Consider the following 288,358-nt stretch of genomic DNA (forward strand, 5'->3'; position numbering starts at 1 on the left):
TCACTACTTTTTAAACTCTTTTAAGGTATAGGAAACAATATTAAAGCAACAAGTTAACATCTGTTGATATTATGAAAGCTGGTTTCAAAGTTTCAAATTCTAAAATTCTGGACTGTCGTTGGTTGTCGAATTACGTAATTAAAAAGACTATACACTCTGTTTCTACACTATTACCTTTTATTTTTAATGAATGTGTGGAATTTCGAGTACACACACGCTCAGTCAAGGTATCAAAAGTTATCCCAATTTTTATAAAAGGGGACAAACAGCTTCCTCGAAGCTATAGAGCAGTCTCAATTATGGTAATATTTTTAAAGATATTTGTGGCACTTCTACACACACAAATAAGCAGCTACTTTGGAAAACACATGCTCCTAAGTAACGATCAGTTTGGTTTTCGCAAGGAGAGAAACACACAGCAGCCATTTTGAAAACTGTGGATTAAACTTCAATAGCTCCTGAAGGCAAAAACATGGTGACCTAAGCAAAACATTTGACTGCATTCCTGTTGCCACACTGATAAGGAAGCTGGGGTTTTGTGGGGTGTGTGGGAGCACATTAGCTGTGAAGCATTCTTATTTTTAGTAACAGAAAACAGTTTATTTCACAAACGTAAAATCCTCCTTAATGGAAATCAGCACATGTGTTCGACAAGGATCTATTCCTGGACCCTTCTTCTTAATTGCAGACCTCAATGATTTGCCTAATAACATAGCTCACTCTGCCATATGCTATGCAAATGATACAACACTACTTACCACACAATGGAGAATCTCAGCTCTGAATAAGATAACAAAAGAAACTCTTAATGCAGCCTTGGAATAATTTGCACCTAATAAAATTTTGTGTAATCCCAATAAAAACCAACAACTCCTAACAGAAATATCTATTGAGATAGAAAATAAGTTACTAAAACTTTCAGGTATTTACATGGACTCCAAACGCAGCTGGAAGGAACATATCAATCACATATGTGAAAAAATAGCTCAAGTGTCACACTCATTCTGAAGCTAAGGGGTTTGGTGAGCTTGGATTACATTAGGGTGACATACTTTGGACTAGTCCACTCACATATATCGTATAGTCTGACTGTGTGGAGACATTGCCCCCACATCAAGAACATTTTCAAAATAAAAAAAAACCGGTGTATAATGTGCAAAATAGGACACATAGAGCAGTGTTGTTCTCTTTTTCCCAGGCACAGAGTACTCAAAATTGTAAATTTGTACTTATACGTGTCTGTGCTCTATTTTAAAAATAATATTTCAAAATTTGCTGCTAGGGGAGAAACTCATGAACACGACATCAGAGCTAAATCTACTGTAAATATACCAAAGCACAAATTAACAAGAACTGAAAATTCTCACAAACTGAACCTACTCAAAATTTTTAACAAATTACCAATCTATGTTTGGTACATGGATCTGAAACTTTTCTAAAATTAAATGGCAAAGCTAGCTATCATATCACCCTATCTACCAATTAAAGATTTTTCCTATAGTCTACTGTATCATTATGTGCTGTGTTTGTAAAATTATGCTTCTATGTCTTGTATAATTATTGTTTGTCCACGATACTAAACACCTTTTTCCAAAGCTGTTTCACAGAGGAAGACAGCACTGCAGTTCCTTCTCTAAATCCTCGCACAAACGAAAAAATGGCTGACATCGAAATAAGTGTTCAAGGAATAGAAAAGCAACTGAAATCACTCAACAGAGGAAAGTCCACTGGACCTGACGGGATACCAATTCCATTCTACACAGAGTACGCGAAAGAACTTGCCCCCCTTCTAACAGCCGTGTACCGCAAGTCTCCAGAGGAAGGGAAGGTTCCAAATGATTGGAACAGAGCACAGGTAGTCCCAGTCTTCAAGAAGGGTCGTCGAGCAGATGCCAAAACTATAGACCTATATCTCTGACATCGATCTGTTGTAGAATTTTAGAACATATTTTTTGCTCGCGTATCGTGTCCTTTCTGGAAACCCAGAATCTACTCTGTGGGCATCAACATGGATTCCGGAAACAGCGATCGTGTGAGACCCAACTCGCTTTATTAGTTCATGAGACCCAGAAAATATTAGATACAGGCTCCCAGGTAGATGCCATTTTCCTTTACTTCCGGAAGGCGTTCGATACAGTTCCGCACTGTCGCCTGATAAACAAAGTAAGAGTGTACTGAATATCAGACCAGCTGTGTGGCTGGATTGAAGAATTTTAAGCAAACAGAACACAGCATGTTGTTCTCAATGGAGAGACGTCTAGAGACGTTAAAGTAACCTCTGGCGTGCCACAGGGAGTGTTATGGGACCATTACTTTTCACAATATATATAAATGTCCTAGCAGATAGTGTCAGAAGTTCCATGCGGCTGTAGTATACAAAGAAGTTGCAACATAAGAAAATTGCAGCGAAATGCAGGGAGATCTGCAGCGGATAGGCACTTGGTGCAGCGAGTGGCAACTGACCATTAACATAGACAAATGTAATGTATTGCGAATACATAGAAAGAAGGATCCTTTATTGTTTGATTATATGATAGCGGAACAAACACTGGCAGCAGTTACTTCTGTAAAATATCTGGGAGTATGCGTACGGAACGATTTGAAGTGGAATGATCATATAAAATTAATTGTTGGTAAGGCGGGTGCCAGGTTGAGATTCATTGGGAGAGTCCTTAGAAAATGTAGTTCATCAACAAAGGAGGTGGCTTACAAAACACTCTTTCGACCTATACTTGAGTATTGCTCATCAGTGTGGGATCTGTACCAGGTCCGGTTGACAGAGGAGATAGAGAAAATCCAAAGAAGAGCGGAGCGTTTCGTCACAGGATTATTTGGTAAGAGTGATAGCGTTACGGAGATGTTTAGCAAACTCAAATGGCAGACTCTGCAAGAGAGGCGCTCTACTTCACGGTGTAGCTTGTTGTCCAGGTTTCAAGAGGGTGCATCTCTCGATGAGGTATCGAATATATTACTTCCCCCTACTTATACCTCCCGAGGAGATCACGAATGCAAAATTAGAGAGATTCGAGCGCACACGGAGGCTTTCCGGCAGTCGTTCTTCCCGTGAACCATAGGCGACTGGAACAGGAAAGGGAGGTAATGACAGTGGCACGTAAAGTGCCCTCCGCCACACAGCGTTGGGTGGCTTGCGGAGTATAAATGTAGATGTAGATGTAGATAAGTTGACGAGTGGCGCGGTGGTTGTCGGAAACGGCCGTGCCCCAGAATTACGATTTCGTGAAGCCAGAGGAGCGGAGAAGGCAGCGTCGGTTGCTTGCAACAGTGCTTGCATCACAACCCGTGTTTTGCGCTTAACACCAAATCACAGGTGGAATTCGTGGAAGTATTGCCCGCTTAAGTGACACTTCCGTCGCTTCGGAAATCACCTAATTTGTTGACATTTCATGTTCGAGAGTTTCACCTATAACTGATGTATTATTTATGTATCGAAACAATGAAAATGAATGTAGATGAAAATACGACTTACGACGCTATGAATCGAAAGTAAAAAACTGTTTCTTGGAATTTGTTTACACTTTGCGTTCATTAAGCCGTAGACAACAGTAATGTACAAAAGAATAATTAATTGTGCCTGGAAGAACCGTCAAAAAGATGTTCGCTGAAGATCACTGTCATTTGTGTTTGTTTCAAGATCATCATCATCATCATCGCTTGAGGACATGGTGTTGATGATAACCTCATCGATGGCCATTTCCATTACTCTGTCTCGTCTCCAGTACTCTTGCTCCAGCTGCTGCACTTTCCTGCACTAACCTTGCCAGCTGTGCAGTAACTGAAAGGAAAGCAGAGTTAACAAGATTCTGCTATCTTTCCTTCGACATGTCACTAGCGACATTGTTCTTCCTGAAACTGTGTTTTATTTTGGCCTATGCGAATTCTGTCGGATTTAGATCGCAGTTGTAGGGCGGTAAACGCACTACTTTGTAGCCTCTGCTCTCAGCGATTTTATCCACGACGTACACTTTCACGGCTGGTTTGTTTTATACATCGTAGATAATAGTTCAGCCTCCTCAGTGAGTAGTTGCAGTTTATTTGCCCATCTTGCGACCACTGTAACATCGCAATCCTGAAATCATATATATTTGGCATTTTTTCCAACTTTCTATTGTGGCATGGCGCATTATTAATTCAGTCACAAAATTGGGTGGAATATTACGAACAGCAATATCTGCAAACCCCATCCCCCTCTCATCTACGTTGGCTAGTTTAATCAAAATTCAAGAAGTTCGTAAGTTAGTAGAAACAGTTTCTAGCATGAAACTTCCTGATAAAACTGTGTGCCAGATCGGGTTCCCAGATGTGAGTCCCGGACCACACACAGTTTTAATTCGTAGGGCAGTTTGAAAGTAGCTCACACTCAGCTGTGGGGTGAAAATACTTTGTAGTTTCTTGCATATTACTGTAAGTACTTGCCGAAATTGTCTTTTCTTGGATGTTCTGCTCAAATTTACAGAAGTTGTGTGTGTTAAGTACCGGTGCGAAAGTATGTTTGCCAAAAAGGAGAATGGCACAGAACAGATGGGCCGAAACAAATATATCGTTGGAACTCCTAAAAACACATATTTGGCACCATCAGCCAAGGAACTGCGAAATGAGTTTTCCAGTCAATTTTTTTCACCAGAAGGCAAAGTAGAACGGCAGTACAGATGTCTTTAACTTTTAGCCTTTTTTGTAATGTTATGGTAAACATAAATGGATTACATTTGTGATAAACATAGTAAATACTGCTTGCAAAACTGGAAGAGTAATTAAAAGGCAGTCTCTTGGTGAGATATCGCGCCGCATTTTTGTTTCCTGTTATCGAATGTTCGAAATGTGGATAGCAGGTTCTCACTTGTTAATCTAACTGACGTCCTCTGGTTTTAGTTAATTGAATAACGTTTCTTGGTAACATCAATATGTACTCCTCTAATTTTTTCGTTTTTCTATTCTTGAGTTTCGTCACGACTTTCAGTAATAATAACGCAACAACGGTGACGACTGCGCTGGTTTTTAAGAATAACTGCAATTCTGTAACAAGTACTTGCAGCGAGTTCCTGAAACTTGAATAAGTAAGCTTGAGTAAGTTGTTGTTGTAATGTCAACGCCTCAGCAAGTGCTTTACAGAATTTGTTTGTCAGTGGACGCAAGCCTTTTGTAATACTTTGCATCTAGGGGGCAGTCTGAAATTGGCAGCGGTCAGAGACTAATGAATATCTTTCAAGTAGTGCCGATTTTCTGCCTTTCTGACAGCACTAGCGAAATCGTCACGTTATCATGGCCAAACAGTATGTCCTGTATACTTTGTCTAGTGATTACTGCACAGTGTTTGTACCATTCTACGTCATAGTATAACTTATAGACACTAGCATTTAGAAATCTTCCTGTAGTGTATTTTATTATTGTCGTGCTTCATATGTATACTACAGTTAATGGACTTCATTTTATTATTATGAATTCATATGTATTACTGCATCCTGTATCATACAACAGCAATGAACCTTATTTCATTGTAAAATGATGAATGGTGAATAAAAATTCTTAATACAGGAGAAACCCTATGTTCAAATGGCTCTGAGCACTATGGGATTTAACTTCTGAGGTCATCAGTCCCCTAGTACTTACAAGGGAACCTCCCCATCGCACCCCCCTCAGATTTAGTTATAAGTTGGCACAGTGGATAGGCCTTGATAAACTGAACACAGCTCAATTGAGAAAACAGGAAGAAGTTGCGTGGGACTGTGAAAAAATAAGCAAAATATACAAACTGAGTAGTCCATGGGCCACATAGGCAACATCATGGACAATGTGAGCTCAGGATCGCCGTGGTCTCGTGGTAGCGTGAGCAGCTGCAGAACGAAAGGTCCTTGGTTCAAGTATTCCCTCCAGTGAGAATTATACTTTCTTTATTTTTACATCGTTATTATCTGTCCGTTCGTTCATTGACGTCTCTGTTCACTGTAATAAGTTTAGTGTCTGTGTCTTGCGACCGCATCGCAAAACCGTGCGATTAGTAGACGAAAGGACGTGCCTCTCCAATGGGAACCGAAAACATTTGATCGCAAGGTCATAGGTCAACCGATTCCTCCACAGGAAAACACATCTGATATATTCTATACGACACTGGTAACGGCATGTGCGTCACATGACAGGAATACGTTGTCGACCCACCTAACTTGTACACTTGGCGAATGGGTAAAAAGATTCTTCTAACTTGCCCGATTTAGGTTTTCTTGTGGATGTGATAATCACTCCCAAAAAAGTGATGAAAACACAATAGTTTGTCACATAAACTGAAAATAAAAAAATTAAACTCTTCAGTCAATGGAGGATTTGAACCAAGGACCTCTCGTTCCGCAGCTGCTCATGTTACCACGAGACCACGGCGCTCCTGTGTTCTTAGAGTCCTTGATGTCGCCTATCTTCCCATGAACTACTCAGTTTGTATATTTTGCTTATTTTTTCACAGTTCCACACAACTTCTTCCTGTTTTCTCAATTGATCTGTGTTCAGTTTTTCAAGGCCTATCCATTGTGCCAACTTATAACTAAATCTGAGGGGGGTGCGATGAGGAGGTTCCCTTGTTAGAACTACTTAAACCTAACTAACCTAAGGACATCACACACAGTCATGCCCGAGGCAGGATTCGAACCTGCGACCGTAACGGTCGCGCGGTTCCAGACTGTAGCACCTAGAACCGCTCGGCCACCCCGGCTGGCCCTAATATTTGCTACAATCAGAACTACCCTCTGCCATGCACTTTACAATGGTTTGTAGACTATGGATATTGATGCAGGGGGCACTGTAATAAATGAATATTGCTGCTACTGATGTGCCTTCTCCTTCTTCTGATATATAATTCATTTATCCAACTTCACATGGACTCCGTACGACAGTTCACATTGGCAGTTTTCACGTTAACAATCGTTGCCATCGGTGAGAGAAGCTACAAGTGAAAAAAATTCATTTCACCAATGCAGGATTAAACTTTAACCCTTTAAATCGATAGTCTTATCAACAGAATCACCTTGCCTGACAGAACCTCCAAGCTAAGCACATTCATACAGTAAATTACTGATGGAAAACTTATGATTTTCAATAGAACTCACATAAAGGAGAGAATTAAGTTGGCAGTTTGTTAGTAACTAAGGAAGAAAAAAAACAGCAATAGCTTCGAAAATTGCAATGAAAGTACCCCTTGAAGGCATATAACGAGCAGCTGCCTTACTGCTACTCTTTTTGGCATCAAGGGACGTGGATGATAACAAAGTTAAATCTTATTAAAAGAATACTGTAAAATTCTACGCAAAATCATCAGAGCATCAAAATGTATGTTTCCTGAAGAAAAAATTAAAGTCCTCCAGCAACAAGATTTGAGCTATTTGGAACAAAGCAATAAAAATGAGACAGGAAAAATGAATCAAGAAATTTCTTTGAAGGTAGGTAATGAGCTGATCAAAATAGTCCCAAAATTGCAGAAACTTTTAACAACTTATTTCTGGCAAATAGCAGACAATTTAGGTCTGAACACTTCCTTAGCAGACAGCCCACAGTTCCTAAGTCAAGCGTTTTAAATAAATCTGATAAAATTCAACTTCATACTACAGCTGGAAAAGAAGCCTTCAATGTTAGCAATTCTCTTAAAAATAAATGTTCAAACTGTTAGATGAAATCAGAAGAAAAAACAATGAAATGTTCAGCTGAAGTTAGTAGCATATTTTCGCAGTGTTTCTTCCCAGAGAGACTTAACATACTATTTCCAAACCATTTCACAAATAGGAGCCAAAATAGCAACAAAGAATTTCTGTCCCACATCATTTCTGTCAGTACTTTCAATATTGTTTGAGAATATCATACTGTACACACCTTACTAGGAAAACATGCTCAGTGGCAAAGTTTTTGCGTTTCAAAAAGCGTCTATCAACCGAATACTCTATACTTACCTGTGATCAATCGATCAGAAATCATTGCCATTGTGAGTATGTTGTGTCTTGGCAAGGCTTTCGATTTTGTGAATCGTGATATTCTAATGCAAAACTTAACATATTATGTAATAGTAGTTACAGCAGGTTCATGGTTTTCATCTTGTCTGAATGACAGAAGGCAATGCACATCAGTCCCACACCACACATAAGAATAGCACTCAGAATTAGAAGCAATTAGACAAGGTACACCACATGATTTGATTTTGGGTGCTCTGTTGTTTCTGAGATACATAAATGATCTTCCATGTTGTGACGGGATACCCTCCACTAGTATTACGTTTCCTCAACGGTAGTTTTGGACAGGTCATTATTATCTCAGTTGCTTTTCTGAAAACTATCATATAATTTCATACGCATTGTGTTATATTTGAAGCTAAAACTTATGAAAAGCAATTACTTCATAAAATATTTTAGTTTCGATGTTATAATCGATAAGTACTAGTTCTGAATGGATAGTTAATTTTTTTTGGAAACATTTGAAATTACGAATTATTTGCACACTTAAAATTACTATTATTAATTACACTATTCTGTACTGTTTACTACGTTTATTTCTGGATTCATTTATGAAATAATAATCGAAATTAATAATGTAACGAAAAGTAGTAGGAAGTCATTTGTTACATAAAATTGTAAACCCTTTGGAATATGGTTATTTTCAGTAGAGTCGTAAGTTTGCCTCTGATGCGACTGGACGTATTTTTGTGCGGACAACGTAATTTCGGCTTTGTTAATGTGAAGAATCAAAATACTGTTTGATGTACTAAAATGTGAGAAAATCAGTGGAAAATATATTTACGCAAAAAATTCTGCAACAACAATCTTCCTATTTATTTAGTTCAAACCAACTGTGAGGACCTGATCTTAGATTTCCAGCTTCAAGAACCAGGCCCCTAGACAAGAAGAACTGAAGCCATCTCAACATGACAAGCTTAGTAAACTTGAAAGTTTATTGTAGTCTTCGCTCCTCTCAAATCTTCATAAGACTTTACTTATTAATTACTTGGGCTGGGCATTGTTTAATTTGGATAACAGATGGAAGAAGGAAGGATGGACGTTTCAGAAGATGTGAAAATTTTTTAGTTTCAGCAGAGTATGGGAGTAAAAATAATAATAATAGCAGTCGCCTTACTCACTAATGAAATATTTGAAAACACCAACAGACAGATCAAGGCAAATGGTTTATCACTGAATTATGGTAAGAGTCAGTATACAGGGTGTTACAAAAAGGTACGGCCAAACTTTCAGGAAACATTCCTCACACACAAATAAAGAAAAGATGTTATGTGGACATGTGTCCGGAAACGCTTAATTTCCATGTTAGAACTCATTTTAGTTTCGTCAGTATGTACTGTACTTCCTCGATTCACCGGCAGTTGGCCCAATTGAAGGAAGGTAATGTTGACTTCGGTGCTTGTGTTGACATGCGACTCATTGCTCTACTGTACTAGCATCAAGCACATCAGTACGTAGCATCAACAGGTTAGTGTTAATCACGAACGTGGTTTTGCAGTCAGTGCAATGTTTACAAATGCGGAGTTGGCAGATGCCCATTTGATGTATGGATTAGCACGGGGCAATAGCCGTGGCGCGGTACGTTTGTATCGAGACAGATTTCCAGAACGAAGGTGTCCCGACAGGAAGACGTTCGAAGCAATTGATCGGCGTCTTAGGGGGCACGGAACATTCCAGCCTATGACTCGCGACTGGGGAAGACCTAGAACGACGAGGACACCTGCAATGGACGAGGCAGTTCTTCGTACAGTTGACGATAACCCTAATGTCAGCGTCAGAGAAGTTGCTGCTGTACAAGGTAACGTTGACTACGTCACTGTATGGAGAGTGCTACCGGAGAATTAGTTGTTTCCGTACCATGTACAGCGTGTGCAGGCACTATCAGCAGCTGATTGGCCTCCACGGGTACACTTCTGCGAATGGTTCATCCAACAATGTGTCAATCCTCATTTCAGTGCAAATGTTCTCATTACGGATGAGGCTTCATTCCAACTTGATCAAATTGAAAATTTCACAATCAACATGTGTGGGCTGACGAGAATCCGCACGCAATTGTGCAATCACGTCATCAACACAGATTTTCTGTGAACGTTTGAGCAGGCATTGTTGGTGATGTCTTGACTGGGCCCCATGTTCTTCCACCTACGCTCAATGGAGCACGTTATCACGATTTCATACGGGATACTCTACCTGTACTGCTAGAACATGTGCCTTTACAAGTACGACACAACATGTGGTTCATGCACGATGGAGCTCCTGCACATTTCAGTCGAAGTGTTCGTACGCTTCTCAACAACAGATTCGGTGACCGATGGATTGGTAGAGGCGGACCAAGTCCATGGCCTCCACGCTCTCCTGACCTCAACCCTCTTGACTTTCATTTATGGGGGCATTTGAAAGCTCTTGTCTACGCAGCCCCGGTACCAAATGTAGAGACTCTTCGTGCTCGTATTGCGGACGGCTGTGACACAATACGCCATTCTCCAAGGCTGCATCTGCGCATCAGGGATTCCATGCGACGGCGGGTGGATGCATGTATCCTCGCTAACGGAGGACATTTTGAACATTTCCTGTAACAAAGTGTTTGAAGTCACGCTGGTACGTTCTGTTGCTGTGTGTTTGCATTCCACGATTAATGTGATTTGAAGAGAAGTAATAAAATGAGCTCTAACATGGAAAGTAGGCGTTTCCGGACACATGTCCACATAACATATTTTCTTTCTTTGTGTTTGAGGAATGTTCCCTGAAAGTTTGGCCGTACCTTTTTGTAACACCCTGTATACAGTTCAGTACTTCTCGTAGAGAACTCCACTAAAGCCTTAGTACATAATATTCCATTAGAACACGTCATTGCTTTTGGCTCAGATGGTGCAAATGCTATCGTGAGGAAGCACAATTCAGTATCCAGTCGGCTAAAAGAGTTTCTTCCTGGGATCATATTAACAAATCGCATTTGTCATTCAATTCAATTGTGTGCTAATGATGGTTGCAAGGCACTTCCTTGTCGTTGTGAGGGGGCTGGAAGAGAGCTACACAATTACTTAAAACTAAGTTACAAATGGTAATGTCAGCTAGTTCAGTTTCAAAAATATATAGAGCTCAAAGTACATGAAATACTGAGACAGCAGTTGTCTACGTCTACAATGAATGGTACTCTCCCGTCATCACACTGCGTCAAGTAGTCCGGAAGCTGCTGCTCTACGTTTCAGCCGACCTCCAGTCGCTAGAGGAATGACCACTGCTCGTCTTTAGCCATCGAAGAATGTGGGTGAAGCTGATTACTTTTCAACTATATCAGTCGATTATATTGAAGTCAGTGACACTGAACAGATTCATTCGGACAAGTGCAAACAGTTCTGGCAGTTACATTGCTTATTATTATTTTGCTAAAGAGATTTAATGCTGTTTCGTAACTATGGAACACAGTGCGATTAGTAATACATTGCAGTTGGTCGGCAGAGATTGAAAACTAAAAATGTATGATATTTCCAGTGGTAGTGTGATATTTTGGTAGTGGGTTGCATGATCTATTTGTAGTGACTTCCTAACAGCACTGCGCCGGCCGAAGTGGCCGTGCGGTTAAAGGCGCTGCAGTCTGGAACCGCAAGACCGCTACGGTCGCAGGTTCGAATCCTGCCTCGGGCATGGATGTTTGTGATGTCCTTAGGTTAGTTAGGTTTAACTAGTTCTAAGTTCTAGGGGACTAATGACCTCAGCAGTTGAGTCCCATAGTGCTCAGAGCCATTTGAACCATTTTGAACCTAACAGCACTGGCTGCAAATCAGTACGGCACGAAGTCTCCCGAATGCTGCCGATCAGAACTAGCGTCTGCATACCAAGTTACAGTTCTCACATACAGTAGTAGTTTTACAATGAATTATTATTCATTCATTTCTTTTGAGTGCAGTCACTCTATGCGAGCAACTGAATGAAACTAGTCGACGCGTTCCGGCGCATTCAGTTCTCAGCGGATACATACGATGGTTTGGGCATTACTAAGTTAAATTGTGGACTTCACTCTGTTAGGGCATGTCGACATTGTTACTACCGTTCCGATATTTGCTTTTCAATGAGTGCTAATGAGTAAGTAGCTTTCAGTTAAAGTTTTCGTTCGTATATACACTCCTGGAAATTGAAATAATAACACCGTGAATTCATTGTCCCAGGAGGGGGAAACTTTATTGACACATTCCTGGGGTCAGATACATCACATGATCACACTGACAGAACCACAGGCACATAGACACAGGCAACAGAGCATGCACAATGTCGGCACTAGTACAGTGTATATCCACCTTTCGCAGCAATGCAGGCTGCTATTCTCCCATGGAGACGATCGTAGAGATGCTGGATGTAGTCCTGTGGAACGGCTTGCCATGCCATTTCCACCTGGCGCCTCAGTTGGACCAGCGTTCGTGCTGGACGTGCAGACCGCGTGAGACGACGCTTCATCCAGTCCCAAACATGCTCAATGGGGGACAGATCCGGAGATCTTGCTGGCCAGGGTAGTTGACTTACACCTTCTAGAGCACGTTGGGTGGCACAGGATACATGCGGACGTGCATTGTCCTGTTGGAACAGCAAGTTCCCTTGCCGGTCTAGGAATGGTAGAACGATGGGTTCGATGACGGTTTGGATGTACCGTGCACTATTCAGTGTCCCCTCGACGATCACCAGTGGTGTACGGCCAGTGTAGGAGATCGCTCCCCACACCATGATGCCGGGTGTTGGCCCTGTGTGCCTTGGTCGTATGCAGTCCTGATTGTGGCGCTCACCTGCACGGCGCCAAACACGCATACGACCATCATTGGCACCAAGGTGGAAGCGACTCTCATCGCTGAAGACGACACGTCTCCATTCGTCCCTCCATTCACGCCTGTCGCGACACCACTGGAGGCGGGCTGCACGATGTTGGGGCGTGAGCGGAAGACGGCCTAACGGTGTGCGGGACCGTAGCCCAGCTTCATGGAGACGGTTGCGAATGGTCCTCGCCGATACCCCAGGAGCAACAGTGTCCCTAATTTGCTGGGAAGTGGCGGTGCGGTCCCCTACGGCACTGCGTAGGATGCTACGGTCTTGGCGTGCATCCGTGCGTCGCTGCGGTCCGGTCCCAGGTCGACGGGCACGTGCACCTTCCGCCGACCACTGGCGACAACATCGATATACTGTGGAGACCTCACGCCCCACGTGTTGAGCAATTCGGCGGTACGTCCATCCGGCCTCCCGCATGCCCACTATACGCCCTCGCTCAAAGTCCGTCAACTGCACATACGGTTCACGTCCACGCTGTCGCGGCATGCTACCAGTGTTAAAGACTGCGATGGAGCTCCGTATGCCACGGCAAACTGGCTGACACTGACGGCGGCGGTGCACAAATGCTGCGCAGCTAGCGCCATTCGACGGCCAACACCGCGGTTCCTGGTGTGTCCGCTGTGCCGTGCGTGTGATCATTGCTTGTACAGCCCTCTCGCAGTGTCCGGAGCAAGTATGGTGGGTCTGACACACCGGTGTCAATGTGTTCTTTTTTCCATTTCCAGGAGAGTATGATTAGGCACTTCCTTAATAGTACACTTCCTGTCTGGATCAGAATGGTGAAAAGCTATGTGGAGTGGGAATGGAAGAAATCATGTGATTAAATTCTGTGCGATATACACTTCCTATAAATATATTGTGAAACTATTTTAATTAAAGAAATTCAAAGAAAATTAACGAACGATAACAAATATTTCACACAAAAAACTAACGTTATGTGACATTTTCTCGTAAAATAATAATAATAATATTTCCGACAACCGACGTTGTATGCTTAAAATTTTTTCTGTCCTCGTCACCTCAGCATTTACAGAAAGACACTGAAGAGCCAAAGAAACCTGTACATCTGCCAAATATCGTGTTGGGCCCCCACACGCAGAAATGCTGCTACACGATGTGGCATGGACTCGACTAACGTCTGAAGTAGTGCTGGGGGGAACTGACACGATGAAGCCTGCAGGGCTGTCCACAAATCCGTAATAATAGGAGGGCACGTTGCAGGGCATCCCAGTTATGCTCAATAATGTTCATGTCTGGGGAGTTTGGTGGCCATCGTAAGTGTTTAAACTCAGAAGAGTGTTCCTGAAGCCACTCTATAGAAATTCCGGACGTGTGTGGTGTCGCATTGTCCTGCTGGAATTGCCCAAGTCCGTTGGAATGCACAATGGACATGAATGGTTACAGGTGATCAGGCAGGATACTTACGTACGTGTCACCTGTCAGCGTCGTATCTAGACGTATCAGGGGTCGCATATCAATCCAACTGCACACGCCCTACATCATTACAGAGCCTCCACCATCTTGAACAGTCTCCTGCTGACATGCAGTGTCCATGGATTCATGAGGTTGTCTCCACACCCGTTCACGTCCATCCACTCGATACAATTTGAAACGAGATTCGTCCGACCAGGCAAACATGATTCCACCCATCAACAGTCCAATGTCGGTGACGACGGGACCAGGCGAGGCGTAAAGCTTTATGTCATGCCGGCATCAAGGGTACACGAGGGGGCTCCAGCTCCGAAAGGCCACATCGATGATGTTTCGTTGACTGGTTTGCACGCTGACACTTGTTGATGGCCCAGCATTGAACTCTGCAGCAATTTGCGGAGGGATTGCACTTCTGTCACATTAAACGATTCTCTTCAGTCGCCGTTGGTCCCGTTCTTGCAGGATCTTTTTCCGGTTGCAGTGATGTCGAAGACCTGATGCTTTACGGGATTCCTGATATTCACGGTACACATGTGAAATAGCTGTACGGGAAAATCCCCATGATGTATCCCATCGCTCGTGCGCCGACTATAACACCACGTTCAAACTCACTTAAATCTTGACAACCTACCATTGTAGCAGCAGTAACCGATGTAACGATTGCTCCAGACACTTGTTGTCTTAACATAGGCGTTTCCGACCGCAGCGCCGTATTCTGTCTGTTTACATATCTCTGTATTTTAATATGCATGCCGATGCCAGTTTCTTTGACGTTTCAGTGTAGCTTGAAGATGGTTCGCTGAACCTTCTGTCAGACACTGGTTATGCATTGCAGATTAGTCATGTAGATGTAGATTCCTAACGCGGTTGTCAGATACACAAACCAATACATGGTCACTCGCAAGAATCGTTTCTTTAGAGAGAGGGACATCTTTTACACTGATGCCATTGGATTAAGGGCTTTGATTGGCCTTATTGTACCTAGTAGAAGTATACAGAGGGAATCATCAAAGTCTCCACGAACTCTGGAAGACTGCTAGAGGCGGCGTTGAAAAATTCACCCCCGCGATTCGGTGTTTTGGAAAAGCTCACGAAAAGCTGTCAAAAGAGCTACTGCGCCGGGAATGAGGTTACAATAGACGAAGTGCCACCAGATTTTTGTGGTACACGTGTTTTTCGTCAACACATGCCCTCAAAACCAAACAACATGGAATAAAACATTTTGTTCTTGTTGACGTTAAGAAAATATAAACAATCTACATGGAGATTTACGGTGAACTGCAGCCAGCGGGTCCTTTCTGTGCTAGCAATAAGCCGAGCGAGGTTGTCCAGACAAGGGGTCGTATGAACATAAATGAGAACATTCTCCGGAGAAGATTCTCAGAGCAACAGTACATTCTCCGAGAAAGTTCTCCATTTCGCATGAATACAAAATTCGAAGCATATTCTCTGACGAGGAGATTCCTTCTCATTTTTTTCCCTCCTTCTTGAGAAGGTTCTCGATGTGTGTTATCTGCCGCACAAAACACATGCGTAATCTTGCATTTCATTCAACTCACTCAAACAAACTATTCAATGTGACAATGTGGAACTGGCATCAATGTGTTCTGGAAGATCTCGCGTGACAACGTGATTTATTACTTTTTACACAAATTATGCATTGATAATGATGGAGTATTGTTGTCATTACGTGGTGGGCTTTGCTCAAAATAATTGATAATTTGGTTTTGATTTAGAGTTACATAAAATTGCTTTTGTGGAAATTGTCCGTTTAGTCAAAGTTAATCTTTAGCAAAATTATTTGCCACTTCACTAACTGTACTAAACACAGGTCTTATGACATGGACATATACGTCGAAAAATGAAATAAACTTTTTCAGATTATTGCCTCGGCTAATTAGGTTTTTAAATCAAGCATGAGATCTTTAATTATTATTCGCATTTTGCTCACACACGCGCGAGAGAATAATTTCTTACCACTTTTAGAGTTTGTATTGTAGTCTGGGTCGTAGCTCTCGATCTCGGTTATTGAAGTGAAAATAGAAATCTTAAAACTACGTGCTCTGCTGCAATGTCTGGCGGCTGTGAAAAAAGTTATTGTAATTGTAGCAGGCGAGTTTTGCGCTTCCGCTAATTTTATAAGTTAAGATTGCCACGTAATTGACGTCGTTGGCTGCGACGGCCGCCGCAGTTGTTGCGCTGTAAATTACTTAAAATGCAGGTTATTTCAAAGAAGCGGACATGAGACAAGGCTCTCCTCTTACAAATTAAAAGTGAGTAATAACAAGAAAATAATATACGTATTATCTGATTAAAGATACAGTATTGCTTACATTCAACGGCACTCGCCAAGATGTCGTCTACTCGCAACGAAGACAAGAGAAGTGATAAACGGCTAAAATAAGACTAACGATAGCTCCTTTTTGAGCTATCTGGTCCATTCTTGTTTCGAGTGCATCTTTTTATTCTCTGCACTCGAAAATGTTTCACAGAATTTAGTATAATAATAATAATAATAATAATACGCATTAGAGAAAATTGTATCTTGCCTGAGCAGTTAGTGTTCACATATAATCTAATATTAAATTTTTTTCTCAATGTAATTTCCAAGTTATTTGTAATATTTCACTGGAGACGGTACAAAGAGTTTCACTACGTTTCGATTTTGCTTATATGTGCCGCAACAAATTATTAAGAAGATTACGGATAGTTTATAAAAACGCATTTTGTGACAATGTTACCGAATTTCCGATGTGTGAGAAACCTTTCTGATTATTGAAGTTAGGTGAACACATCAGCGGACGAAATCTTAAAATATTTTTCATCTACTCCAAACAGGAACTCTGTCAAGTGTATACGCGGAGATGAAACAAAATTCCCGGATTTCCTGGTTAAAAATACACTTTTCTCGGGTGAAAATACTGTATAACATAGGTGAAAATACATTTTTTCCGTGGTAAGTGACAATATACTGTCCCTCGAAGCTGTAGGTAAAGTTTATCAATCCTTTGAATGATGAATGATATATCGACATAGAACTTCCCGGCACTTCAGGAAACCAAACGCAGCAAAAAACAACGTGTTTTGGAAAGATCTTCGATGCGCGGCGACATTTACATCGCATATTTTCTCTCGAAAGTATGAACTGGAACTCCATCAAATACAGCACGGTGGCTTCTGAAGGACTGAAAACGATATTGCGATGCGCTTTTCTCAGCCAATCATAGCATGTCACGTAATCTTGCACGCCAACAGCAATATCATTGTTAAGTAGCGAGAACATAAATAGGAAAAGTTAATGGTTTAAATTAATGTTTATACAGCATAGCTACAAAAAGCTATGGTTTCATATATAATATCCGTCATCAGAAGTTTTTGGCTGTTTTTTTTTCTGAGAATGTGGTTAGGCAGGGTCCTAAGAGAACAGCTTGAATAGGGTATTTGACTGTTTTCTGAAAACGTCTTAAATGGTTAATTATGTAATTCCCCCCCCCCCCCACCCCTCCCCAATGAACCAAGGACCTTGCCATTGGTGGGGAGGCTTGCGTGCCTCAGCGATACAGATGGCCGTACCGTAGGTGCAACCACAACGGAGGGGTATCTGTTGAGAGGTCAGACAAACCTGTGGTTCCTGAAGAGGGGCAGCAGTCTTTTCAGTAGTTGCAGGGGCAACAGTCTGGATGATTGACTGATCTGGCCTTGTAACACTAACCAAAAGGAACATGCTGTGCTGGTACTGCGAACAGCTGAAAACAAGGGGAAATTACAGCCGTAATTTTTCCCCGAGGGCATGCAGCTTTACTGTATGGTTAAATGATGATGGCGTCGTCTTGGGTAAAGTATTCCGGTGGTAAAATAGTGCCCCATTCGTATCTCCGGGCGGGGACTACTCAAGAGGACGTCGTTATCAGGAGAAAGAAAACTGGCGTTCTACGGATCGGAGCGTGGAATTTCAGATCCCTTAATCGGGCAGGTAGGTTAGAAAATTTAAAAAGGGAAATGGATAGGTTAAAGTTAGATATAGTGGGAATTAGTGAAGTTCGGTGGCACGAGGAACAAGACTTTTGGTCAGGTGAACACAGGGTTATAAATACAAAATCAAATAGGGGTAATGCAGGAGTAGGTTTAATAATGAATAAAAAAAATTGGAGTGCGGATAAGCTACTACAAACAGCATAGTGAACGCCCTATTGTGGCCAAGATAGACACGAAGCCCACGCCTACTACAGTAGTACAAGTTTATATGCCAACTAGCTCTGCAGATCACGAAGAAATTGATGAAATGTATGATGAGATAAAAGAAATTATTCAGGTAGTGAAGGGAGACAAAAAGTTAATAGTCATGGGTGACTGGAATTCGATAGTAGGAAAAGGGAGAGAAGGAAACGTAGTAGGTGAATATGGATTGGGGGGAAGAAATGAAAGATGAAGCTGCCTGGTAGAATTTTGCGCAGAGCATAAATTAATCATAGCTAACACTTGGTTCAAGAATCATGAAAGAAGGTTGTATACATGGAAGAAGCTTGGAGATACTAGAAGGTATCAAATAGATTAAATAATGGTAAGACGGAGATTTAGGAACCAGGTTTTAAATTGTAAGACATTTCCAGGGGCAGATGTGGACTCTGACCACAATCTAGTGGTTATGAACTGTAGACTAAAACTGAAGAAACTGCAAAAAGGTGGGAATTTAAGGAGATGGGACCTGGATAAACTGAAAGAATCAGAGGTTGTAAAGAGATTCAGGGAGAGCATAAGGGAATAATTGACAGGAATGGGGGAAAGAAATACAGTAGAAGAAGAATGGATAGGTTTGAAGGATGAAGTAGTGAAGTCAGCAGAGGATCAAGTAGGTAAAAAGACGAGGCCTAGTAGAAATCCTTGGGTAACAGAAGAAATATTGAATTTAATTGATGAAATGAGACAATATAAAAATGCAGTAAATAAAGCAGGCAAAAATGAATACCAACGTCCAAAAAATGAGATCGACAGGAAGTGCAAAATGGCTAAGCAGGGATGGCTAGAGGACAAATGTAAAGATGTAGAGGCTTATCTCTATAGGGGCAAGATAGATACTGCCTCCAGTAAAATTAAAGAGACCTTTGGAGAAAAGAGAACGACTTGCATGAATATCAAGAGCTCAGATGGAAAACCAGTAATAAGCAAAGAAGGGAAAGCAGAAAGGTGGAAGGAGTATATATAGGATCTATACAAGGGCGATGCACTTGAGGACAATATTATGGAAATGGAAGAGGAGGTAGATGAAGATGAAATGGGAGATACGATACTGCGTGAAGAGTTTGACAGAGCACTGAAAGACCTGAGTCGAAACAAGGCTCCGGGAGTAGACAACATCCCATTAGAACTACTGACAGCCTTGGGAGAGCCATTCCTGACAAAACTCTACCCTCTGGTCAGCAAGATGTATGAGCAGGCGAAATACCTTCAGCCTTCAAGAAGAATATAATAATTCCAATCCCAAAGAAAGCAGGTGTTGACAGATGTGAAAATTACCGAACTATCAGTTTAATAAGTCACGCCTGCAAAATACTAACGCGAATTACTTACAGGCGAATGGAAAAACTGGTAAAGCCGACCTCGGGGAAGAACAGTTTGGATTCCGTAGAAATATTGGAACACGTGAGGCAATACTTATCTTAGAAGATAGATTAAGGAAAGCCAAATCTACGTTTCTGACATTAATGGACTTAGAGAAAGCTTTTGACAATGTTGACTGGAATACTGTCTTTCAAATCCTGAAGGTGGCAGGGGTAAAATACGGAGAGCGAAAGGTTATTTACAGTTTGTACAGAAACCAGATGGCGGTTATAAGAGTCGAGGGACGTGAAAGGGAAGCAGTGGTTGGGAAGGGAGTGAGACAGGGTTGTAGCCTATCCCCGATTTTATTCAATCTGTATATTGTGCAAGCAGTAAAGGAAACAAAAGAAAACTTCGCAGTAGGTATTAAAATCCATGGAGAAGAAATAAAAATTTTGAGGTTCGCCGATGACATCGTAATTCTGTTAGAGACAGCAAAGGACTTGGAAGAGCAGTTGAACGGAATGGACAGTGTCTTGAAAGGAGGATATAAGATGAACATCAAAAAAAGCAAAACGAGAATAATGGACTGTAGTCGAATTAAGTCGGGTGATGCTGGGGGAAAATGATTACGAAATGAGACACTTAAAGTAGTAAAGGAGTTTTGCTATTTGGGGAGAAAAATAACTGATGATGGTCGAAGTAGAGAGGATATAAAATGTAGACTGGCAATGGCAAGGAAAGCGTTTCTGAAAAAGAGAAATTTTTTAACATCAAGTATAGATTGAAGTGTGAGGAAGCCGTTTCTTAAAGTATTTGTATGGAGTGTAGCCATGTATGGAAGTGAAACATGGACGATAAATAGTTTGGACAAGAAGAGAATATCATCTTTTGAAATGTGGTGTTACAGAAGAATGCTGAAGATTAGATGGGTAGATCACATAACTAATGAGGATGTACTGAATAGAACTGGGGAGAAGAGGAGTTTGTGGCACAACTTGACTAGAAGATGGGATCGGTTTGTAGGACATGTTCTGAGGCATCAAGGGATCACCAATTTAGTATTGGAGGACAGCGTGGAGGGTAAAAATCGTAGAGGGAGACCAAGAGATGAATATACTAAGCAGATTCAGAAGGATGTAGGCTGCAGTAGGTACTGGGAGATGAAGAAGCTTGCACAGGATAGAGTAGCATGGAGAGCTGCATCAAACCAGTCTCAGGACTGAGGAGCACAACAACACCAACAATCTATCTGACACCTTCTAGTATGTCCAGGCCTCTTAAGAACAACGATTATAAATTTCACTGTTGTGCATGAATCATTTCGTGGGCTACCTGGTTGACTATATGTTCCGTCGAGCACTTCGACTTTTTCATAGAAAAGCCAATTACGTGTGAATTTGCTGAAAAACTCACTTCGCAATCTTTAAAAGGTTAATTATACTTTTTGCCATCGTTATTGCATAGTTTATAATCTATGAAAGGACTAAAATAAAAATCTAACCTTGAAACTTGATGATGATGATTATTAGTGTTTTAGGGCGCACAACAGCGGGGTTATCAGCGCCCGTTGAAACTTGAAGTGCGTATTACTCTTCGAGATGTATCAAACACAAATGCCGGCGCCTGTAAAATTTTAAATAACAGCGTAAATGGCTGGTATTTTGGGCCCTATATTTTTCTAAGTGGCTGGTTCTCAGTGTCAAGTTTTGAATAAAGGTCTAACGCTCTGTGATTTACGAAATCCATCGCACGTTTTCATACCTAACGTAATTCATCTTGCGTAAAAGGAAATTTACTCTGAAAGTAACGCCTCTCCTCAAACCACTGTTCGCAGTATTTTCCCGCGACCTGTTAGAAATATAACCAGATGCGACGTCACGCTCATCGAAACAAGGCCCACGAAAAATACGCGTTTTTTCATACGAAGTAATGCATACATAGTCTTTGAAACATTTTGCTGTCGGCAGACGTTAGCGTGAGCACTGTTTTTGTTGCAGTAAGTGGCTCTTTTTCTTTGCAACTGAAGTTTTATTCTGGCGTTATTCTCTCGTTTACGTTTTATTGCTCCTTTATTATTCTGCAGTAGCGGGCTGAAGCAAAATTCTTTGTTAGAGTGTCAATTCTTACCTGTCAAAACTACAGAAATTTAACTGAAAACTAAAACAATGACGAATTTCTGGAATTCTAAAAAAAAAAATGGTATGTTTTCCCCAGATGAAAAAATTCGTGTTTTTTCCCGATTATTCCCCCTGAATTATATACGTTTTCTCCTCAGTTTGGTCCTACTGAAATAGACGTGTAAAATAAATAAATAAAATAAACTGAGACAAACATCCCTCGCTGCACAGTCATGCGATATATATGTCATCTTTCTTTGGAAGCATGTCCGTTAGTGAACATAGTGAACAGTTATCTTCATGAATAAAGCACACAAACAGTAAAAATAGAACCAAAATCTCAGACCAATATATATATGAGGGCGGATCAAATATAAACGTGATTTTATTTTTTATTTAAATTCATTTATTGAAAAACTCTAGGTAATTATAATTTATTTTTCCACGCAGTCTCCTGCGTTGGAAATGCATTTGTCCCAGCGTATGGGCAGCTTTTTGATGCCTTCATCATAAAAAGAACTGGGTGGTGTCACCAGCCAGTTGCACACGAAGTCTTCCACACTCTCGTCATCTTCAAATCGTCGCCCTCATAGAGGCTCTTTAAGCGGTCCGAATAAATGGAAATCGCAAGGCGGTAAGTCTTGGCTGTAAGGAGGATGATAAAGTGTAGTCCTGTGCAGTTCCTGCATCTTGGAGACAGAGCTGCAGTATTGGGTCGTGCATTGTCATGAAAGAGGATGGCCTGTCGAATCGATTGGTTTTGTCTTTTGCGACGATATGCAACTCTCGCCTTGTTCAACAGTTCGCAGTAGTAAGCAGCATTGATTGTGCGTCGCTCATGCAAAAAATCAACCAGAAAAATGCCTTGCTGATCGAAAAAACAGTTGAAAGAACCTTGCCAGTTGACAATCTGGTCTTGGCTTTCACTGATGCTGCCTCCCCTTTCCTCCGCCACTGCATACTGGCTTGTTTGGATTCTGGAGTGTAGTTATGAACTCATGTTTTCGTCGCAGGTGACTATCCGATTCAAATATGCATCACCTTATTCCGCAAACCTTTCTGTAAGCCTCTGACAGACCTCCAAACGTCTCAACTTCAGATTTTCGGTCGTTTGTGATGATTGCTTGACAGCTCCCATAACTGATTCCGACTTTTTGTGCAATTTCTGATACTCTCGCCCTTCAATGGTCGCCAATAATGTCTTTAACCGCACGAATGTTTTTGTCTGTAATGCTTTTCCGAGGAGGGCAATCGCGTTGCTGATTTTCTACGCGTTCTTGTCCTTCCCTGAACTTTTTATGACAGGCAAACACACGCGTTCTTGATAATGTTTTATCACCGAACCTTGCAGTCATCTTTGGCAAATGTCCGCAGCTGTAACTCCTTCACGATCAAGAAATTTGATAATTATGCATTGCGCAATGGAGTGGTGCACATGTATTTGTATTTCTTTATTGGTCCTGTAAATCGTGTTTAGGTACATATTCTGCACAAACGATGTAGGACAAATCAGGTTGGTACAGTATATACAACATCATACACATTGTTATTTTGAAAAGATAAATAATTAAAAATTATTCAATACATGCTGAAGCTTCATGAAAAAATTAATATAATGAAATAAAATGATAGATTGGTTGAGAATATTTGAACAGTTACACTATATGTTTCTCATACTCTAAAAATTCGGAAACAGAATAGAAGGTGTCTGGCATATTTCTTGACCTTAGTAAAGCCTTCGATGTACCTGATCGTAATACTCTGTTGCAGAAGCTAGGTAATTATGGAATATGAGGCCTGCCAAACAAGTGGATACATTCCTACCTTCATGACCGTCAGCAGATCACTTAAATAAAATACAAAGACATAAAAACACAAAAATTGTAATTTTTGTAGTAATGCACAAAACATTACATATGGAGTACCTCAAGGGTCAGTCCTTGGGCCAATTCTTTTCATTCTTTATGTTAATGATTTGTCAGAAAAAATAACTACAGGGACAACAGTACTTTTTGCAGATGACACAAATATCCTAATCAAATCATGTGGTGAGGAAAGCCTACAAAAAACAGCTACAAGTATAATACAAAATTTGACACAATGGTTCAGAACAAACAAGCTAATAATAAATAATGAAAAAACAGTGACAGTCAATTTCCACATCTCACAGAAACTACATCCTGCAAGACCGATTTTTAAAATTGATGGATAAACTGCCTCATCTGTGAGTGACACAAAATTTTTAGGTATACATATTCAGCAAAACCTAAAATGGGAGACATCTTAATCATGTGATATCTTAATCAGATATCGTGAGCAGTGTTCAAGCAAGTACTCTTTCAGTTTCACTTTAAACTTTTGTAAATTTTGCATTTGTTTCAAATAGGATGACATGTGATTGTACAGCATTTTGCCAGTTTGATACACTCCTCTCTTACAAATATCTGTACTTACTGTATTGACATACAAATGGTGCTTATGCCTAGTATCATGATGGTGGAAATCACAGTTATACTTGAAGATATTTCCATCTTTTAAAATACTTCCTTTTGTGAAATTTAGTATTTCATACATATATAAGCAAGGAAGAGGCAGTGTATCGAGATTTTTAAATATTGGTCTACCGGAGTCTCTGTACTTAACATGGTTTATTATTCTAACAATCTTTTTCTGTAGTCTAAATGTTTTGTTTGTACCTACGGAATTCCCCCAAAAGATAATACCGTACATCAGCAGTGACTGAATACTGTCATCCTACATTGTGACCACGGATGCATGACATGTGAGAGGATTCTTAGTGCATATGTCTGTTTCACTTTTTATTTACATGATTAAGATGTCTTCCATTTTAGGTTTTGCTGAATTTGTATACCTAAAAATTTTGTGTCACTCACAGATGAGGCAGTTTTTCCATCAATTTTAAAAATCGGTCTAGCAGGATGTAGTTTCTGTGAGATGTGGAAATTGACTGTCACTGTTTTTTCATTATTTATTATTAGCTTGTTTGTTCTGAACCATTGTGTCAAATTTTGTATTATACTTGTAGCTGTTTTTTGTAGGCTTTCCTCACCACATGATTTGATTAGGATATTTGTGTCATCTGCAAAAAGTACTGTTGTCCCTGCAGTTATTTTTTCTGACAAATCATTAACATAAAGAATGTAAAGAATTGTCCCAAGGACTGACCCTTGAGGTACTCCATATGTAATGTTTTGTGCATTACTGCAAAAATTACAATTTTTGTTTTTATGTCTTTGTATTTTATTTAAGTGATCTGTTGACGGTCATGAAGGTAGGAATGTATCCACTTGTTTGGCAAGCCTCATATTCCATAATTACCTAGCTTCTGCAACAGAGTATTACGATCAGGTACATCGAAGGCTTTACTAAGGTCAAGAAATATGCCAGACACATATTGCTTATTATCTACTGCAGTTAGAATTTAATTTAGGAAGATATACATAGCTGACTGTGTTGATCTGCCACTTCTGAATCCGTGTTGCGCATCACTTATTATGTTTCCGTTGTTTAGAAAGGCTGTCAGCCTTCTAAGAAATAGCTTTTGCTCAGATATTGTGAGCGTTACTAACGAAACCGCGGGAAATATCTAACAGCACGCTCTCCTCACTTCTAACGCCCCCCCCCCCCCCCAAGCACAGCAGAAGCACGGGGCCAGTCCTACCAACTGTTGATGTTCAGGAACAAAAATCCCGTTTATATTTGATCCCCCTAACAAGAGGGAATTACTTTGATATTTCATAAATGAGATTTCATTAACAATTTCATATATAATTAATTACAAATCATAGTATTAATGTAACATTTGACTTTGAATTTGGGAAACTACTCTATCTGTTGCAATTTTCAGGCTGTTGAAACGAGACTTTGGTCCCATTTTTACTGTTAATGTGCTTCATTCATGAAAATAACTGTTCACAAACAGACGGGCTTCCACAGAAGATGACATATCCATCGCAGACTGTGCAGCAGGGGATGTTTGTCTCTGTTTATTTTATTTATTATACATGTCTAGTTCCATAGGACCAAATTGAGGAGCAAATATCCAAGGTAATCGAATGTGTCAGTACATGAAATTACAACAGAAAAGTAATAACAGATAAAACGTTTATGAACCCAAAAAAGACTAGCCATAAGTTTATGTGAACGCAATCAACAATATAAAACAGGAATCAGCTTAATTTTTCAAGGAACTATTCGACAGAATAGGAGTGACCTTTGAGGAAACTCTTCAGCTTCGATCTGAAAGTGGGTGGATTACTGCTAAGATTGTTGAATTCTTGTGGTAACTCATTGAAAATGAGTCCATCAGTGTACTGCACATCTTTCTGCACAGGAGTCAAGGAATTGCAATCCAAATGCAGATTGGATTTCTGCCCAGTATCAACTGAGTGAAAGCTGCTAATTCTTGGGAATAAGCTGATATTTGTAATAAGAAAGAAGAGTAAAGACTATATACATTGCAAGACCAATGTCAGAATAGCCAGACTAGTGAACAGGGGCTACAAGAGGTTCGCGAACTTACAACACTTACTGCCCGTACCCCCAGTTTCTGAGCCAAAAACATCCTTTGAGAGTGGGAGGAGTTACCCCAAAACATAATACCATGTGCCGTAGGCGAATGAAAATAAACAAAGTAGACCACTTTTCGTGTCGAACTATCACTTACTTCAGATACCGTTCGAATAGTAAAAATGGCAGCATTAAGTCTTTGAACAAGATCCTGAACAAGAGATTTTCACGGCACTTTACTATCTATCTGAAAACCAAGAGATTTGAACTGTTCAGTTTCATTAATCATATCCCCATTCTGTGAAACTGAAACGTTGTTTATTGAATTGAGTGTTAGGAAATGTAAAAATTGAGTCTTACTGTGCTTTAGCGTTAATTTGTTTTCTAGAAATCTTGAACTTAAGTTATGAACTGCACTATTTAAAACTGTGCCAATGTCGGACACAACATCCTTTACTAGCAAGCTAGTGTCATCAGAAAACATCAGTATTTTAGAATCATCTGTAATACTAGAGGGCATGTCAGTTATATAAATAAGGAGCAGGAGTGGCCCTAGCACTGATCCCAGGGGTACACCCCCTCCCTCCCCCCATTTGACTGTACCCATTCAGACTCCACATCATAGCCATTCTCACCGCTGTGGATAATGACCTTTTGCCGTCTGTTGTTAAATTAAGAGGTAAACCAATTGTAAGTAGTTCCCGTATTCCATAATGGTCGAACTTCTGGAACAATATTTTGTGATGAACACAAACATCTTGGTTGAATCAAGAAAGATGCCTAGCGTTCGAAACCTTTTGTTTAATACATCCTATACCTCACAGAGAAAACCAAACTGTACATTTGATAGCAAATTACGTGAAATAAAATGATTAATTATCCTTATATATTCAGCCTTTTCAATAATTCATGGGACAATTTAAAAGAGGAAACTCAATATGACCTTCCTTAGCAAAACAATTTTAGAAAAAGGAACTTAGTACTTTTTCCTGTCTTCCTGTTTAGATCTATTACGGACACGTTCTGAACAGGTGGCGTTAATCCATTTACTGATTTCATACACATGTCTGGCTCCAACGGTGGGGGGGTGGGGGGTGGGTGAGAGTGGTTCGTAAGGCATTGAAATTTTTTTGTGAAAAACCGTTTGTATTTTTATGTACGGATCATGTTCAGATAAGTACAGGGGAACTTTTGTTTTCTGGAAATAATTTTATTTATTGGTCTACATCAGTGTGATCCCCGTCAAATAGTCCCCAAGAGACATTATACTTATTCCAGCGCTTTTTCTAATTCACGAAACACTTCTGGAACTCAGTCGTTGCGGCAGCTTTTAGCTCTTTCAGCGGCAATTTTTTTTTATCTTATCTGTAATTGTGTGTAGAGCGACAGCTCTGAGAGGCTTCCTTTATTATTGAAAGCAAAAAAAGTATGGCGAATATGGAGGCTGGAACACCAATGCAGCATTGTTGTTGACCAAAAATTTAGAAACAAATGACGAAGTGTGAACGGGTGAGTTATCGTGGAGAATTATTGTTGTTCCACCACAAATCTGGCCGTGACAAAAAATGAAAACACCTACTGCCGTCCTTATGATTTTATTTTGTCGCTACCAGTTTCAACGCTTCATTGCGTCATCTTCAGACTGTTTTGTTGCGGGTACATGTTGATATGATCCCTGGTAGCTAAAAAATAAAATAAAATCATAAGGACGGCTGTAGGAGTTTTTATTTTTTGTCACGACAGTAAACGGCCGTCGTCCCAGAGACCTCCTGATAAAAGGATGGACATACAAAGACAAATCTGGTCGTTTATTTCGACTGCTTCACGCAAACGACGTTGATTTTGTAGATAGTATTCCTTATTGATCATTCGACATTGTGCATGCTGTTTAAATCGAAAAACGCATTGAGCATAGTCTTCACATTTAATCCACTTGTTAAGTATTTTTCGCCATGTCCGTAAACACATACATCACCAGTTATGGCGCGTTTCACTCGTTTTGCATCGCTGTTGAATTCGTTTAGCGACTCCTGAGCATTGCAGTCGCAACTGACTTCGTTCGACATTCAATTTTGGACAAATTTAGCTGACACGTTTCGCTTTCAAAACATCCAAAAATATTTCATGGCATGATCCACTTTACATATCAACAACATGAGTGACTTTTCTGACTGTGATCTGACAATCGTTCGTGATCATACCACCGGCTGCTGGTACAGCACAGCGCCAATGGCGCTCATCATACATTATGTCTTTACGGTTTTCTTCAAAACGACTTGAACACTCGTTAACCCTTGTTTTATTCACAGCAAGCGTACCAAGACCTATCCGCATTTATAAAGTTTTGCTGCACTTTTGTACGTTCTTATAGTGAAATGTAATACAAATTATCAGATCCATTTGAAACCAAATAAATAATCACTGATATTGAAAGTTAGACGCACTAGCAACGAAAGCACAATTTCGTACCACACCCACAATATAAGCTTACAATTGAAGGCTTTGACGCAAGGAGGCAGCTACACTTTTTCCAGTTTGTGGCAAATTAAAAAAAAAGTTTTAAAAATTCAGTTTTCAGTAAAACGAAAAAGTTGTGAGCCTTGTTTTAGGCTATGGGGTATCTAATACTACTGACGAGAATACACACAAATGCATGCACCCATGTACGTGCACTAGAGTTTTGAATTTTGGAGCTGCCTCAGTTTTGCTCCAAAGTGAATGAAAACCTCTTTGTAGGACCATTTTCTTCATAATTAACCAAATTTAAGTTAAAAAAACATTTATTAATAAAGAAAGTACAACATTATTGGCATAATACATTAATTCTCCAGTTCTTCTTCAGTCTTCTAGCTCCCCTTCAGTCACCTCAGCATTTGACGTCAACAGGTCGTAAAACCACATTCCGTTTTGCCCAACATACTTGCTGGCCAGCTCTTTGACATCTTTAAACTTTTGGCCTTTAAGCAGGAGACAATCATAAACTTGATGAAAGTGGTCCATTGTTATGAGACTCGCAGGTCCTTGGTTGCAAATCTGCACATTATCGAAGGCAGTCATCCCTACAGTCGCACTGCATTGAATAATTCCTTTACCGATGTATGGCTGTTCATAGAGGAATATTTTGTACTTTGTGATTAAATGTTTTCCTCTTTTCTTGTTCGATAATGATACGTAAGCGTTCTTTACAAAAAAATTTCTTCAACGTGTCAACAAAGTGGAAAATAAATCTCTGGTCCACCTCAGTGACAAGAAACGCTCGATGTTTCACCGGTCTGCTGAACAATACGTAACACAACCTCCTTCCTTCTATTGTTTGGGGGGAAGAACGAGGCAGCTCTCGGAGCTGCCCCTGTTTTCATGCAAACTCGGACTACAGGCAGCTTCAACTGTTGGATTGCTCTGAAACTAGTGGGTGAAGCTGCCTCTTTCTTGAGCCAAATGAAGTTTTTTTTTTTTTGTTTTTTTTTTGTGTGATAGAATGTTCAACTGGATAGAGCCAAAAAGTGGAGGTGCCTCCTTCTTGCGCCAAACCCTCAATTGTCGATTTTACTTGTAAGCCACATTCTGCAACTCCGCAAAATGTAAGGTTTATTATCGGGTAAGTAGTGAACGAGTTTTGCTATTTGGGGAGCAAAATAACTGCTGATTGTCGAAGTAGGGAGGATATAAAATGTAGACTGGCAATAGCAAGAAAAGCTTTTCTGAAGATAAATTTGTTAACACCGAGTATAGATTTAAGTGTCAAGAAGTCGTTTCTGAAAGTATTCGTGTGGAGTGGGTAGATCACATAATTAATCAGTATTGAATAGAATTGGAGAGAAGAGAACTTGTGTAGAAGAAGGGATCGGTTGGTTGGGAACAATCTGAGGCATCAAGGAATCACCAATTTAGTATTGGAAGGTAAAAATCGCAGAGGGAGACCAAGAGATGAATACACTAAACAGATTCAGAAGGATGTAGGTTGCAAAAGGTACTGGGAGACGAAGAAGCTTGCACAGGATAGAGTAGCATGGAGAACTGCATCAAACCAGTCTCTGGACTGAAAACCTTAACAACAACAACAATAACCAATGCTAAATAGTCCATAATTATCGTAAATTGGTAAATAAGCAACCTATATCCGCGATATTCACGTACCCATTACTATTATCAATTTCACAAATATACGTTTTTCTACAATTGCTGGGACATTAAAACGCAAGCCCTACAAAAATTATTATATTTTGGGCGGTTTTGGCGAGAGAGAAATTATGTTTTGGGTATCGCCCAAAAACATATAGAGCTATTTTTTTTTTCCTTTATTGATTTTCAATTCCCCCCCGAAGGGGGCGGGCTGGCAGCAGCTTACTACGCTGCTCTACAGCCTACAGACTTTTTTTAAATAAAGGAAGAAGAAAGAAGCAAGGTAAAACAGGCGATAAAATGGTGATTTAAAGTGTAAAATGGCGTAAAAATGCGGAAAGTTAAAACAGAAAGCAAAAGGGGTTGGCAATGTAGATAAAATACACAGGAATCAGACAAGTAACATAGTAGACACACAGTTAAAAAACACGGCGACAGTCTGGTTTCTGTTCGCAAGAGATAAAAGGCACACCCAGCGACAGTATGATGGCCGTTCGCAACAAGTGCCAAAAAACACAACACAGAACACTCACTGTAAAACACGCACTGTAGAACACCCACTGGAGAACACTGCACGAAAGTGGCAGCACAAAGATGACACTCCCGAGCCAAAGGCAGATTGGGGGGGGGGGGGGGGGGGACCTGCAGGAGGGGGAAAAACAAGGAGGGAGGAGAGGAAAAAAACGAAAAGAGGGGGGAACCAAGGAGGGAGAGGACTAATAAAGGGGGAGAAGGGAAGACGTGAGAGGGAATGAGAGGAGGGAAATGTAAAAGGACGCGGGGGGGGGGGGGGGAGAGAAGGGGGCAAAGAGAGGGGAGGTGGGGAAGAAAGAGGATGGAAGGGGGGGAGAGGGAGCCCGGGAAAAGGAAAGGAGGGGGAGTGAGGATCAGAGTTGATAGGAGGGATAAATGGAGGGAGAGAGGGCATCATCCGGGAGGGGGAGTTGATGGAAGCCACCTTGGGAAAGGAGATGTAGGGTGTAGAGATGGAGGGTGGCGGGGGGGGGGGGGCGGGGATCGGAGAGGAGAGGAGCAACCAGGGGGTGAGGGGGTATACAGAGTTATTACTCAGTTGCGGTATTATTGACTGGCTGTTCCACCATACTAATGGGTACAGATTTTATATCTACTTTTTAATACAAAATGATACGTTTATAATAACACTAATTACAACAATAATTATTTTAAAGTACAAATTATCATCTATTTTAGAAATTTGTTTCTGCTGTGCTTCTAAACGTAATTTTCTTTGTAACATTATCAATAGATTACATGTGGCGGCGCACAGCGGCAAAAAGACGAGCTATTGTCGAGCAAACGCGGGTAAACAGGGGGCATCGCATCCCACGGTTCTAAACACATGCTAAAGTAAACTGTTCCTATCAAGTGAATACATTATCGTGTTTTCAGACGTGGTTTAACTCAAATAAGGGAAACTGCGTTCGCCATACTGCTGAAAAATATCGTGACAATCCATCCATGTTTATAGAGAAAAATTAAGAAATAATCCTATGGACTTCAATGCATTCGACAGCTGCAAATTTATAATGCTAGTGCTTAATTAAAATCATTTTGCCACGCCTGTATTCCCACGTCCCACCCGGTCTCCATCTCTCCACCCTCCTTACCCTCTCCCAAGGTGCCTTCCGCCAGCTCCCCCTCCCTGATGATGTCCTCCTCCCCTCCATCTACCCCTCCTATCAACTTTGATCCTCCCCCCCCACTTCCTGTGTCCTTTCCTTTAGGCAGCCTCCTTCCCTTCTCTTTCCTTTTCCCCCGTCCCCTCCCTCCTCCCCTGGACTTCCCCTCCCCCTATCTCCCCTGCCCATGGCATCTCTGCTCTCCCCTCTCCCTCTCCCATTCCCCTTCCTCCTCCTCCTCCTCTCTTGGCAGGTCCCCGGACTCGTACATGCTCAGTGAACATTTGCGCGCCGGAGATCATCGCCATCGGTGTCTCGTGTGTGTGCCTTCGTTTGTGTTTGTTCGCCATCACGCCACCACCGTTCACGTGTGCCGTCGCCATCATCCATGTTATGTGCGCTGTGTCAACTAGTGTTAGTGAGGTTTCTCGTCCAGCGTGAATGGCTCCATGTTTTTTTTGTTTTTTAGTGTCTACATTTTTTGCCCGCCGTTTTGACTGTATTCTCTGTGCCACCTCTATGTAATACTTATCGTCAAACTCAAGGCTGAAGAGCGGCGTACTCTGCTGCTGACAGCCCGCCTTTGTATAAGGTGTTTAAAATCACAATTAAAAAAAAAAAAAAATTAAATCATTTTGTTATTGCCTCAGTAGAAAGCAGTCATGGATTGAAATTAAAACACTGCTATTTTTGCACAGAAACAATGTTTCCATAGAAACACAAGTAGCGATAGCCGCAATTTTTTTGTATGGGCATGGACTTCAACTCTTGTTTTCCAACAGTACCCACTAGAACCAATGCCCATCAGTTCTCCATTCTCATCCAACAACCCCTGTAAGACGATTGCTCATCGTTACTTCATTCCCGTAAGGTAATTAAAATTCTTGGGTGTATTTCTGAAGCTTAGTTCATGGCAGTGGCTTTATAAAACTGCAACGTGCGCTTGCCTGTTGGAGCCTATGCCATTAACGAAAATTAAGAGCAACAGGCGCCCTGCCCTGTTACTGATCCTTTACACAGAACAAAGTTTGAGTCTGCTCCTTGCGCTGATACAGTCTGTGGTATCTTATTTATGTAGGATTCGAGAATTCGTCGAGCAGCTCCCCCAATACTGTATGAATTTAGCTTGTTGGGCACGGCCTTACGTGGGTACAATGAAATGTTTTACTAAGGTCACAGAATACCAGTGTTATATAGTCTCCTTGTCTTCAAAACCCTGACTTATATTTGTTATTTAAGTCAAGTAGGGACTGCTGTTGTAGTTGACTTGCCCTTTTGAAAGCCATACTGTGTATCATAGCAGCTGAGCTTTGATTATTGGACTCCATCATCCATGGTGTTATAGATATAGGCCTCTAGCTTGACATGTCACGTAAATTACCTTGTTTACAAACTGGTACTTTGTGTGCGACTGGAAATTCTTATTACTACTGTCAGTCGTTGAACAATTTCATAGATTATGGTTTTTAATACTGAACAGGACATGCTGCATATATCAGGGCTCCTTGAGTGTTTGTAGTTTATTATGGCTTTTGGATACGCTCTTTTCCACATTACAATGCTGCATTTATTTTCAAATTTCACAGCAACTGCAGAATCTGTTACAAAGCCAAAAATTTCACCTTCTGTGCTTTCCACTAAATTTATGAAATATTCATTCAATTCATCTGGGCAGCATGAGTCATAGCAAGAGAAGGGCTTTTGCCTATCTTCATTAACCAGATTCCACACTGCCTTTCTAGGATTTTGATCTTCTTCAATAAATCTGGCACTGATTTCCTTCTTTGGTTTATTGTTTTTAGGTGTTTACATCCTTTTTACCTATAAATAACAGCAGTATAGATTATCCTTAATGCCAATCCTTCAGTGGCTTTGACTTTTATAATTTAGTAGTTGTACAATGCATTTTATTTTAGCTAATCTACAGGTATTGTATTGTATTGTATTTTTATTGATCCAGGCAATCATAGTATTGTACAGCTGTACATATGATATTGGATAGGTCAAGAGAGCTATTTACAGTAATTTTTACAAATTGATGTTTACATTATTTTGTAGCAAGGAAATTATCTATCTTCAACAAAACTGTTAATACAAATCAAAGAGATGTAAGATTTTACATACGATATTGGATAGGTCAAGGGAACATATTTGCAGCTAATATTTAATAAATTGATTTTACATCATTTTGCAATGAGGAAGTTAGCTATCTTTAACAAAACAGTAAATGCAAATGTTGTATGGTAAAATACAAACAGCCAATACAAATGTAATAGTAAAGTAGTCCAGTGTATTTCATAGACATGCACAGTATATAATTTTCAGACCTAATTGAACATTTATCATATTTTTTACATTTTTAACCCCTTTCAAAAAAATGATCAACTGCATAAAAGCAATGGTCCAAGAGATATTTTTTTAACTTATGTGTGAAGGCTCTTGGGTTCTTTGTTGCTTTGATTTCATTGGGTAAATTATTATACATTTTTATCCCAACATTTAAAACACTTTTTTGGTAGCAGGTAGTTCTGGACTGAATCATATGTAGGTCAGATTGCTGCCTTGTTGCATAGTTATGAATATCTCCATTGAATTTTAGTGTGCAGTCATTGTTTAACAGGTATGTCTTGACAAATGAGACGATATTATAAATGTAAGCAGAAGGCAGTGTCATAATGCCATTTGTTTTGAAATGTTGTCTGCATGATTCATTATGTCTTAGATTACATATTATGCGTATTGCCATTTTTTGCATTTTGAAAATATATCTACCTCCAGGTGAGTTCCCCCAAAATATGATTCCATACTGTAATGTAGAATGGAAGTAAGCATAATATACATGTATGAGAACAGATTTTGTGACTGATTTTTTGAGTACCCTTAAAATGTAACACACAGTTGAGAGCTTTTTTGAGATATAATTTGTGTGTGTCTCCCACTTAAGATTTTCTGCAAGCCATATGCCAAGAAACTTGACGGAGTCCACACACATAAGCTCTTGGTTATTTAGAATCACATCAGGCATTTCTTGTTTTTGGGATGAGAGTCTGAAGTTGATGTAGGTTGTTTTCTGTATGTTTATAATCAGTTTGTTCTCGTTGAACCATTTGCTGAGTGACGACATAAGCGGTTTAATTTTTTGGTTGTGGTCCTCTGTATCAGTACCCGTTATTAGAATACTTGTGTCATCAGCAAATAGTGTGGTATGTCCTGTAGTAAGCTTTGTGCTTATATCATCAATGTATAGCAGAAACAGTATGGGTCCCAGGATTGAGCCTTGTGGCACACCATATCTAATAGGCATTGTGTCAGAGGAGTGGACAGTAGATTGATGGGTGGTTGTATTCTTTTTTTCAAAATTAATTTCAACTTTTTGAAATCTGTTTGACAGGTAAGATTCTAACCATTTGTTTGCAATTCCTCTTATACCTTTATTTACTAACTTCTTAAGGAGTATGGTATGGTCAATTACATCAAACGCTTTGGATAAATCTAAGAAGATACCAGTAGTGATTTCCTTATTATCCAGTGCTTTTAAGGTTTCGTTGAGATACTCATAAATAGCTGTGGTGGTTGTCTTTTGCTTTCTAAAACCATGCTGGTGTTTTGTCAATAAGGATAGTTTATTAGTAAAGTCTTCCAATCTGGTGTAAAATAATTTTTCAAATATTTTTGAGAATGAGCTGAGCTGTGCTATGGGCCGGTAATTGGCTACATCATTTTTAGAGCCCTTTTTGTGAAGTGGGGTAATTTTAGAAGTCTTTAGTAGGTCAGGGAAAACTCCATTTGTAAAGGATGCATTTATTATGTGGGTTAGGGGTTCTACAATGGATTCTCCACATTTCTTTACAATTATATCAGGAATATTGTCACTACCACTGGAGTACTTATTCTTTAGTCCTTTTATAACTGTAAGTACTTCAGGATTGGAGACTTTGTGAAGAAACATTGATGCCTGTACCGGTGCGGTTTCTATTAGTGTTTGGTGTTGAGCATTTGGTCTGTGGCAGTTGTTCTTTATCAGGTTTTCTGCTATCTTGCTAAAATAGTCATTAAAACCATTTACTATTTTTTGGGGATCTGATGTGACTTCATCATTTAGGTTTAGTTTTAATGTTTTGTTTATGACATGCTGCTTACTGTTTGTTTCATTTTTTACAACTGTCCACAAGCCTTTCATTTTATTGTTAGATTCCTTTATAAATTTATCATTGTATAATTTTTTTGCTTGTTGGATAACTTTCCTATAGATTGCAAAATAAGTCTTACAATATGACCTAAACTGATCATCGACGTCATGGTGTTTCATGTGATTTTTTAAGTCACGCTTTTTTTGGCTGGAAATCCTTATCCCTTTTGTTACCCATGAGTTTGTGTGTTTGTTTCCAATTTTCCTGGATTTCAGTGGAAATGCAGTATTGAAGTGGTGGAGAAATGTTTCATGGAAGGAATTAAATACGTAGTTTACATCATTTTCTTTATAGACCTCTGCCCAGTTTTCAGCCCTTAACAGATAGTTAAAAAGCCTTATATTATCGTCATTAAATTGCCTTTGCATTTTAGTTATTGTGGGATATTGTCCTATGTAATTTAAATTCGCTGTTAGTATTTGGGCTTCATGGTCACTGTAACCTGTGCTGATGACTTCGATTGAGTGATGCAGTTTGTCTGTGATTATGAAAATCTGATCTAGAGCTGTTTTTGAATTTTTTGTGATCCTGGTTGGTGTGTTTACAGTTGGGGATAGGTTGAATGAATTTGTAATATTCAACAATTCGTCTTTGTTTTTTCCAGGTGTGAGGAAGTCAATATTAAAGTCTCCACTTATTAATAGATTTTTGTTTAGTGAGTAAATTTTTGTGAGTAGTGCTTCGAGGGAGTGTTTGAAGGTTTCGATGTTCCCATCAGGGGCTCTATATACATTCAGTATCAATAGGTTAGAGTCTGTTAAGATAATTAAGGAGAATTCAAAGTCTGTTTCTATTTGCATATTATTGTACTTTGTGAGGCTTTTGTATCTTAAATATTTTTTGACATAGATTGCTGTACCACCTCCCTTACTTTTGTTCCGACAAGAATAACCAGCTAGAGTAAATTCGCCAAGTGGGGTTTTTTTAATTTTGTCTTCTGTTAACCAGTGTTCAGTAATACAGAGAACATCTAAGTGTGGCTTTGTTTTTAGGAAGAGATCTATTTCTAGTAACTTATTAAACATTGACTGCACATTATGGTGTAATATTTTAAAGGATAATAGTGACTGTTTTCCAATGGAATGATTTTTGACACCACTCACCGGGTTTTCTTGTAGCTTTGGTTCATGAAAATTTTGCTCTGCACCTGTTTTCCTTTGGTTTGCTGCTAGCAGGGAGCTACTGGTGTTCTTGCCCATAAAAAATCCTGGCTGTGGGCTGGAGGTCTGCGTTTTCGTGTTGAAGATCTTGGCACAGTTTCCAGTGATACTGATTTGGAGTGTGGCTGCACATTTTTTATTGTTTCCACTTGGATGTCGTGGGCTGGCTGATTTGTGGCACTTGACGAGATATTTGCATAGGATGTTATTGGTGACTTAGTGTTGACTGTGGATACCTTCTTCTTTTCTAAAACTGTTTCTGGTGTTTTCCTTGATGACCCTGACTGCATATTCACTTTTGTTGTTGTTACTGATGGCTCTTCAGCTCCTGGTGTTGCTGTTGGTTCAGCTGCAGTATTGCTCATTCTTCTGGGATTGTCCACCAGCTCTATACTTCGACAGTTTCCTGTAAGTATTTTAATTGGTCATTGGATATCTCTTGGGTTTTAGAGGAAAATTTTCATCAAATCTGGTTTCAAGAGTGGAACATGGAACTGAATGTATCATTTGATGTCCGTTCTTCAGATATTTGATTCCAATCTGTAGAAGGGACTGCATTTTTGAAATCATCTGAATTTTTCTTTGTAATAACCCTACTTCTCAAGACGTAATCTGAATGCTAGCTGGGAATTTGTTGTGTGCTTACTGAGTTTGTCCATAGTTTCATGATTACTGCACTGTGGTATGCAAGCATAGTGTTAACCACACATACTCCGTAGTCCAACTGTTTAAGTTTGTGACAATTGTATCAAGATAGACATCTCCTCTTGTTGGTAGATAAGTTGCTACAAGCAGGCCATAGCTGCTTACTAAATTCATGAAAGCACTCTCTTTGTCACTACTTTCCCCAATATGGATGTTGAAGTCAGCATCTAAGGCAATTTTTGCTCCCAGACACACTAGATAACACAGACAGCTTCCCAATTTGCTGATGAAGTTTTCAAAAGTGCCATTTGGGGAATGTACACAGAAACACCAATGAAGTTAGCATCTGGCAGTCCCAAAGCAGCCAATTCTATATACAGGTCCACACAGAAGTTACCTTTGTCAATTTTCTTGGCACTGAGTTTACTATTTGCTTAAACAGACACACCACCATTGATAGAAGTTTCTCTACATCATTCTTTCACCATTTCCAGGTATTCAATATACCCTTAGTTTTCTATTTCTGGTTGGGCTAGCCAGAGTGCACATATACATAACACATTAGGTCTCACTTATTCAACAAACAATTATAATGTATCAAGTTTTATCTTAAGGCACTGTACATTTACAGTTTGTAGATGATACAACATTGTTATCAAAAGGAGAGAATTTAATTCAGGTTGTCCAATAAGCAGAAGTCCTATTCAGTAAGCCAAAGGCCTGGCATATTGTGAAAAAGGTGAAAATTAATGAAGAAAAACTCAGAGGATGACATGCAGTCTCAGTGATAATGGAGCACTGGGTGACAGAGCAGCTGTTAAACTTCTGGGTCTTACCACTGATACCAAGAGAACCTGCCATCAAAACACTAAACATGTATGTTCTAGACTCTTACAGATTCTATACCCTTTGAAGAAACTAAAAAGTGTAATATAACAACAGTATCTACTAACAATATACTATGCAATGTTCCACAGCACATCAGCTATGGGCTGTTACATGGGGCCATTCTGCAGGTTGTAACAATGTGCTTTTATTGCAAAAGAAAGCAATGAGGATCATTACCTAAAGCAAAATAGCTGACCACTGTAAACCATTTTTTTCAGATTTGGAGTTCTGACTTTTTTTCAGCCAATATATTTTCAGTTACCTTGTCCACATAAGGACAAATCATGAGATCTACAGAAAGAGAATATATCAACACAACACATGCTGTAAAGACAGTATAGACAGGCCGAGATGTTGAATAACTAAGGCACAGAACAGCTTCCCAATGGTGGGCCTAAAATTATTTAATGGTCTACCAAAGGATATTCAGTCATTATGAATCAAACTAAAATTTTGTGTATACTTAAAGAGCAGTCTTTGTACAGTAATGAAGAATACTTCTCTGACAACAGAACAGTTTCTAGGTGAGCAGCAACTCAGTGCCAATGAAAACAGCAGCAACTCTGCTTAGTACACTGTGTTCTAACATTGATTGCCTTATAATTGTAAAGTATATTGTTGAATAGTTCTTAACTCTGTGTTTTATAGTATCCATTTTAGTAACATAGTTTAAACTGCAATACTGTATACACTTTATTGTAATGATGTTATTTTAAACTTGACACTGTGTGTCTGGCAATGGCTGGTGAATGACTAGAATTGGTAATAAAGTTAATAATAAATAAAGGTAATAAATGTTGTCTTTCTCACATTAGATATTCTGGAAAAAAAGTATTTTACAACACATGGAATGCAGCTAAATAAATGGGGCAAATCACTTCTCAGCCAGAGGATCAAACTGCTTTTGACAAGTGTTTTTTTTTTTCCCTACAAGTAAGAGATGTGACACAACTGCACTGCCAACAGCAAAGGAGGCCCACCACAAATTCCTCTACTGTACCAACCTGCTCATCTCAGAATAGCATCTGCAACCTACATCCTCAATTATTTGCTGGATGGATTCCCATTTCTGTCTTCCTCTACAGTCCCTCTAGTACCATGGAAGTCATTCCCTGATGTTTTAACACCCTGTTCCTTTTCCTTGTCAGTGTTATCCACATATTCCTTTCCAATTCTGTGCAGAACCTCCTCATTCCTTACCTTATCAGTCCAACTAATTTTCAACATTTGTCTGTAGCACCACATCTCAAATGGTTCCATTTCTTCTATTCCAGTTTTTCCACAGTCCATGTTTCACTACTATACAATGCTGTGCTCCAAATGTACATTCTCAGAAATTTCTTCCTCAAATTAAGGCCTATGTTTGATACTAGTACACTTGTCTTGGCCAGAAATACCCTTTTTGCCATTGCTAGTCTGCTTCTGATGTTGTACTTGCTCCATCCATCATTGGTTATTTTGCTGCTTAGGTAGTGGAATTCCTTGACTTCATCTACTTCGTGACCATCAATCCCGATCTTAAGTTTCTTGCTGTTCTCATTTGTGCTACTTCTCATTACTTTTGTCTTACTTCATTTTACTCTCCATACATATTCTGTACTCGTTAGAGTGTACATCCCAGTCAGCAAATCATGTAATTCTTCTTCACTTTCACTCAGGATAGCAATGTCATCAGAAAACTGTATCACTGATATCCTTTCACCTTGAATTTTAATTCCAGTCCCGAATCTTTCTTTTATTTCCATCATTACTTCCTTAATGTACAGACTGAACTGTAGGAGTGAAAGACTACATCCCTGCCTTACATCCTTTTTAATCCAAGCACTTCATTCTTGGTTATCCAGTCTTATTATTCCCTCTTGGCTCTTGTACATTTGTATATTACCCATCTCTTACCATAGCTTACCCCAATTTTTCTCAGAATTTTGAACATCTTGCGCCATTTTACATTGTCGAACACTTTCTTCGTATCAACAAATGAACGACTCTTGATTTTTCTTTAGTCTTGTTTCCATTATCAACCGCAATGTCAGAATTGCCTCTCTGGTGCCTTTACCTTTTCTAAAGACAAACTGATCATCACCTAACATATTCTCAATTTTCTTTTCCATTCTGCTTTATATTAGTCTTCTCAGAAACTGCATGCATGAGCTGTTAAGCTGATTGTGTGATGATTCTCGCACTTGTCAGCTCTTGCAGCCTTTGGAATACTTTGGATGCCTTTTTCCACAAGTCATATGGTATGTCGCCAGACTCTTACATTCTACACACCCACATGAATAGTCATTTTGTTGCCACTTCTCCAACAATTTTAGAACTTGTGATGGAATGTTATCTATACCTTCTGCCTTGTTTGATCTTAAGTCTCCTAAAGCTCTCTTAAATTCAGATCTAATACTGGATCCCCTATCTCTTCTAAATCAACTCCTGTTTCATCTTCTATCAGATCAGACAAATCTTTCCCCTCACATAGGCATCCAATGTATTCTTTCTGCCTATCCGCTCTCTCCTCTGTATTTAACATTGGAATTCCTATTGCATTCTCAATGTTACCACCCTTTCTTTTAATTTCACTGAAGGTTGTTTTGACTTTCTTATGTGCTGTGTCAGTTCTTCTGACAATCATTTGTTTTTCAATTTCTTTGCATTTTTCATGCACTCATTACATCTTACGTTCCCAGCACTTGTATTTCTGTATTCCTGAATTTCCCTCAACATTTTTGTACCTCCTTCTTTCATTGATCAGCTGAAGTATTTCTTCTGTTACCCACAGTTTCTTTGCAGTTACCTTCTTTGTATCTATGTTTTTACTTCCATCTTCTGTGATTGCCCTTTTAAGAGCTGTCCATTCCTCTTCAACTGTACTGTCTACTGAGCGATTCTTTATTGCTGTATTTAAACACTTAGAGAGCTTCAAGCGTATCTCACCATTCTGTAGTATTTCTGTATCCTGTGTTGTTTGTATCAATTCTTCCTGAAAAATCTCTTAAACTTCAGACTACTCTTCATCACTACTACATTGTGATCAGAGTTTATATCTGCCAATCACCTTACAATCCAGTATTTGATTTCACAATCCCTGCCTGACCACGATGTAATCTAACTGAAATCTTCCTGCACCTCCCGACCTTTTCCAAGTATACCTCCTCCTCTTGTGATTGTTGAACAGAGTATTTGCTATTACTAGCTGAAATTTGTTACAGAACTCAATCAGTCTTTATCGTCTCTTATTCTTTGTCCCAAGCCAGTATTATCCAGTAACCGTTTCTTCTACTCCTCCCCCTACAACTACATTTCAGTCCCCCATGACTATTGATATTTATCTCCCTTTACGTGCTGTATTACCCTTTCAATGTCCTCATATACTTTCTCTCTCTCTTTATCTTCAGCTTGCGATGTTGGCTACCAGGACTATTATTGTTACTGTTGGTCTGCTGTCGATTCTGATAACAACCACCCTATCATGGAACTGTTCATAGTAACACACTCTCTGCCCTACCTTTCTGTTCATAATGAACCTTACTCTCCTTATACCATTGTCTGCCACTGTTGATATTACCCTATACTCATTTGACCAGAAATTCTTGTCTTCTTTCCACTTCACTTACTGACCCCTACTATATCTAGATTGAGCCTTTGCATTTCCCTTTTCAGATTTTCTAGCTTCCCTACCACATTCAAGCTTCTGACATTCCATGCCCTGACTTGTAGAACATTATCCTTTTGTTGGTTATTCATTCTTTTTCTCATGGTCACCTCTCCCTTGGCAGTCCCCTCCCGGAGATCCGAACAGGGGACTATTCTAGATTCTTTTACCAATGGAGAGATCATCATGACACTTTTTCAATTACAGTCCACATGTCCTGTGAATACACATTATGTGTCTTTAATGCAGTGGTTTCCATTGCCTTCTGCATCCTCTTGTCATTGATCAGTGCTGATTCTTCTGCCTTTACGGGCAGTTTCCCACCCCAAGGACTCAGAGTGCCATGAACCTCTGTCTGCTGTCCAGATTATTAATCAAAATTTAAGCAGCAGCAGGTTTCAAATCTGGGACAGAGAACATTTTGAGAACTAATCAAAGACGCTACCCCTAAACCATGGGGCACAGTTGCCAACCATAATGGGGTGTCATGGATGGTTGGGTTTATGGACTTCAGGAAGCATGCAGAAGGTATGTGGTAAGCTGTAGGGGTCAGGACAGAGATAGAGCCTCAGGGGAGAGGTTCTAGTATGGAGTTATGGATTTGAGGAGGGACTAGGAATCCTGAAGAACCTCTGCTATGGGGTCACTGTGGCAGAGTTTGTGGGTGGACAAATCTGACAGCTGATGGAGTCCCTCCAGCATGTAGACCCTGTGGTTCAAAACCACAGTAGTGAAGACTTATATTGGCAGATAGGATTATAATCTCAGAATCAGTTTTAAGATGGTGGATTGTGATTCTTTCTGTAGATGTAAAGTTGGTTTCCATATTGAGGGATCTGGGGAATGATGATAATGCCAAGATTCAACATAAGGAAATTCTGGAAAGTTAACAGTGGCAGTAGGGGTGGAAAACTGGAACAGAAGAGAATCAAAGCAATTGAGATGTGGTGCTGTAGATGAATGTTGAAAATTAGGTGGACTGATAAGGTATGGAAAGGAGAGGTACTGCACAGAATTGTAGAGGAAAGCAATATGTGGAAAACACTGACAAGGAGAAGGGACAGGATGTTAAGATATCAGGGAATGACTTACATGGTACTAGAGGGTGCTGTAGAGGGCAAAACCCATAGAGGAAGACAGAGACTGCAATACATCCAGCAGCACATAATTGAGGATGTAGGGTGCCAGTGCTACTCTGAGATGGAGAGCTTGGCAGAGGAGGGGTATTCATCGTGGGCCCTATCAATCTGGATCCTCCATACCAACACCGGCTTTTCTGAATTGTGGCAGGTGGGAACTCTCTCTGCAATATATTCTTCGTTCCTATAATTCCCATGGCCTCAACTCTTTGTCCTGCACCTACCTATCTCCTTCCCTGCTCCCACTCCAGCTCACACATGCCATCTATTTTGCAACCAGCACACCACTAGTCTTTTCCCCATCTCTACTTCCTTCCTTTTCGCCTTCACCCCTCCACACCTCTCCCCAGCCATCCAACTCTGCACCTAACAGTCATACCCTGTTCTCACCAAATCAGTAGTTGCTACCACCAGTAACATAACACCTTCCCTAACCCCTACCCTGCTATCCCTCCCCACATCAGCCTCTTCCTTATCCCTACCAGCCACCACAGATTACTTTCCCAGTCAGATGCAGTTGCAGCCACAGTCTGTCTTCAGCGGCCAGAAACATTGGCCATGTGTGCATAAATTGTGCTTGTGTGAATATGTCTGTGTTCTGGGTTTCCGAGGAAGGCCTTTTGGCCAAAAACCTAGATGTTTACGTCTATTATGTCTGTCTGTGACTCAAAACTTCTTCTATATGGTAAGTAGCAGTCCATTCCTTTGATACTGTTGTTATTCCAACCTGGACTTCCCATTGCTTAGTCCTCTGTAACTCTTAGGTACCTCATTTCCATTAAAAGTTTTCAGACTAGTCTATCCTTTTTGTAATTTTATAGAAACTACAGGAGAAATTACAGGAAGGTACTGCTAGCTGCACAAAAAAACTTACATACTACAAAATCTTACTGGTGGCAGAAAACAAAAGCAAAGCAGTCTGGAATATTATCAAGTGAGGGAGAGAGAAAATGTTGGGAAAAAGCACTTGAATTCACACATTAAAAACAAAGATAGTCAAACAATGCACCTCAAAAGTAGCAGCAAACTTTGTGAATTTTTACTTCAGCAACACTGTAAAGAAATTACAACAGAAATTCCCAGATACATACCTCTTACTCACCCAGGAGCAGCCACCAAACTCAACAGTAATCTATCCAGCAACAGAGAGAGAGAGAGAGAGAGAGAGAGAGAGAGAGAGAGAGAGAGAGAGAGAGAGCTAGATGACGTCCCAGTGTGTGTCCTTGCAGAATGTTAAAAAATTTAATTGACAAAAACAATCTCTGAACTGTCAAATCTTGCTGTTTTCCTGAGTATATAAAGCAAGCAAAAGTAATACCCATACTTAAAATTAGTGATGCACAAAACTTAGAAAACTTACAGGTCAATCTCTTTACTGCCCATCATTTCCAAAATTATTGAAACACTAATAAAAAACAGATTAATGAAAAAATCTAAATAAATATAATCTTTTTTGCTGTGAACAACATGGTTTCAGGCCCAGAAAAGGTACAGAATCTGCTATTCCCCAATTTACAAAAGTCATTTTTGAGGCACTGAACAAAGATCATGTGAATGAAATCTTCTTGTATTTATGAAAGGCATGTGACACAGATGATAACAGAATTTTAATGCATAAGTTAGAGTTACTACGAATAAAAGGTGTGGTTAAGAAGTGGATTAAGTCATACCTAGAAAACTGAGTGCAATGAGTTGAGATCTCAGATTTCTGGTAAAACACTTACCAGACACAAAATATATTAATCTAGGCATAGCACAAGGAAGTTTATTAGGCAAAATCACTTTTCTCATTTATATTAATGATTTCTTACAGTGTATCAGATTGGAGAACAAATACTGTTTGCTGATGACAGCAATAGAATTATCACAGCTATAACTCCAACACAGTTGAAAGAAAAGACTAACGCAGCTCTCTGACATGTTCACAACAGGTCACTGAAACATAAAGGAAACTTATTTTATGTACTTCTGGTTGAATAAAAATCATAATTATGCTAAATTAAAAATTACCAATCATGTTTTAGACTGTTTAATGGATATCAAACTCTTGGGGTTGAAAGTAGACTGCCAGTTCAAAAGGACAAAACTCTTGAAGGTTTACGTTTGTGATGACCATTGACCACTAGAGCACTATTGTTCATCTTTGATGTCCTTATCAACAGTGTAGGAAAAGACAGATTGCTACTTACTGTAAAGAAGACACGCTATGTTGCACACAGGCACAATTAAAAGACACAGCCTTCTTAAGCAAAAGAGAAATAGGGAAACACACACCATTCATACACAACAGCAAGCACATCTCATGCACATGGCTGCAACTCAGGCCAGACCAGAATGCCTGAGCTATCAGAGTTGGCAGGCATGTGTGTGTTAGGTGTGCTGGCTTGTGTGTATTAATGGTGTGTGTGTCCCTGTTTCTCTTTTTCTGATGAAGGCTGTGGCCAAAAAGTGTCTTTTTAATTGTACATTTCTACAACTTAATGTGTCATCCTTATGACAAATTTTGGTGAGGTGGCTTGGTCAGGTATCTCCCTACCTGTTCTGATATTGTTCCTTGCTTAGTGTTGTGGAAGAAAAATTATAATGAGTAGTCATAATTTTGTAAGGACTTTGGGACACACAGAATCACTTGTCAAAGGAACCGTCAAGTCTTTGAATTTATGTGGGTCAGTTCGCAAAATGGTGGTTGTCCCTTCCTTTATGTGGTGCAGAGAATGGCAGTCATCTTGATACTATGTATGTGTGCTTTTGTACATATTTTGTGGGTTTGCAAGATATAATGTATTTAGTACACACTATTACATTGCAATTTGTCTTACTTTAGTACACATCTTCAATCTCAAGCTTGTCTACATCTATTTTTGTACACACTCTTACAATGCCAATTTTGGATTATTCTGCTAAGCAAATGAAATCACTTATACTACAGTAACAGTTTTCTGCCAAAAATGTTCTGAGAGACTTTTTAAAAATATTTTTATTGTTTATCTCTCTCAAGTATGAGGGAAGATTTTCAAGGGCTTTTGGACCTGCATAGGATGGCTTTGTTTTGAATTTCATGGTGTTATGTCTGGGTTCGTCGAAAAATTTTGGCTTCATAGTGTCATGGGTGTGCTGGGGCTAGGTACCTTGAGTATCGGATACGTATTTGAATTTTGCCCAGCACAAGAGTTCATAAAGGTACATGCTTGGTAGCATTAGTATTTTGAGTGCTTTGAATGCTGACTGACAGGATTCTCTCCACTTAAGGTTGGCTACTATTCTTATTGCTCTTTTCTGCATTTTGAATACTCTATTTAGGTTTGTTAGGTGCCTGCCCGCAAAATTATTCCATAGCTTAATGTGGAAATAATTTGTGAGTAGTATGTAATTTTCATAATATTTATGTCTTTTAGTAAGCTGAGTTTGTAGAGAACATATAGGTTTGAGCCGAGCTTTCTGCTTATGTGTCTTTGTGATTGTCCCAGTTTAAATTTTCATTGATTATTATCTTAAGGAATTTTGTGTATTTGGAATTGTCTGCTAGGCACCCATCTATACAAATGTTGATAGAGAAGTGTACAATTCGTGATTCAGATCTTATTTTGTCTCCACTATCATTTTTGTAATTTCTATGAGTTGGTTCCTGTTTTCTAGGTATGACAGAATCTAGTCTCCTGTCATCCCTCTTATCCCATACACCCCTAATATTTCTACTAATGTTTTATGGTCTATACAGTCAAAAGCTTTTGTCAAATCCATAAATATTCCTACACATTTATTACTACTGTCTAAGCTGGTTATGACATTCTCAATTAGATCTATGACTGCATCTATAGTACATTAATCTTTTCGGAAGCCAAACTGGTTTTTACTGATTAACCCATATTTCATCAGAAATACAAAGAGCCTCTGAGCACAGGCTCAGTCAAATATTTTTGATATGACTGGTAAAAGAGCTAAGCGTCTATAATTTTCTGGTTCATATTCGTTCCCCTTTTTATGTATTGGATTTATCAATGTTGTCTTCAAACAGTTTGGAAAAATTCCTTCTATGAATTACTTGTTGATTAGTTGAGTAAGTGGTTTCTTTGAGTTCCTGCATACAATATTTAATTTCTATGGATGATATTCCATCAGTTTCACATGATTTTGTCTGTTTTAGAGTTTTTATTATCTGCAGTGTTTCTTCCTCTGTCACTGGAAATAGAGCCATAGTTTTTTGAATGGGATGAATACACGTATTCCGTGTACTATTGTGTCTACAGTTTGCCTTTTCTCTTAGTTTTTTGACTACTGTGGCAAAATGATCATTGAAGAGATTGACAGTGTTATTTGTTCTTTTATCATCTTTTTTCTTATCATAAACTGTATTTTGCTGTGTTCTTGTGGTTTTGATGGTATTCAATTTACATTTATAGTAGACCAGCAAGCCTTGTTTTTATTGTGAGCATTACTTATGCAGGTTTTTGCTTCTTGTTGGCTGCATGCAGTACATTGGCATATATTTTTTGTATTTTCTGTAATACATTTAAAATTTTTCATCATTGCTTGTTTTATACATCCTGTGCAATATTTTTATTTTGTCTCTAGAGACTAAAATACTTTTTGTTACCAGTTTTTGTTTTTGTTGATGACTTTGCTACTGGCCTTTGTTATTGGGCATGTTATTGAAGGTAATAATAAAAGACGTTTATGAAGTATGTTACTTTCTGATCCAGTGTGAAATCTTTTTCCAGACTTTTCCATCCTTCTTTTCTAAGTTTATGCATAAGGGCTGGTAGGTTTGATTCATTTAGGTTTCTACTCCCCCACTTTTTTGGTACCCTTTCTTTTCTGGTGGAATAATTTAAGCATATTTTTACTGCATTGTGATCTGACAGGGTCGCTTGTATAACTTCACTTTTGTACTGAAAATCACAGAGATTTGTGAATATATGATCTGCTTGTTTACAGGTGTTTGCAGTTGTGCGTGCTGGCTTTGATATTGCCTTGTTTAAACCGTATGTTTTCACTGTGTTAAGGAGTTCCCTACTGTCCTTTGAATATTTTAATGTATTAATGTTGAGACCACCTAGTAGAACAAGTGTACTGTTTTTGTTTAGAATATATGCAAGAGTACTCCAATAATTTCCTTTTGGTGGTATGTAGATGTTTAAGTTGTACAGTGGACAAGTACCTAAATTTATTTTCTACCCTTTTACTTTTAATACATTTACAATATTATATTTTTTGCATAAATCAATCTATTAGTATAGCAGTTCCCCCACCTTTACCATTTTCTTCTGCATGAGCTGTTACACTGTAACTTGCTATAAGATTTAAAATTCTTGACAGAATCTTCAAAATGGCAGCAGAAGTGTTGCCTCTGATGGCAGCAACATGTGGAATTGGAGTCACATTCTCCATTGGTGAGACATGTCACGGAAGCCCTGCTGGCTCCACTGGCCATCTCGCCCATGCATTCTGGTAACCTTTTCCCTGCTTCTCTATCACAAAGGGAATGCTCTTGCTTCTCTTCCACCACTTCAGCCCCCACCAACAAATGTTCTCTTTGGTTTTCTTTCAATCTACACTTACGTGGATAAATATTTTACACCCTCCTTTGGGTCAGAATATTGCAGATCTTAGTATTTTCTCTCTTAGTTTAAAAATGAAACGTTACACTTACTTGGTAATAAACACAACTGTATAAGAGTTTACAGAATAACATAAAAGTGTTCTGTTTTCTTTTGACTCTCAGGTTTTTGACCAATGACAGGCTTTTTTTCTGCTCTTGGTAAAATTCACCTTTTTGTGTCTTTCTCCGTAAAAGACTCGGAAGCATCCGTCTTTGAACCCTTCAACAGTATTTGACAACCTTGAGGGAAAAATATTATAATATATATCAGGATCATTTCATGTGCCCTCCAATTCCTTCAAGTTACTATGGCAAGAATAATGACAAGGAACTGACGAGGTTGGTTTGAAAAGTTCTTGGAACGGAATAGAAAAAAATGTACTTACATCACTGGAACTTTTTTTATTTTTCAATGTAATCTCTTTGTAGATTAATGCACTTGGTTCAACAATGTTCCAGTGCCTTGATCCCATCTCGAAAATGAGTTTTTTCCAGGCCTGAAAAATAGTTGTCAACTCCGGCTATCGATTATTTGTTTGAAGAGAATCTTCATCCACCAAGAAAAATTTTCAGTTTTGGAAAGAGATGGAAGTCTGACAGAGCCATATCAGGTGAATTAGGTGGGTGTGGCAACAACTGATACTTTAGTTCGTGTAATTTTGCCATGGTGATGGCACATGTGTTTTTGATCCAGTGTCAAGAGTTGGGGCACCCATCTTGCAGATAATTTTTTCATTTCTAAGTCTTCAGTTAAAACGTGATGCACCCTTTCAGATGAAATTTGGGAAGCATGAGCAATGACCATTTTGTACACTTTTGCAATGGTTTCTGGAGTAGTGACACATCTTAGCCGACCCCTCCGCAGATCATTATCTAACCTCTCCCGACCAAATTTAAATTCATTTGTCCACTTAGCAACAGTTGAATATGAAGGAGCAGAGCCCTCCAGTGTATTCTGGAAATCAGCATGAATGTCCTTTGCTTTCATAACTTTTTTACGAAGTACTTAATGACTGCTCAAATCTTGATTTTTTTCCACCTTTGCAAATCACTATGTGGGCATAACAACAGAGCTACGTCAACAGCACAGCTCTCTTCCAAGAACACTGATGTGGCACATGTTTACATGCAACAGTCCAATGAATATCATGTGAACAACTTGTTGCACTAGCGCTGACCTCTCCTGGTGATTCCGAGAACTTTTCTAACCACCTTCATATATAGGACTAGCAAGCATTTCATTAAAAAATTTCACAACAACAATGCACCTTTTTCTAGTTTACCCATTTACCCTTCTTAACCTTCTGTGAACTGTTATTAACTTCAAATAGACATATTTAGCACTACAACTTATTGATTTGCAATATAAATAAACAAAATTCCAATATTATAATGCAACAAATGACAGGCATATAGTACAGCAAAAGGTATTGACAAATATCCATACCAACCTCTTTGTGTTTGATCAATAAATTGCAGAAGAGTGTATTGTACTTTACTGATCTCAAAAAAATTACAACAATAACTAACCCCTCTTAATCTGGAATGATTTAGACAATAAAACTTCCTGGCAGATTAAAACTGTGTGCCCGACCGAGACTCGAACTCGGGACCTTTGCCTTTCGCGGGCAAGTGCTCTACCAACTGAGCTACCGAAGCACGACTCACGCCCGGTCTCACAACTTTACTTCTGCCAGTATCTCGTCTCCTACCTTCCAAACTTTACAGAAGCTCTCCTGTAAAGTTTGGAAGGTAGGAGACGAGATACTGGCAGAAGTAAAGCTGTGAGACTGGGCGTGAGTCGTGCTTCGGTAGCTCAGTTGGTAGAGCACTTGCCCGCGAAAGGCAAAGGTCCCGAGTTCGAGTCTCGGTCGGGCACACAGTTTTAATCTGCCAGGAAGTTTCATATCAGCGCACACTCCGCTGCAGAGTGAAAATCTCATTCTGCATTTAGACAATACTTAATAATATTCCTCTTAATTCAGAGAAAAAAGAGAAAAAGAAATTTCAATTTGGGGAAGAATATAAAAAAATTAATCCTCTTAATCTGCAGAAAAATAAAGAAAGATTACTTCTCTTAATCTGGAGGCAACAATCACAAAACATAGAAAACTTTCATCAGTTTTTGTAACATCTCATAATCTTTTATAAATGCAGATCAATATTGTTGAATCCTAGCACAGTAAGTAAGATCCTCAGTTTCCTTATCACTAAAACACTTTATACGATAAAGTATTGTAAAAGAATGAGGGAGAACATATCTAATCACAGTACAAAATACACAAGAAGAATTAGCAATTGAAGTATTGGAAGAAGAAAACTGTGTGGTCAAAGTTTTTATAACTTGCTAGTTATTGAAGAAAAGCCTGTTGTCATCAATTATTGCCACCTAATGCATTATGCTGAACCACTTTCAGCTTGCCCCAAAATAATATAGAGCCAATAGCTTATTAGTTATGTATATGGATTGGCAGCATCATAGTTGAAATAATCTGAACATTATAGCGTTTTTAGTTGAACTGTAACTGACCTGAATGGTGCTCATTGCCCTACTTCACTTGACATCAATAAGGTTTCCGTCTTTTTACTATTACTGACAAGAAAATCATAAGCTCATTATGCGTTGTACTGCTCATGTTATCAAACCATTAGCAACTAAGTAAAAACATGACTACTATATATTTTCGTGTGTTTGCAAATATTTCATGTGCTTCTGACTGCATTTAACATTGGTGTTGCAAAAGTATTTACTGTCAGCAAGTGAAATTATTATGAGCTTTTCTGAAATAATGCCTATTATAAAATAGTGATAAGTCATGAGAATTTGCATCACAAAAACTAACAACAGATAGCATTACAGTGAGTGGTGGTACTCAGCACATCTTGCATTATGTATTACTAGGATGTAACCATTAATGATCTTCATTAATCAGGAAGAATTTAAATGCACTACTAATTATCATAAATTAATTTTATCACACATGGCTTTTATATTAAAGCCTGTGCGTGAAATTCTGTTCTGTATTGCCTACATATACAACCATGATCAGTTATACAATTTAGTTTCAATTCAGTAGTCAGCAATTATAAGCTGGTGACCATTATTTATTATTCAGTAATCAAAATTTTATAAAGTTTCTGTTATACATTCAAAATTATAGCCAAATACCATTCAGTATATAATTTCTTCCAAAATTTCATCATGCATTATAAATATCAGTGCGAGAATAATCAAGTTATAATTTGACATATATTCTTTCAGTTAGCATTATTCTTTGGAGCCAATGCCTTTTTTTCTGCAGACTACAGAACAGTATGTAATATGGTTATTGAATCATGTAACTGCTGAGGAGCACAGGTAGGCTATATGTGTCTTTCCCATGACAGGGCTTGTTTAACTTAGTGGCAGGGTTTATATGTGGTGACTGTCTGTTGATAGGACACCATAAAGTGTATACATTGGTGTCCTGAGCCTAGCAAAATTAAAATTAAACTTAAGTTCAGCCATATTTATTGAATTTCCAGTGTCAAACAATAGTTGCAAGGAACATCAAACTAGACAATAGAGGTAGAGTGGTTATTACAAAGTATATCTTTCTGGAAATTCATTGAACAATCCAGTGAGCAATGAACTGAGCAAGGAAACAGTAGACTCTTTTGCCAAAATGGGCAGCAAACAATTTAACACTAAAACAGAGCCTGTTACCGAGTCAATGAGCAGTGAAGTGAAGAATCAATTAGAGTAGTTTAAGAAACCAGTGGACAGTGAACTTAATATAAGCTATCTGCCATGCTGTATGACACAAAAAGCACACTTCATTCAGTTTCAAACAGAAAATAACAAACAGGAAAATATTGAAATAAAATGTGATGACAAAGACATATTGAGAGTTGAATCTTACAAATTCCTGGGATTACACATAAACAGCAATCTAAACTGGTTAGTTCACATCAACAACCTATGTAAAAGACTGAATTCAGCAGCATTTGTCATTCGCTCAAATTCATCTGTTTGTGACTTGGAAACAATTAAAGCTGTATACCTAGGACATTTCCATTCACTTATGACATATGGCATCATATTTTGGGGTAACCAGTCACGAGCAAACAAAGTCTTTATTGCACAGAAAAGAGTCATCCAAATTATGACTAGAGTGCACCCCAGATGCTCTTGCAGAAACTTATTCAAACATCTCAGTACATTTTTTTCACTAATGTGCTTTGTGAACAATAATCAAACAATTTACAAAACAAACAGTGAATGTCATTATCATGATACAAGAAGTAAACATGATCTTCACAAAGATATAAAAAATCTCAGCATGGTACAGAAAGGAGTACACTATTCAAGTGTAAAAGTATACAATAAACTTCCATTTCATTTTAAATAAATTATTGGAGATATGACTAAATTCAAAAAACAGCTGAAACTTTTGAATAGTTCTTTCTATTCTTTACAGGAGTGTTTTGACAGTGTGTAACAGTACAATGTATTTAGTTTTAAGCATTTCTATAAGAAATAATTATGTAGCACTGGCATATCAATTGATAACAGAATGCTTTTTATATATATTACAATGTAAGACTTATAAATTGTTTGTATAATCATTATTACTATTATAATCTGTGTTGTTGTTTAAACACTTGAACCTCTTGCATCTGTTTGTATGTGATTTAGTTTGTAAGCCTCATGCCCATTTAGACAAGGTTTTTACTGTAATAATCTGACACATTCTATATCCTAGCAATACACTCGCATCAAGGATCTATGGAACATGAAAATAAATAAATAAAATAAATAAGTCTTTTGCCAATCCTTTAATGGTCAAATCATTCAGCAATAACCAGGACAAACAGTCAGATATATTTGCCCAATCATTCAGCAGGGAACTGGACAATCAGTTAGGTTGGTTTGTCAAATAATTTAGCAGTAATATTGATAATAAATGTAGTGCTTTGGAAAGGAGATGGAACAAGTCAACTGGTAATAATTTTAAAACTCTCATTGACAATCTGGAGTCACATATTGAGGCAACAGAACAATATGATAATGAATGTATCGAGGAAATTAGAAGCAAGCAGTTTTACTTAATAATAATGACCATCTAAATCAATGCAAAGATAATGAACTTTGTATGAATTGAATATAATATCAAAAAATGTGTAAGCTTTGTTGAAACAATAAGGAGTCAGGACTGCATTAGTAGTGCAGCTGCTTCAACAATAGCACAGTGTCCAGGCACGACAAAGCAAACTGTCTCAGTCATTGAAGTTGACACAATAGATGATTTAGAATTGGTGAAACTTGGGAAGAGTGGTCAGGATATGAAGTACATTACCAATTATAAAATAAGTGAAATGAAATTGGTGGGCAACCTGAGAGAGATGTTGTGCAGTGTAGATGAAAACTGGCAAGTATAGAGAAGAAGATAATGCGCATGAGGTGTCAGTAATCAAAACGTAATATATGCCATTCCTGAATACAACACATCCTATAGAACTGTGCAGATAACTGGAAATTGTGGTATGGGGCAAGAGTGTGTGACTTTTAATAGTCATATGAAGTTAGTAAAGGAATGAGAAGATTACAACGTACACAAAATCAATATTCAGATTGTGTGATGAGGAAGGTGAAACTGTTGCTGTATTAAATACATCAGAAATAAAACATGTCTTCTACCAAATGGAATAAGGAAGTAGGAAAGAACAGGAGAAACACTCAAATAAAGTATCCGAACAGGATGTAGGTTTATGGAGTGATTTAGATGTAGAATAAAACTTGTTATGGGAGGATAAGAGTAGTGAATGAGAGCAGTGTGTTCAAATCAATGATTGCTGCAGAAATGCACAGAATAGAAGTTCAGGTTCTACCAGACAGAGGTCTAATCAGTGTTCCATCCCAGTCATTTTACATATACATTAAAACAGAATCCAATGCAGTTGAGAAGCCTGTTGTGGGTGTGAGGTTAATAGGTGCTACTGGTGTTTGTAGAAGACCTCATGAAGGCTCAAGTTTTAATGCAGTTTGTCATCAAATGTGTTACATTTGAACATGACTTTTTAGTAGCACCTTAGGATTGGTTGAAGCTACATATGGATACAGATAGAGACAGTAGCACATCAGGAAGGCACATTCTGCTTTATTTGAAAAGTGCAAAAGATATAAAAGATAAGAGATTCATAAAACCCCAGGACAAAGATACATCTGCACATAATGTTGCCACATGCACACAGTTTGGGGCAAGTATGTGCACAAAATTATGAAATTTTGGAACTCAGATTGAGTTACAATGGACTTTTTTTAAAAACGAAGAGCATTTCTTATGCAAATGCTTTCTGTCTGATATGTCCTCAGCCAGAAAAAAGATTAGGTGTACATAACATTATTGACCTGAAGAATTACTAGAGTAAGAAATGATTAAAGTGTACACTGTCTAAAAATTAATGTGAATGAATATGAGATTTGGCCTTATGTTTGTGTAACGATATAGTACTGATTTAATTGTGATATAAATGCGACCTAAACGGTCCATGAACCGACTTTAATAAAAGTCGTCAAACTGTTGCTATGATATTATTTGTAGTAAACATGACTTTAATAAAAGTCATCAAACTATCGCTATGATATTATCTGTAGTAAACATGAAGTCAAAATAATTACTGTTTTCCTTTTTGTACATTGTAACCAAGGAACTTTACTGTATAGTGATAAGTGATACAGGTTATTAATTTTAGAATTACTGTGTGTGTGAAACATACATGCCAAATTACTGAGAATTTTATAAGTTGCAGGTAAAATTAAATTGAAGGACGCCCCAACAAATTGTTTATTACCTAGTGAAGGAAATGGAAAGTGGGTGTAAACGAACAGATAAAAGTTGTACAAAGAGATGTGGACAACATGCAGCCACAAAGATAGAAGCAGGGGAGGGAGTGCACCAAACAGTTTCAAAACAAATCACTTTCTAACACAGAAAAAATAAATTTTAGTGAAATTTGGAAAGTTGTGTACATATTTTCTTTGTAAACCCAAATAACACCTAAAGACTAATCAACAGGTGTCAGAACTGTAAATAATGCATGTACCATTATGTATGTGGACACCAACGATTTCACGATTATGTACATAGGTTCTATGATTTTGCAATGGCGAATAATGAACAATAATAAATTTTGAAGCCTAAATCAACTAACAAAGCCTCAGTATGCTAAGTAAAAGGACAATGGCTTTATCTATATGTTTACATGATTATATACTCATTATGTAACAGAGTGCTACACTTGTATGTAATTTCAAGGACAGTTACACTCAGTATTTTAGACTGACGATTATTATTATTTTCTTTGCTATATGTATGTACTTATGCATGTGGCGAAGTATTACACATTAAGTACTATATAACATGCATACAACTTTCATATTAGTATTTCATGATGTTTTTCTTAAAGACATTGCACAGTGATTAGTGAGAATTGCCTCATATTACAGTTGAAATATGAAGCATGAAAGCCACTGTGTTTCATATTTGGTTGTTTCGTTGAGTCTGTATTTGTCAATACAGAATAAGGAAACACGGGACACATATAACAATACAACACAGTACCTCATAAGTGCGTATTAATTAATTCTGTAATCCGGATGTAATTTCTAGAAAATGTATATACTTTGTTAATTTTGTCAATGTTTGTAACATAAATAACTGTTATGTATTTATGGGGAATGGCTGGAAAATAATATTGTCACCCATGTGGTAGAAATGATGGCAAAGTCAGGGAAATTCATATTGCTTAAGATCCAAAGAATATGTTTCAAGTATTGCGATAATTGAGCATGAGCATGTGCACACACACACACACACACACACACACACACACACACACACACACACACACACACACACACACACAGAGAGAGAGAGAGAGAGAAGAGAGAGAGAGAGAGAGAGAGAGAGAGAGAGAGAGAGAGAGAGACGGTGGGGGGGGAGAGGTAGAAAGGACAGAGGAGGTGCACGTTATTGGTGGTGAAGTATGGATGCTGTGTGGCAGCACTCAGGAGCATTGTCAAAGTATTGTTTTAAGTATGGCAAGGCATCATAAATGGATAAGTGATCACATATCTGGTCACAGTAAAAAGTATGAAAGAAGAATTGATAAATGAAGTATTGGAAGAAGAGTACTGCGTAGCTGGAGTTTTAAAAGTTGCTAGTTCTTGAAGAAGGGCATGTTGTCATTAATTATTGCCACCTAATGCATTATGCTGCACCACTTGCAACTCGCCTCAAAATAAGCGTAAGCTTGCTTATTAGTTATATATACGGCTAGCCAGCATCATAGTTGCAATGATCTAAACATTAAAGTTTTTTTAACTGCACTATGATTGACTTGAATAGTGCTCATTGTCCTACATACCTAACCATCACTAGGTTCCTATCTTTTCCACTACTAATTAATGTAAAAAAATTATCATATGTACCTTTTTGGTTGCACCACTGCTTACGTATACATGCAAAATCAGCTACATAATTTCAGTTTCAATTCAGTAGTCAATAGCTATTAACTTTTGCTCACTTATGAAATGCTGACTGTTATTTATTATTCCATAATCAAAATTTCATATAATTTCTGTTATTTATTCAGAACTATAGCTAAATACATTGCAGTATTTAATTTTTACAAAATTTCATACTGATGATTGTCACACATGATAAGTACCTGTGTGATAGTGGTCATGACATGATCTTGCTTGTATTCTGTCAGGTAACATTATTCTTCAGAGTTGATGCCTTTTTCTTTAAAATATGGAACACTAGGTAACATGGGTCATCAAATCATATAACTGCCAAAGAGTGCTGGTAGGTTATAACTTCCCTAACATTCTATCACAGTGAATAACTGCCTTCATGGCCACTGTTACTTCCTAAATGCTTGTTATAACCACAGTGTGAAAACTGGTTCAACAATCACTGCCTTTTCTAACCGCAATGTAGTCTTTCATTTAATTACAGTCTCTACTGTTACTAGATGGCTGAATAATTTATACTAATCTTTACTCTTAATTATAGGAAATGAGCCTTATCTCTTCCATTAGATGAACATATGAATTACATCTTTGATTTAATCAAAGACTGTAATTTGAAGTGAAACAAGAGAAAACCTTCTTTGTTCAGTGGTTTGACAACCACAACTACTGGGAGACTGATTTTCTAACTGTAGAAGATTTCTAAACTATTTCCTGTCTCTTACTGTGGACTAACTGATCTTGAAATTGGATCTTCTTCTCATTCTATAGACAATATGTATATTCTTTATTAACTACACTCCCAGTGCTTAAGTTAATTGGTGTAGTGGCTATTCATTCTGTCTGATCTGTATCTGACATTGTTACTGATAAAACTTCAGACAGTACTCACTGACCCATGGCAGATAACTGTTCCTTTCCAAAGGGTTTTATACTGCTCAAAATGCTTTTCTAACATCTAGACTTTTCCTTTGCTATTACTTAGGTTTGTTCCTCCCATCTATGTGTTTCACTAATGTTCTACAAGTATCTCCTGTTCATTATCTGTATCTCTTTTAAACCTCAGATTTTTTTATCTATTTATTTCATGCAGGTTAGTTTTCCTCCTTAAAATTCCTGTGTGACATGCTTCTGGCTTATTTCATGACAAGTCACTCTTTTATATTTTATTATTCTTCTTTCTTCCTCTTTCATTCTTTTTTTATTTTCTTCATTTAAAACCTTTTGAGTCACAATGTCTTTTTTTTTCTCAGCACACCTGTTGTCATTTCAGATTTTAATCCATTCTGCAGTATTTTATGCACTCTTACTTTATGATTTTCATCTCCTACGAGAAGTTTCACTTTTGTCTATTTTCATTTCAAATGTCCTTCCCTTATCTTTACCCACTTTTAGTTTATCTTCCTTGGCATATCTTTACCTTTGGTTGGAACAATTAACATTACCATACGTCTTCTAATTGAGAATATTCTTTACATCTTATTTTTCTTTCTCAGTTGAGCTCTACATTCACTCTTTCCTTTTCTCTTTGCTTAACGATTACATCACCTATGCCCATTATTTGACCCCTGTCAGTTAATACTCCTTCTCTTGTCTTTCTTTCACTGAATACTAGGACAGTTACCACAGTTCAAGACAACAAAGACATGTACAAAATAGTTATTAAGGTATAAGAATGCAGTCTGAAAACAAAAATGGAACAAAACTCAAACAGCTTTGGGAGTCCTGTATATCACAATGTGTCCACTTAAGTGGCAAACTCTCTGGCATCTCATATTATATCTTCCTTTCCTTATACAGTTAGATATGTTTTTTATTACTTTTTTATTTGGGGTAAATCAGAAATTGTACATGTGAAGAATGCCTGCTACTTCCAGTGGCCACTTGTTAAGCTTTGAGATTTCTGCACTAATTTCACGTGACCTTTCTTGCATTTTGATCAACTCCTTATCTCCTAAATAGATGGTAATGAACCTTTCCTTTGCATCATGCCTCTTATTCCTAATTTGATTGTTATTTTTCACTTTTTTCTGTTTTTATTGTTGTATTACTGTTTTTAAGGCTTTCCATTCCTTTTTCCTGGCAACCACTTTAAATTTCAAATCTCTGTCTTCCTCACATAATGCTCCTTTTGACCCTATATACCATCATCATGGTTCCTACATTAGCTCCCACAGCACTGAATCTATTATTTAATTGTGAAATCTCTTCTGTTTCATCATCTACAGGTTCAGTGTTTATCTAGGGATGCCTGTATAAGCTGAATTGTAGTCTGGCTAGCATCCACATCTTTTTTTAATTCCCCTTCTCCTGCCACATCAGCTTGCTCAGTTGCTTCCCATTCCAAATCTGCCATCAGAAACTCACCTGCTAACCTTTTCACTTCTGGGGTCTCTCCAGTTTCTTTTCCTATAGAATGGGCTTCTTCATCACTGCCTTCAGCCAAATAAGTTAGCTTTGTGGGTTGTGTGCCTTCATATTGCATAAAATTCACATTATGATCCAATTAATTTTACACCTCTGAATTGTCCTCTGATGAATCATGTTTCCTCTTCACTAGCCCAGTGACTTCTCTATCTTCTTACCTATTTCTAAGTTGGTTAACATCCCTCTCTTCCTCTATTATCTGTACTTAAACACGTCTACCTTCTCCTTCTTGTCCTCTATAATCTTTTTCCCAAGTCGTAAATTTCCTATTCTCTGCTGTTTATGCATGTATTATTCACATTCTGAATCTATATCAAAAGTCTCCTTCACCTACTCATCTTAAAAGTCTTCCTACACTACTACCAAAAATACTCAGTGTTTTCTGAATTTCCCTGAGCAATTTGCAGCTTAGTTCATCCATAATATCCTCCTCTTCCATTCATGTTCTAATTTATGAGTGAGACATTCACAAAAAGCCTTCATCATCTCTCATGAATTACTAGTTTGGGGCATCTTCGAGTTCCCTCTTTGTGTTATGTACAAATGGTGACAATTTCCTTAAAGCTTGTACACCTGCCTAAGGCTTCAATGATCCATCCTTCTGCATTCCCTGAAAGCCACTGCTCTACAGTTCTAAGAATGTCTTTTTTTTTTTTCATTCATCATTGAAGACTACTGGATGTGTTTCACCTACAGGATTGAACTTTTTATTGGCAGAAAACTGCCTAATGTCACTTGAAATTGCATTGAATGTACCAGTCACTTGGTTCATTCTTTATTTGAAATAATTAACCTTTTCTCATATCTCTCCCTGAATCTTGCCAAATTTTTACATTTTTTACCTGAAATTTGTTAAACATGCAGTCTTTGGCTTGTAAATCAACTCTGCCACTACTTTTAATAGTTTCCTTACTTACTCTTGCATTCAAACTGTTTGCATCTATCTGTTATTCCCCCCTTGATCTTACCTAATTTTGCCACATAAACATATCTGAACTGCTTCAAGCTCTTTAAAAACTTCTTGATGAACTGAATGAACCTTGCTGTCAATTTTCTGTTCATATACAGTCTCTATTTTGATAATACAGTATTTCAATTCTTTATTATATTGTTCCATACCATACAACCTTTTATTTATTGTAAAATTCATTGGCAAATTTCTGAATGTGTCATGTCATTTCGTGGTTTGTCTCATTATTGTCTCCATGTCCTACGACATTTTTGTCATAATATTCATTAACTGACTCAATTTATCATCTTGGCCATTTCCCCTTACAGTTTTTACTGGATCTACTTGGCATCCTACTTCTGCACCTCTCCTGATTTGTAAATTGGCACTGTTTTTGCCTCTTTTTTATTTCTACATGTACAACCTGAAAAAAATCTTCCTGTCTGGCCTCTTTTGTGTTTGGTTAATCATTGCTATCAGACTTGTCAGAATTTTCCTTTTTTTGAGTCTGCCATTTTCATATTGTCCAAATTTTCTATAATCATCTTGTCCTCCTCTTTGTCACCTGCATCTTTTCTATCCATCATTGTTCTCAACTTGCATGTCCCTTACTATTGACTGAATGATTATGAGTCTGCTTTCTATTTTCAATGCTGAAAATCTAAAGATGGCATCTAATTACAACCTCTTCTTAATAGGAGAGTTTTTCTTTTTCTGCTTCTTCTTCTTCGTCTCCCTTAAACCTTGTCCTGTCAGACATGGTGGCATTTGTACTATCTGAAGACTGTAACAATCTTGTGGTTATAGGACTTTGTTTTAGTTGCCATATTTAGTGACATGCAATATTCTGTCATCTGCATGTTCACAGCAAAAGTTATTCACAACAGAAAAGGTAGCTCTAAGCAGATATCTGGCTCTCATTGTTCCCGCTGCATTGATGGATGTACCGTATTTACTCGAATCTAAGCTGAACTTTTTTCACGGTTTTTGTAATCCAAAAAACCGTCTGCTGCTTAGAATCGAGTGCAAAGCAAGCGGAAGTTCTGAAAAATGTTGAAAGGCACCGCCACAACTAACTTCTGCCGTCGAATATACGTAGCGCTACACAGGTATGCTTTGTAGGCACAAAGATAAATACTGGAGCCAAAACCTCTGCGTCAGTAAATAAATTAAAAAAAAAGGTGGAAGACAAGCTTTTTTTCTCCGCCCCGAGTTTCGACCACTGCATTTTCATACATTATCCAACGAAGTAAACACAAATTCCGTATTGTTCATCTTCGAATGTAGCAGCATTTCAATGTACTACGAAAATCCGACTGGCAAGACTGTTTGGGATGTTTGTCAATATGGCCAACTCCACGTTCTGAATTTTTTCCTACCTGTGAGAAGAGATGGTTGCTAATAGGAACCTGATGAATTGTGATAATCACATGCAGTATTCTCTTCACCATAAGAATAATACGAATATAAACATTTTGCCATGTATTCTTTCGTGTTTGCTGCTATCTAATTTAAATCCTGTCTGCCTAGTAAACTATGAAACTAGAGTGAGACAACAGTAAACGCGGAAGAGTATACCTATCGTGTCATGTTTATATTCATATTATTCTTATGCCTAATAGTGATACAGTCAGAAATGAAGCATGGCAACTGACTAGATTTTTAAATCTAAGATGACTCTAATTTCTGTGCAGAATGTAATGTACTAAAGAGATGCCTGCAAAGATTTTCAAACGGAGAAAAATTTTCGCTACTCTCTCGTTCAGAACATCATTTATCATATGCAGTTTATTATTTGGTTCTTGCTTATCATTATCAAGGAAAGCAGTGGTGTAAGTAACGAAAAATATCAGTCTTTTGCCATTGTTTCACTAATGAGACAATTCCTCTTTTTTTTGTAAGCGGCGGTTGCGCGCACAAAAGCATGCCATGCCGCGAGTGGCGACAGGCCATAAACACGCACTATCAGAATGCGACAAACAAACATGACACAGCTCAGTAATGCATTTTCAGCTTAGAGTGACGTAAACACCTATAACAAAGAAAACGACTCTTATCAGATCACAGCAAAATAAGCAAACGATTCAAACCAGATGAAGCATGTGCAAAAGGAAGGGTACCTGTATAAATACGGACGGAGCGCCTGGCGCATAGCAATGGCTACCTGGTAAAGCTCAAGGGGAGCCAGAGGTGGTCAAATCAAAAAAATTACGATTTTTTTTTTTTTGCTACCGAAAATTAATTGGAACATTCCTCTTTAATGTAAACTTTGCATTATTGTTCTACTCGCCCTAGAAGTGGAGTTATTACCATTTTCCCCCACGCCTGCAGAGGAAATGGGCAGCCGCTGAATGCATCTAACACCCTCTCGTGACTTCCTGGCGAACTGCTTGGGATTTTCTTGGCCTGTTACGCATACAGCGCCTTATGTTATGCATACAGCGAGTGTGCAAGGGTTGGCTACATTGTTTTCTGTGACAAATGAAGCGCTAAGAGTGCGGAACATCGTCTCTTTGCTGTTTACTGTTTCCAATTAGTTCAGTGTTGCACCTGTTGTTGGTAATATTATACTTCTTGTGTAAAGCATTGATCTGGTTACGATGCCATGTTTTAGTAACCGTGTGTATAAGAAGAGGAAGAACATAGGGAAAAGAAAATTAACACTAATACCAAGTTGCGATACTACAATTACTGAAACAGTGCGTTCTTCTGCTAAGCAACACATGGCCGGCCATAGCCCTGTGACATCTTCTAGCAAGAAGCTGACTGGTGGAAGTGACAGATTTCGTGAATATGTTAGTGACAGTGATGATATTAACGAAGTACTGAATATTGGATTATTATCTTCTGTGCTGAAAGAAAGTGTTCTGTGCAAAATGTGTTCAAGTGTAGGAGAGGGACTAGAGATAACAAAGCACTTTGGTTTAGCTTGTGAGATGAAGATAATCTGTGCATGTTGCAAGTATCAAGTGACTTTCTACAATTCACATGCCAGTCTCTTTGGTGAAAATGGACGATCTAGAGTGTTTGATGTGAATGTTCGACTTGTGTATGGTCTTCGATCCATTGGAAAAGGGTTTGCTGCTGGTAAACTGTTTTGTGGTATTATGAACTTGCCATCGCCTCCAAGCAAATTTGGGTACTACTGTGAACTGGTAGGATCCTCTGTTGAAGATGTGGCTTTGAAAACCATGAAGGAAGCAGTGGAGGAATCTGTAGAAATGAACGGTGGTTCTAGGGATTTGGTAGTGGCATTAGATGGTTCCTGGCAAAAGAGGGGTCATAAATCCCTGAATGTAACTGCTACTCGTGGTGATAGTGCAAAAGTGATAGATGTTGCAATATTATCAAAACACTGTAGGTGCAAAAATAAAGTCAAAGGAGAGCACAGTGGAACCTGTGAGGCAAATTTTAGTGGATCAAGTGGAGCAATGGAAGTGGATGGAGTGAAACAAATTTTTGAATGTTCAGTTCCCAGATACAACGTTAGGTACAAATACTACCTTGGGGATGGTGACTCCAAAGGTTTCAAGACTATAGAGGAACTGAAACCATATGGAAATGAATTTGTAGTTGAAAAGTTGGAATGCATTGTGCATGTGCAAAAGCATATGGGTGCACGGCTTCGAAGGCTCAAACAAACTTTGGGTTCAAGTAAGCTCAGTGATGGAAAGACAATAGGAGGGAGAGGCAGGCTTACTGATGAGGTCATTGAACGTCTACAGAGATACTATGGGTATGCTATAAGGCAAAATACTAGTAATGTTAGTGACATGCGAAAAGCAGTGTGGGCATTGTTCCTTCATACTGCCTCTTCCAATGAATACCCTCAACACAGACTGTGCCCAAAAGATTCCTGGTGCAAGTATAATGCAAAAAAGGACTATGATCACAAACATGGTTTGCCAGCAGCTGTGATAAATGCAATAAAACCAATTTTTCATGACTTAGCACAGCCAGAATTGTTACACAAATGTCTACACGGAAAGACGCAGAATCATAATGAGAGTGTAAACAATTTGATTTGGAAAGTGATTCCTAAAAGGATGTTTGTAAGCATAAAAACACTGCACTTTGGCATTTATGATGCAATAGCAACCTACAACCAAGGGAACAGTGTAAAGTGTGAAGTTCTGAAGGCATTAGGATTTACAGCTGGGGTGAACACTATACGAGCACTAAGAAATATTGACAGAGAAAGGATAAGAGGAGCAGAAAGAAGAGAAAGGCATATGAAGTATGATGGAACAACAGGCCAGAAAATGAGACGGAAGAGGAAGCTTTTGGAGGATGAAGAAGAAGACCCTGATAATCCATCCTATAGTGCAGGAATTTATTGAGAAACTTTGATAGCCATTTCCCGTAAATTAGAATTTTTCGAATATAAGGAAAATTTTCTCAAAATCCGCTCAAGCTAGAGAGATGAAATTTTTATACAGCACTCCTAGTGGTCAAACTTACATTGTAACACAGCCATTTGTCAATATGTTCAGTAGTTTCATTTCAGTTTAATTATAAAGCAATTATTTGTAAAAAAAAAATTGGGTCATTAATAAAAAAATAATTGGAAGGAAACTAGAAAAGATACTCCAAAATCCCTGTCATAACTGCAATACTAAACCACTCTATATGTAAAAAAAAAAAATTCAAATTTTTCTATTTGGTAGTTTATTCATAAATGTTCCTCAAACTTACTGATTTTAACATGGGCAGCATAGGCACCTCCAGCTCCCCTTAACTGCTAAGCTTACGACTCGAACCAAACTACTGTAGCTGTATCGTCATTCATTCGACCTAAATTGTGTCTTATATTACAATGGACCAACTTTGTTTTGATTTGGAGGTGCGGCCTAAAACTTTTCCCTCCCCTTGAATTTCGAGTCTCAAATTTCAGGTGCGGCTTAGATTCGGGAAATTTTTTTTTCCTTAATTTCGAGTCTCATTTTTCAGGTGCAGCTTAGATTTGAGTGCAGCTTAGATTCGAGTAAATACGGTAAACTCCCTAACAAACCCACCATGCACCACTGCCCATTTGCTTGTCAGTGCTCCACTAGTTACTGAAATCAAGGACACTATGGCAACAGCAATACATCACATTTGTGGTAGCAACACAATAGCAGATTTGTTTTGCCATGTGTAAATACAGGCTATCTGGCCAGCCAGATCAGATTGAAATAGCCAGTCATTCAGTGGGCACCTGTCACAATGTTTGCTTCCGTTGTGAGATCACTCCACTCCACTGTCATCTTGACAGGACCATCGTCCAGGGGAGGGAAGGGGGGGGGGGAGTGGCAAGCTGCTAATGGACATCACCAACTGCAGTTGCCACCAGCCAGATATCAAGGCCTGGAGTTGCTCACCATGTGCTTCACTTCCATCACTCGCCATGTCTGGACAGGTTCCAATTGCCTCCCTAGCAGAGTAACAACTCCAGACTGCTACGCCGGTGTCTAACACAGCACTGCTAAGGTATGCTGACCACTCAAGTTCACAGCACAACTGTGTTGTGCTTAGCACAGCAGCCACTGATGTCTTCATGACAATGCTCACCAGTGAGGTCCATGACATTGATGTCTGACCATGCCAATGGGTTGTGGACACTTTGGATCAATGCCTGACTGCACCACCAGATGAGGGCACGCACCAGTAATTGCTCTAAGGTCATTGGAACAACAATAAGTTTTCATGAATGCCATGTATCTTTCTGTAGCCACCTTACAACTCTGACAGCCTCCTGTAGCCTTCACCAACCCAATGAACCCACAATGCCCAGGTTCTAAAACAAACTGCCATCCTTACAACTAGAAGAATGGCTGTTCAATGGTCACAGCACACCAAGCTACTACAGAGTATTGTAGTTTCTAGGATAACAAATAGGGATCTGATTTTAGTGACATTCATCTTCCTATGTCTATGTTTGTTGCATAAAAGACTCAAAAGTGTCAATATTTGTACCTTTCACCAGTATTGTACCATGAAACTTCCTGGCAGATTAAAACTGTGCGCTGGACTGAGACTCAAACTCGGGACCTTTGCCGTTCATGGGCAAGTGCAGAATTGAAGCTGTGAGGACTGGTCATGAGTCATGCTTGGGTAGCTCAGGTGGTAGAGCACTTGCTCATGAAAGGCAAAGGTCCCGAGTTTGAGTCTTGGTCCGGCACACAGTTTTAATCTGCCAGGAAGTTTCATATCGTGCACACTCCGCTGCAGAGTGAAAATCTCATTGTGGAAACATCCCCCAGGCTGCCGCTAAGCCATGTCTCCGCAATTAGTTACACTGCTGCAATCAGTTACACTGCCAGAAGCAGAGTTCGTTTTGTTTGCAGATGACACAAGTATTGCAATAAATAGTATGTCGAGTGTAGTTCTAGAAAGATCTGCTAATGATATTTTCATGGATATTAATAAATGGTTTAAAGCCAACTCACTGACATTAAACTTCGAAAAGACTCACTATATGCAATTCAGAACCTGTAAGAGGTTTCCACCCAGCATATGCATAAAGTATGAAGAAGAGCAGATAGAAGAGGCTGACAGTCTTAAATTCCTGGGATTTCAACTTGATAATAAATTCAGCTGGGCCCGCATCTCGTGGTCGTGCGGTAGCGTTCTCGCTTCCCACGCCCGGGCTCCCGGGTTCGATTCCCGGCGGGGTCAGGGATTTTCTCTGCCTCGTGATGGCTGGGTGTTGTGTGATGTCCTTAGGTTAGTTAGGTTTATGTAGTTCTAAGTTATAGGGGACTGATGACCATAGCTGTTAAGTCCCATAGCGCTCAGAGCCATTTGAACCATTTGAATTCAGCTGGGAGGAGCACACCACAAAACTGCAGAAACACCTTAACAAATCTGTATTTGCAATTCGAGTGTTAGCAAGCATAGGCGACATAAAAATGAAAAAGCTCACATACTTTGCCTACTTTCATTCCATAATGTCATATGGCATAATATTTTGGGGTAACTCTTCAAGTCAAACAAAAGTTTTCAGAGTCCAAAAGCGTGTAATACGTATTATTTGTGGAGTAAATTCACGGACGTCCTGTAGAAACCTCTTCAAAGAACTGGGTATGCTAACTACTGCCTCTCAGTATATTTACTCCTTAGTGAAATTTGTCCTAAATAATATATCTCTTTTTCCAACAAACAGCTCAGTTCATACATACGATACCAGGAACAAAAATGATCTGCACAAGGACTTAAAAGCACTTACTTTAGTTCAAAAAGGGGTCCACAACTCAAAACACTCATCTTCAATAATTTTTCAGCAAACATAAAAAATTTAGTAACAAATAAAGATCAGTTTAAAAAGGAGCCTGAAAGACTTATTAGTGGCCAACTCCTTCTACTCCATTGACGAATTTTGTAATAGAAACAAATGATGTATTGTATATACTCATCCTATTAGTATTGTTGTTTCAGCTTAAAAATGATGTATTGTATATACTCATACTATTAGTATTGTTATTTCAGCATTAAAAAAAAAAAAAAAATTGACATGTTCCACATCCACGAGCACGAGGATCTCCTCAGCATGGATCTATGGAACGAAAAACTAATCTAATCTAAATATTCTTTCTTCCAGGAGTGCCAGTTCTCCAAGGTTCGCAGAAGAGCTTCTGTGAAGCTTGGAAGGTAGGAGACGAGGTACTGGCAGAATTGAAGCTATGAGGACGGATCGTGAGTCGTGCTTGGGTAGCGGTCCGGCACACAGTTTTAATCTTCCAGGAAGTTTCATATCAGTGCACACTCTGCTGCAGACTGAAAATCTCATTCTGGAGTATTGTATCATGTTTGATAGCTTAGAGGAAAAATGGTTGTATAATCTGGCAAAGTTTTATATTTCCGCAGCAGTTTACATATGGCATAAGGAAGTCCCATTATTAGAAAATCATTACAAAATGCAGAATGATTTAGGGAGGATCATCACTTGGTTCAAATGATGCCAGCTGACTATGGATGTATATGAAAAGTATATATTTTGAAATAAACAGAGAAGATGAGATATTGTTTGACTGCACAATCAACAATCAATAACTGGAATCAATCACAGTCGTTAAGTATCCAGATGCCTTTGTCCAGAGAGATGGAGAGGATATAAAGAAGAGCTGCAGTCTATGTCAAAGATATAACTATTTAGTTACTGCGGGAGAGTCAGAAATGCAGAACAAACTTCATTAGGAGATACTACAAGGAAGTCCTGTGCATCACTGAAGACTTACCCTCAAAATTCTGAGAAACCATGATCCAAGGGCAAGTTAAGAAACATATTATTTCTATGAACTTATACTTTGCTTTATGATCACGAGGGAAAAGTTAAGAAATTTATCAACAGGGTACGGATAATCTTTCTTCTTTTATTTACAAGCAAAATAGGACATCTTGTATCCTCTGCCACACAATGTAGAGTGATTTGCAGAAAATAGATGTAGAATGAACTAATCACAAAATCAATTCATTAAACTCATCAGTTACTTCTGTGGAATTTTTCTACAGTTGATCCTGTAGTATACCATGTATTTTACAACTCTTTTAAGTTTAAACTATTCAATATTTAAAGTAGCTCAGCACTAATCTTGTAATCTGTTTTAGCTATATGCCACCATAATAAGATTGGGCTACAATGAGATGCCATCTTTATTAGTGAATCTAATTCTATTAACCTAAAATGCTGACAGCTATGAACTGCATACAATATAAATTAGCTGACAACGCTTAACAGAATTTAATGAAACCCTTCAAACAAAAAATAGTATCACACACACACACAAAAGCACTTACTTTCCAATTTTATCATAGATCAGTTTCTGATACCTTTTAAATACAAAATCTATGTACTGTACATTGATCTACTGAAAGTTAATTTATGTGAGTGGTCCAGGCTTATAAACATGAAGGTGGTCATACCACCAGTATTAACAATGCTAACATTTCAGTATGAGTGATAAGGTGGAGAAGTTGTAGTCAGAAGCTCTTGGGCTCTTAGAAGCAGCAGGCATATGCTCACTCGTCAGATGTTGATGTGACTAATATTTGTTACACAATAGTTTAGGTTGACTGAAGCTTTTAGTCCAGCCTCATCACATGGGTCTGTTCTGATTCATTGGTGGAAGACAACTATACAGTGTCTTGCACTCATCTATACTTTGTGGTCTTAAGCAGATATTATTCAGTTGCAAAAAGTCTTACAAAACATGCATGTTTTACTTTTACAATTTAATTTTTAACAGCAAAATTTATCTTTGAATATACATAATCTGTCTTTTCAATTCTTCATACATAATACTAGGCACATTAATTTAGTTTACTAAGTGTCATCATAGCTATCATAATTACATCAGTCAGTGTGACATAGCAGAAAATTTGGAACTATGCACATATGTAAGTTACCGGGCCACAGAAAAAGAAGAAACAGTATGTGTGTATAGAATTGTTTCGTTACAAATTCCATTGCCAGTAAGGGTGAGAAAAAGATAGAAAATAACCAGTAGATTTTCAGCTGCTACAGCTAGTTTATAACTTTCAGTTTAGGTTATTTAGTTAGGGGAGGTGTTTAACAAGGGGACCTTATGGTCTCGGAACTTCAGTTCGGGATGAGATTTTGGAAGCTAGTAGTACACCTCACGGGTATCCACCCACAAAAGTTGTAAACCACACTAGCCAGAAGATTCCAAGGAAAGGGGCCCTAAATTTTTACACTACAGAAGCACATTGAAATGGCTGTGCCTGTAGCTGACTCACTTGCCATGTGGGCTATCCAAGTTAGACCCTACCTTTAGGTAACTTCTTATTGTATTTTTTAAAAATTGTTTTAAAAGGTATGACAACTTTTTTAAAAAGTTCATGATTTAACATATTATCAATTAATAAAGAATTTTATTTTATGAGGCCCATTCGAAAAGTAAGCTACCCTATTTTTTTAAAAACAGTGACAACACAGTTACAAGAAAAACTTTATTTGTAATAGCTACAACAAAGTTTGAGCTATTTTTCGACATAGTCACCAAAAAAATTGAGACACTTATCATACTCTGGGATCAACTTTTTTATTTCTGTGTCATTGAAGCCTGCCACCTGTGAATGGAACCAGTGTACGATTATCGTCTTCAGGTCTTTATCATTGACAAAACACTGGCTGGAGAACAGGAATATTTTGATGTGCAAGAAAAGATGGAAATTTCTGGGAACAAGATCAGGCCTGTGTGCTGGATTATCAAACAGCTTCCAGCCAAACTTCTGCAAAACAGATGCTGTGCGCCAAAACGCATGGGGACAAACATTGTCATGGAACAGCACAACACCTGCAGTAAGCATTCCATGCCTCTTGTTCCGAATGTTTCACAGTAACAGTCAGCAGTTACTGTTGCACCTATGGGCAGGATATCAATAAGCAGAATACCTTTCCTGTCACAGAACACCATGAACATAACTTTCGGCACTGACACAATCTGTTTGAATTTCAACTTGACCAGAGGTTCACTGTGACACCACTGCATTGACTGCTGCTGGGTTTCTGGGGTCATGTGAGAAATCCACGTCTCATTGCCCACGATGATCCTGTCAAGGAAATCATCGCCATCATCATGATGCTGCTGCAGAAATGTCAGTTCTGTTCCAAAGTGTTCTGTCTTGTGCATGCATGTCAGGTTTTTTGGCACCCACCTGGCACACAATTTCTTAAACAGAAGGTGCTTAGCGACAATTTCATGCAACAATAATCATGGTGTCTACAGAAAATGGCTGCTGAGCTCTGTAATCATGAAGCAACGGTTATCCAGTATGTGCTGCCACACCAGCTCAACCAGGTGATCATTGATGAGGGATGGTCAGCCCTGCTTTCTTTGTCATGGACACTTTGACGATCTTCGGAAAAAAGCCTACACCAACGATGCACTACCTGTCAACTCACAATGTTCTGCCCATAGACCTGACAGAGCTGATAATGAATTTTGAGGGACACTATGTTTTGTGCATTAAGGAATCTTATCACTGACCAAACTTCGCAGGTGATGGGAGAATGAAAAAGATACGTCATTTCGAAGCACTGCGTCACAGTACTGTCACTGGGCGGGACCTCTCTGGCTCCCATTTGATTGTCATGTCATAGATTTGCTGTGCATGCACACTTTTCCCAGCTAAAAATGTTTGCTTTAAAGGAAAACAACATGGGGAAATGTACTTTCTGGATGCACCTCGTATTTATGGTAAATAATAAATGATTGCGTCTTTTAACCTTGCCTTCAACATTTCACTGTATAGTGAATCTTGACTCATTTCATCTGCAGCTTCTCATACTTTCACAATGTCTTCATTAACACACATTTTTAATTCACAACATTTTAAAACTTCTGATAATATTTCACAGTACAGAAGGCTCCAATCCTTGCAAAAGTGAAGAATGAACTGGCACGTTAGTTGGAGTTTCTAGAGGAAAGAGGGTAGGTACAAGTGTATATATTGTACTGTAGTGGTGATTAATTCTGTGAGGGTCTTGGCACTTTCTGACCTTCTGCCTGTTTGTATGTACAATAGGACAGCAGTTATGCTCTACTCGTCTACACAGAAACCAGTTTCTGAATATTTTTAAACTCTCCACAGCTTATAATATCATAAAATCTGTAATAACATTTTAATGGCAATAGAAATTAAATTTTTAGTTTACCTCATTAAAAGTGCATTTGAAATTCACCAGCTTTTTAAAAAGAAAATAATAATCGTAATTCATATATTATGTCAAATTGCTGTAATAATAATTTCATAAGTAAAAAAAATCTTTATGATTTGGCTGATAACATATAAGGTCATCAACTTTATTAAAAAGTTGTTATAATCATTAAAACAACTAAAAAACCAAATAAAAAGTTACATAGAGATAGTATCGAACCTGGATCGCGTGCGTGGCATGAGTCCAGTACAGTTGCAGCTATTTTGCTGTGCAGCCATAGTGTATAAACCGACCAGTACATAAGCTGCATGTAGAACTTTTAGAGTCCTTTTCTTTGGAGTCTTCTGGCTAGTACACTTCACAATTTTTATGGGACGGACAATCACGAGATACACTACCAACCTATGATGTCTCATCCTGAACTGGATTTCTGAGATTGTAAGGCCTGCTGGTAAGAGGCACATGTTGATCTAACTATACCAAACAAGAGCTAACTGTGGGAGTTAAGACATTGTAATTTTGAAAGCGGGTGGCCTTGCAACAGAAAAACACCACTAGTACAAGATTCACCCGAACACCTAAAGAGTCCTTGTAGCTGTTGGACAATATTTTTATTGGACTACGAATATTTTTGAAATCCACATCATAAAACTATACTCCTGGCCATTTAAACTGCAACAGCAGGAAGTATAGCAAATAACAAAATTTTACTTGTTGCATGTATACAACATGACAGGAAGAATAGGTGATTACATTTCTAGGTGATTTGTGGGTATACATGGTGTGAAAGTTAGTACACACAGCTACAATCACTGACCGTAACAAAGGCTCTACCCTGGTTGGACATAATGTTGAACAGAGCTTGAACGGCAGATACAGGTTATGCCATTACATGCTGCCTCAGTGTTATACCAGATTTCATCACAGTGTCTGACAAGTTGTCGGATGTCAGTCTCTTAAGCATCCTAAGAAAGGACATGAAAATGCACACAGACAAGAAGCTGATGACAACACAGCATGGAATTCCACATTCCAATATACTGTGGAGCAAGAAATAAAGAAACCTCCAGGCAGATTAAAACTGTGTGCCGGAACAAGACTCAAACTCAGGACCTTTGCCTTTCGTGGGCAAGTGCTGTACCATCTGAACTACCCAAGCATGACTCACGCCCCGGCCTCACAGCTTTACTTCAGCCAGTACCTCGTCTCCTACCTTCCAAACTTTACAGAAGCTCTCCCTCGAACCTTGCAGAAGTAGCACTCCAGAAAGAAAGGATACTGTGGAGACATGGCTTAGCCACAGCCTAGGGGATGTTTCCAGAATGAGATTTTCAGTCTGCAGCGGAGTGTGCACTGATATGAAACTTCCTGGCAGATTAAAACTGTGTGTTGGACCGAAACTCGAACTCAGGACCTTTGCCTTTCGCGGGCAAGTGCTCCACCATCTGAGCTACCCAAGCACGACTCACGCCCCTTCCTCACAGCTTTACTTCTGCCAGTACCTCGTCTCCTACCTTCCAAACTTTACAGAAGCTCTCCTGCGAACCTTGCAGAACTAGCACTCAAATCAAACTAAAAAACAAAACTCGATCTTGAAATCTTCTACTAGTATGTATCTCACATTGCTGTACAGCATCATGTAGTGTTCCTCTACCTGCAATTTGCTGTTCAAGCCATCAGTGAGTCGAGAATCTTTGTCATTATTTTCTCCGCTCTTCTTCAAAAATTGCTGACAGAGCTAATGTAGTTATTATATGCTTGCCCAGTTTTGACAGAAACTGTGGCTTGTGAGACAAATAAAGCCGACAACAACTGCTGAAGTTTGTGAATCACATTAAACAGTTTGTACTGTGTACTGTTAGATGCCTCATCCCATGTGAGGACCGTTTTAGCAACCCATAACCATAAGTTAACAGTGGGTAAGAGATCTGGAGAATGGCTGGCAAGGGCAACAATCAGACAACCTGTGTATCACAGTAGGTTAGGATGGCACACACAACATGAGGTCCCACATTACCTAGGTGAATGGTAACAATACACAGACCTCAAAGACATGACACCTAAAAGACTGAGCTCAATATGTCAGAAATGTTTAACACCTACTGTCCAAAGTACCAACCATGATAACCCGAGGTGATGGTGCTGTATATCTAATGGTGCCCCATCATATCAAGCCAGGTGCTGAGCCCATATGTTGAAGACAAATGCAATCTGGTAATGCTCATTCTTCACAGACCCTCCACACATGGATCTATTCATTGTGATGCTGCACACTGAGCTGGGACATGGTGTTGTCGCTTCAAGGAAAATCATAACAATGGTCATCATGTTGACAGTCTGTGGGGCTCCAGATGTTTGTTGTTGTGCTGTCCTTGTGGACTGTAATTTTGCTGCAAACAACACCATTTCCTCACTCAAAGTATGTGACATGGCAGTACAATCCTGCATGCAGGAGATTCCATCTTCCAAATCTGTGGTATGATATAGATATGTGGCCAATAGTTTTGTTAGCAAGCTTCATGGGCAATGACTTGATGACTTGATAAAATATGTGACAACTTCCATGCTAACACTCAGTTCACAATGGAGTTTTCACTGCTATCGCTGAAACAAATTTAATTAAGAAAATTAAAAGTGAATGGGATATGTGTGTACTGATTAGTGGCAAGCAGTCATTTTTAGTTTCTGACTGCTAATATGTTCAAGTAAATAAAAGTTTCAGACTGTTGTTCTCTGCCCCAAAATTAGCTTTTAAAATGGTCTAGTTCAATTTTTTTACACTCATTATGACATTCACTCTTACTCTATTTAGTACTTCTTAATATGTCCTGGACTTTCATTTTGAAGGGGTAGGGATAATATTTCATTCAGTCATCTTAATTTACATTTTATAAGGATTTATTGAATATGAGGCAATTCTACAAACATGGTTGGGGCTAATTCTTTCCTATGGTTATGCCATACTATGCTATTATGACACCTCTATGACGATGAGACAGTAAATCATACCTCTATTAGAGGCAGTGGTTTTAAGGAAATTATGAACACAGGAAAAACCACAAATTCTCCTAAAACTTACCATTACAATGAGGGAAGCAGATCATATATGTATGCAACTCAAGCTTTTAGAGCAAACCTTCTCTAAGAAGGGAAGAGGAAGGAGAATTTTAAGTAATGAAGAGAGATAAAATATGTTAATAGGAATTGCTGAAGTATAGCACTACTGGAATGATGACCAAATTAAATTGACTGAAGTATGAGTGTGGCTAAACGGCTGAGTAGCAAAGTGCTGACTACAGACCAAAAGGTCTTGGGTTTGATTGCTGGTCAATCCTAGGACTTTTATCTGTAATTTATCACTTCTTTTACATCTGGAAATGTTTTTGGATGTGAAAAATGCCAAGTTGCGCCATGGTTCGGAATCCGCATTAAACTGTACATACCCCTGTAACTGGATGGGTAAACCAGTTCAAAGGTTGGAGGAAGGCAACCGTACACTACCTCCAACAGGACCATGGCTAATAAAGCATTGTGGTATTCAAAATAATCTTTGGACTGACAATAGCTTTACTTACTGAAGTATGAGAAATATGGAAGTGACTCTCAACAAGTCAGAAAAATAGGACATACTGAAAATAGAGGGGAAGAGGTAGGGAGGAGAATTAAGATTTAATCTAATTGGTAATGTGGTCATTAAGAGATGGAGAACACATTCAAAGTGAATGATGATCAGGCAGGAAATCAGCCACATTATTTCAAAGGAACCATCCTGGCAGTCATCTTAAATGATGTACAGTGACCGAAAAAAGGCTAAATCTGCATGGTGTAACAGTCCAGCAGGATTATGATATCTAGGCATGTGCTACATTAAAATGTATCCTCTGATTCTCTGCTCGGCTTTATTTTTTTTCTTTTATCTCTTGCATACTACTTATTCATCATTTGATTATTCTTTCCTTTCTTTACATCATTGTCCATTATTGTCTTGTGTATTGTTTTATTTTAATCTGTCATTCTCTAATACTTGACTTGACTCACAGTCCTCTCTACAGTTTTAATTCCTCAAGTTTCAAAATATCGTCTGCTGCTAGGATTTCATCACTGATTTCCACTTTGAACTGGTGTGTTTCCTTTAAGCTGAGTGAGTTTCTTTACCCTCTGGATTGACTTGTTCCTCCAACTGTTTTCTCTTCCTTACTGGATGAGGAAATGTTTGATATCGAAAGCTAGGCAGTATATCAGAATTTGCTTCATTAGTACCTGTTCCCCCCATGAACCATGGACCTTGCCGTTGGTGGGGAGGCTTGCGTGCCTCAGCGATACAGATAGCCGTACCGTAGGTACAACCACAACGGAGGGGTATCTGTTGAGAGGCCAGACAAACGTGTGGTTCCTGAAGAGGGGCACCAGACTTTTCAGTAGTTGCAAGGGCAACAGTCTGGATGATTGACTGATCTGGCCTTGTAACAATAACCAAAACGGCCTTGCTGTGCTGGTACTGCGAACGGCTGAAAACAAGGGGAAACTACGGCCGTAATTTTTCCCGAGGGCATGCAGCTTTACTGTATGATTAAATGATGATGGCGTCCTCTTGGGTAAAATATTCCGGAGGTAAAATAGTCCCCCATTCGGATCTCCGGGCGGGGACTACTCAAGAGGATGTCGTTATCAGGAGAAAGAAAACTGGCGTTCTACGGATCGGAGCGTGGAATGTCAGGTCCCTTAATCGGGCAGGTAGGTTAGAAAATTTGAAAAGGGAAATGGATAGGTTAAAGTTAGATATAGTGGGAATTAGTGAAGTTCGGTGGCAGGAGGAACAAGACTTCTGGTCAGGTGACTACAGGGTTATAAACACAAAGTCAAATAGGGGTAATGCAGGAGTAGGTTTAATAATGAATAGGAAAATAGGAATGCGGGTAAGCTACTACAAACAGCTTAGTGAACGCATTATTGTGGCCAAGATAGATACGAAGCCCACACCTACTGCAGTAGTACAAGTTTATATGCCAACTAGCTCTGCAGATGACGAAGAAATTGAAGAAATGTATGATGAAATAAAAGAAATTATTCAGATAGTGAAGGGAGACGAAAATTTAATAGTCATGGGTGACTGGAATTCGAGTGTAGGAAAAGGGAGAGAAGGAAACGCAGTAGGTGAATATGGATTGGGGCTAAGAAATGAAAGAGGAAGCCGCCTGGTAGAATTTTGCACAGAGCACAACATAATCATTGCTAACACTTGGTTTAAGAATCATGATAGAAGGTTGTATACATGGAAGAACCCTGGAGATACTAAAAGGTATCAGATAGATTATGTAATGGTAAGACAGAGATTTAGGAACCAGGTTTTAAATTGTAAGACATTTCCAGGGGCAGATGTGGACTCTGACCACAATCTATTGGTTATGACCTGTAGATTAAAACTGAAGAAACTGCAAAAAGATGGGAATTTAAGGAGATGGGACCTGGATAAACTGAAAGAATCAGAGGTTGTAGAGAGTTTCAGGGAGAGCATAAGGGAACAATTGACAGGAATGGGGGAAAGAAATACAGTAGAAGAAGAATGGGTAGCTTTGAGGGATGAAGTAGTGAAGGCAGCAGAGGATCAAGTAGGTAAAAAGACGAGGGCTAGTAGAAATCCTTGGGTAACAGAAGAAATATTGAATTTAATTGATGAAAGGAGAAAATATAAAAATGCAGTAAATGAAGCAGGCAAAAAGGAATACAAACGTCTCAAAAATGAGATCGACAGGAAGTGCAAAATGGCTAAGCAGGGATGGCTAGAGGACAAATGTAAGGATGTAGAGGCTTATCTCACTAGGGGCAAGATAGATACTGCCTACAGGAAAATTAGAGAGACCTTTGGAGATAAGAGAACCACTTGTATGAACATCAAGAGCTCAGATGGAAACCCAGTTCTAAGCAAAGAAGGGAAAGCAGAAAGGTGGAAGGAGTATATAGAGGGTCTATACAAGGGCGATGTACTTGAGGACAATATTATGGAAATGGAAGAGGATGTAGATGAAGATGAAATGGGAGATACGATACTGTGTGAAGAGTTTGACAGAGCACTGAAAGACCTGAGTCGAAACAAGGCCCCCGGAGTAGACAACATTCCATTGGAACTACTGACGGCCTTGGGAGAGCCAGTCCTGACAAAACTCTACCATCTGGTGAGCAAGATGTATGAAACAGGCGAAATACCCTGAGACTTCAAGAAGAATATAATAATTCCAATCCCAAAGAAAGCAGGTGTTGACAGATGTGAGAATTACCGAACAATCAGTTTAATGAGCCACAGCTGCAAAATACTAACACGAATTCTTTATAGACGAATGGAAAAACTAGTAGAAGCCGACCTCGGGGAAGATCAGTTTGGATTCCGTAGAAATACTGGAACACGTGAGGCAATACTGACCTTACGACTTACCTTAGAAGAAAGATTAAGGAAAGGCAAATCTATGTTTCTAACATTTGTAGACTTAGAGAAAGCTTTTGACAATGTTGACTGGAATACTCTCTTTCAAATTCTAAAGGTGGCAGGGGTAAAATACAGGGAGCAAAAGGCTATTTAGAATTTGTACAGAAACCAGATGGCAGTTATAAGAGTCGAGGGACATGAAAGGGAAGCAGTGGTTGGGAAGGGAGTAAGACAGGGTTGTAGCCTCTCTCCGATGTTATTCAATCGGTATATTGAGCAAGCAGTAAAGGAAGCAAAAGAAAAATTCGGAGTAGGTATTAAAATCCATGGAGAAGAAATAAAAAGTTTGAGGTTCGCCGATGACATAGTAATTCTGTCAGAGACAGCAAAGGACTTGGAAGAGCAGTTGAACGGAATGGATGGTGTCTTGAAGGGAGGATATAAGATGAACATCAACAAAAGCAAAACGAGGATAATGGAATGTAGTCGAATTATGTTGGGTGATGTTGAGGGTATTAGATTAGGAAATGAGACACTTAAAGTAGTAAAGGAGTTTTGCTATTTGGGGAGCAAAATAACTGATGATGGTCGAAGTAGAGAGAATATAAAATGTAGACTGGCAATGGCAAGGAAAGCGTTTCTGAAGAAGAGAAATTTGTTAACATCGAGTATAGATTTAAGTTTCAGGAAGTCATTTCTGAAAGTATTTGTATGGAGTGTAGCCATGTATGGAAGTGAAACATGGACGGTAAATAGTTTGGACAAGAAGAGAATAGAAGCTTTCGAAATGTGGTGCTACAGAAGAATGCTGAAGATTAGATGGGTAGATCACATAACTAATGAGGAGGTACTGAATAGGATTGGGGAGAAGAGGAGTTTGTGGCACAACTTGACCAGAAGAAGGGATCGGTGTGTAGGACATGTTCTGAGGCATCAAGGGATCACCAATTTAGTATTGGAGGGCAGCGTGGAGGGTAAAAATCATAGGGGGAGACCAAGAGATGAATACACTAAGGAGATTCAGAAGGATGTAGGTTGCAGTAGGTACTGGGGGATGAAGAAGCTTGCACAGGATAGAGTAGCATGGAGAGCTGCATCAAACCAGTCTCAGGACTGAAGACCACAACAACAACAGTACCTGTTGCCACCTGCTAAATTTAGAATTTCCCTGTCACAAAAATTAACTTCAGTTATCCTTTATGTTGCTTTGTGCCCTCATTTTTAATATGGTATTGTACTATTGCAAGTTAATACTTATCAGGTTTAATTCAGGATTAAGTCTCCATAAAGTAACCAACCTTAACAACATAGCATATCCATCTCTAATGTGATCAATGTTGTGGACATTATGATTAATCATCATCTGAAGATGTCTCTTGTGTCTGAGATTCAATTGCTTTCTTGACAAGTTTCATATCATTCCACAGTTTTTCATTTTCTGGTTGCAGTTGTAACGCAGCCTCTAGGTCAGCCAATCCCTGTGGGAGCAGCCCAAGGCGACATAAAGCTGCTGCTCTTCGAGCATGGCAGCAAGCTCGTGCTTCTGCATTCATGGACACATGCGGTGTGAGGAGTTCAAGGGCCTAAAATGATGAAGAGTTAAAAATATAGCAGAATTACTTACGTTTTGTAAATGAGAGTAAAGTTAAGCTTTTTTCACCTTGTATTCACAACTGCACTTTCCACTTCAGAAAATATGTACAAGTAACTTAAGTTACAAACAAGAAAATATAATAAAATTACATTAATGCATCTCATACCAATAATAAAAATTCCTGGCCTCACAGAATGTCCATAGCTTACAAAAAATTTCTGTCATTAGCTGAACTATCAGTGTATGTTTGCAAACCACTAGTACAAACACATTCACTGGACTACTTATCATTATTCTTCTAATACAGCACTATATACAGTCTTCAATTTTGCAATAAAAAGTAATTTCAGAGTACAATACTGTGCCCTGCAGCATATAACTACCTACGCTGATAATTCTGACTGTTTGTGTGTGGCTGCTTTTGCAGATAGGTGTTGAAGGAGAGCAAAACATGCCAGCTCAGAGGCAGCGTAGCCATGTGAAACAAGGTTGCGTTGGGAATTACTGGGAGGTAGGAGAGTAAAGATAGTTAGCTTTCAGAAGCAATGCAAAACGTGGATAAATTTTGTTAATAGTCACAAGAAATAAGTGAGTGGAAATGTTGTGTCACAGGGTAGGCAGTAGTGCAGAGTGTGGTAAGGGGATTGGAGAAATTGATGATGCACTAGAGGGACTGTTTCTACCAGTGCAGTTCAGAGAAAATTGGATTGAGGGAAGATTCTGATGGTACGGCGGGTGCTACTGTGTGCAATGTATTCACTGACCAGGTGCTATGTTTTGCTGTTATTGGCTATTCATGCTAGTAGACAGGTAGTTAAGTGCCATAATCACATAGATGGCAGCACAGTATTTGCAGCACAGTTTGTAAAAAAATTGATCTTGTATGTGGATCAACTACAGTGAAATGATGAAAGGGTGCAGGAAACAGAAGTGGTTTAGGAATGGCTAGGACACTGCAAAAGTTGAGCCAGCAGAATTTTCAACAGAATATCCTTCATTCCAGGAAGTGAAGAAAGGCACAGTCACATGCTTTATGAATATCAATATCTGTTATATGAAGCCAATATGTAACAAATGTAAGTGCCATTAATATATGACATTTGCTGTGTTTTTGTGTTTCTAGTTTCACTTGAGGAACAAGGTGCAAACAAGTGTATATAGCGAGAGAGAGAGAGAGAGAGAGAGAGAGAGAGAGAGAGAGAGAGAGAGAGGGAGAGAGAGAGGGAGGGAGAGAGAGAGAGAGAGAGAGAGAGAGAGAGAGAGAGAGAGAGAGAGAGAGAGAGAGAGGGGGGGGGGGGGAGGGGGGAGGGAGGGAGAGAGAGAGAGAGCTGATACCCAAATCTCCAATTAAGTTGTCTTTGAGCTCATTAATATTATTGTGTATAGATGAACGAAATCTAAAACCAAACACAGATCATAATTCTAGATGTGTGCAGGTATTGTGTACTGAATCTGTTTAAACTGAATGTATATATTAATGTTTTACATTTTATTTATAGTAAACTGGTGAACAGTTTTTTTGGATTATAAATCTATTTTGTGCATTTTGTAACATGATGATCCCCACAAATATTAGATTTTTTGTATCTGGTACATGTAAAATAAATTCCTTCATAAAGATATATTAGAACATATGAGTACAATAAAATTCATTAACAAAAATTATATACTAACTCACTCTCAGCGTGGCTTCAGAAGTCACAAACCAACAGTGACTCAGAGGCAGTTTATCCACATAACACAAGCTGTAGGGCTCACATTATCAAGGGCAGTGCAACACATTGGCCTTGAAACTTTTTTCTTCAGTGGCTAAATTACGAGTTGTAATTCTGAACTGAGAATACTGCTTTGGATTAGATGCACATGATTTTTCAATATTTTAAAACACTGCCCAGCTGACATAAAATTGTACATATTTTCAAACATTTGAAGAATACTGTCGACATAGTGCTATTTTATTAAACCACATTTTAAGTATTACAATTGGCACATGGATTTTATACACATGCCTTGCTACATTACAGTCTGCAGTGCATTATTACTAACTTTAACTACAATATTGTTGACAGAGGCTATTTGCTATACATTTTGAAAAATCTTGTGTTGCTATTTCCTCACGACAAATGATACAGGCCAATCAGTGGAACAGCTGGACAACCATAATACTCTCAAATCCTAATAACTATTTGTTTGAATTAAGATTAGTGATACTCTAGCTGACTTTGTATTGTTTTTGCCATTGTGACTTACATTCCTTTCAGGCATTCTTTAATGACTGATACAGTTAGTTGTGCCGGTGTTCTCATTCTCTCCTAAGGAATGTTGCAGAGTTAGGTTTACAGCTTCTGGCACTAATCACAACATACACTTAGTTTTCCCAACTAGTGTTATAATTTTTTCTCCCCAGAGTTTTTAACTTTCTAAGTTTACAATATGATGGATTTTACTTTATAATGTACTGAGGGTCTCACCGAAGCCTTCACTGACCATAATTATGCTCCAAACCTTGTACAAAAACAAATTACCAGTGCCTTATCTTCCCAGTCTCTCACCAGCTCCTGGAGTCCCACCGTCTGGCCACAGAGGAGCATTCCCCTCATAACTCAGTACCACACAGGACTGGAGCAACTGAATTACATTCTCTGGCAGGGTTTTGATTACCTCTCATCGTGCCCTGAAATGAAAAATATCCTGCCCACTATCCTTCCCACCCCTCCCACAGTGGTATTCCGCCGTCCACCAAATCTACACAATATACTTGTCCATCCTTACACAACACCTGCTCCCAATCTCTTACCTCATGGCTCATACTCCTGCAACAGACCTAGATGCTAGACCTGTCCCTTACATCCTCCTACCACCACCTACTCCAGTTTGCTGCTCACAGTGCGGTTTCAGTTGCCTGAGACTGCAGTCGTGTGTGTGAGTTGTGTGTGTGTGTGTGTGTGTGTGTGTGTGAACTTTCCTTCTCATAACACTGTTACTTTATAATGTGTGCTATAGTAATTTATAATCATTTTCAAGACAATGTGCACAAGTTGGTGCCTGCAATGGCAGTTTGAGCGATGGTGAACATCTGGAATAGATGTTATCTCACTCGTTCTAAGTAGTGGAAACAGGCATAAGTGCATTCTGGTCACTTTATCAATTTCAGTATATACATGGCCTCAGCAGATAGTGGTCCAAAAAGTGTATTTCTAATTTATGACAGACAGGCCTATTATTGCTATGGTAATATAGCTGTTAATAGTTGACTGTAATGAGTAGTTTTATTGTCTTGAGAAATACTGATTGTGTTGTTCAGGTAATGATTCAAAAATCAAAGTGCATAGCGTCTTATTGAGACCAAATAACATGAGATGTTGTCTTCACATACTATGTGGAAATAGAATAATAAATAAAAAAAGAGTACATATAGCTGATTAGGTCGCTGCACTTCTTCAGTGCTCTGGGCTTCATATAACCTTCAACCAGCCATGTGGAGACTGTGGTATATGACTGCATGTATAGTTTTCTAAAATAAAATTTATGGATAGTAAAGACCTCCCCCCATGAACCATAGACCTTGCCGTTGCTGGGGAGGCTTGCGTGCCTCAACGATACAGATAGCCGTACCGTAGGTGCAACCACAACGGAGGGGCATCTGTTGAGAGGCCACACAAGCGTGTGGTTCGTGAAGAGGGGCAGCAGCCTTTTCAGTAGTTGCAGGGGCAACAGTCTGGATGATTGACTGATATGGCCTTGTAACATTAACCAAAACGGCCTTGCGGTGCTGGTACTGCAAACGGCTGAAAGCAAGGGGAAACTACAGCCATAATTTTTCCCGAGAGCATGCAGCTTTATTGTATGGTTAAACGATGATGGCGTCTTCTTGGGTAAAATATTCCGGAGGTAAAATAGTCCCCCATTCGGATCTCCGGGCGGGGACTACTCAAGAGGACATCGTTATCAGGAGAAAGAAAACCGGCATTCTTCGGATCAGAGCGTGGAATGTCAGATCCCTTAATCGGGCAGGTAGGTTAGAAAATTTAAAAAGGGAAATGGATGACTGCATATATAGTTTTCTAAAATAAAACTTATGGATAGTAAAGTGCAAATAGCAGAAATATTCCTTGACTTAACTAAAGCATTTGACATGGCTGACCATGTCATTTACACACAACACAGCTAGATTAGTCTCCAAATGCTTATGAAATGGAGTCTTTGTCACCTGTAGGCCTGTCGTGGGAGGGAGGGAGTGGGGGGGGGGGGAAGTTAGAGAGAGAGAGAGAGATAGAGAGAGAGAGAGTTATGATGACGTTCAAGAAAAAATAAACACTGTCACTGTCCAGTGAGCAAAAATAGAAATGTCCAATATCCAAGCATCTCTATTGATAGTTAACCTGTAGTCTGTAGTAAAGAGAAAAATTATTGGGCCTGAAGATCCAAAGGAACATCAAATGGGGCATATATGTGGCACATCTTAGTTCACAGCAAGTAAAGACTGTTATGCCCTAAACATCCTAGAAAGCTACGTAAATGAGCAACCAATTATTATTACAAATTATGTACATTTTCACTTACATCTAAAATAAGGGATCACTTTCTGGAAGAAAGTCTCCTGCAGCACAGAGTACTTTCAGAATACAAAAGAGTCCTAGTAGAACGAGTGTAGCAGCAGTGGCAGCTGCTGAGCCAAGAGGACATGCAGCAGAAGCACTTGTCTGATAAACTATAAATTAATTTAGTCTCTGTTTTTTGTTCAGGTGCTTCTGCAAAGAAGTGAACTGTACATGCGTATTTTATTGTGTAGACTAGTGGTTGGAAAATGAACTGTAGTTTTTGTCTTTGCATAAGTCCTTTGAATATCCTTGTGTAGGGTGGCTTCCCACTGTAAATTTTCCCATCACCTGAAACTCTGTCACACCACTAAGTTTAAATTTTCTGCTAGTAGACAGCACACAGTTTAGATCAGTGCATTCTAGTTTGAATATTTATCTTGTACAGTAACTTTCCAGCACACAGGATTTCTAATAACAGGTATCTGTAAATACATCAACTTCAGTAGAGAAATTTATCTCTGTTTAATAGCTTGTGGTCTCAGAGTACAGTGATAAATCTGCACAGCAGCTTTTAGTGTTACTTTATTTTTCTTTGGTATATTTTCAAATTCAGTAGTGCCATTTGAGACCTTATATCTATTTTATACACGGTATGATATGGCTACGGATTGTGCTTGTTTTGAGTGGATACAAGGAGAGTTGGCTGCTGTCCATTAACACTGGAAGCTGCACTGGCTGCCATCAATAAGCTTCTAGCTAATGCTCAAAATTGCGGTGATGGCAGGGCACTAGTGACGAGTCCCGCGACACCTTTGGTGCCACTGGAGTCCCATGGTGATCTGGACGTTGCTGCGGCTTCTGATACGCAACATCTGACCACTCTGTCCTCACTCCAGAGGGGGTCGCAGACAGTGGTGGGTTTGCGTGTCACTGGACAGAAGGCAAAAGAGGGAGTAGGCCATGCAGCTGGCTCCCTATGTCTTAGCAACAGGTACGAGGTGCTACCCAGTGTTGATGATAGCTCTGAGCCAGCAGGGGATTCTTCTCTTGTTGGGCCAACGGCCGATTTTCCTGCCCAAACTGGACAAGTACAGAGGGTGGGTATGCCAGTCATTGGGAGCTCCAATGTTAGGTGGGTAATGGAGCCCCTCAGGGAGATAGCAGGCAAGGCAGGAAAGAATTCCACTGTCCATTCAATATGTTTGCCGGGAGGTCTCGTCCATGATGTGGAGGATGCCCTGCTGGTGGCTACCGAATGCACTGGGTGCAACCGGCTGCATGTAGTGGTACATGTCAGCACTAATGATGCCTGCCGCTTGGGTTCTGAGGCCATCTTTGACTCCTTTCGGCGACCGGCTGATTTGGTGAAGGCAACTAGCAATGCATGCAAGGTCCAGGCTAAGCTGTCTATTTGTAGCATCGTACGCAGGGTTGATCGTGGTCCTCTGGTTTGGAGCAGAGTGGAAGGTCTAAACCAGAGGCTCAGACGACTCTGTGATGCTATCGGATGTGAATTTCATGACCTCCACTATCAGGTGCAGAATTGTAGGGTTCCCCTTAATAGGTCAGGTGTGCACTATACGCAGGAAGTGGCTACTAGGGTGGCGGATTACGTGTGGTGGGCACATGGGGCTTTTTTAGGTTAGAGAACCCCTCACTTGGGAACAAAAACGATTTGCCAGTTAAATCAACCACAGCGACCTCAGAGAATCATGGTCCTTGCAGATCAGAGATAGAAAAGATTAATATGATTTTAGTAAACTGCAGGAGCATCCTAGGATAAGTCCCAAATTAGTATCGCTTACTGAAGTTTATAATACACAGATAGTATTGGGAACAGAAAGCTGGTTGAAACCATATGTCAATGACAACGAAATCCTAAGTTCAAATTGGAATGTTTATTGTAAGGATAGGTTAGTCACTAATGGTGGCGGTGTGTTTATTGCAGTAAAAAATTCGATAAAATCTGGTGAGGTTATCACGGATTCCGAATGTGAATTGATCTAGGTAAAATTAAGTATCAAAGAATGGTCAGAAGTGGTGAGCGGATGCTTTTATAGACTACCTGGCTCAGGACCTGTAGTTGTAGAGCGCTTCAGACAGAACTTGTAAAATATCATTAGTAACTTTCCTGAGCATGCCGTCGTAATAGGGAGCGACTTAAACTTGCCAGGTATAGATTGGGAGTGTTATGCCATCAAAACTGGTACCGGAGGCAGAGAATCATGTGGCATTGTTCTGGATGTCTTGTCTGAAAATTGCCTTGAGTGGATAGTTAGAGAACCAACTCATGAGGGTAATGTCTTAGACCTCCTGGCAACACACGCCTTCCGTAGAGGAAGGTATAAGTGATCATAAGGCTGTGAAGCATCTATGACAACGGGTCCTACAAGGAATGTTAAGAAAGGTAGGGAGATATATTTGCTCAGCAGGGGAGACAGGATACAAATGTTAGAATATCTCAGCAGCCATCATTAAATATTCGGTGATGAGGATGAAAATGTGGAGAACAAATGGAAAAAAATCTAAGGCATCGTTCAACATGCCCTAGACAAGTATATTCCGAGTAAGGTTTCAAGGGTTGGGAAAGATCCACCATGGTTTAATAGCCATGTTAGAAAAGTGATATGTAAACAAAGAGCACTTCATCTCAGATTCAAGAGAAGTAAAACCCTAGCTGACAAACAAAAGCTGAACGAAGTGAAAATGAGCGTAAGGAGAGCAATGAGAGAAGCTTTCAATGATTTTGAAAGTAAGACGTTGTCAACAGACCTGAGCAAAAATTCTAAGAGATTTTGGTTGTATGTAAAATCAGTAAGTGGGTCAAAATCATCTTTTCATTCTCTCAGTGACCACACTGGCACCAAAACAGAAGATAACACAGAGAGGGCCGAAATACTGAATTCGGTCTTCTGAAGTTGTTTCACCGTGGAAGATCATAACACTGTACCTCCTTTCAGTCATTGTACAAACATCAAAATGGTGGATATTGAGATAACCGATTGTGGAATTGAAAGGCAGCTACAATCGCTTAGTAGCAGAAAGGCTTCAGGACCAGATGAGATACCTATAAGTTTCTATAAAGATTATGCAAAAGAACTTGCTCCCCTTCTAGCAGTAATTTATTGTAGATCGCTTGAGCAATGTAAGGTACCTAATGACTGGAAAAAAGTGCAGATCATTCCCATTTTTAAGAAAGGCCGTAAGACAGATCCACACAATTACAGACCTATATCGTTGACATCAGTCTGCTATAGAATTATGGACCATGTTTTACGCTTCAGAATTATGATGTTTTTGGAAAATTAACATCTACTCTATAAAAATCAACATGGATTCCGCAAACAGAGAACCTGCAAAACTCAGCTTGCTCAGTTCCTCCATGAGATCCACAGCGCAGTGGACAACTGTGTTCAGGTTGATGCCATGTTCCTTGATTTCAGTAAGGCATTTGACACCATTCCACATTGTCATTTAGTGAAAAAAATACGAGCTTATGGAGTATCGGAGCAGACCTGAGATAGGATTCAAGGCTTTCTTGCAGACAGAACTCAACATGTCACTCTTAACGGAACTAAATAGATAAATGTAAAGATAATATCTAGAGTAACACAGGGAAGTGGGATACAACCAGTGCTGTTTACAATGTATATAAATGATCTAGTAGAATGCTCTTTAAGGCTATTCGCAGTTGTCTATGCCAAACTAGCTATGCCAGAAGATAGAAAGAATTTGTAGAACAACCTGCAGAGAACTGATGAATGGTGCAGGCTCTGACAGCTGACCCTGAAAGTAAATAAATGTCACATATTGTGCATAAATAAGAAAAGGAATCCACTACTGTACAGCTACACTATTGATGACAAACAGCTGGAGACAGCGTCTGCTGTAAAATATCTAGGCATAACTATCCAGAGATACCTTAAGTGGAACGACTATATAAAAACAGATAGTGGGAAAAGCAGACATCAGGTTCAGACTCATCAGAAGAATCTTAAGGAAATGTGACTCATCCATGAAAGAAGTGGCTTATAAGGCATTTCTATGACAGATTCTTGAGTATTGTTCATCTATGTGGGATCCCTATCAGATAGGACTGATAAAGGAGATAGAAAAGATTCAATGAAGAGCCATGCATTTCACCACGGGATCGTTTAGCTGGCAAGAGAGTGTTATAGAGATGCTAAACAAACTCCTCTGGCAGATGTTACAAGAGAGGCGTTGTGCGTCACGGAGAGATTTATTATTGAAATTTCAAGACAGCACCTTTCAGGAGGACTCAGACAACATATTACTTCCCCCACATACATTTCGCGTATTGACCATGAGGAGAAAATTCGACCAATTAGAGCCAGTACAGAGGCTTACCAACAATCGTTCTTCCCACGCACTATTCGCTAGTGGAACAGGGTTGGAGGGATCAGATAGTGGTACTGAATGCACCCTCCACCACACACCATTAGGTGTCTTGTGGAATATGATGTAGACATAGATGTACTTGGAAGAGAATTAGAGAGTAAAGCAGGATTTTAAAGAATTAAATTTTGCACCATTACCATGTATGTATGTTCTGAAAACATCAATGTTCATCAAGACACAAGAAATTAGCAAGGAACTTCATATTTCAATATATCTCCAAAAGGAACCTAGCACATGGGGATCAAACTGAGCAATAAACCTCCTAATACTATAAAAACTATTATGTATTAAAAGTGTAAGAGAGACAAGTATGGACATATATATTGTACCAACCCACGTACTCAGTAAGACAATATTTTGATAAAAACAGTAAAATATGTTTCAATTCACAATTTAAAAACTAAATGCGAAACTCTACTATGTTACCTAGTTGTGTAAGTGAACTTCTTTGAACTTATGAAACAGAATGTGCAAATGTAAATAAATATCATATAGCCTTAGGTTTAAGATGTCTGATGTCATATTGAGGCGAATTATATCCAATAAGTGATGTCAGAGGACACTAACAACATTGTAATACTTCACCTGTGATGGCAGAAAACAGCCCAACCATTATGGAGTGATCACCAGCTTCCACAGTGCCTTGCTGACAACTTGGCCCATGGCTTTGCGGGATCTGCAGCACACTCAAATCGTACCATAAGCTATTAGCAACTGATTTTGGGACTCATCCGACCTGGTCATGATTTTACAGTTGTCTAGGGTCTAACTGATATGGTCACAACCTCATAACAAGTGCTGCAGGTAATGTCATGCTGTTAGCAAAGACACTTGGGTCAGCTGTCTGTTGCCACAGCACATTAGTGCCAAATTTCACCTCACTGTCATAACGGATATGTTTGTTGTACATCCCCATTGATTTCTCTGGTTATTTCATGCAGTGTTGCTTGTCTGTTAGCAATGACAACTCTATGCAGACGCCACAGTTCTGGGTCAATAAGTGAAAGCCACTAAGCACTGTGTTGTCCGTGGTTAAAGGTAATGCCTGAAATTTGGTATTCTCGGTACACTCTTGCCACTGTGGATCTTGGAATATTGAATTCTCTAATAATTGTCAAAATGGAATGTCCTGTGCATCTAGCTCCAACTACCATTCTGCTTTTAAAGTCTGTTAATTCCCACTGTGTGGCCATAATCACATTGGAAAGCTTTTCACATGTATCACCTGAGTACGAATTACAGCTCTGCCAATGCACAGCCCTTTTGTACCTTGTGTATGCGATACTACCACTATTTGTGTATGTACATATCACTATCCCATGACCTTTTATCACCACAGTTTAAACTAACACTGAGAAATAACATTCTGGCACAATATGTGTAACTAGTGGGAAGTTAGTTCAGAAACAGTAGTATTTTAGTAAACCTGCTGCATGAAAAAGCCTGCTATGAGTAACGTTCAGAAGAGCATGTGTGACAGACTGCAAGACATCATTTATTTCTGTAACCATAGATACAGGTTACAAACAAGGCAGTCACAAATTGATGTTGATAAGACAGCAAGACTGATTTGGACATGATTCTTGATCTTTTGTATTGCTGAACATAATGTTTTGTGGTGTGAAACACAGCAGATAAGTATCTGCAACTGAGAGCTCTCCTCAGAAATATTACTGGTATCTGCAATTGAGAGCTCTCCTCAGAAATATTATTGACTTGTGCCTCTGGAGAGTATGTATGAAAAATAAATACATGTACAGTTATTGATTATTTGAACTTTCCACTGACTAACAGTGACTATGGACACAAAGTAGCAAAAGTCAAAGAAGTTATTCATAATGTTTATTGCTACAATCATAGATACACAATGCGATTAGCAAATAATTGTGACCATGACTGCAGAAGATGCCAATAGCATCTTGAAATGAAGGTTAAATATCAGTAAAAGGAACAGTATGCTCAGACATTTGACAGTTATGGAGACTTCTGTTTCAAATGCAAGATCGTGAAACTAGTTATGATTATGTAAGTGATAGAAGTGTAGAAGAAAGATTAAGAAAAGGCAAACCTACATTTCTAGCATTTGTAGACTTAGACAAAGCTTTTGACAATGTTAACTGGAATACTCTCTTTCAAATTCTGAAGGTGGCAGGGGTAAAATACAGGGAGCAAAAGGCTATTTACAATTTGTACAGAAACCAGATGGCAGTTATAAGAGTCCAGGGGCATGAAAGGGAAGCAGTGGTTGGGAAAGGAATGAGACAGGGTTGTAGCCTCTCCCCGATGTTATTCAATCTGTATATTGAGCAAGCAGTAAAGGAAACAAAAGAAAAATTCGGAGTAGGTATTAAAATTCATGGAGAAGAAGTAAAAACTTTGAGGTTCGCCGATGACATTGTAATTCTGTCAGAGACAGCAAAGGGCTTGGAAGAGCAGTTGAACGGAATGGACAGTGTCTTGAAAGGAGGATATAAGATGAACATCAACAAAAGCAAAACGAGGATAATGGAACGTAGTCAAATTAAGTCGGGTGATGCTGAGGGAATTAGATTAGGAAATGAGACACTTAAAGTAGTTTTGCTATTTAGGGAGTAAAATAACCGATGATGGTCGAAGTAGAGAGGATATAAAATGTAGACTGGCAATGGCAAGGAAAGCGTTTCTGAAGAAGAGAAATTTGTTAACATCGAGTATAGATTTAAGTGTCAGGAAGTCGTTTCTGAAAGTATTTGTATGGAGAGTAGCCATGTATGGAAGTGAAACATGGATGATAACTAGTATGGACAAGAAGAGAATAGAAGCTTTCGAAATGTGGTGCTATAGAAGAATGCTGAAGATAAGGTGGGTAGATCACGTAACTAATGAGGAGGTATTGAATAGGATTGGGGAGAAGAGAAGTTTGTGGCACAACTTGACTAGAAGAAGGGATCGGTTGGTAGGACATGTTTTGAGGCATCGAGGGATCACAAATTTAGCATTGGAGGGCACTGTGGAGGGTAAAAATCGTAGAGGGAAACCAAGAGATAAATACACTAAGCATATTCAGAAGGATGTAGGTTGCATTAGATACTGGGAGATGAAGAAGCTTGCACAGGATAGAGTAGCATGGAGAGCTGCATCAAACCAGTCTCAGGACTGAAGACCACAACAACAAACAACAAGTGATAATTTCTGTGCTATTCCAGTTTTAATGGATGTTGTGATGAACTTACGCTCCACTGGTGTTCCATATTGTTTATGGTGAGTTTACTGATCTACTTTTGTTTGGGTGTTAGGCCAGGTTTATTTCAGGATCAGTGTCTGAGTGCATACTGTTTTTTCAAGAGATATGGTGTACAGATGTTAGTAACAGACATTTTTAGCAGTAAAAAATGAATCTGATTTGTAATATCTTTAATGAGTGAGGTTTTCTTTAACATAAAAAATCTGTTATGGTACAGTAACAGTTGGCATTTCCAAAGATTATTGAGGAGAGATGCATTCTTGTTCTGGTTTGTTGGTTTATGCTCATATTACTGAAAAATGCGAAAAAATTAGTGGTCCTCTGAATCATGGCATGCTAACAGTCAATACTGTTGTTAATAGTTTTATTTGTTATAGGAAAAAGATAGGAAGACCAAAAAACATCTGAGCATTGGCCTTAATCCATTTACTCTTTCCCCTCTCCCTCTCTGTCATGAATTACCACAATGTGCCATGGAAATAATAATAATAATAATTATTATTATTATTATTATAAATTAATAAGGATCACAACAGTATGAAAAACAGAACTCATTATCAGCTCCACTACCATTACCATGAACTTCTAGCAACAACAGCGACATCAACATAAATGAAAAGATCACTTACTTCTGAGCAATCCTCAATAGCTTTGTGCACGTTGCCAACAGCCAGGTGTGCAGCAGCACGGTTTGAATACAATGCAGCCATTTTGAATCCAAGATTAATGGCATGACTGTAAGCACTGATTGCTCCCAGGTAATTACCCATTTGGAAAAATGAGCTATAAAATATAAAACAACACAAATCTTTAGATTACTAGTGCAGAGTAATACCTAACCAATAGAAAACACACAGAATATTTTGAAATATTACAGGCATGAATAACATCTCTCCACGTCTATGCAAACATAATTTATTACAAGATGATGTTTCTGAAGCTCTATATTGCAGACTTGGGATCAATCAAAGATATTATTAAATGACACTACTTGAAGTAGGAATTCTTTATGTTCCATTTTCTGTATACTTACACCTTGGCTCATTCCACACTCTAGCATAACAAATGCTCAAATAGATCAACACATCATGAAAGTAAAAATGTCAGTTAAATGAAATGCATTAGGAACATCAGTTATTTCAATAAATACCTAAAAGTATTAGTATCTAAATTATGAGCCTCTTTTCATGTATTGTCCGCAGCTCGTGGTGTTGCGGTAGCATTCTCGCTTCCCACGCAAGGGGCCCCGGGTTCGATTCCTGGTGAGGTCAGGGCTTTTCCCTGCCTCGAGATGACTGGGTGTTGTTGTGTCGTCACCATCATCATTAATTCCCATTATGGTCAGAGGAAGACAATGGCGAACCACCTCCACTAGAAACTTGCCTAGTTGGCGGTGCGGGTCTCCCACATCGTTCCCTATGCTCCTCAGAGTGTGGGACCTCTTCATCATTATCATATTATTCTGGGCATACCAACTGTTTCTGTAACAGTTCCTGGCTGGAATTTATAATGTAGTCTGCTGTCACCAGTTTCAGTAAACTGCCATTGACCCTATGTTATAAATGTGATATAACTGCACAAGAATAGTGGAAGTGTTTATAGAATATGTAGATGCAGCTATATTAGGAGTGCGTAGAACAACAACTGATTTAACATAACATGAATACAACCTGGCCTGCAGCATTTCATGAGGTTTCCGTTGTACTAATAACTGTATCAATGTTACCAGAATGAATTTTAACTCTGCAGTAGTATGTGCACTGACCTGAGACTTCCTGGCAGATTCAAACTGTGTGCAAGTTCAGGACTGGAATCTGGAACCATTGTCTTTTGCAGGCAAGTTGACACACTAAATCCCAGAAATTGTGACAAGAAATTTGAGAAACAGATTATTGTGACATTAGGAGCAGGTGCAGCTGAACCTGCGAGTGCTTGACAGCTGAGGAGGTGGGTCAATAGAGCCAGGCAGGGCTCAGTAGCCACACAAGCTTCGTGGTGTCATTAATAGATTGTGGCACCCTTTGCAGATGGTCTGAGTATGAGAATTTTAGACTGCAGGTCAGGTGTGCACCAGCTTCTACTGCATGGTTGCTATAACCCTGTTGCTGGCATGAGCATAGAAGAAGGGCTGCCATAGCCGAATTGCCTGGTCAGAACAAATATAAAAATCAGACTAAATCTAATAAAAATGAAACATAACTAGTGACAGAAAATCTGTAACATACTTATGAAGACAAAATTAGGACGAGTGCATGGGTGAAAATGCACCCTTGATATGAAGTGTAGTTTTTAAGCTATTTCATATTAAATATTTTATGTATATAAGGAACCTCAAATACAGAGTGAGTCCAAAAGAACTTAACAACTTTGGAATGATATAAAAATTTACTGGGGAAACTTACAGAACCGGTAGATGTGACATTTTTTAGCAAACAGCCTCAAGTTGGATTCGTGTAGTGCATTCTACCACCTGAAGTGCCAGTGTAGTGCACAGTTAAATTGGCTACTTTCACTGGTGAGGAGCATGCTCACTGTGTGTTTTGGTTTCATGAAACGAATTTCTTTCTCTGGGGTTTCATTATTTAAGAGTGTGTGTATGTTTCTCCTCTTCCAAGTTAGACCCAATTTACTGCAACGAGTGTGGGAACAAATTGATTAGTGATGGGATGTTTGCCATATCACAAACGGTAGTCATACTGAACCAAAATGACACTTGATACTTTTATGTGGAACTTGAGGTTGTTTCCAAAAAAATGACACTCATACAGATTCTGTAACTTATCTCAATAAATTTCTATATCATTCAAAAGCTGTAAAGCCTTTTTCGACTCACCCTCGTCTTGATAATGGCTTAACCCTACAATACCAAGGCATTTTCCATAATGTGTAATACCAAGGGAGTGGGGAGATGCATGTTACTTTGTGCCTACTACAAAAAAATTAAATAAAATGATTGTTATTTGTTATTATGGGACCCTGTGATGTAGACAGAGAGGAACGTGGGACTGTAGCTGGGAATAATAAAACACTTGAAGATCAGGGCCGAGTGTTAATACAGTGCATCCTGACAGTTTCCATCTGCGCCCAACATTCCTCCACCCCACACCAACATCTATATTTGGCAGTGACGGCTACATTTGGTGTCAGAATAGCAGGTGTCGTCTGTACAGTAAAACGTTCATGCCCACCACCTGCTTTATAGTCAAAAAATGTGGTGAGTGTTGACCAATTTTTCTTTTTGAGTGTTGGATATTTTCTTTCTTTGCGTTGTCAGAGTAAGTGTTAGTGTGTTTGGGGCAGTAAGATTTTTTTTCTTTTGTGGCACTTAATTACTTTTGTATGGGGTTGAGTATGATGTTTTGTTTATCTCCTCCTAAAACATAAGATGAGATACTGAGCTGCAGGAAGTCAGTTTATTTTTGTAGTTAAATGTTTTGTTTCTGTATGATTTTATAGGTTGAAATTGGGACTAACTGGGAACGAAAGCAACACAATGGCAGAGTCAGGGACGCAAGGTGTGTCGGAACCCGAAGCGGTACAGATTTTGTTGGGAAGGGTAGCACAATTGACAGTGGACAACACACAGTTGAGAAGTGAATTAAAATCTAGGAGTGAGTGGGAAACCACATCTGATCAGTTGTTGTCACCCAGGATACTGCAGCAGGAGACTGATCCAGCTGCTGCGAGTTTGATTATTCTGTTTTCTGGTAAGGCATCTGAGGATGTGCGTTCGTTTATGGAGGACTTGGAAACTTTGGCTGTGATGAATGGTTGGTCTGATGAACAGTTGTTACATGTAGCCAAGATTAGATTAACAGGTGTTCTCAGGCCTTAAGGAAGCCAGGACAGTTGAAGCAGTTGAAGGAAGGGCTTTTACAGAGGTACAGAAACAGCATAGCACTTGGTACTTTAGAGAGAGGTTGAGTAAAATGACAAAGAGACAGGGGGAAAAGGTACAGAAATTTGTGGACAGAATAAGAGAAATTAACGAGTATACTTATGAGTTGGGTCAGAGTGATGAAGTGAATGGTGTCCTGTTGCAGGAGGCCAAGCAAAGGGCACTTCATGTATTTTTGAGGGGGTTACCAGTGCATATGGTGCGGAAAGTGCGTGAAGAGGCTCCAAAAGATTTATATTCGGCCATTCAGCTGGAAATCCAACATGAGGAATTAGACGTGCCAATGGGGGTACATGATAGACAAACAGTGTTTACAGCAGGTATAAAATGTTATGAGTGTGGTTAGTAGAGTGGAGTTAATAGAGGTGGACAATTGCTAAATGGCAGAGGGGGCTCAAGACCCACCTAAGGAAGCCCCCGTTTAATTTCAATGCTACAAATAAGTATGCAGAGGTGGAATGTTCAGTGGTAGGATCCATAGGAACTAAAAAGTTTAACATTTTGTTGGACACAGGGCGCAAATGGCAGTGGCTACTAAGAGTTTAATGGAATGAAGGAAGTTAGAACCACCACATTATAGGTTGCATGGGGGATAAGGAGGTTACGCCTTTGGGGTCAGTGACAGTTGACTTACGCATAGGGAATATCCGATTTGATGCACGCATGGAGGTAGTACCATGAGTAAGTGAGGACTACAACATGATCCTAGGAGTAGATTTCTTGCATCAACATCATGCCAAAATTGACCTTGGACAATGAACTGTGAACTTGGTGGAATGTTATTTCAGCTAGGGGAAACTGTTGTTGATGCAGAGCTGTTGTGTTGATGCAGAGCTGTTGCGAGGGGCATTCAATGTAATGAACAAACCAATTGGGCAGTGTAAATTAGCATTAAGGCTTAATTTGTGTGTGTGTGTGTGTCTAGTGGCACTGGGAAGTCACTTTGGGTAAGTGTAGAGTCAGATCTACCTGTGGGTATGGTATGTGTTATTGTACCATTGGAGGATAAAAGTTTTGGATCCATTAGGTTGTTTTGTGAAATGTATTATTGTACACGTACAAGAGGGAAACAATGGGTGAGTAGTCCCTGTGAACGTGGATAATTTTAGTGCTATAGATGAGAATTTGGGAAAAGGAGTTTTAGTAGTGAATTTGGATGAACCAGATGACAAAGACTGGTGTTTGAGAGGTAGGCGTAACGATCAACAAATAACTGCCGACAGAACTGCATTGTGTAACGAAGTTAAGCATTTGAAAGGAGGAGAAAAAGAGCATATGGAAGAACTGTTATGGGAATTTAAGGATTTGTTTTTTCTGTAAGGGCTGTTACCAGCAATTCCATTAGTTCAACATAGGATACCAACAGGGAACGAAGCACCTGTTTACCATAAACCATAGAGAATACTGAGGTATTTGCAGCCGATTGTGGAGGATTTCAATGATCAGCAGCTTGCAGATGGTATTATAGAGCATAGTAATAGTTGCGGGGGATCGGGCATTGTCATTGTGCCTAAAAAATCTATGGATGGAACTAAGAAATACAGGTTCTGTTGTGACTACCGATACCTCAATAATAAGACAGTAATGGACGCATACCACATTCCAAACATACTGGAGACTTTGGATCACTTAGGATAGTGCCAGTACTTTTCTATGATGGATTTGACAAGTGGTTATCATCAGTTAGAGGTGGCTCCAAAGGATCATCCAAAAACTGCTTTCTCTAATCCTGGAGACCATTACCAGTACATCAGAATGCCATTTCGTTTGAAAAACACTCCAGCAATGTTTCAGAGGTTGCTAGACAGTAAGTTGAAGGGTTTGAAACCACGGCAGTGGCTAGTCTATTTGGATGACATTATAATGTTCTCAAGTCGTATGGAACAGCATAGACAATGGTTAAGGGAAGTCTTTATGAGGTTAAGAGCGGCTCGTTTGATGTTGAGCCTGGAGAAGTGTCATTTTGCATTGGAAGAAGTGAAATATTTAGGTCATATCATCAGTAAGGACGGAGTGCGAACAGATCCGAGGTTGGTACAGGCTGTAAGGGATCTTCAGGAGCTGAAAACAGTTAAGGAAGTGCAATCACTTGTCGGAATTTGCAATTTTTATCGAAAGTTCATGAAGGGTTTTGCAGACTTAGCACAGCCATTGATGCGATTGTTACGGAAGGGTGTGAAATTTTGAGTGGACAGAAGAGTGTCGGAAAGCATTTGACAAACTGAAAGAAGTGTTCATATCAAGTCCGTTTCTTGTGTTTCCAGATTTTGAAAAGGAATTTATTCTAGCGCGTGATGCATCAAATCAAGAATTAGGGTGTGTTCCTAGTCAGGAAACTGATGGGAAAGAACATCCTGTAGCCTATGTGTCTAGGCAGTTGAATGCAGCAGAGAGGAATTACTCAACAACAGAGTGAGAGATGCTTAGTGTAATCTATGGAATCACATATTTTAAATGTTATTTAAATGGGAGAAGAGTTCGGGTAGTGACAGATAATGCTGCATTGAAGTCGTTGTTAGGGTTGAAGGATCTGTCCACTAGACTCCTTAAGCGGGCTGTGAGGCTTAGTGAATTCAACTACGAGGTGGTGCACAAGCCTGGAAAGAAGCATGGTAATGCGGATGCACTGAGTAGAAAGGAGGCTAAAGTAGAAGTCATAGGTTATGACCTAGCAGTATGCAAGAATTACACAATGCTGGCAAAGATTGTAAATTGTATCGGACACAGCCACAATTTAATATGTACGACGGTCTTCTGTGCAGGGAAACAAAGTTAGGGCCAAGTGTAGTAGTGCCAGCGAAGCTGAGAGATGGGGTTTTAAAAGAAGCACATGATCATGTGTTATCTGGTCATGGTGGGAGTAGAGCGACAACTAGGAGAGTGGTGGAGAGGTATTGGCGGAAGGGTGGGAAAGTTGATGTGGATCAGTATGTCAAGAATTGTGTACCGTGTGCGCAGAGAGCAGATTTGAGTTGGAAACGGATACAGCTACAATGATTGCTGGAAGCAACATGTCTATTTTCCATGTTGGGAATTGATGTCTTAGGACCTTTCAGTCAAACACCATTGGGGAACAGATTCGTTCTGACAATAATAGATCATTTTTCGAGGTATGTGGAGATGGTGGCTATGCCAAATCAACAGGCAGCAATGGTCACGCAAAGTGTTAATAAACAACTGGATTTTGAAGTTTGTTGTACTGGAGACAATAATTACTGACCAAGGGACCAACTTCATGTCGGATTTAATGAAGGAACTGTGTAAATTGTTGAACACAAAGAAGTTGAGGAAGAGCGTGTTGCATCAACAGGCAAGCAGAAGGAGAGAACAATCAGGAAGATGCTGAGTTTTTATGTGGATTCCCATCACCATCAGTGGGATGAGTATTTGAAGGATATTGTATATGCATACAATGCAAAAGTCCAACCAATACTGGTTTGTCTCCATTTGAGGTAGTGTACGGGTGTGAACTGTAAAATTGCATGAGTCACACACAGTTAATAACATTAACATTTCCAAAATATATAAAAAACAAATTTTACAAATTTCTGTCAGTTAACTTATGGCAAACACATAGGCTCGCAAGGTAGGACTTGTGAACTTTTAAAAGGTATTGGAGGGGGTGGGGGCGGGGGGCGGTGGGGGAAGGGGGGGGGGGGCGGAAGCCACCACCGCACACACCCAACAGTTTTTGCTGACTAGAAACAATATAAAAAGTCCACTACGGTGTACATTAGCAACCTTGCTTGATTATAGCCAAATATACATAAACACAAATTTATGTAAGTTACATCTTGCAGATGAGCAGGAATTCATTATGCAATTGACTAGCTCTTACCACGAGGCAAAAGGAATTTTTCTTCTTTCTTAGAGTACCTTTTACACATGAGTCTACTAATACTAGTTATGGCAGGCGAGAGAATGGATCAATTCTTAGTGCTTTGCATTTTAAACAGTACAGCCATTGGTGCCTTAGACTTTCACAGACTTGGCAGAGGCTAGCAGTCGAATAACTCGTAGGTAAGCTGGGAGGGGAAAGAAGCAATCCGAACCGAACCACAGATTTAATCTGATAACCCCCCCCCCCCCTTTCGTCCTCAACAGGGGACAAACGGACCACCCTTTCTAATATTACCACCTTCCCGCAGGTGGGCAGACGAGAATGAATGGCGGGAAACCCCCAAAATATACGGCTGGTATAATTAACAAGAATAAGCAAATTGAATTCAATTAAACTTCATAAAATCTATTAACAATCAATACTCAACTTCTGGCACGTTACGACTCCCAGGACTGAATCAACACAGCACCTCCAAATGCTCTGCCGAGTCACCCGCTGCCAGCCGTTTCAATGGATGCTGGAAGGCATGCCGATTTTCAGAACCTCCTCGCCGGTCGACAGCATGCAGCTGAACTGCAAATTCAGCCCGTTGCAGACCCACGCTCAGGAAGATTCCTTTCGTGACGAGCAGTTAATGCCTCATACCATGGAACCGCTGCTCGTATCGCTTAGGCTGATGCTGTGGTCTGCGTGCTGTCCCTCTAGCACTGGCAAAAAAGTCCCTTCTTGATGCCCCGACTGCCAACTCCCCCGAGAGCCCATACAGTCACCTCTTAAACCCACGCGAACAGCCCACTTTTCCCCTTTCCCAGAAAATGAAGGGTGACTGCTTCACGCTATGCACTGCGGCCCACTTTTCAAAGCTAACTTTACTACTGCTCAGGGTGAAAAATGCCATCACCATTTGATTTAGTGAAGCTACAGAAAGGAAAGACCGGTGAATCTGTACATCAATTCTCGAGGACAATTCGGGATGTTTGGAAACGTGTACAAAAGACGAATATGAAGGCTTTGGAAAGGGAGGAACACGCAGTGAAGCGGAAAGGAATTTTACCACAGTATAGAGTAGCGCAACGGGTAATGTTATTCAGCCCCTATACGCCAAAAGGGAAAATGAAGAAGTTCGTCACGAGGTTTCAAGGACCATACCAAGTAGTTGAAACCACATCCCCCATTAATGTTAAGCTTCAGCTGCCAACTAGAACAACGATAGTACACATTGAGCGGTTGCGGCCATTTAAGGGTTGTCCAGATGCGATTCCAGGCATGTCACAGGAAGGGAAGAGGAAGAAAGAGAGAGTGGAGAGAGGTGTTAAGCGCAGGGAAAACCAGGAAGATAGAGTATGGCATGATGTACCGCGTGCTTTGCGATCCAGAAAGTAGTAGAGTATTTGTAGTTTTTTGTTTTCTTGTTACGAATCATTGGGTTTGCGTAGATTAATTAGGCATTGTATTTTCATATGTTGTATGTGTTTTCGAGTATTGTGAGCCTGCTGGGGACAGCAGCCTTTTTGAAGAGGGAGGAAGGGTGATGGTGATCACTGTCCTCACGTCACTGAAAAGGGGAGTGTTGAGCAAGTTGGTAGAAGTAAAAAACTGAGGAGGTACTGCTGATCTCAGCAGTTAACAGCCGGTACGCCGAGATGACAAGGGAGGAATTACAAAGTTGCCATAGAGGGAAGGTAACGGTAGGTCCAGCCAGGGTGATAAGCACCAATTTGGACATGTGCTTGGTGCAGTTATTTTTAGCCAGGAGGAAAGAAATAGACTGTCCAAGGGACATCTTGGAACCAAAATTGAGCTTGCAACAGATCAGGATGGATTGGATATTCTCCACCTATAAAAATTTGATAGTAGTAGCAACTAGTTTTGAGCAGGGAGTATTTGCAGAAGTGAAACGTATAGATCTCGAGGGGAGCAGAATTTTAATCAATGGAACTGAGTGTAACATAATAGGACCAACCTTCTATCTGCCAGCATCAATTTCAGTAGTCACGCAATTGAATGTTACACAGCCACAGCTGTTCTGGCCAGAAAAAGCTTTAGAGTTTTTGCCAAGGCTGAATATGACCTTGTTAAATCAAACTCTGGAGTCAGGTCTGCTGAGATCCATAAACCAGTTCATTTCAGAGCAAGAGGGGCACATATCAGCTGAGCAGCTTGTGCAGCATGTCGCTCATATAGGGAAAGGCAACGACGAGTAACGATTGTTTTGAGCACCTCTGTGCCAAGTGCCATCGCACCCTTAACTTTGTTGTGTGTTGATTTTATTCTGAGCAGGTGGGGAGCCAATTCCAAGGGTTTTGTCTCATGTCATGGGTTTTAAAAGGACTAGATCACATCTAAGTTTTCTAATAGTAGTAGTAAATATGCCATAAGTATGTGCTGGACTTTCTGAAGGATGCAACCATCAATGCTGCATGGTACTGTGCCACTCTGTTGAAATGGAAAAAGGTGATTCGGAAAAAGCGGCCTGGCCTTCTCAGATCTGGTGTTCTGCTGTTGGATGACAATTCTAGACCACACACAGTGGATGGTGGTGGTTAGTGGTTAACGTCCCGTCGACAACGAGGTCATTAGAGACGGAGCGCAAGCTCGGGTTAGGGAAGGATTGGGAAGGAAATCGGCCGTGCCCTTTCAAAGGAACCATCCCGGCATTTGCCTGAAATGATTTAGGGAAATCACGGAAAACCTAAATCAAGATGGCCGGAGACGGGATTGAACCGTCGTCCTCCCGAATGCGAGTCCAGTGTGCTAACCACTGCGCCACCTCGCTCGGTTACACACAGTGGAGGCAATGCAAAACCATATTGCAACTCTTGGTTGGGAGTGCCTACACCATCCACCTTACAGTCCGGATCTCACACCAATTGACTTCCATCTGTTTCCTGCTTTGAAGAAGACTCTAAGCGGAAGGCGAGTTGGCAGCAATGCTGACGTCAAACAAGCCGTTCAATGCTTCTTCCGTATGCAACACCCGGAATTTTTCCTGGAAGGCTTTTTGAAGCTTATAAAGTATGACAAATATCTCAATGTACTTGCAAATTATGTAGACAAATAAAGATATGTCTTATTTTTAATGTCTCATTCTCCCCCCCCCCCTCTCTCTCTCTGCCCCCCCCCCCCCCCACACACACACACGCACACACAACTCTGACCACAGTCGACAGGGGAAACTTATTTTCCAACCCCCCCCCCCCCCCACATAGTTGTTTCTTGTGGCAGTATGAGTGGACCTGGTGTTAATATAAACTGGCAGCTTCCATTTTCAGTGCCTATTCATTATAAACACTGAGTGTCACCAGAAATCTACCAGCATATACCATATTACGAGAAGGAAAGTTGATACTCACCATATAGCAAAAATGCCGAGTTGCAGGTAGGCACAACAAAAAGACTAGCAATTACAGCTTTCGACTATGGCCCGTTGTCAACAATAGACACACACACACACACACACACACACACACACACACACACACACACACATACACACTCTCGCAAACGCAACTCACACACACGACTGCAGTCTCAGGCATCTGAAACCAGTTGCCTGAGACTGCAGTCATGTGTGTGTGTGTGTGTGTGTGTGTGTGTGTGTGTGTGCGCGTGTGCGCGTGTGTGTGCACATGCGTATGTATGTCTGCTGATGAAGGTCCATGGCCAAAAGCTTTAATTGTGAGAGCCTTTTTGTTGTGTCTATCTGCGACTCAGCATCTCCACTATATGGTGAGTAGCATCTACCATAAGCTGTACAAAATTTAATATGTATGTAATGTTAACCATCTTAGTTTTCAGCGTGCAAATTTTTACTCCAATTTACACACCTTACAAACTGACAGCTCAAGGTTTCTGCTAGAGCTAGACAAACAACACTGTCACCATGCTAGGATGGACAGTGACAGGGTGCGTCAGTTGTATATACGTGGGAGGAGTAGAAAGTAGCACACAATAATATTTTTCTCCCCTGGTATTGCAGCTGGCATGTTGAAGTTTCACAACGATACTGTCTGAAGTTTGTGCTACAGAGTGTATTTTGTTTTCATGTGGAGCTCTAGTAAGAGAAGTCTGAACTACATATCAAATATGGCATGCATGTTACTGTTGTCAACTTGTGAAGAGCAGCGAAGTGTACGAGGTGTGGCTAGAAAAAAACTGGACTAGTACTGGTGAAACAATAAAACGAATGCAATAAGGCTGAAAGTCGCGTGGCCTGTCACGTGACTCTCGCTTTGCCTACTGCTCAAGTTTCATCTGCCTCCTGCACTCAGTCTGCCCGTGGCGTCTGTTTTAAGTAGTTGACGTTTTGTCTGTGCGTCGGAAAATGTTGAGTGTACAGAAAGAACAGCGTGTTAACATCAAATTTTGTTTCAAACTAGGAAAATCTGCAAGTGAAACGTTTGTAATGTTACAACAAGTGTACGGCGATGATTGTTTATCGCGAACACAAGTGTTTGAGTGGTTTAAACGATTTAAAGATGGCCGCGAAGACACCAGTGATGACACTCGCACTGGCAGACCATTGTCAGCAAAAACTGATGCAAACATTGAAAAAATTGGTAAACTTGTTCGACAAGATCGCCGTTTAACAATCAGAGCAGTGTCTGAGTTAACAGGAGTTGACAAGGAAAGTGTCAAACAAGTTTACCGATTTTTTCAATGTTTGCATCAGTTTTTGCTGACAATGGTCTGCCAGTGCGAGTGTCATCACTGGTGTCTTTGCGGCCATCTTTAAATCATTTAAACCACTCAAACACTTGTGTTCGCGATAAACAATCATCGCCGTACACTTGTTGTAACATTACAAACGTTTCACTTGCAGATTTTCCTAGTTTGAAACAAAATTTGATGTTAACATGCTGTTCTTTCTGTACACTCAACATTTTCCGACGCACAGACAAAACGTCAACTACTTAAAACAGATGCCACGGGCAGACTGAGTGCAGGAGGCAGATGAAACTCGAGCAGTAGGTGGAGCGAGAGTCACGTGACAGGCCACGCGACTTTCAGCCTTATTGCATTCGTTTTATTGTTTCACCAGTACTAGTCCGGTTTTTTTCTAGCCACACCTCGTAGTTCAATATTTGTGCACCAAAGGGCACGAACTGAGTGAAATTCACACGGACATGCATGGCACATATGTGGACGACTGTATGGGCTGTAGCAATATCCCAGGTGATGTGCGTTCTTCCAAGAAGGTCATGTGAACCTTACTGACTCACCACATTCCAGGCAGCTAGTAACAGCTGCAACCCCACAGAATGTCAGAGCCATTGATGTAGCAATGGCATGTGCAACTGTGAAACTTATCACAACAGTTCAACATTTCCTATGGTGGAGAGTATGATGTTGTTCATGACATGATGAAATTTTGTAAAATAGTGCTCTCTGGATGCCTAAGAACCTGACAGACAGCCACATGGGCCAGCAAATGATGCCAAACTTGGATCACTTAATGCATTATGCCACAAAAGGGTATGGTTTTCTGAAAGGAATCATTAATGGTGATGAGTCGTGGGTGTACCAATACACACCTGAAATCAAGCTGGCATCTATGGATTGGAAACATCCTAGTTCCCCAAACAGAAAAAAATTCAAAGTACTCAATCTGCTAGAAATCTGCTTGTGACATGTGTACTGGGATATGTGTGATATGCTATTGGTGGACCTTGTTGAACATAGAACCACTGTGAATGCTGCAGCCTGCATTAAAACTTTGATTAAGTTGTGTCATGCCCTTCATGACAAACATCACAATATTAATGCTGACAGTGTCACACTTCTTCATGACAATGCTCGGACCCATGCTTCTGCTCCTGTTCGTGAGAAAATCACCAAATGTAGGTGGGAGTTTCTCCAGCATTCACCATACAGTCCATTTATTGCACCATTGGACTCCCATCTGTTTGGCCCCACAAAGAAAATCCATGGCCGGCCAATGCTTTGTGACAGATGTGGAAGTGAAAATCAGCAATCCGAAGATGGCTATACTCCAACCAAATGGTCTTCTATGAACAGGGCATATTGAAACTAGTAACATGATGGGAGAAATGTGTTTAGAACATTGGTGACTATGTAGCATAGTAAGTAAAAGATGTAAGTTCATTTGTCAACAATGTAGGAAAATACAGATTGCTACTTACTGTAAAGAAGACACATCAAGTAACAAACAGGCACAATTACAAGACACGTGCATAGAGCGTTTGGCCACAGCCTTCATCGGTAAAAGAGAGACACACACACCATTCACACACACACAAGCAAGCAAAGCACATCTCATGCACACACAACAGCCAGCTCCAACTTCTCAGGCCAGAATGCAACTATCATGTGGGATGTAAACAGCAATCTGGAGGGAGCAGGGAAGGGGAAGGGAGATGAACGGTCTCTCTCCATAGGGATATGATCCTTGTGGCAATGGTTTGGGATCAGGAGTGGCATAAGGATGGACTACGATGTTGTGGGGTTGGGTGGCTGATGGAACACCACATTAGGAAGGGTGGGAAGTATCTCAGGCAGGATGTCCCTTATTTCAGAGCATGATGAAAGATAATCAAAGCCCTGGCAAAGAATGTGATTCAGTTGTTCCAGTCTGGGATGATACTGGGTGATCAAAGAAACACTCCTTTGTGGCTGGGTCTTGGGGGTGGTGGGAGGATTGGAGGTGTGAGGGAAAATGGCATGAGAGATCTGTTTGTGGACTAAGTCGGGGGACGCCTGTCTGTGAAAGCCTTAGTGGGACCCCCAGCATACTTAGCAAGGGACTTTTTGTCACTGCACATATGCCATTCCTGAGTGCCAAGCTGTATGGAAGGAATTTTTTGGTGTGAAAGGAATGACAGCTGTCAAAATGCAGGTACTGTTGGTGGTTGGTGGGTTTAACATGGACAGTGGTGTGGATGGAGCCACCAGAGAGGAGAAGGTCAACATTTAGGAAGTTGGTACGCAGGGTTGAGGAGGACCACATGAAGTGAATGGGAGAGGAGGCATTGAGGTTGTGAAGGAATGAAGATAGGATGCCTTAGCCCTAAGCCCAGATCACGAAGATATCATCAATGAACCTGAACCAGACTATTGTTTTGGGAGCTAGGAATGTCTCCTCTAGGTGGTCCATACAAAGGCTGGCATAGGAAGTTGCCTTGTGAATGCCCATGTACTGTGGATTTGTTTATATACCTTCCCTTCAAATGAGAAGTAGTGTGGGTTAGAATAAATTTAGTAAGGTGTATGAAGAATGAGGTAGTAGGTTTGGAGTCTGAAGGACACCGGAAAAGATAATGTTCAATAGCGGTACAACCACGGGCATGAGGGATGTTGGTGTACAGGGAGGTGGCATCAACAGTGACAAGTAGGGATCCAGGAGGTAAAGTGATGGGGATGTTGGAGAGTCAGTGAAGGAAGTGGTTGGTGTATTTGATGTGGGAGGCATGATTACTGGCAATTGGTTGGAGGTATTGGTCAATGAGGGCTGAAATTCTTTCAGTGGGGGCACAATAACCAGCCATATTGGGGTGTCCAGAATTGTTGGGTTTGTGGATTTTGGGGAGTATGTAGAAGGTGGGTGTGTGGGGTGTCATAGGGGTGAGGAGGGAAATGGATTCACAGAAGATGTTCTAGGAAGGGCCTAAGGCTTTGAGCAGGGATTGGAGTTTGTGTTGAACCTCTGGGATGCGATCCATGTGGCCGAGTTTATAGGTGGAGAAGAAAGATAATTGGTGGAAGCCTTCTGTCAGGTGGTCACTGTGATTCATAGTAACAGTGGTGCAACCTTTGTCTGGAGGTAGGATGATAGGTCAGGATTTGTTTTAAGGTTGTGTATGACCGTCGTTCCTTCTACTGAAAGGTTGAAGGACCTGGAGAAGGATGGTGAAGCTAAGTTGTAGGTAAGGAATTCCTGGAAGGTGACCAGCAGGTGGTTAGGTGGTAGGATCATGGTTGGATGGTGGTAAAAACTGGAAGAGGCAGGATTCAATGTTGAAATTAGAGTATTTGGAGGGATTGGTAGCAAAGAAGTGCTTCCATTGCAAGGATTGGGAGAAGGAGAGTAGGTCTTTGACAAGTCCAGCATGGTTAAATTTGGACATAGGACTAAAGGCGAGGTCTTTGGAAAGGACTGAAACTTCTGTGGAACTAAGATGTTTGAGGGAAAGGTTAACAACAGTGTTACGGGAATGTCTTGGCTCTAGATTTGGTGGAGAGTTGGTAGGTTGTTTTGGGGGATGTGGCAAACAGATCTCCTGCGCCATTTCCCCTCACACCCCTAAGAACCAGCCACAAAGGAGTGGCCCCTTCATCACCCAGTACCACCCCGTTAGGAGGAAGCTATATACTGACTGACTTTTCTATGAACATACACTCTTGGAACTTTAACAGTAAACCATAACGTGATGCAGAATGCCTCTCTTGCAGCGTCTGCCACTGGTGTTGGCTGAGCATCTCTTTGAAGCTTTCGCACTTACTAAATCAACATATGTTGAAATGTGCTGCTCTTCTTTTGGATCTTCTCTATTTCCATTATACACTGAGGTGACAAAGGTCTTGGGACAGTGATATCAAAATATAGAAATGGTGGTAGTATTGTGTACACATGGTGTAAAAGGGCAGTGGAATGCCAGAGCTGTCATTCGTACTCAGATGATTCACGTTAAAAGATTTCTGACATGCTTTTGGCCACACAATGGGAATTAACAGACTTTGAATTCACAGTAGTAGTTGGTGCTAGATACAAGGAACATTCCATTTTGGATATCGTGAGGGAATTCAGTGTTCCAAGAGCCACAGTGAATACCAAATTTCAGGCATTACCTCTCACCATGGATAATGAAGTGACCATCACACTTTACTAACTACCAACACACTTCACTAACTACCAAGAGAAGTGGCATTTGCATTGACTTGCCAATGCTAAAGACAAGCAACAGATATATGATGAACATATCAGTTAGGACTGTGTTGCGAAATTTAGTGTTAATGGGCTATGGAAGCAGATGACAGACAAGTGTGCCTTTGCTAACAGCATGACATCATCTGCGACATCTCGCCTGGGTTTGTGACCATATCAGTTGGTCCCTACATGACTGGACACCATGGCCTGGTCAGATGAGACCCATTTTCAGTTGGTAAGAGCAGATGGTAGGGTTCAAGTGTGGTGTAGACCCCACAAAACCATGGACCCAAGTTTTCAACAGGGCACTGTGAAGCTGGAGGTGGCCTCATAATGGTGTCGGCTGTGTTTACATGGAATGGACTGGGTTCTCTGGTCCAACTGAACTGATCATTGCCTGGAAATGGTTATGTTCTGCTACTTTGAGACCATTTGCAACTGTGCGGGGTAGCTGCAGGGTCTAAGGTACCTTGCCATGGTTCATGCGGCTCCCCCCCCACCCCCCCACGGAGGTTCGAGTCCTCCCTTGGGCATGGGTGTGTGTGTTGTTCTTAGTGTAAGTTACTTTAAGTTAGATTAAGTAGTGTGTAAGCCTAGGGACTGATGACCTCAGCAGTTTAATCCCATAGGAACTTACCATCACCACCACCACCACCATTTGCAGCCATTCATGGACTTCAAGTTTCCAAACAACAATGGAATTTTTATGAATGACAATGCACCATGTAGCCAGGCCAAAATTGTTTGTGACAGGTCTGAAGAACATTTCTGGACAATTCAAGTGAATGATCTGACTACCCATATCGTCCAACATGAATCCCACTGAACATTTATGGAACGTAATCAAGAGGTCAGTTTGTGCACAAAATCCTGCACTGGCAATGCTATCCCAATTATGGATGGCTATAGAGGCAGTAAGGCTCAATATTTCTGCAGGGGACTTCCAACAACTTGTTGAGTCCATGCCATTTCGAGCTGCTGCACTACACTGGGTGAAATAAGGTTCAATGCAATATTAGAAGGTATCCCACGACTTATGTCACATTAGTGTAAATCGTATCTGATATGGATCCCAGAAAGGCAAGCAATATTCAATTATTGGTCAAACAAGCGTTTTGTAAGCTGCTTACTTTGTTGAAGAACAGTATTTTCTGAGGATTCTTCAAATGAATCTCTGTCTGGCATCTGCCTTAATTTTATGTGAACATTCCACTCCAAATTTCTCCATACACATACTCCTAGATATTCTATGGGAGCAACTGCTTCCAGTGATTTTTCTACAATTGTGTAATCATTAAGTAGAGTGTCTTTCACTCTGTGTGTTCGCAATATGTTACATTTGTTTATGGTGACAGCCATCTGGCATTCTCTGCAGCAAGTGCCGATCCCCTGCAAATCTTCCTGCACTTTTATACAATTATATAGCACTGCAACTATTTTGTATACAACAACATCGTCCACAAAAAGCTTTGTGGAACTTCTGTTATCTATTAGGTCATCTACATATAGTATGAAAAGTAATGTTCCTAGAACACTCCCTTGTAGCCCACCCAGAGTTACTTCTCTGTCTGAAAGCTTCTCTCCATTGAGAACAAAAACCTGTGTTCTGTTTGCTAGAAAATCTTCAATTTAATCAAACAGACATTCTATAAGCTCATATTTTGTTCACTAGGTGGAAATGTGGAACAGTCCAATTGCCTTCCCAAAATCAAGGAAAATGGCATCTACAAGAGGAACTGTATCTGCTGCTTTCTGGGTCTTGTGGACAAACAGAGTGCTTCTTGTGGACAAACAGAGTGCTGAGTTTCATATAATTGTTGTTTTTTAAACCCCTGTTGATGTCTACAGAGCAGATTTTTGGTCTCCAGAAATGTCATGGTATGTGAGCATAAGACATGTTTCTAAATTCCACAACAGACAGATATCATTGGTAAAGGTCTATAGTTTTATGTTTCTGTTTGATGATCCTCTTTGAAAATGGGAATGACCTGTCTTTTTTTTCCAACCATTATGAATGCTTTGCCCTCCAGAGACCTGCTGCTAGAAGATGGGCAAGTTCTTTCACATACTCTATGTAGAAGTTACCGAAAAAAGTCTTCTTCAGAAGCAGAAAACACACGAACTCACACAAACATGACTCACACATGCATGGCTACTGCCTATGGTCACTTAGGCTTGACTGTGAGCTGCATCTGACATGAGTAGCAATTCAAGGTGGATGGTGGGGTAAGGAGAAGTTGTCGAATGTAGAAGGGAAGGGATAGCAGGGTAGGTGTGGGGGAAGATGATGTGCTGTTGCGGGAATGAACAGGTGCACAGTGGGGATGGGATAGGGCTGTGCTGAGGAAGGGGGAAAGGGAGAATGAAAAGGAGAGATGCAGAGAAGGGGGGAATACTGGTAAGTGGGTTGGTGGAATATAAGGTGTGTGTAGTACTGAGTGGGAGCAGGGAGGAGGGCAGGTGACAGGGATTAGTGAAGGATGAGACCGAGGGTTTACATTAACAAAGGATATGGTGTAGGGAGAGTTCCCACCTGCACAATTCAGAAAAGATGTTGTTGGTAGAAAGGATCCAGATGGCACAGTCTGTGAAGCAGTTGTTGAAGTGAAGCACACTATGTTGGGTGGCATGATCAGCAACTGGGTAAACCAGCTATCTTTCAGCCACAATTTGGTGGTGGCTCCTAATGTGGGAAGACACCTTGTTAGCTGTCATGACCACATCTACATCTACATCTACATCTATACTCCGCGAGCCACCTTACGGTGTGTGGCGGAGGGTACTTATTGTACCACTATCTGATCCCCCCTTCCCTGTTCCATTCACGAATTGTGCGTGGGAAGAACGACTGCTTGTAAGTCTCCGTATTTGCTCTAATTTCTCGGATCTTTTCGTTGTGGTCATTACGCGAGATATATGTGGGCGGTAGTAATATGTTGCGCATCTCTTCCCGGAATGTGCTCTCTCGTAATTTCGATAATAAACCTCTCCGTATTGCGTAACGCCTTTCTTGAAGTGTCCGCCACTGGAGCTTGTTCAGCATCTCCGTAACGCTCTCGCGCTGACTAAATGTCCCCATGACGAATCGCGCTGCTTTTCGCTGGATCATGTCTATCTCTTCTATTAATCCAACCTGGTAAGGGTCCCATACTGATGAGCAATACTCAAGAATTGGACGAACAAGCGTTTTGTAAGCTACTTCTTTCGTCGATGAGTCACATTTTCTTAGAATTCTTCCTATGAATCTCAACCTGGCGCCTGCTTTTCCCACTATTTGTTTTATGTGATCATTCCACTTCAGATCGCTCCGGATAGTAACTCCTAAGTATTTTACGGTCGTTACCGCTTCCAATGATTTACCACCTATGGCATAATTGTACTGGAATGGATTTCTGCCCCTATGTATGCGCATTATATTACATTTATCTACGTTTAGGGAAAGCTGCCAGCTGTCGCACCATTCATTAATCCTCTGCAGGTCTTCCTGGAGTACGTACGAGTCTTCTGATGTTGCTACTTTCTTGTAGACAACCGTGTCATCTGCAAATAGCCTCACGGAGCTACCGATGTTGTCAACTAAGTCATTTATGTATATTGTAAACAATAAAGGTCCTATCACGCTTCCTTGCGGTACTCCCGAAATTACCTCTACATCTGCAGATTTTGAACCGTTAAGAATGACATGTTGTGTTCTTTCTTCTAGGAAATCCTGAATCCGTGATAGGACCTTTATTGTTTACAATATACATAAATGACTTAGTTGACAACATCGGTAGCTCCGTGAGGCTATTTGCAGATGACACGGTTGTCTACAAGAAAGTAGCAACATCAGAAGACTCGTACGTACTCCAGGAAGACCTGCAGAGGATTAATGAATGGTGCGACAGCTGGCAGCTTTCCCTAAACGGGAAAGCAGCACAGTGCTTTCAACCTAGGAAGTAGATCATGTGGCTGCTTTCATATGTAACCCTGCCTTTGATGGGGCAGGGTATGACTGTGGCAGAGGGAGAACTTGTGGGACAGGTCTTGCATCAAGGTCTGCTGCAAGGATATGAGCATTGAGGCAAGGGGTTGGGATCAGGGGTGGATTAGGGATGGACAAGGACACTGTGAGGTTCAGCAGGTGGTGGAATACCAGTATGGTAATCGTGGGGAGGATAGTGAGTAGGACTTTTCTCATTTCAAGACCTGACACAAGGCTTTCAAAACACTGAAGGAGAATGTGGTTCAGTTGCTTCAGTCATGGATGTACTAACACAAGACAGAAGTTTCCTTGTGGCCAGACGGTGGGCATGTGGGATGTGGTAGGTGACTGGAATGACAAGGCTTGAGAGACCTGTTTCTGTACAAGATTGGGAGAGTAATTTCAGTCTTTCAAAGCCTCAGTGAGACCTTTGTTATCTTTGGAGGGGGATGCTTGTCACTTCAGATGTGATGACCACAGGTGGTTAGGCTATGTGGGAGGAATTTCTTGTTCTGGAATGGGTCACTGCTGCTGAAGTGGAGATATTGTTGATAGCTGGTAGATTTGATGTGGATGGAGGTACTGAGTAACCATCCTTGAGGTGGAGGTCAACATTGATCAAGTTTGCTTGTTGGGTTGATGAGGACCTCGTGAAGCAAATGGGGTGGGTGTGATGCGGTTCTGGAGGAAAGTGAATAGGGTGCCTCACATCATGAAGATGTCATCAGTGAATCAGAACCAGGTGAGGGGTTTGGGATTCTGGTTGGTTAAGAAGGATTCCTCCAGATGGCCCATGAATAGGTTACCATAGGATGGGCCAGGTGGATGCCCATTGCTTCATTTGGCCTTCAAAGGTGACGTAACTGTGGATGAGGACACTGGTTATGGAGACAAGAAGTTGTTTATAGGTTTGGAGACAGTTGTGTTTCGGCAACGGTAATGTGCAATAGCAGCAAGGCCATTGATGTTGGGGATGTTAATGTTGAAGGAAGTGGCACTGACAATGATGAGCAGGGTACTGGATGGAAAAGGGACAGGAACTGTGAAGAGTCACTGGAGGAAATGATTGGTGTCTTTTAAACGGGAGGGGAGGCTACGGGTAATAAGCTGAAGATGTTGGTCCACCAGAGCAGAGATTCTCTCAGTGGGGGCACACTGACAGGCCACACAGGGCATCCTGGATAGTTGTCTTTATGGAATTTAGGGGGCAAGTACAAGACAGTGCGGAGAATTTGTTAGCAGGTAGGATTATAAGGTTAGAATCAGTTTTCAGGTGGTGGAGCAAGGTTCTTTCTGCAGATATAAGGTTTGTTTCCATGTTGGGGGATTTTGGGAATAATGGTGAGGCAGGGTTCAAGATTAGGAAATCTGTGGTGCTTTGGGGGCAGTGGGGATGGATCACAGCTGGATGGAGGATGAACAGATTCAGGCAGGGTTCAATATTAGTTTTGGATTGAGTCTGATTGGTATAGTCAGTGGTGCAAAAGTGTTTACACTGTAGGGATCAGGAGAAGGAGAAATCTTTAAACAAATCTAGCATGACTAAATTTGGGAGTGGGGCTATAAAGGAAAGATACTTCGGTGGGACTGAGGCATTTGGAGGATATGTTCATGAGGGTATTTTGCATCTTTTTAGGTTCTACACTCCTGGAAATGGAAAAAAGAACACATTGACACCGGTGTGTCAGACCCACCATACTTGCTCCGGACACTGCGAGAGGGCTGTACAAGCAATGATCACACGCACGGCACAGCGGACACACCAGGAACCACGGTGTTGGCCGTCGAATGGCGCTAGCTGCGCAGCATTTGTGCACCGCCGCCGTCAGTGTCAGCCAGTTTGCCGTGGCATACGGAGCTCCATCGCAGTCTTTACCACTGGTAGCATGCCGCGACAGCATGGACGTGAACCGTATGTGCAGTTGACGGACTTTGAGCAAGGGCGTATAGTGGGCATGCGGGAGGCCGGGTGGACGTACCGCCGAATTGCTCAACACGTGGGGCGTGAGGTCTCCACAGTACATCGATGTTGTCGCCAGTGGTCGGCGGAAGGTGCACGTGCCCGTCGACCTGGGACCGGACCGCAGCGACGCACGGATGCACGCCAAGACCGTAGGATCCTACGCAGTGCCGTAGGGGACCGCACCGCCACTTCCCAGCAAATTAGGGACACTGTTGCTCCTGGGGTATCGGCGAGGACCATTCGCAACCGTGTCCATGAAGCTGGGCTACGGTCCCGCACACCGTTAGGCCGTCTTCCGCTCACGCCCCAACATCGTGCAGCCCGCCTCCAGTGGTGTCGCGACAGGCGTGAATGGAGGGACGAATGGAGACGTGTCGTCTTCAGCGATGAGAGTCGCTTCTGCCTTGGTGCCAATGATGGTCGTATGCGTGTTTGGCGCCGTGCAGGTGAGCGCCACAATCAGGACTGCATACGACCGAGGCACACAGGGCCAACACCCGGCATCATGGTGTGGGGAGCGATCTCCTACACTGGCCGTACAGCACTGGTGATCGTCGAGGGGACACTGAATAGTGCACGGTACATCTAAACCGTCATCGAACCCATCGTTCTACCATTCCTAGACCGGCAAGGGAACTTGCTGTTCCAACAGGACAATGCACGTCCGCATGTATCCCGTGCCACCCAACGTGCTCTAGAAGGTGTAAGTCAACTACCCTGGCCAGCAAGATCTCCGGATCTGTCCCCCATTGAGCATGTTTGGGACTGGATGAAGCGTCGTCTCACGCGGTCTGCACGTCCAGCACGAACGCTGGTCCAACTGAGGCGCCAGGTGGAAATGGCATGGCAAGCCGTTCCACAGGACTACATCCAGCATCTCTACGATCGTCTCCATGGGAGAATAGCAGCCTGCATTGCTGCGAAAGGTGGATATACACTGTACTAGTGCCGACATTGTGCATGCTCTGTTGCCTGTGTCTATGTGCCTGTGGTTCTGTCAGTGTGATCATGTGATGTATCTGACCCCAGGAATGTGTCAATAAAGTTTCCCCTTCCTGTGACAATGAATTCACGGTGTTCTTATTTCAATTTCCAGGAGTGTAGATTCTTTATGTTGGTGGGAGGGAGTTTTGAGGGTATGGTAAATGTAGAAGGTCTGCAAGGCAGGATTTGCCAGCAGTGAGGGATGCAGAGGAAGTTTGATGAAGAGTAGATGAACAGTTTGGTGAGTTCTTTGAGGTGGCATTGAGCATGCTGCTCTAGTTCCAGAAGTGCAAGAGTTTCAGTTCAGAAGAATTTTACAGATGGAGAGGAGGTACTGCACGGAGGTTTGGCTTGAATTTATAAGGTTTTGCAGGATTAGGAAGGTGAGGGCTATGGACTGACAGAATTATGGCCACTGTGAAAGGAGGGATTGCATAGAGAGATTGGTAATTTGATTGTCAGGCCTTTTGGGGAAAATCCTTGAGCTTAGCAACAACTCAGGAGCAGTAAGTGGGACACTGTTCTAGCTAGGGATAGGGAAACTTTTCTATACTGGAGCAGATGGAAGGAGCAAAAAATCCATAGTGAGGGATATTTAAAAAAAAAGGTGTAAAAATACATGAGGAATGGCGTGTCTGATTATTTGCACACTGAAGTAGCTAGTAATAATACAGTTAATTAGAACCTTCTGAATAAGTAATACTTTATTAATTACAACAAAACTCATCTTTGCTTGCCAGGCTGGGCTGTAGCTACGAGGTTGCACCCATGAACCTGTGATTCGGAACATGGCAAATGAGCCATGATTACTTAGTGATGAATACATAGTAATTCACGATGGCCTTACTGTGGCTTTGCTGAAGTCACTAGAAAACATTAGTTCATAGACACTTGTTAACACTGTTCACGAGGCAGAAGTCTCTTCACTCCCTTACAGCTGATACGGGCTGTGTCACAATGAGTAGGCAGCACATCGACAATTAATTAATTAATTTATTCTCCATGGACAAATACAAGGATTTGTTTTAGATAGTTCACATGAACCATGGACCTTGCCATTGGTGGGGAGGCTTGCGTGCCTCAGCGATACAGATAGCCGTACCGTAGGTACAACCACAATGGAGGGGTATCTGTTGAGAGGCCAGACAAACGTGTGGTTCCTGAAGAGGGGCAGCAGCCTTTTCAGTAGTTGCAAGGGCAACAGTCTGGATGATTGACTGATCTGTCCTTGTAACAATAACCAAAACGGCCTTGCTGTGCTCGTACTGCGAACGGTTGAAAGCAAGGGGAAACTACGGCCGTAATTTTTCCCAAGGGCATGCAGCTTTACTGTATGATTAAATGATGATGACGTCCTCTTGGGTAAAATATTCTGGAGGTAAAATAGTCCCCCATTCGGATCTCTGGGCGGGGACTACTCAAGAGGATGTCGTTATCAGGAGAAAGAAAACTGGCGTTCTACGGATCGAAGCGTGGAATGTCAGATCCCTTAATCGGGCAGGTAGGTTAGAAAATTTGAAAAGGGAAAATGGATAGGTTAAAGTTAGATATAGTGGGAATTAGTGAAGTTCGGTGGCAGGAGGAACCAGACTTCTGGTCAGGTAACTACAGGGTTATAAATACAAATTCAAATAGGGGTAATGCAGGAGTAGGTTTAATAATGAATAGGAAAATAGGAACGCGGGTAAGCTACTACAAACAGCATAGTGAACGCATTATTGTGGCCAAGATAAATACGAAGCCCACACCTACTACAGTAGTACAAGTTTATATGCCAACTAGCTCTGCAGATGACAAAGAAATTGAAGAAATGTATGATGAAATAAAAGAAATTATTCAGATAGTGAAGGGAGACGAAAATTTAATAGTCATGGGTGACTGGAATTCGAGTGTAGGAAAAGGGAGAGAAGGAAACGTAGTAGGTGAATATGGATTGGGGCTACGAAATGAAAGAGGAAGCAGCCTGGTAGAATTTTGCACAGAGCACAACTTAATCATAGCTAACACTTGGTTTAAGGATCATGATAGAAGGTTGTATACATGGAAGAACCCTGGAGATACTAAAAGGTATCAGATAGATTTTATAATGGTAAGACAGAGATTTAGGAACCAGGTTTTAAATTGTAAGACATTTCCAGGGGCAGATGTGGACTCTGACCACAATCTATTGGTTATGACCTGTAGATTAAAACTGAAGAAACTGCAAAAAGGTGGGAATTTAAGGAGATGGGACCTGGATAAACTGAAAGAATCAGAGGTTGTACAGAGTTTCAGGGAGAGCATAAGGGAACAATTGACAGGAATGGGGGAAAGAAATACAGTAGAAGAAGAATGGGTAGCTTTGAGGGATGAAGTAGTGAAGGCAGCAGAGGATCAAGTAAGTAAAAAGACGAGGGCTAGTAGAAATCCTTGGGTAGCAGAAGAAATATTGAATTTAATTGATGAAAGGAGAAAATATAAAAATGCAGTAAATGAAGCAGGCAAAAAGGAATACAAACGTCTCAAAAATGAGATCGACAGGAAGTGCAAAATGGCTAAGCAGGGATGGCTAGAGGACAAATGTAAGGATGTAGAGGCTTATCTCACTAGGGGTAAGATAGATACTGCCTACAGGAAAATTAAAGAGACCTTTCGAGATAAGAGAACCACTTGTATGAACATCAAGAGCTCAGATGGAAACCCAGTTCTAAGCAAAGAAGGGAAAGCAGGAAGGTGGAAGGAGTATATAGAGGGTCTATACAAGGGCGATGTACTTGAGGACAATATTATGGAAATGGAAGAGGATGTAGATGAAGATGAAATGGGAGATACGATACTGCGTGAAGAGTTTGACAGAGCACTGAAAGACCTGAGTCGAAACAAGGCCCCCGGAGTAGACAACATTCCATTGGAACTACTGACGGCCTTGGAAGAGCCAGTCCTGACAAAACTCTACCATCTGGTGAGCAAGACGTATGAAACAGGCGAAATACCCTCAGACTTCAAGAAGAATATAATAATTCCCATCCCAAAGAAAGCAGGTGTTGACAGATGTGAGAATTACCGAACAATCAGTTTAATGAGCCACAGCTGCAAAATACTAGCACAAATTCTTTACAGACGAATGGAAAAACTAGTAGAAGCCGACCTCGGGGAAGATCAGTTTGGATTCCGTAGAAATACTGGAACACGTGAGGCAATACTGACATTATGACTTACCTTAGAAGAAAGATTAAGGAAAGGCAAACCTACGTTTCTAGCATTTGTAGACTTAGAGAAAGCTTTTGACAATGTTGACTGGAATACTCTCTTTCAAATTCTAAAGGTGGCAGGGGTAAAATACAGGCAGCGAAAGGCTATTTACAATTTGTACAGAAACCAGATGGCAGTTAAAAGAGTCGAGGGACATGAAAGGGAAGAAGTGGTTGGGAAGGGAGTAAGACAGGGTTGTAGCCTCTCCCCGATGTTATTCAATCGGTATATTGAGCAAGCAGTAAAGGAAGCAAAAGAAAAATTCGGAGTAGGTATTAAAATCCATGGAGAAGAAATAAAAAGTTTGAGGTTCGCCGATGACATTGTAATTCTGTCAGAGACAGCAAAGGACTTGGAAGAGCAGTTGAACGGAATGGATGGTGTCTTGAAGGGAGGATATACGATGAACATCAACAAAAGCAAAACGAGGATAATGGAATGTAGTCGAATTAAGTCGGGTGATGTTGAGGGTATTAGATTAGGAAATGAGACACTTAAAGTAGTAAAGGAGTTTTGCTATTTGGGGAGCAAAATAACTGATGATGGTCGAAGTAGAGAGAATATAAAATGTAGACTGGCAATGGCAAGGAAAGCGTTTCTGAAGAAGAGAAATTTGTTAACATCGAGTATAGATTTAAGTGTCAGGAAGTCATTTCTGAAAGTATTTGTATGGAGTGTAGCCATGTATGGAAGTGAAACATGGACGGTAAATAGTTTGGACAAGAAGAGAATAGAAGCTTTCGAAATGTGGTGCTACAGAAGAATGCTGAAGATTAGATGGGTAGATCACATAACTAATGAGGAGGTACTGAATAGGATTGGGGAGAAGAGGAGTTTGTGGCACAACTTGACCAGAAGAAGGGATCAGTGTGTAGGACATGTTCTGAGGCATCAAGGGATCACCAATTTAGTATTGGAGGGCAGCATGGAGGGTAAAAATCGTAGGGGGAGACCAAGAGATGAATACACTAAGCAGATTCAGAAGGATGTAGGTTGCAGTAGGTACTGGGAGATGAAGAAACTTGCACAGGATAGAGTAGCATGGAGAGCTGCATCAAACCAGTCTCAGGACTGAAGACCACAACAACAACAACAACAACAGTTCACATAGTGATCATTTCCCCTAATAAAATTGTGGGAAACACTTATATACAATAGGCCTACAGATAAGAAATATGTTGCTTTTTTTGGTACATGTAAATACTATTTATACAAATGAAAGTATTCTATTCCTCTGAGAGAAATTCCTTAATACTATAAAAACACTTATTGCTGAGGAACTCCTTCAAGGCAATTTCAAAGCAGTTACCACTTAAGCTTTTTAATTTTTTTGGAAGTTAGTTATAAAATTTGATCCCCATGTAATCGGGGCTCTTGTCTGAACTTTATGTATTATTTCTTTCCAGGTGATATTTATCGTCCCTTCTAGTATTGAACATGTGCAGTTCTCTATTTAGATGATTGTACTGCTTGTATTTTAGCATCAGCTGAACAGTTTTATAAATATATAGTGATGGGAGTGTTAATTTTTGAAACTGCTTTGCAGGACTCATTATATCTAAGCTTACGCATGATTCTATCTGCATTTTTTTGAAGGATGAATACCCTATTTACATGCATGGCAGCAGCACATCCCCATACTTCAATTCCATATGTGAGGTATGGATACACTAAAGCCTAGTAGATTATACTCATTTGCTCATATTTAAGATATTGTGACATTGTCAACATTGCATAAATTGATTTGCTTAGTTTTTGGCATAAGAAATTGATATGATGCTCCCAAGAGATGCTGATCTAACATTACACCAAGGAAGAAAGTTTTATCTTTCAATTTTATTTCTGAACCATCATCAGACACAACACTCCATTGCATTTCATCTTGTTTGCGGTGTATTTGAAATTTCATTAGATTTGTTTTATTGATGTTTACGCTTAAGTGATTGATTTGGAAGTAATTCTTCAATCCAAATAAGACACCAGAACAATTTTGCGCCAAATCATTCTCGTTGGTTCCTCAGTTAACAACTGTTTTGTCATCCGCATAGTTAAGTATCTTGCTGTTGTGATCTGGGGCAGATCATTAACATACAGTATGAACAATGAAGGGCCCAGAACTGACCCTTGGGGCACACCATACTTTACTATAGCTGGACTGGAATTGTACTTCTTAATAATGTTGCCCACTTTGTGTGTGCCTTGTGTGACTGATATCTGTCTAGTAGGTATGACTGTATGAGACTATTGGCTATTCCTCTGATACCATAAGTTTCCAGTTTCTCAAGTAGTAGCTCATGAGATACTGTGTCAGATGCATGTGATAAATCTAGGAACAAACATGCCACCCTTTCTTTTTCATCTAATTTCATAAGTATTGTGTGTACTATATCACATATGGCAGATGATGTCGAATAGCCTTTCCTAAAACCCTGTTGGGTTTCTTGTAGCACTTTTTCTTTGACAAGAAAGTTTTCTAACCATAGTGAAATAATCCTTTCTAATACTTTGTTTAAGATTGGAATTAAGCTAACGGGTTGGTAGTTTTCAACTTTGTCAATACTACCGTTTTTGTGCAATGGCTTGACTATTTTATATTTTAATTCAGATGGAAACACACCTTTATTCAAACTTTCATTGATGAGGTGGACTAGAATAGGTATGAGTGAATGTTTGCATTGTGTTAATATAATGGAGGAGATTTCATCCCATCCCATCGAGAATTTGTTTTGCATTTTATTTATGATTCCCTCTACTTCCTGGAAGTGGGCGTGATCTGACCTTGAAGAGTGACCTGCTGGCCTCTGTTGAAACTATTTCAGGCCAGAGGTGTGGTTGTGGTGCCTTGGAACTACAGGAGGCATGGCTTCTTCCTAGCACCACATTGGTGCCTTGTGATACTGCTTGCTGTGCAGTATCTCTGCAGTGGTCAATACTTCTTGCACCACTCCTGATACTCGACAACACTGCAGGGAAAAGATCACTGAAAGATGAAGTGGATGAGGCATAGGGGGAAAAAGGTGAGACCTGAGGGTGTAGGGCTGATGCTGAAAGACAAGAATGAACTCAAATTGACATGAAAATACAATGAGATCAAAAAGAAAAATAAATAAAGAAAAACAATAATAGTTAGATAAAGCTTGTTGAGTGGATACGTGTGGACAAAGGGGACAGCAGGTGTAACTGGATTAGATGGGTCAGTACATGCATGTTGGATAGGAAAGATAGGAGGGTGGGGATGATTAGGTATGGGGCTCAAGAGAGTATGTGTGGCACAGGAACATACAGAAAATAATGTGAAAATACGCAAGTATGTGGGAGGAATTGTGAACTATTTTAATGCCTAGGAATACTTATATTTGACATTAGAGATGCTGCACCAACATTCTGTGCAGTCATGTGGCCATGAGATGTATCTGGACAAGACGGATGTAGTGTGGCTCGGAAGTCCCCCAGTGCAGCCTTCTCACTCTGCACCTAGCTGCTCTATCCTGTCTCAAGCACGAGTCTGCTCATTCCCACAGCAACATATCAACTTCTCTCCACACCTGCCCTGATATCATTCCCCATGCCAAGCCCATACCTCCTCCTTACCCCCATCACCCACTTCAGAGTGCTGCCCATGTCAGACACAAGCACAGCCAACAGTCAGTCCCGAGTGGCTTGTAGACTGTAGCCACATGTGTGAGAGTTATGCTAGTGTGTGCATATGTGTGTGTGTGTGAGTGTGTGTGTTTTATGCTGCTTCTGAAGAAGGATATTTTTGCCCTAGTCCTACAGTTTGGCACTCTTTTCATTGTGCCTGTCTGCTACTCAAAGCCACCTCTATGTGGTGAGGAGCACTCTATCCTTTTCACATTGTTGAATATAAATAATATTTTTTAACAAAAGAGATTAACAGTGAAGCTTTGTATACTATAAGTATTGCACATTTTGATCTGTCCAAATGATCAATAGTGGAAAATTCCGCAACTTTTAATAACACGATGTTCAGAATTTATAGGATACATGCCATTTGAAGGAAAAGTGTAAAAAATTTTTCAGGCAAGCTGTACTTACTCTCCTTTTTGTTTGAGCCAGTCTGGGTCCTTCTCTTCTGGGAGAAGATCTTCTTCCACAAATCCCACATTTTTCCTTGCCTCATATTGTTTCTTCAGCCACTAAAAATTTATCATGCAAATTAGTATTGAACTGTATTGCTATTATTGTTTCTCTTCACCATTTTTGTACAAAAGATATAAACTGATATCAGACAAGTCAGCTGTTGTGAGATGATGAGATGAGTCAATGTGAATTGATGTCATGATTTTAAACAATATATCTATTACACATACACACATCTTTAACAGCATAAATCATAAGAAATATTGCTTTTATTAATGTACATAAGAAATATAAGCGAATATGTATACAGCAGTACTTGAGTTGCAGACAGGCACAATGAAAAAGACTGTTAAAATATAAAAGCTTTATGACAGAATTCTTCTTCTGCACTAGAAAACACACACACATTCACACAAGCACAACACACACACACACATACACACACACACACACACACACACACACACACACAGCAACTGCCACAGAGCACTAGAGCCCAACCACTATTGCATCTGACAGAGCAGCAATCTGCTGGGATGGGTATTGGGGGTAAGGAGGGCACATGAGGTGGCAAGGGGAGGGATAACATAGTATGGGTGGGGAAAGATGCCAATGCTTCCTGTCAGAGTGCACAGGGTGTTGTTTGGGCCAGGATAGGGCTGTTAGGCACAGCGTCGGAAGGCTACACACACCCTCTATCCAACCTACACACTTACCAATACTTTCCCCTTCTTTATTTCTCTCCTCTTTCCTTCCCACCTGGGTAGGAAAGAGGCTACACACACTTTCTATCCCGCCTACACACTTATAAATACTTTCCCCTTCTTTACTTTTCTCCTCTTTCCTGCCCTGGTGACAAGGAAAGACAAAGAGGTAGAGAAGGGGAAAATATTTGTAGGTGCATTGGCAGGACAGAAGACATGTGTAGTACTGTAGTGGTAGCAGGGAAGGGGATAGGTAGATGGCAGACAGGGACTAGTGAAGGTTTAGGTCAGGTTAAGAGAATGAATGATATGCTGTAGGGGTAGTTCCCACCTGCACAGTCAGAAAAGCTGGTTTTGATAGGAAGGATGCAGATGGCATGGACTCTGAAGCCGTCATTAAAGAGAAGTACATAATGTTGGGCAGCATGTTTAGAAAGTGAGTGTTCCAACTAGTTCTTGGCACAGTTTCGGGGTAGCCACTCATGCTGCTAAACATGCCACCCAACATGACATGCTTCACTTCAATGGCTGTTTCACGGTGCGTGCCATCTGGATTCTTCCCACCCTCGTTCATTTTTCTGCATAGAGGAGGTGGGAACTCTCCCTATGAAATATCCTTCATCCCCATAACCTTTTGGCCTAAGCCTTCACTTGTCTTGTCTCCTACCTATCTATTCCCACTAACATCCCGGTACTACATGTGTTCTATCCTGCCAATTCACCTACAAATATTTTCCCCTACTCTACTTATCTCCTCTTCCACCCACCCACCCCCCCCCCCCAAACCCTCCTACCCATCACAGTCTTCCTACATAACAACCTTACCCTATCCCCACCAAGCCCCTGCACGTTCTGCTGGGCAGCAATAGCACATTTTCCCAGCTATATTCTGCTATCCTTCCATGTCATGCCTCCTCCTCTTCCCCACAAGCCATCCTAGCAGATTACTACTCCATCAGATGTAATGGCATTTGGTCTCCAGTGCCCTGAGACAGTGGCTGTGTATGTGTGAGTTGTGCTTGTGTGAATAAGTGTTTGTGTGTGTGTGTGTGTGTGTGTGTGTTATCTACTGCAGAAGGACTCTGTCTGAAAGCTTTAAAATTTTAGCAGTCTTCTTCATTGTGCCTGTCTGTGACTAAATGCCACCTCAATGTGGCGAGTAACAATCTATGCTTTCCACACTGTTGCCATTCCTTCCTGGACTTTCCACTGATTGACTTTTTTTAGTAGTACTTTCAGTTCAAACTGTGACTAGAACTCTAAAAAATGTATATGCATAGATAATAATACCTAGACTCTTCTTAAGCATACTTACTGTGGCTATATGTGCAGAAGAATGTTTACCATTATTACAGCACCCTGTTGATCATAGTTAACACCATGTTTTTACCCCCTCACTAGATGGTGATGAATTACAGACACTGGCTACTTCCTTTGCTATTTCAAAAGCAAATTTCTTTAAAATTTTGTAAGGAATATCTTAAGAGCCAGAAAAAAACCTGAGCTTGGGTCAACAATAATTTTTATTATTTCCTTTGTTTGGACATTGTTTTTCGTTTGGTCTTTGTAACTTTTGTTATGAGTGTTTTAGATAAATGATATTGTTATCTTTTACCAGCTGTCTGTCTGTTTCTCTTTCAACAACATCCATACCAATGTTATTTTGTTCTTTGTGAAATTATCATCTGTTATTGTTCCTGATACCTTAATAATTTTATATAGGCTCTGCTTTTATATCTTAAAATATTTATCAGATTCTGGCATTGTTGTAGTCTCTCTATAGTATGTATTTCAAAGAGTATTCTTTCTTCTTTAGGAATACTGGTATACCTGGGGTAACTCAATCACTCTTTTCATTTCTGTTTTGTTACTTTCTTTTGTTTGAGAGGATAGCAGATTTCAAAATAGTTGTGAAAAACATAAATGAATTTATTAAAACCTTTTGTTCATCGCTTCACTGTGATATTACACTTTCCATGTTACCCTATTCAGAAAAAGAAAAAGGATTTCAGATTTTGTTTCACTGACGTTTCTAATGGTGGTTATTACAGACCGATTTTTACAATTAGAGCATTCAAATTTCATATTAATTATCTTTGTATTGTGGTGCACAAAACCTGCATTGAAATTTTCCCAGTGGAAGTGTGCAGTTGGTAAACCCTTGGATATGATTTTATCATAAATCAGTCTACTTTAATTATAACTTTTCTTATTCAAACATACACTGCTGACACACACAGAAAAAAAATATCATCATCAGAGCTTTTCAAGCATCTTTCTCCATTGAAAAAGTTGAACAAGGAATTACAAAGTTGTATAGGAAATATAAAGACAGAAAACTTGCTTTGGTTACAAGATAAACAAGATGCAGGTGAGAAAGCTGATGCAACAGTGATCTGTAGCAGATAAAACTGCATCTAGTTGCTACAGCTTACTGTTACTTTCAGCTTTTGTCTGCATCTTGGATCTCTCATGATCCTGGGAATGGAGTGGCTGTTCATCACTCATATAATTCCTAATAACCTTTGCTTTTGATAGCAGGAATCTGACATTTAGGAATTTTATGTTTTTCAGAGTAGTTCTGATACTTGAGTTATGTAATGTGAACTGATACTCACTATCCCAGTTTACCTGTAATTTTCAGACAGGATTATAAATTTTTAAAATATGGCATCAAGAGGCTGCAAATATTCAGCAGATAAATTTTGCTTTGTATGGCTATGTTGTCATTTTAACAAGGCAAGGCATCTCGTATGATGTGTGGTGATTATGAAAAGATTTGGAAATGCTTGATTTCATTTGTGAGCACGAGGCACAATATTTTATTGTATTTTGAAAAATATTTTTTACAATTATTTGCTTAGTTATTGGACTTTTTGTTGCTGTTCAGCAGTCAGTTACACTTATGTCATAAAAGTTCTTTGTTTTAAACTTTGTCAGGATGGTACAGAAGTAAAAAAGAGATCCACGGCATTTGCTATCACAAAAATTTGGAGTGGGTGAGCTGATCACTCAAAAAATTACTATTTCTGCATGTTGGGCCCTTCCACATGTCAGAGGGGGAAGAATGCCTCTGCTGTTATTTGGGAATTTCTCATCCATTGCTGCAGTGCCTCACTGCACAGAGCTCACCATGCCTATACCTCTGCAGTAGGGTGTCCATCTGTCCTGTTTTTCCCAAGACAGTCCTGTTTTCTTCCAAAATGTTCTACTGGCTTGAAAGTTATGTTAGGGATGCTCAAATGTCCTGATTTTTGTGTGATTCCGCTTGCCTAAAGTATTTTATGCTACAGGATGTTTGATTTGCAATGTAATGCGCATTGCGCAGGTATGTATGTATGCTATGAAGCACCACTGGCACAACTTGTTCTACAAGTTTTGTTTATTTACTGTTCATGTTTTGCTCTGTTGGTAGTAATGATTCATGTTCATTATTTCATCATGCCAAAACGAAAGTGTAATTTTGACAGCAATACAATAGTGAGTTTATTTTTGCACTGATAGTGGAGAAAGTGTAGAATATACATTTTGCAAATCATGCTTTGCTATTGGACATGGTGGAAAGTCTGACATTGAGAATCATGTTAAGATTGATAAGACTGAGAAACATTGCATGAGAGTTCAAACAAAAGTGCATATCTTAACAAAATACATAAAAGCGACAGAGCAGCAGAATAATTGTTAAAAGTCATTTTCAATCATCTGAGTATGTAATGCAAAGCTAAACTTCTAGACAATAATACAGTGCCTGTGTTGTTCAGAAGTATGGTGCAATGTTCCTTTGGACATGCATGCATGTCCGAATGAAGAGGTACTGTGGTGACTACAGCCGTTATAAAATATACAAAATGTATTTGCAGCTGTGAATATGGACATCCATCAGCTGTATAATGGAATGATGAAAATGAAAATTCATGCCACACTGGGACTCGAATCTGGATTTCTTGCTTACCCTTGCTTACCCTTAGGCTATCTGAGCATGACTCATGGCTAGATCCAACTCCCATATGCTGCCAACCATGTGTTTGCAACCTGCACTCCTACATTAAAAATGCCTCCCTGTACAGAAATACACATAAAGGATGCATGACTGCAGGCTGTAGACACATACTTGATGACGTGGAAGTTTGGGTGAGGCTGTGCGCTGTGCTTGGATAGATTAATGGTAAGGTGATTGCTTGCGATAAATGGCAAATCAGTGTCTGAGTCGTGGTCTGGCACAAATTTTCATGGTCTTCATTCCATTATATGAGGGGATACCAAAGAGAAACAGGAATAACATTGCCATGGGCAGAGCTTTTGTAGCACGCATTTCTGCTGCTAGGTGTGCACAGTGCATCTCATTGTCAGTTCAGTGCCACCTGTGTTGTCGACCTGACTTGTTTCATTCATCTGCAGTGATTGATTCTGCTAGCACTGTTTTGTTCTCTTTTTTTATGATGGCGAGTTTAAGTGAACAATGTGCAGCTGTGAAGTTTTGTTTTCTACTCAGTAAAAATGCTGCTGAAACTATTTTAATGTCGAAAACAGCTTAAAACTTAAGTGTACGAGTAGGTTGCTCAATTTAAAAATGAAGACACATTGATTGTTGACAAACCTCATTCTGGATGTCCATCAACTGCCCGAATTGATGGAAATATTGAAAAAAATTGAGAGCTTGTGCTCACAGATCATTGACAGACAATTGATCAACTGTCAGAGTTTTGAAGCTTGGTTCAGCAAATTTTAACAGAAGATCTGGGAACAAAAAGGGTTGCTACCAAGTTTGTTCCTCAGGTTCTGATCGACAATCAAAAGGAATGCCGAGTTGAAACATGCTGTGCTTTGTAACAACAGCTTGAAACTGATCCAGAATTTCTGTCAAAAGTCATTACTGGTGATGAGTTATGATACTATGGTTATGACTGAGAAACAAAGCAACAATCAAGCCAATTGAGACATCATCGTCACCCTGTCCAAAAAATGTCGTCAAATCAAATCAGACATCAAAACAATGCTGATTTGCTTTTTTGAACCAAGGGAATAATTCATTCAGAGTTTGTTCCACCAGATTGGACTGTCAATCAATCTCTAATTTGGAAGTTTTAAGAAGATTGCGCAACAGTGTTCAACAAAAAAGACCTGATTTGTGGCAGACAGGAGACTGGTTCTCAGACCACAACACACCTGCACATACAGCCATCTCTGTTAGACAGTTTTCTGCTAAAAATGGCATGGTTTCATTGCTCCATGTTCTATGCTTGCTTGACCTGACTCCTTGCAACTTTTTCTTTTTCATTGCTCCATGTTCTATGCTCGCTTGACCTGACTCCTTGCAACTTTTTCTTATTTTCACACATGAAAAGGGTCTTCAAAGGACACTGATTTGACAACATTGAATAAGTCAAGAAAAAAATGAGGAAGGAGCTGTCAGCCATTTCTAAGGGGCTTGAAAGGACACTGATCTGACAACATTGAAAAGTCAAGAAAAAAATGAGGGAGAAGCTGTCAGCCATTTTTAAAGATGACTACAAAAAATGCTTTGAACAGTGGAAGCACTAGTGGGACAAATGTATTAGTTGTAATTTTGAAGTATTTTGAGTTTCCCTGCTTCTTGGGCTTTGGAATAGTAGAGATTCCGAGACGAGCTGTAAGAGGTGGGTTTGGTCAACTTCTACATGCATTAATTTTGTCAGTACAGTTTGCATCCTGTTTTCTCACTTGATTATACTAGGTTTCTACTAAACTTTTTAAATGTCCTCTTTTTTAATAAAAATGGAATGGACACTCTACTCTGCAGATATGTCAGTTATATTAAAAGAGTGAATGGGAAGTTGCAGATTCATATTTTTCAGCTGAGGAAAGAAAAACATATTGTACTAAACAGGAAGATCTTAATGACTTAATTAGACAGGTTGGTTCACCAAGTCAAAGGGTGAACTTCTGACATCAATATTGAAGCAGTGGAACTTTTTAGATAAAAGTATGCAAGTGTCATAACAGAAAAAGTGTCACAAAGTTTTTTTCTAGTTTCCTTTCTTATCAAAATGACCTATGTTTCTGCCACAATGTGACTGGTCTGTTTGATGCTACCAGAATAGATTTCAATCCAAATGAGTGATGTCTGTTCATAGACAGCACATCAAAAAGGCTCAAAGCTGTTTTATTTCTTAACGGGAACAAATAACCATCTCTTTTTCTGGTTCATTCAGTTCATTTAAAGGAAAATCCAGCAAATATGATGAATATCAATGGAAGGAAACAGAAAACTTTAAAATGCTGAGATTTCTGAATGGTCTCCAAGTGGTTTTACTGATTTTCCCTGCTTTTTTTTGGCTTTGGGATAGCAGAGATACTGAGGCAAGCTGTAGGAGGTGTGACTGGTCAAAGAGAAATGAATTCTGTGTGGAAAAAAATAATGTCAAGTTGGAACCACTGCAGACCCAACAAAGGTGCTGATGGGACTGTTACAGACAAAGCTGGGCCTAATGAAGTAGTTTGTTAGAGGCCTGAATAAAGATTTGGTAAACTACAAATAACTGCTAGGCTTGTTTTGCAAACTATCTGAGGCAAAGATCAAGGTGGTGTGTTTGTGTCACCACAGGTAAAGAAGGTCATGCTATGCAAGGAATTTCCAAAGCAATGCTGGCTGAGAAGGAGAAAGTTGCTTGGAATTGCTTTATAGCAGTAGTTCAAGGATTTTTGGGCAATTTGGGCAATTGTAAGCCCAGAAACTATCCACAAATGGTCAAGGCTATGGCGACAAAGTTCAGGGTAATGGGATGTAGGATGTTCTTCGAAGGCCATATTCTTGACATTCATCTAAATAAGCTCAAAGAGAGGGTTTTTTGCGCAAATGCACTGTGAGGCACAATGTTAAAACAGCAGCTAAAAAGACAACACTATAAAAGGCACATTAACAGGCAAGGGATTAAAAGGAAACAGCATAATCAAATGTCCTTACACAGGTTTGTCAAGCGGATAAAACGAAGAACGCGAGCAGCTGCTCCTAGGTCATCTGCTAAAATTTCATCCAGAGTACATGGCAGGCCAAGATCAATGCGCAGTGTATTAAAATTCAGAGAGGACACTAAAATGTGGCGTACCGTCAGCACTTGCCCACATGGGCAGAATGGCACCGGCGCAGCTGTCAGCAGATGGCAGTGGCTGAACTGGCAGTGTCCAATCCATAACTGGGCCAAAACGACCTCCTCCCACCGAGAAGGGCGTGAAGAGGTTGTCCAAGCCATGGGGAGAGGTTTCAAGGCCTGAAGCTTTTTGTCAGTAAGTGTAGACCAATCGGCATGCCACAGCGATAAAATGCGCTGACAAATGACCCTGCTAAAGATCAGATGAAGGCACACAACAAGAAGCTGTCTGAGGTTGGAGGACCGCAGCCTTGGCCGCACCATCTGCAGCTTTGTTCCCAGGGATACCGACATGGCAAGGAAGCCACATAAAGGTAACCGGAGAACTGTCGTCTGCCAGCTGCTGAAGAGAGCGTTGGATCCGGTGCACGAAAGGGTGAACTGGATACGGATCACTGAGGCTCTGGATGGCGCTCAGGGAATCAGAGCAGATGACATAAGCAGAATGTCGGTGGCAGTGGATGTAAAGAACAGCCTGATAGATAGCTCAGCTGTGAAAACCGAACAATGGCCATGGAGCCAGTATTTGAAACTGTGTGCCCCAACAATAAAAGAACACCCGACACCGTCATTGGTCTTAGAGCCATCTGTATAAATGAAAATCGTATTAATGAACTTCGAATGAAGTTTGACAGACCACGAGCAGTATACCAAGGCTGGGGTAACCTCCTTTGGGAGCGAGCTGAGGTCACGGTTAACGTGAACCTGAGCCTGGAGCCAAGGTGGCGTTTGGCTCTCGCCCACTCTAAAGGTTGCAGGGAGTGAAAAATCAAGGTGCTGAAGGAGGCGATGAAAGTGAACTCCAGGGGGTAGCAGGGCAGATACATACAACCCGTATTGACGGTCGAGAGAGTCATCAAAAAAGGAACGATAAGACGGCTGGTCGGGCATTGATAATAGCCAACAAGCATACCGACAAAGCAGTATATCATGCCGGTAGGTTAGTAGCAATTCACCGGCTTCAGCATGAAGACTCTCGATGGGACTAGTATAGAACGCTCCGATCGCAAGACGTAACCCCCGATGTTGTATAGAGTTGAGGCGGCGTAAGATGGACGGCCGTGCAGAGGAGTATACAAAGCTCCCATAATCCAGCTTTGAGCGGACGATTGACCGATATAGGCAAAGTAGGATGGTTCAATCCGCTCCCCACGACGTACCACTGAGAACACGGAGGACATTTAGGGAAAGGGTACAACGGGCAGCTAAATATCACGCATGTGGAGACCAGCTAAGTTTCCTGTCAAATGTAAGACATAAAAATTTTGTTGTCTCCACGAATGGGAGAGCAACGGGACCAAGATGTAAGGACGGTGGGAGAAACTCTTTGTAGTGCCAGAAGTTAATACATACTGTCTTCTTGGCACAAAAATGGAAGCCATTGGCGCACTCCAGGAGTAAAGACGGTCAAGACAACACGGAAGACAGCGCTCCATGAAACATGTACACTGCGCGCTGAAGTAGATGGTAAAATCGTCCATGATACATCAGCTGGGAGGCAATCCATTATTGGATTGATCACTATGGCGAAGAGAGCGACACTCAAAACTGAGCCCTGTGGCACCCCATTCTCCTGGTGAAAGGCGCCGGACAGGACAGAACCCACACATACCCTGAACTGTCGATCCATTAAAAATGCATGAATAAAAAGAGGGTGGTGACCGCGAAGGCCCCATGTATGCATGGTGTGGAGAATGCCCGCCCTCCAACAGGTGTCGTAAGCCTTCTCTAAATCAAAGAACACAGCCACTGTCTGGTGCTTCTGCAAAAAGTTATTCATAATGAAGGTTGACAAGGTAACCAGATGGTCAGCAGCAGAGCGGCGCCTACGAAATCCACATTGTACATTGGTAAGTAGGCATCGAGTTTTTTGAGCAGCCAAACCAAACGAGAGTTAACCATTCGTTCCATCACCTTACAGACACAGCTGGTAAGGGAAATAGGTTGATAACTGGAAGGCAAGTGCTTGTCCTTCCCCGACTTAGGAATCGGTACAACAATAGATTCACGCCAGCATGTGGGAACATGACCCTCAATCCAGATGCGATTATAGGTACGAAGAAGAAAACCTTTACCTGCAGGAGAAAGGTTCTTCAGCATCTGAATATGAATAGAATCAGGCCCTGGAGCGGAGGACCGTGACCGGCAAGTGCACTTTTGAGTTCCAGCATCGTGAATGGGGCATTATAACTTTCATGATTCGAGGAGCGGAAGTTAGGTGGCCTTGCCTCCTCTGCCTGTTTTCGGGGGAGGAAGGCAGGGTGTTAATGAACGGAGCTCAAAACCTCTGCAAAAAATCGGCCGAAGGTATTGGAGACATCCTCAGGGGCCACACGGACATCATTCGTGACCGTCAAGCCAGAAACTGGTGAGCGGACCTTAGTGCCAGATAACCGGCGCAGGCTACCCCAGACAACAGGAGTAAAACTGTTGAAGGAGTTTGTGAAAGCAGCCCAGTTGGCTTTCTTGCTTTCTTTAATAACACGATGACACTGTGTACGTAATCGTTTATAATTATCACAATTCGCCATCGTAGGGTGGCATTTAAAGGTATGTAAAGCACGTCGACGAGCACGTAAAGCATCTCTACATGCTGTGGTCCACCAGGGAACCGGTACATGACGTGGAGAAGAAGCAGTATGAGGGATGGAATATTCAGCAGCAGTGAGAATGACTGCCGTGAGGTGTGCGACCTGATTATCGCAGCTTGTGAAGTTTTGATTCTGAAATGTTACCCTGGAAGAGAAGAGCCCCCAGTCTGCTTTGGAGATGTTCCAACTAGTTGAACATGGAGATGGGGTATGATGAAGGAGACGGATAACACAAGGGAAGTGGTCGCTCGAATATATATCAGAAAGAGCGTACCACTCAAACTGGTGTGCAAGTTGGGTAGTACATATAGAGAGGTCTAAATGGGAATAGGTGTGAGTTCTGTCCGAAAGAAAAGTAGGGGCGCCAGTATTGAGGCAGACAAGATTGAGGTGGTTGAAAAGGTCTGCTAACAGGGAGCCTCTCTGGCAGGATGCTGGAGAGCCCCAAAGGGGATGGTGGGCATTGCAGTCAACAAAAATGCCTGCCTGCAGGTCGGTGTGCAATGTGATGGGATAGTAGTAGATATCATCCCGGGTCAGCAACATAACTCCTCCATGAGCCGGAATACCTTCCACAGGGGGTAGGTCAAAACGCACAGAGGCATAGTGTGCCAAGTCAATTCGATCGCATGGGCGTAGCTTCGTTTCCTGGAGAGCTACTACGAGTGGACAGTGCAAGCATAGCAGCAACTTTAAGTCCTCTTGGTTGGAGTGAATGCCACGAATATTCCAATGTAGAAGTGCCATTCTGAGAAGAAAAAGAAAAAGGAGAAGCAAGAAGGGGTCACTTTGAAGGCCGCTGAGGGCCTGGCTTCGAGCGAGCACTGCTGACGCTATCAATAGGCGGAGAGTCATCGTCCATTTTTTCAATAGGTTTGTCAGCCACCGTGTTTAGATGGCCGGGAGGAGGAGCTTCCTCTGCTGGTGAACGGCCAGATGTTCGGCTACCAGCGGTGCGGCCAGGCAAAACAGATGACGGCCTGGGGCGGCTACGGTTGGGTGGCGCAGGAGAAGAAACACGCCGTGGCGGAGAAGGAGAACTTTGCTTCCTATGAGCCTTCTTGGAAGGTCGTTTAGTCAAAGTACTGGTCGATGGCTGGGAGTTCGGGGTACATAGGAAGTCTTCATGGGACAGTCCCTTCTTGAAGGCCCGTGCATCTGACTTCTGGCTCTTAGTCTTGGCAGAAGCTGACGAAGGTGCTTGTGTCTTAGGGGTGACGGGAGGAAGAGGAGACGGTGACTGGGCAATCTTAGCACTGGCCGAACGGACGACCGTAGCGCTAAAGGTCAGATCGCATGTCTGCATCGACACCTCACTGGTAGGCCGAGGAGAGGCAAGGACAGTACTGTATTTCCCTGCTGGGAGCAGTGTGGGCTTCCTACTAGCAAATAGCTTGTGAGCAGCCAAGGTGGACACTTTCTCTTTGACCCGAATTTCCTGTATACGGCGTTCATCCTTGTAGATGGGACAGTCGTGGAAGGATGCTGCATGGTCACCCTGACAGTTCACGCAACGAGAAGACGCCCTCATGGGCGTCCCTGCGACAAATGACGCATTTAGCCGCATTAGAACAAGACTGGCGGGTGTGATAAAAACATTGACACTGGTAGCAGTGCGTAGGTGTCAGGACATAGGGGCGAACAGAAATAACCTCATAGCCTGCTTTGACGCGCGATGGCAAATGAACACTATCAAAGGTCAAGAAAAGTGTCCAGGTCGGTACAAGGTCACTGTTGACCTTTTTCTTGACCCTATGGACAGCCGTCATGTCCTGCTCAGCGAGGATTGACTGAATATCCTCGTCAGTCAATCCGTCGAGTGAGCTAGTAGATACCATACCATGCGACGAATTCAAAGTGCGGTGAGCCTCCACATGGACAGGGAACGTGTACAAGAGTGTGGCCCGAAGGAGTTTTTGTGCCTGAAAGGCGCTCTCAGTTTCCAACAACAAGGTACCGTTATGCATCCTGGTGCAAGATCTGACAGGTCCGGCTATGGCATCTGCGCCCTTCTGAATAACGAAAGGGTTGACAGATGAAAAATCCTTTCCGTCCTTAGATCTAGAAACTACGAGGAACTTTGGAGCAGGCAGTAGTACTTTTGTCACTGGTGGCTGGTCAAGTTTCCGTTTTTGGCGAGAAGTCGAGAGAGAAGAAGAAGAAAAATCCATTGCGGATGAATCCCCCATGATTGCCAGCATCTCCGATGACCCGCTCCTTCCTTGTGGGGACCTTCTCAGAGGGCCCTCCCGCCTTAGGTGAATGTTTACACCTCAGGTCACACCTCCCGAGAAACAGACGGAGGGACCAATCGGCATGGTCAGAAGGTGTCAGCTCAGGCAATCACCCCTCCCTGGGCCTGGCCTTTATCAGGGGGTACATGCGTGCCTTACTAGTCTACCCAGGGTGGGAAATTACGCGTTACCCCATCACCGGCTATGCATGCAAACATGTGGGTCGGCCTTCAGGCATGCACAGGGTGGAAAGAAGAATAGGAAAAAAAAGGGAGAGAGGGAGAGAAAGGACAGACTGTCTCAAATGCCGAGGTGGAGACCACAGAGTGGACAAGAAGGCAAGGAGAAGAAGGCAAGGAGAAAAAGGCAAGGTAAAAAGTAAGGAAGACAGTGAGAGAGGGAGAAGGACAAAGAAAGGAAACAAACAAAGGAAGGAAGAAACCAGAATAAGCGAAAAATGACCACAAATGTAAGTAGTTGAACCGTCCGTCTCTGGAAGCATGCGCAAACTACCCCCTAGAGGGGGAGGGACTCCTTTTAATCGCCTCTTACAACAGGCAGGAATACCTCGGGCCTATTCTTACCCTAGACCTGCAGGGGGGAAGCTCAAAGAGCACATACATATTGGCATACTCCTGAGAGCAAGGGGAATTCTTCCACCAAGATATACTGGATTTTGAACATTGTTGTCAAGAATAGTGTAATGAAAATATAAGGAAGGCTATACCTAGGGGTTGGTCAATGAAACCCAAGGACAAAAACAATGTCATGTAGTCCCCAATAGGCAATTACAGCAGCTTCTCTCTTGCACCTAACAAATCAAAATACTATTCTTAAATGAACTGTCTTTTCCATTAACACCAGTAAGTATATCTGTCTTGTTTGTCTTATTGTTAACTAACTACGAACCAACCACTAGTTGCAAAAATTAAATATGGATGACTGATTTTCTTTTTAAGGGTTCATGCCTGCCCTGCAGCTAATGTCACTTTTTCTGCCGCATTCAATGTAAAATTCTGTACAGAATGTGAGTGCACTGCATTGCACAGATCTGATTGAATGAATTAGACAAGCTAACTTTTACATCCATTATTTTTGTTTGAGCATCTTACCTCCTGCTCTTCTTTTTCCTGAGACTCTCTTTTGGGAGTTGGAAACACCCTAGGAGTAAAACTAACATGAATTTTCCCGGGTTGTCTTGGTGCTGGCTTTGGTATATCACTGCGGAAAATTTTCTTTGAGTTAGCTTCTTTATATTCTTTTTCATCAGAAACATTTTTATTGTTAATGCATTTTTTATCTTTGCTTTCACCTTTTACAAAAAATTTTTGTTTAGTAGTCCGTTCTTTTATACTGTTCAACTGTTTTTTCTTACTTGCTGAAAAATATAGAGCAGTATTTAAAATTACTACACAAGACAAATAACCTTGTGTTCTTACTATACTGGAATGATGTCAACCTACATTAGGAGTCTTAAGTCAACATTTGTTATTCATTATTAAGTAGTACACAGTATCACATTTAGTTTCAGATCCAGGAGCTAACAAATTAATACAAACAATAAGGCTATAGCCTAACAAAAATGTGTATTTTCTTTATAAGGAAACAATTATAAATAATGAAGTGTGTATTTTTTATTTAAAACTAGCTTTTACCTGTGACTTCATACATGTGCATCCTGAACCCGCATGGATTTTAAAAAATCCTGAAGCTTATTATCAGTGAGAAAAACATATGTAAAAGACTGAAGGTGAAGCTGTCAAAATGGTGCAATGGTAAAGAATTGATGTATTTGCAAGAACAGATACAAATAATTGAAGTATGGAATATCAAAAAACCTGAATAGGGGGACAGCCTTGTGTTGTATTTAAAGGAATTACAAAAATTAAAAATAAATCTTTATATACAACATTTGATGTTTTGCCCATAGGAGCCATTATAAACATGCCATCTGAGCTAGTGAATCACACACAAGCTACATAGAGTTGTCTATGTGAGAAACAGTTCATCCTGAGGTTGATGCTGAGAGCTCAGTGCATCTGTCCTTGCAATTTGTTGATGGTCATTGTGAAGCATATGCTCATGGTAAACTGCATGCATTTGAACTGGAGAGGGAAACTGTTGGGAATGAGGGGTATGTGAGGTATGAAACTATTTCATCAGCTTTACAGCCCATGACAATGTCAGCTTCTATAATGTTGTTACAAAATGACAGCACTTAAATGTGAGTTCCATTACACAGCTTTGGAGGGGTTATGTTCTGAAGCAGCATAATCGGAAGACCCACTTTCAGAACAGTGTTATGTGTGGGGAGTCTGGATGCAGCAAGGGAGTTGAGAAACACTACTGGATAATAGATAGGATTGGTATGATCCAGAACTGTATTTATGGACCAATATACCACCTCATTCCCATCAATTTTTTCCAAAATGCCGTGGTTTATAGCAGCTACTTAATCATTTGGATGTCAGTGTTGCTTGTTCACAAAACCAATAATTCTTGTGACTTGTTGTTTGGGATACATCTCCACAAATGAAATGAATAAGCTCCTCCACTGAAGGAACAATTAAACAAACACTCTCTGACAAAGGCACTAATCCATTAAGTTTGGGCAATATAAGCTTGTCAATGTTTAATAAAATGTCCAAGAATTCTTGCACACGGGGATTGCCACCTTCCTGAGTCCTCACCAAAAAGTGTTACAATAGTGGATGTTCTTCACTTAATAACTCTGTCAATGGCTCTGGTGAGTCTTGTATTCTTTCCAGGCGAACTTTGTCAGATGAACAGCAGATTCCCTTGGGTTCTCCATGCTACTTCAAAACATGGCAATGAATGTATATTTCATTCATATAGTCAAGCTGAGAAAAACTTATATACGTTATTACTGAATCATAGTCAAATTCACTTTTCTCTACTTCTAGCCATGGCAGCTGCTCAGGATTGTACATCATCAACTTGTCATCATCATTGACTGACAGCCTAAGAATGGCATCACTTAGTCAGTCTTCCTCTAACTGCAAATGTCTCACTGGATTGTGTTAGTTGCACTTTCTATAAATGACTCCTTTCTTGTTTCAAGTGATGGTAGTGGCTCTGAGTAGCAGACAGACAAAGCTCATGATACTCATCTGTCTTCAAAAGCTGAATTTTCATGGAGACTATGCTCAGCAGACAAACGAAACTCCTGTTGCTCATCTGTCTCCAAAAGCCCTCAATTTTTATGGTGATTATGCTCAGTGAACAAACGAAGCTCATGTTGTTCTTCTGTCTCCAAAAGACATGAACGTTCATGGTGGCAATGCTCAGCAGGCAAATGAAGCTTGTGCTGCTCTTTTGTCTGCAAAATTACAAAATATCATGACAGCTCTGGTCAGCTGATAAAAAAAGCTTGTGCTGCTCATCTGTCTCCAATAGCTGCAAAATTTCATGATGGCTATGGTCAGCAGATAAATGTGCTTCTCTTTCCTGGTGCATTTCAAGAGAAAGTGAGATTTCATGACAGGTGCAATCACTGGCCAAATGCAGTTTCCATTCGGAAATGGTCTCTACAGATTGGGAAGTCTCATGGTGCCTAAGAGATCAGAGTATTATCAAATCTCACATTCTTCCTGAGTCTCCACACTACAAGCTGCAGTGTGGTGAGATTGGCCTGCACTCAAATGACATTCACATTCTACATTATTCTCTACAGACTACAATGCAGCATTACAGGATATATTAGCATTCAAAGATGATTAGAATTCACAAGAAGTCTCTTGAGATTGGGGTGATGCAATTCTAGAATACTGTGGTGCTACACACTCTTCACATTATTATTCACTTACTGTTCATCTTCTCAGACGTGTTCATTTGGCTAAGAAAAGTTAAGATTATTTTCGGGAAGACATTATTACTACTCGACAAACTTATCGAAGATAATAGCTATATCAATTGCAGAATGAATTCTAGAATGACAGAAGTTAGGTGAATGAAGCCACTAATACGAAATCACAACAATTGCATCACTTCACTTATATCAATAAGACACGATGAAAACCTCTGAAGCAATGCAAGAAAGTGATTTTTATTGTCAACATGACAAACTTATCAATGATAATAGTAGCATCAATTTGACAAACTTAAAAGTAACAGTTACACTGATTCAAGAATGAATTCAAGAATGTCTATGGATAAAAGGATTAAACTATTAAGATTATTATTCTGATGATAAAATGTTCCCAAATACTACTTTTTACAGATTCCATCATTTCTATCCTGGTTTATTTAGTTTCGATGTATAAAAGTTCTGCTGTCCCAGATTATATATATATATATATATATATATATATATATATATATATATATATATATATATATGTGTGTGTGTGTGTGTGTGTGTGTGTCTGCTCGTGTCTGTGTATGTGCGGATGGATATGTGTGTGTGTGAGAGTGTATACCTATCCTTTTTTCCCCCAAGGTAAGTCTTTCCGCTCCCGGGATTGGAATGACTCCTTACCCTCTCCCTTAAAACCCACATCCTTTCATCTTTCCCTCTCGTTTCCTCTTTCCTGATGAGGCAACAGTTTGTTGCGAAAGCTTGAATTTTGTGTGTATGTTTGTGTTTGTTTGTGTGTCTGTCGACCTGCCAGCACTTTCATTTGGTAAGTCACATCACCTTTGTTTTATATATATATCTATATAGATATATATAAGCACAGGTATACACTCGCACACACATACATATATGTGTGTGTTTGTTATTGTTTCTATCAACGTACCAACGCTTTCGTTTGGTAAGTTACATCATCTTTGTTTTTAGATATATTTTTCCCACGTGGAATGTTTCCCTCTATTCCCATTCCTGATGTCCAGGCAGAGCTTCAAGGAATCCTCAGAACCTTAGGCCCCCTACAAAACCTTTCACCTGACTCCATCAACCTCCTGACCCCACCGACACCCCGCACCCCTACCTTCTACCTTCTTCCTAAAATTCACAAACCCAATCATTCCGGCCGCCCCATTGTAGCTGGTTACCAAGCCCCCACAGAACGTACCTCTGCCTATGTAGATCAACACCTTCAACCCATTACATACAGTCTCCCATCCTTCATCAAAGACACCAACCACTTTCTTGAACACCTGGAATCCTTATCCAATCTGTTACCCCCGGAAACCATCCTTGTAACCATTGATGCCACTTCCTTATACACAAATATCCCACACATCCAGGGCCTCGCTGCGATGGAGCACTTCCTTTCACGCCGATCACATGCCACTCTACCTAAAACCTCTTTCCTCATTACCTTAGCCAGCTTCATCCTGACCCACAACTTCTTCACTTTTGAAGGCCAGACATACCAACAATTGAAGGGAACAGCCATGGGTACCAGGATGGCCCCCTCATACGCCAACCTATTTGTGGGTCGCTTAGAGGAAGCCTTCTTGGTTACCCAGGTCTGCCAACCCAAAGTTTGGTACAGATTTATTGATGACATCTTCATGATCTGGACTCACAGTGAAGAAGAACTCCAGAATTTCCTCTCCAACCTCAACTCCTTTGCTTCCATCAGATTCACCTGGTCCTTCTCCAAATCCCATGCCACTTTCCTTGATGTTGACCTCCATCTGTCCAATGGCCAGCTTCACACGTCCGTCCACCTCAAACCCACCAACAAGCAACAGTACCTCCATTATGACAGCTGCCACCCATTCCACATCAAACGGTCCCTTCCTTACAGCCCAGGTCTTCGTGGCAAACGAATCTGCTCCAGTCCAGAATCCCTGAACCATTACACCAACAACCTGAAAACAGCTTTCGCATCCCGTAACTACCCTCCCAACCTGGTACAGAAGCAAATAACCAGAGCCACTTCCTCATCCCCTCAAACACAGAACCTCCCACAGAAGAACCCCAAAAGTGCCCCACTTGTGACAGAATACTTTCCGGGACTGGATCAGACTCTGAATGTGGCTCTCCAGCAGGGATACGACTTCCTCAAATCCTGCCCTGAAATGAGATCCATCCTTCATGAAATCCTCCCCACTCCACCAAGAGTGTATTTCCGCTGTCCACCTAACCTTCGTAACCTCTTAGTTCATCCCTATGAAATCCCCAAACCACCTTCCCTACCCTCTGGCTCCTACCCTTGTAACCGCCCCCGGTGTAAAACCTGTCCCATGCACCCTCCCACCACCACCTACTCCAGTCCTGTAACCCGGAAGGTGTACACGATCAAAGGCAGAGCCACGTGTGAAAGCACCCACGTGATTTACCAACTGACCTGCCTACACTGTGAAGCTTTCTATGTGGGAATGACCAGCAACAAACTGTCCATTCGCATGAATGGACACAGGCAGACAGTGTTTGTTGGTAATGATGATCACCCTGTGGCTAAACATGCCTTGGTGCATGGCCAGCACATCTTGGCACAGTGTTACACCGTCTGGGTTATCTGGATACTTTCCACTAAAACCAACCCGTCAGAACTCCGGAGATGGGAACGTGCCCTTCAGTATATCCTCTCTTCTCGTTATCCACCAGGCCTCAACCTCCGCTAATTTCAAGTTGCCGCCACTCATACCTCACCTATCTTTCAACAACATCTTTGCCTCTGTACTTTCGCCTCGACTGACATCTCTGCCCAAACTCTTTGCCTTTACAAATGTCTGCTTGTGTCTGTGTATGTGCAGATGGATATGTGTGTGTGGTGAGTGTATACCTGTCCTTTTTTCCCCCTAAGGTAAGTCTTTTCGCTCCCAGGATTGGAATGACTCCTTACCCTCTCCCTTAAAACCCACATCCTTTCGTCTTTCCCTCTCCTTCCCTCTTTCCTCATGAAGCAACCGTTGGTTGCGAAAGCTTGAATTTTGTGTGTATGTTTATGTGTCTATCAACCTGCCAGCGCATTCGTTTCATAAGTCACATCATCTTTGTTTTTAGATATATTTTTCCCACGCGGAATGTTTCCCTCTAAATATATAAAAACAAAGATGATGTGACTTACCAAACGAAAGTGCTGGCAGAGCCATGTGTGAAAGCACCCACGTGATTTACCAACTGACCTGCCTACACTGTGAAGCTTTCTATGTGGGAATGACCAGCAACAAACTGTCCATTCACATGAATGGACACAGGCAGACAGTGTTTGTTGGTGATGATGATCACCCTGTGGCTAAACATGCCTTGGTGCATGGCCAGCACATCTTGGCACAGTGTTACACTGTCCGGGTTATCTGGATACTTTCCACTAAAACCAACCAACTTTCGTTTGGTAAGTCACATCATCTTTGTTTTTAGATATATTTTTCCCACGTGGAATGTTTCCCTATATATATATATATATATATATATATATATATATATATATATAAACAAAGATGATGTGACTTACCAAACGAAAGCGCTGGCATGTCGATAGACACACAAACAAACACAAACATACACACAAAATTCAAGCTTTCGCAACAAACTGTTGCCTCATCAGGAAAGAGGGAAGGAGAGGGAAAGACGAAAGGATGTGGGTTTTAAGGGAGAGGGTAAGGAGTCATTCCAATCCCGGGAGCGGAAAGACTTACATTAGGGGAAAAGAGGACGGGTATACACTCGCACACACACACATATCCATCCACACATATACAGACACAAGCAGACATATTTAAAGACAAAGAGTTTGAAACTCTTTGTCTTTAAATATGTCTGCTTGTGTCTGTATATGTGTGGATGGATATGTGTGTGTGTGCGAGTGTATACCCGTCCTCTTTTCCCCTAATGTAAGTCTTTCCGCTCCCGGGATTGGAATGACTCCTTACCCTCTCCCTTAAAACCCACATCCTTTCGTCTTTCCCTCTCCTTCCCTCTTTCCTGATGAGGCAACAGTTTGTTGCGAAAGCTTGAATTTTGTGTGTATGTTTGTGTTTGTTTGTGTGTCTATCGACGTGCCAGCGCTTTCGTTTGGTAAGTCACATCATCTTTGTTTTTAGATATATTTTTCCCACGTGGAATGTGTCTCTCTCTCTCTCTCTCTCTCTCTCTCTCTCTCTCTCTCTCTCTCTCTCTATATATATATATATATATATATATATATATATATATATATATATACACTCCTGGAAATTGAAATAAGAACACCGTGAATTCATTGTCCCAGGAAGGGGAAACTTTATTGACACATTCCTGGGGTCAGATACATCACATGATCACACTGACAGAACCACAGGCACATAGACACAGGCAACAGAGCATGCACAATGTCGGCACTAGTACAGTGTATATCCACCTTTCGCAGCAATGCAGGCTGCTATTCTCCCATGGAGACGATCGTAGAGATGCTGGATGTAGTCCTGTGGAACGGCTTGCCATGCCATTTCCACCTGGCGCCTCAGTTGGACCAGCGTTCGTGCTGGACGTGCAGACCGCGTGAGACGACGCTTCATCCAGTCCCAAACATGCTCAATGGGGGACAGATCCGGAGATCTTGCTGGCCAGGGTAGTTGACTTACACCTTCTAGAGCACGTTGGGTGGCACGGGATACATGCGGACGTGCATTGTCCTGTTGGAACAGCAAGTTCCCTTGCCGGTCTAGGAATGGTAGAACGATGGGTTCGATGACGGTTTGGATGTACCGTGCACTATTCAGTGTCCCCTCGACGATCACCAGTGGTGTACGGCCAGTGTAGGAGATCGCTCCCCACACCATGATGCCGGGTGTTGGCCCTGTGTGCCTCGGTCGTATGCAGTCCTGATTGTGGCGCTCACCTGCACGGCGCCAAACATGCATACGACCATCATTGGCACCAAGGCAGAAGCGACTCTCATCGCTGAAGACGACTCGTCTCCATTCGTCCCTCCATTCGCGCCTGTCGCGACACCACTGGAGGCGGGCTGCACGATGTTGGGGCGTGAGCGGAAGACGGCCTAACGGTGTGCGGGACCGTAGCCCAGCTTCATGGAGACGGTTGCGAATGGTCCTCGCCGATACCCCAGGAGCAACAGTGTCCCTAATTTGCTGGGAAGTGGCGGTGCGGTCCCCTACAGCACTGCATAGGATCCTACGGTATTGGCGTGCATCCGTGCGTCGCTGCGGTCCGGTCCCAGGTCGATGGGCACGTGCACCTTCCGCCGACCACTGGCGACAACATCGATGTACTGTGGAGACCTCACGCCCCACGTGTTGAGCAATTCGGCAGTACGTCCACCCGGCCTCCCGCATGCCCACTATACGCCCTCGCTCAAAGTCCGTCAACTGCACATACGGTTCACGTCCACGCTGTCGCGGCATGCTACCAGTGTTAAAGACTGCGATGGAGCTCCGTATGCCACGGCAAACTGGCTGACACTGCCGGCGGCGGTGCACAAATGCTGCGCAGCTAGCGCCATTCGACGTCAACACCGCGGTTCCTGGTGTGTCCGCTGTGCCGTGCGTGTGATCATTGCTTGTACAGCCCTCTCGCAGTGTCCGGAGCAAGTATGGTGGGTCTGACACACCGGTGTCAATGTGTTCTTTTTTCCATTTCCAGGAGTGTATATATATATATATATTTATGGGGAAATACTCTTATCAAAAATCTCTAAAAGTTCTGGACTAATTTACTTCAGATTTTTGCATCATACTCTGCTGATCTTTGGGACAGACATGGGCTATACACTTTTTAACATATAACTGGATGTGTGATATGTAAAGAGGAAATGGTACCAAAACATAAAAATTTTCTTGGCCAATTTATTTCAAATTTTTACACAATACTCTAACAATCATATGGGTATTGGCTACATATTTTTTAATATACGTAATATATAATTATATATGTAGTATACAATGGGGAAACGTTGTTACGAAAATCTTGAAAATTTTTATAGGCTACTCTAACGAATGCTTGGATAGACATAGCTTAGACATTTTTGATGTATACAGTATATAAGTATATATGTAATATATATAAAAAATACAGGGTGTTTATAAATTACTATCGGGGTTTTAACACTTTATAATATTTATTATATTAAACTTACAGTTATAAATGATATATCAAATGAAAGAGCAACTCAGTTTTACCAAGAACCTTATAAATGTTCAATGTGAGCACCATTTGTCACATGGCACACATCAAGTCTATAGCCGAGTTCTTCTCAAACGTTGATAAGTGTGTCTTCAGTGATTGTAGCAACAGCTGCTTCAATCCGGTTTCTTAATTCAGGGTGGTCTGCTGATAATGGAGGCATGTACACACGATCCTTGATGAAGCCCCAAAGGAAAAAATCGCATGGCGTTAGGTTGGGTGAACGTGGAGGCCATGCAAAACAAGCCCTGTCATTGGGCCCCTTGTGGTCTATCCAGCACTTGGGTATAGTAAAGTTCAACCAATCGCGTACTTCGCTATGCCAGTGAGGTAGCACACTATCTTGCTGGAAAATGAAATTCTCTGGGTCACCTTCTTCTGACTGAAGGAAGAGAAGTTGCTCTAGTGTATCAAGGTAAGAAGTGCCAGTTACAGTAGGTTCACCAAAAAAGAAAGACCCATAAACTTTCCACTGGGATACGGCACAAAAAACAATCACTTTAGGGGAATCTCGTTGCATTTGGACCACCTCGTGAGGATCTTCTTAGCCCCAGATGCACACATTGTGAGTGTTAACATGTCCACTAAGGTGAAACGCCAATTCATCACTGAAGGCAACATGTTCCAGAAAATCTTCATCGTCATGAAACAACATTCTGTTTGCGAAGTTGGTACATAAGCCATTGTCTGCTGGCTTTAGAGCCTGTAATAACTGTAAACGGTAAGGACATAGTTGTACGCATTTTCTTACAACTTTCCAAACAGTCGACACAGGAATGTGTAATTCATGACTAGCCTTCCGGATTGATTTCTTAGGGCTATGAGTGAATGACTCTCTCACTCACTCAACAGTCTCTTCACTAACTCTTCGTCACCTTGTGCTCTTCCCTTTACAAAGGCAGCTGGTATCTTCAAACTGATGATACCATCTATGAATGTTATTATCACTTGGAGGAACACAACCGAACTTCAGCCAGAATGCACATTGCGCAGTAACTACATATTCGGTCTTTGCAAACTGCAAAACACAAAACGCTTTCTGTTCACTAGTCGCCATCTTCGCTACTACCGCTGTCTAGCGCATTGTGGCGGAACCATTGTGCACTGTGCATGCACACTGGTGCCAAACACAACTGTTTGAGTTGCTCTTTCATTTGACATATCATTTATAACTACAAGTTTAATGTAATAAATATCATAAAGCATTAAAATCCCAATATTCATTTATAAACACCCTGTATTGAAAGGTTCTTGAAAGCGATACTTCAAATTTTTACACAATACTCCAATTAACATTCAGACAGACATACACTGTGCATATTTTTCATATGTAAATGTAATATATAAAGGGAAAACATTATTAACAAAAATCTTGAAAAAGTTCTTGAGCAATTTACTTCAAATTTTTACACACTACTCTAATGAACATTTGGATTGAAATAGTTTATATTTTAGATATTTGGACTGATATGGCTTCGATACTTTTTAAAGAACAATGTACAGGTTTTCTGTTAAAACTGATTCTGATGTAGAAAACCCTGTGCTGTACTCAACTGTGAAAATGTGTGATTTTCTTTTCTTTCCAATAGTCAGACACACTGTTTCTCCCATTTATGTTCTTTCTAATTACACATATTTTTAAAAAATTTGTATCAACAACAATACGTAATTTTCTTTTCTTCCTTGCATTTGGTTTCCATAGAAAACAGAAATGTTCTGTATATGGCTTGCCAGATTTTTTAATAAAATGTGAGTCTGCAATAACAATAAACAAGGTTTAAGATCAGAGAGAGGAGGGAAGAGGAGGTGGATAGAGAGAGGTGGGAACAGGAAATGGACATAGAGAGGGGGAAGATGGAGATGGACGAAGAGAAGTGAGAGGAGATGATGGAGAGAAAGGAGGGCAGGAAGAGATAGATAGGTGGATAGATAGATAGATAGATAGATAGATAGATAGATAGATAAGATAGATAGGTAGATAGAGAGTGAGAGTGAGAGAGAGAGAGAGAGAGAGAGAGAGAGAGAGAGAGAGAGAGAGAGGGTGGAGAGGTGATGGACAGAAAGGGGGGAAGGATGAGGAGATAGAGCAAGAGAGGATGAGGAGGAGATGGACAGAGAAAGGGAGGAGAAGGTGATTTGGATGTTTATCCAATTTCAGTACTTATTTAGTTCTGAACAAGACCGTTAAACAACTGAATTAAATAGCTCCAAATTTTCTTAAAGAGATGTTGGAATGCAGTTCTCCTTGCATTTTCTTTCTTTCTTGCTTGAGTTTTAATGTAACCAAATGGGGCAAAACAAAAAAGAAAATGATTTTTTGTTCAACCAGCCTAAGGGCACACTATTTTGTTTCACTTGCCATCTTGATAACTGATCACCATTATTCCATTCTGAAATGTATTCAGTAATTGGAACAAGATGCTACATCAAATACAGTATTTCAAAGTGAACAGCGTGTTCTTTTAATGGATGACTAATATTTTGTCCAGTAAGCTTATTTAAACCAAAATATAATAACCTTGTGCTGATGTATCAGTGCTCTCATGAATTTTTTTTAAAACAATCAGTGAGTCAAGAAGTATTTCCTGAAAGAGGTAACAACACCCATTACAAATGCGGAGATATGTGAATGAGGTCAAATTTTATTTATTTGTCCATTTATCCCTTGATCAATGTTTAGAGTGATATTTGATTTTACAATTTACAGTTACAGAGTAAATTACAATTTCAGCAATTACATTAATTCCCAATAGACCTACACAAACATGTTGTTGTTGTTGTTGTTGTGGTCTTCAGTCCTGAGACTGGTTTGATGCAGCTCTCCATGCTACTCTATCCTGTGCAAGCCTCTTCATCTCCCAGTACCTACTGCAACCTACATCCTTCTGAATCGGCTTAGTGTATTCATCTCTTAGTCCAGCTCTATGATTTTTACCCTCCACGCTGCACTCCAATACTAAATTGGTGATCCCTTGATGCCTCAGAACATTTCCTACCAACCGATACCTTCTTCTAGTCAAGTTGTGCCACAAACTCCTCTTCTACCCAATTCTATTCAATGCCTCCTCATTAGTTATGTGATCTACCCATCTAATCTTCAGCATTCTTCTGTAGCACCACATTTCGAAAACTTCTGTTCTCTTCTTGTCCAAACTATTTATTGCCCATGTTTCACTTCCATACATGGCTACACTCCACACAAATACTTTCCGAAACAACTTCCTGACACAAACATGTATTTATAAATAATGAATGAAAATAATGGCAAAACAAAGACTTTATTACTAATGTAATTCATGCAGTGCTTGAAAGTTGCTCAAACATAAGAAAATGTCTTGTGCACTTTTATGAAAAAGATATATTGCTACTCACTATAAAGATGATAGTTGAGTTGCAGACAGGCACAATGAAAAGACAGTCAGACGTTGAACTTTCAGCCAAAGCTATCTTCAGGAAGGAAACACATACAGATTCATACAACCAAGCACATACGCATGACCGCTAACTCTGGCCCAAATTCAACTGTGTCATCTACATCTACATCTACATCTATACTCCGCAAGCCACCTGACGGTGTGTGGCGGAGGGTACCTTGAGTACCTCTATCGGTTCTCCCTTCTATTCCAGTCTTGTATTGTTAATGGAAAGAAAGATTGTTGGTATGCCTCTATGTGGGCTCTAATCTCTCTGATTTTATCCTCATGGTCTCTTCGCGAGATATACGTAGGAGGGAGTGATATACTGCTTGACTCCTTGGTGAAGGTATGTTCTCGAAACTTCAACAAAATCCCGTACCCAGCCACTGAGCGTCTCTCCTGCAGAGTCTTCCACTGGAGTTTATCTATCATCTCCGTAACTCTTTCGCGATTACTAAATGATCCTGTAACCAAGTGCGCTGCTCTCCGTTGGATTTTCTCTATCTCTTCTATCAACCCTATCTGGTACGGATGCCACACTGGTGAGCAATATTCAAGCAGTGGGCGAACAAGCGTACTGTAACCTACTTCCTTTGTTTTTGGATTGCATTTCCTTACGATTCTTCCCATGAATCTCAGTCTGGCATCTGCTTTACCGACGATCAACTTTATATGATCATTCCATTTTAAATCACTCCTAATGCGTACTCCCAGATAATTTATGGAATTAACTGCTTCCAGTTGCTGACCTGCTATATTGTAGCTAAATGATAAGGGATCTTTCTTTCTATGTATTTGCAGCACATTACACTTGTCTACATTGAGATTTAATTGCCATTCCCTGCACCAGGCGTCAATTCGCTGCAGATCCTCCTGCATTTCAGTACAATTTTCCATTGTTACAACCTCTCGATATACCACAGCATCATCCGCAAAAGCCTCAGTGAACTTCTGATGTCATCCACAAGGTCATTTATGTATATTGTGAATAGCAACAGTCCTACGACACTCTCCTGCGGCACATCTTAAATCACTCTTACTACGGAAGACTTCTCTCCATTGAGAATGACATGCTGCATTCTGTTATCTAGGAACTCTTCAATCCAATCACACAATTGGTCTGATAGTCCATATGCTCTTACTTTGTTCAGTAAACGACTGTGAGGAACTGTACCGAACGCCTTGCGGAAGTCAAGAAACACGGCATCTACCTGGGAACCCGTGTCTATGGCCCTCTGAGTCTCGTGGACGAATAGCACGAGCTGGGTTTCACACGATCATCTTTTTCAAAACCCATGCTGATTCCTACAGAGTAGATTTCTAGTCTCCAGAAAAGTCATTATCCTCGAACATAATACGTGTTCCAAAATTCTACAACTGATAGACGTTAGAGATATAGGTCTATAGTTCTGCACATCTGTTTGACGTCCCTTCTTGAAAACGGGGATGACCTGTGCCCTTTTCCAATCCTTTGGAATGCTATGCTCTTCTAGAGGCCTACGGTACACAGCCTTTGCTTCCGCAGCAGTTTTCTAACTCGGTTGCTGTACCACGGTGACTCTTTTCCATCTCTTACGATCTTTTGTGTTGAGCCATCAGGTACTCTGAAATCTGTTTTTTGTCACTTTTGCTAAACAGAAAAATCTTCCTACCTTTTTTAATATTTCTATTTATGGCTGAAATCATTGATGCAGTAACCACTTTATGATAGCTGATTCCCTGTTCTGTGTTAACTGTTTCAAATAGTTCGGGTCTTTTTGTCACCAGAAGGCTAATATGTTATTGCCACGAGTCGGTTCTCTGTTTAACTGCTTGAGGTAGTTTTCAGATCAAGCACTTAAAAAATTTCACTGGATTCTTTGTCCCTGCCACCTGTTATGAACATTTTAGTCTCCTAGTCTATATCCGGCAAATTAAAATCTCCATCCAGAACTATAACATGGTGGGGAAATCTACTCGAAATATTTTCCAAATTATACTTCAGATGCTCAGCCACAACAGCTGCTGAGCCAGGGGGCCTATAGAGACATCCAATTACCACGTCTGAGCCTGCTTTAACCGTGACCTTCACCCAAATTATTTCACATTTTGGATCTCCGTCAATTTCCTTCGATACTCAGATGGAAGTAGCACTCTAGATTATAGACGGAGATAACGGTCATGTGTGCACGAGGTGTTCTGGCTTTCATGAATGTGTGTGTGTGATTCCTTTCTGAAGAAACCCTTGGTCAGAAGCCCAATATATAATGGTCTTATCATTGTGCCTATCTGCAAACTCAAAGTGTCATTTTCATGATTAGTAGCAATCTATCCTTTTCATAATACTGTTGATAATCCAACCTGAACTTTCCATTGTTTAATGTTCTGCATTTTTGACACATTACATGTAGCACATTTCCCAGAATAATGCCTTAATACTAAAATTTCAAGTTCTTTTGGACTAGTCTCAAAATATTCCTTAACACTGTACAAATATCCTGTTTATAGTATTCTCTTAGTTTTGTTTTGAAGACTGGTAGTTCCTTCGCATTTTTAAATTATCTGCAGTCTGTTGTATAATAAGCACCCAGCTTTAGCAGCATCTTTATCAGCCAGTCACAGTCTTGTACTGTTGATGTGATAATCGTATTTGAATTACTGGTGATTTTTGTTTTATGGGCATTAGCTCATGTTTCAAGGTATGATTTTCTGCTTAACATTTTGTATTCCAATGGTGAAGGCATTATCAGAGGCTATAATGACTCAGAAGACAGCTAAAAATCAAACAGGCTCAGAAAGCCAAACTGTTTATATGTATCCATGCAACCCGTCAGTCTGTGATGTCATTATACTACTGCCTAAGTTTGTGGAGTCACTCCATTGTGTGTTATGGAACTTTTAGTGGGGACAAGTTGATGATGTTTCTTTTATTTACCACTTAGGCCCAGAACTTGTCTAATTTCAACCTTTGTTCTTTACTATTAGAATTTGTTTAGGCTTCTGAATGCATCCTAGCATAGTAATGTTTAGATCCTGATAAAACCATGGTATTTGGGAAACAAATTTGGTGGTTCCCTGGTCCTAGAGCATGATCTGCTACGGCAGATTTATCCAGGTTGCCAGTCTTTAAGAAAAATCACCAATGATACAAATACTGACAATGAAAGCCTGCATTATATAATCATCTTTGACTCCTTTCATGCTGTTCTACCGTTTCCTGTTTAGTGTTGGTGGACAGTTTAATTTGAGATAGAGTTTCAGTGATCTTTTTATATGCACATTTGCTGCTCTACCTGACTGATGTGTGGTGCACAAAACACTCAACAGGATACAGTATTTAAACTAACTTTCGAGCTCTTGCTCTTTCTTTTGCTATAGTGTGCAAATCCCTTGTACATCCACACAGATACCCAGACATTCACACTTGTAGATGTGGTGGGACAATCTGTTCATTATTGGTTATTGAGGGCAGTTGCCTGAATAGACTCACTCTCTTTTCTCTCCTCCCCCTTTTCCACCCCTCTCCTTTCTCTCTCCCTCCCTTTCTCCCCCTTCAGCTTCACTCTCATCTCCTTTCTTCCCCTTCCTTTTCCCTTCCTCCCTCTCTCTACCTCTTATGTGGTTTATCCTCTGAACCCCTTTCATTTTCTTGTGCAGCCTCTGCTTCACAAAACCTGTCTCACACTATGCCACTACCCATTCCTCAACTCATGTACCTTTGCCTGCTCCCTCCCCACCGCCATCCACTCACTCAGACAACTGCTCTAAATAATTGCTAATCAATAGTCAGGCTTGTTGCAGACAGTGTTTGTTGGTAATGAGGATCACCCTCAGGCCAAACATGCCTTGGTGCACGGCCAGCACATCTTGGCACAATGTTACACCGTCCGGGTAATCTGGATACTTCCCACTAACACCAACCTATCAGAACTCTGGAGATGGGAACTTGCCCTTCAATATATCCTCTCTTCCTGTTACCCACCAGGCCTCAACCTCCGCTAATTTCAAGTTGCCGCCACTCATACCTCACCTGTCATTCAACAAAATCTTTGCCTCTATACTTCCGCCTCAACTGACATCTCTGCCCAAACTCTTTGCCTTTACATATGTCTGCTTGTGTCTGCATATGTGCAGATGGATATGTGTGTGTGTGCGAGTGTACACCTGCCCTTTTTCCCCCCCTAAGGTAAGTCTTTCCACTCCCAGGATTGGAATGACTCCTTACCCTTTCCCTTAAAACCCACATCTTTTCGTCTTTCGCTCTCCTTCCCTCTTTCCTGATGAAGCAACTGTGGGTTGCGAAAGCTTGAATTTTGTTTGTGTGTTTGTGTCTCTATCAACATACCAATGCTTTCGTTTGGTATATACCAAACGAAAGTGTTGGTACATTGATAGAAACAATAACAAACACAAACACACACACAAATTTCAAGCTTTCGCAACCCACAGTTGCTTCATCAGGAAAGAGGGAAAGAGAGGGAAAGACAAAAGGATGTGGGTTTTAAGGGAGAGGGTAAGGAGTCATTCCAATCCCGGGAGCGGAAAGACACCTTGGGGGAAAATGGGACAGGTATACACTCGCACACACACACATATCCATCCCCACATAACAGACACAAGCAGACATAAGCACAACTCACATACGCACATGACCACTATCTCTGACCATTGAGGTTTCACTCCAAGTAACTGAGCAGGATGAAAGAAGTAGTCTAGGTGGTGGGGATGAGAAGGAGGCTGGGGAAGGGAGGGGAAGAGATAGCAGGGTAGTGGTGGGGGCCAGTAAAGTGATGCTTGTGGGAGCATGCAGGGACCTAAAGACTACAGGTGAGTTGGTGGAATAGAAGGCTGTGTAGTACTGGAGCAGGATCAGCGAAGGGGATAGGTAGGTGAAAGACAGGAACTAATGAAGGCTGAGGCCAGGGAGTTATGAAAACATAGGATATATTGTAGGGAGAGTTCCCACCTGCACAATTCAGAAAAAAACTGGTGTTGGTAGGAATTATCCAGACTGTGCAGGCTGTGAAGCAGTCACTGAAGTGAAAAATGGGCAGAGATCCTGGGTACAGTATAGAGTGTGACCTGGCAAAGATTGCATCAGCATCGAAGCATACTAGTGCTGAGTTTGTATCTGTTCTTGGGCGCCATGACCAACCGAATTTGAACTCTTCTGTCAAGAGAGATAATTTGGAGTTGGAACGGCTGCTTATGTCGGGTGCAGGGTCACACATTGGTGTGGTTCCTATTGATTCTATCAGTAGGTGGGATTATACTAGGCATGGCCTTCACCTCAACAGGAAAAGTTAAGGGTAAACTGGTTAGGAAAACAGCAGGGTAGTTAAAGGAGGGAGGCACTGTCATGAGTGATAAAATACCAGTGGTTATAGGGTTCAGAAAAGATTAGGACTGAGACAAACCTTCAGTTTGATAAGGAAACCAAAAAACATAATTCTAATTATTACATCAGCATAAACAGCTATTGGTTAAGAATTTTCAACAATCAGCAGATATTTCAACTCTACCCAATTTTAACACAGTCAATGTGAAATGTCAGCTAACTTTGGTGCATCAAAATATTCGAGGACTGAGAAATAAAATTAACAAATTAATTATCTACATAAATGAATTAGAGCCCTCAAACCAAGCTGACATAATCTGCCTTTTTGAACGTCATGTGACCACTGGTATAGAAGTTTTAAGTGTAACAGGGTTTAGGTTAGCATCTCACTTTTGTAGAGTAGAAATGGAGAAAGGAGGAGTTGCCACATTCATCTGGAACTGTCATAAATTTAAGAACACAGACATTCATAAATTTTGCCAAGAACAGCATATGGAAGCATGTGCAAGAGAAGTAGAATTTCACAAAAAATCCTTCATAATATTAAGTGTGTATTGAGCACCTGCAGGTAACTCTAATCTGTTCATAAACCACCTTGAAGCTGTACTGGCCCATTTAACAACCATAAACAAAGAAATAGTGGTTGCTGGTGATTTCAATGTAGATTTCCTTAAATACTCTCCCAATAAGAACTTATTTGAGTTAGTAACACTATCATTCAACTTAGCTGCCAATGTTAAGTTCCCCATTAGGGTAGCAAATTGCTCACAAGCAGCCATTGATATGTTAATAGTGAACAGGATATAAAATCTGTTAAATCTGAGCTCAAGTGGGTAATAAATAAGCCAAAAATTGATTATTTTAGGACACTCCTCAGAGACATTCACTGGACTGATGTTTACAGTGCTCATGGCATGAATGAAAAATATAACATTTTTGCTAATAAAGTGTTTACCGTATTTGAACACTGTTTTCCCCCAAATCTAGCCAAGGTCAGAGCAAAGGTTACAAAGAGGCCATGGATTACTCAAGGAATAGGGGTATCTCGTATATATATATATATATATATATATATATATATATATATATATATATATATATATATATATATATATAAAGAAAGATGATGAGACTTACCAAACAAAAGCGCTGGCAGGTCGATAGACACACAAACAAACACAAATATACACACAAAATTCAAGCTTTCGCAACAAACTGTTGCCTCATCAGGAAAGAGGGAAGGAGAGGGAAAGACGAAAGGATGTGGGTTTTAAGGGAGAGGGTAAGGAGTCATTCCAATCCTGGGAGCGGAAAGACTTACCTTAGGGGGAAAAAAGGACAGGTATACACTCGCACACACACACACATATCCATCCACACATACAGACACAAGCAGACAGTGCTGTGTCTGCTTGTGTCTGTATGTGTGGATGGATATGTGTGTGTGTGTGCGAGTGTATACCTGTCCTTTTTTCCCCCTAAGGTAAGTCTTTCCGCTCCCGGGATTGGAATGACTCCTTACCCTCTCCCTTAAAACCCACATCCTTTCGTCTTTCCCTCTCCTTCCCTCTTTCCTGATGAGGCAACAGTTTGTTGCGAAAGCTTGAATTTTGTGTGTATATTTGTGTTTGTTTGTGTGTCTATCGACCTGCCAGCGCTTTTGTTTGGTAAGTCTCATCATCTTTCTTTTTAGATATATTTTTTCCACGTGGAATGTTTCCCTCTGTTATATATATATATATATATATATATATATATATATATATATATATATATATATATATATAAAAGAAAAAAAAAAAAAAAGAAAACTGTATCTGTCAATCTGAAATAGTTCTGATAACAAGAAATTCTGCAAAATGTTAAAGACTGTAATACGAACATCAAAGCAAATATATTACAAGGAAAAGATGGTCATATCAGATAAAAAAAATAAAGACAATATGGGATACAGTGAAAGAAGAGATCACTAGAGCCAGACATGAAGAGGGGCAAATAGCTTTAAGAGTAAATGATACATTGGTGACAGATGTGTATAGTGTTGCAGAACTTTATTTTATAACTGTTACTGAAAAGATGGGGCTGTCAGATTCTGTAGATGCTGTTATGGAATACCTCAGAGCAGACATTTCAAGTAAGTTTCATAATATGAATTTGACCCTCACTACCCCATCAGAAATAATGTCCATCATAAAATCTTTAAAATCAAAAACATCTAGTGAGTATGATGAAATATCAACAAAGTTAATTAAAGAATGTGATTCTGAGTTAAGTAACATATTAAGCTATCTTTGTAACCACTCATTTACCAGTGGAATATTTCCTGAATGGTTGAAATATGAGGAAGTTAAGCTACTGTTTAAGAAGGGAGAGAAATAATAGCATCAAATTTCTGTCCAATTCCATTTTTGCCAGAATTCTCAAAAATTTTAGAAAAAGTAATGCACAGTTGGCTTTATAACCATCTTATCTCAAATAACATACTGCTAAAGTCGCAGTTCGGATTTCTGAAGGGTTCTGATATTGAGAAGGCTATCTACACTTACAGTGAAAATATACTTAATTCATTAGACAAAAAATTGCAGGCAACTGGTATATTTTGTGATCAGTCAAAGGCATTTGACTGTGTAAACCACAATATCCTTCAAAGTAAATTGGAATATTATGGTGTAACAGGAAATACTGCAAAACGGTTCAAATCTTATATCTCTGGCAGGAAACAAAGGGTGTTATTAGGAAAGAAACACGTATTAAGCTATCAGGCATCATCCAGCTGGGAACTAATTACATGTGGGGTCCCACAAGGTTCCATTTTAGGACCCTTACTTTTTCTTGTATACACTCCTGGAAATGGAAAAAAGAACACATTGACACCGGTGTGTCAGACCCACCATACTTGCTCCGGACACTGCGAGAGGGCTGTACAAGCAATGATCACACGCACGGCACAGCGGACACACCAGGAACCGCGGTGTTGGCCGTCAAATGGCACTAGCTGCGCAGCATTTGTGCACCGCAGCCGTCAGTGTCAGCCAGTTTGCCGTGGCATACGGAGCTCCATTGCAGTCTTTAACACTGGTAGCATGCCGCGACAGTGTGGACGTGAACCGTATGTGCAGTTGACAGACTTTGAGCGAGGGCGTATAGTGGGCATGCGGGAGGCTGGGTGGACGTACCACCGAATTGCTCAACACGTGGGGTGTGAGGTCTCCACAGTACATCGATGTTGTCGCCAGTGGTCGGCGGAAGGTGCACGTGCCCGTCGACCTGGGACCGGACCGCAGCGACGCACGGATGCACGCCAAGACCGTAGAATCCTACGCAGTGCCGTAGGGGACCGCACCGCCACTTCCCAGCAAATTAGCGACACTGTTGCTCCTGGGGTATCGGCGAGGACCATTCGCAACCGTGTCCATGAAGCTGGGCTACGGTCCCGCACACCGTTAGGCCGTCTTCCGCTCACGCCCCAACATCGTGCAGCCCGCCTCCAGTGGTGTCGCGACAGGCGTGAATGGAGGGACGAATGGAGACGTGTCGTCTTCAGCGATGAGAGTCGCTTCTGCCTTGGTGCCAATGATGGTCGTATGCGTGTTTGGCGCCGTGCAGGTGAGCGCCACAATCAGGACTGCATACGACCGAGGCACACAGGGCCAACACCCGGCATCATGGTGTGGGGAGCGATCTCCTACACTGGCCGTACACCACTGGTGATCGTCGAGGGGACACTGAATAGTGCACGGTACATCCAAACCGTCATCGAACCCATCGTTCTACCATTCCTAGACCGGCAAGGGAACTTGCTGTTCCAACAGGACAATGCACGTCCGCATGTATCCCGTGCCACCCAACGTGCTCTAGAAGGTGTAAGTCAACTACCCTGGCCAGCAAGATCTCCGGATCTGTCCCCCATTGAGCATGTTTGGGACTGGATGAAGCGTCGTCTCACGCGGTCTGCACGTCCAGCACGAACGCTGGTCCAACTGAGGCGCCAGGTGGAAATGGCATGGCAAGCCGTTCCACAGGACTACATCCAGCATCTCTACGATCGTCTCCATGGGAGAATAGCAGCCTGCATTGCTGCGAAAGGTGGATATACACTGTACTAGTGCCGACATTGTGCATGCTCTGTTGCCTGTGTCTATGTGCCTGTGGTTCTGTCAGTGTGATCATGTGATGTATCTGACCCCAGGAATGTGTCAATAAAGTTTCCCCTTCCTGGGACAATGAATTCACGGTGTTCTTATTTCAATTTCCAGGAGTGTATATCAATGATCTTTCATCAGTAACATTACCAGATGCCAAGTTTGTATTGTTTGCCGATGATACAAACATTATAATAAATAGCAAATTAAGTGTAGTCTTAGAAAGATCGGCTCATAAAATATTTGTGGACATTAATCACTGGTTCCTAGCCAATTTTTGCCACTAAACTTTGAAAAAACGCACTACATGCAGTTCAGAACTTGTAAGGGGTGTCCCACAAGTATATGCCTAACATACGATGACAAGCAGATAGCACATAGAAGAAGTGGACAGTGTTAAATTCTTGGGATTATGGCTTGTTAATAAATTCAGCTGGGAGGAGCACACCACAGAACTGCTGAGAATCTTAACAAATCTCTATTTGCAATGCGAATTGTGCCAGACATAGGGGATATAAAAATGAAAAATCTGGCATACGATGCTCACTTTCATTCCACAATGTCATATGGGATTATTTTTTGGGGTAATTCATCAGGCCAAGCTAAAGTTTTCTGGGCACAAAAATGTGCAGGAAGAGTTATATGTGGTGTGAACTCAAGAACATCCTGCAGAAGCCTGTTTGGGTTTCAAACCAACAGCCCAATTCATGGAATCAATACTAGAAATAAGAATAATCTTCACAAGGATTTAAAGTCACTTACACTTGTACAAAAAGGTGTGCATTATTCAGGAACACACATTTTCAATAACTTGTCAGCAGCCATAAAAAATGAAATTCAATTTAATGGAAGCCTAAAGGATTTATTGGTGGCCAACTACTCCTACTCCATTGGTGAATTTCTCAGTAGAATCGACTGATTTGTGTGTGTGTATGTATAAGTACAATATAAATTCTGCACAATTTCAGTGCAGTAATGTGTTCATTATAAACAAGTGTGTGTGTGTGTGTGTGTGTGAAATAAGTATTGTAGTAGTTCTATTACATGTTTATTACCTTATAAATAAAAAAAAATCTTTTTTATTTTAAATTCAGTGCATTAGTGTTTGTAAAATGATTCTTTCATATAGTGCTCATTAGAAAAAGTGACGATCATTCCACTTGGGACCTGTGGAAGGTACATCAGCTTATTTGTTTCAGTTGTAAATATTTGTCATGTATTATTGTTTTTCTGACTTGTTCTACATCCTGGAGGACCTCCTCACTATGGATCAATTGGAATGAAAGTAAATCTAATCTAATCTAATGATGCTCAGTAACTGAGTGATCTGGCAGTCTCTTGGCTACAGTTTGTCTCTGGCCATTTATGTGAACAGAAAGCTTGCTGCATGTCATTCCCATGTAGAATGCAGGACAGTGATTGTAGTTTAGTTTGTAGATTGCATGACTGCTTTCACAGAAGGCTGGGGTAGGGGGGTGGGGAAACAAACTATGGGTAGATTAGTGGAATAATACTATGTAATAATGGAGAGGGAGCAGGGTGGGATAGGTGATGCTTGTCACCAGACAGGAGTAGGTGGTGATGGGAGGATATATGGAACAGGTCTTTTATCTATGTTTAAAGAGCCATGAGACATGGGGTTGAGGGCAGTGGTGAAGTAGGTGGGGTCAAGGATATTGTGTAGGTTTAGTGGGTGGTGGAATACCTCTGTGGGACAGGTGGGAAGGGTGCAACAAGAGGTAGTCGAAATCCTGGCTGAGAATGTGATTTCTCCAGTCCTGAGTGCCACTGTGTCATGAGGGGGTGCTCCCTTGTGGCCGGAAGGTGGGATTCTTGGAGGTGGTCAGTGCCATCTGCATCCTTTCTACCAACACCAGCTTTTCTGAATTGTGCAGGTGAGAACTCTCCCTGAAATATATCTTATATTCTCTTAACCCCACTGGTCTCAGCATTTTTTAGTCCCTGTTGTTTACCCACCTATCCCCTTCTCTGCTTCCACTCCAGCACTACACAGCTCACCAATACACCCACAGTCTTATTTCTCCTCCGCACTTCTCACAGTCTTATTTCTCCTCTGCATTTCTCACAGTCTTATTTCCCCTCGTCATTTCTCTCCTTTCCCACTCCCCTTCCTCCACACACCTCCCACCGCCCTCCCCCATCTAACCTTCTGACTGCACATAGCTGCCCTACCCTGTATCAGATCCCTGCGTGCTCCCACAAGCAGAACTTTACTGTCCCCCTCCCTTACTCTGCTATCCCTCTCACTCCCTGCCTCAGCCTCCTTCTTACTACCACCACCCAGGTTGCTTGTTCTAACATGTGCAGTTGCTCACAGTGTGACGTGTGACCTCAGTGGCCACGACAGTAGTCATGTGTGTGTGTGTGTGTGTGTGTGTGTGTGTGTGTGTGTGTACATGTATGTGTGTGTGTTGTGTACTTCATAAGAAGGCCTTTAGGCTGAAAGCTCACATTTTCAGCAGTCTTTTTGTTGTGCCTGTCATCTGTCACTCAACATTGTGAGTAGCAATATAACTTTTTCATAATATTGCCATTATTACATTCTGAATTTTCCTTGTTGATATGTGAATGTGTGTACTTTTGCTGGAGAAACAGCAAGAGCCTGACAGCTAGTATTCTGCTCAGTGTTTTTAAGTGCTGCACATCAGCCAGCTATAACTGACTGGTTCCCTTTCCTTTATTTTTTGGTATTATTCCATCAAGGAATTTCCATTGTTGTTATTAAATGAAATGATAATTGTGGATGAAATAGTCCTTAGTATATCTTTAATAGTGCATCTATACCAATTGCACTGGGCATTTTCTTACTTAAAAATACACTGTAAATCATTTATTGAGCTGCTACTTACAATGAGGGATGTGGAATCTACGTACATGATTACATTTTATTTTAATGATGCTGCCATATCATTCACATGCCCAGTGTAAACAGCGGTGGATCAAGTACTGAGCTTTGTGCTACCCCACATTTTATCACTTGAAAATCAGAGTAAAAAGCTTCTACCACATTGTTTACCTTGTATCATAATTCTATGCTTCATTTTCTGTTTTGTACAATTGATATTACTTTACAGACATGATGGGAATGTACCATTCTCCATTACAAAGTTCCACAGGAATGTCAGAGACTTTGCTAGATACTGTGATCAAATTTTGAGACTTATGCAGATACTCCATCTATACTTGGTATCTTTGCTTTTCAGTGATATGATTATACCCTAACAGAAAAAAACAGTACTTTTAGAGGTATCCAATTCATTCTAGATCTATTGTTGTAACAGATCAATAGTACAAGCAGTCATCAGGTACCAGGTATTGACCCATGCTTAAACATCCATATTAATAAAGGCGGCAATACAAGTATTGTTTCTGTGTTGGGTTGTTCTGGGGGAAGAGACCAAACTGTGAGGTCATCAGTCTCATCGGATTAGGGAAGAACGGGGAAGGAAGTCGGCTGTGCCCTTTCAAAGGAACCATCCCGGCATTTGCCTGGAGCGATATTGTTTCTAGCATCTAGTCAATTTCACAAATGTGGATACTGTCCTAGGATATGTTATGCAATGTCTGTTCAATCTGTTCATGTAGTTCTATAAGAGTTGTTGATTGACGAGTCAAATGAGTCACTTCTCATCATATCATATGGAAAAAAAAAATGGAAATGAAGTCCCATGCTTCTTTACAGAGCGTAGGGGAACGATGCGGGAGACCCGCACCGCCTTACTAGGCAAGGTCCTAATGGAGGTGGTTTGCCGTTGCCTTCCTCTGACCGTAATGGGGATGAATGATGATGATGAAGACAACACAACAACACCCAGTCATCTCGAGGCAGGAAAAATCCCTGACCCCGCCGGGAATCGAACCCGGGACCCCGTGCTCGGGAAGCGAGAACGCTACCCCGAGACCACGAGGGGCGGACATCATATCATATAATATCCCCCAAGTGCTTGATTGGAGACAAGTCCCGAGATCATACTGGCCTGGGAAGTTGCTGCATGTCTTGCAGAGCATGTTGAGTTTCACAGACGTATGTGAGCAACAATTTTACCAGGGCCCAGGGATACACACTCAGTGGGGTGTGGAGGCAGGCTTTGGATACCAAAAGGAAGTAAAGTTGGATGTGTGATGCTTTTAGGGAGGTGGGAGTTGCAATTTCAAATGTGGTGCTGGCCCCTTTTGTACATGCATCATTTCAACCCTCCCTGACTGGTGCCAGAGTCTGTAGTTGTGCCTATATAAGCTGAAACCCATGCTAGCCTCCGCAGCCAGTGGTTTTTAGTCCTGAAGGCAACGGTGGAAATAGCCACCGAAAGCTCAAGAATGTTATTCAAATTGACACGGCTTGAAAACTGAGAAGATTTTTTTCTTTCCCATGGGTAGATGTCTACAGACCATAATTTATTGGTTATCAATTGTGTATTAAAACTGAAGAATTTGAGAAAAGATAGGGAATTAAGGAGATGGGACCTGGATAAGTTGGAGGACCAAAGGTTGATGAGAGTTTCAAAGAGAGCATTAGGCAGCAACTAGCTCAAACAGAGGAAAGGAATACAGTAGAAGGAAAATGGATAATTCTGAGAGTTGCAATAGTGAAGGCAGCAGAGGATCAAATAGGTAAAAAGACAAGGCCTAATAGAAATTCTTGGATTCACTGAATTGAACTCATGAAAGAAGAAAATACAAAAATGCAGCAAATGAAACAGGCAAAAGGGAGTACAAACATCTGAAAATGAGATTGATGGAAAGTGCAAAATAGCTAAGTGGGAATGGCTAGAAGACAAATGTATGTCTATAGAAGCATATACAGCTACGGGAAAACCGAGCGAGGTGGCGCAGTGGTTAGCACACTGGACTCGCATTCGGGAGGACGACGGTTCAATCCCGTCTCCGGCCATCCTGATTTAGGTTTTCCGTGATTTCCCTAAATCGCTTCAAGCAAATGCCGGGATGATTCCTTTGAAAGGGCACGGCCGATTTCCTTCCCCATCCTTCCCTCACTCGAGCTTGCGCTCCGTCTCTAATGACCTCGTTGTCGACGGGACGTTAAAACACTAACCACCACCACCACCAGCTACGGGAAAGATAGATACCCCTAACAGGAAAGTTGAAGAGCCTTTTGGAGAAAAGAGAAGCAGCTGTGTGAATAGCAAGAGACCAATACTAAGCCAAGAACAGAAGCTGAAAGGTGGCAGGAATATATAGACCTTCTATGTAAGGGAAATGGACTTGGAGGCAATATTATAGAAAGAAAAGAGGAAGTAGGTGAAGATGAGATAGACTGGAACACTGCAAAAAGAATTTGCCAGAGCACTGAGAGACACACACTGAAACAAGGTCCCCAGAGTAGATGATATTCTCTCAGAACTGCTGATATGTTTGGGGAGCCAGCCACAACAAAGCTATACCACCTGGTGCACAAGATGTATGAGACAAGGAAAATACCCTCGGATTTTTGGAAGAATGTAATAATTACAGTTGCAAAGAAAGCAGATGCTGGCAGTGAAACTTAGCAAGTTGGAACGTTTTCCATGGAAATTTTTCCAACTGCTATTATTCTACCCCTTTTAAATAATTTTTCTTTATTTTTCAATTGTGTCTGGCTAAACATACTGTGGATACATAAACTCAAAATTTCCAAAAAGCAGTACACACAATATTCTTATTAATTTATTATTCAGCTAGTAATTTTCAATTCAATGATTAAAAAAGGATACTTAGTTACAGTTAGTTTTGCTGGAAACCATATTAATGAAGAGTAACTAATAACTGAAATTATTACTACTGTGTATAATGGACAAATTAGTGTGAGCTAGTGAGAATATTGACACCACTTATAAAAAAGACAGCATTTCATTCTTTCCATTAACCTGTTTCAGTCTCCTGAAAACTAATTAACTTAAAAGTGACCTGTAATTAAAGTTCACACCTACTCAAAATTACTTTCACCATATGAGCCTATTAGACTGCAGGATTTCAAATGTAAGTACACTGCAGTAGTTTTTCAGAGATGAAGAGGCTTGCACACTATAAAGTAGCATGGAGGACTGCATCAAGCCAGTCTTTGCTTGAAGACATAACATTTCTGATGTGTAAAGCTTGGTGACTATTCCCTGTCTTAGTGGTCACTGTGATATTATCTTCCGACAATATAACACAAGGGCACATGTCACTCATGCTGTCCTTACCTACTTCAATACACAACATGTCTGACTGTTCCTGTGACCAACATGTTCCACACAAGGGCACCCACCTCTGGGGCAAGGGGGATTTGCAGTGCCCCCCCCCCCCCCAGCTCTCAGGGAAAGAAAAAAACTATAATGTTATTCACTCAAGAATTTGATTTAAAAATTGATATTGTGCAGGTTTTTAATAGGATCAGAAATGAGAACTGAAACTTCTCTATGGCTACTTACAAGTTGCCATTCATCTTACAAAACATTAAAAAAAGTACTCCATACTGCCACGTCTAGCACCCCCCCCCCCCCTCTCTCTTGCAGACAACTATCGTATGATCGTATGGGTGCCCTTGGTTCCCAAGATCTACTACCTGGCACATATCACTCACAAGTACTCTGAACTCTGTCATAGTGTTAAAGTAGCATGAAACTACACAACTGTTTGTAAAAAGTGATATACTCAGAAACAATATTCTGCAACATGCCATGATAAGAGGAAGCGTAGAACAATGGGACCATAATAAGGGATTTAAATAGCAAAATGGCAGAGAGGTGGTTGGCACGTTGTAGTGCTTCGAGAATTATTTACACGTAAATTTTGGAGCAGGGTGTATACGCGGACAAGGAAAAAAAATTCCCGGGTCTCCCGGTTAAAAATACATTTTCTCCCGGGTGAAAATACACTTTTTCCATGTTAAGTTGACAGTATACTTTCCCTCAGAACTGTAAAACTTATCCTTTGAATGGATATGGTTTTATATAGCAGCATAGAATTTCCTGGCACTTACGAAACTCAGGGCTAAAAACACGTTTTGGAAAGATCTTTGATGTGCAGCAACATGTACGCTGCATATTTTTGTGTTACAAATGTATAAATTTGAATTCCACCAACAGGAAAAGTTAATGGTTTAAATTAATATACATAGTGTTGCTACAAGAAAAGCAAAGCTTTCGCATATAACATTAGCCTCGAAGATTAATAAGCTACAAGAGAATGTGAGCTTTCACATATAATGTTGATCTGTTTAGCGCATGTTACACTTTAAGATACATCACACAAATACACCAGTAAAATTTTTAATACCGGCATAAATCTTTGATCTTCTGGGCTCAAAATTCTTCTAAATGGCTCGTCATCAAAGAGTTGATTTTTAAAAGAGAGCAAACGCTCTATGACTTAAAAAATTCATCGTACATTCTTGCACACAGTTCATCTGGCGTAAAAGGAAATTTACTTTGAAAATAATGCTTTTTGAACAACAATTCGCAATATTTTCCCGCAACCTGTTAGAAATAGGTTCATTTCAGCAGTTGCCAGAGAGCGCCAGATAATAGGCAGCACCCCACATGCACAGCTACGATGACGTAGGAAGCCCGTATGTACGTACGTGTAAAACATTAAAAGATCTTACATTATGTCGCAAAAGAAGCAAGACATTGCAGGATACTCCGAAAGCATCAGAATTTCGTGAGTCGTACTAAAATGTGCAGATTTAAACTGCAACTTAAAGTGTACATTCGTATGTCCAGAATCCCAATGAAGTAGGCCTCAACCTGATATGAAGCTTTTCAGTGTGGTTCTCAGGGCGTAAATTTTCTTGGAGTATCAGCACTGTATTATCTCATGTTTGATTCTTTATTATGTCATAATGCCATAAATGCTAGAAGATGAAAATGTGCACTTTAAATGCAGTGAACAGTTGAAACTAGCCAATAGTTCAAAAATAAGTTTATTTTGTAGTGCACATCTTTCTGAAGAGTCTGATACATAAAACATATAACTTCGACGAATTTTATAGCACATTATTTGGTCTTAAGTGTGCAGTCCAGTGCCACGCCTCTTCAAACAATATTCTTCTACTGCATATAACTGCAGTTTACTCTGTGGAACTCAAAGATGGATATTTTGTAATGGATGCCATCAAACTATTTCAGGACAGTGGAAATTAAACACACAGGGACTTCAACTGGCCCTGCCAAGTGTAGCCATCTGGCCAAAAATTTTCTGTCAAAATTTCACTTTCTTGGAAACACCGAGAAGATAATACATAATCTTTCTTAACTTTTATTCCTGTTAGTCATTTATTTCCACTCTGGTAGTCTGAATCTATGGATTTCGCTAGTAATTATAACAATGCTGAACATTCGGAAAACCAAATCAACCATATAAACAAGCAGCAGCTCCTATAGCCCCGTCCCGTTTTGTCTACTGGAAAGTTTATTTCTAGATGTGATGAGGATTCCTCTGGCAGAGACATCATATACACTATGCATGCATTCAAAAATCAACATATAATTCATTCAGAAAGCAACTTAGAATGTGTTCAAAACCAGCAGGGGTGCATTTCAAAATCATATGAATAATCGATAGACCGACGTGCGATGGATGCTGGGTGCTTTGTGAAACAAGGTTTTTTGCCACAAGAATATGAATTTGCCCCCTCCCCCGAAATTGCCGCCCGGTCCAGATACCCCGGTTTGCCCCCACCCCCCACTAGATCTGGGCCTGCTGCGCACACGTGAATCTGGCACCTTGGGCGCGCCAGTAAAATATTTCCGGGTACCATGTGGCTGGTTGCTGCTATTGCTGCTTACACAGCCAACAGCCACGTATCTGTAGACAGAAGCAAGGGAAGGTACTACTCATACGCGACACAATTGCGCGTGTGCATGAGCCCGCTCATAACCGATTAAATGATCTAATGTAAACAGTTGTGACGTCACGCTCATTGGAAGCAATTTGTTGTTATGAAGCATTGCATAGTATTCTGAAAGCCTTTGACACATTTTGCTGTTGGCAGATGCTTCTACGAGCACTGTGTTATTTTATATATGGCGCATTTCCTTTGCAATTTAAGTTTTATTTTCTTTTTTTCTCTTGTTCATGTTTTAAGGCTGTAGTATTATTCTGCAGTAGTGGGATACAGTAATATCCTTTGTTAGAGTATCGGTTCTTACCAGTTAAAATTTCAAAAATTTAACTGAAAGCTAAAACAACGAAAAATTCCCGGAATTCTAAAAAATTCCCAGGTTTTCCCGGTTTTCTCTTAGATGAAAAAATTCCCAGGTTTTTCCCGGATCTCTTGGGTCATATACACCCTGTGGAACCACCCAACCTTCTGCCGAGATATTTTAAAGATAACTGCGAAAGAGAGCCTATTTACTGCGCAACACATGTCTGTGTGTGCAGGATGGGCATCGGTCATGGGAGGACAGGAGCTGCATCAGACGAGTGACGCCAACAAGCGTTTGCTGCTCGCACCATAGAACCTGTATGGAAAGTACAAGGAGTAATTACATGTTATTTCTTGGTGGTCGAATAATTGTAATTGTTATAGACAACTGAAACATGTTTTGTCTAGAGACTCTTACTTAATCTTGGTGTTAGACTTGCTAGAAGTAAGACCTGTCTTTGAATTTCTGGTGGTTATTAAACCCACCACATTGTAATTATATTTAATAGTATCTAATGGTTAATGATGCAGTTGACTTGCAAAAGTTTGTATGCTTATGTGAAACTTGGGGATACGAAGATATACCTGAACTGAATTGAAACTGAACTGAAATGAGAGACTGAGTTATTTCAAGAGAGAGAGAGAGAGAGAGAGAGAGAGAGAGAGAGAGACGTTAACCAGCATTATTTTTTCAGAGAAGTTGTGGAGATCGACGTAGCCAAGTATCCACAGGAGAGGATCGGCTAAATGTTTCAAGTAAGACAACTGTAGAAAGAGAAGTGTGAAGTTTGAAATCCAGGTTTGCACCACTTCTCTTGTCACTGTTAGAACGTGGTGACCAACATGATCAGGACTCGAAGAAAGAGAAATTTTGAAACGAAATTAAGATAAGAAGATATTGTGAGTTGCCATAGCAACCAATAGTAACAAGACAGGGGAATTGTTTTGCAGAGTTTGATTCTGCATAAACGATAAAAAGGGGTGAAAATTAATAACTACAATACAAGAGAAGACATAAGGAAAATCTCAACAGTTTAGATTAAGAGGAATTACGACGAGATCTATTCAATGATGAAGATCCAGTGTGGAGAGTAAGCAGCACTCACACACATTGCGGTGGTGTGGACCCCGTAACCAGCAAATGATGCCAACGGCGCCAGCTGCTGCTCACCAGTGCGGACTACAAATCCATTCACCGGCACTGACACTGAAACAAACCTTCGATGCTGCTGGTGCCCATACTGTTCACCGGCACTGATTCCACACTGGCTCACCATCACAGCCTAAAACTCTTAAGCTGGGTGAGTTAAAGGCAATAATTATTTGAGTGTGAAGTTAAGGACACTGTCAATAATAGACCATTAGTAAAGTTATTATACTCAGAGTTGAATTTTTTTAATGTTCACTAGATCTAAAAGTAAGAGGAATATGGATAATACTCAAAAAACTGGGGAAACATCAGAACCAGCCATGCCCATGACAGTGAGAAAAGATATGCCAGACTGGACTGATGTAGCAAATTTAATTGAAGCACTAAGTCTTAAATTAGACTCAGTAAATACTCAACTAAATGCTAGATTAGATGACCAAAGTACAGCTGAAAATGCTCAAATTGCAACTTAAAGTGAAAAATTAGATGCACAAAGTGCAAATTCAGTAAGACGAGAACTAAGTCTTAAGTTAGATTCAGTAAATACTCAGTTAAATGATAGATTAGATGAACAGAAGGCGGATTCAGCTGATATAAGAAAGGAACTACGTGCTACTTTAAGTGTAAAACTAGAAGCACAGAGTGAGGTTTTAAGTTCCAAATTCAACGCCTTAAATGATAGAGTGGAGAGTTTGCAATTAGATTGAAAAAATGAATTCCTTGACTATCCAGATGTATCAAATGTTTACCGACCTTAGCCAAAAGCAGTATGACCAATTTCAGAAGTTGATCCAGAAGATACAATTTGATACTGAAGACAAATGTAATAAAGTAGAAACTGAACTTGGCGAAAAGTTAGGATCATTTCAAAGCATATGCAATGTTACATTCGATGCTGTAAAGCAGAGGTTGCACACCTTAAAAGAGAGTTTAGAAAAACAGGATAAATTAATTCCTATAGTCCACTCACAAATTTCAGGCGTTAACACACAAGTTGGTAATGTGGAAAGAAATTTTAAAGAGAAACTAGTCACTTTAGACTTAATAAATATAAGTAATCTGGAGGAACAGGTAGAGGAAATAATCGATCAAAAAGTTGTCGCGAGGATATCTCCAGAAACGTTTCGACTGTTGCTTTTTCCAAACTTAATGATGATAGCAATGTTACAGATGACTTGTGCAAAGACTTCAAACTTGTCCATGACACAGTAGAAAATAGAATAACTTTACTTAATGTGGTGTTTCCTAGTAAAGTGGTAATTTTTTGTTGTGGGGAGGCTTTCACACAAAATTTAATGAGAAGTATTGGTCCTTAAGTAAGCAAGTGAGGTTAATCTCAGATCCATGGGATCCGGGCAGAGTCATATCTGCCCCCAGGGATTTTAACATTCTGTGTTAACGGGCGGAGTGATAAACATCGAATCCCTAGTTGTTCTCGGTGTTTCTTCTGTACTATTTTTCCTCCACCGAATTCCCTTCAAATCTTAAACTATTCTGAAGTCTGTTACTGAATTCTTAAACTATCCTATAAGTTTAGTGTACAGAAAACTGGATATGACAGAAAATAATACACTTAAGAGAATCACCGATCAACAGTGATCTCTAGACATGAAATGAAATGAGTATACGATGGTACTATTCAAACATAATGATATCTAGGCGACATGAACTGAACATAATCTTTTATGTCTGTATAAAAATATAGAATAAGCTTAATGACTGTTGTTGTTGTGGTCTTCAGTCCTGAAACTACTCTATCCTGTGCAAGCTTCTTCATCTCCCAGTACCTACTGCAACCTACATCCTTCTGAATCGGCTTAGTGTATTCATCTCTTAGTCTCGCTCTATGATTTTTACCCTCCACGCTGCCCTCAAATACTAAACTGGTGATCCCTTGATGCCTCAGAACATGTCCTACCAACCGATCCCTTCTTCTAGTCAAGTTGTGCCACAAACTCCTCTTCTCCCCAATTCTATTCAATAACTCCTCATTAGTTATGTGATCTACACGTGTAATCTTCAGCATTCTTCTGTAGCACCACACTTCAAAAGCTTCTATTCTCTTCTTGTCCAAACTATTTATTGTTCATGTTTCACTTCCATACATGGCTACACTCCATACAAATACTTTCAGAAATGACTTCCTGACACCTAAATCTATACTCGATGTTAACAAATTTCTCTTCTTCAGAAACGCTTTCCTTGCCATTGCCAGTCTACATTTTATATCCTCTCTACTTTGACCATCATAAGTTATTTTGCTCCCCAAATAACAAAACTCCTTTACTACTTGAAGTTTTTCATTTCCTAATCTAATTTCCTCCTATTTTCTAAAATAAGTCGTAGGGTCAGTATTGACTCACATGTTCCAACATTTCTAAGGAATCCAAACTGATCTTCTGCAAGGTCAGCTTCTACCAGTTTTTCCATTCATCTGTAAAGAATTTGTGTTAGTATTTTGCAGCTGTGACTTTTTAAACTGATAGTTCAGTAATTTTCACATCTGTCAACACCTGCTTTCTTTGGGATTGGAATTATTATATTCTTCTTGAAGTCTGAGGGTATTTTGCATGTCTCATACATTTTGCTCACCAGACGGTAGAGTTTTGCCAGGACTGGCTCTCCCAAGGGTGTCAGTAGTTCTAATGGAATGTTGTCTACTCCCGGGGCCTTGTTTCGACTCAGGTCTTTCAGTACTCTGTCAAACTCTTCACGCAGTATCATATCTCCCATTTCATCATCATCTACATCCTCTTCCATTTCCATAATATTATTCTCAAGTATATAGCCCTTGTACAGACCCTCTATATACTCCTTCGACCTTTCTGCTATTTTATCATAGTGTATAATTTTCTATTTAGTATAAAATATTTTAAACCTTTTATGAAATGTGATGTAGATGGGTGGGTTTGTATTGGTTTTGGAAGGGGTGGGTATTATAGAGTAAAGCATGATTTACACTAACAAATAATTCATGGCTAACACAGAACACACAGCACACCTTTCAAACGACCCTGGCATACACGTGTGACTGATTCTTCACCAGTGATGAATTTTTCTTGGGTTATCAGCCGAGTTGTGGCGTTGTCTTGTCACAATGTTTTGATAAGTTTCGTACCCATCATCTTCTTCATCATTTGCCATTTCATAGGGGTTGCTAAGATTTTCTTTGGGGACTTCAAAGGCGAAGGTGAGAATGTCCGTTCTGTAGGACATGTTTAACACCATACCTCCTCTGGCTTCTCACTCAAGTACCGGCAAAGTAGGGATGCTGGGGAAGGGGTGTGGGAAGGGTTTCCTGTCTTTGGGGTTATCTTCTTTCTCTTCTTCGCTCTTGGCAACCATTTCTACTTTTTCATTTCTTAGGTCTTATGTCTATCTTCCCTTCTTTACATATTCATATACTTCCATCACTGAAGTCCTTCTAATTTTCCGTGGTTTCCAATAACCTTCAACTTATTTCAAATAAATAGGCTGAAGACTCAGGATACACACACACACTTAAGCATACACACAACGGAACATGAAAACGCAAACAATGAAACGAGAGATTGAAATGATGTAAGAACCATCAAGTATTGTAGGGGAAGAGGTATGTGTACATCATGATATATGCACACATTGTTGTTTATTGTGATGGTTCAAGAACAACGATCATTCCATACCACCTATGTACATAAGTATAGAAGAACTATGCTAATTTTACATTGAGTATACCTAAATAGGAAGTGTGAGTAATTAAGGAGAGCATAAGCCAGAGAGGAAGGGTTTGTGATAATTATTCAGAAATGTCAGTTGAACATTTGGTATGATGATTTACAGGATAGTGGGACGAGTGCAGCATGAGTACATAAAGATGTATACTTGGGAAATGAACTATGAGTCCTACTCAGGAAGGATAAGGGGGGTGTGGGTGGGGGGTGGGGGTGGGGGGGGGGGGTGCACCCAGCATCTAGTGGATACAAAAGGGAGATAGGCATACCTGAGAAAGGCTGACCTGTACTGTGCGAACAGGGGCACCAATAAGGGGATTGACCTGTACCATAGGAAAATAGGAATTAAGAGGGGCGTACTTACTGAAAAAGGAGGAAGTGCACTCATAGGGTCAACCCATATGTAAGGTATAGGTACTGTTCCTAAAGAGAAAAGGACAGTATCATAACTGTAGTCACACATTTTGTAGGAATTATTATGGTATATTTGAATTCTATATTCCGCTAGCATTATTATGTTTTATGTTTATGAGTGTTGGAAAGAACAATTTCATTTGCCCAGAGTTCCTCCAGACTAAAAGCTACTGTAGGTAATGAAACTATTATGTACTGAAGAAAAAATAGTACAGAGAATTAGAATGAAGAATGAATTAATTAAGTGTCTATGACACCTAGAGTTTGTGATTGGAAATCAAGAATGTTGTCCACATGATTCCTAGATATAAAAGTGCTAACTCCAACATTAGGTGAAATTCTCAGATAGTTATAACCAAAACAAAAAAAGAAGAGCTAGATATTAAGTACAGGATTACTAAAAGAGATATAATGTATACTGATTAAAATGTAAATTAGCATTATGTGTGATATTAAAGTACATAATGAATATGTATAAAATAGAGGAGATATTGTGGAGACATGTCTTAGCCACAGCCTAGGGGATGTTTCCAGAATGAAATTTTCACACTGCAGCAGAGTGTGCACTGATATGAAATTTCCTGGCAGATTAAAACTGTGTGCCAGACCAAATCAAACTCGGGACCTTTGATTTTCGCGGGCAAGTGCTCTACCATTTCATTTCCCAAATAACATTTATAACGCTTCTTTAATGTTCGATTAGAATACACATTTTTGAACAATATTAATAAGGAAGAACTCTTCATACGTCCACCCGCTACCACTTATAGGGACAAACAGATTTTTTAACAATATTAACTCGGTGGAATTCGTAATATTTCTGCGCACTATCAGTTATAGAGACGAACAGATGAATATAAAGAAATTAAAAAAATTGAAGAGCGTATCTCTGCTTGTTTTGTTTCTATGCCAATGTTATCTATGGTACCCAATATATTTCTAAAAACAAAGATGATGTGACTTACCGAACGAAAGCGCTGGCAGGTCGATAGACACACAAACAAACACAAACACAAAATTCAAGCTTTCGCAATAAACTGTTGCCTCATCAGGAAAGAGGGAAGGAGAGGGAAAGACGAAAGGATGTGGGTTTTAAGGGAGAGGGTAAGGAGTCATTCCAATCCCGGGAGCGGAAAGACTTACCTTAGGGGGAAAAAAGGACGGGTATACACTCGCACACACACACATATCCATCCACACATATAGAGACCCAATATATTCATACTTTTTTTGTTAAACATTGGTGTGACACATGAGTCAAATGATTTTTGGAAGTTAAGAAATAATGCTTCTATCTGATTTCAAGATATCACATGAGAAAAGTGCAAGATGATTTTTCATATGATCAATATTTTTGGACTCCGTGTTGGCTGGCATGGAGTTGGTCATTCTGTTTGAGACACCGCACTATGGTTGAGCTCAGAATATGCTCTAGGATTCTACAACAGATAGACATCAGTGACACTCGATGGTAGTTTTGTGGATCACTTCTTTGTCCTTCCTGCAGACAGTTGTGATGTGTGCTTTTTTCCAATCATAGGCATAGTTTTTGGTTCAAGGTATCTATGGTATATTATGGCTGAAACGGGAGCAAACTCAGCTGCAGATTCTGTACCAAATCATTTAATGTTAGTTTTTTCTCAACACCACTGGCACTACTATCTGTATTATCTATCCTTGCAGTGGTGCAAGACATAAACCCAGGCAGCACATCTGTATCTCCCTCAATATTGGAACACTTGAAAATAGCGTTCAGTATATGTGGTTTTGCTTTGCTTTCCTCAATTTCAGTCCTGTGTTATCAATGAGTGTCTGTACACTAATTTGGTGTCACTGAAAGCCTTTACATATGGCCAGGACTTCTTAGAGACCTTTCGACAAGATTCTGCTAAGGTAGTCACTGAAGGCTTCATGCATTGCCCTCTTGGATGCCAAACAAATTACATTCAGCATTTCTCTCTCTATGGGCCTATGCTTTGTTTTAAACTGATTAAGAGTAAGTTACTGTTTCTTTAGAAATTTCTTTACAGTGAACATATGTCATGAAGCGTCCCTCCAATTATGAACTGTTTTACAAGATACATATCTATCCTGTGTATGCTCAACTATTTTTTAAACATGAGTCATTTTTCTTCTGCGTGGTTCTGCCTAGAATAAAAGTTTTGAGTTCCTCTTTCAGATGAGACGCAAATGCCTCCTTATCTTACTTACTAAATATGTAAAAGACTTTAAGGGGAAGGGAGAGGGTTGAAGGAAAAGGACTGGAGAGATTTAGGGAAAGCAGTACTGTTCAGAAAAGTCACCCAGAACCCCAGGTCAGGGGAGACTTACCAGACGGGATGAGAAGGAAAGACTTCACCTTTGAGGGGTGACATACAAACACATCAGGGGTATAGCCATGGGAACCAGGATGGTTCCTTCCTATGGCAACCTTTTCATGGGTTGCTTGGATGGGGCTTTCCTGGGATCCATAAGTCTCCAGCTCTTGGTTTGGTTTAGATAAATTAATGACATCTTTACCATATGGACTCACGGTGAGGCTGACCTGTTAAAATTGCTGGAATCTCTATTTATCTTCTCCCAATTAAATTTCACAGGGTCCTATTCCAAATTCCACGCCACTTTCCTTGATCTTGATCTAACCCTCACCAAAGATCAGTTATGCACCTCCATCCACATCAAATCTGCTAACAAACAACAGTACTTACATTTTAACAGTTGCAATCCTTTACATTCCTCCCATACTGACTTGTCATTCGAAGCAAATGTATTTTTTCAGATGCAGACTCTTCACAGCAATACACGACCACTCTCACTTCAGCCTTCACTGCACATAACAATCCCAACAGCCTAGTTCAAAAGGAGATTTCCCAGGCCATCACACCCGATCCTTGTACTGCTGATCCCTCCAAAAAACAACTTTGGAGCACACTACTTGTCATCCAGTATTATCCTGGTCTTGAATGTATAAATCAACTACTTGGATAAGGCCATGACTTCCTAAAATCATGCCCTGAAATGAGATCAATTCTGTCCACCACACCTAGAATAGCTTTCCATCACCCTCCAAATCTCGGCAATATCCTTGTCAGATCCTATGTTCCTCCTGCACCCATCTTCCTACCCTGTGGCTCCTACCTCTGTGACTGTCCCCACTGCAAGATTTGCTAGGGCCTGTAACTGGCAAAACATATACTATCAAAGTGAGAGCCACCTGTGAAGTGACATATGTCATATACCAGCTGTTTTGTAAACACTATTTGGCCTTTGGCCTATTTGCCATGACTACCACACAGTTATCAGTCAGGATGAATAGGAATAGGCAGAGGGTGTATACAGCCAACACACAATATCGTGTTGCAGAGCATGCTATACAACATGAAAGTCATGACCTCAGTGCCTATTTCACCATATGCGCCATCTGGATTCTTCCCCCAGACACCAGTTTCTCAGAACTCCACAGGTGGGATCTTGGGACCTAGCACTACAACATGTCCTTGTTTTTTTCCACCCAACTGGCCTTAATTTACGTTAATTTCTTCCATCTTAGCATTTATTCACAGTAACTACTCCTTTCTTCACTCCATTTTTGTTTTCTATAGCTTTCATTTTCTGACTTGCCTACTTTTTGTCATCCACCCCTCCCACCTCTGTTACAGACAATGCACTTAGCTTTCCACTCTTGTTAACTCATGCACGTTGTTTTAGTAGTAATCTCTGACTTGCATATTACGTGAGTATATTTTTTATCTATCCATTGACATTATATTATCAATAATTGATTACTTCCATTGTTATTTTACTAAATATGTAGATATTCCTATTTGTTTTAGCTGCCCTTTGTACTTTTATGACAACTGTTACTACCACTGCATCATGATCACTAGTAGCAGTTGCAGTATGGATGCCTTCTAAGAGGTCTGGTCTGTTTGCTTTTCATCTAATACGTTTGCTTCATGAGTGGGCTTCCATAGACATTTAGTAATGTTTTGCAGGATGTTTCATCATAGTGACCACTTACCAAAAACATATCTTTTCTGTTTGATTGTTAGATGATAAAAGACTCCTCCAATGAAGACAGTATGATGGGGGAACATTTGTGACAGCAGTTAATAGAAAGATCCAGTTATACGTTTATACTCACCCTTGATACTGTGTCTTGCCCAAAAAATCTCACACACAGCTTAAGCTTCTATCTCAGAGGATTTGAGTTTCCTGCCTATTGCATCCTCGGACAAGATGGCGTCAGTAACAGCATTGTGTGATAGTTTCTCTCAAGAAAACAGTAATTCTAAAGTAATCATGTGTGTAATCTGTAATTCAAATGTGCAAAATGGTTTCAGACTTTGCTTAGAATCCCAAGTATGGATACATTCCGCGTGTGTGAGATTCATTAATGCAAAAACTGTGTTTTCATGTGAATGTGATCAGGGAAGTTGTAACGGATTTAACGCCATGTTAGTCGCTTACGCTACCGGACGTGAAATTAATGTGTTACAAAGTGTGTTGTATGAATTGCAAAGTGCTAAAAAAACAATAAAAGTCCTAAAAGCAAAGCTTCGTGAATGTGAATTGAATGGAGTATCATCACTTAACACAAACTCCGAAATCTACAGCACATCTATTCTTCCAAAAACGAGTGTAAATTGTAAAAAATACGAACTAAAAGCAACTAAAAAGATCGCTGTACAAAACAGATACAGTGCTCTGGAAATATGTGACGAAATAAAATCTTGCGGAGAGAGAGTGGAAGCAGTAAGTGTCGTGAGAACTGAAAGTAAACAAGCCTCCGAAAAGTTCGTTACACCTAACATACAAGCAACTGTTAACAGAAACCTCGAGCGAAAACTTAACAACTCAGCCCATAATGTGCTCAAAACGTTAAAATCTGTTAATAATATAATACATAGAGACTGTGAAAAGAAAGAAGATCGTATAATAGACTGCAAAACTTCGGAAGACTTGAGCACAACAAATAATGCTTTTACTGTACATATACTTGCCGACAGTCTCGGAAAAAGACTGGCAGAAACCCTATATAACTCAGGATGCAGTGTTACTAGCGTAATAAAACCTGATGCTCCACTGAAAGAGATCGTCAACAATTGCGAAAATCTGAGTATCAAGATAAAGAAAAATGATTGTGTTCTAATCCTAGGGGGCGGAGTAGACGTCCGCTGCAATGATGTATTGTCAGCAAGACGAGCGCTAAGAGAGACGCTCGAAAAGCTCAAAAATGTACATGTGATGGTAACCAGCATTCCATACGATTTTTTTAAGAAATCTCGTGTTAACGAAGAAATAAAAAAAACTAACAGACTGCTTCACAAAATAACAAAGTGCTACCCAAATTCAACATTTGTCCAGCTAGATTTCAGAAAAAAACATTTCATAAACAGTGGAGATCTCCTAAATAGAGCAGGACAACTGTATGTCTGTGCTCAAATTATGAAAACAATAAATAATTTCAATGATCAACACAAACTGCCAGGTATCCTCACCATAGCAGTAACTGAGCAAATGGAAATTTGCAAGGAAACGTCTAAGATGAGAGAGATACCTAACATACCGGTACCAGTATCTGAAGGAGTGGTAGAATATGGGGTACCAGCAGAAATGTCAGGAACATCCAGCAGAGGTGAAGAGGAAACAATTTCTTCAGATGAGAAAGCCTACAAACCTAGTGTAAACTCATGTGCACCTGAAACCTCCAAGGATGAAGCTGTCAGCACATTCGAAACACTTAATGCTTCATGCTCACTTGTAACTAGGACTGCAACCACACCAACAGCCAAGAAACATTCAATTAGATCCAGAAACTCATCAGCTGCTCTGCAGACATCTCAAAGGAAGAGCCTCAGGATAAGAAGAGCTGCTGTGCGTAGTGACTATTTTTTATGGGACCTTCGCAATTTGAAGAAGAAGAAAAGGCAGAATCTTTACAGTGTCAGCAACAAGAAAGTACAAAGGTAAATAGTGCAGCAAATCCACTACATGAAACTTTAACAGTTGTATACCAAAATGTGCAAGGACTAGAAAGTAAATTAGCTGAAATAGAAGTTCTATTAACTGACTATCTAAAAGACATTAATATACTATGCATAAGTGAGCACTGGGTAAAAGAAATGCAAGCGTCTAGCATAATTATTCCAAATTTTGAAATGATTAGCAAATTTTGTAGAATCAACCATAAAGGGGGTGGGACATGTATTTATGTTAGGACAGGGGTAGAATCAAAAGAAATTAAATGTAAACTAAAATGCATAGAAAAAGATTTTGAATACAGTATATGTGAGCTAACCAAATTAAAAATTACTATTGTGTGTTTGTACCGATCACCACTGGGCAACTTTGCCATTTTTATGGAAAACCTTGAGGGACTGCTGAATGAACTTAAACATAATGTAATTGTTCTTGGTGATTTTAATGTTAACTTTAAGAATGATTGTAGTAAACAACAGCAACTGTGCAATCTCTTTTTATGTCATAATATGATGGCAACTGTAAATGAAGTTACCAGATGTGGAAATATGTCTGAAACTATAATAGATCAAGTATTCATAAACAAGGACAAGTGTGAATATAACATTGAAGTAATTGACACTGGTTTCTCGGATCACAAGGGTATCAAATTGAGTTTAAATGTCACATCTTACAAGGATCCCGTTACCAATAACAATTACAGAGAAAGGAGATTTATAAATGATGACAGCATAAGAATTTTTAATTACATTCTGGAAAATAACAACTGGGGTAGTGAATCAAGTGGTGATGTCAACAGAAAGTTTGACTCATTCCTTGAAAGCTACAAACACTGCTTCGATGTTGCCTTTCCTATAAAAAGAGTCAAAACTAAACATAAAACCAAAACATGGGTTACACAGGGGATTAGAAAGTCATCAGACACTCTCAGAAAGTTAAATAAATCAGCCAGGAAGAATGTAGTACTGAAAGCACATGTGAAATGTTATAGAAGCCTGTACAAGAAAGTAATAATTGCAGCTAAGAAGCTTGATAATGATACCTATATTGAGAAAGGTAACAACAAAATGAAGTCAACTTGGGAGGTAATAAATAAAAATATAGGTAGACACAAAAGAAAAGATAACAGCTTTGTCATTAAAAGTGGGGGTAAAACTGTTAAGGACCCACTTCAGATTGCCAACATATTTAATGAACATTTCACAAATATAGCCATAAATTTAATTAAAACTAAATGCAATTCCAGTAGCAAGGTAAAAATCCCCATGAATGACATGACAATGTTCCTTTATCCAGTAACTGATTCAGAGGTACTAAATGCTATAAATAAGTTAAAAAATAAAATGTCATGTGGGTGTGATGGGATTCCTGACAAAGTCATTAAGCAAAGTGCAAGAAACATAGCCTCGCATCTCACTGAAATTATAAATGAATCTTTTAAGACAGGGGTGTTTCCATCAAAACTTAAAATGTCTACTATAAAGCCACTTTACAAGAATGGTGATAAATATGATGTTAGTAACTTTAGGCCTTTATCAATGTTGTCAGGTTTCTCAAAAATAATAGAAAGGATAATGTATCAGAGACTATACAAATTTCTTATTAAGAACAGAATATTGGTTAATGCGCAAAATGGTTTCCGTAAAAATAAATCAACTGAAACAGCTATCTTCAATTTTTTGCAACTTGTTCTAAATTCCATAAACAGAAAGGAATTAAATTGTGGATTGTTTTTAGACTTATCAAAGGCCTTTGATGTCATTGACCATAAGTTACTGCTTAGGAAGTTATATGCCTATGGGATACGTGGAGTTGCCCACAAATGGTTTGAATCATATCTGTCAGACAGGTATCAGAAGGTGGAGATAAGCCAGGCAGATAGGACATATTCATCAAGATTCGAGAAAGTTTTGTATGGAGTACCCCAGGGATCGGTATTAGGGCCATTACTGTTTTTAATATTTATCAATGACCTACCAAGTCAACTATCTGAAGCAGAGGCAGTACTGTTTGCTGATGATACAAGTTTGTTTGTTAAAGCAAGTAGTGAAGCTGACTTACAGGAAAAAGTCACATTAGCAACAGACGAAGCAGACGCATGGTTTAATGAAAACAGACTCATTGTGAATGCCAAAAAAACAACATGGATCAACTTCAGACATATTACAAATAAAATAAAAACTAACCTTACAGTAGAACTGGGTAAGTGTAAGATTGAACAAGCATCATACACTAAATTCTTGGGAGTATGGTTTGATGAACACTTAAGATGGGAAAAGCATGTAATATCATTGAACAAAAAATTAAGTCAAACATGTTATATACTTAGAATGCTTAAAAGCTCATGTAATGTTAAAACAGTGTTATGTGTTTATTTCTCATTCATGCACAGTTTATTAAGATACGGCGTACAGTTTTGGGGAAACATCAGTCTAACAAAACACTCATTTAGACTACAAAAGAAGGCAGTCAGAATAATAAAAGGTATAGGATATAGAGATTCTTGTAGGCAAGCTTTCAAAGAATTAAAAATCATGACACTACCATCTTTATACATATATGAAAGCATATGTTTCTTAAAAGAACATGAGGAATTTTCTACATTAAACAGAGAATTTCACAACTACGAAACAAGGAATAGGAATGATTTCCACAGAGAAATTCATAAAACAGCTATGTATCACAAAAGTGTACTATACCAACCCAAAATCCTCTACAGTGCTCTCCCCAAAGAACTAAAAATAATACCAAAACTGTACATATTTAAAAGAAAATTAAAAAACATGTTATTGAGCAATAGTTTTTACAGTATTGAAGAGTTTATGAATTGTTGACAGTAAAAGCGCAGTTAATATTTCCCTGACATAATAAATATGTGTAATTGCTCACATTTAAATACTTGCTGTTTCTATGAAAGTGTGAAACAGTGTTAATGTAAGAATGTAAATAATCTTTGATGTAAGAATCACTAACTTTTTTTTTTGTACATTGTTATCCTACTTGTATATTTTTATGTTAATGTTCTAAAAGTTCTATTAAAATTGTAATGTCTAAGTGACAAATTTTCATGTATATGTATTTTAAATTGTAATGTTTATTGACAAGTCCTATGTCATTTCGATGATGTATTACAAGGACGCTAATAAATTGAATTGAATTGAATTAACCCACCTCCATTTCCTATTACCCTATCCTTTCCATGTGCACTTTCATTTTCCTCAAAACTCTCACTGCTATCAATTTTGGGTTTTAGCCAACTTTCTGTACCTCTGATTATTAGGAATGCTTCAAACTAAAGGACTTTTTTGGAAATAGAAGGACAGAAGAAAGCACTCTGAATGTCATAAATTAGTGCTGAACAAATTTTGGTAAAGAATACATTACTGTTGCCTGAACTTCATCACTTGTGTGTCCACAGTAAAAGATCACCATGGCAAACTGAGAATAACATTTAGATTACTGGTATATTGAGTTTCACATTATTGGCATATTTTTCTCTGATAAGTATTTCATTTCAAAAAATAAAGGTATTGCATGTAAACTTCTATAACTATTATAAATAATAAAGGGCATGTAATATAAATTTGTATGTCCATTACTTACAATTGTCTCTTGAAAAGGTTCCTGTTCATATTTGTGATATATCCAGAGACAATATCTACATGTCACATTTAATTTTCATAGCTCACAAATGACAAGTTGAAAGATGATAAAATTAACTAATTCATGTATAAAATGATGATATTTTAAAGATATCATGGGGCAGCTGCACTTAAATGAAGGAATTTGGTCACAAAATGTATAAAATGTTTCAGTCATGAACCAAGAGAAACAGTGCAGTAACACTGAAAACACTGTGCTACCTGTCACGCATCAAAAAGTAAGGGAACAGGAGAGTAACATTTTCGAAGTCCTTACAGAATGGCACTGCTCAAGCACACAGAAGTATCAACACGAGTCAGATGCTAGGCATAAACATTGCGACATAGTTAGATGATCACAAGACTGCGACATCAACACTTCAGTGTGTGAGTGTGAATGAGCTCAGTGGAAAAGGGTTAGAGTAATGCACAACATCCTGCCTCCATTACCTCATGTTACTCCATAACATTATGTAACAAGGGCTAAGAAGGACACAACAACACCCATCAGCAGTTTGACAAAGCCGTAAGGACACTCAAACAAATTTGTTTAGCAAATGTAACAGAATAGGAGATTGTTGACAACTCATAAAAACAGGACAGATCATGAATGATGACAAAAAGCAGAGCCTCACCTTCCCTCAACATCGTAAATACTGCTAGACGCAGTCACTCAGCAGGAGCGATGGTTTTCATGTTGCTGGTACTCAATTATCTGATTATTATATAGTAACATCTTGTGTATGAGTTTGTTCCAGTACTGGTCATACTCCTGCCACCTTATGAAATAAACACTGAGAGTGACATGTGAGGGACAGTGTTCCCAGACTGGCATATGAGACACAATGACACATGCTGTGGTCACCACCATCTCCAAACAGAGCTTCTGACGGGGTGTGCCTTCAGCACCATGGGTAACAACCTGCTTACTATAACAACTCTGGCCTGAGCACATGGCTGCAGAGCAAAATACAGCAGCCTGAGCCACCCACTGGATTCAGTAGATTCCTTACCAGTTAACTAAATCACCAGCTGCTGAAGATACAATGATGAGATGTATTCAGGGAAACAAATGAAGCAAAATTTAATCCTGTTTTATTGGGTCTGGTGACACCACACAGGCTTGTCTGCCTTCATCCTGACAAACAGTATGGGTTTACAGCCCAAGAGTGGATGACCCTTATAAACTGGGTGTTGGAAGTGGTCCAGCCCAGCAGAAATAGGAATGGGAAGACGACAAATTCAGAATCACTTCCAGTCTGGCACTTCAACATCCGCTACAGTATCACATAGGGTGTGTATGAAAAACATTGTTACTTGTTCTCAGAGAAATTGTATTTGTTGCCATGCACAGGACAGGACTCAAAAACAGCAAATTAATTTCTACAGGCCTAATTAGCCAGCTGATTTCTCTCTGCTTAAAAGTAATAGTTGGCAAGAGTACCTTGTCCAAGCACACTGTAAAATTTGTAATTTAATGGGCCACAGTGCACCATCTGATAAATTTATACCTTTGACCTGTATTGCAAGTAGAAGATATGAGCACACAGTGGATGACTGCTCGAAGTGTCATTTGAGAATGATGAGGCATAAGGATTAGGTGTAAATGTTGTGATTCACAACTGTAATTATTGGTGTTTGCAAGTGATACTAGTATGTTTGTTTATAGAAAAGGGAAAAGTAAATTGAACAAACATGGTGCAGATAGTCAGCTAGTACTAGTGATATGATAACTGCTCTTACGGATGAAGTTTCCAAAATGTTAGAGGATAATAAACAACAAAAAGAACTGAATGAGCAGCTAAGTCAGTATTTACAAGCTTTATTTGCAGAACAGCAACCACAATCAGATTTGCATGAAGTTAAAACTGTAGTAAAAATCCCCTCTTCAAGTGTTGATCCTTCAGCTAATCTCATAACTCCCTTCTTGGGGAAAACAATAGAGAATGTTACTGTGTTTGAAACTTCCTGGCAGATTAAAACTGTGTGCCAGACTGAGACTCGAACTCGGGACCTTTGCTGTTACTGTGTTTGTAAACAATGTGTTAGATAAGGGCTGAGTTAAGAAGCTGGTCAGATGAAACATGTTTGTAGATAGCCAAGTTACTTATTACATGCAAGGCTAAGACCTATGTATTGCATCATGAAGTTCTCAATAACATACCCACATTTGGAGAGTTAGCAGAGGGTTTATGGTAAAGGTACAGAAAACAAAATAGTGCACAATTTTCTAGGGAGAAACTCAAGAGTTTGACACAGAAAGTGAATGAAACAGTTCAGTCATTTTCTGACAGGATATGCAACGTAAATGCACTGACGTATGATTTGACACAGAAGCTACATGAAGATAGGGTCTTAGAACTTTTTCTGAGACGGATACCCCTGGATTTTTCACAGCAGGTGCAACTGCTAAACCCAGTACTTAGCATTGCCACAAATTTACAAGTAATAGATAGTGCAACAAAAGAGCATAGTGAATTAAAGATATTCACACTTGGTAAGGAATGTTTCTGTTGTGGCCAGCAAGGCATTTGAAGGCACAATGTTTCCAACCGCAATGCTATAGCTGCCAGTGCTTTTGGCATAAGGTTTGGGATTGTGAACAGCTGGGCAAATTAAATGGTAAAAGGAAACTGGAATGTTACTTCCATCAGAAAGCATTCCCAGTACACTGCAATACTGTAGAAACACACGCTGAGATGGATTGTTGCTTGATAGCTTCGGAGAGTAAGAAGAACAAATTTCTAGTGGATACTAGGGCACACATATTGGTTGTGAGTCTGGACCTCGTGGACAAGAGCGGAAGGAATAATAGGATAGATTCAGTTGGGACAACACAAATCAAGCCTTAGGTAGAAAACGCGTTTTTGTGAACAAATGGAAATGTTGTCAGCTGGCAACTGGAATGGATTTTCTGCAATACTTGGATTAGACTTTATGGTTAGGGATCATGCTAAAATCAACCTTTGGCAACAAGCAGCTGAACTCAAGGGAAATTTGTTTTTGATGGCTACGGCAATTTGCAATTGTTTCTGTGTGACAAGATATATCAATTGCTGAGGTAGTGCCTAATAAGCTGTGTACAAGGGAATTAAAATTTGTTTTGCATGACAGAGTATTAGCTGGTACAGGAAAGCTAATTTGGGTTACAGATCTCAAAACACCAGAGCAAGCTTTACGTTTGACAAACTGCTGTCTATTAATGATATTTTTATAAACAGCATTGTTTTAAATGAAGAAGTATACCATATGCTAGGGACATAAATAGCTAGGCTATGGAGTCAATAAACCTGGATAATTTTGGAATGGACAGTGTTAGTCTTCTGAAGGGCTTGGTAATAGCAACACTAGAAATACTTAATGAAGAAGATATCAAAAGGCCAGTGATAGAGAACAGTGTCAAGCAAACCATTAGCACATCTGTGTTGCATAGTAAAGCCAGTCATTTAGAGGGTAATGACTGATTGGTCATGGAATCATAGTTAGTTCAGTACAAAGATTTATTTAATTCAGAAGGTCCACTGCCAGGCACACTCATCAAACAGCATAGGATTCCAAAGGGCAATCATAGACCAGTGTACTGAAAGCCATACAGGTTACCAAAGTGCCAGCAGCCTTTGACAGAACAGTACATAGATCGGCAACTTTAGGAAGACCTAATGGAACACAGCAATGTCCCCAGTCAACAAGTACAGTAATTGTACCAAAAAAGTCACCTGATGGAAAGAAGAAATACTGATTATGTTGTGATTAAATATTTTTAAATAAATGTACAGTAACCCATACATATCGGTTTCTTAATATAACAGAAACTTCGGATAACCGGGGGCAGCATAAACTCTTTTCCACAACAGATTAAGGAGTAGTATCACCAAACTGAAGTATGTCCAGAAGATAAGCCTAAGACAGTGTTTACAGCACCATCTAGTTGCTACTTTCGGATTACAGAACACACTTGCAATATTCCAGTGCTTGTTAGATGGAGTCCTTTAAGGTTTAACACTCAAAAAGTGTATAGTCTATTTGGATGACATCACAGTTTTGCTAAAGATATAGATGAACACTTGAAACAGCCACAAGAAGTAATCTGACAAATTAAGAATAGCTCACGTCATGATAGCACAGACAAATGGCATTCTGCACATTCATATGTTAATTACCTTGGGTGTATTATTAGCCAAACAGATCCTCAAGTCACTTCAGCTGTGTGTGACTTTAGGGTTCCACAGACAGTAAATTAGCTACAAACGTTCCTTGGATTAGAAAATTATTACCAAAAGTTTGTCAAAGAGTTTGCACAAATTGCACAACCATTGACTAGAGATTACTGAAGACAAAGGGGTTATGTTTCCTTGGTCATCACAATGTCAGACAGCATTTCAAAATCTAAAAGAAGTATTAATATCAGATCCTGTATTAGTTTTCCCTGACATTTGCTATTTTAAGTCAAAATGTAGAGGTAGGGATGTAAATGTGGAAGTGTGTGGGTAATGTGGAAACGTCTAGTATCTGGCCTGCAGAGTGCTGCACACTAGCGGGGCAGCCAGAAATTGTTGCAATAGTTCCTATTTGTCATGGGAGAGGGTTAGCAGTCAGCTGAGCAACAGACGCCATGACAGTGATGCATTTTCTAAACCTTTTTCGAGGTAAGTTGTGGTAATATATTTATCTACATACTTTGTAATTATCTTTCTTTGCGTCTGATAGCTTATAAAGAGAGGTGTGTAGAAGGTTTTAGTAGTCCTTTGTCAACCTTAAATGGATAGTTGCTTAATGTAATCTATCGAAATTTAAAATGGCCATTGTGTAGGTAATGTGGAAGCATACCTACAATGGCATTGTGGAAATGTTTCCACAATACCAACATCAAATACATAACTTCTAATACATTTTGCATCTGTTTCTAGATGCCACAAAAGCTAACTGATCGGAAACCAAGAGCTATTGTGAAGAAGTGGGCTGCTGAAAACATGATTAAGGCTATAATAGCCTTAAGGGAAAAGCAGATGGGGTTAAGAAGAGCAGTAAAAGCTTTCATTGTACCTCAGATGACACTTCAAAGGTTTGTGCATAGTGATATGTCACCTGAAGAATGTGTTTCTTCAAGACTTGGACGTAAGCCTGTACTAACTGATGCTATTGAGAAACAGTTGGTACAGTATCTCATTGAAATGGATAATCACTTCTATGGCCTTACCAGATTAGATTTCAAGAATATGGCCTATCAGCTAGTGGAAAGAAATAATATTAATCATTCTTTTACTTCAAATGCCGCAGGTAGAGCTTGGTTTGATCTTTTTCTTAGACGACACAGAAATAAACTCACAATCTACAAACCTAAGGGGACCTCATTCTCGAGAGCAAAAGGGTTCAACAAAGAAGCTGTAGACAAGTTTTTTGACATTTTGGAAGCCGAGTACAGTAAACACTCCTATAGTGCTGATCGTGTATACAATATGGACGAGACTGGGCTCTCTGTCGTCCTGAGCAGAATACCACACGTAATTGGACTGAAAGGTAAATGTCAAGTAGGTGCCCTCACATCAGCAGAGCGAGGATCCCTGGTGACAGTCATTTGCTGTATGAGTGCTGACAGTACTTTCATACCACCAATGATGATCTTCCCCAGGAAGAACTGGACTGATACTCTACTGAAAGGAGCACCACCTGGAACAATTGGTAAATGTCATCCTTCAGGCTAGATTCAAACTGTGCTCTCCTCCGAGTGGTCTGACCACTTCAGTTCTAAGGCACACCCCTCAAAAGAATCTCCTGTGTTGTTAATTCTTGATGGGCATAACAGTCATGTCAGAAACCTTCAAGTTATAGAACGTGCAAGGGAGAACCATGTTACAATCGTGAGCATGCCGCCTCACACGTCTCATAAAACTCAGCCACTTGATAAGACCTTTATGGGCACTCTAAAAACCTATTATGTGAGTATGTTCGCCAATGGTTGCGGCACAGCAGCTGGCCCTTAGGACCATATGACATATCTGAGTTGTTTGGGAAAGCCTACCTAAGGTGCCAGACTGGCTCTATTGCTGTAAAAGGATTTTTGGAGACTGGAATTTTCCCAAGTGACAGGACTGTTTTTGCAAAAATCGACTTTATAGCTGCCACATCAGCTTTAGATGAGGCCAGAAGTCTGAGAGGAACTTATGAGATTCCAGCATCTCCAGGTGGAAGTATTGACCTCAGACACGAAGACACTCAGAATGCATTCAGACTTGTGACAACTGACAGCCCAAGTAAAGATGGCCAAAGAGAAAGCAGAAGGTCAACATCGTTGTCAAATACCTCATCAAACACGTGTGTTTCTCCACAAGATATCATGCCAATTCCTCCTCTAAAGAGGAAAGCTTCCAACAGAGGTCATAAGCCAGGTTCATCTTCGCCTTATAAAACACATCTTGAAAACTCCTTAGTGAAGGGTAAACAGAAGCTTCCTAAGGCACCTGCTGAAAGCAAGAAAAAACGTGAAGCTCCTCCTAGAAAACCATGCAAAAATTGGCTTAAGTTATCTGAGGATTCAAATGAAGAGCCCAATGCACCAACTGTCTCTTCAGGCAAGTCAGATTTGGATCACTCAGTTGGGGAAGAAAAACCTACTGAAGAAGATGCCATTTGAATTTTTTGTGGGGACGCATTTTCCAAAGACGTTCGGGGAGAATTGTGGATTAAGTGTGTAGTGTGTGAGGAGTGGAATCACTCTTTGTGTGCCGGAAATGAAGGAGATATTTACATATGCAAGTTTTGCAAGTGAACTTCGCTTATGAAGCATTTTTCTATTACACTTGCGTTTAAAAATTTTTTGTGTAATTTAAATTTAATATTAAATAAAATAGTTTCTAACATTTTTAATAGTTTTCGTTTGAAGTAGTCAGTTTCCCACAATTTTATGGCGTTTCCACATTACCCGCACTTCTTGAAAAATTAACAAGTTGTTGTGCAAGCAGAAAATGTTTTTTTTAATTTTTTACATATTTAGTTTTTTTTGTTTCATAACATTACATTCATTGCTAAAACATTGTGAATTAGCTTTGGCTAATTTTTGAAGCACAACAAACTGGGCTTCCACATTTACACCCCTACCTCTATACTGTCAGGAACATCCAGTATCATATGCATCTTGCCAGCTGAACGAGGCTGAGTGCAACTATTCAATTATCAGAAAACGATATGTTATCTTTAATATCTGGCATATTGTATTTCTGTTGTTATTAATATGGTCATAAATTTAAAGTAGTTACAGATCATGGATCCTTGAAGTGGGTATGAGACTAAAAGACCCTTCAAGTTGACTAACAAGATATTAAGTGAGTTTCAGTATGAAGTAGTTCACAAGTCTGGTGTTAAGTACACAAATGTGGACTTGCTTAGTAGGAAAATTGCAGTGCTGAAAGTATCTGGGTTAAGTTTGACATATCTGAAGAAGGCACAAGCATGTGACAAGGAATGGTATGTAATCATAGACTGGTGGTTTTTCTAGTAGCCTTGGTCAATTAAGATCATACCCACATTACCTGTACTTTAGGTGCATCGCATACTTGTTGTACATTACCTCATACAGGTCGCTTTGTTTACTTATGCAGTTAGTGTTTTACTAGATTCCCCTAGAAACAAGCAGTAGTGAACCACTTAACAAACTGAGTGAGGATACATAATAAACATTACTGATGGCAAAGTTGAAATTGTCGATGTTTAATTCAGGTTTTATTCGAAAAGTGGTGAACTGAAAAGTGAAACAGTGGGATGTTCGTTTTCTTATGCAGATTTATCATGTAGTGCTAGAAACCTCAATTTCATTAAAAAAAAAATAAAAAAAAAAAAAAATAAATAAATAAATAAAAAAAATAAACATCGCTTCAAATCTTTGTCAAGCTTGTACAAAATATCTTTCTGCTTTTCATAAACAACTTTTGCAATTATCAATAATAATAGGAAACACTTGTCTTTTATCGTACTGAACACTCCATTGAGTACAAAATAACAATGCTTATATAGATTTTTTATGTTTGTGCTTGTACTCTGTACTTCCACCAAAAGTAATTGCTTTGCATTGGCAGCGAGAATGTAATTGTTGCATACAAATTTGTTGCAGTGCAGCTTTTAAAGCTGAATAAGAAAAAATATTCATTCGAATCGTAACAGACTGATAGGCAGCTTTGAATGTCCAGACAGGTAATTTGTGTATGATGCATGGGAACAATGATTATACTAAAATCGTTAGCACTGGTGAGGTATATTAAATATCTGGGTAATAACAATGTATTACTTAGAAATTAATAAAATTTATTCCCCAATTGTATTTTTTTTAAAGTACAGCCATACAGCTGTTTCTAAACATGTTGTTTGCTTGTCCAAACAACAGTATTTGTTCAGTTAATTACACTGTTCATGATCATCTTTGCACTATGGCTATTTTTAAATGTATCTCTCCTTGTTTACGGTAATAGTTTTATGTTTTTATTTTTAAGTACAGACCACACTGTACTTCATAGTGTCTGATAATTTTCTTTCCACAATGTTATGCCCTGTAATGTTGGAATAAGTTTACTTTGTTCAAAATTTTTATATAATAATAAACAGAGTTTTTGATTTGTTCTACAGCCTTGTTTCACAAATTCTTCTGTGGAGTATGTACGCATCCATCTCCTTATGTTATCATGAAATATTTCTGTGCTTCATTTGCATTTATTAACAATGTCACAGTTGCAGCACACGTTGGCACCTAATTTCAAAACAGTGGCTTCATAAAATCAGCTGCTTTATAAAATGTTTGCAGATGGTTGTTACTATCCACATGTGCCTCTAAGCAAGTCAGGATCAACCAGGCCTTGCTTTGGAGGTTTTTAAAGGTTAATAAGAATCTCCCTATATATCACTGAAGTCTAACATATACATACATTGCTTACCAAAATCTTCGGCATCCATACTTGCAGAATCTTTCCACTGTTGTAGGTCCTTCATTGCTATGGTTCTTTCATTATTTTTTATTTCTTCAATTTTTGTTCGTTCTTGTGTATCAAGAGCTATTTGTTGTCTTACCGCTAACTGTTGCAAGTCATGTCTTTTCTCTGAAAAATAATGTCAAAATATATAAAGAAGTACAGTTCTTGTAAAATATGTGAAGAAAGAAACAACTAAGTGTAATTGCTGAAACTAAGTCTGAAACAACCAGTTTCTCATATCAGACAAACTGTGTTACAAATGATTAATCACATTATCAATGTTACATTCATTACCAATGTTTCATTGAGCTTACATGTTGGTTGTTATGAAAGGAGAACATTACAGACAAAAAGTAAAATGGTAAGATGGTTGAGAAGGTATAGAGTGAAAGAGTATACTGTGCATCACCCAATATTTGCATTCTTCTCTCTGCAAACTAACATCCACATCTTGCACATATTGAAAATGACATAGACACATGAACTACCTATGAAGTAACCTCCCTTTAGTACTGAGAGGTGTACTGCATTTATTTGGTGACCTGCAGAATGCAGCCTTGCTTGTCAGGAGTACAAAGAAATCTTGGACTATTATTATCTACTCAGCACAGTTCTGATAATTTTTATGTTTCTGTCCTCCATAATGAACACTAGAACAACAAAATGGCAGTCAACACATTTGCACTGCCAAGAAAATCAAAATAAAATTTTCAACATGTACCATCAAAACATTCATGACAGACATAATCCAGCAGGATAATGAAATTACATTTTACAAAATTCTTATCAACTATTCATAATGTCATCCACTTGCTTCTACATATTTGTGACCTAGTAGGGTTATGGAATGTGCCATTTCAATCACACCTCCTAAGGGTATCCAACCGTTTTGTAGGATTCCATGACATGTTTACAAAATCTCGCCACAGTACGAAAGTCTGCTGTACAAACCAGTTCTTTTAGGTGGCTTAAAAGACAATAATTTACAGTATTTGAGGTCAGAGGAAAACGCAGGCCACAAAACTATTCTCCTTCACGTATCCCTGTGTTATGATAGATATCATTTCGTCAATGAGTCTGGAAATTGCTGGCTGCACCACCAAGCATAAGTCACATGTTTCCTTTAATTTTTTGGGGCACATCTGTAGCATGCCTCGAAGGGTTCTGTATCTGATGTCCTTGTAGGGAGCACCTGTTATTTATTGTAGGAAACAGATAAACGTACTAGATGTCCACTTATAATTTCAAACCATGCATTTCATCAATGGTATTGATGTCTATCCTTAACTGCACCACAAGTAGTTTCATTCACCCCAAACATTGGTTCTGAAAATTATTAAAACACATCCAACAATATCAGAGAAGGCAGTTGCTACTCACTGTATAGCAGAGATACTGAGTCGCGATAGGCACAATAAAAAGTTTCACACAATCATAGCTTTCGGCCATTAAAGCCTTTGTCAGCAGTAGACACACATACACACACGCACACACACACTACCATCATGCACTGGTGCTGCTGCTCACAGTGTCGTTTCAGCTCTCTGAGACTGTAGACACATGTGCAAGTTGCATTTGCGTGAGTGTGTGTGTGCGTGTGTGTATGTGTGTCTACTGCTGACAAAGGTCTTAATGGCCGAAAGCTATGATTGTGTGAATCTTTTTATTGTGCCTATCATGACTCAGCATCTCTGCTATATGGTGAGTAGCAACTTTCCTTCTCTTGTATTGTTACATTCCATCCTGGATTTTCCATTGTTTAATTAAAACACATCTAACGAATGCTGCCTCATCAAGAGTGAAGGTGCAAACAATCAACTAGCAGTTACTGAAAAAAATTTAAGCAAATTCTCATGTGGTTAGTGATCAGCTTGTAAAACATCTTGCACATATTGAAAATGACATAGACACATGAACTACCTATGAAGTAACCTCCCTTTAGTACTGAGAGGTGTTCTGCATTTATTTGGTGACCTGCAGAATGCAGCCTTGCTTGTCAGGAGTACAAAGAAATCTTGGACTATTATTATCTACTGTTTCTGACAATATGGATCCTATTGGAGAGTTGGTTTCTGGAAGTCCACTTCCTTTGAGTATTTCACACCTTTTAGGTTACAGATTCATCTCCTGAAGAAATTTGTAAATATCCAGAAATCATTTTATATTCAGATAAAGTTTATCAGAAAGGTGCAGAATGCCTATAGGAACCGCTGATTATGGGATGTTTACAAAACTTTGTGTATGTCGACAACTTCCCAGTATATTTATTATATTATGAGTGTTGTACCTGACACTTAGTTATTGTGAAACTAATGAAATGTACAACAGTTTTAACTTGCTTTTGTGCTGTAAGATGTAAAACATGGTTGTACTAAAATTGTTAGCACTAGTGAGGGATATTAAATATCTGGGTAATAACAATGTATTACTTAGAAATTAATAAAATGTATTCCTCCATTGTATTTTTTTAAAAATACAGCCACACAGCTGTTTCTAAACATGTTGTTTGCTTGTCCAAACAGCAGTATTTGTTCAGTTAATTACACTGTTCGTGATCATCTTTGCATTATTTCTATTCTTAAACATATCTCTCCCTGTTTATGGTACTAGTCTTATGTTTTTATTTTTAAGTACAGATCACACTGTACTTCATAGTGTCTGATAATTTTCTTTGCACAATGTGATGCCCTGTTATGTTGGAATAAGGTTACTTTGTTCAAAATTTTTATATAATAATAAACAGAGTTTTTGATTTGTTCTACAGCCTTGTTTCACAAATTCTTCTGTGGAGTATGTACGCATCCATCCCCTTATGTTATCAAGAAATATTTCTGTGCTTCATTTACTTCACCCCCAATATGTGGTATAGCAATTTAAACTGTGATATATGCCTCCAACATCAAGATTTGTCAGTTAATATCACAGCCAGAGATATTTACATTTTGATGTGGATTATCGTTACACATATTTATCAGTATTTATTGAGGGTATCAACATTAAATCATGATTTTATGAACCTGTCAGATTTTTGCTCTATTCCTTTTCATTTAATCTTAGATTTCACAACTGTCTTGACAGTAACAAAAGCAGTGTTTGCAACAGCACTTGGTAGTTGCTCTTACTTTAACAAATCATTTATATATTTTGAGCAATAATGTCTCTGCCAAGCTTAGCTGATGTTAAAACATGGGTAAGGTGTTGTCAGTCTATGGATTGCTACTTCTGAAAACAGTCTGTGTAAGATTATAATTTACAATGTATTCCACTAATTTTAAATTCTTTATGCAATCACTTACCTGACAAATACGTTGGTTACTGCTTAGATGATTATAAGAAATATTCTTTTTGAAAATGCAAATTTAACAAAATATTCAAGACACCTTTTTTTCAAAAACTGCTTAAAATATATGCTTGAACAATAAATGTTCTAGGGTAATAATAAATCTGAATGGATTTGGTACCCACAAATTTTATTATCCTAGATAATCAACATCAGAATCATTTAAGATGATGATTATCTAAGATAATAAAATTTGTGGGTACCAAATCCATTCAGATTTATTATTACCCTAGAACATTTATTGTTCAAGCATATATTTTAAGCAGTTTTTGAAAAAAAGGTGTCTGGAATATTTTGTTAAATTTGCAAATTTTATTATCCTAGATAAAGTGAATAATAACACTTACTAGAATTTCTTTCTTTTTCTTTTTCTGCAATTTCAAGAGCTTCAGTAACATACTGTTGCCGAAGTTTCTGTTTCTCTTCTTTAGTAACTGATGCTTCCAAACTTTCCCAGATTTTATGTTCCAATTTCTGTAGCTCAAAAATGATCTCTGTATCGGTAAAGGTGCAATTGCTTTCAGAGTTTTTCACAGGTGCCCACAAGAAAACCTCAAAGAGAAATGGAGGATAATGTGCCTGGAAAAAAAAAAAATACTTTGCAGTGATGCCTTACATAAATGAAGGACAAAGCAGTGTTGAAGAAATTTGAGACAAAACAGTGTTGAAGAAATTGGACACAATACTTAGGAAACAGATGGTCATTAGCCTAGCACAACCATATGTTTTTCAGTTTGTTTTGCTGAATAAGATGATGCAATGGTTAAGACATTGGATTGATATTTGAATAAAGAACTTTCCAGTTCCCATGAGGACATTCACATTTATGTTTTCAGTAGTTTTCCTATGTCACTTGAGGTGAATGCCAAGATGGTGCCATAGTACTTTCATTCACTCACCCATTGTATCCCGTCAATCCCTTCAGGGATGTGGAAAGAGTCAAAATATACATTAAGAGGCAAAGCAACTTGACTAGCACTAGTCTATTTAAACTGATAATTGTTGTATTTACTTCTAGATTACCAGTAATTTATGTTTGTATGTTAGGAGAAAAATAGTTACTTTGGGGGGGGGGGGGGGGGAGGGGAGCCAGTATACAGGGTGTTCTGGGAGGAATTATCAATATTCTCAGATAGGACAGGAATGATTGTTCGAAGCAAAAAGGTTTACTAAAATACTAAAAATAGGCTCTAAAATGCATACCTTAAGAACTATGAGCACTTCCTCACCTTCAATACTGTCAAATAAATCTCTTCTACTGCAAGATCTTTGGTTTTCATACTTTGACAGATGGTAGTATGGACCAAAACAAGAAAAAAATGACAAGTAAACATGGACTCTAAAGTGCATACCTTAAGAGCTAGATCAATCCTTCATCTACACTACTATGAAACATATCTCTTCTACTGAAGAGCTATGAGCACTTGTTCATCTTCACTACTGTGAAAAACTTCTTTTCTTCTGAGCAAATGCTCAAAGCTGTTAAGGTGTTGATTTTAGAGCTTATGTTTACCAGACATAAGCAGTGTATGCAACAGTGCTTGGTAGTTGCTCTTACTTTAACAAATTATTTACACATATTTTGAGCGATAATGTCTCTGCCAAGCTTAGCTGATGTTAAAACATGAATAAGGTGTTGTCAGTCTATGGATTTATCCTTACTAACTCTTAGCAAGATATTGAAAGCAAAGAGCTTGCAGCAGAAGGGATTTGTTCTACATATCAAAGATGAATAAGTGTTCATGGCTCATATGGTATGCATTTTAAAGTCTATGGTTGCTACACTTTTTTGCTTTGAATGATCACTTACTGTCGTGTACCTAACATTGACCAATCCTCCTGTGACGCCCTGTATAGAAAGCTGACAGTATTCTGTGTAATGTTACATAATTCCTTTCTTTGAATAATTAGATGAAATCAGCAGCTAAATAATGTGAGAAGAGAATTAGTGGCTTTTTCAAAGTAGCTTTTTCCTGTATAGAAAGTTACCTGGAAGTAATTCCTATTATTATCAGTGCAAATAAAATAGCTTTAATCATAGTTTATTGTCAGTATAATTAACAGAAACAGACTGCAGCGACTACAAACTCATTTCTTTACAACCATTGCAATTACAAGAAAGAAAATAACAACTGAAAAACTAAAATTAGGTCTCATCACATTGAAAGTCTGACTGTTGATTGTCTATGTTTCTTATATGAAGCCAGGGAGAGAACATCTTAGCCTTCCAGCAAAAGTACGTCCTCCCTTTCTCCATATACAAATAAATAAAATTGCAGTTATTTTTTGACATAGTAATCTTTTAGATCTATGTCCTTTGTGCAACCTTTTCAATTAGGTAGATTTCATCAATGATGTGTGAGTCTGAAAAACCTCTACATCATTTGTCTATGGTTCTCATAAACTCTTAATTGGGCTCAAAACATTTTCCAGATGCAACTTTCTTTAGGCCTTGGAATAAGTGAACACTTTAGCTCTTGGAATAAGTGGACATGATACAGTGGAAATCCTGGTGAATAGAGCATATGTTCCAATTATCAGTTCTTCCCATGAAGAGTAAAGCAAAATTGCTAGTCTGGGGTAGTGGTGGCAGAGGTATAACTGGTTAGTGTTCAATGGTTTGTCAGTGAGAAGAGGAGAGGTATGGTGTGCTTCGCTCGTAGAGTGCTGACTGTGCTGTAACCCCCTCCCCCCACCCACTCCGACCAATGGCTGCATGACCATCCAATACTCTTTTCCTTCACAGCTTAACAGCTGTATTCCCTGTGATATTGTCACATGACAGTGGATGGCAGATGGGGATGGTCACTTCGAGGAAAGCTGCAACACTGGTTGTCGTAAAGACAGTGCAGGGTGATCCAGATGTTACTGCACTACTTGTGTAGATACTGGTCTTGATTCAAACAAGACCTTTTTGTTGCTCAAGGTACCTGCTGCACGACCCTGGGCAACTGAGTGAACAACATGTTTGTTCTCCGGAGCACTGGTAGCATGGGGCCACTGAAATTCTGCACGGAGTTCAGTATCACCCTCCTGAACCCATTAATTCCATCTCTGAATGGCAGTTACAGAATCCAAACTGACAATAAGCTGCAGTGTCAATAGGCCACAATCCTGCTCCTATCAAAATCCTGTATGTGCCCACAGACATTTCTCCTCCTTACACAAGACATAACAAGATCCTCTTAGAAACAAACATTTATGAAATGCGATTTTTAATAAGAAACTCACACAGTAAGCTTTCCTTATACACAGAATATAGATGGCATAACTATGCTCACTTTGTGTGGTTGCACTGAAATTCTTATCATTTGCCTATTCAATCACAAAGTACACTTCATGCCAGTGTGATGCTTGTATAATGCCACCTCCATGATGTTGCAGAATGGTCAGCTGTGTAATTGGCAAAGAGCAGAGGAAACTAAATTAACTGTTGAAGGAGCACCTAAATTAACTGAAAGGCATGCTCAGGCATGCTCCTCACTAATAGTTTCTATGACTCTGAATCAAGCAATAACTGCAGTTATGCATCAGATAAGTGTGTATGAAAAAAACCGTTCACCATCTTTTAGTTTGCCAGATAAATCCTCTGGCTTAGGTTGTCCCGATGCTACCCCATGGGGCACAGGCTTTGGGAGGGCACCTGTCATCTCACTTGTGAGCAGGTGCAACTAGCGTAGACTATCCACCAGGTAATTATATTGCACGTATTGGACACATGCGCGAACTATTTGGCAACACCTGTCACAGGTGTGTGGCTATAGCAGTAGTTGCGTACACTACAGCCTGGCTGCCCGACAGTGTGTCACCTGTTTGCACTCCTCTGCGCAGCTGCTGTCAATAGCTGGGTACACGAGTTGGAGAGGCCTACTCTGGCTACTGCAATGGACAGTAATCCACAACTGACTATGAGATTACTGTGGCTTTTAAATCACCACAGACGTGGTGTTTTTCATTACTTTTGTGAGTGAGCGCTATTAATGTAGCCCTTGAACTACGAGCTACTGGTATGATAACGTCTAACTCCTATAGTGTGTTTAGCTCGAAGTCTACTTCCTCCTTAAGCATATGCAGGACTGGGTGGGCTCAAAAAATGTGACAAAATGGAGGGGAGCAATTGTATGTGCAGGGTGGGCTCAATAAATGTGACAAAATGGAGGGGAGCAGTTGTATGTGCAGTTCAGGTGAATGAGTCTTACCAGATAACCACACAAATAACCTCATGAATTCTCTTGTCCATAGCTAGAAAGATAACAGCTAACATTACCTCGCACTGAGAACCCACACATGGTAAAAGTGGTAACATCAAAAATATTCTGCATGCTAACGAATGCTACTAACAGAAATGTTATTTGATGTATAGCCTTTCTGTATTCTGCACGTGTTGACAAACCATCTTTCATGAGAATATACTGATCACGGTAATCAAGAATCACTGTGAGGGTGCAAGGCTAGGAAACCCTTATTTTACAAAGATCTCCTGATTCCTCAAAATACTGAAAAACCAGTATCTACTTTTAAAATTTACAGTTAAAGTTTCAAATCTACCATGAGTTCAGTCTCTGTCTTCTGTGGCAATCCTGATCTGGGGTCCAAGTGAAAAATGGAGTGAACTAGAGCTATAGATCTGTTACTCTCTGCATATGGAAACACAATATGCAAATGCCCTCTCCTATGACAGTAAAGGCACTCTAAAGTTTTAAAGGAACATTTCTGCCAAGAGTGCATTTGAAAATAATCAGTGCAGAAAGATAATACCCAGCCAGGGTAACACTGGTTTTGGTTCTGAAGAAGCTGATGATGGGGCTGAGAAGTGCACTAATTGTGATACAGCTTGGTGCTTGGCAGTTTATTTATGAGAGCAGGGGAAATGTTGCACTGAGGTGTCCAGGTGCTGCACAGCCACACGTTTCTTTAACTGACACGGGTAATGGACAGAGTCAACGTAAGCTGTGCAGAGTACAACTCCTCTAATTGTGAGTGGTCTTCAAAGTTCTGTTTGGCTGCAATAGAAACCTCATGTGCTTCAGGCAAAGTTAAAAATTTACCTAATCTCAGGTCAAAAAATTTTAGAGCTGTTGACATGACTTCACTACTTGGGGCCAAGCAAATTACTACATCTTGTGTTAGTGAAATTACATAGATTTGTCTGCATTGAGGATTGGTGCACTTAAATTGACAATGATGATTAAATCCTTTAAAGTCTGCATTGAAAGAATTATAACCCAGCAATGACTTCACATCTCTTGCTAGTGAAACTGGCCAACAACTCACGAAGTTTAGTGAAAGACAAGGCACTGGGATTGCCTAATACCTCCAGCTTATGCAACAAGCTTAAAATATCAGGAGCCCTGGACCAGAGGAACAAGAATTGCTGCTCATGTGAAGTTACCAGAAACACCAAGAAAGAATCTTGAAGAAGATGCAGGAAATTTTCCCACTCTTCTGAAGCTTAGTAAACACACAATTACTTGGCCAGTACTGCTATGGGACGTAACATTATAGTGATCAGTCACAAATGCACAAGAACATGTAAGGTTGTCAATGACTGTTAAAAACAGAGCCGAAAATGAAGGCAAATCAATAGTTCATACGCAGAGTGTAACTGTATGATATGCAATGGTGATGGCAAGTGGACATGACCAAACTGCAGGTCTGAAGCTTTGATGACATGGATATAGGTGGCTGGTATCTTGACATCAGAGAGCTTATTTGAATCCCAGAAAATACTATCATAATTTTGCTGGCAGGTGAAATATCCTTTCCCTTGTGTGTTCTAGGGCCACTGGCTTCTACCTACTGCTTGATTTTTGCTTCGTTTCTTGTGTTAAGTGGTGTACACTTGTCTCATCCATACTAAAAAACCAGCATACAAAATCAGTTAGAATTTATTTGAAATAACCCAAAAATTACTGATAAATATGCATTCACATCTGATTTCAGTCAACATTTACAAATGAAACAACCAATTAGCATTAAGTTATCTCAACAAAGGAAGTTTGAGCTGACTTTCCTGTATGAAACGCAACCACTCGCCTACAGCTGACTCGTGTTTGGCACATAGAAACAGGTAACAGAAAATTATTTATTATTGGTTTTGAAGCTCTTGCTCGTTCTCCAGTAGAAGCACACATGTTCGTGCTCACGACAACAAAGACACCCAAATGCACATGCCTATGGTCGAGGTGAGACTGGCTTAGTGTACATTTGGGTGTCTGTGTATGAATGTGTGTGCTTCTACTAGGGAAAGGGAAAAAGTTCAAATGCTAGAACAAATAAGTTCCTGTTGCACGTTTGTAAGTGCCACAAATCAGTCAGCTATAGATCTGACATAATTTTGAAAAAGGGTGAGCTTTGCTTATGGCATCTACTGTGGCATCCATTTGTGCTGACTGAGGTTAACATAGGAAACCCAATTTGTGGATGACTGGGCTGAGTTCTGAATCTATCTCCTCCCAGTTATACGGTCTCTCTTGCACCAGAACTTTTAGTAGATTTTTCCTTCGTGTGTTACTACAAGGATGATTTGAAGTATTTGGTTTCATAGTAAAAATGAGAATTTATGTTTTCAAAAACCTTTTATTTTTCAAGATTATCTTGTATGAAGCTAATAAACTTTATCCAGTGGCAGTTCAGTGACTTTTTCAATCTTTGTAGTGTCGCCATGGAAGTGCTCTACAGCTGCAATCAATTTTTAATAAGACAAAAAATGCTGACCAGCAAGGAAGGATTTGAGCTTTGGGAAGAGAGCAAAATCTGGAAAATAGGGCAGACATTCCAACACTTCATACTGCTGATTCTTCAATTTTCTCTTTGGTATCGGGCCGTATGGAAGTTGAATGCCTGCCGAACCAAATGGACCTTTATGGACAATAGAAGGCAGTGTTGCCGCAGTGCTGCACTCGCCTTGTGAGTGTGCCACTTTCTCGCCACATGAATACACCACCCAATAGCATCCCTCAAGGCTGGCTTAAATAACACCACACCTCGACTTCTCATTCATACAGTGTGTCATGTAATTTGTGTGATACTGTTCAGTACTGGCTTCACCATATTAATGGCTGCTCATCAACACTTTGCTTTGGTATTGGTTTTGTTCAATTTGGGATGTGGCTCACACTTCACCAGTTGACAGTGTTACGTTGAAAGTTTATTGCATTTCGTTGTCGCATAGGTTGCTTGCTCTTGTTGTGTCTGGTCCACCATTCAGTCAGCCTTGTTGCTTGACTCCAGTGTGGGTCTTCTTGCACTGTCATTGTTTCTCTCCAATTTTTCTGATGTATGCACCAGTATCTGCCTACTCACAGATATAGCCTCCCCCATTACCGAGAAACTTTTATGGTCGCATCTATTGTATTAATGAAAGATGACTTTGTTTTTCTACTGTGAATTAGATCTTTTTTCTTGGATTCTTGCATACAGATCCACTGGAAGGTTACAATGTTATTCCCCAGTTATTCTTTCACTTTTTGAAGACAGTCAATTAACAGAATTCCTTTCATGTACAAAAACGCCATTGCCACATTTTCTTGCTGATAAATACATCTTCACTTTCTTTGGAGCTGTAACAGCAGCTTCTATCTAATGTTCTGGTTGTCATTTCAATTCTGGAGTGGAGTTTGAAACTGTGTTTTTCCGCTGTCTCTTACCAATAAAGAAAATAACTTTTGTTACCCCAAAAATCTTCCAAACGTGATTGGGAATAGTCGTGTGAATTTGTTTCTGATCCTGTCTTTCACAGAGCTTGCTCAAACGCAGTTCTTCACGCATCATGTTCTTTTGGAATCACTAAAATATTGGCAATTTCTTGCATCTTCCAAGGTCACACTGTGCACTTTTTCCAAAATTTCTTATGTTGTTGCACTTCTTAGACATGCTTCACACAGATAATTTTGGATACTTTGTTTAAATTAGGCAGCCCACCAAACACATTTAAAATTTAGAAGGACTTTTGGTTGGTGTTGAACCTTCTTTATCTAAAATTTTTTATAATTATTTATTGAAGTTAAAAGAAGTAAACAAGCAGAATATAAGTTAGGCTAGATGTAGTAACTTACCAGATGTATCTGTTAGCTGTTTGATCATAAAAGTGTCTGTGTTGGCAAATACTGTGAGTTCAAAAAATTCACTGCAACTGTATACCCAGGTTCAAAGAAAAACAGCAAGGTTTTTTCATAACATTTGAGGAACAATAAGACGTTGTTGCATGTTTATATAAAAGGTACGCCTTTGTTTTATAAAAAATCAACTCGTGATTACAGGCTGAAAAACATTTCATCACTGTATAACAAAGGAACACATGGTTATTTATCAGTGAGAAAAAATATAAATAAAAGTAAAAATCTTAAGAAAACGGAAGCCATAGAAATAAAATTATCAATTGAGATTTTGCAGATGAGTTAAGTTATGTAGAAACAGAGAAGCCCACTGAACTAACTGTTCATCAATAGCTATTTTTGTATCATCATTTGGATGTTCTAGTTCACATATCTTGATGAGGCCCTTGTGATACACAAATTGATTGCTTAAACAAGAAATTGACTATATTTTCTCTTGGATGAGGACACTAGTTAAATGAAAATATTTACAAACTAAGGTCTATGTTAGTAACAAGGTGAAAATTCAAGACTGAAAATATATTTTAGGTAAGGTTTTTGTGACATGCTCCATCAGCTTCACTTTACAGAAATATTATCTAGCTGAGTGGTCAGCATGACGTAACGTCTTGCCAAGGGGCCCGGGTTCGATTTCCAGCTGGGTTGGAGATTTTCTCCACTCAGGGACTGTGTTGTGTTGTCCTAATCATTGTCTCATCCTCATCAACATGCACGTCATTGAAGTGGCGTCAACTCAAAAAATTTGCACCAGGTGAGCGGGAGGCTCTAGCCACACGATATTTCATTTCATTTCATCTGAGTGCACAAAAAGGCAGTACCTGCAGCAATGGAGATATGACTCATGAGGACAGCAAATGGATGCATTAAGAATCCTTATAAGATTAGGACCTAAGGGGAAATGTGAATGATACTGGATCATGGGCTTTTGTGTAGATGTTTTACAGATGTGGAAATTGGGCACTTCGTGACCACTGGATGACAATTTTCTGAAACCATCACTGTATACTCTGTACCACCCACAGGTCTGAAACTACTGGTCCTTCTTCTATACATGCATCATAAAGATCATAGCTAAAATTTTTCAGTTTCATTAGCCTTATGAATTACATGAAAAAGTGGCAGTCACATTAAGCAATAGAAAACTTTTTAATTTCTCCTTCAATTGTTGAATGATTTCTTGTTAGTATTAGGTGGTGTCTTTCCGAAACCAGCAGCCTGAGAGATGAATAGTAACGACCATTAATAATACATAAGGAACATTTCAGAATTATTCAAGTCAATATTTAAGTGTTTCAGATCTTGAAGTAAATTTTGTACAATACACATGCAAGAAAGCAAAAATTCCAATTTAATATGAGCGGCGGCATCCTCTGTAGACACTGTTCTAGCAACCAATACTGATCATTACCACTGTAGACTTATGTTCTTGTCATCATTTCCCTATCCCAGATTGGTACTCCGCAATACTCCACCTTACTGACTGATTAGAGTGATGTCTCATATGGGTAAATGTCAATTTTTCAATCCTCTGCTATCAATATATGTTTGTTACAATATTCATCTTCAGGTCAAGCCAACTGGCCTCGATGGTACGACTGTGCAAGAGGTCAGTTGCTTCTGTTATTCATAAAATGCACTGATATTGGTAACCAATGTTTGGTTGCTTGAAGATCAATAGTTTTCAACATATGGGTAAATGTCAATTTTTCAATCCTCTGCTATCAATATATGTTTGTTACAATATTCATCTTCAGGTCAAGCCAACTGGCCTCGATGGTACGACTGTGCAAGAGGTCAGTTGCTTCTGTTATTCATAAAATGCACTGATATTGGTAACCAATGTTTGGTTGCTTGAAGATCAATAGTTTTCAACTCCAGCATTTGGCATTTCTGGAATAGCTTTCCTTTGATTGTGACTGTGAGTGTGTTAGCTAGCATGAATAGAAACACATTGCTTGAACAGTTTCAGCAGAACTATAATTGTTTAGTAAATAAGCACTGGATCAGCATTATTGTTTATTATCCAATGCATAGATAAGAAAAATGTCTCACATATTAGAAGATAAAGCCTCCAGAAACTCCTACAAAAAAAGTAACAGAATCAATCAGCAAAATTAGTATCCCACATCCTACAATTTAATTGCTGCAGAATTCTAAAATACATTTATGTTGGAAAAGTTAGGACAAAAATTGTAATACTGCAATGATCTAATGATGCTTCAAAAGTCAAAGAGATCACAGAAGTGTATATATATATATATATATATATATATATATATATATATATATATATATATATATAAACAAAGATGATGTGACTTACCAAATGAAAGTGCTGGCAGGTCGACAGACACACAAACGAACACAAACATACACACAAAATTCAAGCTTTCGCAACAAACTGTTGCCTCATCAGGAAAGAGGGAAGGAGAGGGAAAGACGAAAGGATATGGGTTTTAAGGGAGAAGGTAAGGAGTCATTCCAATCCCGGGAGCGGAAAGACTTACCTTAGGGGGAAAAAAGGACGGGTATACACTCGCACACACACACATATCCATCCACACATATACAGACACAGCCGGCCGAAGTGGCCGTGCGGTTAAAGGCGCTGCAGTCTGGAACCGCAAGGCCGCTACGGTCGCAGGTTCGAATCCTGCCTCGGGCATGGATGTTTGTGATGTCCTTAGGTTAGGTAGGTTTAACTAGTTCTAAGTTCTAGGGGACTAATGACCTCAGCAGTTGAGTCCCATAGTGCTCAGAGCCATTTGAACCATATACAGACACAAGCAGACATCTCTCAGAGATAGAGATGTCTGCTTGTGTCTGTATATGTGTGGATGGATATGTGTGTGTGTGCGAGTGTATACCCGTCCTTTTTTCCCCCTAAGGTAAGTCTTTCCGCTCCCGGGATTGGAATGACTCCTTACCTTCTCCCTTAAAACCCATATCCTTTCGTCTTTCCCTCTCCTTGCCTCTTTCCTGATGAGGCAACAGTTTGTTGCGAAAGCTTGAATTTTGTGTGTATGTTTGTGTTCGTTTGTGTGTCTGTCGACCTGCCAGCACTTTCATTTGGTAAGTCACATCATCTTTGTTTTTAGATATATTTTTCCTACGTGGAATGTTTCCCTATAAGCGCTGGCAGGTCGATAGACACACAAACAAACACAAATATACACACAAAATTCAAGCTTTCGCAACAAACTGTTGCCTCATCAGGAAAGAGGGGAAGGAGAGGGAAAGACGAAAGGATGTGGGTTTTAAGGGAGAGGATAAGGAGTCATTCCAATCCCGGGAGCGGAAAGACTTACCTTAGGGGAAAAAAAGGACAGGTATACACTCGCACACACACCCATATCCATCCACACATACAGACACAAGCAGGCATATTTAAAGACAAAGAGTTTGGGCAGAGATGTCAGTCGAGGTGGAAGAGTAGAGGCAAAGAAGTTGTTGAAAGACAGGTGAGGTATGAGTGGCGGCAACTTGAAATTAGCGGAGATTGAGGCCTGGTGGATAACGAGAAGAGAGGATATACTGAAGGGCAAGTTCCCATCTCCGGAGTTCGGATAGGTTGGTGTTGGTGGGAAGTATCCAGATAACCCGGACGGTGTAACACTGTGCCAAGATGTGCTGGCTGTGCACCAAGGCATGTTTAGCCACAGGGTGATCCTCATTACCAACAAACACTGTCTGCCTGTGTCCATTCATGCGAATGGACAGTTTGTTGCTGGTCATTCCCACATAGAATGCATCACAGTGTAGGCAGGTCAGTTGGTAAATCACGTGGGTGCTTTCACACGTGGCTCTGCCTTTGATCGTGTACACCTTCCGGGTTACAGGACTGGAGTAGGTGGTGGTGGGAGGGTGCATGGGACAGGTTTTGCACCGGGGGCGGTTACAAGGATAGGAGCCAGAGGGTAGGGAAGGTGGTTTGGGGATTTCATAGGGATGAACTAACAGGTTACGAAGGTTAGGTGGACGGCGGAAAGACACTCTTGGCGGAGTGGGGAGGATTTCATGAAGGATGGATCTCATTTCAGGGCAGGATTTGAGGAAGTCGTATCCCTGCTGGAGAGCCACATTCAGAGTCTGGTCCAGTCCCGGAAAGTATCCTGTCACAAGTGGGGCACTTTTGTGGTTCTTCTGTGGGGGATTCTGGGTTTGAGGGGATGAGGAAGTGGCTCTGGTTATTTGCTTCTGTACCAGGCTGGGAGGGTAGTATTTTTCCACGTGGAATGTATATATATATATATATATATATATATATATATATATATATATATATATATATATATATATGCTTTGACTATTTGACCAAAAAAGTGAGACAGAAAGAGTTTAAAATTTTTAACAGCCATATGGGCAGAAATGTCTTCGCATAAATTTGGAAGATGTCTAGAGCATTTGGAGATACATAACCTACATTAAAAGTTAAGTGGCCTTTGCAAAGGGAAGTATAGGCTGGCTGTTTTTTTTATGGGACTAGCTTATGCATATCCCCTCATTTGTAACAGAAATTCAACATCACTTTTCCTCTCATCACAATGAGGTTCAGAGTACAGGTACACATAAGCAGGTTATTTCAGAACCTCGTTATGTTCAGGCGTGTTCTTACCACGTTGCTCCCATAAGCAATTATAAGATAATTCAATTTCTTCATTCTTTTTCATTCTTAGGAGAGTTCATTTTAAGTCTTTGTTTCTGTAAGACTACTGCAAGGTCCCACAGGTTGAGATAACACAATACATTATGAGTATTATTGTTCGTGATATACATTAACATCTTCACTGCCTCTTGCAGTCAGGTTGGTATCTGCAACTTTGTTTCGCATTTTCATCAATTGTAATTACTGGTAATTGGTGCATGCCAGTCCAAGGGACCAAATGTTATCAATGGGTGGGAGATTTTTAATTTAAAGATGAATTAATTAAAGTGTAAGAGTCCTCAGCGATTCTAATACATTGTCAAAAAGATGATTTCTGAATGTGAAAATTTGAATGTAAATGACAGTGATCATGGAACAGACAAAAACTATCTGGAAGTAAGGAAATAAACTGAATAATTAACACGTAATAATGATTCAGGTTCACTTTTCATGTAAGAAGAACACAAGTACACATCATGGTAATGATAGTCTGTGAGCTTGTTTTACTCACGTTTGAAAGTGAATACCTTCTTATCAAGCAGAACATCAGCTTTTCATCAGACATGTTAACTTTAGCATTTCAGATACATTTATTGACATTATATAAGCATTCATTAAAATCTGCTTCAAAATATCAAATAGTATTGCCTCATAAATATTACCAAGAGAACCAGTAACACTATGAAGCATTGGTAAATAAATATTGTCACAAACCATTGGATTTACATTACTGACTAAATGACACCACTTTGTATCCTTTATATGCACATGATCTGCAAAACACTATGATGGAATGGCTGCTTAAATGCCTATGTACACACTGTACTTAATCTAATTTGTCTTTGGAGTTCTTTTGGGAGCTGATATATATTTCTAGATTCTGTGCTTAATACTGGTTCTTGAAACTTCATACATAAGCTTTAGTAGCATAATTTGTATCCCTCTTCAAATGTCTGTCAATTCAGGTTTCCAGCATTTCTGTGACACTCTCCATAGAATCATAAAAACCAGTGACCATTCATGCTGCTCTTCTCTGAATATGTTAAATATTCACTGTCAGTCCTACTTGGTATAGGTCCCATACACTTGAGCCATACTTTTAAGAAAGGGTGCACAACAGCTCTGCATGCAGTCTCCTTTGTAGACTGGCTGTATTTTCACAGCTCCCTGCAAATGAACCTAAATCTGTCACGTGCTTTACCAACAACTGAGCCAGGTGCTTGTATGGGATCACTGATTCCAATTATGACTTATGTTGTTAATATACGACATGAACAGAAAAAAATCCCAATACTCTTCCTGGAGAATTATTTATACTTCTGTTATTATTATATTTTTAATTATTTATACTTCTGTTATTTATACCTCTGTTGATGGCCCCTCAATCAAAATAGTATACTGCATTGTCACTACCTACAAATGCTCAATCAAGTGATAAATTCTGATTGATACCCCAACTGATTGTGTCATTGTCAATAAAGGTTGGTGTCGTACAAGTCAAATGCTTTTGGAAGTCAAGAAATTCGGTATTCATCTGACTGCCTCATTATGTGATCTTCAGGATGTTGCATAAAGCACAAGCTGGATTTCACTTGTGTGATGTTTCTGGGATCCATGCTTACTGGCATGAGAATATCATTCTGTTCAAGACTCCTCATTATGTTATCTAGTTTACCCCAATTGCATTATTCATAGTTTCTGGACAATACATGTTCATAATACACATCAAAATACTTGTTAGAGACTTGTCCATTACGCAATGTATGTTTTCTGAATTTACTGCGCAGTTTTAAGTTTGACGGTGATGTGCACTAAATACGGCAAAGGGTCTTTACATATGGCACGAACAAAAACATAGTGCTTTGCTACAGGTCAAAGTGTTACCACAACCTTTATCTGGTAGTCAAATTCTTTTGCTTGGCCTACTTTCAACCAAATTATCACGTGTCAACCTAATCTAGACCTAGGGCTATGGTACAAATCAAACTGTCACAACTTCTAAGATTTGTAGAGTCCGGAGGGCCAAATATGACACTATAACTGAGGTTTCTTCTGCCAATGGCCTTGCCGTAGTGGTAACACCAGCTCCTGTCAGATCACCGAAGTTAAACGCTCTTGGGCTGAGCTAGCACCTGGATGGGTGACCATTACTGTTGGGCCTTTCAAGGCTTGTTCAGATGGGGTTTAGAAGTGAGGTTTCTTCTAATGTTTTCTGTTACATCTGAGGATGAGTCAAGTGATCAACAGAAAGAGCCAATTATTAGTTTACACCCACCTCTGATATTCAGTTCTACCCATATAAACTCACATGTAGCTTCAGTTTCTATCTTTGCGAGCTAAAGTTTCTTGTCTGTTGAGAAAAATACATCACTTTCATTTCCTATCTGGCTATCCTTCCAATACACACTTACAGCCCAAAAATCTCAGTAATGTCAATCTCTGGCTTTAGCCAGCTTTCTGCACATAATATCCTAGATATTAGTTGAAGAAATAGAAGGTCCTTTAATTATTTATCTTACGGGTAGGCCTATTTATTTCCAATCTGTTGGTTAACAGTTCACGTGGAAAGATGATTTGCAGTGTTAGTATCAGTTTTGTTCGCTGAATATGTGAAAAGCCTTACAACAGGGATAGCAAATACGTGTGAGAAATTGTTATACAAAGGGAGACAGTGCTAAGGTTGGCAAAAATTGCCACAACTGATTTGGGTCTTTTAATTCCAGTTGCTGATAAAAAGAACTGGTTGGTCTAAAGACAACAGACCAATGAGTCTTAAATATCGACCATTTTCTGGAATGAAGATCGAAACTGATGCGTTGCCGAAGGCAACATTAACACATAAAGCACGAGTTAACTACTTTATTTCAACTTCGTTATTGTAGATGGGTTAGTCGCTAAATTTACCTTTATATATTTGTCCAGTGTAAAAATGTCTACGTTTTTGGAGTTTACGTTTCTAAGACGAACTTTGATAATGACAACAGCTTCTGTTTGTCGCCAGTCGTAATCTGTTACGAGAATAGGCATGGCACACGGTAAGCACTAGACACTATAATAAAAGAGATAGCGCAGGGTTATTAAATTGCGAGTAAACTGTTCGCCACGTTGGATGCGCTACCATGGAGACAGAAATAACGTTCCCATGCCGTAACCAGCAACAACATTATTCAAGTTCTTACCATCCTCAGCACTTCTCATCTTGGCAAAAACCAGCTCACGATACTATATACTCCCGTCTGATTATTACAACAACAACAATAATTACGATTAGAAAATGTCCTTCGAGCACATCACAGTAAAAAAAAATTAAATTATCACACACGTGTATGGTTGGTGGTCAAAGTAAAAAATTACACCTATTCGATAAATAATCATGGCTACAACACATGTGCACTTATTGTACAGGAGCAAATATTTTATTTCACTACATTTTTTTAAATATAAATTAGTTGGTTAGTAGAAGTTTAACTGTATTCACCGATAATGCTTTAGAATAATTCAGAATGTTTTTCACGACTTAAAAATGATGATAGAACAGAAAGTCATTTAAATGCATTTTAAAAACTGTTAGCTCAGATGGCAACCCAGTTCTAAGCAAAGAAGGGAAGGCAGAAAGGTGGAAGGAGTATATAGAGGGTTTATACAAGGGCGATGTACTTGAGGAGAATATTATGGAAATGGAAGAGGATGTAGATGAAGACGAAATGGGAGATAAGATACTGCGTGAAGAGTTTGACAGAGCACTGAAAGACCTGAGTCGAAACAAGGCCCTGGGAGTATACAACATTCCATTAGAACTACTGATGGCCTTGGGAGACCCAGTCATGACAAAACTCTACCATCTGGTGAGCAAGATGTATGAGACAGGCGAAATACCCACAGACTTCAAGAAGAATATAATAATTCCAATCCAAAGAAAGCAGGTGTTGACAGATGTAAAAATTACCGAACTATCAGTTTAATAAGTCACAGCTGCAAAATACTAACACGAATTCTTTACAGACGAATGGAAAAACTGGTAGAAGCGGACCTCGGGGAAGATCAGTTTGGATTCCGTAGAAATGTTGGAACACGTGAGGCAATTCTAACCTTACGACTTATCTTAGAAGAAAGATAAAGGAAAGGCAAACCTACGTTTCTAGCATTTGTAGACTTAGAGAATGCTTTTGACAATGTTAACTGGAATACTCTCTTTCAAATTCTGAAGGTGGCAGGGGTAAAATACAGGGAGCGAAAGGCTATTTACAATTTGTACAGAAACCAGATGGCAGTTATAAGAGTCGAGGGGCATGAAAGGGAAGCAGTGGTTGGGAAAGGAGTGAGACAGGGTTGTAGCCTCTCCCCGATGTTATTCAATCTGTATATTGAGCAAGCAGTAAAGGAAACAAAAGAAAAATTCGGAGTAGGTATTAAAATTCATGGAGAAGAAATAAAAACTTTGAGGTTCGCCGATGACATTGTAATTCTATCAGCGACAGCAAAGGACTTGGAAGAGCAGTTGAACGGAATGGACAGTGTCTTGAAAGGAGGATATAAGATGAACATCAACAAAAGCAAAACTAGGATAATAGAATGTAGTCAAATTAAATCGGGTGATGCTGAGGGAATTAGATTAGGAAAGGAGTTTTGCTATTTAGGGAGTAAAATAACTGATGATGGTCGAAGTAGAGAGGATATAAAATGCAGACTGGCAATGGCAAGGAAATCGTTTCTGAAGAAGAGAAATTTGTTAACATCGAGTATAGATTTAAGTGTCAGGAAGTCGTTTCTGAAAGTATTTGTATGGAGTGTAGCCATGTATGGAAGTGAAACATGGACGATAACTAGTTTGGGCAAGAAGAGAATAGAAGCTTTCGAAATGTGGTGCTACAGAAGAATGCTGAAGATAAGGTGGGTAGATCACGTAACTAATGAGGAGGTATTGAATAGGTTTGGAGAGAAGTTTGTGGCACAACTTGACTAGAAGAAGGGATCAGTTGGTAGGACATGTTTTGAGGCATCAAGGGATCACAAATTTAGCATTGGAGGGCAGCGTGGAGGGTAAAAATCGTAGAGGGAGACCAAGAGATGAATACACTAAGCAGATTCCGAAGGATGTAGGTTGCAGTAGGTACTGGGAGATGAAGGAGCTTGCACAGGATAGACTAGCATGGAGAGCTGCATCAAATCAGTCTCAGGACTGAAGACCACATCAACAACAACAGTATATTCAAGCTGATTATCCATTAAGGAAATAATCGAGACAAAAAAAAACGCAGAAAATTAGGACATTTTCTGACACTTGCCCATTACCGTGATGTGTGTTCTTGAATTTGAGAAGAAAGCAGATCAAGCCTTTTGTCTTGATTAATGCCACTGTGGGAATGTTTTCCATACAAGTAAGTGGATGCAGAAGGTAGTAACACGTGCACTGCTCTCCTTGCTAAATTGCGTGATTCTTTCCGAGTCTGGGCTGGGAATTTTTTGAGAGACTTCGAGTTAAATTCATTTCGAATTGTTGTATCAGTTGAGTTTTATTAGCGCCACCTGTTCTACTGTTGACAACTGGTCTCCTGTGATCATATCGAAGGGACTATGAATCCAATCATACTCAGATGAAGGTTCTGGAAATTTATTCTCGAACTGTTGACGAAGGTTTTCGTGATGTACTACACCAACTCTACTAATTTTACCTACATCCAACTAATTTTCTTTCACGAAATCATGCAGACAAGAAAATATCTCAAATCCATACAATGCATATTGTTAACAGATGAATAAAGAGATGGATTGATTGATTAACCTTCAAGTTTTTTCTTGAACCCAAGCACTTTCTCCATTAGAAAGATGATGTCATTACGGCCTTGAAGTAATACGTTAAGATCGTTCATTTTCTCAAAAACGTCTACCAAGTAGCTCAATATTAAAACCATCTTTCGTTCAGAAACAGAACCGCGAGTATAGGACTTCTATTCAGAAGGAGAAGACGAAGTTCATACTTAAGCTCCAAATCGCGACGAAGAACTTTACCATGAGACAACCAACTTACCTTCATAAGCGATAGAAGCAAATCATAAGTGGAGCCCATCTCCTCGCAAAGAATGGAAAATAACCTACTGTGTTTAGCTCATGCGTTCACAAAATTTACATCACCGACTTCATCGTTCAGCGCGTTATTGATTTCCGGTTGTACTACTTTAGAAGCCAATGCCTCCATTTGTGTCAGACTATGGCTGAATTTTTTAGGAGAAACAGCACACTCTCTTGTCCTGAACTCCTTTTTAGTTCCCGTACGTGCTGCCGCCGCATTGGTACATATACAAACACAATTTGTCCATGACAAAATGTTGTAAAAAGACAAAAATAAAAAAACGAGGAATTAGTAAGAAAGAAAATATGTTCGCCTGTAATCCTCTCTTCCACAACTTTACAAAATGGAATGTCCTCTTGCATTTCCTTTTCATAAAAGTAGCGTACAAAAACAAGAGGCTGGGAAAAATTTCCGATATCAGTACTGTCATCAAGCTCCTGCAATGTGAATTTTGGGTTATCATGAACACGTGTAGCAATCGATTTTTCATGTCAGTGGATATTGCATCAATAAGACGAGCCACGGTATCGACTTCAGACTCTTGCCAAACCTTTCTCCATGGATAAATTCGCACATTTTGACAGCGTCGGGAAGAATTAATTTTTCATCAATATTATGTGATTGCACACATCGCTTAAAAAATTCGATAGGTTTACTTACATGGTCTGGATGTTTTGTCTGCAGGCGTCTATTGAGTTTTATGGGATTCAAGCTATCGTTGGCTAAAATCTCCAAACAAAGAACACGTTATTGTCGCCTCATTATTCAAGAGAAATCTGGTGAGGCCTAATGTCAGATAATCAACTCGATATTTATGCATTTTGGTTTTGCGTTTAGAGCTACTATTGCTGATAGGAACAGAGGAAGGTGCGAAAGAAGAATGTACTTTCAAATTCGAGTCTTTTTTCTTTATTAAATAGAACTGCATAATTTAGGAGGAGAAGAGACACTTGGAGAATCACTTCCATGGAATCTCCTGTTACCACTTCGAATCAGCCACTTATTCCCCGGGAACAGCGGAACTTTGCGACTTTACTTTAGATACGGTTAGCTATATTTACTGATGACGCATCAGAACTCAACTCTAGCTAACTCACTGTCTTTGAACTACTCCAGAAATCTGGCTGAAATCGAATGGACAGTGTGACAACGGCTGCGATTAAAGATCTATTTTTCTAGTCAGTGTTGCAAGGAAGTTGTGGTCATGTTGTCGAACAATAGTTTGAGTCGCGAACGATGGCAGCCGAGTTTAGGCTTGTTCTGCACACCTAAGTCATGCGTTCTCCGATAGCCAATGAGCCTTTTCTAGTGTTCTGACCGCTCTGCCGTGAATAATATGTGTGGAATGCGAGCATTATTAGCGATCGTAGTGTTATTTAGTGAATTTGTATTCGATTTGTTGTGAGTTGTCATAGCTGATGGTGGTGGTGGCCGACAAATTCTACACGAGCAAAAGCGAGGTATAATTTGCATGATACAGGCTTTCATCAGGTTCAAAGTACTTGTATGCGCGTACCGCAACTATCATTTGCAACCGCCAACAATGCAATCCCTGTCCTTGTCTCGACCTGCGTGAACCGCCATCATTCGTGGATCGGACAAAAGTGGTTGTTAAATATGTTGTTTGGTAAGTAGCTAATTCTACGGGTGATCGGTGTCAGGGGTTGGGTGATTGAGTATTACTCACTACTTTTCTTGGTATTCCAGCTGACCTCATCTTCTCGTCAGTTCGCATGAAATAAGACAGCAAATTAACGGTAGTGGAGCTACCCGACATGATTCATGGAAATGAGACTGTGACACAAGCAATATTTTTTCACCGGAAGTTTTTTCCCTTCACAATATGTAATATAAGCATTTCAATGAAAGTACTTCCACTATTACTATTGCCCCCCCCCCCCCCCCCCACCACCACCACCACCCTTCCAGAGGGCGCGCTCCTAACTTTGAGGATGGCTGCTCTATATCGCCTACTGTTGTACAACGGAATGTTTCGGCCCTTTCCCAGAAACGAAAAAGGAGGCAAATAACCATATAAAGGTATACAATAAGAATTTTTCACCAGAACATTTTTAAACAGTCTCATACAAAAGGTGATGATGATGATGATTGGTTTGTCGGGTACTCAATTGTACTGTTCTCAGCGCCTGTACAAAGTCCCAATTTTTACACAGTCCAATTCTTTTACACAGTTCAGTCTAGCCACTGTCACGAATGATGATGATGAAATGACGAGGACAACACAAAACACCCAGTCCCTAGGCAGAGAAAATCCCCAACCTGGCTGGGAATCAAACCCGGGATCTGGGCAAAAGACATATGATGTGCAGTAAATTTTCCATTTTTCTCCTCAGTGCGCACCACACAGCAATAAACCATCATCTCTACTGGAGAGTGAAATGACACTTTTTATTTCCAATTTCATCGCTCTGATTATAGAGAAAATTATTATGCATAACTCCCAATCCATAATGTTTTAACAGTATAGTTTCTTTCTGTCTGTAACTAGTTGCTTCCCAAACTTCCTTACTTGTGTTTCTTTGAAAGTATCAGAGCCACTGGTGATACATGGGTTGTTTCAAAAGGAATATGCGTATTACAATGTACTGTGTTGTCAGAACTATAGATCGCTGCTCCACGGCTCGGTTAATGGAGGAACAAATCCGTTATCTAGTGTATATTCAATGCTGATTGTCTTCTGTTTGCTTGGTTACTGTAAAATGTTGCAAAGCAACTACTCCGCAGCAGAAATCATTTTGTGTTCTCGAGTTCGTGAAGTGTGATTACTGTAAAAAGACGTTTCAGAGGAGGTACCAAACTAAGGCAACTTCATTTTTCAACACGATGGCGCACCCAGTCTCTGAAGTCACTGATTACGTGAATATCTGAATGAAACTCTACCGAGCTGTTGGATTGGTTAACAAACAGCCAATAAGTTAGCACTTTTTGGATGGTCTCCACACACACCGGATTTGACGTCCTGTGACTTCTTCCTTAGGGGTTTCATTAGGGACGACGTTTATACACCAACATTACCACAGAATCTAGAAAAGCTGAAGATCAGGACCCATACTGCCTTAACATCAGTGACAATGGACATGGACATCCGAACATGGGAGAAATTCGACTATTCATGTGATATTGTTCTGTAACCTAAATTTGAGAGATTTGTAACTATCTGACCCATGATTCATGGTTCTATTTCTTACAGTTTAATAAATATATTTGTTAGAAATACATATATTCTTTTTGAAACACCCTGTTTAAGCACATATCAATATGTCCTACCCCATAGATATTCCTATTGCATCAACAAGTCACAGCTTCCCCTTCGATCACCCTCAATCTTATAAATACATTTTATATCTTTCAATGTAGGTTCCCTAAATCGTGGCGATAACTGTACTACACACATCGAGAGAAGAGTTCTGACAGCTGGCAGTGCAGTTGCCAGTATTCGACACAGACGGGCAGCGAGCGAGCAGCGGTCACTCAGCTCAATGGCAACACTGAGGCGTTGCTATGGTAATGTAAACAAAAGCAGACGATCTGATTGGCCGTTGTGGATGCGCGAATCACGTGCGCCAAGGCCGCGTCAGCTGTCAGAGCTCTTCTCTCGCCGTATGCACTGTAAACTGAAACCCAAGAACAAGCATAATACGGTTTCAACTCATACCTGAAAGCTACAACTCAAAGTTTTCTTATTTTACATGTCATTTACTTTTATGGTTCAGTCTTACCTTATCTTCTCTTTTGCTCTTACTGTTTGTTACCACATTTGATATCCACAATGTTCCTAATCTGCCTATCTTTGACTGTAGGTCCATGACTATGTCACTCCTTCCTGGGTCATGTCAAATACATTCTTTTATCATCCCTTATCTCTGTTATTTTGTCATGGCATTTCTTCAAACCCTCTGCTACCTGTCATTTCAATAGTCAAAATTTATATTAAAGTACTGGAAAGACTCTGTGAAGTAAAAGAAGATAAAAACAGTATATATATGGGGATATCATCTGGCTTTGAACCCTGCAGGAAGGATAGCGAGGGAAATTGCTAAAATGTATCGTTTGTACCGTCACGGGCATCATCAATAATGGAAAAGAAAAATTTTCACATCATACTCTCATCAAAATAGCAAATACTTTTGTAAATCAGCGTATTGTTTTACTCATCAACTATATCCTCATAGTGCATAATTACTTCATATCTGCTATACCACACAGCGCAGAATTCCTTGATACCTGGTATCCCTAAACTCTTGTTGTCTCATTACTACCTAATGTCGCTCACATAAATTCGAATTATCAAGCTCCATGGCTTCTTGCTCAGTGCTCCTATGCATTTGGCGAACATATATAAAAAAGTAAACTTCAACAAATACACACATCTCACATCAATGGGCAGCTACCGACAATGATCTGCTTGATACTTCTTTTTTTAGTACCTTACCCATCTTCTTGACTTCTCCTGATGCCAACTGGACTTGTTACATACGAAAACTCTCTTATACGACCTTACGACTCCTTTCTGTTTCCAGGGATTACTCCGTGTTATTGATACATCTTCTTACAAAAGACCTGAGACTGGATGTCACGTCCCTGCCCAGTCGTACACAATTTCTCATTGCTTGAATGCTTTGACATGAGACATGTGGGGTTTTTTGCCAATTGATTTGCAGCTTCTTAGAGTTTATAATTCTATGACGCAATGAAAAATTTTCTGCGCATGGTAAGGGCCACGAAATACATAAAAGAACTTACTGCTTAGATATCAGCTCTTCTTGGATCGTTTCTGTGATTGCAGTAAACCTTTGTCGCCTACAGTAACCTTCATCAGTCTTATCGGCCCTCTCTGGTTTTCCTTCTTCTTTCATCTTTTGTGCTTATCCTCTCCAGCACTAATTTTACATTTTCTTGGTGGCATTTATGTCTAACAGATGGCTAATCCTCTATCTTTTTATTAGATCTTCAGGTGGTTGGTTTCTCAGAATTAATCTTGGTGCCATTCCAGTAGCCTCATGAGGTAAGTCATTGATCACACCTCAAAAATATGCCAGACACATGTCCCATGACCGATCTTAATTGTGACAGCACAAACGATGCATTTTAGCAATCTCCCTCACTATCTTGGCTGCAGGGTTCAAAGCCTGGTGGTATCATGATATATAGCCTGTTTTTATCTTCTTTTGTTTCACCAAGTCCTTTCAATACTTTGATATAAATTGTCGCCCACTGTCTGACAGAATCGTACTTACTTTTCTAATCATGCAAAGAAAGTAATTGTTGGTAGCTCTACCGGTGGCGTTTTTCAATGGTGCAAAAATTACAGATTTGGAGATAAGTTCAATGGTCACAAGTATGTATGGATACTCTTGTACATGAGATGGACATTGGGCCAAGAATGTCTGTTCCCATGACATCTCAGAGTCCTTTTGGTAGAACTGGGAACGTGGGAGCCTGACAGTTGTAGATTTTGCCTTTTGACATGGTGCACATTTACTCTGTACCTTTCTTAGTGGTAATATCCTTATTATTAAAGAGGACTGACTCTCTCAACTTTGAGTAACACCAGTGGGGCCAAAATGAGCATGATCAAGGTGTGTATACCAAACTGTCTTACTGACAAATTTCTCTGGGATACTCTGTAACCAACTGTTCTCAGCCAGGTTGGTACATCTAAACAGGATGCCATTCCTAATCAAGCATTATTGCCTAATGTTTGTTGCTGTCCTGTCTCAATGGCTCTCCTTAACATCCCTTAATATTTGGTACCTGTCCTGCTCTCTGCCAATGTTAGCAAGCATTGTATCAAGAAAAATTTCAAATGTTACTTTCTTCAAGTATAACACATGAAAATTTTCCTCCTTGATCTCATTGTCACTCTCCTGAATCAACACTGTAGGTGCTCATGATCGTGCATCCACAACGATCTTTTCTTTTCTTGGGAAGTTGTGTTAGTTCTGATGGTCGATTTTGGAATAACCATGTGGGGAGGCAGCCCAACAGCTAACACAAAGAATATGAATAGGCATGAAATTTATGTAATGAGAGATAATTGCAGTACTTGAAATAAAGTATGAATTCTTGTTGAAACTAAGTTTGGTACCATGAACCGTCTTCCTCGCAACATAAGAAAAATACAATGCAACATACCAATACTGCAGTCACACAAACCATATTCTGCAGCTAACTTCGTACCTAACAAAAAGTCAGTTGTTCGATTGTTACACATTTATGTGTTTAAGGATACAGGGTACTTATACATTTTGTATGACTTTATTAAATTCTATAGACTTTCCTGATTACCTTGATATATACATTATAGAGTTTCAAACGAAAAATGTCCTATATATGCCAAATTTTAAAGTTACAGTCGTGTATGCCGGCACGCCCCCTTTATTTCTGTCACAGAAACCGGTATTATTTCGAAAAGAACTGTGAACTTTCTGTTTACATCGTTTATGTGTATGATACATTGTATATGTTGGTAACAGTGCCAGTTTCTAGTGTCTGTAAATGATTATCTTTGCTAGTATCTACTTTTGTTTCATTGAAGCAGTTTGTTCATGTGTTACTGAATGTTTGTTGCCCAAGTGCTATATATATTTGTGGAAGTACATATCCTTTAGTGTGCAAGAAATATTAACTATGCCACACATCAAGAAATTCAGTAAAAGGAAAATCTGTGGTAACCAGTTCACAAACAAAGCAAGCCACCTGCTGAAAGTAACATATGTGTCTGTTCTTCAGGGAAGAAACTCCCACTTGGCAAGTCTCCTGGTGATTCAAATTTTTGTGTTAACAATGATGCTGTTTGTAATGGATTTGTTGTTGTTCATGTGGGCATCTTATCTTCTTTGATGAAGGAAGTGGCGAAATGTAAACAATGTGATGGTGTAGGCTGTTTGGAAATAACTGTACAGCAAAGTAGCAGGAAGGGTTTAATGTCAAAATTAGTTGTTCTGTGCTGATGCTGCAATAAATCTACCTCGACAATGACTTTGAACACTGTGCATAATTCGTATGATGTGAATTTGAAGTTAGTGTATGCAATGCGTGCAATAGAAAAAGGAAAAAAAGGCTGCTCAAACGTTTTGTTGTTTAATGGACCTTCGTCCTCCTCCCAGTAGGTTCACCAAGTAAAGAAAAATACTTTTACATGCCCTGACAGTTGTGTTTAAAGCATCTATGAAACATATAGCAGAAGAAACTGTAAATATTAGTGGAACCAGGGACATTGCTGTTACACTTGATGGATCATGACAACATCAAGGACATCGTTCCTTGAATGGTGTAGTAAGTTATACATCTCTGGAGTATGGAAAAATTGTTGATGTTGAGTGCTTATCTAAGTACTGCCACACCTGCCATCGTAACACTGAAGGACATATTGAACATCAGTGTTCTAAGAATTATGATGGTTACAGTGGACTTATGGAGTATGATGGAGCTCTAAAAATATTTCAGAGATTGGTGCCCATTTATAATGTTAGGTATACAAAGTACTTAGGGGATGGGGACTCTAAAACTTTCAATAAAATAATAAAACTGGAGTGTTGTGGAAATGTGCTAAAGAGGATGGGTGCTAGATTGAGGAAGCTACAAAAAGAAATGAAAGGGAACTTGCTGTCTGATGGAAAATCCCTGTCTGGATGAGGCAGATTGACAGTAACTGAAATAGATCTTCTTTATAGTTATTATGGACTGGACATTAGACGAATTGCACCTCTCAATGATCTTATAGTAATGAGAAAAGCTGTATGGGCCACCTACTTTCATAAGTTGTCCACAGATGACCACCCTGTTCATGGACTTTGCCCTAAAGAAGCAGATTCTTGGTGTGAAAACCAAAAAGCAAAACAAAGTGATCAAATATACCATCATAAGCATTCTCTTCCTTAACCTGTTATGAATGAAATAAAACAAATTTTTAGAGACCTGAGAGACCCTGATTTGCCTAGTAAGCGTCTTCATGGGGTCACTCAGAATACAAATGAAAGTTTCAACTATTGCATATGGGAAATATTACCCAAGAATGTTTTTGTTTGGCTAAATACATTAAAAGTTGCTGTAATAGATGCAGTGATATATTTCAAAGATGAAGTGATAGGAAGGTTGGAAGTCCTCAGAAATTTAGGCACAAAATGTGGCTCTAATATGGAAGAGCAATTGCTTGTGTGTGACAGAAAACGGGTGCATGAAGCTGAAAGATTCACTCTTCAAATTACCAAAGAAGCAAGAAGTGCTAAAAGGAATGCCAAGAGGAAGCTTGAATATGAAGAAATGCTGCAGGGTGAAGACTATGCTTCAGGAATGTTCTGAGGCACGGTTTTTTTTTATTCTTAATTTCCTGCACGTCGTATTCTTCAGACTTCAGGTACAAATATTTCCTAAAGTTTGTGAAGCATTGCTCTAATTTTTTTTCTGTAACTTGCAATAGTCCATACTTATGTTGTAGATCTAAGACTTATTACAGAATCAACTAAATAATAGAAAAAATAACATTTTAGTAAGAAAAAAATTATAAAAATTAAAAAGTAAGATGTGATTTTTTTTGTCCTTGTAATATACAAAAAAGGTGGAATTAAATAGTTCTAGTACCTGAGCCATCATGTCATGCATATCTCATAAAAATTTGGTCTCCTTCAAATTTACAACATTTGATTAAATGGTATTTCAATTTGATAAAGCATTTTGGAAAAAACTGCATCAGTTTCTTTGTAATATTCAAAATACATCTAATTTGTTTAGAAAGTGTGCTGCATTGCCTGATATCAACAAAAAATCTGCAAAACATATACGTTATAAACTTTGCCTGAAAGAAATAGATTTTGATTTTTGCATATTATTGTGCTGGAAAAGTACTCTGTATTCTTAATAGAAGTCACAGTTAAGTTACGTTGATATTGTTTTACCTCCAGTTTTTCTGTGGTTGCCGATCATACAGTCCGTTTATTAAATCTTGATGATTAGCACACACACACACACAGATATATATATATATATATATATATATATATATATATATATATATATATTGAAACACGTATGTTGTGCGGCAGCGATGCTGAGACATTGTAGAATCTCTGACCAGAGCAGTTGCGCTCGACTCGCAGTAGCGAGCAGTCAGTCAGTCTGCAGTAGTCAGTCCTCAGTAGTGCTAGGAGTATGAGAGTAGTGGTAGCCCAGAGCAGTCGGCGGGCGTCGGCACAGCAATGGTCGAGATTCAGGATGAGGTATAATTTATTTAAATAAATAATCATGCAGCTTTGCGCTCATCAGATAATGTAACGAACACTCATTGTAATTTAACTTTCAAAAATCGCCCCCAATAATAATTTTGATTTAAAAGCAATTTTAGAGACAATCATTCAAATTTCCTTCCATTTCCTTTTAACAAAGATTTTTAAAAGGTACTTGCAATGCTTTTCATGCAAGCGCCAGAGAACAATAAGAGCAGAATTTTGACATGCAGTTTCACTAAGGTAAGAAATTTATTCTCGTTTCGCACAGGGCAAACACCGACTTTTCGGTTGAATTGAGTTTAGGTTATCATTACAGTTTCATTATCATGGGATTAGCGTTCATTATTTAATGGGAACTTGTACTTGAGTCAGATAGCGAGCTTTCATTTAATTGTCTTTGCCATTAATATTCTTGTGGGGAGTTTATACTTAGCTGTGGCACCATTTCTAATAAATATTGTTTTTAAAATTTCTGTGGGGAGGTTACAGTTAGCTCTGGCTCCATTTTCTAATAAATATTGTTTTTAAAATTTCTGTGGGGAGGTTACAGTTAGCTCTGGCTCCATTTTCATTAAGTATTAGCTTTCATTTTTCTTGTGGGGAGGCTACACTTGGCGACACCCAGTCCAGGATCGTATTTCGTGTGAATCTTTTGAAAAACAGTCAGATATCTGCTCTTATTTCTTAGATATAATTAGGATTTGGCGCAACGCTTTTACTAATCTTGTGACTTTCTTTCTACAGGTCAACGGCAATTCGTTGCTCTGTTGTATTTGTGTGTTGCTTTTGCATTGTGCTTATTTGTTTTGTGATTAATTGTGACTACTGTAAAAATGCCGCGAAAGACTGTGAATAGTGTATCGCGAGGTATTGTGAATGAAGTTGCCGACTCAAACAATTTTACCGATAGGATTGGTGACACGCAGTGTAATGATGACAATGCTGTGTTCACTAACAGTCAGTGCGTTCCAATCGCGAATGACGACTTTTACCTTAATGATGAACAAGAGAACTCAATTGTCTCCTCTGTTAATTTGACGACAATTGGTGACGCGGGGCGTTCTGTTGGAATGAGCGCTGCCCAGCTTAACACACCCGGTTTGGAAAATTCAAATAACGTACAGACAAATTTCTCTAATGAAAATGAGCAGGATACACAAAGTACGCCGGATTTATTTAATTCCGAAATAATGACCGACAGTGTACGTTCGACTGACAAACCTTTTTGTAAATCTCAAAATAACCAAATGGTTACGGAAAGCGAAACAATTCCAAATCCACCATTAAACAGCACACAGAATGGAAATGCTAATTTTGTATCGGATCCAATTAGGGCATTATTGGTGCAAATTCTCGAATCAAACAAACAACAAAGTGAAGAGTCCAAACAACAGAACGAAAATCTCAAACAACACTTAAATGAGAAATTAGACAACAATTCCAGACAGTTAAATGAGAAATTAGACAACAATTCCAGACAGCTTAGTGAACAAATTAGAGCCGTTGCCGCGCAGTGTCACGACACTAAGGAACAGTTACGCGAGGAAATCGAGGCTTGTTCACGAAAAAGTAGCGAAGAAATTAGATCTGTTGCGCAAGAATTAAGGGAAATGCAAACAGTTACAACCGAAACACTTAGAGCGGAAATTAGCGGAGTCGCTAAACAATGTTCTGAAAAAGCTACACAATTACGCGATGAATTTAAAGCAATGACAGCAGAACTTTCGCGCACAATGGATGAAAAGATTGACGCGAAATTCGACCAACAAAACACTCAGATTAACGAACGTCTTAGTGTTCACATACAAAACAGTGATACGCGTTTCCGCAAATTTATTGATGATCAGAATAAAGTAAAACGCCAGGTAATGGAAACAATCACTGTTCAGAGACAAGAAGACAAACGTAAAATGTTTGCGAAGGCGAAAACATATGTAGACAACAATATTGCCACAGTGTCCGACAAAATTAATACTCTCGAACAGTCGAACACAGAATTAAGTGATGAAATTTCTGACCTTAAATCAAAAACAGTTACACACACAGCAGATATTCAAACAGTGACCGACAGACTCGAGCAATTAGAATTAACACAGGATTCCGATGTTACAAAACTGAACGAAGCTACACGTAAATTGCAAAAACAGATTAAGGCCACTGACACTAAAACCGAAGATCAGGTTAAAACACTGACTGAAAAATGTGAAGAATTGGCCAGTCGTATTGACGCTATCGAAAGTGCTAACGACAATAAATCAGACGATACTACACCGGTTTCATTTAATCAAACACCTGAATTTCAAAATTTACAGCAGACGATTAATGAGATCGATTCATCTAACAACACTTTACGTAGAAAATTGTCTTGTTTACAACAGGAAGTAACAGAGATGAAAAATATTTCGGTTAATAACGCATCACAGCAGACGCCATTTTTCGAACATTTGCCAGACTCACGCAGCGCGTGTAATTTGAGTAATCTACAGAGAGTACGGGACTTAGATTCCGAACAACCACAGTTCAACAGATTTTCTTGCAATCCTGATCCCGTTCCATCACACAGAGACGATAATTTCGATTACAAACATTTTCTGTCAGTAAGAAAATTTAAAGTGTTTAAAAACGACAGAACACAGATTCACCCGCTAGATTGGATCCAACAATTTAGCTTTGCTTTTCCACCGACTTGGCCTGTAACGCACAAACTGGAATTTATTTGCAGCTTTCTGGAAGGCGAACCGGCAACTCGTATGAGACCGATCGCGAGACAATGTTATTCAGTAGAAGAATTTCAGAATGCTTTTCTATCAGCGTATTGGTCGAAGACGACACAGCGCGGAATTAAAGATCAGTTAATTAGTCTACCGAACTATGAGAACTCAAATTTTCCGAGTGTGACGCAATTCTTTGAGCACATGGTGCAACAAAACCAGTATTTAAGTGAACCCTATAGTGAATCCGCACTCATTCAATTATGTATCTCTAAATTACCACGGTCATTAAGAGTGTCACTCTTAACAGGTCAGCAAAAAGAAAACATTTCAGCATTCAGGGATCTGTTACAGCTCTTGGAAGTACAACAATCTGATTATTCTTTTGTAAATAAAAACTTTTCGTATAATAACCAAGGTCAACAAACTTACAGCAATTATGATCAGTCACGTAATTTTAATAGGAGAGGTAACAGACGTTTTAGGAATGACAACCACCAAAACTTTAATAACAGACAAAATTCTGATTATCAATATCATCAAAATTTTCAGCAACAGGATCCACATTTTGGTAACAATAGACGTTTTCCACCACAACAACATGAAAATCAGCCGGTTAGCATACCTAACCAACAATGGAATACACAAGGTCAACCAGGCTTTAATGTTTCACCGCGTGCACGTGTAGTCCCTGATACAACAAATAGTAACGCACGGCAGCAAGGAAATAACTACGTTCAGAGAAGACAGTATTTCAATTCCTATCGCAATGCTCCGTATAGGAATGAGTATCACGACAGACGTAAAAATGACGAGCACAATTATCAACGTACATATAATAGTCGATCTTGCCAACAGCAAAACCATCCACAAGAACCTATTCTCATGAATGAACCTGACAGTAGGTATCATCCGGAGCGTAACACGTCTGGAAGAAGTAATAGAACTGTTCAAATAGTAGAAATGCCACTGAATTCTCCTGATAATAGTAACACGTCAGATAGAATCTGACTAGATACCGTACAGGACGCATCTTCCAATAACACAAGCACTAGTTTTGACACGCAAAATGCTGTTTACGAGAATGTAATTACGTTTGACGACATCAGAGACACTCTTTTGCAGGAAAAACCAGTTGTTCAGAAAACCATTTCACATCCTGTCATCGAAATTAAAATTGGTTCATCGAAATTTTCAGCAGTAATTGATTCCGGATCACCTATGTCAGTTATAAATGAGGAAACTTTTAACGAGTGCAACAAAGAGAATACCTGTCCCACATTACCTTTAGGCAAAACCAAAGTGAAAGGAGCAGTATCAAGTAAAGGTGTAGACGTTAAATTACAGACGCATTTATCATTTTGTATTGGAGGTCATACTTTTCATTCAAATTTTTGGATTGTTCCCTTGTTGACAACAGATGTTATTTTAGGCATGAACTTTCTGGTACAACACGACGCAGTAGTCGATTTTCAAAATTCTTATTTAATGTTGAAGGACGAAAATGTACAATTAGCGTTAGAGTTTCAGCATTCTTTATCTGCGGAAGAACAAACAATTAACCGCACAGAGGTCATTTCCGCAACACGTAACATAGGCTGTAATTCCGCATTGTTCACAGACACGTACGTACACAACTATAATACTCCAGACGAAGCTGACTACGACGTTATGCAGATGATTTCTGATAAAGTTAAACAAAGCAGTGCAAATACAGACGACGAACGAACGCAATTACATAAAATTCTTTTACAACAAGCTCCAGTTTTCGACAACATTCCTGGTACTATGTCCGGCTTTATGTACGAATTTCAAGTCAAACAGCACGACACATTTAAAGCAAAGCATTATCCCATTCCATATATCCACAGAGAACAAGTTAAAAAAGAATTGCAGGATATGCTCGATCAAGGAATTATTGAACCAGCAGTTAGCCCGTACATAAACCCGCTGCATATTGTTAAGAAAAAAGATGGCTCACTTCGCCTCGTACTTGATTCACGTCACATTAATGACATTATTATTAATGAAACAGATCGACCACAGACATTAGAAGAACTACTACAGAAATTTCACGGTACAGCTATTTATTCCACATTAGATTTGAAATCGGGATTTTGGCAAATACAACTTCATCCGAATTGCAGAAAGTATACAGCTTTTCTCTGTTTTGGTGACTGTTATCAATTTTGTAAATTACCGTTCGGCCTAACTATTTCTTCTGCTGCTTTTATTCGCGGTTTGAACACAATACTTCCGACAGAACTTAAAGACAGAATTACGACGTACGTAGACGACATTCTTATTGCAGAAGCTAACTGGTCTGAACATAATCTGATTTTAGAACGACTATTGCAAACTTTCCATGCACAAGGGCTTACAGTTAACCTCAGTAAATCGCATTTTGGTAAAACTTCTATAAAATTTCTTGGACACGTAATTTCAGCAGAAGGCATTGCGCCTGATCCAGAAAAACTTCAAGCTCTACGTGACATTACTGTTCCTACAACAAAGAAACAATTACGCAGTTTTTTGGGCTTAATTAACTTTTTTCGTAAATTTATTCATCACTCTGCTTTAGACACGCCTAGATTATGCCAATTAACAGGTAAAAACACTATTTGGTCATGGGATAAGCAAGCACACTCTGAATTCGTGAACCTGAAACATGCTTTGTTGAATGCTCCACTTTTATCGCACCCAGACCTTACTAGAAATTTTTCCATTGCCACCGACAGTTCCAACACAGCTTTAGGCGTACACATTTTTCAGGAAATTGAAGAACATGGCTCAATAGTAATTAAAAACATCGCATTTGCAAGCCGCATTTTGTCACCTGCTGAACGAAATTATTCCGTTACTGAACTAGAAACATTATGTGTTGTATGGGCTTTTACGAGATTTCGGCACTTTCTTTATGGCAGACATACCACCGTTTACACAGATCACAGAGCTATACAATTTTTACTTTCAGCTAAATTTACTCACGACAGATTAAGCAGATGGAAACTTTATTTACAGGAATTTAATTTTACAATAGTTCACATTCCCGGCACACAAAATGTTGTAGCAGACGCACTTTCTCGTTCTCTCAGCAACAATCAGCAAGACGTAGCAACCAACTTCTGCAAAGCAAATTTCAGCGTCATGTACATTCAACAAGTTGCATTTGAAAATTTTATTTCATCGTCATTACAGGACATAGCACGAGAGCAAAGCAAAGACAATGTGTGGAAAGAAATTAAACACCTTTGGCAAGATAAGAATAATGTTACGATTAGAAACCACTACACTGTACGCAATGACATTCTGTTTCGCCGCTCTCATCCAGACAGTAACAATTGGTTATTATGCATTCCTGACGAACTGGTTAACAAATTAATCTGGTACACTCATTTAAGCTACGCACATTATGGAGCAAGAAAATGTTTTCTGATACTGAGACAGAACTGTTATTTTGCCAACATGGAAAAACGTATACGACGAGTTTTAGCGTCATGTAAAATTTGCCAGAAAGCTAAGTCTGACACCACTTCACACATTCCTCCATTATATCCCATTGTACCTGTTAAATTAAGACATATGGCCGCAGTAGACATTTTTGGTCCAATTCCGAGAACTAATAGAGGTTTTTGCTACATCTTTGTCGCTGTTGAACTCACTTCAAAATTTATTACCTTCACTCCGTTACGCAAAGCTACTGCTAAAACTGTTTCGAAAGCATTTGTAAAGCATTTCTTATTTCATGTAGGGCATGTGATGAAAGTAATTTCTGACAATGGATCACAATTTCGTTCTGCTATATGGACACGCATGTTACGAGCTAGAAACATTTCTCCGATTTATATATCCAAGTACCACGCCTCTTCGAACCCTTGTGAACGACTAATGAAAGAAATTGGTAAACTGTGTAGAATATACTGCCACAAAAGACATGTTAATTGGGACACACACATACACTCATTTCAAGATGTAATTAATTCCATTCCAAATGAATCCACTATGCTACCTCCGTCTGTTATACTGAAAAACGTTGAACCACCAAACAAAATCAAAGAATTAGTAACATTTCCTACATCTCGTCGATTACGACACCACGAAATAATTGACATTGCGCTGAACAACATCAAACGTGCCGCAGAGCGCCGGAGAAGACAGCAAAAACAGGTTTGTAGACACCGAGACTTTCACGTTGGACAGAAGATATTAGTACGTACACACTATTTATCCAGCAAATTAAAAGGTAAGTGCAGTAAATTTGAACTTCTATACGCAGGTCCATATCGGATTCGCAGCATTCCTCACCCCAATGTTGTACACGTCGAAACTCTGAGAACCAGAAAATCGAAAGGCAACCATCATGTGTCAAACATTAAACCCTTTATCGAATGAAACCACTTTACGATGTAACATGCTATGAGGCCGTTTACACATTTTATGACCACTTATGCAATTATATTCACATGACTAATTACTGATGATTATCGTATTTTTTCTTGGCAAGTGCCCGGCAAGGTAAGGTTAGCAGGTCGCTCTTCTTGTCGTTACACACTAGACCGTGCATTTTTTTCAGATGAACTTACGCATTTTATGAATAATTATGCAATTCTCTATAATGACGCATTAATTTTATCAAATTCTCTCTCCATTGAAGTCTTTAATTATCGCATCTATTAACTACACTACATATAAGCTGAACACAACGAATGTCACATTTTGTCTTTCTTATGTATGTACGATTGTTTTCATGTTTTGTTTGTATGCACTGTGAACTAGTTAAGGTATAACACACACCATTTGACTTTGACATTTTGCCTTGTAATATCTCAACATCGTGACTGTTTTACATTTTCCTTTTTTTGCTGCTGCATTACGATATTCTCTGTACACTTTTTGCCTTTAAACACTGTCTGTGTTTTGAGATATTACGTTTTCTGTCATGTTATGTTGTATGCTTAATTGAGTCACCATTAACCAGTCCCTATTTAATGGGTATATGATTTAAATGCAAGACATTAATCTTTGTTCATCAATTTCAGAAATAAATGATGCGTACAGGAAATGAATTAAACAGAAGTGGGAATTTCACCTATGGAATAAACGAAAGAAGATGCAATAAGCTAATGAGGACGAGTAAATGGATCAGAATTAACAAGCATTAACCAGAATATATTATACACATCGCAGAATAGCAGTCTTAACTAATTTTTTCTTTCAGAATACAAAGCGATTGATGCAAGCTGTCAGACAGAACTACACATTTTAGTTTTAAGTGATGAAATATGCTAGGGATTAGGAATAGTTGTGTGATGAATAATGAAATGATTTTTGCAGATGATAATGAATGCTGATAATGAACAATGATGAAGAATATGGTACTATGAATAATGAAGTTTTTGTTTACAGGTGATGATAATGATGGAGTTATGATGATATGAATAATGAAGTTTTTCTTTACAGATGAGGATAATGTTGAAGTTATGTATTTATGCTATGTAGTTATTTAAGTATTTGTTGCAGTTTACTTTGACAGCAGGTGTTATATTGCGTAGTAGGATGACTGAAGGTTTTGGAAAGGACAGCTATGGAACACATTTTTTATACACATTTCACTACCTGTTAATTCGAAGTTCACTACTTTTCAGCATAGTCTGCGTTTCTTCTTTCAGCTCAATAATCCATTTTGTATTTTTCTTTCAGGAGAAGCTTTTTATGATACTTACTAAACTTGTTACCTATTATACCTGTTCTAGTACTTGCATTTTTTTTTACCCACTTGTGTCTATCATTTATAAATGTGATACCCTTGCTACAGCTGACTCATGACGAATGACGTTACACAATCTTTTCATTTATAGGAACAACCTAGAAGCAATTTTTTCTCTTATTTCTTCTTGCTTTCCCTTATAATTACCCAAAGCAATGCATTGCTAGCAGAAAAAACAAAATGTATTAACAGTCCCAGATAATGTCACTAGTTTATGATAATTCTGAATAACACTGATCAGCTCTGAATAGTATGTCACTTGAATAATGACTTCTTAATGATACCAAAACATAATTGCCACTATCTATTGTAATGAGAGTACTTATTATGCCCATGCTTATTAATGCTACTAATGTTTTGTACTATTCAATACTTGCTGGCCACTGAGTGCCCATAATTAATGTAATTACTTATTATGCCCATGATTATTAAGGCTATGACTGTAATTAACTGATTTTTAATAATGATTTCTTAATGATATGAAGAATACTGAATGATGAATAATGTTTTATACTATTCAATACTTGCTGGCCACTGAGTGCCCATAATTAATGTAACTTATAATGCCCATGCTTATTAAGGCTATGACTGTAATTAACTGATTTTTCTAATAATGATTTCTTAATGATATGAAGAATACTGAATGATGAATAATGTTTTATACTATTCAATACTTGCTGGCCACTGAGTGCCCATAATTAATGTAATTACTTATTATGCCCATGCTTATTAATGCTATGACTGTAATTAACTGATTTTTCTAATAATGATTTCTTAATGATATGAAGAATACTGAATGATGAATACTGTTTTATACTATTCAATACTTGCTGGCCACTGAGTGCCCATAATTAATGTAACTTATAATGCCCATGCTTATTAATGCTATGACTGTAATTAACTGATTTTGCTAATAATGATTTCTTAATGATATGAAGAATACTGAATGATGATAAATATTTTGTACTAATCGAAAGTTGCTAGGCCACTGAGTCTTAATAGTTACTTGTAAATATGTCATTTGAATGAGGAAAAATGTTTTGTAATACTCAATACTTGATGACGATTGATTACCACTCTTGTCTTTAAATTAATTAATGAACATTTTTCTGTAATACTACATTCATGGTACAGAAATGTTCAATGACTAGAGTATGGATACCGCAAACTACTTATGTAATCACTAATCAAGACTTGTGTGTTAGTTAATGTCCTTCACCTTCTGACCTAACTACCTGAAATTATTGTAACATCCATTTGTCTTGTCCATCCTCATTATCATGGAGCACTATATTTGGTTTTTGCACTAATTCTACGTTGGTGTGCCGCCTCTTAAAAGCGTGGTGTTGACACGACATGCTGTCCACCACTGTAGGCGAAGAAACTACTTATGTAATCACTAATCAAGACTTTGTTATGGAGCACTGTGTGCCGTCTCTTAAGAGCGTGGTGTTGACACGACATGCTGTCCACCACCGTAAGCGATGAAGACGTTATTCTGGTCCCACTGTTTGGTGTACCTGGTATACTGGCAAATGATAGTATGGAATACTACTACGACGTTTCACTGTCTTGATACGCTGATAAATACTTCTGGGAACGGAACTGCAGATTGTATCACTTAGTTGTGATTCTGTGGAAAGATATGGACTTTCAGTGCAGCTATGTGCAAACTAAAGTGCTACAACCATGATGCAATCCTTCCTTTCCTATCCTAATAGTGAAAATCATTTTTTTTTACTAACACCATTTGTGTTCATGGCCTATACATTTTTTTTTTTCTTTCTCGAATTGTTGAACTCTAGTGCGAGTACACTTGTGTCACTTGTCGACATGATTTTTGCCATTTGTTGTCAAAATACTAAAGACATTTTCGATTTGTTTTGAAGTGCAGTATGTGTGCACTCTTGTCATCTATATTGTATATACTTTTTGTGATTTGATGATTTTTTCTACTCTTGCGTTTATTTGTTATAAAAATGTTCAAAAGCTTTTCAGTGCATGTGCACTTATGTGAATATGTTTTCAACTGAACTACAGTGCCTGTGCACTCTTCTCAATTTTCGATATGATTTGTGTTCATTCTGTATACCTTTTATGATTTATGTCATTTGTTACTCTTGTATATACATTTCGTCTTTTACTGATATGTTCTCCACTGCAGTGCATGTGCACTCATGACACTTGTCAACATGATTTTTTTTTTTTTTTCTTTTTTGCCTGTTATGAAACTGCTAAAGAATTTTTCAGTGTGTGTACACTTTGTTATCTGTCAAATAATTTGTATATACATTTTTCCTGATTTGTTTTGTACTTATATTTTGTCTTGTCTGTAATGTTTTGTAATCGGTGCATGCGCACAACATTTAATTCATGTGATACATCTAAATATTTTGTAAATGTTAATTAATTAAAAGAAAAATTTGTTACGATGGCAAGTCCAAATGACTCACCATCGCTGCCAAATTTTTGCCCCCCCAGTGGAGGGTTATGAAACACGTATGTTGTGCGGCAGCGATGCTGAGACATTGTAGAATCTCTGACCAGAGCAGTTGCGCTCGACTCGCAGTAGCGAGCAGTCAGTCAGTCTGCAGTAGTCAGTCCTCAGTAGTGCTAGGAGTATGAGAGTAGTGGTAGCCCAGAGCAGTCGGCGGGCGTCGGCACAGCAATGGTCGAGATTCAGGATGAGGTATAATTTATTTAAATAAATAATCATGCAGCTTTGCGCTCATCAGATAATGTAACGAACACTCATTGTAATTTAACTTTCAAAAATCGCCCCCAATAATAATTTTGATTTAAAAGCAATTTTAGAGACAATCATTCAAATTTCCTTCCATTTCCTTTTAACAAAGATTTTTAAAAGGTACTTGCAATGCTTTTCATGCAAGCGCCAGAGAACAATAAGAGCAGAATTTTGACATGCAGTTTCACTAAGGTAAGAAATTTATTCTCGTTTCGCACAGGGCAAACACCGACTTTTCGGTTGAATTGAGTTTAGGTTATCATTACAGTTTCATTATCATGGGATTAGCGTTCATTATTTAATGGGAACTTGTACTTGAGTCAGATAGCGAGCTTTCATTTAATTGTCTTTGCCATTAATATTCTTGTGGGGAGTTTATACTTAGCTGTGGCACCATTTCTAATAAATATTGTTTTTAAAATTTCTGTGGGGAGGTTACAGTTAGCTCTGGCTCCATTTTCTAATAAATATTGTTTTTAAAATTTCTGTGGGGAGGTTACAGTTAGCTCTGGCTCCATTTTCATTAAGTATTAGCTTTCATTTTTCTTGTGGGGAGGCTACAATATATATATATATATATATAAAGATGTCTTGCAGGATGGAAGAAATTACAGCTTCTTCTTATAATTGAAGGTAAAAGTGATGCTTAGAAATAAAAAATATTCTTGCATCCATGATAAATCTTAATATATATATTTTTTGCGTTCTTTCTTATCACAGATAGCATTTACTACACTCACAGTTGATGCAGGAATAAAAATTACATGTCCTTCTTGTGTGAGATCTAAAACATAAGCGAAATTGAAAGGAAAGTTGTTAAAAAAATGGAGTATTCTCCTGATGTTGCTCTTTTGTTACCAAGATAACTTTAAAAGCCTCTCTTTGCCATCATCTGCGTCAGCGTACCAGTTTCTTATTACTAATGAGGAAAAGAAAACATTCATATAAATTTATACTGCGAGAAAAAATGGAAAGGTATTACAGTACTGCTGTGGATTCCTCCACAAAAATTTGTTCATTTCTTGGAAACGATGTACATGCTTGTGGTAATTTCGATGCTGTGACACAAGACCTCCAGCTTTACTGTCCAGGACCCATTGTTTACCCCTTGTAACGTGCTTATTCAGCAGAGAGGATTTCCATCGATCAGCACCCAACGACAAGGTAAGTTCCTTATAAAATAATTCTCCATTTATTCAGAGTTGAGTGTAGTTTAGTAAAACGTTTTGTAGGTTTGTACATGCCTACTAAGCGTCAACCACTTCACTTTTGAAAAAAAATCACTTTTACACAGGTTCATTGCAGAATTGCTGTCCAACTCTATTAATCATTTATTTTGCTTAGAGTGTCTGCTTTTTTATGCTGTTACTCTTTAAATAAACTTATTTACATATTTACAATTTTGATATATCCCTATATTACATATTATTGCTGACATTCCACTCACACTTACTCCATAAACAGTCATATAACTTTAGTTTCTAAATAAATGGCTCATTGACATTCATATTATAGAGTAAACATGCATAACCTGTTACATCGATCATCCTTATACACATATATACATCTGTATGTTTGGGTATCTCAAATCCTTACATAAGAAACATTATACATTACTCCGTTCACAATATTCATGGGAGCTTGTTATTTACTTATGGAACAGGTGGGAAAGTATCGTTATCTACTTCAAGTAGACTACGCACTGCTTGTCTAAGTACACTTAGCATCGCCTCTAGGAAAGAAGGAAGGAATCTGTTCGACTACAGGCCCATTGGGTTACTAAGGACAGGACGTATAACTCATATATCGTGTTACAAGAAGACTCTCAGCCAGCTTTGTTCATATTAGTTTCTTGTTATGTTCCTACTACATGAAATGGACATAGTTTACTTCAGACAACATGGAACTTAAGTACTCATGACACGTGTAGGTCGGCCCCTTACTTGTTCGGTAGCATCAACTCTATATCATTATGATGTCACTTATTGGACTGCTATGTGTATACTATGAACTGTTCATTCATATCAAATGGCTCTGAGCACTATGGGACTTAACAGGTGTGGTCATCAGTCTTCATTCACATCACTTACATATATCTTGTAAGAAATAATATATATATATATATATATATATATATATATATATATATATATATATATATATATATATATATATATGTGTGTGTGTGTGTGTGTGTGTGTGTAGTCCACTTAAGTTTATAGCTATAGTTATTCCTTCTTTCTTCCTATATGTGTATAATTCATATAAATAAGTGTGTGAGCGAGTTGCCATTAATTGTGTTAGCTGGTGGCTGTTTATCATGTCAGCTGTCTAATAATTAAACCTGTGGCCATGTTTACATGCGCATGAACGCGAGTTGTTGCTTTCACCTCGGCTGCTGACGTAGCTCACCTTTACAATTACACCACAGTGGGTCAGAAGTTCTGATCTGCTTCGCCACTCATCACGTCAAGCGAAGCGCTGTATTGTTTAATATCCCTCTCAGTTTCACTTACCTGCTACTTTATATATCAAAATACAAGTAAAATCTCTTATATCTAAACATGTGTCCTTAACGCTAGTATTCAAAAGAAAACAAATTAAATTACTATTATGTAAACTATGTACACTCATCTTCAGTAAAAGTACTTGTGTCAAAAATATTTATTCCACAAATGCCTTAAGTCCTTGTGGGAGTAAAGACCTTTGTCTCGACCAGTCCTCTCGTCAGTCAGTCCATCAGCTCCAGGATATGGGATTTTGAAAATTATATACAGTCCTGTATAAAGTAATTGCCACTTCTTTTTTAACTTTGATATTATTGTTGACTTAGGATGTGTTCGTAACAGAACTCACTGGCCTTCAGTAAACTGTGTAAAACGCTTCGGTTTCCGATCATAGATTTTATTCCTGTATTCAGCCCTGGGAAGAATTTGTAAGATTGTTAATAATCTACATGAAATGTTTGGCATATTCTACCCAATGTGTGTGAGTGTGCAGTGTGTATGTTCTTATGAACCGATTAAATTCCTTAAATATTCTTTCTATGGGCGATGCCTCGTCGTGGAATCTTGATACTAAGATGTGTTTTATAATCTGTGATGTGATAAATTGCTTCAATTTCTGTCTTATAAAATATGAGGCATTATCAGTAAGTATCACTCACTGGTGGGTTTCCTATCCTCCTCAAGCAATCTTCTGCGATCCTTTTCCTGATAGAGGTTGCTGCTGCACTACGTACAATGTACATCTTAATATTTTTTGTAAAAACATCATACAGTGCTACTGCGTATCTTACTCCACCCTTGCCTCTCGCACAGGGACCAGCTACATCCAGGGACATTAAATCTACAGGTTTCTTTGTTAAAATTGGGTGAAGCTCGATATATTTGGAAGAGTTGGAATGTTTTGCCTTCTGACAGGCTATACATTTTCGTAGTACCTGAAGTACTTGTCATCTCAAGTTTGGAAAGTAGCAATGTTTACCTATCTTCTCGGGACATTTACTTACCCCGTAGTGTCCCCACACATCATGGGTGTCCACTATGAATTCCTCAATGTACTTCTCAGGAAGACAAACGCACCATTGTTCAAAATGATTGAAATGGCTCTGAGCACTATGGGACTCAACATCTGAGGTCATCAGTCCCCTAGAATTTAGAACTACTTAAACCTAACTAACGTAAGGATGTCACACACATCCATGCCCGAGGCAGGATTCGAACCTGCAACCATAGCAGTCACACAGTTCCGGACTGAGGCGCCTAGAACCGCTCAGGCACCGCAGCTGGCACCACGATTGTTCTGAGTCAGGATGTTTGCAATCGAATAAAACACCTTTATTTCCATCTACCACATTTTTACCTGCTCATCGCATTCCTGTGTTAGTTTTTGTTTGATCTTGCTCCATCTTACGTCCTGTTGGATTGGATTGGATTGTTTGGGGGAAGAGACCAAACAGCAAGGTCATCAGTCTCATCGGATTAAGGAAGGACGGGGAAGGAAGTTGGCTGTGCCCTTTCTAAGGAACCATCCCGGAATTTGCCTGGGGTGATTTAGGGAAATCACGGAAAACCTAAATCAGGATGGCCGGACGCGGGATTGAACCGTCGTCTTCCCGAATGCGAGTCCGGTGTGCTAACCACTGCGCCACCTCGCTCGGTTTATGTCCTGTTGTTGCATGGTTTTCATTTGTTTACAGAACTTACTGTAGACAGATTGTGGTATTTTACTTTGCATAAGCAGATTTCTTATTTCAGAATCCTGTTCCAAAAATTCACTTAATTCATCTAGACCTTGAGGTAACCTTGATTGAGCATTGGCAATGATGTTCTGATTGCCCTTGAGATAAATAATTTCGAAGTTGAATTCTTGCAGATGTAGACACCACGTTTAAGTCTCCTGTGCAGTAATCTGCAGGTCAACAAGAGTGAAAGGGATTGGTGATCACAATATACAGGGTGATTCAAAAAGAATACCACAACTTTAAAAATGTGTATTTAATGAAAGAAACATAATATAACCTTCTGTTATACATCATTACAAAGAGTATTTAAAAAGTTTTTTTTTCACTCAAAAACAAGTTCAGAGATGTTCAATATGGCCCCCTCCAGACACTCGAGCAATATCAACCCGATACTCCAACTCGTTCCACACTCTCTGTAGCATATCAGGCGTAACAGTTTGGATAGCTGCTGTTATTTCTCGTTTCAAATCATCAATGGTGGCTGGGAGAGGTGGCCGAAACACCATATCCTTAACATACCCCCATAAGAAAACATCGCAGGGGGTAAGATCAGGGCTTCTTGGAGCCCAGTGATGAAGTGCTCTGTCACGGGCTGCCTAGCGGCCGATCCATCGCCTCGGTTAGTTGACGTTCAGGTAGTTACGGACAGATAAGTGCCAATGTGGTGGCGCTCCATCCTGCCGAAATATGAATTGTTGTGCTTCTTGTTCGAGCTGAGGGAACAGCCAATTCTCTAACATCTCCAGATACTGTAGTCCAGTTACAGTAGCACCTTCGAAGAAAAAGGGACCCAACACTTTATTGGCTGAAATGGCACAGAAAACGTTCACCTTAGGCGAGTCACGTTCATACTGAGTTGTTTCCCGCGGATTCTCAGTGCCTCATATACAGACATTGTGACGGTTGACTTTCCCGTCAGTGTGGACAGTTGCTTCATCACTAAACACAATCTTTGAAACGAAAGATACATCTGTTTCCATTTCAGCAAGGATAAAATCACAGAAATCGATTCTTTTAATCTTATCAGCTGCAGACAGTGCTTGAACCAATTTCAGACGATAAGGTTTCATAACTAACCTTTTTCGTAGGACTCTCCATACAGTTGATTGTGGAATTTGCAGATCTCTGCTAGCTCTGCGAGTAGATTTTCCTGGGCTGCGAACTTTTCCCTTTGCACAAACACCCATCCTCTGTAAACTGTTTATACCAACGTTTAATACACCACCTATCAGGAGGTTTAACACCATACTTCGTTCGAAATGCACGCTGAACAACTGTCGTCGATTCACTTCTGCCGTACTCAATAACACAAAAAGCTTTCTGTTGAGCGGTCGCCATCTTAGCATCAACTGACGCTGACGCCTAGTCAACAGCGCCTCAAGCGAACAAATGTACAACTAAATGAAACTTTATAGCTCCCTTAATTCGCCGACAGATAGTGCTTAGCTCTGCCTTTTGTCATTGCAGAGTTTTAAATTCCTAAAGTTGTGGTATTCTTTTTGAATCACCCTGTACATTTATACTCTTACCCCATAAAAAGTAATCAAATTTTTTGAATGCCCAGTCTATACCAAACTTTCTAATTCTGATAAAGAGTATGATCTTTGTGCCTCAGTCAAGGAGTGTCTGGAAAAACTATTACCTTTGGAAATATTTTGCTGTCTTTCTCTCTTATATGGAACAGGCATGCCCCAGACCCTACAAGGAGGCGTCTGTGCACAGACAGAGGTCCTTCTCAATATCAGTGTGACTAAGCATATTTGCATTAACTAATGCCTCTTTTTTCGTTCAAGGAATGGGATATGATGATACACAAGAAATTTCATGTGGGTGAACATCCATTTTGTACTGCTAACTCTTGATAACTCAGGATTGTTTTCCAAATACATGTGCATACTTAAATAACATATCTGTAAGTTCCTGTTGCTCCTGGACATTTGAGGTGCTGGACTCATTTAGCTTTTGCTCTACCATTTCATAGTTTACATCTGATTCTGGCACTTGTTCATTATAGAGAGTTTTTACAAATAATACATTGGGAAACACAAACTGAACTGTCATATCAGTCTCCTCCTCCTGCTTGACCTTCTTGTCTGTCATTTTTATTAAATCGACAGAAAATACCTGTTCGCTTACACTGAAGTAGCATTTACCACTCCCTATGCCAATTTGCGTCTTATAAGGTCTAAACGTATCCATCCCAATCAAACAATTTACTATTAATTTACCAATGATGGGAAATTATATTTGACTGTAAGGTGTTCTATTTTCAATGGAATAAGTGCTTGTAACTTCACTACTTTTGATTTGTTTCCAGCGGCTGTCTGTATTCTGTAATTCTGCATTGGTAACTTGGGAATTTTACCTTTTTTGTTTAACTCTTGGAAAAATTCAGTTGACATTAAACTAGTCGTTGCATCTGTGTCTAGAACCAAGTGTACTTCCATGTCAAATATCTCTGTCTTTATAACTGCCTGTACTTGCTCTTCATACCAGTTTTCTTTAACCTCCTCCTCATATCAGTATACATCATCCTCCATATCACCTTGTTCCTCGTATCTCATAAAACATGAAAACATGTGTTTATAAGTGTATTGCCCCCCTCCCCCCTCACTCCATACCTGTTCAGCAGTGTGGGGCCTCACTGCGACTGGTAAACTAATCATCAATCATTTTTTCTAATAATTTAATCTGTTCCTCGCATTTCTTTACATGGTTATTGAGTTTTTTATTTACAGCCGCAACTTGTTCATCCATCTTTTTATTTAGATTTTAAAACTGCTTCCTATTTTTCCTCACTCTTCTTGAACTGTTCTTCCAATTTTCCAAACTGTGCATCCCCATTTCCTTCACTTTTCTCGAATCGTTCAATCACAAAACAGTGCAGGTCGAATGCTGCTGGTTACTGAGATTTGTCTCATGATGGGCATCACTCTGTGCTGAAGTCTCCATTACACATAAAAAATTTTATAGTCATCTCTCGTAAATTTAACTGCTGACAAACTGCTCAATAACATTTGCCTGACTTTGTTTGTTTCCTGCATCTGTGTCGCCTTATGAGTATTCACCTCAATGCCCAGTGGAATCTACATTTTGAATATTCCCTTGCTGTACTTTCATGTCTGACCACTGTGTTCTGTTTCTGAATTAAGTAAAAATTCTCTCTCTACCTCGTTCACTCTCACTAAGCTCCTGGCTCTCTCTCGTGTGGATTTATGCATGCCCTAGCAGAATCTCTAAACTTGATAACCTGCAGTAACATGCTAAGATACCATGTACATAAGTACTACTCACTTCTCTCCTAAGATAAAACACACAAGAGTACATAAGAAACAGAAAAACAAATAAAATCCCTTCCATAATTTTAATGGCGATCTTTAGCTGAACTATGATGGACATATACTAACCTCCCCTGTTTCTGTAATAAAATACATGAAATGGCTGCATGCTAGTAACTAAAATGAATTTTAGTTAAGTTGATGATTATTGAGATTAAAAGTAATTTTAGTTAATTTGATGATTATTGAGTTTAAAAAATGCAAATCCTTCTTCAAAAGTAAGTTTTAAATGGAAAAAATTTCGTGGATCTAACTGCAGCGTCAGCAGTTTGCAAGTAAATGGATCATGAGCAGAGTCACCATTTTGTTGGGTTACACCTCATCATGTGATGTATGGGTGGAGTTCCTTATTTGGAATCTTTAATCAAATATCTTTAATCGACCCTGTATGTCTGATGTAACAAAATCATCACCCATCAAAACAATGATGTAGAAATTCATCTGATTATGATATTAGGCAATGAACTCAATGAAATCAGTTTATTACAAATGGAACAAACATTGTGGTGTGTAGACAAATGCCTTGGCAATTTAGATAGGTGACCGGGGACATGATTCAAATAAATGTGTATCTTGACAAAATATTTACATTTATAGAAATCGTACCACGATTGATGAAGGTTAGTGTGTAAAAACAGGAAAATACTACAGAAGGATATGCGTGTGCATCTATTGCCAGAGATGAAAGAATGCTGAATCTCTTACTGCAACCATACTGAACATTGTTAGAAATGATGCGGATTTCCCTACAGTTCACTTCGCTGATGTAGCAAGGTATCACCATTCCCTTAATCTGCTAGTGGTGACTAATGTGGCTTCAGTCAATGGCTCTGTATCACAACTCTTTCCTGCCTGTGACAAAGTTCGCCTTAGCCAGATGAGCGCACGAATGGCAAAACATCATTTTTTCGGATGAATCCAGGTTCTGTTTACAGCATCGTGATGGTCGCATCCGTGTTTGGCGACATCACGGTGAACACACATTGGAAGCGTGTGCTCGTCATCGCCATACTGGCGTATCACCCGGCGTGATGGTATGGGATGCCATTGGTTACACGTCTCGGTCACCTCTTGTTCACATTGACGGCACTTTGAACAGTGGACGTTACATTTCGGATGTGTTACGACCCGTGGCTCCACCCTTCATTCGATCCCTGCGAAACCCTACATTTCAGTAGGATAATGCACGACCGCATGTTGCAGGTCCTGTACGGGCCTTTCTGGATACAAAAAATGTTCGACTGCTGCCCTGGCCAGCACATTCTCCAGATCTCTCACCAATTGAAAACGTCTGGTCAACGGTGGCCGAGCAACTGGCTCGTCACAATACGCTAGTCACTAATCTTGATGAACTGTGGTATCGTGTTGAAGCTGCATGGGCAACTGTGCCTGTACACGCCATCCAAGCTCTGTTTGACTCAATGCCCAAGCATATCAAGGCCGTAATTACAGCCAGAGGTGGTTGTTCTGGGTACTGATTTCTCAGGATCTATGCACCCAAATTGCGTGAAAATGTAATCACAAGTCAGTACTTGTATAATATGTTTTCCAATGATTACCCGTTTATCATCTGCATTTCTTCTTGGTGTAGCAATTTTAATGGCCAGTAGTGTAGGAAGTAACTACCGCCAGAGCACTTCTGACTAGGAAATATCTGTGCTCTATGTTTTTCGGCATAAAATAATTTTGATTTTCTGAATAATAGTTTTTGTAAGTGCCGAGCAGTAAAAAAAGTTGTCTTACAAGACTCTGGTCTCCCTCCCTTACTCGTACTTCATATGGTTAACCAGTTTAAAAATTTGTTTGTCCTGGCACTCCAAAATTTCTCCACATTCTCTTACTCTCTGTCTGTTATAATGTGCTGGCAAATCCGAACTTCTGTAAGCACAGTTTCGTTTCCACCTCCCCCTTCTTAATTAGTTATGTGAAACAATGGTAACTGTTTTCACAGTTCCTTAACTAGTCAGTTACGTGGAACCTGAGCAAGGTGTCGGTATCCCCTGATTTTCAAACGAGCCCTAAACTTTCTATTGTCGTTCCACTTTCTGAGATGTTATCTTAACATACAGTGTTCTTTGGCGAATTTTGATTGCCTACAGTTCCTCTCCACAACGGCAGTTCTGCTGGGTCTTTGCCATTATGCGTAATGCACCAGTGGCCATACAGGTCACGAAAAACAGACTAGGTCGTCCAGCACATCCTGGAAATATGACCCGCTTTGTTTGACTTCAGACAATCTCCGCCAGTGTGACCTCAGCTCAAAACACAGCGTGGCCTGACATTATATCTGCCTGGTATTTCCCTTCACATAGGGTCGAGCAACAGTTATACGAATGGGGGTGGGAGCTGACTTTCTGCAATTTGTAAAGATACTGTTCATCCCTTGTTCTTCACGGAGTCCAACTTGCTTTCACAGTCGCTTCTCAATTAGCTGTGCATGCAGTTCAACATAGGAAACTGTAATCTAATTATTTAAGTATTGGCAGTCGCTGTAATGATTCACATTTCATTAGCTGGTGGAGATCAATTTATCCTTATTTGATTCGACTCTTTTTTATGGGTTTTGCGTACGTTACAAGACAGTTTGACAAAAATAGTCTTGTAGCACCTGGACAGCTATGCATTTCTCAGCCAACTTGGCTGGGCAGGTCCCAGCTACCTCACTGGCAGTATAACAGTGTGGATAGCCACAACAATTCTGGACACACTGCTGCTTCGAATGTTTACCACACAAGATGGCTCTCACTTGCGCTGCACTGAATGTAGCAGATGCCGACGTCTTTACGACAATGCTTACTGCTGAGGTCTACGAGATTTACACCTGACTATGCCTCAGTAACATGTATGCTGTGGACAGAGGCACATGGATGCAGTTGACTGACGCCAGGTTGTATAACATGACGAAAACATACACCTGTAGCTTCTCCAAGCTTGTTGAAAGAATAACGAGTATTCAACACCACTGTCTGTCTTGCTGCAGCCATCTTACTTTTGTAGACCTCACCAGCTCATCGAACCCACAACACCGCTACAGAACTATCAGTTTACAAATTAAAAACTGAAATATGCGCTACTGATATTCCACAATAATAATTATCTTGTAGTTCTTTGTGAAATGGCTTTCGGCTTTTTAGGCCACCCTCAGACAATACATGCTTCTACATCCTTACATTTGTCCTCTAGCCATCCATGCTTAACAATATCGCACTTCCTGTCAATCTGATTTTTGAGACGTTTGTATTCCTTTTTGCCTGTTTCATTTACTGCATTTTTATATTTTGTCCTCTCATCAATTAAATTCGTTATCTCTTCTGTCACCCATGGATTCCTACTAGCCCCCGTCTTTTTACCTACTTGGTCCTCTGCTGCATTAAGTATTTCATCTCTCAAAGCTACCTATTCTTCTTCTACTGTATCCCTTTCACCTGTTCTTGTCAATCGTTCCCTAATGCTTTTCCGAAACACTCTACATCCTCTGGTTATTTCAGTTTATCCAGGTCCCATCTTCTTAAATTCCCATCTTTTTGCACTTTCTTCAGTTTTAATCTACAGTTCATAACCAATAGATTGTGGTGAGAGTCCACATCTGCCCCTGGAAATGTCTTACAATTTAAAACCTGGTTCCTAAATGTCTGTCTCACCATTATGTAATCTATCTGAAACCTTCCAGTGTCTCCAGGTCTCTTCCACGAATAAAACCTTTTTTCATGTCTCTTAAACTAAGTGTTAGCTATGATTAAGTTATGCTCTGTGCAAAATTCTACCAGGTATCTTCAACTTTCATTCCTTAACCCCAATCCATATTCACCTACTACTTTTCCTTCTCTTCCTTTTCCTACTATTGAATTCCAGATCCCCATGACTATTAAATTTTCGTCTCCCTTAACTATCTGAATAATTTTGTTTTACTTCATCATTCATTTCTTCAATCTCCTCATCATATGCGGAGCTAGTTGGCATATAAACTTGTGCTCTTGAGGTAGGCATAGGATTCATGTCTATCTTGGCTACAATAATGCTGTTCGTAGTAGCTTCACCGTGTTCCTGTGTTTTTATTCATTATTAAACCTACTTCTTCATTACCCTTACTTGGTTATCTTATTTATTGCTCTGTATTCATCTGACCAGAAGTCTCGTTCCTCCTGCTATCGAACTTCGCTGATTTCCACTATATCTAACTTTAACCTATACATTTCCCTTTTTAAATTTTCTAACCAATCTGCCTGATTAAGGGGTCTGACATTCCACGCCAGTTTTGTTTTGCTGCCGATGATGTCCTCCTGAGTAGTCTCCGCCTGGAGATCCAAGGAGGGGACTATTTTACCTCCAAAATATTTTCCCAAGAGGATTCCATCATCATTTAACCATACAGTAAAGCTACATGCCCTCGGGAGAAATTGTGGCTGTAGTTTCCCCTTGCTTTCAGTCATTTTCAGTAGCATTACAGTAAGGCCATTTTGGTTGATGTTAGAAAGCCAGATCAATCATCCAGATTGTTTCCCCTGAAACTGCTGAACCACACGTTTGTCTGGCCTCTCAACAGATACCCCTCCATTGTGGCTGCATCTATGGTGTGGCTATCTGTATCGTTGAGACTCGCAAGCCTCCCCACCGATGGCAAGATCCATGGTTCACGGGGGTTACCAGCATAACCTTTGCAAATGGTATCTGTCGATGTTGTCTGTCCAGCACCTCTTCACAAGGTGGAGTTAAGTATTTGCTTGCCCTTTATGATCGTTTTCGAAATATGTCAAGCCTTATGCCACAAAGTCAGCAGTAGCATCTGCCATCATCAGAATTATTCTTAGGCGCTACATAACAACATATTTGTCACCCTGTAACATCATACACATTGGGTGGAACTGACTGAGCCTTTTGAACATACAGTAAATGATTTTCCAAATCACACAACCCCTTATACACCTTCAGACCTATTAACTAACAGTAAAGAAGTCGATAATTGGATAAACCCATTGCCAAACCTACCTAATAAGAATGTATGCAGGAGGAAAAGGTGTGAATTACGCTAACTGCACTTATTAAATATGCCAGCATTAGAAAGAAAACTTATGACATTAGGTCATGTGCAGGAATATTTTGTTGGAGAAACTGTATTGCTTTAATCACATCCAAAACCTTCTGTCCTAAAGAAAAGAAATAGTAAATGGAAGCTACTGGACACAGGGCCATATACGATTATCAGGGTTTTCCAGAAACAAACAAAATTAAAGGACTTCACAGTCACCAAGATTTTAAAAAAGTATCTGAGTGTGTAATAGCTATTGTTACATTTCTTTAACTGTGTAAATGTGAAAGGTGTAAATCCTTGACCATTGATTCACATGAAAACAATTTCGTATGTGAATGTAAACAGAAAGGCATCCAAGGTTTTTTGTGATGATTATGCTAAACTATTAAGTGTCTGTAAGGAAACACTAGAAAGTGAACCATTATCTGAATAGTTTTACTGCAGTGTACCAATATACTAAGGGTAGTGAGTGCTACATAACATTCTGAACTGTTAAGCAAGAAATAAGTACACAAATATGCTCCCATGTAATAATTTGAATCTGAAAGAGAAAACGTATATTTTAGTCTTTAAGTTATATTGTGCATAATGAATGGTTATTTGAGAATGCCATTCCATTGAAATAACTGAAGTTGATATGTGCCCACAGGAAGAGCACTGTTAACAAAAAGTAAACGTTTCTGATGAAATCAATGGTTAGAATATGGCTGTGCTATTCTTTAATGGTTTGTATTTATGAGGTGAAGATTCATGATCCTGAATGAGACAGACTTCCACTCCACTGACTTTAAATTTATAAGTAGAAGTGGTTAAGTGATGGGCAAATATTTTGTTGTGAAAGCTGTGTGTACAATGAGACATGATGTTCCTCTGATTGAGCTTATCTTTAGAATTTTAAGTTTGATCTTTCATATATTTGGCACTAGGCATGATCATTTTTCTGTTATGAGCAGTTGAAATTATGTTCGCAGAATAGACAGAAATCTGTTGTCCTGGCCTTGAATAGTGCTGAGTCCTTACTGTAACAAATTCTTAAAATCATTCTTCTTCAGCGACCACAGGCCCTGTAGACCACGTCCTGCATCAACTATCTGCTTCCACCGCCTTCTATCTCTCGCAGTCTCTCTCCACCATGCAGAAATTCCTTATGCTGCGATGTCCTTCTCTATGTCATCTTTCCACCTTGTACAAGGTTGGCCCAATTGTCTTGTCTGGAGAGTTCCTTCAAATGCTTTTTGGTGATTCTATTGTTTTCTATTCCAGGAATGTAAAGACAAATGTATATCTACCATCATGTAAGTATATGTCATGAAAAGATTTTGTGTTTCATAAAAAAACATTAAAAAGTCCACGAAGGGATGAACTAGAAATGTGTTTACATAATATAGAACTCTAAAGTGAAATCCTGTGTTAAAACTGTTTTGAAATCTGTGCATGCACCCAAGTGCAATTAAGCATTTGTGAGTGGAATAAGAGTACTTGCAGACAAGATAATATGTGAGTGAAAAGTTGTATTTGATGCGTGTTGTATAGTGCAAACGGACAATTTCAAACAGATCGACAACGCATTTCACACACGCAGCCACGTAAACACAGTAGCCACTAGGCAGTATCACCAACTGACAGTTAACACTGCCCACATGTGTATCTGACGACAATCCCTGTGAAGCAACACAAATTTGATTGTCAGTGCTGAGTGTCGTGCCCATGGTCTGTTAAAAAATATTCAGATAACATGACCAAGCTACACACAAAAATATGTTTGACAAGGAGGCTTGATGTGCCCATTACGAACAGTAGTGATGTGTGGGACTGATTAAATGTACGTTGTGGTGCGAAATAATTGAAGAACTAATAAGATCCCCTATAACATCAAACAAAAACATTATAAAAATAAAATTAAAACGATATCCCATGATAATAACACATAAATAGCCCAGCACTGTGTGTATTTCTCATAAGATCTGTTTCTAACCTGTATAAAAAAAATCATTATTAGTAGTAAGGAATTTTATTTCAGCACTATCACTAAGAATTGAGCGAAGACGTTTCTGATCCTACTGGACGATTGTTCCATGAAACCTGGGCTATACTCAGCACCTGATGCCTGCATAGGTGAGAACCCATGTAATTCGAGATCTTCTGTTCCAGTCCGGCTATGTAACTCATCGCCTGGGTCCTAACCTTTTAATTGGTATCATATAATAACCACTGACATCACCTGTGATATGTCTGTGGGTCCACTCAGTATTCGTCGTTAGCAAAACCGTTTCAAATTCTTTTGTAAAAAAACAGGGAGAGTAATTTCTGATTGATTACTGAAGGAAACGTTGACAAATATTTATCTGTATCTCTCATATGAACGCTGAACTAAAACTGAAAAAGTGAAATTTTATTATCTTTAAATCAACTTCCTTTTATGTACATATGTCAACTAGGCAAGTCTATTCCATATATCTGTATATACAAAGTAATATGTATTGAATGATTTAAACCCAGAAATGGAAAAATGACGCTATTTATGAATGTAAATGAAGTGTAACTATAACATAGTGAAACACCGTGAACTCAACAATGTGTGTCTGCATATGCAGTTATGGTTAGCTGAATGGTGTCGTAAAGTTGCAAAAAAGAATCAGAGCTAACGCCATTCAAGGGGGCTATATAATGGAACAATATGTAAAGAAAACGCGTAAACTTAATAAATCCTCTGATAACGTTAAAGATACTTGTAGAATGAATAGCATCTATGATCCAAATTACATTCTGTCTTTGTTTGAAAGACAAATGCTAAGCCTCATCAGCTTCCAATTCACCTTTCTACAACTGGCCTTCCCCATTTAAACTACTAGCATAAGGCTGTCTCGTGTGTTCTTTGTATTGCTTAGACTAACAATAATTATTTGAAAGATAAAATATTTGTCATTAGTGTTATCATTATTCCTTGCCCTAAAATTGCTTTTTCAATATTTTTGCAGGCTCTTTTAATGGTGAGCATCGAGCTAAGTTGGACGTTACTAATATAGTGACGTTATTGATCGGCCGTCATTGCTGCAGCCGTGAATGTGAATTGCATGGTTAGAAGAATCTGCATTTACTCTGAATTCCTGTAATTAAGTCTGATATCTTTTACAAAAGTTTAGCAATATTTATTCTCATGGTCATGCATCAACTTGTTAGCAAAGGGCCAACAAGTACTGATTACACTCATTTCCACCTCAGTTCCTATCAGTAAGATATCCTGCTTTCTCCTCTTACTAGTAATCAAGTACAACCAACCTTTAATATTTACTCAAGAGAAAGAGGAATTAGACTCCTGACACAATAGTTATGTTCTCTTATGGTGGACCTTCCTGCACAGAATAGTGGATTCTTAGAGAAATGAGACTATTTTAATTAATATAGACTGTACTCATACTTGCATTCTTGCTTCAGTATTAAGCTTGTAATTTGCACTACAGTTTCAAGCAATGACAATGCAGCATACATATAAAAATGTCTAAATGGTCGTGGTAGAATTACACATAGTTCCTTGCAGAGTTGGCAGAAGACTTGGAAGACACAGACCTCCAGTTGCTATATGTGTTACAACAACTTTGTGGCCAAGGCATACTCTCATACTTTTATTATGTGAAATGTCTTTTTTGTGATTTGACTGGCTCTTTGCTTCCCACGCACATAAAAAAAAAGACTTCACCCTCCGTCATTTTTAAGTTTCACATTTTTCTGATGTAATTGTGTTTCACTTACGACATTTTCTGTAAAAACACAGAACTTTAAATAAGGTTAAGCATAAGTAGTAACATCTCTGATAAAGTTTGTATTTCTTTTTGTATGAGTTCTTTATATCTGTGACTACACAATAGTGCTGTGAAATGCGTTGTTATGCACTCCACCTAATTTTAAAACGTTCGCCACACCATGTGTAGTTTTACTTGAAATGTGAAAATAGCTTATTGTATCACATTGTACGCTGGCACAGAGACAAAATCAGAACAAGGGTCGCTTTCTCCCTTTTTTGTATATCGAATTAACTTCTGAGATAGTAAGTTGTAACGTCAGTAGACTGTAATATATTATGAAATTCATATATTCAGGATTTTAGTATGAATTGTGCTAAATACGAGTTGTGATGTACATATAGACAGTGCCCATAGCTACAATGACCATAAGAAACCGTTGTTTAGGACACCATCAGATGTTGCTTCCCCAGCCCATAGATTTGTGGAATATGGCGCAATATACTAAACGATCACATTTTTTTACTGTGACAAAATGAACAGAGGTGTGTAAACTAGGATATATGTATATTTTTGCTTTCATGTCTTGTTGTTCTTGCAGCTGCTGCAACTTTTTCTATTGTTTGACTACCAAGTAGCCTGAAAATGCTCAAGGGGGCGAAATTAGCTGATAGCTAAATTGTGAAATAAGGTGATTATTTCAAAACTAAAAACAGCCCACATAAGAAAACGAATTCCCTGAAATTTATGAAATGAATCTGATTTCTGAGTGCACTTTGTAATGCACGTTTTAAATTAAATTAGTACTTGCATAGTTCGTTTGTAATTTGTATCATCAGTAGTGGAATGTCTGAGCAAACTTTCTCAGCTTTGTTCAAGAGGCTTCATTATTAATTATAGCAACTTAAATGTTTGGCTAATATAATAATTAGTTTACTGTTTTCTGCTTCATTTCATGCCAATATTTTCCACAACAATGGACTGTGGAAGTATAGTTTAAGTGAAATAAAGCAGAATTAATTTTTTAATCAGCCTGTCAATGGTTGGACCACACTTTTGTCTTGAAATGATACATTGTTGTATTTTCACTAGTTCTGAAACAATTTTATTCTTTTCCAGATATCTGGAACAGCTTATGTAATGGTTTAGTAAAGGTGCAAAATTTTAAGTATTTTGTTTCGTATTCTAGAGGCACTTCATGACTGCACATAGTAGTTACGCAAGAAAAGATATTTGAGTATCTTTGGCACGCTCACATGGCTATAGTTTGACAACCAGTCTAGGTAGAAATCACTGATTAGTTCTGTGCCACCATCAGTCCAGAGATGATATGAGGACAGATTGAGAAGTAAAGCTGGATCAAGAGTTAGTAAAATGAAAAGTGAAATGAACAGTGGAGAAAACAGAAAAGGAGTTGGGATAAAAGCGAAACAAGAGTAAGAGAGAGAAATGAAGAATCCTAAACTAAAAAGTAATACTGAAAATTATGTGTGTAAGTAAAGAAAAACTACAAAAAATGTGAGGGGGGGGGGGTCTGTATGTCAATGTGGCGGCATTGAGGATATACTGGAGAGTACTTTTCTATCTCCAAAGTTCAGATAAACTAGTACTTGGCAGGACGATCGAAATCTAGTGGTAGAGGCAGGAGTAAGTAGGAGTTGGTGGGTACAGCGGTCAGATTTAACAATGAAAACAATAAATTTCAGTATCAGGAACTTTGGCATTGGCGCAATAGTCTGGAAATTTCTCACAGTTTCACAAGAAATAAAACGAAAATGATACAACCAGTGATGGACATGTCATGTGAAATGTAAGAAGTTTATTGCTGGACCTATGGACAGTTTACGAAACGTGTGAAAACTCGGTAGGACTGCTTAAATCCGGAGATGTGCATGTATTAATCATATCAATAAGACATATGATAAGGCACATTCATCCAAAAGGTTGTACCATAAGTTTTCTTGTCATGGAAGAAGTTGATCATATTCAGCTCACTGCCAACAACTTGCTTACAAATACAAAGGAACTGCAAAGTCTACTTGACGTCGTCTTTAAGAGGAGGCAGAAGGCACTTCATATTGAGCATCAGTACAGGTAATTAGTGGTGACACATGCCGGAATTGTATATGATTACAAGATACATTGGCCCCATACCTATGTGTTCACTACGCTCTCGTAGCATTCACTTACAATAAAATTGCACACCAACGGCAATGGAACAGAGACAAATGAATAAAATCGACCAGATAAATATGATTCGCGGTGTCACTGTGATGCGAGAACTCAGGAAAATGTTAGAGGAATTGGACCTACACATACTATGGAGACAGGAGCCATATTCCAGGCTGACACATGCCAGTTACAGCACAAATGATAACATCAGGTCATCGTCCACTGGCCGCGTTTGTGTGTCAGATAAAGACATAAAAGCGATGCATCAACTCTGTGACGAACACGTGATAACGACAGAAGTAATGACCGCCTTAGGAAAATTTTACATGCCTAATCAGCATGTAAAATCCAATTGAGTCAGGAGATACAATCACATATAGAACACTCAAAAACAGCAACAATACTGGATCGACACGACAGACACATTTTCGTAATGGACGCAAACGCGAAATCAATATTGTGGCATAGCAGAGTAACGGATGAAAGAAGACTCTGCCTTCAGGACGCTAGACAAGAACTTGATCTTCATGTCATGAATAGGCCACTCAGCAGACTAGTTTCTAAAATCGCGAAGGTGCGGCAACAAATACGAAAATCACCCTTACAAACTAAAGTCAAGTGACCATATTTTCAACTGGGAGGTCTGTGATGAACTTACAACATGTGACCCTAATCTCATTTGCTTCACAATTACAGACGCAGATAATGGCTCAGAAGCTAACATCCAGCCTGAGCGACTATACAATCTACGTAAATCGAATTGGGAACTTTTAAAGGCAGAATTCAAGGAACTGGATTTGGTGTTGACGCCGAAGCGGACGAATTGGCGCAAGCATTACAGACAGCGCAAAACAAGGCGATCCCAGCGTTTGTTAGGAAGCCAAAAGGGTTTAAAATTCCCTGGTGTCCCACCCTACGGCCCTTATGATGCAGAGCTAGGCAGGCGAGGAGATACCACCAAATGTCCTTTGGGGAAACAGAAAGACAAGGATGGTTGGGTTTCTATCGAACAGTCAAACAACAATATACAGAACAACTACACCAAAAAAGAGTAGAAAAATGGAAAGCATACAATAAGGACCAAATGGTAACAGATGTTTAAGATTTTCCATACAAACTTGTAACAAACAAGGTTCGATCACGCACTGTATTATCAACTCTGAGGCGACCCGACAGCACTATAACGACACACTGGGAGACATCAGTGCAGTACCCACTCAGAGCTTCATTTCTAGATGATAAAATGATGGAAGATACAGAGTACCATCAACATCTTCGCTCTGTGTTTCAAAAGCAACATGTGATTAACAGTGCTGTGATTCCATTTGCCCAGGAGGAAGTGAGACTGGCAATAAAGTAGTTAAAATAGAAGAAAGCACCAGAATCTGACAGAATACTGACAGAAGTGTTGCATCAGCTAATGGACCAAATTGTGTCATATGTAACAATGTTGTGATTCTTCAATTTCTCCAGGCGTATTTCATGACGAAATAAATCTCGGGTGAACAGCCTGGTGGGAGTGTACAAAGGACACAATATTTCGGCACTCGACCTTGTTGCCATCATCAGGTGTGCTGATGTACTGCCAAGGGCTCTTTCGCACCTTTTAACTTTCCCCTTCTTGGGGAAGTGTATTGAGGAGTTTGTAGCCTGTTGGCTTTTACTCCACAGTGTGTGTTGTGAGTGAGTGATTGTCTTTGACTGCTTTGGCTGTCTGTGTGTTATGTTGGTGTTCTGGCGGTGTCTAGTACTTGCCTGAGGTTGGTGAGATGTTGGGTGTTTTAAGGATTAAGGATTGGTGTTAGGATTTGAGGATTTTTGGGATTTTTCTCTTCGACTTAGTCGTCGAAGATCGTCATGGGGTGTTAGTGCTTGTTGCGGGACATGTCATACCGACCTAGGGATTGGATAAGGTTATTTCCAGATCTGGAAGAGCTCTCATATAAAGCCCTTGCCAGATCCTGGAATCTTTCTTTGAGGAGTGGGATTTTGGCAGCGGCGTGCAGATCGTCAGTGGGGAATCCCATGGGTAGGTACAGAGCCCTCCTGAGGGCGCGGTTCTGCAGCCTCTGGAATTTGTCCAGGTGCTACTTTGCTATGTATCCCCAGACAGGGCATGCATACTCCATTACGGGCTGTGTGAGGGCCTGATAGACGTTTAGTCCTACAGAGCAGGGAAGGGACTGGGTATAGTAAGGACATTCTGGCGCAGACCTTCCTGTGGATCTCGTCTATATGGGGTTTCCACGTTAGTCTCGAGTCCAAGGTTACGCCGAGATAATTGGTGGATCTGCGCCAGGAGAGTCGGGATCCATGTAGGTGCAGGTGAATGGGGGAGGGGGGGGAGGGGAACGTTGAGGGGGGTCCGCGTCTCCCGAGTCTCCACGTGATCTACATAGCCTGCGTCTTTTTAGGATGGATGGTGATGCGCCAGCGATGGGCCCAGGTTTCTGTGTTATCTAAAACCCTTTGTAACCTACGAATGACCAGGTCATTATTCGCATTACGAGTGTAAAAGGCGGTATCGTCAGCGTGCTGTGCAGTGTGCACCAGGGGGGCCGTTGGGGGTGTCCGCAGTGTACAGACTGTACACAATGGGCCCCAGGATCGATCCCTATGGCACCCCAGCACGAATACGTCTTTTGGTGGAGGAGGCTAATTCTACCTTGAGAGAGAAGGTTCTATTCGTGAGATAGTTTTGGATTAACCTGACTATGCTCCTGGGGAACCTTGTGTGTATAACTTGTATAGTAGCCCTTAATGTCATACTGATTCGAAGGCTTTGGCTACATCAAGTAGCACTATCCAGCATTAGCCTCCGTGGTTGAAGTCTTCTGTGGCTGCTTCCACTAGTCTCATGATCTGTTGTGGGGCGGAGTGCTTCTGTCGGAATCCGAGTTGGAAATCCGGCAAAAGTCATTCGTTGGTGATGTGGTCTCGTATGGGAATAAGCAGGAGGCGCTCAAAGATCTTGCTGAGAGTTGGCAAGAGGCTAATCGGCCTGTAGTGCTGCGCGAATAAAAGGTTTGTGTATCGCGACCACTTTCGCGTGTTTCCAGTATGCTGGGAACTCGCTGGTACGAGTAATCTCGTTGATGACGTTCGCGAGGTGTTCGATGGCCGAGGGCGGGAGGTTTTTAACTAACTGGTTGGTGACACTGTCGTGTCCTGGAACCCTTTTTTGTAGGGAGGGACCTAATTACTTTTGACACGTCTTTGGGGGCGAGAAGTGGGGGTTCGTCCTCTGGGTCTTCATCAGCGTTGAGGAAGACTGCCAGTTGGCGACGGACTACCTCTTCATGTTCTTCATCCTGGGGTTCTGCCGCTTGAATCTGCTTCTTGAAGGTGTCGGCGAGGGCGTTGGCCTTTTCAGCATGGCTGTAGGACAGACCCCTCTCGCCGTGCAGAGGCGGCAGCCTAGCGCGTCTTTTGGTAAATTGTTTGGTTGCTTGCCATAGTGTGTGATCGTCTACTTTGAGGGCTGTGAGGCAGGTTTGCCATTGCTGGTTTCTGTGCTCATTGAACGCTACCTTCAGCTCTCTCTGTAGACAGTTGAGCAGCCTCCTGGTGGCCTGATTTCTGGTGATCTTCCACACTTTTGCCACTCTGTTCTTGTGACGGATTTGGGCTAGTAGATGTTCCGGGAGTTGTACTTGCAGGGGCGGGCCATCCCTTTGTTTGGGAGTGGCATCTTCCGCTGCCTGCAAGATGGTTCCTGTTAGGTCTTGTAGCGCTTGTCCTGCTGTTTCGGCAGTAGGTGGCGGAGGGTGAGCGATATCAGAGGCGACAGTTTCTCGGTATCGCTCCCAGTCAGTAAGTTTGTAGGACGTCTGGTACTGTGGGAGTGCTACCCATTATCCCACATCGACCTTTAGAATCACTGGGTTGTGATCGGAGGGCATTCTGTTGATTGTCCTTGCGGCCACAAACCCGGCGATCCTCTTAGTGAGGGCTATGTCTAACAAGTCGGGCCTACCTCCATTTTTTGGAAAATGTGTGGGCTCGACCGGACCCCATGTTTCCAAGTGGTGGTCGCTCGCTAGTCGTTGCGGTTTGGCGCCTGCTCTGGAGGTTACTCTAGAGTTCCAATCGGGTGTTTGGCATTGAAGTCGCCCCCTATTATGAGTTTGCTTTCAGTTTGCCCTAGAGCAGCTATGTCTTCCTCGTCTATCTCATCTTGTGGGGGGTCGGTAGATTGCAACGATTGTTAGGGGTTCGGTGGCAGTGGTTACATCCACGGCCACTGCTTCGATTTTATTGGCAGCTGGTATGAATACCTGGTGGTGGGGGATCCCTCTTTTTATGTATATGGTCATTCCTCCGCCTTGTGTTGGCCTGTCTTTATGGTAGCTAACATAGTTGGGAACTGTCGCTTTTATTCCCGGTTTTAGGTGGGTTTCTCACATCATGCATATGTCGATGGAGGACTCCTTCATGAGTTCTCTGAACTCGACCTCTTGATTAACACTGCCGTCTGTGTTAAAGACGCACATTGCCAGCCAGGCCTTGTATATTTGGTTGTCTATCCATGATGGGGTTTTGTGACTACTGAGAAAGTAACAGAGGGGAACGACTGCTGAACTGTTGCCTGAAGGGCAATGAGGACTGGAGTGTTCTGCTTCTGGGCATCCCTGAATTCCTTCATCATTTCCATGACGAGGTTTATGGTCTGGAACATAATGCCTAACAATTGATCCGAGAGGGTGGAGTGTGTGTGGGGTTCCCTAGAGCTTCCTCTGTCTTGGTGGACCTCGTTGTTGTTGTGTTTTTCCCGGTGTTGTTCTAGCGTGTGTGTCTGGTGTTGTGGTGACAGGGCTTGCGCCGATTTCTCGACGTTTTCGTGGCTCTGTGGTGGAGAGACCACTTCTGCATATGTTGCCCTTGGAGTGTCAGGCCTTGGTTTTACCCAAGTTTTGTCTGTCTGTGTTGTCCTGTTTTGTCTCTCTGTGTGGTTTGATGGGGCGGCTGTGTCTTGTTTTCGTGTGTAGGGGGCGGCCTTCGCACCCTTTGTTCTGTGTGTGTTTTTTGTGGCCCTCACAGTCTTGGTACCCTGCCGTGTGGTTTTTCCCACACAGCGCACACCATACCTGCGGGTCCATGTGTTTTACTGTGCAAGTCCTAGTGTCTTGGGGTTCGGCGCATTTTCTACAGCGCACGGGCATCTGGCAGTGGGCGGCAATGTGATCCAGTCCCTGACACCTGAAGCATTGCACCACTTTGCAGCGGAGCAGCTCCGTGGTGACAGGGACTCCCAGAACAGTTTTTATCTCGCGCCTGTTCTGCGGTATGTCCGGCAGAGTGACTCGGAATAATGGCAACTTATTTTTGCCCATCTGCTCTACGGTTTTGACAACAAAACCCTGGGCTGTCAGGTCTGTCTTGACTGCCTGGGCTGAGAGCCGTCTGGGGAGGTCCCTAATGACATTGTTTTTGTTCCTTGTCTTGGTGGTGGGGAACGTGTAATGCAGTATATTTTTGTCTGTGAGGGCCTTTTTAATGGTGTTGTAGTCTTCGATGTTGTGTAGAGCGTCAAGGGACGGCAGGGGTGAGGTATATATCAGATTCCCCCTCTCCCTTCCTCGGGCGCTCCCTTCTCCGTCCGTGCCGCGGGCGCTCTCTCGTCCGTCCGCGCCGCGGTTCGACACCCGGCTTGTGGCCCAGCGTCTACATCTACATCTACATTTATACTCCGCAAGCCACCCAACGGTGTGTGGCGGAGGGCACTTTACGTGCCACTGTCATTACCTCCATTTCCTGTTCCAGTCACGTATGGTTCGCGGGAAGAACGACTGCCGGAAAGCCTCCGTGCGCGCTTTAATATCTCTAATATTACATTCGTGATCTCCTCGGGAGGTATAAGTAGGTGGAAGCAATATATTCGATACCTCATCCAGAAACGCACCCTCTCGAAACCTGGACAGCAAGCTACACCGCGATGCAGAGCGCCTTTCTTGCAGAGTCTGCCATTTCAGTTAGCTAAACATCTCCGTAACGCTATCACGCTTACCAAATAACCCTGTGACGAAACGCACCGCTCTTCTTTGGATCTTCTCTATCTCCTCCGTCAATCTGACCTGGTACGGATCCCACACTGATGAGCATTACTCAAGTATAGGTCGAACGAGTGTTTTGTAAGCCACCTCCTTTGTTGATGGACTACAATTTCTAAGGACTCTCCCAATGAAACTCAACCTGGTACCCGCCTTACCAACAATTAATTTTATATAATCATTCCACTTCAAATCGTTCCGCACGCATACTCCCAGATATTTTACAGAAGTAACTGCTACCAGTGTTTGTTCCGCTATCATATAATCATACAATAAAGGATCCTTCTTTCTATGTATTTGCAATACATTACATTTGTCTACGTTAAGGGTCAGTTGCCACTCCCTGTACCAAGTGAGTATCCGTTGCAGATCTTCCTGCATTTCGCTGCAATTTTCTAATGCTGCAACGTCTCTGTATACTACAGCATCATCCGCGAAAAACCACATGGAACTTCCGACACTATCTACTAGGTCATTTATATATATTGTGAAAAGCAATGGTCCCATAACACTCCCCTGTGGCACGCCACAGGTTACTTTAACGTCTGTAGACGTCTCTCCATTGAGAACAACATGCTGTGTCCTGTTTCCCAAAAACCCTTCAATCCAGCCACACAGCTGGTCTGATATTCCGTAGGCTCTTACTTTGTTTATCAGGCGATAGTGCGGAACTGTATCGAACACCTTCCGGAAGTCAAGGAAAATGGCATCTACCTGGGAGCCTGTATCTAATATTTTCTGGGTCTCATGAACAAATAAAGCGAGTTGGGTCTCACACGATCGCTGTTACCGGAATCCATGTTGATTCCTACAGAGTAGATTCTGGGTTTCCAGAAACGACATGATACGCGAGCAAGAGACATGTTCTAAAATTCTACAACAGATCGACGTCAGAGATATAGGTCTATAGTTTGCGCATCTGCTCGATGACCCTTCTTGAAGACTGTGACTACCTGTGCTCTTTTCCAATCATTTGGAACCATCCGCTCCTCTAGAGACTTGCGGTACACGGCTGTTAGAAGGGGGGGGGGGGGGGCAAGCTCTTTCGCGTACTCTGGGTCAGGAGAGAGAGCTGCTCCCACCGTCCAGTGAGGAGCTCAGAGACGGCGCACTGTGCTGAAAGCGACGCTGAAGCAAAGGGTGAGGCGGATCGCCGATCGGGAGAGCTTGCTCTCTCGACGGCCCCATCCGACCCCCCAACCGAGATGGACCAGCTGTGTGAACCCGAAGTCGAGGCGGCTGATTTCCTGGGACTAGAAGACGAGCGCAGAGTGGCTGACCGCCGCCCTGTGGAGCTTGCTCCGCCGGCGGCCCCATCCGACGCTCTATTTACGACGGACTGGCCAGTGAAGATCCAGGGGGAGGAAGGAAGGGAGATGCGATGGCGTTATGCGGCCAATGCTTCGGCGGAGGCCGCAAGTAGCGGGGGAAGTCGCCGCCCGGGGGATAACACATTACCGGCGGCCACACACTGTCCGCAAACTACGGCAACCTGTTCCCAGAAAGGGAACAAGAAGCAGAAGCACACCATTACCATCGCAGGGGGCATGTCCTCTTACACAGTAACGCGCGCACTCGACATGGGGGGACCAAAGAACGCCACTGTCAAGATCGAGACACCAGAAAGGTGAACATCGCCCACTGAAGACCCACTCAGATAAAAGACGTCTTCGCGGACACAGTTCAACTGACGGCCCAGTTCACGCTGGGGAATGACAGAGTGGAAGCTGAAGACACGGAGGACATGGGGGGTGAAGGAAAGTCGCACTAAGAAGCGCCCGGCGGAAACGAGTCCGGAAAGCTACCGGAAACGTGCGACTACCGCCGCTCCTACCACCACACCGACGCAGCAAACACGAAGAAAGGCGTCGTCGAAAAGGTGCAACGCCCCTAAAACGACCACTGACACGGATGGGTTTCAAATACCCAAACGCAAGAAAATTGGAAGAGATGTACAGGTGGCCACTGCTGCAGGCATGGTCGTTAAAAACCAGTTTGCTGAGCTCGAAGGAAAGGAGGAGGAGACAGCAGACCAGCAGCAGAGAAGCAAGGGGCCCCTGCCGCCACCCATCATGGTGAAATGGCCGGGCTCCTTTAAAGAAGTTAAACAGGCGATCCTCGCGGTCGTTAAGAACAACTTTACTACGAAGACAACAAGTCACGTCAGAATCGTGACGCGAACCGCGGAAGACTACAAAAGCATTATTGACCTCATTGACGGTCACGGTCTAAACTGGTTCACGTACTGGTCGGAACCTACAAAGACGCTCAAAGTAATCTTCCGACCCCTGCCCTTCAGTATGGACCCCCCCCCCCCCCCCCCAGTACATCAAGAAGCTTCTTGAGGCCAAGGGGTACACCATAAGTACAGTATCCCGGATAAAGTCGCCGAAAGACAACGCAGATATACCGCTCTTCCAGGTCATACTGGGCGACACACCGGAGGATAGTAGGATCTTCCAAGAAATGACAGTGTGAAGTGTCAGCGGGGTCACAGCTGAAAAACTGAGGCCCGCTTCAATGCTTCATCTGCCAGGGAATCGACCACCTGGCAAAATACTGCAAAATGTCCCCACGCTGCGTAAAGTGTGCTGGGGAGCACCTGAGCCGGGAATGTCCGTTCCCGATCGAGAAGACACCCACGTGCTGCAACTGCAGTGAAGACCAAGTCGCCAGCTTCCGTGGCTGCAAAGCCTTCAAAAAAGCAGCTGCAAAAGGGCGGCAGGCACCAGCGAGGAGAGTTCAGCCGGGAAGAAACTACGTTACTGTAGCAGCAGCGGCGACTGCGGCAGTGGCCGCAAGGCAAACGCCTGCAAGACCGACACAGCAACACGCCGAGCAGGCCCGGCAGGCGGAGCGGCCTACCCGCGCAGCGGAAGGCGCTCCCCGACCGCCACGAGAGGAGCACGAGCCGCCGAGTAGGGCCGGCCGGACGCGTGGGCGTGGAGGAGGGAGGCCGCCACCTACGCCCGCCCCACCACCTCCGACCGCTGTAACCACCGAGGCCGCAGAACTACGACAGCTGCTGCGGGAGTTCAAACAGCCGCTACTCCAACTACCGCAGATGATCGTGTCTGCACTGATTACGGCCAACAAGACCTACACCACAAGAGAAGCTGTAAGTAGGCTGTTTAGGTTTTTTTATTGGTAACGCCACCTCAGTATGAAAATCACCGGCTGTGCCGTGTGCAGTCTGTGGCTGCTTTGCATTGTTGTAATACTCAACCATTGTAGTGTTAGGCAGCTGGCTGTGAACAGCGCGTAGCGTTGCGCAGTTGGAGGTGAGCCGCCAGCAGTGGTGGATGTGGGGAGAGAGATGGCGGAGTTTTGTAATTTGTCATGATATCAAGGTAAAATACATTGTTTGTTCTCTATTAATATCTTTCATTTGCTAACTATCCCTATCAGTAGTTAGTGCCTTCCATAGTTTGAATCTTTTATTTAGCTGGCAGTAGTGGCGCTCGCTGTATTGCAGTAGCTTGAGCAGCGAAGATTTTTGTGAGGTAAGTGATTTGCGAAAGGTATAGTTTAATGTTAGTCAGGGCCATTCTCTTGTAGAGATTATTGAAAGTCAGATTGCGTTGCGCTAACAAAATATTGTGTGTTGAAAGTCATATCGCGTTGCGCTAAAAAAATATTGTGTGTCAGGTTAAGCACAGTCGTGTAAAATTGTTCAAAGGGGAAGTTTCAAAGCCAACAACACCCATGATGCATAATCAAATCATAGGTCTCACCGTCTGCGCATGGAACGTCAACAGCATAAGGCAACAGGAGGGCGAATGTAGCCAGTTTTTACGCGAGGAGGCCGTGGATGTGTGCCTCGTTGTGAGACATGGCTGAAGCACGGCGTAAACGCGAGGGCACCTAACTATAGGTGCTATCGCGACGATAGACCACCAGCAGGCGGCGGAACTGCAGTCTACGTAGGAAGAACGCTGCGACACCACCAAATCCAGCTACCAGAGCTGACGCAACTAGAAGCAACAGGCGTCGCAGTCAGCACCTCAGTGGGTCAAGCGACCTTCATCGTCGCGTACCGGAAGCCTAGAGGACTCCTATGACAACAGGACTTCGAGACGCTGCTGTCAGTGCGTGGCAACATCTTTATCGGCGGCGACTTCAACGCCAAGCACCCGGTGTGGAACTCCAGGGTCACCACAACGAGCGGCTGGAGGCTTCTTAAGGCGGCCACAGATAATGACGCTGTAGAGCTGGGGCCTTACGACCCTACACAGTATCCCAAGAGAGACCGCCCAGATGTCCCGGACATCGAGATCATCAAAGGGGTGACCCACGACGAAGTTGCAACGACACGTGTGGCTCTGTAATCAGATCACCTGCCAGTGATCTTCGATCTGAGCACGGACGCAAGACCTACTTCAACAACGACTGGGAACACTTCCGGGTGCACCTGGCAGAGACGCTCGCCGCGGTACCGGATCCTCATGTTGATGGCGTGAACGCCACACTCGCGGCGCTCTCGCATCTCTTGATCAGAGCGGCTGATGCAGCAACGCAGCACAGACGTCAGAAGCCGCGGGATTTCTCCCGCCAGCTACCGCCGGACATCCTGCAGATGATGCGGGAGAAGAACCAGCTGGTACGAGAGTGGCACGTTACCCGCTAGGCGGCGACGAAAAATCGGATCAACCGGATGCACCGCGCCATACAGTACGCGGTCGCGGAACACAGGAACAGGGACTGGGCTGGGAGGATAGCGACCCTGAACAGAGCAGACGGCACTGCTTGGCAAGCAACCAAGCAGTTCCTTCGCAGGAGGCAACGAGTCCCGCCGCTATACGTTGGACAGCATGCAGTGGCCGAGCCTGACGCCAAAGCTGTGGTACTGGCCGATACCTTAGCGGCCACCTTCACGCTAGTTGAAGAAGACGTAGACAACGACCACATCCGATTGGTGGAAGATAGGCTCCGTGTATACCTTGCGGCAGAAGACCCTGAGTACTCCATCGAACCCACAATGGAAGAAGAAATTCAACGGCAGCTACGGCAACTCGACCACCGCAAAGCGGGTGGGTGGGATAACGCCAGCTTCGCAATCCTGAAGGAGGTCCCCTCAGAGACTGTGAAACTGCTCACGAAGATATTCAACGCCATCCTTAGAACCGGCCGCTACCCCCTCCCCCCCTCCCTTCCCGCCTGGAAACATGCGGAGGTGGTGGTAATCCCTAAGGCTGGCAAAGACAACAGGCTGGCGCAAAATTACTGGCCTATCAGCCTGCTACCTATAGTCTCAAATGTGTTTGAGCGAATATATGTCAGGAGACTGCACCGTCACGTCGGAGACGAAGGCCTGATTCCCGACGAGCAGTCCCGCTTCCGAAGGGGGCACGGGACAATACACCAAGTGCTGCGACTAGTGGAGCAGGCGATGGGGGCGCTGGAGAGGACGGCGTACCTTGGGGCCGTACTCCTAGACCTCTCCCGCGCCTTCGACAGCGTGTGGCACTACGGACTAGTCTACAAGTTACTAGTACAGGGAGTGCTGGTGTCACACGCCCGCCTAATCCACTCCTACCTGGCGGGACGTACCTTCCACGTGAAGATAGAAGGCGGGACCTCAACAGCATGGGAAATAGCCGCTGGAGTCCCACAGGGCTCAGTATTGGGGCCCATCTCGTATACTCTATTCATGACAGACATGCCGCGAACGCAACGGGTGCAGATGGGGCTGTATGCCTATGATACAGCCCTGTACGCCAAGAGCATCAACCCACATCTGATGCGAGGAAGATTACAAATAGCCTGCAACGAGCTGGGAGCTTGGGCCACAAAGTAGCGGCTCAAGTTCAATGTAGCGAAGAGCCGGGCTGTGATCTTCAGGAAGAAACGTATACCTGAAGCTCTGCCACCAATCCGCATCATGGGAGGCCCCATCCCATGGTCGAACACCGGCCGCTACCTGGGCGTCACACTGGATCGGCGCCTTACGTGGGAGACGCACATCGCCGAAATACGGGGTGACGCGCGCGGCAGAATGCGCCTCCTATACCCGTTCCTCAATACCACAACCACACGGAAAGACGCTGTATCTGGTACTTGTCAGGCCCGTGCTGGAATACGCTACCGTGGTATGGGTGAATGCCGCCGAGACGCACATAGACAGTCTTCACGATATCCAGACCAGGTGCCTGGGACTGGCATTTCATCTTCTGCATGATTTCAGCATGGCCGAACTACATTGGCTAACGGGCGTGCCGATGCTGAAGGGCCACTTCAAACAGTTGGCGAGACACTTCTATGCCGACACGAGAAGATCCACGAATCCTCTCATCAGGAATCTGAGAAACCAGATTTACTGGCGAGAGACAACAAGATGGCCGGACGTGCTACGAGAGTACCAACGCTGCTTAGGCAGCAAGAGGAAGGAGAAAGAAGTGTGTCAAACCAGAAGAAACAAACCAAGACGCGATGAACCGAAAATCAAACCAGAGGAAGAAGAAGGAAAAGCAGCTAGACCTGCTAACCACCCTTCAACCCAACGAAGCTGCAGCTTCGAGATGACACAAAGCAAGCGAAGCAAGCAAGCAAGAGTCTGGGTGTTCCCTCGTAGATCTGCGCCCAGGGAGGTTTGCTGGCGGCGTTTCAGAGGTTCCTCCCCCTGCCCTGGAAGTCAGTACATTCTGGAATATTTCTATTTTCTCCTTAATCCGGGTAATGGCTGGTTCTCAAGCTGAACTGAACCGTGACAGTGGCTATTCCCTGAACTAAGCTTGTGAACCAGCCATTACCCGGATTAAGGAGAAGATGGAAATATTTCAGAATGTACTGACTTCGGGGGCAGGGGGAGGAACCTCCGAAACGCCACCTGGGCGCGGACCTACGAGGGAACACCCGGAAGTTGGGCCACAAGCCAGGCGTCGTACCGCGGAGCGGACGGATGAGAGAGCGCCCGCGGCACGGACGGCGTGGGAGCGCCCGAGGAAGGGGGAGGGGGAATCTGATATATACCTCACGCCCGGCGTTGTGTCCTTTGTACACTCACACCAGGCTGTTCACCCGAGAGTTATTTCGTTACAACAATGTGAAAGGTGGCTACACTGAGCCACAGCGCCAGAGATCGCGCTAGAGAGTATTGTTCCGCCGCCTCCACTGGCAGTGATTCTTGAGATGTCGTGGTAGGCAGTGCTTGTTTAGAACTCGTAGTAGGCAGTGATTATTGAGAAGTAGCGGAGAGCAGTGATTATTGAGATGTCGTAGTGGGCAGTGCTTGTCGAGGACTCGTAGTAGTCGGTGTGTGTTGAGATGTGCTAGTGGGCAGTGTTTGTCGAGATGTTGTTCCATGTTTTATGTAGTTGTTGATGGGCTAGACAGCAGATGGTTCGAATGGAAATACTGTAATGATCAGAGTGCTTTTCGTTAATATATATGAAGGTAAAATATTCCGTGTCTTTTTTTCATTATTTCAGTGTCTTAAATAATGCGTCATTACAGGTTCAGTCAACAAAGCATCTGGCTTGTGTTCTTGGATTAGAGTATAATTCTGGTTCTCTTGAGTAATTATGGTATTTTTATTTTCTTTAATTAATTCAGTATAAATTATATTTAAAATTTCTTGTGTTATTGAAGAGGAACCGTGCCAGATGCGTACGTTGAGTTACACTTCCACACACAGAACAGTGACACTTGTGCTTTGGTCTCGTAGGTTTTATAGTTGCTGGGGACTTAATTAATTAATTGTGTTAACGAAAATTTTCATTTCATTCTTTGTTGTTGTTCTATGCAGTCAGATTGCGTAATAATACTAGTCAGGGCCAACCGTTTACGAGACTTCGTAATCGGACAGACAGCTACTAAAGCAAAAAATTAAAATTATTTGCATTATATATTTTAATTAAGCCCCCATGCACGTGGCGACCGCTGCTTCGGATCGTCCCTTGGAATCTTCTGATTGTAAAAATAGTAGACAGTGGTATTGTTGTAGTAATTTGTAGTTTAGTAATTGTAGTCTATATTGCATGTGTAGATTTGGTAATTGTCATTCTTCTAATGGTATTTTTTTTGCAAAATTTCATTTCTGTTGTCTTGTCTACGGGTTTGACAATTAGTGCAATCATTTCAATTGTTCGATTAATCGTGTTTGAGGGAAACATTTCGTGTGAATGGTATTGTTGGAGATAAAGTGTCATTGTGTGTAATTTTCATATAGTGACGAGTTTTGTATGTTTTGTAAATGATTACGCGTTCGATGAAAAAGGCGAAAATGATGGATAGTGAGAATGACGAAATTGTTAACATGGCGAACTCGCCAACAGAGGAAAACAGTATCATGAATAATGAAGTGGAAAACAATGTAATAAGTCGGGAAAGTAGTCCGGAACCATTTCAAAATTTTTCGCAATCAAAAAATTTTCAGAATACGAGATTAACGACAGAAGATATGGAGCAGTTGATGAGTGCAATATTAAATTTGGGATCTGAATTAAAAACAAATAGGGAAACAATGGAAACACTGTTAGACTCACTGGGATCACAGATACGATCTGAATTTAAAACAGAGATAGGAACTTTAGGATCTGAATTAAAAAATGATATGGGAACAATGGAAACACGGTTTGGATCTGAATTAAAAACAGAGATGGGAACTTTGGAAACACGGTTAGATTTACGAATAGGGACATGTTTCAAAAATATGAAAGATGAATTAAAGAAAGAAATTAGGGAAGAAGTACAACCGATTTTGAATTCTCACAATAATAAATTAATTGCAGTGGAGATTAGACAAAGGGAACAAGATAGAGAACAGGAAGAAAGAGATCGCGTGATAGTACAAAAATTTTCAGAGTTAAATTTACAACGTGCACACGATAAGGAAGAAATATTTGAGAGAATCGAGGAATCCGTACCAAATGACAGAATAAATAATCTAACACAACAATATGAACAGTTAACTACCAAATGTGTGAACACTGAAACCCGAGTCGCGACACTTACGGAAGACGTAAATAAACAGAAAGAAAAAATAGGTGACTTATCGGAAAGAGTTGAGGAAATTTCAGATAAATTGACAAATCTTAGTTTACATGGGGACAGAGATTCGGATGATACGGCTCCATTGCCATTTTCGGAAACTGAAGAGTACCAGAACATAAATAAGCATGTTGAAAATCAGGGAAAGTTTAATGAACGCGTTAAAAGGGAAGTTGAGGCATTACGGAAACAAGTCAAACAAATTGAAGGCGAAATCGTAGGAAAAGACAGCAAAAGAAATTTAGAATCACAGATACCGGAGGGGTTTGAAGAAAATAATTTGTTTCATTTACGGGATGCAAGAAGAGAGCGCCAGGCGCTCGAACTTGACAATAATCAACATTGGGACTGGGACAGACGCGGTAGGTCTTTGTCGCCACGAGGCGAAAACTTTGACTATAAACACTTTTTGACTGTTCGGAAATTTAAGATCTTTCGTAATTCTAAGAATGACATACATCCATGTGCATGGTTAGATCAATATATGTACGCACTTCCGCCAAATTTGCCACCAAGTCACAAACTGAAATTTAAGTGCAGCTATTAAGGTCCTCAGGGGATTCACTACACTAAGTGAATATGTGCCGTAGCGTTCACAGGGCCCCGAGCTGTAGTGGTGCTATTTCCCTTTTAGTTTTCTGCACCGCTGCCTACTCTTTCACTATTCTTTGCATCTATCAAAAAACAATTCTTCTACTATCCATCTATCTAGACAGTAGGTAAACAATAACCGGATATGACGATTTTACCCAAAAGTGACTTTGGAAATTACCGTTTGGACTTACTATATTTTCTGCAGCATTCATTCGTAGTTTAAACGAAATTTTACCTGTTTATCTTCGTGACAATATTACTTCATATGTTGACGACATTCTTATTGCTAAACGTTCTTGGAGTGAGCACAACAAAATTTTGGATTCATTATTACGTATCTTTGCAAGAGTTGGCATTACAGTGAACTTAGAAAAATCTGAATTTGGTCGTTCTCAAGTGAAATTCCTCGGTCACATTATTTCTACAGACGGTATTCTTCCTGATCCAGAGAAACTAGATGCTATTCGTAATTATGCTGTTCCTACCACAAAACGTGATGTTCGTAGTTTACTTGGTGTCTGTAATTTTCTTAGAGGCTTTGTTAGATTGAATGATTTGGCCACACCTCGTTTACACATTTTAGTTATGGACATTTTGGTCCCAGAAAATGCTTTCATAAACTACGAGAAAATTGCTACTTCAGTAATATGGAAAAACGTATTCGATCTGTTCTTGCCAAATGCAAATTATGTCAAAAGGCTAAGCCGCCAACTGTTTCTCACAGAGCACCGTTGTTTCCTATCATTCCAGCGAAATTAAAGGACATGGCTGCAGTCGATTTGTTCGGTCCAGTGGTTCGTTCTACTAGTGGTTTTGCATACATTTTCGTAGCAGTGGAATTAACATCAATATATGTGTGTTTTACACCTTTACGCAAAGCAACAGCTCGTTCAGTCTCTAATGCTTTCATCAAACATTTTCTTAAAGAAGTTGGTCATGTTGATAAGGTTATATCAGATAATGGATCACAGTTTCGCTCTAAAATTTGGGTTCGTACTCTACGGCGTCGTAAGATTAAACCAATTTTCATTTCGCTTTTTCACCCTCAGTCTAACGCTTCAGAAAGATGGATGAAAGAAATTAATAAATTGTGTCGTCTTTATTGTCATCAGAATCACAGAACTTGGGATCAGTATCTTCATATTTTTCAAAACATTCTGAATGAACTCCCTAATGATTCAACTTCTTTACCGCCTATACTGATATTAAAAAATAAAGCACCGTCAAATCGCATTTCTGAAATAGTTCCTTTTCCGCCTTCACGGAAACTGCGGCATTCTGAAGTTGTCAACCTGGCTCTACGAAATATTGCATCGGCGGCTGTTAGAAGAGAGAAATCAGCTAAGCGTCCTGGTCGTTTAAAAACTTTTTCAGTTGGTCAGAAGGTGTTAATTAAGTCTCACCGTTTGTCTCATAAAGGAAAAGGCTTATGTCGCAAATTTTTTCTGCTTTATAACGGTCCATACAGAATTCGCAAAATTATCCATGATAACACTGTTGAAGTAGAAACTCTTAAATCTCGACGCTCTAAGGGAATACATCACATATCGAACGTAAAAATTTTTGTGGAATGACATACTTTTGAGAAACCAACAGTTATACGTAAACATGTGGAGAATGCAAGGATACCGCGCCGTGTTCCGGCGGCGGCAGATACTCAAAGCAACAGTGAAGTCTGCGCGCCGCACAAGGCAGTCGTTGACCGCAAACAATCACCTTCTACGTCACGCGTCTACAGCTGATCGAGCGCTCAGTGCGAATGCACTGACAGACGTAAACAAATACACAGTCTAATTTCTCCGACTAAATTCAGTATAAAGCTATGGCGACTTTATAAATTATGTTATTAACGTTCAGTATTTTTCAGGATACGGTTGTATAAAATATTTAAGACCTTCAGGTAAATTCTGTGCGTGTCCGACGTTAAGACGACTTGCTATGGAGAAAATTTCAGGAAGAATGTAATTTCAAAGAAAAAAGTAATAAACTAAAAAGGGTAACTATTAATTGAGTTATTTTTCAGGTAACATAATTCCACTTAGGTACGTATTTTAGATGTAATTTGCTGCTCGCGATTACGTGACTCATACTTTGTGCTAAATTTCATGTTCTATGAATTTACTTGTGAAGCGACGTGCTTGTGTACATTTACTGATTTTGACAATGTTTTATTAACGAACAGTGTTGTTACCTGCGTATATTATGCATCACTTGGCTGCTATGCTTTTTCACTGATGTTATATTTTTTTTATTATGTGCCTGCTGTGCTTATTTATTTAAATTGTAATTGTCAACTGATTAATTGTGCTGACTGTGGTTATGTATGTAGGTTACACTTTGTGATTTATCTGCTTGCGCCTTCATGTTTACTTATTAAGATTACGTATGAACATTTATTTGCTTATGCTGATATGATGATAATGACCTGTTTATTATGTAAGATACATATTTGCTGCTTTGCGTATGGATTGCATATTTACACATTTCTGTTTGTTGTCATAACTATTCTTTAATTTGCTATATATAGAAATGCTGATATGAGGTGTACGTACATGGAGTTTAGGCCACACTATGGTATTAATTATAGATTGTTCGCTTGATGGAGACTCGTTATAGGGATTGTGCTGCATCCACTTGTTGACATTCTGTTCTCTACTGGTATATTTACTCGCTATTGCATGTTTTGCTTATGCTCAGTGCCTTATATTTTAAGATAAGAAAATGAACTGCAGTAATTCGACGAACGACATTAGTACAAGAAACTTCATAGAAGTCACATGAGTTGGAGGTTTTATGAAAGCTGTATAAATTTATGCTAATAGGAAGGAAGCTAACGACATGACATACCAACACTAGGTTAGACCATTGACAGTTATTACACTGCATTTTTCGTGAGTAATTGAAATAGGAAGTGACACTTGACACAAGAAATACTCCACAGGTTAGATTAGATTAGATTAGATTAGATTAGATTAGATTAATACTAGTTCCATGGATCATGAATACGATATTTTGTAATGATGTGGAACGAGTCGAATTTTCCAATACATGACATAATTAGGTTAATTTAACAACATACTTAAGTTAATATAACAACTTTATTTTATTGTGTTTTTTTGTTTTTCTTTATTTTTTATTTTTATTTTTTAATTTTTTTATATTTTTTTGTTTTTTTTTTCTTAATTTATATCTAAAAATTCCTCTATGGAGTAGAAGGAGTTGTCATTCATAAATTCTTTTAATTTCTTCTTAAATACTTGTTGGTTATCTGTCAGACTTTTGATACTATTTGGTAAGTGACCAAAGACTTTAGTGCCAGTATAATTCACCCCTTTCTGTGCCAAAGTTAGATTTAATCTTGAATAGTGAAGATCATCCTTTCTCCTAGTATTGTAGTTATGCACACTGCTATTACTTTTGAATTGGGTTTGGTTGTTAATAACAAATTTCATAAGCGAGTATATATACTGAGAAGCTACTGTGAATATCCCTAGATCCTTAAATAAATGTCTGCAGGATGATCTTGGGTGGACTCCAGCTATTATTCTGATTACACGCTTTTGTGCAATAAATACTTTATTCCTCAGTGATGAATTACCCCAAAATATGATGCCATATGAAAGCAATGAGTGAAAATAGGCGTAGTAAGCTAATTTACTAAGATGTTTATCACCAAAATTTGCAATGACCCTTATTGCATAAGTAGCTGAACTCAAACGTTTCAGCAGATCATCAATGTGTTTCTTCCAATTTAATCTCTCATCAATGGACACACCCAAAAATTTGCAATATTGTACCTTAGCTATATGCTTCTGATTAAGGTCTATATTTATTAATGGCGTCATACCATTCACTGTATGGAACTGTATGTACTGTGTCTTATCAAAATTCAGTGAGAGTCCGTTTACAAGGAACCACTTAGTAATTTTCTGAAAGACAGTATTGACAATTTCATCAGTTAATTCTTGTTTGTCAGGTGTGATTACTATACTTGTATCATCAGCAAAGAGAACTAACTTTGCCTCTTCATGAATATAGAATGGCAAGTCATTAATATATAATAAGAACAACAAAGGACCCAAGACTGACCCTTGTGGAACCCCATTCTTGATAGTTCCCCAGTTTGAGGAATGTGCTGATCTTTGCATGTTACGAGAACTACTTATTTCTACTTTCTGCACTCTTCCAGTTAGGTACGAATTAAACCATTTGTGCACTGCCCCACTCGTGCCGCAATACTTGAGCTTGTCTAGCAGAATTTCATGATTTACACAATCAAAAGCCTTTGAGAGATCACAAAAAATCCCAATGGGTGGTGTTCGGTTATTCAGATCATTCAAAATTTGACTGGTGAAAGCATATATGGCATTTTCTGTTGAAAAACCTTTCTGGAAACCAAACTGACATTCTGTTAGTACTTCATTTTTACAGATATGTGAAGCTACTCTTGAATACATTACTTTCTCAAAAATTTTGGATAAAGCTGTTAGAAGGGGGATTGGACGGTAATTGTTGACATCAGATCTATCCCCCTTTTTATGCAAAGGTATAACAATAGCATATGTCAGCCTATCAGGGAAAATGCCCTGTTCCAGAGAGCTATTACACAGGTGGCTGAGAATCTTACTTATCTGTTGAGAACAAGCTTTTAGTATTTTGCTGGAAATGCCATCAATTCCATGTGAGTTTTTGCTTTTAAGCAAGTTTATTATTTTCCTAATTTCAGAGGGAGAAGTGGGTGAGATTTCAATTGTATCAAATTGCATAAGTATGGCCTCTTCCATTAACAGCCTAGCATCTTCTAATGAACACCTGGATCCTACTATATCCACAACATTTAGAAAATGATTATTAAAAATATTTTCCACTTCTGACTTTTTGTTCGTAAAGTTTTCATTCAATTTGATGGTAATACTGTCTTCCTCTGCTCTTGGTTGACCTGTTTCTCTTTTAATAATATTCCAAATTGTTTTAATTTTATTATCAGAGTTGCTGATTTCAGACATGATACACATACTCCTGGATTTTTTAATAACTTTTCTTAATATAACACAGTAGTTTTTATAATTTTTGATAGTTTCTGGGTCACTACTCTTTCTTGCTGTCAGATACATTTCCCAGCTTCTGTTTGCCATGATTCTTGAAGTGGTGTACACACTGTGAAATATTATGATCATTAACACTTCGTAATCGTACTTACTTACTGAAAGTTATTTAAACTAAAGTCTGTTAGAGGTCATGTATGCATTTCTTTTATTTAATGGACAAGGAACCAAAATGTATCTTATAATTTATGATGAGTAGAAGATATGGGTCAGATGGATTACACAGAGGTTGTGTGTGGACACTGTGTCTTCGGATTGTATGGGATGCCGAATTGAGGTTTGCACTAGGATTTTGTCTGTAATTGTTCGAGGAGACTGACTAGAGGAAAGAGTTATTATGGAAGTGAAATGATATTGGTGCTGAGGTTTATATGTATCGACGTATTGAAGAGGTATTATTGAAGTATTAAGATTAAGTGATGATTATTGGAGTTTTAGTGGACAAGAGGTAAGGTAAATGATATTGATGATAAGGTTTATATGTATCGGCGTAGGAGGTATTATTGAAGTATTGAGATTATGTGATGCTGATGATTATTGGAGTTTTGGTGGATAAGAGGTAAAGTAAGTGAGGAGCATATTTTTTTTTTTTTGTTGGTCTATATGGAACAAGGAGGATGAAGATGGCAGACTAGAACACTCAAGTAGAAAGAAGATTGTCTACACACACACTTTGTTAAATCACTAAGCGGTATAAACTTTTTTTTGGAGAGAGGAAGTAATTGCATATCTTGGCACACTGACAGTTGTTCAGCAACTGTACATTTTGATTTGGCTTGGCAAACATTGGTCTTGACATGAAGACTATGACGTTGACTAACTATTATTGACTGTTATACATTGCTGCCACTACTACTTGATACACATGATGAACATAAAATTTTGACAGAATTGCATTTACACAGTTAACACTATTCAATTACACAGTAGCACTAATGTGGATGAAAGATGAGTGAGTGTGTTTTGTGTGTTTTCCTTTCACAATCCCAGAGAAGTGATCCCAACCTATCTCCTAAATATTATTTTACTTTTTGTTGTGGCTTGCACTGACACCCATAAATGTTATAGGTTTACTGCTATTTGTGTATTGGAATAGTTAATATGACAACTACCTGATATCATTTGTGCGTTTATTATGATTTGTATGTTTAGTGTAAGAGCATTGATAATAATTTTGTTAATTGTGTGTGCACTCAAACTATTGTTCATGACTGAACTGTCTCATTAGTGATAGTGAATATTATGGACTGTTACCTGCACTTGTTCAACATAATGGGTGCCACTTGGAAATGTTTAATTTGTGCTAATGAACTTTGAGTAACTGACTGATTAGTGATAGGGAATATTATGGACTGTGATTTGCACTTTTTCTACATGATTGGTGCCACTAGGACATGTTTAATTTCTGCTGATGAACAGTGTGATTAGTGATAGTGAATATTATGGACTGCGGTCAGCACCTGTTCAACATTACTGGGTGCCACTGATGGACTGCTTCTACTGAACAGATGTCACCTGTTGGTGTCTGCACCTGTTCAACATTGCTGAGTGCCACTGATGGACTGCTTCTACTGAAATGATGTCACTTGTTGGTGTCTGCACCCGTTCAACATTGCGGGGTGCCACTAATTGAACTGTTCCTGCTGAAGATGTTACTTGTTGGTGTCTGCACCTGCTCAACATTGATGGGTGCCACTGATGGACTGTTTCTACTGAAAAGATGTCACCTGTTAATGTCTGCACCTGTTCAACATTGCTGGTGCCACTAATGGAACTGCTTATACTGAAATGGTGTTACTTGTTGGTGTCTGCACCTGTTCAACATTGCTGGGTGCCACTGATGGACTGCTTCTACTGAACAGATGTCACCTGTTGATATCTGCACCTGTTCAACATTACTGGGTGCCACTGATGGACTGCTTCTACTGAACAGATGTCACCTGTTGCTGTCTGCACCTGTTCAACATTGCTGAGTGCCACTGATGGACTGCTTCTACTGAAATGATGTCACTTGTTGGTGTCTGCACCCGTTCAACATTGCTGGGTGCCACTGATGGACTGCTTCTAACGAAATGATGTCACTTGTTGTTGTCTGCACCTGCTCAACATTGCTGAGTGCCACTGATGGACTGCTTCTACTGAAATGATGTCACTTGTTGGTGTCTGCACCCGTTCAACATTGCTGGGTGCCACTGATGGACTGCTTCTACCGAAATGATGTCACTTGTTGTTGTCTGCACCTGCTCAACATTGCTGAGTGCCACTGATGGACTGCTTCTACTGAAAAGATATCACCTGTTGCTGTCTGCACCTGCTCAACATTGCTGGGTGCCACTGATGGATTGCTTCTACTGAAAAGATGTCACTTGTTGCTGTCTGCACCTGTTCAACATTGCGGGGTGCCACTAATGGAACTGTTCCTGCTGAAGATGTTACTTGTTGGTGTCTGTACCTGCTCAACATTGATGGGTGCCACTGATGGACTGTTTCTACTGAAAAGATGTCACCTGTTGATGTCTGCACCTGTTCAACATTGCTGGTGCCACTAATGGAACTGCTTATACTGAAATGGTGTTACTTGTTGGTGTCTGCACCTGTTCAACATTGCTGGGTGCCACTGATGGACTGCTTCTACTGAAAAGATGTCACCTGTTGATATCTGCACCTGTTCAACATTGCTGGTGCCACTAATGGAACTGCTTATACTGAAATGGTGTTACTTGTTGATGTCTGCACCTGCTCAACATTGCTGGTGCCACTAATGGAACTGCTTATACTGAAATGGTGTTACTTGTTGATGTCTGCACCTGCTCAACATTGCTGGTGCCACTAATGGAACTGCTTATACTGAAATGATGTCACTTGTTGGTGTCTGCACCTGTTCAACATTGCTGGGTGCCACTGGTAGACTGTTTCTACTGAAAAGATGTTACTTGTTGGTGTCTGCACCTGTTCAACATTGCTGGGTGCCACTGATGGACTGCTTCTATTGAAAGAATGTTACTTGTTGGTATTTGCACCTGTTGACCATTGCTGGGTGCTACTGCTGGAACTGTCAACTGCTTATTCTTGGGCTATGGAAAGCGTTTATGTGAATATTTGTATAAACTGATTTTTTTGTGTATTACTGTTGTGAAAAGTTATGAGACTCTTACCTGCACATATTCGTCATTGCTGACGCTATTGATTGAACTGTTTAACCACATAATACTTGTGTAAACTATTATGTAAAGTCACATGTATGAAAGAATTTGTATTGCTTACTGTATTTTATATATTAGGTTATTGAAAGGTCAGTGCAAAGCCAAAATTTTATCTAGTTATATGATATTTACGCATTAGTATTATCTTTTATTTTTGTCTGTATTTTTTTTGACGAATTTGGTGGTATTTTCACCACCAATGCTGGCAAAAATACCATCAAATTCTAGCCCGTGGAGGAAGGGCATATGAAAGGTGGCTACACTGAGCCACAGCGCCAGAGATCGCGCTAGAGAGTATTGTTCCGCCGCCTCCACTGGCAGTGATTCTTGAGATGTCGTGGTAGGCAGTGCTTGTTTAGAACTCGTAGTAGGCAGTGATTATTGAGAAGTAGCGGAGAGCAGTGATTATTGAGATGTCGTAGTGGGCAGTGCTTGTCGAGGACTCGTAGTAGTCAGTGTGTGTTGAGATGTGCTAGTGGGCAGTGTTTGTCGAGATGTTGTTCCATGTTTTATGTAGTTGTTGATGGGCTAGACAGCAGATGGTTCGAATGGAAATACTGTAATGATCAGAGTGCTTTTCGTTAATATATATGAAGGTAAAATATTCCGTGTCTTTTTTTCATTATTTCAGTGTCTTAAATAATGCGTCATTACAGGTTCAGTCAACAAAGCATCTGGCTTGTGTTCTTGGATTAGAGTATAATTCTGGTTCTCTTGAGTAATTATGGTATTTTTATTTTCTTTAATTAATTCAGTATAAATTATATTTAAAATTTCTTGTGTTATTGAAGAGGAACCGTGCCAGATGCGTACGTTGAGTTACACTTCCACACACAGAACAGTGACACTTGTGCTTTGGTCTCGTAGGTTTTATAGTTGCTGGGGACTTAATTAATTAATTGTGTTAACGAAAATTTTCATTTCATTCTTTGTTGTTGTTCTATGCAGTCAGATTGCGTAATAATACTAGTCAGGGCCAACCGTTTACGAGACTTCGTAATCGGACAGACAGCTACTAAAGCAAAAAATTAAAATTATTTGCATTATATATTTTAATTAAGCCCCCATGCAAATGTTATTAAACAAATGTATTTTGCATGGTCAGGTGCTCAAAGACTGGAAAATCTGGAAATCATTACACTAAAAAAAAGGGGAAGACAAAGACCAAAGAGAACCGAAATCTTACAGGGTGATTAGTTTGGTAAATGCTCTAGGCAAAGCCTCCGCGACGCTGCTTGAGGGATCACAGATAGACGGTAGGCATGAGCCCCCTGCACTACGGTTTCAGGAAAGGGAAATCCACCGAGGATTCAATAAACGCGCAATGAATATTGTGAGTACCTTAGACGACAAGTTTGTTATAGGCATAGTGATTGATATGGTTGGGACGTTTGATAATTTGTGGTAGTCTATCCTGTCCAAAAGACTGAAACAGATGGATTGTCCCAGGTGTCTCTATGAAAGTCTGTGAAAATATTGCGCAGTCAGGCAGCTGCAATTAGAATGTCCTGGAAAGAAAATTGCGAAAGACATCACTCAAGGTTGCCCAGAGGCCTCTGTGGTCCAGAGTTTTGAGAAATTGGCATAGAACCATTACTGAAGCAGCTTCAGAATATAACAAATACTAGAGGCTGCATCGCCTACGCTAACACGAAGGCTAAGTTAGAGGAAAACAGAAGAGTAGTTCTTGAAAGACTAGGCAACTGGTGCATGGAAAACAAACGAACGATAGCAGAGACCCCAAAACAGTTCATATGTTAATATGTTACTAAAAGGAACATTATTAAGAAAGAGAAATCCCAACAGAGTAAATCACCAGCTCGTGAAAAGAAAAGAAGTACATAGGTATCTTGGAATTAACATCGACGAAAAACATAACTTTCATGCATATGCAGAAATCATATACCAGAGAGGCATTAAAATCCTAAATAAAATAGCAATAGTTGTCCAAAGAAGTTTTCAGTTGCTACTAAATGCAACAAGAACGTACCACAACACAGTATTACTCGTTATTGTGGCCCACAGTTCGAGCGTTTGGGCTCATAGAGCCAGAAATGTAAGGGCAGCGCAGCCTCTACCTGGAGCACAGATAAATGTACTCCAGCACCTGACAGGCGGGTGTAAGGAACACTGACCAAGACGTTGCTGGTAATGTTAGGATTGTTACCTTTAAACCTAAGAGTAAGAAAGAGAGGTGTACAATACTGGCTCAAAAAGCGCTAATGTGATAAGGTAAAGGAGATACTGGGTACGAGAGCCGTATCGAAAAGGTAATATAAGCATGCATGGATGGAGAATGACAAGAAATTTGGGACAGGGCAGGAACGGGAAGGAGAACCTCTCAACTCCTTCCTAACGTAAAAGAAGGAACAAGTATGACATATTTCCTTTTTACCAAGGGAGCTATATACTACCTGTCGTGAAATGGCCCGTATTACACTACTTACTGAAAATACGACAGCGTACAAGAGACACTTGTGAATCTGGAGCAACCAGCACCCCGGATCACATCATCTGGGAATGTGCCATTAGACAAAATGTTACAGACCAGGACAGGAATGCATTTAGAAATGTGACAGTCTGTAATATAATAAGGAATGAGGAAATGTGGCATAAGCTGAACTCGATGACTGCTAAGATATCACCTTATGAACTACAAGGCTGCACATCTGAGAGACAACCAAGAAGGGACCTTACATCAAGTTAACGACACACGCCATGGCAGAACATCCACCTATAATAACCTTCTGGAAGCAGTTAGGAGATGAGCCTCAGGGAGGATCAGGAAGTATTTCCTAACATCCTGACAGCCATCTCCAAATCTCTACACCTTAGGTGGCATAGCAGCACAGCAGTGCAGCCCCTGTTAATCCTGAGTTGCACCTCAGCACGCTGGAGGAGGGGGAGGGGGGGGGGGCAAGCTGACCATTCAGGCAAATGAGAAACCCAGCTTGGTTCTGATACCAAGTACTTAGTGTAGTTTAGTGTTGTGTTGTGTTGTGTTGTGTTGTATGAGTGTATGTATGTATGTATTAAACTGGGGACCTAGAAACGATGGAGAGGCTTTGTCGCACCGTAGCCCTCAATGGTTCACAATCCCATAACAGGCCACAGAAGTCCACCCACCCCACCGCCGCCCCACACTGAACCCAGGGTTACAATGCGGTTCAGCCCCCAGTGGACCACCCCACAGGATCGTTTCATACCAGACGGTGTAACCCCAGATCTTTGTGTGGTAGAATAATGATGGTGTACGCGTACGTGGAAACGGTGCTTGTGCAGCAATCGCTGACACAGTGTGACTGAGGCGGAAAAAGGGGAACCAGACCGCATGCGCCGAGATAGATGAAAAACCGCCTTAAAAGCCATCCATAGGCTGGCCGGCATACCAGACTTTGACACTACTCCAGCGGGTGGATTCGTGCTGTTGACTGGTAAGGCCTTCCCACTCGAAAAGCAGCACGTTAGACCGCGTGGTTAACCAGGCGGGATGTTGTATAGTAGTAGAGTACATAATTATAAAATACAAAATTTGTAATACCAAATGGTGCATAGTGTAATATACAGTAACGTGTGCCTTCTGGATTTGGGATGAACACCTATCTGCGCACCAGATGGCCAAATGGTAATATGTAGACTTTTTTGTTTGGTTCTTATTCTTATTCTTATTCTTTTCATATAGATGTTCTATGTAGATTTTTCCCTTAAACAGCATAATGCTTAGTTATTACCAGTATTTTTGAAATTATATTAAAATAACATGCGCTACATTTATGCCAGTTATGGTGGACCATTGGGTATGCCCTTTTATATAGATAAAAGACCAAAATAAAATCAAACAAATAAATAATAATAAAAGTAACAATAAACTTTGACAAAGATGTTACAGAGGTTAGGTGAGAAACAGAAGGTGGTAGTAGGTGGTCTGGAAACGATATCATGGAGTGATTCCCTCATTTATGGGCTTGGACTGAGATTGCCATAGCCTTGGCAGAGTAATGTATTGAGGCATTAGGGGTCTGGGTGATACCAGATGACAAAAGGAGAGTTTTTTGTAATGGGAGCTCTGATTGTTGTAGAGTGAGAGGAAGAAACTACGTGGGAGACTTATATGTGGATAAGATGCGTGGGGTAGTTGTGGAACAATAAAGTCTGATAGAGGTTTTTGGTGTAGGTGTTGCAGTATACGCTGGTGGAGCACATACAATGGCCATGGATACGTAGGTTGCATGGAAATAGGATTAGCATCTCAACAGGAAAGTATTTCGTTATTAAATTCAGAAACTGGGCAATAGCTTGTAATATTATGTTAAGGAATTACATGTTTCCTGATGATTCAGCTAGGAAGTTTCTGGGAATGAGGTTCAATGATTGCCTTAGCTGGATTCCACACACACGGCAATAAATAGTTGTGATTCAGATATGAATGTAATTATTTCATTTACTAAAGCGAACCGTGGTGGCTCGTTCGTGTTTGAATCGTCCTTGGCGGTTTCACGTTGAGTTTCGTAAATGTGCGCGTTTTGAGGAGGGGGTGGAGTCTCAGGAAGCCCGGCGTTTGGACGGGGGCAGTCTGAGGTCCGGGTTTGAGGTGGACACGTGATCCCTACACGTCTTGGAGTGAACTTTCCACCAGTACCATGTGTGATTGTTGGTGTATGTGCGCTTGAATTTACGATTTTTTCATGGCGATTTAATTATTGGTTTTGTCTAGCTGTTGTTTCTGGCTCGGCAGTAAGCATGAAAGCACGCGAATGTGGACCTTATTTTAAAATTTGTGCTACCACTCTATTTAAACTATAACTGCATTAGTGTTTGTGTCTAAAATAATTGCTTGTTTCAATTTGATTTTAATGTAGTTTGCTATTCAACCGATCGGCCCCTGTGCCGACGACCGTAACTTTAAAGCTTAGCTCCCTTTTGAAATTTAATTGGGCACTGTGCCGTAGTCTTTGGAATACTCTACTTAAAGTCTACAGCCAACCTTTGGTCAGGAGTGTGGCATTTTCCCAATTGTTCCTTTAAAAAAATTCTTTAAAAATTTATGACCTTGAAATTGAAATGATTCTGCTGTTAAATCGAAATCTGTTTTTTGGATAAATATTTAGCGACCCATGGTACCGTCTCTTTTTTAAAAGTTTGTATGTTGCTGTTACATTTAAATGGTTTTTGCATTTTTTTAATTAGTCGGCCACCGAGTCGAATTTAAGCTTAAACCTCAATGTATGAGTTGATTGTAATTTATTTGGGGCACTGTACCTCATTTTTCCAAGCATTATGACTTAAAACCTTTAGCTGGATTTGGTCAGAGATATTGTATTTCTCTGTTATTTAATTTATTTTTTTTATATAAGAAATGGCCCATGCGGTCGGAAGCTTCAGTATTTAAAATGGTCCTGGTACCGATTGCTTAAAGTCAGGAATTACCAGGCTCTAGATAACTGTATGCCCTTAAGCTGACACTTCTAACCTGTAGAGGCCCTCATATGGCAAAAGATTTTAGTAACATTGCAGAGAGTCTGCCTGTTTTTTTAATTCTTAATATCGGCATTACTTAAGAGCCCTCTCCTGTACAACTCCTCTTTGGAATTTTAGGTATATATATATATATATATATATATATATATATATATATATATATATATATATATATATATACTCCTGGAAATGGAAAAAAGAACACATTGACACCGGTGTGTCAGACCCACCATACTTGCTCCGGACACTGCGAGAGGGCTGTACAAGCAATGATCACACGCACGGCACAGCGGACACACCAGGACCCGCGGTGTTGGCCGTCGAATGGCGCTAGCTGCGCAGCATTTGTGCACCGCCGCCGTCAGTGTCAGCCAGTTTGCCGTGGCATACGGAGCTCCATCGCAGTCTTTAACACTGGTAGCATGCCGCGACAGCGTGGACGTGAACCGTATGTGCAGTTGACGGACTTTGAGCGAGGGCGTATAGTGGGCATGCGGGAGGCCGGGTGGACGTACCGCCGAATTGCTCAACACGTGGGGCGTGAGGTCTCCACAGTACATCGATGTTGTCGCCAGTGGTCGGCGGAAGATGCACGTGCCCGTCGACCTGGGACCGGACCGCAGCGACGCACGGATGCACGCCAAGACCGTAGGATCCTATGCAGTGCCGTAGGGGACCGCACCGCCACTTCCCAGCAAATTAGGGACACTGTTGCTCCTGGGGTATCGGCGAGGACCATTCGCAACCGTCTCCATGAAGCTGGGCTACGGTCCCGCACACCGTTAGGCCGTCTTCCGCTCACGCCCCAACATCGTGCAGCCCGCCTCCAGTGGTGTCGCGACAGGCGTGAATGGAGGGACGAATGGAGACGTGTCGTCTTCAGCGATGAGAGTCGCTTCTGCCTTGGTGCCAATGATGGTCGTATGCGTGTTTGGCGCCGTGCAGGTGAGCGCCACAATCAGGACTGCATACGACCGAGGCACACAGGGCCAACACCCGGCATCATGGTGTGGGGAGCGATCTCCTACACTGGCCGTACACCACTGGTGATCGTCGAGGGGACACTGAATAGTGCACGGTACATCCAAACCGTCATCGAACCCATCGTTCTACCATTCCTAGACCGGCAAGGGAACTTGCTGTTCCAACAGGACAATGCACGTCCGCATGTATCCCGTGCCACCCAACGTGCTCTAGAAGGTGTTAAGTCAACTACCCTGGCCAGCAAGATCTCCGGATCTGTCCCCCATTGAGCATGTTTGGGACTGGATGAAGCGTGGTCTCACGCGGTCTGCACGTCCAGCACGAACGCTGGTCCAACTGAGGCGCCAGGTGGAAATGGCATGGCCAGCCGTTCCACAGGACTATATCCAGGATCTCTACGATCGTCTCCATGGGAGAATAGCAGCCTGCATTGCTGCGAAAGGTGGATATACACTGTACTAGTGCCGACATTGTGCATGCTCTGTTGCCTGTGTCTATGTGCCTGTGGTTCTATCAGTATGATCATGTGATGTATCTGACCCCAGGAATGTGTCAATAAAGTTTCCCCTTCCTGGGACAATGAATTCACGGTGTTCTTATTTCAATTATAATGTCGAATTATGTCTAACTGAACCTTGGTCCAGCCCTTCCTCGATTTCTTTTTCCCCCTTACGATAGCATACCTGGATTTCCCGTTCCATAGGGTGTGGTGACCGTAGCATCCACGGCAAATGCATATTCTCCATCACAGAATCCTGCAATATTTGTAGTAGTCCATTTTGAAGCTGTGCTCAAAATGCAACAGGTATGTGTACATCCCATACCATAAGATCCACAGAGACATTTCTGGGATTAGGTAGTGCCTTGTGCCTGATGTTCGACAATTCCTCTGTCCACCTCAATCATCAGTTCTAATCCACTGAGCACCCGTGAGACGAGATAGGTCGTGTCTGCGTCGCCAGTCACATCCCTTGACCAAGAACGACTGCAGTTGGAAAATCGTGGGATGCTATCTACAGTGATGACATCAGACGTCTCCGTGATCGTCTCTGTGCACGTTGTACCTAGACGGCTACACTACATCTACATCTGCATGACTATTCTGCAAGTAACAATTAAATGCCTGCCAGAGGGTTAATCGAACCATTTTCATATACTTCTCTACCATTCCACTCTCGAATGGCGCGTGGGAAAAAGGAACACCTAAATCTTCCAGTTCGCGCTCTGATTTCTCTTATTTTATTATGATGATCATTTCTCCCTACGTAGGAGGGTGTCAACAAAATATTTTCGCATTCGGAAGAGAAAGTTGGTAATTGCAGAAACACGCATTTGTTTCAGTGACTGTCACCCCAACTCGAGTATCATATCAGTGACACTCTCACCCCTATTGCTCGATAACACGAAACGAGCTGCCCTTCTTTGCACTTTTTCGATGTCCTCCGTCAATCCTACCTGGTAAGGATCCCATACCGCGCAGCAATATTCCAGCAGAGGACGGACAGGTGTAATGTAGGCTGTCTCTTTAGTGGGTTTGTCGCATCTTCTAAGTGTTCTGCCAACAAAGTGCAGTCTTTGTTTCGCCTTCCCCACAATATTATCTATGTGGTCTTTCCAATTTAAGTTGCTTGTAATTGTAATTCCTAGGTATTTAGTCGAATTGACAGCCCTTAGGTATGTGCGATTTATCGTATACCCAAAATTTATCGGATTTCTTTTAGTACCCATGTGGATGACCTCGCACTTTTCTTTGTTTAGTGCTAAGTGCCACTTTTCGCACCATACAGAAATTGTCTGTAGATCATTTTGTAATTAGAATTGATCAAAGGTTCAAAGGTGTGTGAAATCTTATGGGACTTAACTGATAAGGTCATCAGTCCCTAAGCTTACACACTACTTAACCTAAATTATCCTATAGGACAAACACACACACCCATGCCCAAGGGAGGACTCGAACCTCCGCCGGGACCAGCCGCACAGTCCATGACTGCAGCGCCTTAGACCGCTCGGCTAATGCCTCGCGGCTGGAATTGATCGTCTGATGATTTTACTAGTCGTCATCTGCAAACAATCTAAGGGGGCTGCTCAGATTATCATCTAGATCATTTGTGTAAATAAGGAACAGCAGAGGGCCTATGATACTACCTTGCAGAACGACAGATATCACTTCTGTTCTAATCGATGATTTACCGTCTGTCACTACGTACTGTGACCTCTCTGAGACGAAATCACGAATCAACTCACACAACTGAGACGATACTCCATATGCACGCAATTTGATTAATAGTCGCTTGTAAGGAACGGTATCAAAAGCCTTCTGGAAATCTAGGAATATGGAATCGATCTGAGATCCCTTGTCGACAGCCTCTGTCTCTCATTTTATTACGGTGATTATTTTTCCTTATACAGGTCGACGCCAACAGAATATTTATGCTTTGGGAGGAGAAAGTTGGTGATTAAAGTTTAGTGAGAAGATCTCGCTGCAAAGAGAAATGACTTTGACATACTGAAAGTGTTATTCAAGACAATCTGTCTAAATGTTGAGTAATTTGTGAACGTGGCTTCTTACAGAACACTTGAATAAAAACCTCAATCAAGTAGGATCTTTCTTTCAAAGTGTTCATTGATGAATCGCCTTGTACAAATACAGGCAGACAATAAGGACTTGCATAAGCGGATGGATTCTTTAAGAGAGGATAGTCCTCTTCCAATATGTCAGTAGCCATCTCAGCTGCTAGTACCGCTACTCCAGTTTCTCCTTTCTCAGGTAAGGCAGGGGAGTACGTGTTAGCGTTTACAGACAACTTATTGACAACCTAGAAGCTGAGTTATTTGTTGGAAGATCAGTTATTACATACGACTAAAAGCCACATTTAGTGGGAAATGCTAAAATGTGTGTGATGTATCATGAGGAATTGCGGAATGCTCACACATTTGAAAGTCTGAGGGAGCATTTGCTACAGTGACATAGGAAGACATACTATGGGATCAAAAGTATCCGGACACCCCTAAAAAATACGTTTCTCATATTAGGTGCATTTTGCTGCCACCTACTGCCAGGTGTTCCATATCATCAACCTCAGTAGTCATTAGACATCGTGAGAGAGAGAATGGGGCGTCCCGCGGAACTCACGGACTTCGATCATGGTCAGGTGATTGGTTGTCACTTGTGTCATACGTCTGTACGCGAGATTTCTACACTACTAAACATCACTAGGTAGACTGTTTCCGATGTGATAGTGAAGTGAAAACGTGAAGAGACACGTACAGCCCAAAAGCGTACAGCCGACCTCGTCTGTTGACTGACACAGACCGCCGAAGTTGAAGAGGGTCGTAATGTGTAATAGGCAGACATCTATCCAGACCACCACACAGGAATTCCTTACTGCATCAGGATCCACCGCAAGTACTATGACAATTAGGCGGGAGGTGAGAAAACTTGCATTACATGATCGAGCGGCTGCTCATAAACCACACATCACGCTGGTACATGCCAAACGACACCTCGCTTGGTGTAAGGATCGTAAAAATTCGACGATTGAACAATGGAAAAACGTTGTGTGGAGTGACGAATCACGGTACACAATGTGGCGATCAGATGGCAGGATGTAGGTATGGCGAATGCCCGGTGAACGTCGTCTGCCAACTTGTATAGTGCCAGCAGAAAAATTCGAAGGCGGTAGTGTGGTCGTGTTTTTCATGGCGGGGACTTGCACCCCTTGTTGTTTTGCGTGGCACTATCACAGAACAGGCTTACATTGACGTTTTAAGCACCTTCTTGCTGCCCACTGTTGACGAGCAATTCGGGGATGGTGATTGTATCTTTCAACACGATCGAGGACCTGTTAACAATGCACGGCCTGTGGCCGAGTGGTTACACGACAATAAATCCCTCTATAGAAAATCTTTGGGATGTTTTGGAACACCGACATCATGCCAGGCCTCACCGACCAGCATCGATATCTCTCCTCAGTGCAGCACTCCGTGAAGAATCGGCTGCCATTCCCCTGAAACCTTCCAGCACCTGATTGAACATATGCCTGCGAGAGTGGAGCCTGTCATCAATGCTACGGGTGGCCAACACAATACTGAATTTCATCATTACCGATTGAAGACGTCACGAACTTGTAAGTTATTT

General features: G+C 40.2%; 1 protein-coding gene across 1 annotated transcript; it reads right to left on the reverse strand.

Annotated features, from left to right (window-relative positions):
* Window positions 1–80,786: 80,786 nt before the first annotated feature.
* LOC126252326 (dynein axonemal assembly factor 4-like) lies at window positions 80,787–211,778 on the reverse strand. The gene is made up of 7 exons (XM_049953213.1): window positions 211,656–211,778; window positions 196,337–196,568; window positions 192,614–192,775; window positions 137,846–138,111; window positions 124,033–124,133; window positions 93,841–93,994; window positions 80,787–81,017 (listed from the first exon to the last, which is right to left on the reverse strand). The coding sequence occupies exons 1-7, from the start codon at window positions 211,776–211,778 to the stop codon at window positions 80,787–80,789; spliced, it is 1,269 nt and encodes a 422-aa protein (XP_049809170.1).
* Between the last annotated feature and the right edge of the window lie 76,580 nt (window positions 211,779–288,358).

This window comes from Schistocerca nitens, chromosome 4, assembly GCF_023898315.1.
Source record: "Schistocerca nitens isolate TAMUIC-IGC-003100 chromosome 4, iqSchNite1.1, whole genome shotgun sequence".
Lineage (NCBI taxonomy): Eukaryota > Metazoa > Arthropoda > Insecta > Orthoptera > Acrididae > Schistocerca > Schistocerca nitens.

What these genes read in the sequence shown, in the direction of transcription:
- LOC126252326 (XM_049953213.1), bottom strand. Translation starts at nt 211,778, where the DNA reads ATGCCTATTCTCGTAACAGATTACGACTGGCGACAAACAGAAGCTGTT. An exon ending in AGGAAAAAGAAGAGCAGGAG is followed by an intron (nt 124,134 to 137,845) that starts GTAAGATGCTCA and finishes ATAAATTTTTAG; the next exon opens with TGGCTGAAGAAACAATATGA. An exon ending in CTATTGAGGATTGCTCAGAA is followed by an intron (nt 81,018 to 93,840) that starts GTAAGTGATCTT and finishes TCATCATTTTAG; the next exon opens with GCCCTTGAACTCCTCACACC.